General features: G+C 41.2%; 8 protein-coding genes across 14 annotated transcripts in view; 5 read left to right on the plus strand and 3 right to left on the minus strand.

Moving 5' to 3' along the window:
* Positions 1-8,261: 8,261 nt before the first annotated feature.
* On the plus strand, positions 8,262-150,536 carry sema5a (sema domain, seven thrombospondin repeats (type 1 and type 1-like), transmembrane domain (TM) and short cytoplasmic domain, (semaphorin) 5A). Its single transcript, XM_080489449.1, has 22 exons — positions 8,262-8,773; positions 45,867-46,079; positions 58,482-58,581; positions 63,498-63,543; positions 73,329-73,391; positions 76,802-76,900; positions 82,998-83,211; positions 84,581-84,866; positions 86,546-86,681; positions 91,612-91,816; positions 95,583-95,790; positions 97,753-97,870; positions 101,489-101,670; positions 103,606-103,749; positions 109,119-109,266; positions 120,850-121,075; positions 135,294-135,503; positions 139,076-139,246; positions 139,525-139,680; positions 143,163-143,207; positions 143,996-144,207; positions 149,041-150,536. The coding sequence occupies exons 2-22, from the start codon at positions 45,932-45,934 to the stop codon at positions 149,158-149,160; spliced, it is 3,237 nt and encodes a 1,078-aa protein (XP_080345575.1). The 5' UTR covers positions 8,262-8,773; positions 45,867-45,931; the 3' UTR covers positions 149,161-150,536.
* A 56,920-nt stretch (positions 150,537-207,456) lies between these two features.
* mtrr (5-methyltetrahydrofolate-homocysteine methyltransferase reductase) lies at positions 207,457-237,125 on the minus strand. 3 transcript variants are annotated; one of them, XM_080489886.1, is made up of 15 exons: positions 237,053-237,125; positions 235,914-236,058; positions 235,581-235,734; positions 235,287-235,404; positions 234,666-235,170; positions 234,474-234,587; positions 234,229-234,385; positions 234,046-234,134; positions 231,048-231,228; positions 224,168-224,210; positions 221,006-221,186; positions 220,195-220,313; positions 215,203-215,295; positions 210,291-210,485; positions 207,457-208,594 (listed from the first exon to the last, which is right to left on the minus strand). In XM_080489886.1, the coding sequence occupies exons 2-15, from the start codon at positions 236,055-236,057 to the stop codon at positions 208,450-208,452; spliced, it is 2,238 nt and encodes a 745-aa protein (XP_080346012.1). In that variant the 5' UTR covers position 236,058; positions 237,053-237,125; the 3' UTR covers positions 207,457-208,449. The 3 variants fall into 3 exon arrangements, with proteins under 3 accessions (XP_080346012.1, XP_080346013.1, XP_080346014.1); XM_080489887.1 differs by lacking the exon at positions 210,291-210,485; XM_080489888.1 differs by lacking the exons at positions 235,287-235,404; positions 235,581-235,734 and having other exon boundaries at positions 237,053-237,113.
* An 8-nt stretch (positions 237,126-237,133) lies between these two features.
* Positions 237,134-241,379, plus strand: cct5 (chaperonin containing TCP1, subunit 5 (epsilon)). The gene is made up of 11 exons (XM_080489889.1): positions 237,134-237,586; positions 238,002-238,062; positions 238,159-238,323; positions 238,846-239,044; positions 239,308-239,500; positions 239,803-239,952; positions 240,061-240,180; positions 240,278-240,463; positions 240,546-240,683; positions 240,803-240,983; positions 241,086-241,379. The coding sequence occupies exons 1-11, from the start codon at positions 237,482-237,484 to the stop codon at positions 241,211-241,213; spliced, it is 1,626 nt and encodes a 541-aa protein (XP_080346015.1). The 5' UTR covers positions 237,134-237,481; the 3' UTR covers positions 241,214-241,379.
* Positions 241,380-241,393: 14 nt separating this feature from the next.
* On the minus strand, positions 241,394-244,286 carry cmbl (carboxymethylenebutenolidase homolog (Pseudomonas)). Of its 3 annotated transcripts, none has more exons than XM_080489890.1 (6): positions 244,203-244,286; positions 242,774-242,988; positions 242,484-242,591; positions 242,204-242,346; positions 242,025-242,119; positions 241,394-241,890 (listed from the first exon to the last, which is right to left on the minus strand). In XM_080489890.1, exons 2-6 carry the CDS (start codon positions 242,986-242,988, stop codon positions 241,711-241,713), a joined length of 741 nt encoding a protein of 246 aa, XP_080346016.1. In that variant the 5' UTR covers positions 244,203-244,286; the 3' UTR covers positions 241,394-241,710. The 3 variants fall into 3 exon arrangements, with proteins under 3 accessions (XP_080346016.1, XP_080346018.1, XP_080346017.1); XM_080489892.1 differs by having other exon boundaries at positions 241,491-241,747; positions 242,001-242,119; XM_080489891.1 differs by having other exon boundaries at positions 241,491-241,890; positions 244,178-244,267.
* A 1,810-nt stretch (positions 244,287-246,096) lies between these two features.
* LOC308125502 (E3 ubiquitin-protein ligase MARCHF6-like) lies at positions 246,097-259,577 on the plus strand. Of its 2 annotated transcripts, XM_080489321.1 has the most exons (26): positions 246,097-246,143; positions 246,238-246,501; positions 247,057-247,156; positions 248,732-248,805; positions 248,997-249,140; positions 249,701-249,773; positions 249,921-250,089; positions 250,366-250,555; positions 251,990-252,051; positions 252,185-252,217; positions 252,325-252,376; positions 252,514-252,572; positions 252,657-252,737; positions 252,897-252,965; positions 253,376-253,450; positions 255,003-255,137; positions 255,257-255,477; positions 255,765-255,902; positions 256,019-256,241; positions 256,914-256,983; positions 257,087-257,268; positions 257,618-257,752; positions 257,865-257,954; positions 258,295-258,427; positions 258,677-258,812; positions 259,029-259,577. In XM_080489321.1, the coding sequence occupies exons 2-26, from the start codon at positions 246,483-246,485 to the stop codon at positions 259,114-259,116; spliced, it is 2,751 nt and encodes a 916-aa protein (XP_080345447.1). In that variant the 5' UTR covers positions 246,097-246,143; positions 246,238-246,482; the 3' UTR covers positions 259,117-259,577. The 2 variants fall into 2 exon arrangements, with proteins under 2 accessions (XP_080345447.1, XP_080345446.1); XM_080489320.1 differs by having other exon boundaries at positions 246,099-246,501.
* Positions 259,578-260,142: 565 nt separating this feature from the next.
* LOC308125503 (arylamine N-acetyltransferase 1-like) lies at positions 260,143-261,000 on the minus strand (the record flags this gene model as incomplete). Its single annotated transcript, XM_080489322.1, has 1 exon — positions 260,143-261,000. The coding sequence occupies one exon, from the start codon at positions 260,998-261,000 to the stop codon at positions 260,143-260,145; it is 858 nt and encodes a 285-aa protein (XP_080345448.1).
* Positions 261,001-261,966: 966 nt separating this feature from the next.
* zdhhc20b (zDHHC palmitoyltransferase 20b) lies at positions 261,967-270,802 on the plus strand. 2 transcript variants are annotated; one of them, XM_080489693.1, is made up of 14 exons: positions 261,976-262,104; positions 263,940-263,966; positions 264,340-264,434; positions 264,530-264,650; positions 264,904-264,973; positions 265,133-265,165; positions 265,704-265,824; positions 266,402-266,437; positions 266,570-266,699; positions 267,532-267,658; positions 269,254-269,343; positions 269,428-269,540; positions 269,629-269,676; positions 269,865-270,802. In XM_080489693.1, the coding sequence occupies exons 1-13, from the start codon at positions 261,987-261,989 to the stop codon at positions 269,670-269,672; spliced, it is 1,125 nt and encodes a 374-aa protein (XP_080345819.1). In that variant the 5' UTR covers positions 261,976-261,986; the 3' UTR covers positions 269,673-269,676; positions 269,865-270,802. The 2 variants fall into 2 exon arrangements, with proteins under 2 accessions (XP_080345820.1, XP_080345819.1); XM_080489694.1 differs by lacking the exon at positions 266,402-266,437 and having other exon boundaries at positions 261,967-262,104.
* A 10,308-nt stretch (positions 270,803-281,110) lies between these two features.
* slc51a (solute carrier family 51 member A) overlaps positions 281,111-288,358 on the plus strand; it is a 10,482-nt gene continuing 3,234 nt past the window's right edge. The window contains exons 1-4 of the mRNA XM_080489729.1: positions 281,111-281,632; positions 286,358-286,509; positions 286,619-286,692; positions 286,960-287,118. Of these exons, the coding sequence (XP_080345855.1) occupies positions 281,557-281,632; positions 286,358-286,509; positions 286,619-286,692; positions 286,960-287,118 (461 nt within the window). The 5' untranslated portion in view covers positions 281,111-281,556. The remainder of the gene's footprint in view (positions 281,633-286,357; positions 286,510-286,618; positions 286,693-286,959; positions 287,119-288,358) is intronic.

Here is a 288,358-nt window from a genome sequence, read left to right on the forward strand (position 1 = left end):
CTGCAACTCACACAAGGAAATTGCGAGCCCCTGCAAGTGTTTTGAGATATATTGGAAACTCCCTTGTGAATTTCATCCACTATATCTCACAGCCCTGAGGGAAATAGGAATTTTAAGGGCAAACTGCAATTTGCAAATGCCTAACTATATATAGTGTATGGCTCCAGTAACTGGAACTTAAATGAGTTTTGAATAATAAAAAAAAAAAAAAGGTCTCAAGATTCCGAATTCCGAATTCCAACAGGACAGTTTGCTTCCACTTCCAAGGGCTTCTTTTTAAAGAAAAAATCCACTGTAACTGTGAGTCCTCATTTACGAATAGACACAAACGAATTAATTGGACTTCTTTAATAGCCACCTTAACACAGTCACACCAATGGGGAAAAGATTGTTGTAAATTTCTTACTGCAAGCACGACAAGAAAAACACTATTGTTAGAAAGATAATCAACTTAAAGTATCTATCCCTCCAAGTACTTTTCTCGGGAAACATTGTATTAATTACTTTTTAACTATATTTGATCGTATTGTCAACATCAGACATTAAACTCTGTAAAATCGATCATGTATATGAAAATTTTGTAAAATTTAAATTTTCTATGTAAAGTAGATTCCATAGTACAAATTGTATTCAGGTATGAGTGAAATGTGATATTTGAAAAACATACTAAACTGCAGATACTCCGAATATACTACTCAAATACAGTGATGGGAGTATTAGCAATTTTTTACCTTTACACTCAGTCACACCTCTCTCTTCACGAGGGGGCTATAGAGGTTAGTACTCTTGTTTTACAATGCAAATATCTCCGGTTTGGGTCAGGGCTTGGTTGACTTTTTGCAACAAGTGTGCTGGTTCTCATCGCGCTGTGATGTGATGGGTTTTCTCCAGTTACTCTGGTTTCCTCCCACAACGGATGCGATAGAAGGTAATAGGTAATCTAAAATTGCCTGCATGTAAGTGTGTTTGTCTCTTCTTCTCTGCATCTGTCCAATAATGATCTGTCCGGGGTGTAACCTGCCTTCATCAGCAGTCAGCTGTTATCGTCTCCAGCACCCAGCGACCCTGAGTTCAATCAAGCAGTATAGAAGATGGATGGATTGAACTTCCTGCAGGTGATGAGGTTCATTCTTTAAATTTTGTGTAAAACCATGCAGCCCCTCCACCATCACAACCTCTTGCAATGCAGTTCGCCTTCAAATTCTTGCTTTTAGAGGCATTTGCTTCACATGAGCGGCCTTCATATAGTTTGTCTATCATGCCCCGACTGAAGTGCTCAGCCATTTGCTTTCATCTTGTCCAAAGGCATTGGCTCAAAGATGGGAAAAGGTGAAAGGGACTCTGGGAGAGGTAGGGCCTGTTCAAAGAGAAAGCAAAAGAGATTCTTCCTTTTTTCCAAGTGGTCTAAGTATCTTGAAAACAAGCAGGTGCTTCCATCTCATAATGACACTCTTACGTGTTCAGCTCTGCCATGTGAAGATAGTTACACTCTCTCAAGCTCACTTTCTCCATCAGTAGGCAGAACAGCTCTGAAGAGAACGTCAGAGAGACGTCTGGCTGAGCACACTCACAGCAATAGCATCAACCACAGTTATCTTCTTTGATAAATGCTAAGACATATACTAGACTCGACCTCCTCCACACAGCGCAGCTCTCGCTTCTCACCTAAAACCAGAGGCCTGCCAGTAATTGAAATTAATTAACTTGTCCAACATGGGGCAAAAACAATAACCCGAGCTCCCCTTCCCCTGTCAACAAAGCTCGTTTCTCATGAGAAGCACGAGTAGTATGTTACAGTCCTTTGCAGCTGGCCCCTGCAGGAGAAGTGTAGAGATGATGGATGTCTATATTTCCAATGGTGCCTCCTTTCTAATGAGTTCTTCTACAATATTGCGGGTTCATTACAAAGAAAACTGTAAAATGCTGGAGCTTTGCAACGGACAGTATTAGGAAACAATACTACTCCATTAATGACGTTGATTTTTATCAGTTAATGCAGGTTTGAGTTGGTGTTGTTCTTGTTTGTTTTTTCAGCTTTTTTGATGGGCAGTTTATGAAAGTCAGTGTAAACTCATATAGTAAACAAATATACATATGCAGATCATTTGCAGGCACCATAATGCATGTTTTTACACTGTGGGAGAAAAGGAGAGTAGCTAAAGAAAGCCGATGTATGCACAAGTCCAGTATCGAGCCAGAGACAGTTTTTGCTGTGAGGTGAAAGTGTCCTCACATACATATTTCAGTTCACGTTAAACATTTCTTCCAAAGTTATTGAATTTCTTCATCTGTGAGCAGGCATGCGTCCAGCAAACTGAAAACCATCTCAGTTTCTGCAAATTTCTTTACAGACCTGAAATGCACTCATAAATCAAAGTTTATCGAGCTCTGCACGTAAGAGACCAGCCTCGGCTTTACTGTCCACGTCTGGTTGAGGTGCATCACAGTTCACGCAAATAAACAAGCCTTATGCACTTGTCTATGCAAAGTTGTAGGTGTCTTTGTAAGAAATACAAAGACACGTCAGTTCCAGGGCCTCTTCTCTCATATGTATAGCTGTGCACATGTGGTGTTCATCTGTCTCACATCAGTGCGTACAATCCTTGCACCCTCGGTCAGCGAAGTAGCAGGCTCAGATGGGATGTGTGCACTGAGAGAAGAGACGGTACCATGCCGTGAGAGGCCAACGAAGTCACCCTGAAACTCAAGATGGCGTTGAAAGAAACAAATTGCCTCAGTTGAGTTAGAAATGCAAGGCTTTACTCCATTTTTCCTGAGACAGTTTGGTCAGTGTCGGTGAATAATTACTGTGGTTCCCACTGTGGCCAAGAAGAGCAGAGTATTGTTTATTTGTCTGCTTAAAAAGAGACGTGGCATGGTTGATCCAAACCCACATTAAAAATGCATCAGAAAAGGTGAGGAAGAGGCTGTGACTGTCGGATGAGTTTTCTGCAGACAGGAGTGCAGTTCAAGCTGACAGCACTGCTTCAGTAATAGAAGATCCACTTTTGAAAGATATTTTTACACTTGAATCCACACCCTGTAGGAAATATAAAATATTTGCTTTGTACAGACATATGTGGCAGCTACATGGTTCCAGGCTGCATAAATGAAATCTGAATTCATCAATTGAGTACAATTCCCCTTTTAACTCTGAGCCTGCCTTCAGAAGATTACAATGCACAGGAGATGGCGGTAGTTTCCCCCTCTGTGGCTTCTCTGGATTATATGGGCCTTGAGTACTTACATAAGTGGCTTTATTTTTCTATCCATTTAGCCATGGGTAGCTTTTGCCTACTCTATCTTCACTTAAATTGCTTTTGGGTTTTGAAAATTACTGACTGGGAATAAAATATCTTTCTAACACAGAGAGACAGAAATCATCAGACGGTACTCTTTACTATGAATGGTGAACATCGTGCCCAGCAGTCACATACATAATTGTTCTCTACAGCCTCACCCTCTCCATTGTGACATTAATTAATCTGAAGCAATCTCTAAACTGCCCATGGGGCCAAGTCCTCACGCCTCCAAACCTTCAATTCCCATGATTGAATTTCACAGAGTTCATCTCTCCAGCCCTTAACTTTGCCACTTTGCCAACGGTGATCGGTGGGAAAAAGGAAGTCACTATTAAAAGAAGAACAGAAGAAAAAAAAAAAAAAAAAACTTTCACCATCAGCCATATTCTTTTTGCTATCCATCATGGGCCGTAGAGGGGAGGACAAAGACAAATACAGCCAGCCAGATTCTAGGCAGAAAGCGAGAAAGATGACCCCCTGGACTCTGGTGCTGCATTTCATTATTTCACTCAGTCCATTCATTCACAACCTTTAGAAGGATCATGCTCCTTACACACTCTATCATACCTTTACTTTATATTGCGGCTGGGTGAAAAGTGGACAGACCAACAAGAATAAGATCAAGATAGAGTAAACTTTTATAATGATGTTATAAGTGAACAGGGAGTATAACGGTCAGTGCTTAGAGCAGACTACTATACCAGTCTTCACTTCCTTTAAAACGCTGTTCGTGGAAGTTCAGTTGTTGTCTGCATGGTAGTGCACAGTATATGACCAACACTTTTTTATCCATAAGCAAATTAAAAAGTAAATGTACAGTCTGATTATGCAAACTGGCAAAATGTTTGATTTCCTTGTTTTTTCCATCCATCCATCCATCCATCCATCCATCCATCCATCCATCCATCCATCCATCCATCCATCTTTTATTCTCGTGGCAGCATGGACAGAATAGAAGTCCAGACATCCAGTTTCTTCTGCAACTTCCCTGAGTTCCTGTTGATGCGATCGGCAGCCCGTCCGATGCCCGGTCAACCTTAACTTGCTCCTCACCGTGTGGAGGATTCATGTTTTAACTTTGAGTCACTCTGGGATGATTGAGCCCCTCACCCTCAGCATGAGGAGTCCGTCTGTCCCGCCATCCTGTGGAGAAAACTGATTTTAACCACTTGGATTCACGATCTCATTCTTTCTGACCTGAAACATAGTTCCTGACCCAAGATGCGGGTGAGAATGTATCCGGACCAATTAACAGGCGCTCCAGTACAATAACAGACAAATTGTTTATGTTGTAACACAGTCGCTGTTTCATTAGGTTTGGTTAGGGTCATACGCTAGTGTAGGGTAGCAATTAAGTGTGTTCTTCCTCTGTGAGTGAGTTTTTCCCAGATACTCTGGTTCCTCTAACAGCCCTAAAACATATGTTTGAGGTTAACTAGTCGCTCTACAGTGTGAACCACTCGAGGTTGCTCTCTGGCCTAACTGTAGGATTAATGATGTAAGTGTAGACATTAAAATTCAGTATACTGCTTTTTGCACGAGGTCGGAATGATTAACAGGGTGTAATTAGTCAAAGTGTCAGAGAAACAATTTTTCTAATCTTCAGTGACGGAATCTGCACCCGATAGAAAATCCAACCTCTCAATAATTTTGCTGAGTCTGACACCTTCACATACTTCCTCTGACACTGTGACAGTTACGGCATCATTTGCCAATCTGTCCTCTCCTGGAGCGTGTCCGGAGAAGTAGACTTTGTGGAGTCCTGGCACTACAAGGCCCTGGATGCTGCTGCTGCAGGGGCACAGTAAGGCTGAGTAAGCCTGAGAAATCACATGGCTTTGGCCCTGCTGCAGCGTGGGATGGCTCATTGAGTCGGCAGGTATGGGGCTCGGATTGAAGAATGACTGCAGTCTTTCACAGCTGGCCAGCTTTTCTTGCTTTCTCTCTCACCTTTTGCTATCTTTCCATAGTCATGTCCTCCCTTTAATTTGCTGGCTCCTCTTCTGGGAAATGACCAAAACACCTCTCCATGCTCTCACTCACCTATACTCCCACCTCCGTGAAATTCCTAACCCGAGTCACTCCGTTGCACAGTCATTCAGCGACGTGTGTGTGAGCACGTGTCACGGTCACAGTATGTGAAAATGTAGCATTAATGTGTCTGTGAGAGGGTGCGTTTTGTATGTCCCGGTGGTTGTCTGGTTGGCTGGTCATGTTTGCAAGGTGTGAGCAGGCCGGGGACTTGAAACGGTAGAGAAACCGTGTGACAGATGGCCTGTTTGACAGAGGGATTTTGGGGGCTCGGCTGCAGTCAACCGAGGTTTGGCACTGGAGGAAGTGCTTGGCCTGCTGATATAATCGCCCTCCACCGCTGTATACAAATATGCACACAATCTATTACAAATTCACATAAAATGAAGAGAGCCGGAGGACATTCTCAAATGAATACGTTGGCCCATCTGGAAAGCCATTTTTCCATACTGATGAAAGCTGGCCTTCAGCCTCTTTCATCTTGACATTACTTTGAAAATAGTAGCTGGTCACTGCACTGAATAAACTAAAAGTCCATTCCTTCTAAAAGCTGCAGGATGAATCAGTTTACAGACAGACACAAGTTCACTTCACCATCATCTTTATGTGGCGAGATGAAATATCCGAGGCTCTGTTTGAAACCACACAGGTAGTCGCACAAATCTCCACAAACACACCGGAGGAGACCTGAATTCCCCCCTGGTTTTAATTTATTCAGCACCGGGACTCCTGTCATGAACTAATGTTGTCACAACCATCCATCACTGAGGTTGATGGCCCATCCAAAGACACTGCTTTGTTTCAACTGATAAAATTGGCCCACCCTGTGCAGCTTACGCAGCTAAAGCCTCACTCTGAAGTTCAGCTGGAGCTCTGTGGGTTTGCTTTTGGCCGTGAGGGAGTAAAACATCTATTGTGCGAGAGAGCAGACCATGCAGAGTGAAACAGAGTCTGAAATTCCTGAAGCGAGGAGGAAAAAAAAAAAAAAGGAAGTTCTGGAGGTCACAGCACTTTTAATGGATGAAACTGCAGTTTATATTTTAGAACTGCTATTTGACCGAGTCTTATATCAAATATCACAACGCAGTTTATTTTGTCTCGAAATTTCTTCCTTATATTTATTGAGCACATCCATTTGCCTTATTATCTTTAGCCAATCTGTTATATTTTAAGGAAATAGATCAGCTCTCTTTACATGTCCCTGCACAGCAAGAGAAAGGAAAAGGTTACCCACGCAGTTCCTAGATTTGTACGGGGGCCACTTGAAATGTAAATCTCAGCTTTACTCCCCCCCCCCCCCCCCCCCACATCGTGGGTAGCGACATTTTTATGAAAATGACCTGATTTGAATGTAGATGTGGGCATACAGGAGCAGAGGCATTCACCGAGGCACGTTCCTGTTTAATGAAGAGGCGTATTAACAGGCTGTTGTTGACTCCAGTATGTGTCTGTCAAAAAGACAGACATACTTTCTCTCTCAGCCCTAAAGCTGGTACGGCACTTTGGGCTTTCGCAGCTTGATAGAAGCTGCGCTCATTCACCAGGGGATAAATAGGTAATTGAACTGACGATGTCACTAATAAAATACACAAAGCGGCAGAAACACAGCACTGTCATTCTCTGCTGTGCTTCCTCTCCTCTGTTTCTCCCTCATACCAGCACTTAATGCATATCAGGCATGGCATATGTTCTCTTTCTATAAGGGTGAATTTGCTCTCGCGTGAATGGAAAAAAGGGGTTTTGGCTGCATGAGTAAAGCAGCTTAATAGCACTTCAACCACAATATTGGACAGCTGGGCCCTGATGTAAATGTGTTACAGCATTCAAAACATACATTAACTCTGCATGTCATTTGTTGAAGTGTCCTTAAAAATATATTGCTGTGAGGGATGTGACTGATTGGAGATGAGAAGGACATCAGATCTACAATCTGTCAATAAAGGAATATATTAATGGTTTAAAAAGGGTGAAGGGTGGCAGGGGAACCTCCCCTGGGGTCACCTTTTATTGTCCATGGATCCCAACAAACACTAAGAATTATTTGCTATAATATGGAAACATGACAAAGTCTGTTTCATGGCATCCACAAATTTATTCGCCTGATACCCATCTTTTATATGCTTTACATCTTTATCCACCTAAGATTTATAGAGAAAAGACACACATGTGGGAAATGGATTTTATTTACATAGCACTTTTCAACTTGAGCTGTCCCCAAAGTGCTTTGCACTGTTAATCACATTCACACACCAATGGATGTGGCTGCCATGCAAGGCACTCAGCCCATCCATAGGGAGCAGTTCGTGGTTCAGTGTTTTGCTCAAGGACACTTTGACGTGTGGACTGGTGGTGATGGAGAATCAAACCGGTAACCTTCCAACTAAGAGGCAATCTGCTCTACCAACACTGCACAGGAGGAACATGCAAACTCCACACAGAAAGAGACCAAAAATGAAACCTGGGATTGTTGTTGCTGAGACAAGCACTGTGTTCTTAAAACTGCAACACTGTGATACCTTTAATATATATGATTAAAAAAAAAAAGACATTAATTGTAGCTGGAAACGAATCAAATTGAATCAAGTTGCACTTTTTTAATATCTTCCTAAATGTAATCGCTTGTTTAAATATAGTTTAAGACACCCAGGATTACCTTCTAATAGATAAAAGTTTAGGTAGCAAGTTATCTTCATCGTCTAGAATGAATTCTGATCCCTCTGTAAGCTTCTGGATATTTTTCACTCCGGGATCACTGGAGCGCCATCAAGGCAACACAGCTCAGGCTGTCCAAATTATTTTCTTTCCCACTTGTAGCTCTGGCGCTCAGTGGGCTCCTCTCCTCGCCTCTCCTCCACCTGCAGGACAGCTGTGCGCCGCTGCCACGTCTCTGCTCGCCGCTGGAGCGAACGCGCAAAGTGGGGGCGCAGTCCTGAGCCATTCAAAACCCAGCAGCTCGCACGCTGCGCAGCTGTAACTGAGAGCGAGCCGCGCTGGACTCATCACCAGCCTGCAGCTCAGCCCGGGCTCTCTCCTGTCTGTCACTGAGTTGAAGGAAAGTTCTGCTTGTGAAGTGTCTTTTTTTTCTTTCTTTCTTTCTTTCTTCGCACCACCCAAAAGGAGCGGAGGCGCATTGTCTGCTGCGCAGCGCGACAGTGCGGTGTCCGGTTACAGACCGTGCGCCGAGGTTCCACCGGCACAGAGCGCTTCTCCACGGGGCAGAAATAGCACACGGGGTGCCGGAGGGACGAAACTGATCACGGAGGAATCTCGACAAAGAGACGAAGGGAAATTTACGCAGGCGAGAGACAACAACAGACGCGAGGATATTTCATCCCCGGCTCATCTTTTATTTTGTGTATTTGCGCACCACTTCTTCTCTCCGGGACAAAACACGCAGCTCCGCTCCTTGCTAGATGAACGGGAGTTGGACACCTCACTTGGTGAGAACAAACTGTTATTATTACTTATATTAGAATAATTCAGATTTGTCACTCACTTCTGAAGCAATTTCTCTCATTCGTTTTGCGTTTGATTAGAAATATATGGCATGCGTGCTGTCAGATGCCCTATTTTACGCAAATATAAATTTGTGATCATGCCTTTAAAAAAAAAAAAAAAAAAAGAAGTTGCATAATATCTCAGCATCAAACTAGAGGCACGCACTGTTCCAGGAAAAAATGCCCAATAAAGCAAATAGTTTTAGAAGTTTTTGACTACTGATTTGCGATGTGTGGCCACTTGGTGGTGCTGGCAGAGTGCAACCGTCACCGGGTACCGTGAGACTTTAATCAAATCTTTATGAGCAATGAATTCACATTTCTTTCCTCTTTCTAATATCTCATTACAGTATTTTTTTTATTGCCTGTAGTACATCAGCTTACCAGAATTTAGTGCCGAAAGTATATTTTGAGAGAAGCTTAGAAAATATGAATGTAATTGAGTGGAGCAAGTAGTGTATAATATCGAAAAATCAGTGGCTTCAGAGTGATTGTGCAAGTTTGGAAATTAGTGTTTTGTTCTGGTTTCTGGTTAAGCATTTGTTCAAATGTCAGAATTATTGAGTAGAATCGATTTTTATTTCTTTCGAGCGTAACTGATTGGAAACTTGAACTTACTTCTATATTTATATCATATTTAGAAAATGAACAACAGCGAAAACATTCATGTTTAATGACAGTTTCTTAAATCAGAAGTATTATCAAATTGTTTCCAATTACATTATACAATACATTGACAAAAATATAAAAGCAAAATCCGACATTTCCACATGAGCAAGCCCTGGCTGAGGTGGAAAAAAACTCCCTTTTACTCGCAGAAACCAGCAAATCCAGACTCGGAAGTCACGTCATTCTGCTTGTACCAGTTGGAGTTAGAGGAGATAAAAGGATATGGCAGAGAAAGAGCAGCAAACAAGTGACATTAGATGGAAAGCTCATCCACACCCCGCAGATTTGATGAGGGGGTAGTAAGAAGGAATCATGAACTTTTAGCTCAACAGCCAGAAAGAGCGAGAGAGATGGCAATCATTGCAAACCAGAGAACCCAAACCAGGAGAAAGTCTAATGCTTTAACAAAAGCCAGATTTCTTTGTTTAACTACTGTTTTTTTAAAACCATTCAGCTGAACCTGAAACTTCAGATTTTTCCTTTATTTGTGGAGTCCTTGATGTTTTCGCCCCTACACTTTATGAAATTACCCCCAAAGTTCTTATCTTTAGTAGAATAACAGTTTTACTTACCCCACAAATTGTGAGCAGCCATAAGTCCTTCTTAAAAGCCACATTGACAGTTTGTAGTGCACTTGTTACTGAGTACAATAAAGAGAATTAGAATAAGCAGATTTAAATTACTACAATTGTAACATGATTATCTGTGCCAACCTTGCAACACATGGATTGTGAGGAGATAATAAATGAGTTTCAGGTACTTGATTAATTCACAGCCTCTCCCCATGGCTGTGTCCTTGCAGCAAGTTTGGATGAATGCTAATCTCCAACTGTGATCAACCTGATTAGTGTACGATTAAGTGGACAAGATTATTAACACAGCCACTCCTTCACTGTTGTTTTTGTCAAGCCAGAGGCGAGAAGCATCTTCGACAACATGCAAACATTCGATCAGAAGTTCTCAGAGTGGGTAGATTTTCTTTTCCCCCTTTTCCATTGGTATTCAAGGGGTTTCGCAGTTGTTTTGGTTCGAGTAGCTTTCGAGACATGAAAGCTGCTTTTTTGATAAACACAGTCAGCTTCTTCTGATCTCACGGCCTGAGCCCCACGAGGATGGTGTGGCTCATCTGCCCTGTCACACTGTGCTTACCAGTGGAAATCAGTGACCCCCAGTCCAGATGGCGGAATTACTTCGGACTCGCAGGGTCCAGGCCTTTTATTAAACGTCAGCCACTAAAATCCCCCAGAGAAAAGAGAGGAAAAGAAATACAAAGTGGAAGGGTGATGGTGAAGACGCTATAGTGCTGAATCAAGAAATCATGGGACACAATGCCTTTTGGCAAAAGGAGGTTCATAATGGAGCTGAAATGATGTGGTTATTGAGAGCAGGATACCTGTTAGTTTTCCTAGTTGAAGGTATTGTGAAATACAGAAAACTCTTTATGGACTTCGGAAGTGATCTGAAACTTCAGAAGACGTGATAAAATGATCGATAGATAGAAATGGAAACACACTCAAAACCCAGTAGATTCATTATTAAACAGTTAGTCATGAGAGAGTCATTATCAGGCGAGCAGCAGATACAAGAGAACCTGTAGTCAAAAATCTCTCCACACATCTTGTCCCGAGCAGCATATGATTAGCATGATTGATAATTGTGTCGCGTTGGGAATTTGCCCGAGCGCTGACACAGAACTCCAGCACAAACACAGCAATTAGTCCCAGCCAGGAGATCTCCGTGATGAAAATGACCCCCGGTGGCCTCAGCGGGCTGTGTGGTCGCCATGGAAACCGGCTGAATGACAGCGCCATTGTTGTCGACCTTTGTGATTCGACGTCCCCCTGGGGGTCGAGCCCCGTCAGGAGTGAAAGTGAAAGGCATTATCATGCACGTGTAAACTAAACAGCCATTACCCTCTGGCCCCTCGGTGCTCTTTAAGACCCTTTGGTTACTTATTTATCTGACACCAGCAAGATGGGGCTTTGGGAGAGTTTGCCTCTGTACACACAGCCTCACAAAAGATCTGGGTTTATTGGCTGTGGATTGTATGAGAGCCCTGATTTTACAAATTCTCCTCTGTAGATGATAAATTGCTCTTATGCAAGGAAACTTGAAGACTCAAACAATAGCTGAAGTGGTTTGTTTCTCCTCCCTGCTGTGCTTTGTCGTCACCCAACCACAGGCTATTTATACATCACAACCACTTGGCCATTATCTCGTCCTTTATTACTTTTGTGAATTCAAGACTGTAGGAGAACCAGGAGTGGAGCCATACCACATGTCATTCATTCAATATGTTTTTCCGTTTATTATTGTATAGCCTAGATGGATATGTCTGTTTTATCAAATTTCACAATTAGTAAAGAGTAAATAAAAACATAATAATATAAGAACGTACTTAAAAACTACAATAAAAACTCTAATCACACACGTAATCACATCGATACTTTAATGATCCAGGGCAGAGAATAGACCAATCAGTAAAATATGCTATATAATGTTGCCACATATTGAGGAATTGCTCATTAGATCATCAGACTTTATTTTTTTTCTATCTCTCAAAAGAATGTATTTTCTTGCCAGGCAGAAAATAGAGGAGGAATCTGTGATTGTCAGCTTAAAATCATTCTTTGCCAAGCTGTGAGTGTTGCAAATGCAGTCATAAATGTGAAACCTACAAAGAAGGAGTTTTACTGATATTTCTTTTGAGTCTAAATGGTCCAATTTGAGGCAAATGCTACATTCTGTTATTGAGCATCAAAACTTGGCAAACTATAACTTCAAAGCTTCAGAAAAGGCCGACAGATACGTTGAGAAAAAGCCTGTATATTACCACACTGGTTATATTTAAAGTGAATTTGATGTATTCTATAATGGCGGGATCTGTATGATACTTCCAGCTGAATGAATGAAGTAAAGCACAGGAAAGCTGTTAGTTCCAATCCCGGCTCTCACTTTCAGTCAGTCATTATCGCACCATGTCCTCAGTTAGAAATATACATCCTTACTGGGATGAATCCTTTTTGAAGTGTTGATAAAAAAAAACTAGAAAACATTCTCATGTTGATTTGTGAAAGGAATCAGCATTTTTACAGCAAAAGATCTGCAAGTAATGTCTAAATTCTTTACTCTTGTTGCCATTCGTGCCAGCGGCTGCATGTCCACACACATTTCTGACCTCTCCGGGCACAACAGAGAAAGTTGCCCGGGTGTAAGCAAACACTGTTTTCTTTTCATTTCACCCATTGTCGGTCATTTAGGGAGATGGTGCAATGTTGCTATGGCTACTCCAAGGTTTCCCGGAGGCGATTTGAAGACTTGTCTGTCACGAAGCAAGTAATAAATGGTGGCAAAATGAAGTTTATCATCCAGACCACTTCTGCTCTTTAAAGGCCAAAGTGTTACAGTGGTTGCCTTAGTGATCAGCCGAACGCTCCAAAGCGGGATGCACATTGCAAGTCCATAGCATTTTTTGTTACCTACTTGATGGCTACGCTGCTGCCGTACAGATGGAGCCCAGTTACATTCCGTATCATCAAGGTCAGCTGTGAAAGGATGCCGCTGTTATTGTGAAAGGCATTTGCTGTGAATATGTTTTCTGCAATAAATGTCACTTATGTCGCATCACAACTTGAAGTTTAGCTTAGTAAAAGTGAACACATGCAGTGCAATTTGTACTGTGCCCCCTGCTTTGTGATTTTTGAGAAGGAAAAAAAAAGAAAAGAATTCCCGCTTTATCCAGTTGGTGGTTGTGTGGTGGGGGAGCCGATCCCAGCCGACTGGGAGCAACGGCAGGACGCACTCTGGAAAACACACAACTACGTACACTCACATTCCCTCCTGGGAATTTTAGGCCTGTTTACGCAACATTTCCCAGTTAAAAAGTGTTGCACTTTGGGTGTCCGTTTACGCAACAGTGGCGCTCGCAACTATTCGGGAACAGCTTCCGAGGTGGATCTTTTTGGAAGTGGCGGAAAATACAACATTTCTGCAAATGCTGTGACTCCATGGTCATGTAAACAGCTGGAAATGCAACTTTCTGAAACTTTCTGGTTTTATTACAATATGGACCAACAGGATCCACTAGTGGCCCAACATGACAATGGTCATTTTGAAAAAGATAATTTTCATGGACACTGAAAACAACCATCAATAGAAATCATTAAAAAGTTACATTGCAATGATTTAACTGTAACACAAAAGTAGCTTTTCTATACAATAACATTTTCTGAGAGTTGCTTTGTTAAAGTTGAAGACTCCGACTTGCAAATTGTTATTTTTTGCCAGTGGATCCCAATAGCAATTAAGAACAACATATTTTAAAGTGAAATACATTATAAAGTCGGGCATCATCCAAAAATTACTAAACTGTGTGAGACAAAACCTGTGAGGCGTGGGAGTCTGGAGATGAGTTTCACTCTCAGTGTGTGAGAATTGGCAGCCTTGCTTTACTCAGATTCCTAAATACATTTTTTTTTTTCCCCCGGTGTATTTTGTGCAGTCAGCTGGTAAAGTCGCTTTACTCACTATGCTGGGGAGGGAGAGGATTTTATCACCCCTGTGATAAAAATAATTGAGCAGATAGGGAGGGACCGAAAGACCATAAAGGGGTGTAACACTCCCCACCCCCCATCCAGGCAGCAGTCGCATGCTGTGTATACACATACAAAATAAAGACATGATATATGGTTACAGTGCTTATGTAGAAGTGGATTATGTACTCACACACACACACACACACACGAATCTCTAATCGGACGTTTCCATGTAAAACAGGCGGTGGTCGCAGTGGTAATTTCACACGGCAAGCAAAACAGCAGAAACAGCGCAAGGGGCAGGTGTAGGAAATAATTTGAGTTCAGAGTGCGGCTGGGAAGTGCTGGCAAGCGATATGCGATCCTGGATGCTCCATTATTTCTGCTGCTTGGATCCAAGAACGAATGTCTGTGGTTTGAGTAAAACATCATGTCCACGCGTCAGAGGGAATTAGCAGCTCTAAACCAGCCTTCACTCGCCAGCGCGGATGCACTACATTAGCTCTGCCGCTCTCTCCACTGCAACCTCAAACCCCTCTCAAATAGCATAGGAATCTGTCTTTTAACCACAATGCTAGAACGGGGAGAAGACCGAGACCGTATTTGGGTCACGATTAAATAATCCCCAAAGCCTCTTTTTCACCAGGGATCACGCCGAGAGGATGTTTGAAAGGTTAAACAGAGATGGATCCAAACTTTTGTACCAACAGGAGAAGCGATTATTGTAAACTTATTTAAGTTTGCACTTGGTTGTACTTTTTCCATATTGGTACGGAGTGGCTTTAACAGAAGACAGCAAGCTGAGGGAAGCAGAAGAGGAGCGGATTGGGGAGGTGTAATGAGTCAGGGAGGGGGGGAAAGAGGTGCAAAGAGGATTTGAAAATGAGACTTTGAGGAAGAAAGAGTGAAGACTCTCTGCTCGTCTTTGTTTATTGACTGATTGAGTGCCACGGGGCCATTTGAAGGGTGAAATGAGTCATGAGTTGTCATCAAAACACACATGCTGACGCGCACACACACCAAAGTGAGCACACACTTTCCTCCTCTCCGGACTGTCACCCGGCTGTATTTCTCTGGAAGATGAATGACTTTGAAGCATGAATGAGAGGATCATTTGATAGCTGCACTCAGCTCGTATATTTTTCTTTTGTTGGAGTTTCTTCTTCCTGGCTGCAGCCTGTACATCTGAGGTGAGAGCAAAACTGGACTGCCTCCTGTGAGACTTTTGACTTTCACTGCTATGAATAGTCTCGGCTAAATTAATAGCCACCCATTACCAAAGCAGGTGCATGGTGGTGCAGTTTTTCTCTATTTATTCATGTCATGCACAGTTTTATTTTTATATTTTTTAGAACACCAGCAGGATGTAGTAATGCAGTTTAAGTCTCTCTCGAGTTTGACTTTTTTGTTTCTCCTCATGGGAATTGCATCGTTGTATCTTATCTTTATGGAGCATATCATTATACGATAAGAAGCCCTTTTGATGTGATGCGTTTAGAACTATCCGAGCCCCATCTATCTCAGCGCCGCAAAACAGCCACAGAAGCTCTAATTTGATCAGTGAGTGGATATAAATACAGAAAATCCTTTAATCTTCGGCAAATGAAAACATTTATCTTTACTTTGAAATCATTACGAAGGGCTAATCAGAGCAATATCCTCGAAAAAAGAATCTTCAAGTTGCGAGAGGATGCTTCTCTCTGCAGATGAATGAGAAAACAAAATTACAGAGCGTACTATTTTCTTTTTATGCGACCTTATGTGAAAGTTTGAGATAACATCTTAGAGATAAAGCAGCCCTCTTCTTGTAGTTCGGCCGCGCGGAAAGAAAAAAAATGGAAACGAGATATGGAGGGAGATTAGAGGAGAGATACGAGGAGAGAAAGGGAGATTGGACGACACTGATAGAGGTGAAAAGATAAGAATTTGAGGTCTGCAGACAAAGAAGGGAGGTGCCTGTTTTCTGAATGGAAATATAAAGAGCAAAAGAATGAAAACCGATGAGATAAAGATAGAAGAGATACAGGAGCTGATGAATAGGCAGGCGGCACGATCAGGTGTGAGGGGAACTGTTAAATGTACAAGGTGGGGCGTCTCTCTAAGGGCAGCAGCCGGGCTGGTCGGTCTCCGGATGCGTCAGACGACTGGATTCATCTGTCAGTGTTGGAGGCCCTGAGAGGGGGACGGATAGAGAAACAGGCAGACAGGAGGGGACAAGACTGGGAGGAGTGAAGACAGCAAAAGCAGCATGAGAGGAAAAGATGAAGGACATGAGACAGAGCGGGAACAGGGCTGACAGAAAAGAGACAAATGAGAAGAAGGAAGAAGAAAGTTAGGCTCGGAGTCCTTTTTATTCTTCTTTCTTTTTTTTTTTTACAACAGAGATGAAAGGGACATGCTTTGTTCGCGTCTAACATCTTCATTTAGCTCATTCACAAAAATCTCCTCAAACACACACCATTAACAATGACGTGTTTGTGACTACCAAAAGTTAACTCACACACCTTCAACTTTCAAATATTCTTTTTTTTTTTTTTTTCCCAATGCTACTTCATACCTCTGATCCACTCTACTCTTAACATAGCATCGTAATTCAACCATGTTTACTTAACAGTTTGCATTTAGCGACACTGCAAATTGAGATTTGACATGAATAAACATGAGTCGCTGACATCACAGAGCTCAGATTATAGAACTGATGTTTCATTGTGGCTTTTTGTTCGTGGCCATTTCATCAAAGAGACATTTACCTTTGTCGCTCCTAAAAAACTTTATATAAAAAAGTAGTAGTATAATAAACACAGTCATTGTAGATGCCTTTTTCATTATTTCATTACCGTTACCTTTATTAATCCATTGAAGTACAATGCATAGTGAATTATATTAGAGGTGGATGAGGTCCTGTGCATCTTTAGGAAACACTTATGCGTATTTTTTGTAAACGAAAAGTCATATCAAATTTTTTTCTGTTATAGTTTATATTCTCCCGAAAGCATGCATAAATCTGAGCATCAATATGAAGTTATTAGATGCAGGAAAACCACAATGCTCATCATGATGTATCTGGTGTCCGTCAGTGTTGGTGTCTGGGAATGAATAATGCAGCAAGTGAAATAACATGTTTTTGAAAGGCCTGTGATTCCATTGGCCGTGGAGAGCCCACAAGAAGCAAGAAAGCAAAAGTCACTTTGGTGAAATGCCCTTTCACATGCATCCATTATTTTCCAAACCGGCGAAAAGCTGCACATTGTGCAGACACGCAGCTCTCATGAGTCATGCCCTTTAGCAGTCTGTGTTGGGCTCTGATGTGAATGTGTAGTCTTGCCACAGCCACAGACACAATGCTGCCTCAGTTTCTGAAGGTGGAACCACACGCAGGATGTGTGGTCTGATCTAAACCGCGAGTGGCGAATAACAAATCACTTCTCATTCCCCCTGAACAACATTTCATTCTTCCTTGAGTAAACTAGCGAGAAGAATGACCCCTCGGTTAGCGTCCGTGTGGCTGTGTGCCAGCACTAAGCACCTCATTTTGTTGATTTACAGTATTCTCAAGTGAAGTAAAATTCTTTTGAGCCTTGTGCATGAGAGGAAGTGGTCATTTGGAGTTGAAGACTATTGTACAACCAGGAGTTTGGTTTTGATCGATGTTTTGTTATAGAACATTAGGTCTGGCCAGGTACCGGGCTTCGCCGATCAAGAGGTTGGTTGCTGCAGAAGTCAACGGAGTAATTCTGCCAGGAGTGTCTATTTTTCCACATAGTGTTGGTTGGTTAATACAGCGGTCTGATTATGCCGTTCATGAAACAAGTGAATGTTTCTATTCTCCTGCTCTGGCTCTATTGTGTTGCTGAGTTCCCCAGAGAAACAAGTTACGTTGAAGAGTTGTGCTGACTCTCTGCCTGCGCTTCTCCCGCCGAGCTGCCCCGGTGGGACTGAAGTGGATTGTATAAACAGTTTCTGGGTAGGGATGTGTTTTTTTCCTCTTCTTCCTTGCTCTTGCATAGAAAAGAGAGAACTCAAATACAAAGCAACACCAAAGCTCGGGAAAAATACACATCCGAGAGTACACACATTTTCAGGTGAGTGTGTGTTTGTGTGTGCGCGCGCGAGTTTGTGTTTTACGTAGGAGATGAGTTTTACACCCTGCAGCATCATACAATGTAGGCTGAGACTGAAACAGCGGCTGTCAGAGGCAAAGAAAATTAAATAAACAAATAAATCTCCAAGAATAAGAAGCTGGAGCAAGTGAAGGAAGCAACCAAAATAACCCTGTGTACAGATTTAATGCACAATAATAGCTCTGTAGTTTATTTCACAAGCTGTCCAGGTGCTTATGTCAGACCTCTGGAGGTCAGGAGGCTGCAGAGTCAATGAAAAGAAAGGATCTAGTTTCGCTTTCTCAGAGATGTGTCTTCTCCTAGTTGTTGACCTCAGTCTGCCCAGACCTGACCCCTTTAGCCCGACCCCAACTCGTCTGCTGCCCTTACAAAGGGATATTTAAGAAAGATCCAAACATGGACGGCAGCACAGTTTCATGGTTTATCATGACATAGCAGGGGGCTGGTTTTCTTTTAATGGGGATAAACTTGGATCAGCTGTGGCACGTCATTTTAAATGGGGGATAAAATGGATTCAGGCAATCCTAGCAGTTGTTTTTGACTTAAGCCTCTGCAGAACTCTTCAGACAGGCGCAGTGAGCGAGGGAACTCCTACGCAGAGGATAAATTTCCTCTGGACTTGCCCTACCACAACACTTTGTTGCCGTGCTCTTGTTGTCATTAAAAATAGACCTCTGCCCTTATGAAGCTGGGCCGCCGAGCATCCTGATCTATTTTGTGCTCCATGCTGTTCCCCAAAGGCTCTCTGGGTAGAAAAGTACTCCCTTCACTGCAACAGTTAAGGCCAAAAGGGGACTCCTTCCTGCAGGGTCGACATCTTTTTATTGACTTTAGAAAAGCACACGAAAAGAAGTTGCATTGCACAATGTGTAGCGGAAACTGCTGCTAGAGACCATCAAGCAGCTGATACTCAGGAGGTAATTGTGCATGTAAAGATTGTTTCAGGGTTGGGTTTTTTTTGGTGTTTTTTTAAGTTTTTCTAATGTCTTTGTGGGGGTTACAGAAACTATACATTTACAGCTAGAGATGTAAAGGTTGCTTTTTGAGGAAATCACATTTTTTTTCTCTATTCTTCCTGATCTTCATTGCAACTCCCAACATCCTCCTCCTCACTCTGCCCTGGAAACCATAATGGTCAGATAATGCTATATTCATCCCCAGAGGGAAATAACCCTTTTCACTTGGCTTTTATATGTATATATTATATATATGTGTGTGTGTGTGTGTGTGTGTGTGTGTGTGTGTGTGTGTGTGTGTGTGTGTGTGTGTGTGTGTGTGTGTGTGTGTGTGTGTGTGTGTGTGTGTGTGTGTGTGTGTGTGTGTGTGTGTGTGTATGTATATGTATGTATATGTATGTATATATATATATGGGAAGGTCGGGGTGCTGGGTTGGGCGGCCATAACTTTCTCAAGGACACTTAAAAAACCTTGTTTTTAATTTATGGGCAGGTTTTGGTATTACATTATTATATAAATCACCAACAGCAGCAGTAGCCGGTCTCGTCTGCACACAATAAGATTTATAAGTCAAAGAAAAAGAAAAAAAAAGGCACTATAACCTATAATTGTCTTCTCCACACCCATAATGACTACTACTCCACAACACCAGCCCTCATTGCTTTTATAGTAAAGACTTTCTCTTCCTAGTTCTATGTTTCTTCCTGACCTGCTTTTAAAAACTTTTAAAGTTATTCTTAGTACTTAGTGTGTCTGCATGCTCTGAGTGACTTTTCTCTCAATATCTGTGGTTTACCCATTTTTACCTGAAGCAATTATTGTAATTACTAGATCACAGTCATTTTGTTGCCTCTTAATTGTCTTTTTCATCTCTGAATGCGTGAATCAGTGACATTCAGAGTTTTTGTTGTTGCTTTTCGGGGAGCTGCAAAAGTCAATTAGGTGTTTGGCGAAACAACTAATAACACCTTCAGCACAAAGCGCTCAAAGGTTTCCAACACATATGCGTCCGTATTTAGCCTCAGAACATGATTATCGGGAAGGAGGTAAGGGATGTTAATTACAGTGTATAATCTCGTGATTTGCCGCTATTGTTATAAAGCCGCGGTGGCTGTATGTACCTAAAGAAACAATTACGTAAAACCATACTGTTATTTCCGCCTCAGTGACAGAGCTATAATTTAGCTGCACGTCTTTGATTCGGTTCCACACAGTCTGTCACTCAAAATTACCTGTCTCTCTTTTTTTTTTTCCTTCCACATCTACACACACAGACACACACACACACACACAGACACACACACACACACACACACACACACACACACGCACTGACTCTCCCTGTACTGAAGAACTTGTTGGGATGAATAATGCAGACAACCCAGCTGTATTAGTCTCTTGGAAAAAGAAAGAGATACATATTTCTACTCGCAACACGATAAATGCTCGCGCGGGGAAGCATAAATTTAAAGCTGGATGTGGAGCGATCGTGGGAAACTGAAAGGATTAACAAAGTTGGGGTGGACATGGCCTCGGTGACTTGTTGGGTTAGAAAGCGAAGCACACCTGCAGGCCACATGTGGATTGCTCTGCCCGCCCCCACTAGTGTCCCGGGATGGAAAACTCCATCGTCATCATTATGGCTAAGGGTGGAGGGGATCATTAAGTCATTATTTATGTGCTTTCTGCTGTTTTATCACCTCCACAACGCAGACACCCACACTCACAGCCCCAGAAGAATAGCGTAATTGTATGAGGCAGCCAGGAGGTCCCGTCTAATAGCAAAAGTGCAAGCATTAACAGTCTGGGCCAGCTGAAGAGACGACTCACCCACCTTATATTTCCCCCCTCTACGAAAGGCTCGTTTACACCTCGTGCTGTTTATGTTTATTTACCCGCTGCTTCCAGAATTAGCCCCAGATCCAGACGCTCCCCGGTTTGAAGGATGTGGTGGTAGAAGGGAAGTTTTTACAGGTAATTTGCCCTTTACAATAGTGGTTGTTTTTTTGAATGAGTCCGGTTAAAAGCATGTCGCAAACGGAGCACTTCAGGGCTCTTCTCACTCTATTTCAGCATCCTCCTTGAAAGCAGACCGAGTTGTTAAAGACGATTCTTTTTTTCTTTCTTAGTTTGTCTGAACTGGTTTATTTCACACTGTGTATCCTTTGTGTCAGGAGTGGAGATTGTATTTATTGTCTCCCATGCATTTCACACACTGGTGGACCTTTACAATCACATTGCTGCAGTTTATATTAAACACACTACCAGTCAGTCTATGGTAAAAGGAGTCAACACAATAATTTAAACTGCACTGCATAATAACACCACCACCTGTTTCTCTCCTTTAATTGGCAATAACTGCAGGCCTCCACTCGCGCCAGTTTTGTTCTTTGTTGGACTAAACACTCCACACTATTTAGTCCTTGTACATATTTTCAAGCATATTTGTCACCCAGGATAAAAAAAAAACAAATCACACATTTCACTGAGAGATATCCTTTTGAAGTTATGTGGAGCTGTTGTATCTTTAAAAAAGGACAAAAGATACAGAAAACAGAGCTATGCAGGGTGGAGGTGGTCTGAAGAAAACTAGAAAGCACAGGGAATTGAAAGTTAAACAGAGCTGCTCTGTACTGCACCTGGAGCCACGGCTCCTGTGAAAGGCCGTGTAGAGTCAGCTCTCTGGACACCGCAGTCTCAGATACTCCAAATACCACCATTTCCCCTGGTGTTTCCTTTCCTTTCAGCTTTAAAGAGGGGAGACTGTTGCTTTTCCAGCTGTGCCTGACCACTTCACCCCGGCTCTGTCCTCTTGTTGTTTTCATGTCCTGATTCAATTACCTCTGTGGGACCGCTGTCCTGACACGTGACATGCACACACTCCACTGCTGAGTTGTGGGGAAGTGCAGATTTGTGCCCGATGTCGTGCGATATTTATGGCATTTCCAGAGACTCTTCTTTGCAAAGACGCATTTCAGCTCCGGCCCTTTGGTTCTCTTTCTGAACGGCTTCTAAACTCCTTTTCTCCTGCATATACTCTCTGCTCAGTTAATCCTTGGCGTTCTCCTCCTCGCTCATCACTCCTTTTGTTCCCGCTTAACCTCTTTTACACCTCTTTCTTTTTTTTACGCCAGCCTCCTCTGTCCCTCCTCCATTCTTCAAGTTCACCTCATTCAACCTGTACCCGTCACCCCCTCCTGCATCTCCTTCATCCCCTTTGTTCCTCAATTCCTTTCATTACTACCGGCCTTACTCTCAGTAATCTAGTTCGACTGACCCAAAACGACTTTCTCGCCCCATCTCCCTCTCCACAGTCTTTTGCCCCTCACTTTTAAAGAGCAGGTCACAGTTAGACTTGAAGGCCATCACTTGATCATCAAGTTTCAGCCTGTCAGACAGCTGAGTACGCTGGTGCAGCCAATAAATTAATGGCAGACACATGCACAAAAATACCTTCCATCACACGCATGTTCTTATATATAGACGTGGGTATAACATCGGTTGTTTAGAAAAGAACATTGATGCAAGGATGCAGGGGAAAGAAGTATTTGCAACACAAATACATTGGATGAATCACTGAGTGGGTGACAAATCACTTTTAGGTGTCTTAAGAAGGTGTTGGCTATGGTTTGGTGACACAACGCTTACAATTACAAACTTTCACTTGAAAAGCGACAAATTGTTTAAAAATGTTAATTATGATAAGGCCTAATATATCCTGTCAGAGAATTAAAGACGTCTTTGTAGAGTTTAATTTATGGAGTAACAAGAGGATGGGATGGTGAATGGGGTGAAGGTTTGGTTTTTCTTGAACATCGTTTCCTCTATTGCCTCTTGATTCCGAGAGCCGTTAGTAAGAAAATATTGTAAAGTGAAATTTGACACCCCCAAAAATTTTCCCACTTACTATGAGACTATATGTGCGGTGTGAGATATTGGATTTAGTAGCGTGGCTTTCCTTCTGGGTGTCTTGGAGTCTATAGAGCTGCTTCATCACCCTCAAATGGGTTTATCTGATGTGTTAATGAAGTAGCTTTAATCACTTAAGAAGGGTGTCAAGCATGCAGACAGTGGGCCAAAATGAGCCTACAAAATGTTCAGGATGCATTGAAAAGTGTAGAAATAACCAAAGAAGACACTGAGCCTGTGATTCACTATAGGCTCTTTCGCTGTTCATGATTGGGTCTGTTTTTACAGCATTTGAATTAAGTCGTGCAAATGTTCTCTGCCTCTCAGTTGAGACGCTGATGTTATTGTGGTGAAAAGTATTTGCTCAGCTGGCTCCACGCGACTTTTGTTTGCTAACTGTGATGGAAGATGTTTTCTGTGATGCACCTTAAATGTTTGACTCTGTGACCGATTATCTTGTGGAATGTGCTTTTATTACCTCCTTTTTGTCATATTAACATTTATTTTCTGTCATGGTTGGAGCTGTTTGATGACTTCCTCCACCAACACATGCAACTTCACATTTTTGTGCACGGTGAACAGAAGCAAATGAACATTGAGTTGTCACAGTTTCCAGCACACTATCCTTGTGTAAAAAACTAAAACACCCCAAGACTTTATGTGAATGTCCTTGTTTATGCATTTTTCTTAGTAAATCACATACAAAAAACGTGAAAGTGCAATGTACTGCATATGTGTGATTATGCAATTTAGCACTTTAATAGATTTCACTGAACATAGTCGGTATGTAGTTATTTGTACTAAAAGAGTTATTGGTATTTATCGCATGTATGTGTAGTTTTATTACTAAAAACATCCAACAGCACCCACTAGTGGCCCTCCATGGTAACTAAATTGTTTTCAGAACGTTGGCGTGTAAACACAAAACTTTTCTGTAACTATAAGTTATACAAGAAGCCACACTGAACAACTACATGTGTAATAGGCTTGATGGGAGAGGACTATAAATATAAACCTCTCCTTTTATTGTCTATGGATCCCAACAGCTGCTAAGAACAAAGTCTTTTAACGTGAATTTCTTTGGAAAGCCGATATCAACCAAAACCAAAAGTACGAGCTGGATGTCATCTTGGAGTTATTAATGTGACTTTCACTTGCTATGCATGAGACTCAGCAGCTTTTCTCCTCTTGGATTTTAAAATACATTCATTTGATGTATTTTGTGCAGACTGCTGGTGAAGTAGCTTTAATCACTGTTTGAGGAAGATGGATTTTATCCTGCCCCGTGATAAAAATAATTCAGCTGGCAGATTGAAGGATGCTTGCAAATTACCTCTAAGCTGATTGGCTGGTCAAACATCCTGTCTGAGTGTGTGTTTCACCACATTACTGTCCCCAGTGATTTTTCTAAAATATCGTAAGAAAAGAAATGCCTTTCAAACAGCTTATTACCATTGTTCGTCTTGTCATTTGTCCCCTCCATTTATGCTCATCAGTCCAATTTCAAAGCCGTACAGGTTTGTTTAAGATGTCACCTATTTGCAAGCAAGTTCCCTTTCATGATTTCTTCTATGTTGTCTTTACGTTGTGGTTTGTTTAATGTGACACTGCTCCCTGAGGCAGATGATTCACTGCCAGTAATGTAAGAATACACTCAAATGTAATTATTTAGTGTGAAATCACTGGCAAGCTATACATAAATCACATATCAAAGATAAAACACTTTATTACTCACAAAGTATGAGGGTTGCAAATGCTAATTGGTTTTATTTCAATGTTGATTCTCCCACTAATTATCTCTTAATTATCTTTTGAAAAACACTCTCATTCCCAAAGCGACCAAAGATTTCTATCAAAGTACTTGTTTCATTGGACGATCATTAAGACACATTAAGATTCAATGATATCATACAGAAGAAAAATTAAAAAATTAAACAATCTATTTGTTTTTAAATTATTAATGGTGACTAATATTTAGTCCTTTACGGAAAAATTATTTCTGTGTCTGTATTTTTGAAGTCTGGGGCCATGAGGTTTTTTATCAACATTTCTCTGTTGTGTTCTGTTTCACTATCACACAGACTTTAAGATAACTGTAGACTCTATGTTGGAGGACTGTCTGGAAACTTAGGAAGAAGCTCCTGCAGCCAAATTTGGGCGAAAATCACCCACTGATAAACATTTAAATTTAGCTGTAACAAAAATGTTGGTACATGCTGGAATGTTTTTTTTTTAAAAAGTAATTAACTTGAGCACAGAAAGTATTGTAAAGCAGGAGTGTCATAACACATTTTAGTTCAGTGGGCCACACCGGTAAAATAATCCCATAATAACCTTTAAATATGAACTTTGAATGATTTTCTTTGTTTTGGCACAGAGTATATGTGATGGAATGTTTGCAAAAACCAAAGAATTACTACTGTAAAACTGCAGAAAGAGTTTTTGCACACAACAATGTTTATTAAAAAGTTTTTTTTATATAAGTCACATTTATCATTCATGATGAGAAATGAAACAGATGTGCGGAGCATTTATTTTACTATATAACCACACTGTTTTTAACTCTGTGAATTTGTTCCTCAGCTCTGGCCATCGTGCTTTTAGCCTACGATTAGTTTTCTTAGTTTTTTTTCATCACTGAAATAGATTATCTACTTTTCTCCAGTCCCTCACAAGTTTCTCACACAATCTCTGAACTCTTTCTGCTCCTCTGCTTCTGTTTTGTTCTGCATATTTTGTCATTTTTGGTTTAAATCTTGCTGTGTCGCTTCTTTTCTGTTTGGGGATGTTTTGCTATCGCTGTCAGTCAAACAAGGGTTTCTCCGTCATACTGTAACGTTATTCTGCTGTAGTGCAATGGAGTGGTCCCAGATGTTATGTATGTTTTAGTCAAACGACTGGAGAAATTGCAACTTATAGCCCCTGAGACAAGTATAGACATAGAAAGGCATAAACAGAAGAAAGACAAATAAACAAAACCAAATAATGGGCCAGGTGCACACTGACCAAGGCTTTTCAGTAGAAACACAGACAAGTGGGTCAGCTGTATACACACACACACACACACACACACACACACACACACACACACACACACACACACACACACACACACACACACACACACACACACACACACACACACACACACACACACACACACACACACACACACACACACACACCAACCAACCAACATCTGTTTTTGGCCTGCAATCAAGCCCAGATGGACCTCAGGGCTGGCGTGTCAACAACACTAAAGACCACACATTAAACATGGCCTGTCTTCTTTCGACTGACTCCTGGAGGTTTAAAGCAGCAAGGGGACGTAAACCAGGTGCACGGCCTGTAGTCGTTATCATAATAAAACAAAAAAGTATTTCCAAATTAATCCGTGCCATGATGTCTGCTGGAATTTAGGTCAGTTGACCAACATCTGAGGAGCTCAGTGTCTCCAGTGGATCTGAGGTGTTTTGTGTTTATGAATATGTATTGTGAGGACAAGTTAACTTTATTTCATCTTTGTGGCAATATGAGGCAGAGCCTAAACATAGAAAGTGAATTAATATATTATAGTTAAAAGCGGTAATATTCAGCTTTGATGTTAAGCCATCAAAGGCATCATGAAACCACGCAGTTCGGAGGGGCAGTGTTGCACTGTACTGTATATTTAGCTGTGAGCTTAAATTAGACATGTCACAACTATAGACACATGCCATTGCCTGCTTTTGTGTCCCTTGATCCACCAGGGAAGTTGGTGTAGCTGTGGCTGCTGATTAGATGGTATTGTTTTTGCTCCAGGGAGGAGCCACGGGAGCATGTATGTATTAAAAGAAAGGAAAAATGAGAGAGTCGGGTATAAAGAAAGACAGAGATTGCCTGTGTGTGTTTGTCCGGTCGCGCACCGATGTGAATTTTTGTGTCAGCTCGTCCTTGTGCCTTCCTTCATCCCAGCAAGGAGAAAGCACAAAGCACCTGGCCCAAACCTGCCAAATCAAGTTAGTGGAGGAGCCTGCAGCCATGAAGGCTTTGAGAGTTAATACTGGCCCAAATAGATAGCACGGTTTCTCATTTTTATCCCGGAAACCTTGGAGTTCCCTCCCCTACAAAACTCATAAACACTGACAAAGCCTCCCGTTGGCACACACACACACACACACACACACACACACACACACACACACACACACACACACACACACACACACACACACACACACACACACACACACACACACACACACACACCTGCTCCCCTGCTGTATACCTGCTGACACATGCATTCTTATACTGTAACAATTATAGACCAACCACCCGCCTCCGAGAAAAGACAGAGGCGCAAGTTTTTTTTGTTTTTTTTTTATAATTCTATCCCCGTCGTTTCTACTCAGACTGAAAAAATGTTAAAGATACACCGCATTTGAGGTGTACAGCAATTTGCAATTTTAGAAGTCTGTTTGATGTGTGATTTGTCCCGACAGAAAGTATTCGTGATCGTACACACATTTTATTTTTTTTCCCCCCCATCTTTTTTCGGGCTTGCAGTGAGACAGACAGGATGTGTGTCTTCACTCTTTGTAGCCTCAAATCTGCTGCTCTCTCAGATTTTTCGGAGGAAGGTGATGACACACTATCAAAGTGATTTCTGTTTATTACATGGCTCATTTGGGTTAATTAGAGCAAAACTTCTCATGTGTCGTCAGTGTTTTGACATGCAATTATCTATCTGACTGTGAGTTCCTAAAATATTTTCAAATATTTGTAATAAAGAGCCCTAAAATGGTTTGCCTCTGTTGTTCTATAGAGGTACGACATGAACCGAAAAGAGCATTGTCGTTGTTTAAGGCGTGTGTGCGTGTGTGTTGCATTTGTTCAGCGGGGTAAAACCAATGCATGGCTACTATCACACATTTGTGGAAGTAATCAGAAGCAGGCGTCATGTGGTGACATTTTGTTTGAACTCCATAAAAACTCAAATTTAACAGCACGCTGATAGTTATTAAAATTTGCAATGATAAAGCTCAGATGATTGTTGAAGTGAAGTCTATAATCTAGCCAAACAAGTAACAGAGACAAAAAGCAAAAAAACAAAACGGGAATGCAGTAAAGCCAAAAGGTCACCTATTTCAGAGTGTTTTGACGGAAACTTAAGAAATACTTCAAGTATAGATGCACCAGTCTATTTATTTTTTTTTTTTAATACCCACGCTGATGCCTGAACTCAGCAAAGCTGCCGCTCCGGGCACCGGTTTGATTTCAGCTTTATGATCCTCCCACATAAAAATCCTTCAAATCCCAAGTGATTGCATGATTGTAATGACCTTTTCATATATTTTTACTAACCTGTGGGCAAACAGTAATACACAAACAGCTCACCTCAATCTGACTGAACTTCAAGAAACGTTCTGCAAACTTAAGTCAAAAATTGTCCCTGAAATGTGTGCTCTGCATACCTGGATGAGGAAAACTCAGTTGTTTGAAGCACCTATTCTGGATATAAAACAAGTTCTCATAGATGGAAACTTCTTCAAAACCTTTCTAGTGGCTTTTAATGATGAAAAACACCGAGTGGGAAAACCACTGATTTCCCACTGAATTTGGACTGAAGCAAATGAACGACTAGTGTGAAAACACACAGCGCTGAGCTGATGATACATTCACTGTCGCAAGAAAAAAATGCATGGTTCAGCCTAATTATACATTCCTGCAGTCATTTATCTAACTCACCTGTGTGTAAAACTGACCTGCTACAGAATAATGCTGCACAGCTCCCGCGTTATGGTTTTTTCTTTCTTGACTCTCAAAGAGTGTAATTAATTGCATATGCCGAATTCTTTGTAATGATAGGTGACGGCAGCTCGCATTGTCATCAGTTTATGAATCACAGTAAAGGTGTAGCACTTCAAGGGCTGCAAGTCAAAATGCATTTACTGTAAAAAAAAAACAAAAACATTAAGAGTATAATTAATTACCCTGGGTAATGTGGGTTCGTTACATCTGGCTGATGTTCAGTTCGCTTAATTGAGGCTGACACTGATCACACACATCAGCAAATCTGTATTTTCAAAGGCAGTCGCACACACCCTCACACACACACTTACTTTTGTTTATTTGTCCTTATGTGTCCCTGTGTGTTCTCCAAACTTGTGATCCAATCTTTGCCTACTTTACATTTCTGCCACCGGTCTGTCCATCTAATGTGGCATGTTGATGATTTAGCACTACACCGGTGGAGTGGATTAACTGTGCAGTTCACGCTCCCCCCTCTGAAGTTTCATGCTTTATAAAGGAGGGCAGAATGTCACTGATCAGAGAAAAAGACAGCATGGAAACATTATAGTGAGACCTGATTAGTAAGAGTATAGCATGAAGCGTCAAGGGATCAGCATCGGTAATGACACTCGCGGAAATCTGCTTGAGCTTCAGTTTTCGTTTTCCCTCAGAAGTTTGACGTCCTTGTCTACAAAGTGTGGCGGCTCCTCAAACGCACCGCCACCCTATGAAAGTGTGTGGAGGAGATGCAAAGAAAATTTGAGTGGCGCATTCTCACTGATGTGTGTAGTTCTTGTATAGTTTGGTTAACAAGTCGTGCCATTTTCCACATCGCCCCGAGAGCTTCCTGTATGAGGGCGAAAACCCTCATTTAGTCTGTGCTTCTTCCTGGCACTTCGTCAACTTGCTCTCCAGCTTCTCGTGACCTTCCAATTGGCATTTACAGAGGAAATCTACCTGCACAAAAGGCTTTGTCACAGTGGTTAATGAGCCCACGGTGAAGGACAACCTGGTCATTAAGCCTTTGGACCTAAGCATGTAGATAATGACATCCATTGATGTGAGTGAGATAATGATGGGGTGTGGACTCACACTTTTTAACATTACAGTAACACAGCTGTGTTGACTTCAGTGAGTGTCATTTATCAGGTAAAATATGGGTTGTTAATGCCTTCACAGATCAGTTTCACTACTTTATTAATAGAAAGCGAGTGGTGAATATGCATGCTTGACAGTGGAGGATGGTATTGAGGTTAATAAGTTGTTGGGTTTTTGTTTTTTTCAAAAAGGAAATAAATATGTAGAAGTGGATGAAGTTGGTTCTATTTTTAAAAAATCATTAGCGTTAAATCGAGTCTGCAAAGATTTTATCAAAGAAAATGTGTTGTTTGATTGATGTCTTCACCATTTAGTTGGATATCATTGCAACAGTGTTTAAGCAGGCGACAGCCCTCAAGAGGAAAACCGTGTTACACAGAATTCATGATGCAGCCACATAATGATGGATCGCTCCACATCTATTAATATCAACAACCGCTGCCCTCTTCTCTTCTCAGCTTTCGCAGTTTTTCCCCTCTGAGAGTGTGTTGAGAGATGCGCATGTTGTTGTGCTTTTATAAAGAAAAAGAAAAAAAGGAAAAAAAGCAGCCCGGCCTCTCTCATGGGGAAAATACTCTGGATCACGCAGAAGGAAGTGCAATTACTGCCTCCCAGCAGAATCCTAATCACTGAGGCCTGATGTTAAAAGTTAGCCTCTTTAATGTGTTGAATTTCAAAGACACAGCACAAATCATTTGATTTACTTACTCCCATCTTCACAGGATGTAAATAAGCTTATTAACCAGCCATCTTTAATGTGTTCATCCCATGACCTCAAGTAGAGCTGCTGGCTTTATTCAAATGGCATTTTTAAAGACGCTCATTGAAACTATATTTGCCTTGAATATATCTATTTACCACTTGAATAAACTTTGGAAAACATTGTGCTGTGATGTGTTTGTGCGTATGGCTGAAGGTGGGTAATTACCCCATGATTTTTGGTCCTCTCAGACAAAACTGTGAAAACTGTTGTGAAATCTTTGATGGAAGATTAAAATGTTTGGTCGCCGAGCGTGAGGGGTTTGGGGTTTGGGGTTTGGAGTTCGGAGTTCACGGTCGTGTGTCCACGGACAGCTTGAGCTCATCTTCTGATAGTGTCAGAAAAATTCACAACCTGTACGAAAACAACATCAAAACAACAGTTTGCAGATTCCCTAAAGTGAAAAGCTGAGCCATGTCTACATCCGCCTTTCCTCTATACTTTAATGCCGAGCTCTCCCCCGTGCATAAATGCTTTTTGATTCTTGGTTTGCTTGAGTTATTTATTTCATAAACCACAGGAAACGATAAGGCTGTAATTCTCACAGCAGTTGTCACCTCTGCTTCAGTAGAGCTTGTGCGCTCAAACTTTACTGTCCTACATAAGTTTATGAAATCCACGTTGCACAGTCTATCCATCCATCAGTTTATCCAGACCAGGATGGTGGGTGGCTGTAGCCGATCTCATCTGACGATGAGTGAAAGTTGGCGGTCCAGGTCAAACACAGAGTGATACACTCACTCATTAACACCTACGGGCAAGTTAGAGTCACCAATTAATACCAAAGAGCTGAAGACCCAGAGTAAAACAAGCACAATGAGAGCATGCAAACTCCACACCGGTATTCCCCTTAATATTCTCACTGTTGTCAGCAGAAGACCACTGCACTACACTGTAGCAAGAAATAAACTTAAATCACAGAGTTTTTATGAGTTTTTAAGATCCCCCTCTATAAACAGACCACATTTTCTACAATCCTCCGTTTACGACGAGCTGCATTAGGTCTATTTTCTTAAGAAAGATATTTTAAATGTGCAGGTGCTTGCAAAATTACACCACGTGTTACCCTTCATGAATTATGTTTAATGTGAGCATTATATTTAACTGCAGAATCAATACGTAGCACGCTGCAGCTCCTAATTGTGCCACTGACTAATAAAGTCTTCCTATGGACTCCAAGTGGGAATCAAATGCCCAATTAAAGCCTCTTCCCATAGGCCCTGCTCCAGTCAAAGTGAACAGAAAAGAAGTGGTTGAAGAAGAATTACTGAAGTAGTAGTATACTTCCAAGTTAGGTAAAAGTTTTTTTTTTCTTTCTTTCATATGGCCTCAACAGAGCCACAGACACACTTCGCCTGAGGCTAAGGTGTGCAGGTCAGCCCTGACAGTGGCTGGAAGTCTCCTGCATCTCTTCTTTTTTTTTTCCTTTTTTGGAGGAGCCTTATTGTCAGTGTGAACTCGTCCTTTCAGCCATCGACGAAATCCAATCCTTAAAACTCTTCAGGAGAATGTGGCAAAAGAATAACAGAGGCGGCGAGACGGAGGGAGACGGGCCTACATCTGTTTGCTTCGTCTCGCAGAGGCACGATTGGATGCCTGCAGGCTTCATCTCCGACTCCCGCTCCTCTGTTGTTCCAGTTTACCCTTGGGAGACGAGTTCGGAGAAACGGATCCTCGTGTTGGTCAGGTAGACACATGCGCACGCACCAGCACACAAAAGAAAACGTCTGCTGCATCCTTCCCCTGCATTAAAACGTCCATTAAAGCCTGTTCCTCCTCTTCCATTAATGGTGTAAGTTTCTCCTATCGTGCCTATATCTGGTGTTAACGGGACACATTACAAAGGCCAGGCACACAACAGACACACACAGATGCACCCGCACACATACACACACCCGGGTAATTAATTGGTTCCAGTGGAGCCGAGAGCTAATTTACTATCCCTCCTGCCACATTTCTGCACATTCACAAAGACGACTCCTCTCAAGGCAGCTTCCTTATGGCTCCCTTCCCATCTGTACATCCCTTACGTGCATTGAAATATATGTCTGCGTGTGATTTTTTCTCTCTTTCTTTCTTCATTGCTGCCAAAAGTGGTGGTGGTTGGTTTTTTGGCAGGCATATAATTACTGTGCTGTAGGATTTCACAGTCTGTTCTGCTTGTTATCTGGAATGTGTTGATTGCAAGAAACATGTGGGAAGATTGATTATGGTAAACTTCCTCCTGCCCCTGTGCCTTTTTTTTGTTTGTTTGTTTGAACATTTAGTGCTTTTTGTCAGTAAAGAAACCGCTTTGAAAATGATACAATGCAACAACAAAAAAATTGGCAATACAACAGAACTTGAAAGTGCTGAAAAACAACAAAATGTCATAAGTTCACTATGTTAAATTTAGCAAAGAACTAATTACCGCCTTTAGTGAAATGGAAGTATTAAAGAAAACTGCTGAAGTGCTAAATTTAACCAAACTCATCTAAAGTTTAGTCTTGTAAAACTTCACATAGACAATATAATCGTGGGTCTGAAACACTACACACAGTGGATATAAAAAAAACTGTTTTGCAGTGCAGGTACATGTTAAGTTATTTCTGCATCAACAAACTGAGCTACTTTTGGTAACAGTTACAGACTTTTAAAAGCTTTTTATAGGATCACAACAAATTACGACATAACTTATCAATTTAAAGTTTTGAAACTGAAACTGGTCGTTTTTAACCTTTTATGGAGTGCCTATTGAGATATTTTGAAACTGTGTTTTCACCTTTCAGTCTTTTTCAAGTCTTTGTTACAAAATTTACTTTAGTGGCATTTTGTAGTCATAACAAATAAATATCAATGCATGACCTTAATCCAAAAAGCTAAATCGGTTGGAAAGTTCAAATTGAACCAAACTACTAAAATGGTAGTCAAAGATTCTTCAAAATAGGAAAAATCTTCACTCGAATTTAACAAACTCCGGCACTTCTCTTGTAACTGTAATTACCATATGAGAAAACCTCATAAAAGGTTATCAGGAACATTATATCGAAGAAATTTAATCTTAACTGTGATCATTTAGCATGGATTTATCTTATACTTTCCATATTAAACTTGTTGAATTATTTTTCTTCTGACGTGCCGAGTTTTATTTAGACATTCAGCTTTTATGGAGTAGCATTAATATGTATGTGGATTCATATTTATGGTCGCGAGATTGATGTAAATATGAAAGAAAGAAGCTCTAAAGAACCATAGAGCAGATTCTCATCATTTCATAATATGCATTACACAATTCTGTTTAGATTCATTGGTGTTTTGATGTTTATTGTAGCTAATTCATAGTAACAGGAAACAAATCCACGATGAAAAAGACAAATAAAGTTGTGTGTCTTCCCAAATGTTGCTGAGTCCATTCTGATCTTCCAGAACTGACAATTAAAGCGGATTCTTCCTAAAGCTGAGTTGTAGTTTTCGCTCCCACCTCCGCAGGATCACAAACAGTAGAAAAGTCTGTACATTCACAGCAAGTGTAACCAGGGAGACTCGACCTACCGTGCAGTGAAGGCTATCTGTGAGAGATTTCATCCATCACTCCCCCCAGTCATATTCTGTCATTGCTAAAGCTGATGATTGATTACTAAATTAGTAATTGGATGATTCAAAAGTGCAGTCCTCTGTGCAGAACAAAGAAAGAAGAGAAGAAGAAAAAAAATCTTGATCGCCTAATTCCACATTCTCACTTGAATAAGAGGAATTTACCCTTGGATGGCTGTAATTTTCTTTTCTTGTATAGTCTGGTTAACATCAAAGCAGCGTTTTGGTGACCTTTCGAGAACATAGATCACTGAGCTGGTGCTGCAGTTAGTAGTTACCCTTGATAGTGGCCGAGCTGTCGAGAGTGCCCTCGCTACGTTTTATCGACTCAGAGGTTCAGGAGTCAGGTGTGTCGACTCTACATGAATGGCAAGTGGCAAGTCAGTTTTAGACTTTGCGTCTGTGCACAGCTGTAGACAGTGATAGTGTAATTTTGCACCCAGTCAGACATTCGGCTACCCACTAGCCAAGCATGTAATTAAAGCTTTAAAAATGTCACCATTCCTCAGTTGTGGGCTTTATGCTCCTTATCACTACAGCCCCAGGTGAATGTGCAAGTGCCGGCGTGATCTTAATGTTTTTACTCCCTCCATGTGTGTTGAGTTATTTGTCTGCTAGTCCTGGAGTACTGTGGCCATCTTTACACCAGCGCCTTGATCATGCACAAGATGACACAGCTCCCCTTTGTGTGGCTTGGCCCTGCTAATACACCAACAGAGAACAAAGGCTTTGAAGTGCAAGAAATCTTTGATGCCGATGCATTACCCAAGCAGCTAAACGTTGGGAAAATGACAGAAGAATCTTCAAACACCCACGAGGGGATTTTTTTGATCATCTCCAGAGTGAAAGAGAAGCACAGTTGCAAATCAGTCTTGGGTTTTTGGGGTTGGTGTTGATCCTGAGCATGAGCTGTTACGCCTAAGTCATCACTGACCTTGGCTTTGAAAAGGGAGCTACCCCCTAAAGTTTGTCTGTCTGCTACCTCACACTGGCGTTCGTCCCAGAGAAGTGACTTTCTATTACCATGCTGAAGCTGTTATGGAAATATCAGCTCTCAGTGAGTTGTAGTTTTGGGACGGTGTTGACAAGCGCTGAGTTTTGTCTCTGAGATTTAAGCCACTCCAGAGCTGCAAGGTTGTTGTGACAACTTAGTCCCTGTGAACAGCACTTTCTTGACACTGAGAGTAGCTCAGACAGTAGCCTCGGGGTCTGGGCGACGTGTCACAGCCACTGCCTCAAACACCGATCAGTGCCTTGGTCGACTGCAGCATAGTTTTTTTGGGTTTTTTTTTACACACTGACAGTGTTATACAGACATCGTTCACCATTGGCCACAGTCTGAGAAAAGAGGTTTAGACAAGTTCGGGCATTGTGGAAGGACATTAATTGGTGCTGAAAGGCACTGTGTCTGCTGTTCATAGATCCTGATAGCTTTTAAAATGTAGTTATTTATTTATTTATTTCAGAGTTTATTTTCTAGAGTTAATTTTGGCTTGAGAGTTGGTGAGTGGTGGATTTTGTCGAATTTTGTTGGAATCTGGCAGTTTTCTAATCTTCATGCTAAGCTGGGATATGCAGAAATATTTATACAATCATTTTGAGCATTTTATATTTTAGAAATGAGTGAAAATCAAAAGATGAGTCAGTGTGTGAAATGAACCAACCTCATGAATGATGAATTGTCTTTAATTGCAAAGGGTGCTGGACAGGCTACAGGGCTTGACTCTGCCTCACCTTGACCTACATGTAGAAGTAAAAGGCTCACTGTCGTCAAAGGGCAACCCTGTCACACTTTCTGTAATAGTTTTAAGCCACAGGTCACATTGAACTACCTCCAGCTATCATAAAAGGAGCAACAGCAACACAGGCCAACGTCCTCCCGGTAATTGTTGTTCGGTGACAGACAAGAGCTTTTCACAAAGATGCTTTGCTTTTTCCCTTTTTTTTTTTTTTTTTTAAGACATGATGTCATTTTTTCTGTCACACATTGCATTTTGCTCAAGTGTTGAAGCACAGTCTCACAGACACACGCATAGACCGCATTTCAGGCACGTGGTAAAACATCAGCGCGAGAGCCGAAGAGTGAGCGAGCCGAGTAAAAATAATTTGGGAGCCTGGGGAGAGTTAGGGTGGGACCCGGATGAAATTGCTGGGTGTGTTTTGGAGCAGGACGGCGGAGGGAGTCAGTGTGAGTGTTTCTGTGGCTTGCTGAGTGTGTGATGTCGGTCCCAGATTTAACTGGACCAAAGCTAACTGTTCATGAAGGCTGGTCAGAGAAATGCTTTCCAACTCCAAAAAGTATACGAGCTTTGGTGTCTCGGAGATTCATTGTGTTTTCAGCCTATATATATATGGCTGAGCTGTGTATAGCCATTACTCAGGAGCAGAGGAGGGTGACATTATCTTAAATTGACCCCAGGACAATCTACTGTAAGAGTTTCAGCAGGGGTTTTACGGAAGAAACTTTGAGCGGTGATCCTCAGGAGAATGTTTGCAATGTTCAAGTCCAGCAAGTGAAAAGCTCAGTCGTGTTTCTCATCCCAGGTGCCTGTGTTTCATCAAGCGTCTCCGTTCTCTCCATATGCTGAGAGCAGAAAATAAACAGCACATCACGCACTTCTGTCGTGCTTATTCAGACCTCTCAAACCCAACAATAGGTTGGAATTGTCACTGGGACAAAGAATAACTGAACCACTATTTGTTCAGTTTAACGGAAGTTATACGAGAACCATCTCACACACACACACACACACACACACACACACACACACACACACACACACACACACACACACACACACACACACACACACACACACACACACACACACACACACACACACACACACACACACACACACACACACACACCCACACCAGCAAACAGACAGAAACAATTTTTATGTCAGGTGTCAAGCTAAGGACCACATGGGGCATTTGTAATTCTGTAAGTATAGAAAATATAGCATGTTTTAAATTGTGACAGTTTCCTTGAGAAACATTATAAATCGAACAGTCATTTTCTTCCTAAAGTCTTGTGAGAAAAAAGCTCTTTTCAGTAGATGTGGAAAGTCTTCATTCTGTTTAATGTCAAAATTGTATGTGATTATACACATAATTGGACCAACTGAAATTTATGTTTATCGTTTCACATGAGAAAATCCCTCATGCACACCTCATGGCAATAGATAAGAGAGAAAAATGAATTTCCCAGTGTTAGATCACTCCTAAAATGCATTGCATGGACTTGCACAGATGTGATCTAATGTTACCAAGGTTTTACATGAAGTCAGTTAGTCCTGCTTCTACAACTGTACGACGAACTACAATATGAAACAATGCACATTTCTTCTGTTATTAGCGTGGCTATTGCATAAGGGAATCATCCCGACAAGCAGGGAAATTTATGCAATGTACAGCATTACAAACCTTTTTTGTACACACACACACCCACACACACAGAATAGAAAGTTTTGGTGCAGGATTGGAAGCAGGAATGTGAAATGCATTCTGAGGCTGAGGAAAACTGGGAGAGATGTTTACGGTGTGTGTGTGTGTGTGTGTGTGTGTGTGTGTGTGTGTGTGTGTGTGTGTGTGTGTGTGTGTGTGTGTGTGTACGTGTGTGTGAGGCAGAGAGAGAGAAAGGGAGAGATAAAATAAAGAAGGCAAACTGCACATGTGCACATTTGATTTGCGCTTCAAAAGCGAACACTCTCCGTTGCAGATAAGGTTTTTGAAACAACCAAGCCACCTGATCCAAGTATGCTTTACAATCCCACTCCTGGAGCAACGCAAACATGTCTTTCCTTGGAATAAATCCGCCCTCTGATCTGGAGGTCGCCGAGCGGAAAGGACCCTGCTGCTCAGCAAAGGAGCTTTGATGGTGAACTCATCACTCCTTCACTCTCTCTGTCATCCTCCGCTGCGCCCGTGAGACTCCGTGAGGTGGACGCAAGGAGTAAACAAGCACAAGGTCGTTGAAAGGTAGATGTAGACGAGCTGGGGGATGCAAAACAGCCACGCGACGAAAGATATGATTAAAACCACTTTTTAAAAAATGCAACGGCAGTAAAAAAGACGGTGAAGTCAAAGCATCGGCCACTCTGTCAGCCACGATGTGTTTTACTCAACACTCTGAGTGTCAGGCACCTCATCAGCCTCACTGTCAGCCTGTCACCTACAGTCGTTTGTTACGTTGCCTGATCATTCGTCATTCACTCTGCCAGCCCCACAGTCACTCGGCCATCTCATGTGTTGTTTACTCAATAAAGCAGACATTTAGCAGTCCAGTTAGCAGTTAGCCAGTTGGTAAGTGGTTGAATGTTATTTGACTCAATCATCATTTCAGTCTTTAATAAATCAAACTAGTTCACTTACAGCCTCATCAGTGTGACAGTTTAAAAAGCAGATAGTCTGCTGCCCTTTTACAGCCAGACAGACAATCAGACAGCAAAGCAAGAAGCAAACATCTCTGCCATCTCTGTGTGTGCTTTGGTCTAAACACAAGATGCCAAAATCTCAAAAACCAATTGGCAGACAGAGACACGGAACAACAAACAAAAACTGGCAATAACCCGCCTGATAGACAGAGTGATAACCAGGCAAACACCCAGTCAGTCACATCCAAACACACACATATAAGCACTGTGCCTCACAAACATACAGCCATATAAAGGAGCAATGCTTCTGTGTGTTCTGGCCTAAGCAAAGTCTGAGTTGATTTTTAGTTCCGTGTCTGCATCCATGTGTGTGTGTGTGTGTGTGTGTGTGTGTGTGTGTGTGTGTGTCTTGTCTGGGCAGGGAGAGACGGAGAGTGAGCAGCGGGAGTGAGAAAAGCATCTATCAGCACTGTGGTGTGACCCTGATCTCACACTCCCCTGACTGTGTTTGGACAGATGGATCATCACTGCACCGCTCACAACTGACAAACGCGTCTATATGTGAGAGTCAGTGTATGCCTCTGTGTGTGTGTGTGTGTGTGTGTGTGTGTGTGTGTGTGTGTGTGTGTGTGTGTGTGTGTGTGTGTGTGTGTGTGTGTGTGTGTGTGTGTGTGTGTGTGTGTGTGTGTGCGTGTGTGTGTGCGCGCATCTGCATGTATGTATCAAACACAAAGCCTTTTATTCAGGAGCCTATTCATTATGTATTGTGCAATTCAACCATCATGAAGTCCCCCTCGAACTGAATCAATTGAAGTGTTAATATGATCCTCTCTGGACTGGTTACTGCAGGAAGGCTTCAATTGATTAGTTAGCTGACACCTCCACTCACACAAAACTCAAACAGGGCTCTGTATATATGTGTGTGTGTGCGTGTGTGCGTGCGTGCGTGCGTGCGTGCGTGCGTGCGTGCGTGCGTGCGTGCGTGCGTGCGTGCGCTGTCTTTATGCAACCGAATGCTCTGATTTATTGTACTTTAACATAATGGCTCCAAGCAGTCATTCCTCCGGCATTAATTATTTTCCTTCTAATTGTGATGCTGACAAATTGCTTGTCTTAATCCTGCAGTCAGTGGATTGAATTTGTTATTCAATCAGAACAAATTATGACATGAGATGATTTGTTAATTACTGAAGTAAGAAGGTGCAGGTACGTGTTTTCTTTACAGCTGATCTGCTGTTATGAGTTTATATTTAGTGTACATAAGTAAAAAAGCACTACCAGCAGTATTAAAAATGTGTACTCAAGTACAACTGCCATTATATTATCTAATTTGAAGTACTACTGCCAGGTACTCATCTTAGAGTTACTTTTTATCCTAAACTAATTTCATTAGATCGTATTGAACTGAAAATAGCTTCTTTCTTTTTTTTATAAATGTATGTTCTCAAATAAATTATTACCTATGTAACTATAATTATAATATTAACTACATTATTTGAAATGATAATGTTAAGAAATGTTTAACTTTATTCCCAACCATCGTTAACTATTACTTTAAAAATGGAGCCACCAAAGTAGTAAAGGGGGGGGGGGGGGGGGGGGGGGGGGTCCAAAGCTGTGTGTCTCTTCTGTTTATTAGAAGACACATAGTAAAGAAAACCATCCTCAGACTCTCTACAAGAGGGTTTAGAACTCATTTTATTTGAGGGGCCACATACAACCAAATTTAAAGATAGAGAGATAGAGAGAGAGCCAAAACTGTAAGAACTGAGCAAAATAACTTATAAATGACAAAAACTACAAATGTTTCTCTTTGTTTCAGTGCCAAGAAATACTCTAAAAATATCTACAGTTAATTAAACATCTTTGCACAAACTAGAACAGGTTGAAGGAAAATGAAGCGCAATTTCAACATCATATTGTTTTTGCCGACGCCTCTCGGTAAATAAAACAGTGAAGTTTGCAAAGATCATGTCTTCCATTCACGGTTCATATCTTATCTTGGAATTTAGTCACACCGAATAATACATTTTTAAAAAAAAAGGGGCTTGATCCTCAGTGATTCATTTCCCAAAGTGCAAACTTAATGTTGTCTTTTTCAAAGGTCACCCTACAGGCTGGATTGGACCTTTTGGTGGGCTGGTTTTGGCCCACAGGTTGTGTGTTTGACACCCCGGCTCTAGAATCTGGCGGACCTGCGAAACTGGCAGTTGGCTTTATTTTTCATGACGCAATTTTTGTATGTTGGGGAAAGTAGGTGTGCCAACTGGCGTTTCAGCAAATAGGAGATTACAAAGGAGGCGCACAGCTCTAGGGACAACAGGTTGGGAACCACTCATATGGGTAATGTTACAGTGTTCATATCCAATGAAGAGTTTGCTTTGAGAAGTAAAGGTCAGGTTTCAGACGAGACTCTGAACACTTGCTTCGTGACAAGCTGATGTCACCTCAACAGAGATTTCTTCACCTGCTCCGGTCGCAGCACTGATGCTCCCCCATGCTTCGTTTGGCTCTGAATCTGTTGGATTGCTTGGCTCACGGCTCACTGGATGGCCAATCAGAGGTAAATTTAAGAATCAGAACGCCAAAAAAAGTTACGATTATGCAAACGTTCTCTGTTGGAATAAAACCAAGACTCAAAAAAAAAGAAATGAGGACAATAGTTTTTCTCTAAACTGAGCTCATCAGAACGCACCACAAACGCTTCCAAAGGGAGTTTTAGTTCAAACATGTTTTGTTGCAGATTTAAGTGACTGAAGTTGGCTTTTTGTTTGGTTCATTATCATTTTGCTTAAGTGTTGATGTTGATCATGAGGATCCGGGTTTAAATATCAGGCAGGAACAAAATCGAGCCAGGTTTCCTTTGCAAGTTGTAATGACATTCTGTGGCACCAACTATAAAAGGAAACAGCCAACTAGTCTAATCAAAATGTGTGACAATTATGCAGGGAAGGGGCAGGCCCCCAGTTTTTATCTTTACCTGGTATCTTCTGCAATCCTCTCAGGGTGCATAATGTTCTCATAACCTCCAGGAATGAGGTAGGGCCATTTTGCAAATCACCAGTTATTGCTCAGAGATCACTGTAATAATGGGAGGTAAGAGAAGAGAATCAAACTTTTTTTATCTACTCCTCATTTTAGTTCTCATCTACATATGGTTGGAGGGCACCATGAGCTCAATATTTAGAAGTATTTTTAGCAAAAACATAAGTAACCTTAACTATGCAAGGAAGTGGCTTGTCCCTGTTATCTCCTGAGGGTCCGATTAAGAACATCGTAACTTAACGCCCCTCCCATGCTTTCTCACTATATACTCCTCAGTACATGTATTTCATATGACATCGCCGTTTAGCCCATGTTTAGTTTTTTATGTGACTAGCGCTCCCACTGCTCTGTGCCCTGAATGTACTGGGGTGTGATCCATCACCGGGTCCCAGGGTGATTTCAGTGTATGTGCCATAAATGCACCGGTACGTTGTGTGTGTGTGGGAGTGGGAGCAGGAGCAGGAGCAGGAGCAGGGGTAGGTGTTGGTGCAGGCTTGTACTAATGCCCTGGAGATGATTTAGAGTCGAACCACCGAACAGCGCGGAAACCTCTTCCAGTTATCTCCCTTGGGACCAGTCGGTGCCTCGTGGAGAGTTAAAGAGAAAATAGGATCCGCCAGAAATCACTTGAGGGGAATGAAACAACTGTTCAGATGGTTCGGTTTTAAATCATAGCGCTCTGTTATTTACATCGAACGGAATGATGCAAATAAATGCTTTGGCATAAATCAGGCTCTGTGGGTCTTTAAAGGGACTTAGAGATTTGTAAGATTCATGGGGCCGAAATATATAAAAGGATCTTATCATTGGAGATCCAGATTGTTTCAATATGTAAGGACAAGTTTTCATGAGTGTTTATATTTATGGAAATACAGAGATGAAACTTTGTTTTTATGCCAAATAAGGTAGTTCAGGCAGACAATTGCTTCGCTTGTCAGATGTGCCAATCTCTTTTTTATGGTTTTTATAGTAAAGATATGGTGGAGAAGTCTTCATACTGTAACTTTGAGGAACATTTCTCTTGAACACAGAGTTTGTCAGATTGGTAAAACATTGCGCATTATTTCATCTGAGAGGTGATGAAATGCATAGAATAGAATAGAATAGAATAGAATAGAATGCAATAGCAACACTTGACAGTCCTAATTCGTGTATACCTCGTAGCAGTCAGAGGCAAAAAATTACAAATATCAAGAAAAATGACCAAAAACGATAAAGTCAACAAACTACACAACAACAGCAACAACAAAACAGGGCACAGTCAATGCATGATCTAAATTAAGTGGAAAAGTTATTCGGAAGAACAAGTAGATCTACTTAAGTATTAGTGTTTGTTCCAAGTTATATCTCAATCATAATACTCAGCATTATTGCACATTCACTGATTATTGTGCCGGGCAACTATTCTTTAATTGTATTATATAGAACAAATAGATCTCCCCTACTGAAGATGTTACTACCTGTAATGTAAAGTGCAATATTTTCACAAATATGTTCCCATTTGGTTTGAATCCTAAATAAGGATACCGGCGTCGACATTACATTCCTGCCGTTGCACAGATTAGCATTTGGTGGTCGTGGTAATGTGTGAGGAAGGGTCGCGGTGCATCCTCAAAGGAAAGAAGACAACAACACTGTAGCCGACACTAATGTAAACACACCATCAAATATTTCTAATACCTGCCTTTGTATCTGCTTTATGAGTGTAGAAATGTGTTCGTAAGCGTAAACGTTCATGTCTTGTTGAATTACAGAGTGTTCTAGCAGCTCTTTTTGTTTACTAAATAACTCCTGAGGGCACATTTATTAGTGAACTTGACTATATTTGAAATTCATTAAAGCCTCTTGCAGCATGTAATAAAACAGGGAGAAAAGCACGAGTGATGTAAAACCAGATACTGGAGAAATAGATAGAATAACTAGTATTCCTTTAAAAAATGCAATCGTTTGACTGTGGTTGGTGAAATTCAAAATACATTTTTCTGTGTGTTTGCGTGTGTGTGTGCATGTGGGTGTGTGTGTGTGTGCGTGTGTGTGTGTGTGTGTGTGTGTGTGTGTGTGTGTGTGTGTGTGTGTGTGTGTGTGTGTGTGTGTGTGTACGTGAAAGGACAGTAGGTTGTTGCAGAGCAGGCGAGGTTGAAAAAAGGGCACTCAACCTACTGCCCTTGACTTTCACTCCTGTCAGCCAAGTCTCTGCGTGTGCGTGCGTGCGTGCGTGCGTGCGTGCGTGCGTGCGTGCGTGCGTGCGTGCGTGCGTGCGTGCGTGCGTGCGTGCGTGCGTGGATAGGACTGGTGAATATTAAACCACCAGAGATCAACATGAAAACCAGTTCTCTGACCACATACACACACAGACACACACTCGGCTGTAAAAACGTCTATGTTTTCACCTCCTGGTTAAGTTTCACCTCTGTACTCCCTGAGTGAAGGCAAGCTTAAAGGTTTATGAGACTGTATGAACAGCGACGAGAGAAATGTTCCAGCTAAGAGACTAGCAACAGGTATAAACGGCTTTTTGGTGGCAAAAACGTTGTTAAAGTCTGTCAGGGAAACCAGCAGACAAAGAGAAGTGGCGTGTGAAACGACAGGTTGACAAAAAAAAGGAACAGTGGAACAGAACAGAAGCTGACGTGTGAACGGTCGAGACGAAAGGGAAATGGAACAGAGCAAGGCAACTGGTGCTGGCTGTCACTTGGTTTCCCCGCTGTAGATGACAGGTGTTTTACATTACGCTGTGGGTAACAGCAAACCACATATCTCCACTGCCGCTGTCTCCATACCCCGGACCCTGTGAGCGTTGCATACGGCCCCGAGATTGCAAAGCTTATTCATGCACAGTGAAGGCAGAGTAAACTTTCCATTCAAGTAGAAAATGAAATAAAAACCTTGCTCTCAGCATTATGGTTTCCTTTTGAAAACTTGAGTCGAGAAGTGCCTTGTGTTTTACAGCCAACTCCAAAGCTTTAGAAGCTAAGAGAAGTTTGTCCGTGGAGAGGAAGTGTTCTTACTTTTTGATTCTTTGCTCACTTTGTGTAGATTTTTAAATAACGTCCTGCTTTTTTTTTTTTTTTTTCTTTTCTTCCAACAAACACAATATTAATAGATTTTGTTAATTTGCAATCCCACTGTTCACACTAAATCAGCTCCGTCACAGAGAGCGGATTGTTCTGTTCTTGCTCTGTAAAACACCATTTTTTTTTCCACTGACTGGACAACAGATGAAAGGCCCATTTCAAATGCAATAAAGATAATGAAATGTTCCACAGGTTCAGCTACAGAATACATGTTCTGTTATGAAAACTCGAACCGACGCTTTCTATTACAGTTACTTTATAGCTGAGATCGTCACTATCTTTACTCACTCCACCACACATGCTGTTCGTAATGTGGAGTACAGTCGGAGAGGCTTACTCTTCTGCTGCGCACAGCGTGAGTCATTTTTAGTAATAGCGCCAAATAAATGATTAAAAAGTAATGATGTAGATGGTCTCGACTGCTCATCTCTTTGCCCCTACAAAGAACGGAATCGTGAACAATTGAGTTGTGCAAACTCATTTTATTTTTTGCAATGCATTAGTTTGCAACGAGCATTGTATAATAATCAAATCCGGCAATTGGAGCCTTTGGTTGTAAATAAAACCATCTCGAATTTACAGCAGCTATAAGATTTAATTGACCCACGAGCAGTGTCCTGTCAGCTCCAGACATATATCATTCACACACACACACACATAGATGCTTAATAATGAATAACCCGCGAATGCACAGCGCACAGCAAACATTCAACTATTACTCACCTACATCATCACATACAACAATGCTCCTCTGCAGTGGCTGCAAAACCTCACACAAAAGGGCACACAATTTAAGACGCAGACACACACGTATGAGCGGTAATGCAGACATCGTTTGAGAGGTGTAAAGTCTCCGGGAGCCAGAGAGGATCACACATCCTGCTGTTGCTCACTGAAAACCGCAGACTTTTTGTGACTGCAAATCTGTCACACTCCCTCTTCTCTGTACCTCTGTTCCTCGTTCCCATTTAGTGGGATTTATTTTTGCTGCTTTTTATCTCCTGGGGTGAACCCCTGGTGATTTGTAGAGACATGGTGGTGTTACCCCGTATCAGGATCCTCGGTGCCCGGATTAAATCGAATGTGAAATAAATCTTTGTTTAAAACCTAAATGGGTCCTCTCCCCTTCTTTCTGCCTCTTCAGGTGTGTCTCTCCAATGCTCTTGGCCCCTGAGGCCTGAGGAGAAGTGAGCCGAGCCCAGGCCCCCAATGGGACGCCCTGTGACCCAGCATGCACTGCTGCTGTTGCAGTGCATGCTGGTCCTGCGGCCTGGAGGCGTGGCCAGTCGGAGAGGCCCCGTGTTGCTGCCTGAGTCGCCCTGTTACAAGACAGAGCACCCACTCGTCCCGCACTCAGGTAAGTGCTCGGATAAATACACGGGCCGAACTCATGGACATGGCTCATTATGTTCTTGAGCGCCCTCCATAATTACGTGAACTTCTCTGTTCATTTATTTCTACACACCTCACCCTCCCTCCAGCCCCTCGCTCCAACACAAGGTTGGACCTGGAGACCATATAAGGACATTTTCTGTTTGGTTTCATTCGAGCGTTTCATTGTTGCTAGGAGACATTAACAGTTTTGCACGCTTTAGCTTTAAATTGTTGGTAACTTAATGACCCGAAAGAATGACAGTACAGTAGGAAATTGTATTTAAAGCAGGTACTTCACAATTAGCCGGTTTACATATATTGCTGCTTATCTTTCTTGTTTTGACTGAAGCCTCCAGATAACAGTTATGTCTTCACATTACTCACAGCAATATGACGGGTATGTAGATTTGATGTAAATGTGTGCAACTTTTGCAACAGGTGTGCCAAAATATGCAAGCACTGGAAAGAAAGTAGTGTACACAGGAATTAGTGCTGTCAATCGATTAACAAAAATGTACTAATTAATTGCATCATTTCCTGTAATTAATTGTGATTAATCGCATTGTTTTTCTCCTGAAGACTGAAGCTAGTAATGTATATTTATTCAGGGAAAACCACGAAATTCATGTCGACTCAACACACAGAAACTATTTTTAAATTCAAAGACTATTTTTATGACGCCCTTTTAGCTTTTGGTGAAACTGTTTCTCTCCATGATCAGCAAAATAATTAAAAAAAAAAAATAAATTATTAAACATCTAACACACGCATGCACACACGCATGCACACAGGAGAGCCAGGGAAAGAGAGAAAGAGGAGAAGTTGATATTTTACCAGCTAGTATTTCCTCCAGCTTTAGCAGTTTGGTGGCTACTGGTCAGTCAACATGGCAACCTGCTGTTTTTCTGCAGAACTACTACTGTGGTCGTTAAATTCGGCTTTACAAAGTAAAACTAATGACTTTCACTTTCTCAATCAGCCGTCAGGGAACTTTTTAGAAGTGAAACTTGCTGCCTTAATATTATTCCACTCGGTATTATGCTGCTCTGTAGTCACGGTGCTGCGCCCAGAGACGCTGCACATGCCGCTGCTGCGGTAAGGGAGTAAAAAAAAACGGAATTAAACAAAACTACATTAAATAAATTTTTACGAATTAAACGTTTCAAATAAATTAACTAAATTAACCCGTTATTTTTGACAGCACTAAGGAATACATCACAGTAATCAGATATACGTTTTTGACTAATCCAAATAAGCACACCCCATATAAAGTGACTGTTTTTCCAAGCCTTTACTGAAGTGTGATTATACAATTATATCTTTGCAGCTGTAATTAAACACGACACGCCTGTCAAGTTTTGGATTTCGCCACGTTTTCAATTTTATCTAAATGCAGAGCGATGTTGCCTTTATTGGAACTTGTGATACCGCTGGGTGTCTTGTATCAGCTTTCTTCAAGTAAGAAAAACGAAATGTACTATTCAGCTCTCATGTAAGACAGTTTATTTTGTACAACCTTTTAAAAAATGTTACACCGGATACTAGAACTCTTTTCTTACTGCCAAAGGTTCTATTTTCTTTATGGAAATTCTCTTGATGGAAATTAATAGTTTGTAACCATGCTTTGCAGAAACGATTTTCCAAAGAAAAAGAAAAACCTATTCTCCCAAAAATCTTTTAAATCACAACGATTGATTTTAAAACAAAGAAATACTTTGGGCCTGAGCTACTAAGGTTTGCACCCGTGAAAGGGGTGCAAACCTGACAAACTGAGGTGGCGGCTCATCTATTAACGAAGGGGGGGGATCACAACTGATTTGCACTGAAAGCAACACTGTGAGCCATTAGCACATTTGCCTTCATGAATATGAGATATTAGGTGTGTACCTGACTGTGCAAAATAATGGAATGAGTTCAAATGGTTTAATAACATATGTGTTATTTATGATTGTGTCTTTCTCTAAAACGATGCTGCTGTTATAGTTATGAGAGGTACTTTTTTAATCTGGCTCCCCACAACTTTTTTTTTTCTCTCACTGTAGGAAAGCGTGTACCCCTTCTTAAGTCTAAAAATATTTTCTGCGCCTCTTCTGTTGGTCCTCTTTCATGCTGCTTTTGATCACTTTCTTAGCACTCCATCCAATCAGTCCATAGTGCATCCAAATCAAAATGGGAACTACAGTTTCCAGTAGGTCGTTGAGTTCTATCTAATGAACACAAAGCCTTCATTTGTGTGCTCTTGTTTGCTCATTCTTCATCGATCAGCAGTGTGATTAATATATAATAGATCGCTTTTTACTGGGTCTTTGTAAGTCAGGCGCGAGCAGAGAACTCTTTTTCTTTTTAACCAGTAAAAAGCTGAAAACACGTTTACACAAAAGCACAAATTGGTTACCTATAATTTCCGTGGAGTGTGAAGCCGTTAAGGACAGATGGTCTAATCACTTTTCAAATCATCAAGTTTTATGATAAAACATTTGGGATTCAGCCAATATTCTTCTTTTGTAAAGAGGAACAGGAATAAACAGTACGGCAATCTTTTTAATCCACGTTACTTGAAACACTTGGTAGTACAACCGGGATTGATAATCTCTCAATTAGTATTTTTTATCAATACACAATGAGTGTTGACATGTTTTTGTTTTTCCCTCAAGAGAGAACACAACCTTCTGTCCTTAGATGCATTATTGTCAAGGTTTTGTTCCTGGTTGTTCTTTTAAAACATAAAGCGTAATAAAGTCTGCCTCTCACAATTTTACTACATTGGCTCACCAGTTTTTAGATACAGAGTATTTCGCATTGGGTTACATTGCTCTTAGCCTTTATCTCACACTGCTATTGAACATATAAACTGTAATGAAATGCTGCAGGACCTAGTCGACTGAAGGTATCAATAGCAATCGATGCAGTTCTGTCTGCCCACAGCGAAGCAGCAAAATGCCATTGAGCTGTTTTCAGTACAGCAAAGTCTCAGTCAGATAATCACATAGCACGCTGTCTGGGTTAAATTGACTGAAAGCCCAAGGTCAGTGCTTATGTGCAAAGATCCACATGCATGCAAAAGACTCCAAAAGACCCGGCACAGACACCAGTGTTCGCTACTGCAGTTTTTTTTTTTTTCTTTCCTTTTTCTGCCTTTTTCCCCTCCCACAGTCTTTGTCACTGCATTGTTAGCTGAGGTGGCACTCTTCCCTCGGTGCCAGTCGAGGGCGATGATCATGACTAACTGACCAGCTAATGTAATCCCGTCCTGCCTTGTGCTTCCTGTGAGAGGAGGATGGCTCGCCAGCTTGGGGGTCAGCTGTGGTCAATGCATTTGTGGTCTCTAATATACCAGATTGGCCCATTAAACTCCAACGGTTAAGTGCTTTGGTAGGAATATAGAAGCATTAATAAAGAAGGATGACATTTCAGTGAGCATTCGGACACGGTTCACCAGTGCGGAGGCTACTGTGCAGAAGAAAGAGAGAAGTCTGGTGTGAATGGCCAGCTGTGATGATACAGTGGTTTCTTAATGCCAAGGGACTCGGTGGCTTCATTTTAGAGAAAAATTGAAAGGATAAATGAGGTGCTGTAAAAGTCTGATCCACTTAAATTACAAAACATATTTTATCAGCCTGTGTTTTGCTTTTGTTTTTTAATCACTGTTCCAAGTGTCCACTCCTTCACACATTTTAGCATTTATAAAATTACATCTGCCTTTACAAACATCACTCCTGGTCAACCCAAACTGGCTTACCAACCATTTAATTTGTAATAGATGGACAGTAGTTGCAGTAAAGTGTTGATTTTTATTTCTTTGTAAATTAATTAAGACAATTGTGGCAAACATTCCCCACTAAATACAACTCTGATGTAGCGATGACCCTATATTTTATTTACAGTATAACACATGAACCATATCAGATTCATTCCATGAAGAATATTTATGAAATCACATTATTCATCATTTTAAATTGAATTTAATGGTTTTCCCGGTCCATTTTCATTAAGGCTTGGTTGACTGGCAACGCTTTTTTTTCACATATGGTTTCTTTTTTACACGGTTGAGTTTCAATTTTAATGGATTCTGGAAGAGTTTCTGAGCATCTGATGTAGAATCAGACCTGTTAATGCCATCTCAGGGCTTGTAGATAACCTTTGATCGCATCGCTCCCACACACAGATGATCCATCCATCCATTATTTCCATCATGTTCCGCTGACTATGGGCGGAGGCGGGACCGGACAGGTCGCCGGTCCATAACAGGGCAAACATGGAGCATGTCGTTCATGTCGGTCAGGGGAAACAAGAGCACTTGGAGAAATGTGCACCTTTACAGCAGTTACATTGCTAACTGCTATCCCACCACGTGGTTCTCCTCCGAATCCTATTTTTTTATTTTGTTTGTTCACTGTAGATAGTGCCGTTTTTTCAGCTTTTGTTCACAGATTAGTAAACCTCATCTTAACCTCAGGGGAAGCACCCTCTATTAAATGGCCTTTTTATTTTCAGTCATGTCTCTGACCTGTTATCAATTAACATAACTGGCCGCAAAATGGCCCCCTGGCAATTTTTATTAGGAGCACTTATTTTTCAAGCTTTTTCTTGCCCTTTTCTAATTCATTACTATGTGTAATTGCAGTCAAATTCAATTGAGCTAGTATTTCTTTTCTTCTTTTTTTTTTATAGCTTTGGCTCTGAACATGTGTTGTAATGATTTTATTGGTGGAAAACATGAGTTTATGAGTAATGCTAATCATGTGACCTTGTTTTCATTTACATGCTATAAATCATTTCATTTAATGCCGAAGAAAACCCGAAAACACAATTCTTTTTAAGGCATGTTTGGAGTTATAAGGAGGGTTTTTTTTCTCTCTGTTTTTTACGTGAGTGAGTTCAGACTATAAAACCAAGCGCTATTCACCTTTTTGCCTTATGTCTTTCCTTCTGTTAGAAGAGAAAGCTTTCAAACTCCAGCTGCCCCCTGGGGAGTTTGAAAAGCTGCGTTTCCGTGCATTGTTCCCCGCTAGCTCGTTAAATGTGGGATTGGAAAGCTGTTGAGCACAATGATCAGCTTATCCTCAATTTTCTGGATTTTCTGAAGAAAAGAACAGTTTGCCAGTTTAACAGGGGAATCAAAATAAGTAGGACTGATTGCCTCCTGGTTGACGTGTCTGCACATCACAGAAAGCCGAATGTTACCCCAACTTCTTGAAGTTGTGTTGCCGAGCATCTTTTCCCAAGTCCTGAATCTTGCGTTGCAGTGGGTGGTCCCGGGTTGATAATTCTAAGTTCAAATCACAATGAATGGCGCTCCCTCTCACCTTTAGTGTGTGAGTTTGTATGTATGTTCGCTTTTTTGGGAATGTATCGCTACATGGTGCCAACCCCCTGCTGTCAAACGGCTGAACTATTTTTCATAAAACAGGATTGCAGTGAAAAGACAAAAACAAGTGCAGTATGCATTTATAGTTGAATGTGAAGGCTTCTGTTTTTATATCAGCTCTGCTGTAAAGACCCTAACTTTTTCTAACTTCTTATCGCTGTCATTTGGGGACGGGAGGTCATTGAACGCTGTTTGTTCATTTTACTTTGCAGACTTGCATTCAAATCTTATTTTCTCTCACCTTATGTAAGTAGCAGCACCTCGGCAGAGCTGCAGGTAATTCCCATAATTTCATGAAGATGTCTGTTTATCTATAATTGCACATGATATTTTCACTTTGTTCTTTAATAGCGCTCCTTTCGAGGCCTGATGATAGTCTTTGCTTCAAAATCCCCTCAGTTCAGAACTGTAAAGAATACAAATCTTATTTTAGACATTGCGAGCATTTATTTCATGGAAAAAGCCTCCAAAAACTCCCTGCTATGAGTCATCCCAGAATATGTCAACACATATATAGGCATATGCAGGCATACTTAATGCACAAAGTGTATGTGAGGGGGAAAAAAACTCTTGTTAAGCCCATTGTAGTTCTCTTTTGTGAGTCATTGTGCTCCATGTAATGTAGTATAATCCATGGTTGTTGAAAATGTGCAGTGTCAGGCTGCCATGACTCCTTTCTAGCCAAGCTGGGAGGACTACAAGCACATTAAATATACCCCTGTGGATCTCAGCAACCCAACACTGCCATCCTACTCACACCAACATTATCCTTTTGCACCTCTACCCATGGCACCTTGACATACACTCTTAAACCTAGTGCTTAAACATGCTGTTTATTGCCATCTTGGGGAATATTATTGACTTCTTGCCTACAATTACATTAGAAGATTGATGCATCTCTGCTTTATATTGAAGGTGCAGCAAGGAGGCGCTAATCCCACCTCAGCGATCACATTGTAAACAGGAAAATAAGTCACCTGACACTGTCCAGGGGTAACAAACCTGCCCTAACTGCATGTGATTAAAAACATGAAACCCACAAATCACGAGCCCTATTGTTGATTGGAGCCAAGCAGACAGATTGGCTTGTGTCGATGTGTAGTTACACTAAGTACAATGGACTTGCACCTTGTTGCCCTCTGATTCTGATCAGGATAACGCAGCTATTCAAACTCGGTGGATGTATAGATGGTTCAGTTAACCTGCTGCAGGCTGCAACCTCAGCCATCAGAATCATATTGACCCACTAAACTTGTCCAGAGGCAAATTGTGTATTTCAGGGTGAGCATACTGATCAGCCAACAACTACCTTTACAGTTCAAGATGAAAATCGATCATTATTCTATATGAATGTATATGTATTCTTGGTCTTGTTTTCTTCTTGTTTATATTCAGTATTTTAGAGTCGCCATGGGTGAAAGAAGTAATTTTAAAGAATCACCTCAGACCCTGCAGTTTTTTTTTCAGCTTTGTTCTTTTAACAATGACATGAACTAAATGAGCCAAGGACAGACTTTTTAAACCATTCTGGTATGAAGTCAAAGAAAATTCATTTTCTATTCAAGGTTATAGATAACAAAAATATCTTCAGAAATTAAAAAAAAATAAAAAAAATCATTTGAAAGAGGACTTTTTGCTGTAACTGTTCAGCTCCCCCACAGTCTCTCTGGTGACAAAAAGAGCCAAAACAATACGGAGCCCAAACAGTGATTGTGACCCATCATTAGAGGCTAAGGTCAGGGTTAGCCTGAAAGGCTCCCAATGACAGCGTTTCTTTCTTTCTGTGTGATTGTGGATGGTGAAAGGGCGTGCCTCACATGGGTTTGACCCCACTGGGGAAAGTGGTTTTGTGACTTGGCACAACACTTGGCTGAGAGAACTGCTACTGTGGTGCAAGGATGCTCTGTTGTAAAAGACCACTTTCTGCTTTCTGTGGCATTTTTTCAGAGAAGTACTGTTTCGTAAAGAAGGTACACTGTGCAGCTCTGCAGCAAGGCTCCAAATGTGTACAGAAAAGGTACACTAGCTTCACTTTTTTAAAAACAGTGCTGAATGTAGTGTCACCACAGGTCTGATGTAAATGTGTGCCAATTACAGAATTACTTTAGGGGGTATGTTGGTATACTTTGTTCTTGTTTCAGCAGAAGTGAAATGTGTTATTAAATGTTTCTGACCAAGCATTTGTAGTGTTCTTGTAGCTCAAAGCCCCAGAGATATACAGTATTAATAAAGTGTTGTACTTAACAAGTGTTCCTGGGTGGAGGCTTAAAGGCTTTTAAAGGTTATAAACTGTGGTGTAAACAATGCCTTCACAGGCCAAGCCGAGGGCCATGTCTCTGAGGAATGGACTTGTTTTACAGTCACAGACCGAGCTCCACTTTTATCCTCCCCGAACAGCTCACACGTCGTTAAAAAGAGGCCAGTAAAAGCCAGAAAATCAACAAATGGCTTCATATCATTAATAAATGCAACATTCTGTGACAAGTATTGGAGATGCGTTAATTGGTCATTCGGGACTGTTTTTCCTCAAATTTGTAGCTCTCCAAGGTCCTCGGAGCTTAAATTCTAAAAAACCATTAACTTCTCTCCATCAACCTCCAAGGTCAGCTATGTTCTTGAATGTACTTATCTTAATGGATGACAAGCTGCCAGTGGAATGAATACAGGCCTGCCCATATTTTTGGATCACTCTGTTGCTCATTTAGCCATAGTAATAAAACATTTTTTTAAATCCCACGTCATTTCAATGCATGTATGTTTTAATTATTGTTTTTTCAAGTGGCCTGAGGAGATTTGGTCATCTTGTTAAAAGCATGTCTCCTCTCTCGCATCTGTACAACTTTCTTTGTTCCTGCTAAATACACATCACATTTTAATATTTTATTGGGCACTTATTTGTGGCTTCATGGTGGTTTGTTTTGCATGATTCATTCACTGCCCCGGGGAAGCAACACAGCCACGGCAATGTGAGTTGTCGGACTTTTAGCGGTGAAATATGCTTGTTTTTCTTACTCAAAATAACACGAAGGAACCTTGGAGTGCAGAGTCAGGCGTGAACGTCTTAAGTGACCTTGTCTTTTGCTTTACATTTTTTTTCCACCAGAGCAGGTGTTTGTTTTTTGACCGCTTGGACCAATCGTTTCCTCGCATCATCTTGAACAAATACTTACCGTCCTTACTGCTACCCATTACCGCAGGGCTGCATTTAGAGTGAATTGGCTCCTCATCTATGTGCGCGCCTGCTGCCACACACTATTTACGCCACTCACAGAAAAACCATTCATGTTTCTGAATTGGTTCCACATGTTGCCATTGTCGCTGGTCTGGCAGTGACGGTGGAGTAGTAACTTTGCGCACAGGCAGTCTGGAGACTGGCGTGGCCTCTGATGCTTGGTGTAAATATTTATACATCCTGTCATTTTGTCTTTGTGTCAACTGCTTCGTGTCATGGCAGGGAATAACAAATGGTATGTGAGTGATGGGCTGTTCTATTTTTGAAGAGGCGGGAGACGGGGGTTAAGGGGATAAGTTGGGACCGAGAAAAAAAGGGGGAGGGGGTCGTATATGTGTGTGATTGTTAGCTTCGTGTTGGCTCAAAGCCCTTTCTGCGCCTTAAAATTTCATCCCAATTTGTGTGTGTGTGTGTGTGTGTGTGTGTGTGTGTGTGTGTGTGTGTGTGTGTGTGTGTGTGTGTGTGTGTGTGTGTGCGTGATGATGAAGCCTTCGTCTCAAAAGCGGCCAATCCTCTAATTCACTCAGCTGCTGCACAACCATGGATGTGATGTGATTACATTATCACATGCATTTAAAGTGCAGCTGATGCGAGTACATGTAACATTCAAAGCAGACGTGAAATACAGCAAGTGGGTATGGGATTATGTTTTTTTTTGTATATTCACTTGGGGTTGTCCGACTGCTTCTTTTCATTTTGGTTAACGATAAGGTTGATTTGTTGGCTCTGTGTAGCACTATAAAAACCTCCCCGGGTGCCATTAAAATTAGCTATTACATCCGGTCCAAGAACAAATAAATATCACATGTATGATCAGAGTTCAAAATTAGTCTCTGTGGTGACACTAACTTGGTATCCAGCGAGGTTATTGTTAGAGGTGTTTGCAAGCGTTTGGATCCCAGCAGTATACCTAAAGTACAATCTGCTCAAGCCTCATGAGCTCGACTTTGGGAAGTTACGTATATTTATCTTCACAGCCTTAGGAGGGCCCATCCACTCCGGTTATGAATGCTTATGAATGGTTCCTTGGCCTCATCACAAAAGGCCATAAATCCTTTGAGTGCTGTTGTGTTCAATTACAACCTTTCACCCCATTTGCACACCCCAACAAATATCCTCTATTTCTGGATCACACACACATGCACGGACAGACAGACACACACACACACACATTCAATCACCTCCTTTAGCTCGGCTCCCCTGGTGAGTCAGGGAGATTTATGAGGAGACGCTGGGTTCGTCGAGCGTTGTCTTCCCCCGGGGGGGTGTCACTGCTACATTTGTATGCCGGGGAGCCGGGGATCCTCTCGAACAACAAGCCCATTGCAACCAAAGGATTGGCACATTCAAAACTTTCTGTCTCCCTCTAGAATAAACACAGCAGCTTCTATTAACCAAAATGAAATTTTTCGGGGTGAATTTGGTCGCGATCCCACAGATATTTATTTCACGGAGGCTAATGAAAATGTATTAGTGCTGCTGTGAAAGCCAGCATAAGACGCAGGGGGGCTTTTTTTTCCTCACACAACTCTCTTGTAGTTATCACTGGAGACTTGAAAGAGAAGAAGGGGAAAATGCCTTTGCATACAGCGGCGTTGTCTCTCAGCAGATGATGTTGTTTTGTTCGTAGAGTCATAGTTGTGTCCCTGTACATAAGTTGGAGGTGGCAGATGTTCTTTGGAAGCTCCCAATGGTTTTTTTTTTTCCCTTTCTTTCTTTCTTTTTTTTTAATTTCATATTGAGCCACTCAGAAATCCCACGTTTGTCACAGAAGCTCGAAGTACTTGCTTTTGATGCAGTCAAGGGAGAGGGTGCTTTCATTTGAAACGCTGTCTGACAGGTGTGCCTGAAGAAGCAGATAATGTGTTTCGAGGAGGATATTCAAGCTGTCCTCCCTCTCTCTCCCTCTCTCTGTTCTGGCCCTGATGGAAAGCTCCCTGGTAAATTAAAAAAGTCCCTTTGATTTTTTTCTTTTCTTTTTCTTTTTTATGCAGTCTTCAAATAGCTCACAAATGTGGTGATGAATGACTTGGAATTACTGTCGCAACCAATGCTGAAAGGAACAAGCCTTCTGATTTTAGCACTGGCATTTTCCTCAAAGATATCTTCTGTCGTGAGTAAATGCGCCATGTATGGTGAGGCGCTCTTCAAGTGTAATCCACTCTCTGTATACAGTAACACTTGGATGAAGAATTATGACTACAGACGGAGGTAGCGATGAACAATGGAGAGCACAAGTCACTGTAATGACTGATTGACCACCCTTGACCAAACCTATCGGGTAACCAGACAGTAGACGAGCCGTCCTCATGGCTTGATGTGATTGGTCAGGGGTTAATGGGTTGGGCGCCATGAGAACAGGCATGTTGTGGATAAGATGTCAGTGTCTGTCTGGGATGTCTCTCCGTCTCTCCACCTCTCTCTTTATGCATGTAACCTCCATGGACACTCCGTCAGGCTCCGTGAAATGTTTGAATCTCAGCCTGCTTCATGATGTGTGTGTGTGTGTGTGTATGTGTGTACAGGGGAGACTATACATTTATTTCCATTAAACCACTTGATAAACAGGAGTTTTTGGAGATGCACAGAAATCAAAGGCGTCCCCACTGCATCACGTTTCAGGCTTCACTGCAAGACAAGAAGCATGTGAACCACTAATGTTCTGAGTACCTTGATCCAAGCAAAAGGATTTCATGAGTGAGCGACCCTATCAATCAAGCACAGCTAGATGCATTCTTTTTTTTTTCTCTATTCAGTTCCATTTATTAATTTTTAATGTTCAGTAATTTAAGAGTGCTCATTTTCACATCTTGATTGATATGAAGTGGTCCAGCAAACCTGGGTTTCAGCTAAAATATGAAAAACCAATTCAGGAAAGCCAAGTAAGCAAGACAATGACTTATATTTTTGAGAACATGTCTTTCTAAAGAAAGCATTTTGAATGTGTCCGATCAAGATCAAGCAAGAGTATCAAAGTGGATTTTGCAATTTATCAGGAATATTAGTGGATGCTTTTCTCAGTTTCAATGCTCTGTGCAGACAGAAAAACAAGTTGTTCTGTAATATATTGTGTCTTGCTACGTTTTAAGTACTAATGTTTCATGTTTAATGAACAGCTGTGCCTTGTGTCTTAAGAAATGGTTTAATGTTTGACAAGGAAAAGGTTTTTATGGAAAGACAGTCAACTTTAAAATCTTGGTGAACAATATTTAGCTCAAGCTTAAAATTACCAATTTAACCAATGAGTGAATATGATTGATTACACACCAACATAGGTGGGGTTTTTTTTTCAAAAGACTGTTTTACAGTTCTTTACTCAGGTGTGCTTTGTTTCATCTGGATGACTGCTGGACTTCAGCCTGTGATTACAGGATTTACTGGTCTGTGACAACAATAATTTGCACCTGCGAGTAAAACAGAATTACTGCACTGAAGCCAGAAGCAACTCATAACTATAGTCTGCAGTGTTTTGGGTTCTTTGCATGAGCCTGACTACAAACAACCATTTTTATTATTTAAATCTGGGCATCGTTGATTTGTAATCAACTAATACAAATACATCTTCAGGTATTTAAAGAAAAAAAAAATTTCTAAAATGAAGGCAGGACTATAAAGAGCTACAGATGGGGTACAAATCTGCTTCTTAGAGCCATCAATGTTTCAGTGTCATGGGAAAAGTTAAAACAGCCTTTTCAACTCAGATACTTCATCACTTCAGCTTTCATGCACGGTCATAAATGCTTTCCTCTGATTGGCTCGCTGTGTTCTTTTGGTATCGTTGGCAGAGATGGAGCCGTGGATCTCCAGGTTCAAAGCGGAGGGCACGGTGGATTACTCGCAGCTGACCTTTGACCCTGGCCAGAACGAACTAATCGTGGGCGCCAGGTAACCCATCTTCCAACTTTTTTTCTGTGTCGTCTCCTTCGATCCTCCCTCTTTGTCCTCATTTTGCAATTTGTCCGTTCATTGTGCTTTCTTTCATTCTTGTTTTATGCAGTGTTTGTTGATGCGTGGCATGAGTAATGATCAGTTTCTCTATAGATGTCTTCAAAAGCGCCAATGAAGTAGCTTTTAGGATTGTTTCCAGGTCCATTGTCTGTAAAGCCAAGTCAAGTGTGTGTGTGTGTGCTTTTATTATTTAGGTTGTGGAGACATTAATATGTTTACACAAGCAGATTATGGGGAACTTCTCTTATTCCTATATACAATACTGTCTCTTATCCTACTGTTTCCAAAGGCTGTTAATTTCCTTGAAGGATTAATAAGTAAAATGATCAAGTATTAGCACACAAACAAACCAAAAAAACTTAATTCTCATCAGCCTTAACAGTTGTCAAAGTTTTCCAGATAAGCATCAGTGCGCATATGAAGACATAATGAAGATTTGTGTTATTGCAGCAGGACTCTCAGCGCTGACAGCGTCCACAAACAAAAGCTGTCAGGCTTCTTATCCTTTTCCAGTTCAGCTCAGTTCTTCCACAATTTCTATTTATAGGCCTGAGTATTGCCGAGTGAAACAAAGGAACAGAAACAGCCAGGGAAGCCCTAAACAAACGGGCAAGCAATGTAAATGATGACATAGTGTTGAGGTATGAGCTTGAGACTGATCAGCCATAATTATATCGCCTTGCCGGAAAAGCAAATAACATTTATAATGGCATGGTGGGATATAGTTGGCAGGGAAAAGGAGCAATCGTAGGGGATTGAGTGACCTCTACAAGGTCAGACCATCTCCAAAACTACATTTCTTATGGTGTTGTTTCCATTCTGTGGTCAGTGTCTGTCCAAAGAGGACTACAGTGGGAACTAATGAATCAGAGACATTGTCATGGATGACCAATGGTCATTGATCCATCGACTGAAAAGTGGTCTGTATGGACTCATCCAACAGATTCCCTACTGTAGCTCAAACTGCTCCAGAATCTAATGCCGATTTCAGTAGAAAGGAGGACACAGAATCAAGGTTTCATGTGTACTGGGCTGCCAAAGGATGAACATATAATACTGTTTTGGGTGTCAGCAATACTTTTGTTGCATTGAATTCATTTTTAAATGCATAACATACACTTGTACATAATCTGCAGGACTTTGGATACACCATCAGGGCTGACAGGATCAGTTATGTCAATATCAGAATAAATGTGAAAGAAGTAGTTTCTTTGTGGCCTATACTAAACATTTCTATAGAACCTCAACCTTTGTTCCTTTCCACTTAGTTCCTCTCTGTAGATGTGTGTACGCATATCGATGGCATTGGAGCCTCCAGCTGATTCCTGATGAAGTGCGCTCCGCACTTCTCTTAATGGCTCCACTTGTCAATAGAAAAAAGATTTTAAAAAATCACAACAATGTGAGTGGGAGATAATAGAAGGAGGCCATCAGGAAGGAACGGAGCGAAACAAACAGAAGCAAAGTGAGCCCAGGGAATTTACTAATGCACACTGGAACTCAAATGGGAAAAAAAAAAGGCTAATCAGTATCTTGATATTATCACAGTATAGAATCAGTCGATTAACACTGAAAATGCCTTCAGTGCTCGTTATCAACACAAACTGTAAGACAGAAGTGATCGAATGCTGAACAATACTGGTTTGGGGTTAGTTTAAAGCTCACCAATTAGAGCGTTTGAAGCCGGTCTAAAACGGCCGTGGAGCACCTGAACTGAAAAGAAGAGGAAACTTCTCTTGCTCTAACAAAACGTTACAACATTAATGCCCTGGTGCTGGCAAATGACTTTAAACTGATCGAGCCACTTCGATAAGGAGTGAAACAGCTTGCAAAACGTACAACCAGGTGCAATGACCTCAGTCACTCACGTTCAAGACAAATAATGTAATAAAGTATTTATTCCGTAAGTTTCAAGTGCTACTCTGTTAAGGGAACGCTGTTGCTCAATACATCACTTCCTTATATAGCAGTACCTTTAAAATAGAATTTCAGAATAAACAATTTTGGATTTATTATTGAGTTTTGGCGTTTAACAATGCAATCAATCGCAGAGAATGCTGTCGATTCATTGCGATTATGGGACATTGGTTTTATCATTGCCCAGCACTAAATTTAATATGACTCTCACCTCACATTGAAATATACTTGGATTGAGTCAGGATGTGTGTGGCTCTTTGTTTGATAATATAATATAATATAATATAATATAATATAATATAATATAATATAATATAATATAATATAATATAATATAATATAATATAATATAATATAATATAATATAATATAATATGATATGATATAATATAATATAATATAATATAATATAATATAATTTAATATAATAAAAAGATTGAAGTTGTTTTCTATCTTGTACTTTTAGCCCCAGTTCAGCCAGTTCAATCAATACCACAAAATCAAATAAGCGATTTAGCTTGGTGCCTATTCATTGGCTATTGAGTGTCTAACTGTGTGAGGCAATGTGGCTGCAGGTTGGGTTAGAAGTACGAGTGATAATGGCAGGAAAGAGGGATCGATGCAAATATCAATACAGTAAAATGGGGGGCCGTGGCCGCACTGAGACTTGCCTGATGGCCACTCTGGAAAACTGATAGATTCTCTTCTTGAGTGTTTTTATCAGCATGTGCAGGTGTTTTGTGGGAACACGCTTCACCTTTTTAACTCTGAAATGAGATATCCATGTGATTTTAAAAAGTTTGCCGATTGAAAATAGCACAGGCAATCCTCGGTCATCAATCACACATCTGCAAAGTCTGTTTACTGAAAACTTTTAAAAAATTTTAAAAAGTTTCAGATCAGATCATTAAAAAAGTGTTCATCTCCTGAAACTTGCACAAAAGAAAAACAATAAATAATTGACAATGAATTAAATAATTTTCTTTGCAATCAAATCCAACAATAGTCGCCTTACACCAAAATAAGAGCATGACAAAATCTCGAAGAAGAAATTTCAGAAGAAATAATGCTTTCAGTTCTTGTCCGATTTTGTGCGAGCTGATTTTTGTAAATGTGCGTCATGGTTTTAGGAGATGTAACACTGTCAGCCTAAATACTGAATATTCCTATTAATAAGCTTTTCATTACGGCCTTATGTTCCTTAAAAACTTGGAAATGCCAATGAAATTTCATCGGTGCCTTGCAGATTGTGAAATGCTTCAGGCAAGGCAGGATTATCACAGATTTCACTGCCAGGCTTTCAATGTCCTTGAGTCTGTCTCGCTCTTTTACCATTTCTTTAAAAAAACAAAACATTTGAAAGGAGATGTAAGGAAATACACTAGTAGCATATGACCTTGGGGCTAAGATTGATCTAGTCTTTGTATTTTTGGTCCTAGAGTAGAGTTTGGTTAAACTTAGACATTCATCCTGTTCTGCCATGGTTAAAATCCGGCTACCCACTGAATTCAGCCCTTTTCAGCATTCTGACTCCATGCTCACGGCTGCTTACAGAGCACAAGAACACTTCCAAGTGGGAGAAACATATGAAGCTCACATGCAGTAGTTTAAAATATGACTTTCAACTATTGTACAGTATTATTTCTTGTGCATGCTTGTGCGTAAAAACTTGAGTTTTTTTCAATATATGAATGAGTGGAATTAGAAAAAAGTTAAATAATTAGACATCTGCATCTCATTTCTGCTTGCGATAAGTGAATCAAAGCTACATAAGTCACTTACACTGTCACCGACTTCAGTTTAACAAGTTACTTTGCATATTTTATTGGAGGCCATTGTTTCTTGTGGAATTCATAAAAGTCGTGCTAGTTAAAACTATGCATTAAGATACAGTGCAAAAACCATAAGTGTACCAGTTGGGTTGTCTGAAAGAAGCTTGTCACTACTGCAAATGAGCAGAAGACTGTGTGTACCGCTCAACATTAACTAGGACGTATTAGAAGTCTGGCATTCAAATGAGGACGATTACTTTGTGAGATAAAAATGTATATTGAATGTCAAACAAGCATTTACTCACTTACCCATCTGGATTAGGTCTTTACTGCCATGCCGGTGAATAACGGAAAAATCTACTTGTTCACATTGAATCTATACTAAACCAATCACTTGTTATACATACGCTAAAGTGACCTTGTTACAGTGCTTCTTTAGCGCAGGGGTCCAAATATTTGGGTGTGTTTGCATCTCTAATTTCACAAAAGCCTGAACCCTCCAAACATGGTGCCTGTTGCCAGGGGGTGCCAAACATACTAACTAAAGGCAAAACTAGCCCACAAGAATGTGAAATCAGGCCCACAAGGATGACATTTTTCTAGTATAAAAATTGAAGCATTAGAATAGAAGCATTCAATAAATTTTACAATAAATCTTACTGGTGTATCTAATATATTTACCGGAGATCGCACTGTTTGTGTGTAGCCAACTTGACACAGCGCTGAGATTTAAAGTAGTAAAGCTAACTGACATGATACAATTATGAAAACATACTGAATGGTGGGGAAACTGAGATGGATTTGGTTTTTTTGGCCCATTGTCCTGAAGAAAAACACCGTGACGTACTGGATTTATCACTTGTCTACAGATTTGCCCAAAAAGCACCATGTCAGCTTATTTGTTGCGAAATTAAAGACAAACAAAGATGTAATTCATTGCACATTTCACTTTATGTTGCACCAGAAAGAATCACAAACGTGTTTATAATTCTACTCTTTCATCTTTGAAAAGTTCAGTGTGTTGACATTTTTTTTTTTATAAAAAGACTAAACAGAAGTGATGTGCTGTTCAAAGTCTACATCATTTTTCCTGCGAATGTGCATAAAACGACTCAAGCGACTCATACTTTATCACATCTTTTTTTTTTTTTTTTTTACTTACAGAAATCACCTCTTCCGGCTCAATCTGGAAGACCTGACACTAATCCAGGTGAGTGTTAATTCTCTCTCACTCTGTCTCTCTGATTCCACCTCTGTGTGACTCACCTGGTTTTCTGGGTGAACGTGCAGTACATTTTAAACATACAACTCTTCATCGCCTACCTCCCGCCAAACACACGACTGCGCCAGCTGTAGGGAGGAACTTCCTGCGCTCACAACTGAAAGCTGTTACAGTAAAATGGTTTAGCATTTCACGTGTCAAAACAACTTTCCGACCGAAGGAGAATCATTGGGTTTGGTTGACGGCCCTGTGAGCGGATCCACAGAGGGAGGGAAAGAGTGTTGATCTGGAGCCTAGGCTGCTAATACCCTCCGTGTTTAAATCCAATTTGAAGCTGCATGTGACAAATACGGTGAAAGCAAGACTTTTTTTTTGCGCAATTTTTTAAACTGGAATTTCTTTAACATGACGCCTCAATTTTGGTTAAACTTTTCTGACGATAACAGCATCAATAAATCCCCACGAGCAGTTTTTTTCAAGCAAACTTGCTTGAAGACTTCACCTGTCCATGGTGAAAAGTTGTACAATTTGCAACTGGCATACAGAAACAGCAGTACAACTGCGGTCGCAAATATGTTTTCGCAAACTACCTCTCCTCTCCTTCTTCTGCACGTTGGAATTAAAATTGTTCCCCTCCATTTCTTTCTTTTCGCACTCTTTTTGGACCACATGGAGCACCTGTGGCGTGAGCTGTTCTGTGGCCCACTGAGTTAGAACACAAACATTGACACATTGAGCTCTTTATATCGTGGCGGTGGTAGCAGCAAGGCTTCATCGATGCTTAGACAACTCTTCGTGCTTGCGGTTTACACCCTGGTAAACCAGGGGAAAGGATGGGAAGGGTGCAAGGTGAAAAACAGAGTAGTGTGAATGGAGGGTGGAGGGAGCAGTGTTGATATAAATCCGCCCAGAAAGGGGAAAATGAGAAAAATGGTCAGGCTAAATAAGAAGCGAGGCAAAATCCATTTGGCTGGAAAGGAGTTGAGGGCAGTGCACACAAAGGAATTGTGGAGCAGCACGACAGCACGCAGACAGAGGGAAGAAAGCGGAGAAACCCCCCATGGAGGAAGACGAGGATTCATGCAGAGCCATTCTTTTGTGACCGCTCACTGGGACACGGATGCTTTTTAAAGATGCTCTGTGCCATCCGCGCACCCAATCATACCCTCTTTTTTATTTCCTCCCGCGCTCGGCTGGCGCTGCAGAATCAGCGAGGAGATTCCACCGAGCACAATCAGCGTCTCATCTCCAAGACACCTTCTGTTGAGAGGAAAGGATTCGGTAATGCCTGCCAAGGCCCCGAGGCCACTTTATTTTGACCTGTGCACTTGCCCCTGCTTTGCATCTGACTGGAAAGGGGGCCGGAGAGTCAAGGGGAAGTCTAAGTTCAAATTTGCAGAGCAGAAGTGGCGCTCTTCCTTTCACCTCCTCTGAAATCTGCTTTGGTCTTTTCTTCTTCATTCGAGCATAAACCAGGAGATTAATTGCACAGAGATTTGGTTGCCTCTGTGGCAGGGTTTACATATATTTCTCATTCCCATTGTTGTTGGATATGAAAGACTTGAATGAGTTTCCCCTACGGCAATGTTCCTCCACTCACATTACATGCATCACTGATTGATCAAATAGATTTACAAGGGAATGTTGTATTGAGGGTGCCCAGCCAACAAAGAAAGTTCGTGCACGACCAGCTGATATTAGTTCAGTGCATTTTATTTCAGTTGCACTGATACTCAAAAGGGTTGCATGATTTTGTGTTTGTTTTGTCTCCTCCAAACTAAAGGCTACACCTACATCTGTCTTTGCAATTTCACCCCTACCCCATGTATCAGCCCTGTCAGCTAATGCCCGATGACAGTGGTTTGTTCTTGCATGACTGGCAGCGTTAAGAGGAAGGCGGTGTACGACTTGACAGAGCACAAGGCTTAAAGGCTCAGTCATACAAACAACTTGCAATACACCAAAGACAGACATAATTACTGTATGATTGATGACTGATCTCACGCTGTGTATACATGCATGAAACATTTCTTTGGAGACAAACAGTGGCCAAGGTCTTTGGCTGCATGAAGGCGAGGTAAATCCAACATACCTTTTCCTGTCCTTGGTCTGAGTGTACACAGTTGTTTTTTCTCGCATTTCTGTGAGGCAGAAAATTAACTCTTAATACTCTGTAGCCTTATTGTTCTATTATGGAGGGTTTAGAGTGTACTGACACTTAGGGTGGGAGCTAAACACTGCTGGTCTATTGCACATATCGAGCTGAGACAAGAAGATTGATCGAGTCTGAGCCCCAGCAACCGTAATCTCCTCAGTAAATGCCCTCCTTGCTTGGAGGTAATAAAAAAAAAAAGAAAAAAAGAAAAAGCCAACAACATCAAAAGTTTGAGCGAAAGAGGACATTTGTGAAAAGAGCCAGTGTTAAGCCATCTGAGAACTTTTACACTTTCATTGTTTCTGTGCCTTTTAAGGCCACCCCACAGATGTGCTCTCCAATAAGTCCTGAGAGTAGAAAAGGTTCAGTCCCCTAGGGGAGATATAAAGGCATGTCAAAGAAACTGCTTACAAGACAGAGAAACACTTACAGAATCATAAACAGAAGGTATTTCACACCACATGAACTTTGGAGCTTCTGCTCAAACTGAGTGATTGTTGAAGTGACGGGGTTGAAGGGGTAAACGTGAGGCTCACTATGCCCTTGATTGAAGTTAATAACTGGCACTTCATTATCATTTTTTTTTCCCCTTCTTTTAATTAATAAATTTTTTTTCAGTGAACAGCCTGAAGAGGCCTTTCTTCCCCCTGTCAACCTCTACCCTCATCCTCACTGATCTGGAAAACACTGTCAGGAACAAAAGGTTGATTCTTTCTCCTCGCTTCATTTTAGACTTTCACTCTGCAGCATACACAACTAATGAGACGTGCAGAGTCACCGCAGCCAAAGAGGTAGCTATAAAACAGCCCAGTAAAGCGCAGTTTCACCTCCTGTGTCCACAGGTGAACTCTGTATCATATCTCACATCTGTTCAGCACTGCCCTTCTACCCTCACTGTCGCTCATTCAGCTCCCTGAACGGAGCTACTGCCAACCTCGGGCAGGCGAATCAATGCTGGCAGTGCCTTTTCCTATTGTGCTGCTAGTGCTGACGAAGGTCCAAGCGAGCTCAGTGTACCACTCTGCTTCGTGTTTTTGTCAGCACGTGCGCTCCTCAAATAATGTCCTCTGACTTAGTTAAATACCCTAATGCAGTGGTTATTCCTGCCCATTTGCACACCTGCTCTAATTGAAGGCAGTCTTAAAAAGCCCTAACTCAAAAGAACCGAAGTTTCTAATTTGCAGACAAAGAAACAGCCTCTTGAATTTGTATTTTCCCAAGCCAAAGGTGCTAATATAAGTAGAAATTAAAGGGGAAAACGCAGCCTTTAAGAATCAATATGCGGATGCTTTTTCAATGCTGAATCGAAACAGGATGCAGACAATGAGGCTGAGTTTCAACAGAAACACTGTGGTACTGCATTAGTCAATAAGCACAGGGACGAGGAGGATCCGTGGCATTGTTCACCATTCAATACAACAGAGGAGGAGAAAATTGCGAAAATACACTCCAGACTCTCTCCCTCTCCGCCTCTCCTCCAGCACTGGCACATGAGAAGACTATCCATAACAGCTCCCTTTGGCAACAGACACTGTACGCTGTTGAGATGTACATTGTGCCTCCATTTTTCTTTGCCTCTCCTCGTTCCGCCGTGTCATTAAGAAGGAGGAGGACTACGAAGAAAACAAAAGGCTCTTCCCACCCTTGCATGTTGTATTTCACAGGCTTGTCTTTTGTAATTAGACTTCGTTATCCTGACAATTAGCCCTGCTAATCAGTGGCTAACAGAAATTGTCCTCGGAAGCTCTGGCAGCATCACTAACTCAATTACTAAATCACTAAGCTGGCCATTTAAATGCATAGGTTGAAAAAAAGTATTATTGGAAGGGGAGATAAGGATCCTGGTGCATTCATGGAGATGATGGCAAGGTTAGGCAAGAGCATTCTCAGCCTACATAGTAAAATGCACGGTGAGGGGTCGCTTCTCGTTTGACTCGTCTCTTCAGTCTGTTGTGATGATATGTGTAGTGACTCAGACTTACACACTTGCTGAGACATGACATCAAGACCAATTTCATGTGTAAATCTTTCAGTAGCTTACATCAGCAGACATCAGTCTGAATAGTAAATATTGTGCCAGCACATCAAAAGGTAATATCAGCTATTCATAAGACGGATTATATTTCCCCCGCAGGATCTGCCCAGCTCGTACTCTCAACCCGCCGTCGTCCTCTTGTAATGAGACACACAGCCAGTCATTTCACTAAGCTAGACAGCTGTCAGCAGCGAGTGTGTTCTCTGGACCCTCTTTATGCAAAATATATTCAATATCATGTCTGGAAACTGGTGTTTTGGAATTCAGCTCCTCACTCCTCACTCCCTCCTCCATCTCACTGACTACTTCACTCTGCCCACACAGTCTCCCTTGTTCTGGCTGACTCCTAAGTTCAGAATCAGTTTTCTCTTTTTTGTTTTCGTGGGGTTTGTTTGTCCCATATTTTCCTTTTTCGGTCCTTCTCTCTGTCTCTGCCTCCCACCCTCACTGCCCACCCTCACTCTTCGAAGCTGCACCCACCAAGTGGGGACAAAAGCTCTTTAGTGTGAGGAGTCAGTAGGCACAATGGTTAAACTCTGAGGATAGCGCCCATTACAGGGGGCACCAATGAGAACAGTAAATACAACATAACGTCACATCATTTCTTCTTCCTTCCTGAAGCGAGACATTCTCCCTGCTTTAGTCAGTCCACCCGAACCCTTCACATCAGGTAACTGTGCACGGCCGGCCTAAGCTTCCAAGGGGCCCTTAACAAAACATGATTTTTGGGGCCCTCCATTAATGTCGATAATATTGACAAATGAGCTACACTTACTATAAACTTCTATGTTATATGATAAAGCTTTGATAAAATACATGAATCATCACTCAAACAGCCAAAGTGTGTTATCTAATATTAATAAAACTATAAAAATATTTTTTTAACTGCTCTTGGGGGCCCCCTACTGGTGACTGGTTCTCTAAGCTCGCTTATGCCTCGGGCCGGCTCCGTAACTGTGCATGTTCCAAGAAAACTGGTACTGCCACATTTACTCAGATGACAATTTTTCAGACGTGATAGAGTATTTCAGGCTCTCACAGATTTCCGTCATTTGGCTCCTCAGAGAAGAAACTTCATTCTCTTTCCAGCCAAGCTGTTTGGCAGCATCCACATTAAGGATTTTCTTTAAAGGGGCTTGCCAACTCCTAAACTTATGAAGGTGATGAAGCAGTTAAATTTCTGGACATAAATTATATTTCCTTGATCTTATTTTTTATTTGAAACTGTGTTTGTATGATAACAACCGACTGAAAAGGGTATTGTTTTTGCATTTTCAGTTTGCTGTATTCAGACAGCGGTGTTTTGAAAATGATCGTCATACAGACAAAAACACCTGAAATGGTGCAAACGTGGAAGTTTGCCAGTCCAGCCACTAGTTGGTGTTGTGTTTTTGGAATACTCCTTTAAACTTTCTTCACCGTGTAGACAGATTCACTATCTGCTGTATAAGCAAAATGTCCCTGTATGTGATCTAGATGATGTTATTGTAAATGTACTTTTTGTTGGAGAAGCACTGTTAAATTTAACAGTGAGCAGCAATGATCCAGAACTCTATTCACTGATTTGCTCCTGCTCTCTAATTTCTGATCATTAATTTTATGAGATAGCGCATTTTTTCTGAAGGAACGCTCGAAATAGATGAATATGCCAGAAAAACTTTAACTGTTACCAAGAATATTTTTGGAGTTACTGTCAGAGCATCTCCTCACACCTGGAACATGAAACATGTAACCATTCAGTAAACTTCCGGCGCTCAAGATGTTTTTCTGCATCTTAAATATAGATAATAGCTTCTTTGATTGGCACTTCTTTCCTCTTAACCCTGTTATAACTACAACATATGGATTTATTAGAATTTTATGACTGCCGGATTGTCAATATGTTTTTCTGGTTATTTTTGGAGAATTGTGCATATTTGGGAAAAAAACATTAAATTCGAGTTTTCAGAATAATCCACTTGGCACAAAGGGGCATGGTTGTTTAGAATAAAGAATTATATAGTTTATTGTTAAATTAAACCGTTTTCAGACACTCATCGAAATCTTTGTTTATTAAACAGATCACTACAAAGTGTAATAAAATGATGTTATAAATAATAATGAGCATTAAGCATTGGGAATATGTCTTAGAACTGCTATATTGTTATCTGAAACAGAGTTATGTGAACTGTTCTATTGTTTTTTTGTTCATATGTTCAAGTTTATTCTCTCAGTTGAATGTAACGACAGTGAGGAAGAGATGCCTTGCCAAAGCAAGGGTGCAAAACATAACAGCAGCACACACCTTATTGTTTTAGCATATTCATTAAATCATGCATTCGATGACCGTCATCACTTTACAATCATTAATTTTGAAAATATTAAAGAAATGCAGTCCGTTTGGTGATTTACCTTGGGAAGGTAAGAATCAAAGCAGCGTACACTTACCTCTGACAGTGATGAGCTAAGAAAATAAATGAGTTGCGAGACCCAAAGCAACCCGTGACCCTGTGTTGATTAACGATGATGTGTTAAAAAATATCCCATTATGGTGTTTATTACAAATGCTGTGGCAAGGAGTGTGAGACTCCAGAAAGATCTGGATGAAGAAGAACCGCTGCGGGGATGGATGAATGGACTGTGACCTTTTTCCAAAATAACTTAAACTTTGAATACTTGGCAGTTCTTCAAGGTTACTGTGTTTTTGACAGTGCTGAGTAGCTCATCTTGCCAATGTGTGACACACTGCTGAATCTTATCTGTGATTGGACAGTAATAATCCTGAGGGCACCATGGTGATCGCCAGGCTGTGAGAGCAAAACTATATTTCTCTGTTTTCTGGTAGTTTTCTATATCGCAAATGGTGCAGCAGTTATAGTTATGAAAATTACACATTATGTATCTTGTCAGCAGAGAAAGGTCAGTAGTATAAGGGTCAAAAGTATAAAGCGTTTACCCAATAGACATCCATGCACTGTTCTTAAATGATTTTGCTTTGAATTGAGTTTTATTTACTTGGCCTCGCCCACTTTCCGTTTTACCTCCATTTTACCCGGAGTGTGATATTGTCATTTCTGCTATGAATGCAGTAAAAACACTGAAATTATAAACTCACCATAAAACATAATTATCCTCTTATAACTCCCACAAAATCCAAAATGTTTCTCCAAATATCATTACAATGCCGTGATGGATGTCTTTTTTTTTTTTTTCTTCTTCTTTTGGCCTAATTCACCACCATTATCAGCTCACTAAATATGATTCTGGCTCTTTCTTATTCTCTTTGTTTTCCCCTCTAAGCTTTTATTCCAGTCGTTCCCTTCATGACAAAAGCAAAGAAAAAGGCCTCTGTGAAGCAGCGTCCTCTGATAAAGCCAAGAATTATTATTACTTAACGACTGCTCGCGCCCAACATATTTCAGTTTGAGACAGATTCATCGTGGAAGCATGGGGGCTGAACAATACCATGTTAATGAGCTTTTAATGTTTCCTAATGACACTGACATCAGCTTTTGCGTGACGCTGATTCTGTTCCTTACCCTGGACCATTTGATCCGGGGCACTCGGACTGGGTGGCTTTAGTGGTCAATGATGCCTGCATATTCCCCATTTACTGCCGTATGGATGGCACCTACTTAGATAAAGTTGATGTCTTAAAGATGTAACGGGAATATATAGTATTCCACAATTATGCTTTAAAGTTAAATGATGATGAATCGCATAATTGCTCCGTAATGATAAAAGCAACCACTTTGTTTCCATTAATGTGATCTCAAGTTGTAATTTTGCATTGTGTTATGATTGATTTTTACACTGAACATGAGTGAGTAAGGTTTCAGACCATTAACAGGTTCCCTCCCCCCCCCCCCCCTCCACCTCCCTGGCGATAAGTGAAAGCTGCTTTCAGCGCCCACACTGGATTCAGTTGTGGCCAGCTGCGATACTGCGTGTGCAGGCTGTGCCGCTTTGTGCTGATGTGTGTGGTTTGTGTCTGCGATGGAGGCTTTGCCCCGGAATAGCCAGCTCTGGCCTGGAATGCAAACAGACACATGCAGAAGAGGAGAGAAGCCAGCTCCCATTAATGCTCCATATCTTATCCTCCCTGAATAGTGCCACACATCCTGAGCCCCTTTCTCTCTCTCTCTCTCTCTCTCTCTCTCTCTCTCTCTCTCTCTCTCTCTCTCTCTCTCTCTCTCTCTAAGCTCCCTCCTGTTGCTGCCAGTGTGTGTGTGTGTGTGTGTGTGTGTGTGTGTGTGTGTGTGTGTGTGTGTGTGTGTGTGTGTGTGTGTCTGTGTGTGTGTGTGTGTGTGTGTGTGTGTGTGTGTGTGTGTGTGTGTGTGTGTGTGTGTGTGTGTGTGTGTGTGTGTGTACAGTTGGGTGCAGCTACGCCCCAAAAAGGCCACTGAGGTGGAAAGCAAAGACGCCGTCATAAAACACTGAGTAAACTTCCACAGCCTTCTCAAAGAGGAAATGAAAGAAGTTTCTCCAAGTGCTCAGGGGGGTTTGGCTTTCTTCTCCCCCTCTTCTCCTGGCATAAAGCAGTTGTGATACCGAGGTGAAATCTAATATACCCTCCAGTTAGTGATATTTACTATATTCCCACAGAGAGTGAAATCCTGGGCCCCGGGCCACTCGCCAGGTTATCAGCTCAGAAAAAGCCATATCTTTGTGGCTTGAATAGAAATCATGTAGTTTTACTTTTCAGGACTTTTTTGTGACTTGTTGCTCAGCGCGTTTTTTCTGTTTCCCTCTCTCTGCCAGTCGCGTAGCGGTGGTGGCAGGAGTAGTCTTACATTGTGTCCTTGCACTCTCCCAAAGCCAGCTCTCATTTCATGAATAGAGATTTTTTTTTTTTTTTTTTTTTTTAAAGACAGAGCCACCCCTTTCTCCAGAGGTCATGATGGAATTAAACTGTAGAAACTGGAATGCGTTGGTGTCTTCTCCCTCAAAGGGGACAAGTCTCTGTGTTATCTTCTCATTCTTCTCCCTGCTGTAGTAAAATATAAATCTTTCTGTTTCATTCCTGCATGTAAATCACACTGACATCTTACTCCAGGGACTTGCCTGTTACATCTTAAGATCCCCCCTCTTCCCTCGCACATAAATCAAATTGACATTTGGCTCTGCGTGTTCCTGCCTCTTGTTTCTTGAGGTCCCTGCTTGGTACGCACCTTAATTGGATTCTGTGTCTGTATTTAGGAGGGCTTATGAACTTGTGTGTACAGTAAGTGTGTTTGTGTGATTGAAAGTACAGCGGAGATCCAATGTCACATTCATTTAACATTTCTCTCTGTTTTAATCCATTCCTCCCACCCATGTCAAACATAGACAGCACCCAAACATTAGTCCTACAGCCAGCATGTCAGACCTGTCACTGTATGGTTTTCCACATTATTCATATCCATAGAGTTTGCTCGTCTTTGTTTTGTTGCCAGGCTCGTCGTCAGACATTAAATCGACTTCAACAGGATGAGAGCCAAGCACTGTTGTGCTTTGGCTTCCCTGAGTGGTTTTCACAGGGCTTCATGGTGACATGACCCAGTGTTTGCTTCTTCTTGATGCTTTATTGGGAGTGTCACACAGCTTTTCTCTCCGTCTCCGCAGGAGGCTGAGTGGCACTGCGACGAGTTCACCAAGGGAGCCTGCTTCAGCCGAGGAAAATCGGAGGTGAGTTTGAGCGAGGCCTGAAGGCAGTTATCGTATTGATTCAGACATATGGAGAAAAAACACATTGTATTTTCATCTGTGTCAACATTTATCTCTGTTGAGTTGTAAGCACTGTCACCTCAGAGCAAGACAGTCTTTGTGGCGTTTGCATGTTTTACCTGTGGATGGATGGATGGATGGATTGAAGGATCAGAGTATTCAGTCTTAACCCAGCCTCATTATACCATCAAAATGAAAATAACAAAAAAAAAGACAACAAACAAAAGACCAAGATTAATCATAGTCAAGCTTTTTTTTTTAATTATTATTATTATTATTATTATTATTATTATCATTATTTAAAGCAAGAATTCTTAAATCAATTCAAGCACATACATCGGCCACATACAGCTCAGCATCATCTTGAATGGGCTGCAATAGTAAAGTAGTGCCACATCAGCAAATAAGTGATGAAAATGGCTATATTTTCACAAAAGCTAAACAATATTACTGAAATTATTGTGTTATATTACTTGTGTTTGACACCCTTGCAATTTATTTGAACAAAGTGGAGTACTCCCTGAATGGCCCCCAAGCCTGACTTCTAACCGGGAATATCCTGACTATGACATGAGAGTGCAGGCCATTATCACACCATGACGCCATGTGAAAGCAATCCAGCAGAAAATGATGAGAAAGGACATCGGGCAGTGAGACAGAGGGGACACAGAATTTCTCATCTGCAGGCACCAAACACAAATCTGATGATATATATATACACATGATAATGGTTGCTACGTCACATTTCACATTGCACCCAGCAGAGCCTCAGAAACTGACAAATCAGCTTATACTAATTTGGAAAATTGAACTCATTCTCTTTGGGATAAGTTGGGGATAAGTTGCTGGAATACAAACAATTACAAACCACAATGCAAACCGCAACTGTCACTGACCAGATTTCTGGTCTGCAAAGTCCCTGCCTCCCTGATTATTCACTGTCCTCCTCCGGGCCTGGTTGACTACAGAAACACCGCATGAATGGATGTTGGCCCCCAGATGTTTGGCTGTCCGATGAGCACACTGCGCTGCATAATGTCTTCAGCGTAAAAATAAAAAATCTATATGGACAGAAATGACAGATCTCCTTTTATTTTTACAGACATTCGTTTCAAAGAGCCCATCACAACCAAATAGCAATGACTTAAAAAAAAAAAAAGGTAGTTATGATGAAACATGATGAGTCCTCAAAGCAATATGCGGCTCTTTATTCTGCCGTTACATATACACAAGCTGGGAATCCCTGCTTTTTGCGTGGGTTTGAAGTCAAAGAGGATTTAAATCCAAAATACGATGAGGTAAAAACCTTCCCAACCACACCTTAACTCTCATTCATGGGGGCTCCTATTGTTTTTGTAGATTCTTCTGGTGCACATGTGAATGTTTTTGTATGTGGTTGGCTGGCATGCAGCCCCACAAAATACATGGTTTAGAGTCAAACTTGACTTGTAGGTGAACTGCCCAGCCCCGATCTGTTTTCGTGTGTGTGTGTACATGTGTGTGTGAGCACACCGCCATGTATTTATCCTCCTGTGAAAGGTGGTTAGGGACCCATAATAGGCATGCATGGGCTGGCCAGCAAAAGATAACTGTTGTGAATTACAGACCAAAGCTACCTCAGTCCTTGAGAGTCGCCGCTCCCTGACAGAGCTGAATTGTTTTGCTCACTGTTCCTTTCTGAGGATCAGCTCCTGTGATGTACACTAAGAATAGCATTAAAAGACTTCATTCCCCGGCAGCTGACAGGGCTTTCAATGGTTTATTACCCAGCTCAATGCGCTGCAATATACCATCGCTTAAGCTATTACACAGATACCGTCCCAGCGCTTTGAGTGAATTTACAAGTGATTGTATTTTTTTTTTTTCTAATCTACGCATCCACTTCTTTCCTTTGTATTTGATTTATTTCAACTAAGAGAAGAAAGGAGAGTTAAATTGACTTGACAGGATTTGATTGCTCTCTGTTGTGTTTTATAATGCGAGAGCCGGGCAGAACAGCCTCTGCATTACAGTACGAACGTGGAACATTTGTCAGGAAGTTTTCATAAACAAGTCAAGACTGAGGCTGGATAAATATTAGACATGTTTATTTACTGTAGAAACAAACTGCAGGGGAGAATTGAGTTATGCAGGCCCCTCCACTCCGCACCACCATCCCTGCACCCACACACGCAAATACAGAGGGCATAAAGAGATGCACAAACAGGGCAGATATATAGACGCATTACAAGTCCGACTACTCGTGCACACAACTTGTGTTTTGGAGGTACACGTGCGGTATAAACACACAGGCGCTCTCGCTCGCTCACACACCCACGCACACACACATGCTTAAGCTGTGCTTAGCACCAGGAAACGAGTTGTTTTATGAGTCAACCTTCATATTGATAGAGGGAAATAAAAAGCCCTCTCCCCCCTTCCTACCACCTCTGCTACTATGCCCTCCACTCCTAAATCAGAGGGTTGAGAGGGTGAGGAGGGGCAGAAGGGGGTTGCCCTGGGCACTTCAAGTGGCCCGCACAATAGCAGATTTACAAGGTTTTAAATTTCTACGAGGGGCCTCGCCAACCCAACCCATGGCCCCTTTCAGATGGAGGAGACTCCATGAGTTTATTGCCTTGTCCTTATAGGACGAAAACAAATGCCGCTCTCTTGCATGAATACTGACTACTGTCGTCACACCGACAACAGAATAGCTGCCGTTAATGGAAATCCTCAGCAAACCCCGACGAAAACCTGACCGTGAAGTTGGGCGTTCACGATCTTCAGTGACAATCAATCACGCAATCAATCATTTACTCCATCGGTCTCACTTTATTGGTTGAGCACTCTTTAACTGAGTGCTTCTGCTAGTAACCCAGGCGAAACACCAGAGGATGCGTGAGCCAAGAAAAGGGTGTGAGCTTGTACTTCACAATAATTTAGAGACAAGCGGTTCAAATCTATTAATGCAGAGAGAGGGCTAAAAAGAAACATGATTGAATGAAGTATGTGAGAGGCAACATTTTCAATTCACTTTTTGACCCGTCAACAAAGGAAAGGCAATTTTCCAAGCTAATCCTGAGTGGTCCTCTCCCACGCGCAATGCATTTATCTGCTCCTCACCTTATTCAGATCCCTCACCAAACCTGGTCCCTGTTGAATTAAGATGTGACATGGCTAAGCCGTGTGTGCATTAGCCTTGATTTGACTCTGTCGAGCTTGGCCACGTTTCAGAGCAGGCCTCCCGTTGTTCCAGGTGTTTTTCTCATTTATTGGCATAAAATGCAATTTTGTCCCTGTGCCTAATGCTGCTGCTTGTCAGAGGATAGATAATGGCATCACTGCAACTGCTAACTCTGATATGTGTGTTTGCTGGTGTGCTTTCACAGGAGGAGTGCCAGAACTACATCAGGGTCCTGCTGGTCAATGGAAACAGGTTGTTTACCTGTGGCACCAACGCCTTCACCCCCATCTGCACCAACCGAACAGTAAGAACCACTGCAAAAGTTATTATATTTTATGTTCGCATAAAGACTAGAGATGCCTAATCCAATAAAATTCACTATTATGAGGGAGCTTTTCTGCCGCTTCCTTCAGTAAGGACATCCAGCATGGCTGATTTGGTACATTTTATATCAGCTGCAACCTCAGCAGTTTGTGGTTAAGTTCCGCATCGGCAGCAAGAATCGAACCAGCGAACTTCCAGCTACAAGCTTTTCTTCCCTGACCTCTAAACCACCATTACACCCAATCAATGCCACTTTTAATACAACTGTAAAAGTTAACAAATGTCAGTCTTAATCCAAGTAAATGTAGAAAGAAATGTTGGGCAAAAAGCAAAACCCTGCAAGATGATCCACGTATATGTGAAGTAGATAAAAGAAAATGCCTCCAACTATTTTAAACGGCAACATTAAGATGAATAACAACAACCAGAAGCACAGAGCCGGTTTCATTTTCTTAGTCATAGAGCTCATAATAGTTTCTTGTGTATATGAAATATCGCTGGACAAAAGAAACTGTAAAAGCTTGGTGGGGCTCTTAAAAGAAAAATTACAATAAAATTAATCCACGACTTTGTAAATAATTTATCACATTTTTATCGCACCGCAGTCCCAGAAGCAGCAGCTTTAGTTGAGTGAATCAATAAATAGGCTGCTTGTGTTCAATACAGCAGAATGATGTTTATGTATTTCACATGTATATTTACATGCTTTGTTTTAAGCTTCTATTGTTGACAAAGGCTCTGGCATCTGTACTTGTGGCGACATGCCTGGTATATATTGGATACATATTTTTAACAGGTTGTTTTTTAACGGAATTTATTAATCTGAAGGTTTTTCAAAAGGATTTGTAGTGGGAGCTTTAACCAACAGATTTGTTGCAGTGTTTGAACTTGTTTTAGGCCTGATCTAATAAATGCTCGTCTGTATAAAACCAGACGCAAAGTTGATATTGTGCTCATAATCACGTGGAAGCTGATCTCCTATGTGGACGCACCGTGGCGCATAAATTTAGAATATTGGGATAACTTGATCTCCCAACCAGTTAATGCTCACAGAAAAATGTTCGACACACAGCATGAGTTACAGTGTCTGAAAACATTTGCGTCTTTTATTGTGTCCGCCTTTAAAAGGATCAGCTCAGCCTGTAGCTGAAGTGCTGCTGAGGTGCCACATCTCCTCCGCTGGCCTAGACATCCACAAGAGATATTTCCATGCTGTTCACCTTTTATTGTCTTATAATCTTTCCCTAATCCCTTTTATTGCTTTTTTTTTTTTTTTTTTTTTTTTCTTCACACAGTTTTGATTTTGTAACCAGTCATCTCCGAGATGTATCTCCTATATTGTGTTTTAACTCTTCGGCATTACATTTTGCCGCTTGTGGGACTGCACCGCTCCGTCCAACCGCTTCCACCATGGTTAATCTGGGCAAATTAACATGGAAACAATACAGTTTGCAGCAAATGTTTTTGATGCAAACATGGCCTATTGCACACAAAATCCTGAATTAAACATGCCTGTTTTAGACGATGATGGTGTTATTCTTAGTTGATCTCCTGCAGAACGTACACAGGCCGAAAGTTCAATCTACTCGCGTAAGCAAGGCAATGTTGCTCGCTTAGTCAATTTGTGATAGACAATCAAATACTTTTTTTTTTTGAATATTATAATTTTATTCATTGTAAGAATCTGTACACTTTGTGTCTCTGTACTGTGGCAACACTGTGCTCTTTCCTTTGATTTGCGGATGCACAATTCAACAAGAATATAAGAAGACGTCTCTCTTTAACAATTCAGAATCCAAGCTCTTCCTAAAAGTTTCGGTAACATTACAAAGCTGCTGACAGCAAAAACCCTGCAGCCTGTCTCTGTTGATTATGTAAACCCAGCATTATAGTCTCGTGGCGGTCCCTCAATAGTGCCATATCCACATTGCAGTGCATTATAGGAGTTGACAGCAGTTTTAGTTGTCCTTTTATCCATGAATGCATCTGAATACAGTATTAATCTTGAATAGCAATGATATGTCAGGCTTGTAGAGCAAACAAATATGAGGGCTAAATTGTTATTGAACGAGCTGACAATGTCAGACGGAAAAGTCAAGGTTGATCAGCACATTTAATTAAGGCGCGATCTTGATATCACAGGATTCACTCTTCACGCTCTCGTAGCTGTTTTTTGCTTCCTGGCGTGCAGTCGGCTGTGTAGGCTAATTATAAAATGAATCTTATTAAGCCCTCTTATTTAAAAAGTTGTGTTACCTCCACCTTGTTAATTGTCGTAATCCAAAATATTTCCTTAAAGACATTAGTCCAGATAACCGTCGAGATGGCCTCGTAGGAAACGAGCTGTGTCTCGTCTGTGCTGCTTTCGCCCGTCTCCGTGAGTCACTGCAATCATTTAGCTCCTTTTCTTTGTGTCGCGTCACGTCAAACTTTCTTTTCCTGTATTTCTTTCTGGTGCAAGGCAAGGTTTTCTCTCCTCTGTCTCTTTAGCCTCCTTTTAGCTCTTAATCCTGCGTTTTAAAGGGACGATTAGTCAGACTTTCAGTTTGAATTGCTTTTGTGTTTCAGCAGGCTTTCGACACAGAGAGGGCAACCCGATATTTTCCTGCTGTATTAACTATTGGATTCTGACTTGCTGCCGCCCTTTTATTTTTATTGTTAAAGCAAACTGTGTAAATAACTGTGTTTCCTGGTAACTGAAGTGTCAGCAATTCTTTCCCACTTGTTGGTAGCATATACCCACTGAAGCTCAGAGTACGGAGCAGCATTTAAAATGTCACAGTCTTGCTCTTACCTTGGAGCAGCGATAGCAGGGCATCAAATATCTGCGTCTCCCTCTGTTGGTTTTTAAGAGGAGGACGTAGGAGTTTACTATTATGATGACATTTGTTTTTGTCCAAAAGCACTGCATCCAAAGGTCACTGGCTTATAATGACTGTTTACTGCTGTGAAAATACATATAGTTGAAATGTCATGACATTATTATGGCTATATTTCATCTGGCATTGTCACATTTACCCTCTGAACATCCGTTAATGTGAAACACGAGCCGCTAACAGCAACAACATTGGAATCAGATTTAGTATGGCCCGTAGTGATAAAGAGAGAACAAGAGACATGATTATGTTTAAATAGGAAAGAAACATGAAACAATGGCAAATAATGTGCGATTCGAGTGGTTTTGTGTGATTACATTATGAATATATGCCCTCAACTGTAATTTATTTCATTCAACTTCAAGACGAGTTTCTTTACATACTCAGGGATTGCAAACTGCAAAGTTTCACCGTATGTAATAAAACTTTTCAATGGCAGACATTCAAAAAACAAACAAAAAAAGGAAGAAGTGCTTTATGTGTTTGTTTCACAACTAATTGAGTGGGAGCCATAATTACCTGTACTGTCATTTTTAAAACTGCGCATGCAAATAGACTGAAAAGGACTAAAGCTAAATCATTCATTAAAAAAAATGGGCATACTTGCATGCTAAATAAATTTGATACATCTTCTTTCCCAAGGACTAACTATAATCTAATCCAACAAAGAGTTACGAATTCTTATCTCACATTTGCTGTAAGGAAACACCAGAGCCAAATGAATGTGAAATAATTCCACATGATGGTAAAATACTGACATAAACACATTCAAAAATACAAATATACAAGGAATAAGAAACATCAATACTAACATATGACAAGTGTGAAATAAGACAGAATAAATTGAATAAATACATTAATAAATAAGATACATGAATATAGATTAGCTAAAAGTGGGTCTTAAATTGGCTTCTAAATAAGGCAACATTATGTGCTGCTTTCAGTTCATGTACATTCATCGATCTGCCTGAAATCCTGCCCTCAACACATTGACATTTAACCATGAATCGTTATTTCAAATCAGCTCATAATATCAATCTACAGGCTTGACTCTCTGCATTAATGATTATTCATGAGGAGTGAGGACAAGCCATCCGATCAAAATGGGATGGTGGGTAAAATCATTGAAACTGTGATGTCTGAAGTGAAAACATGTCGTCTTTCTACTTTGTCTGTCAGATTTTATTCTTCCAATTCATACGATCAGCATGGGTTTAAGTTGTTGCACATTATTGCCTCAAAATGTGTGATTTATTTTTTGGTTTGTATTTTAAATGGCATGCTGTCTTTCAGTTTCACTAATTCTTTATTTCCATACACTCCACATCAAATGTTAAAACAGTTTGATGATCAAATGTTATTCATGAGCGTTTCCTTAAAATGGAAACCTGACTCTTGTCACGTGTCAAGCTTTTTCCATTGTGCGAGTAGCTATGGATGAGAAGACATATTAGCAAGACGAAGAAATTGTGTGTGACTTTGCACTCAAAGTCACCTGACAGTCACTCTGATGTGTCGTTTGCTTGTCACACATCGTGGGATATCATTGACATTCCTCCCCATTAACACGTCTCACACTCCACACAAAAGCTTGTGGCTAAGTTTTCCTTGTCATGGTGCGAAGTTACAAAATTCCCTCAATAGCCACAATGGCTTCTCAGTGGTGGGGATACATAGCACCCAACTGGCTCTCAAAGCAGTCTGTGGGCTGTCTCTTTTTAAAGACTCTCTGTCAGAGGCTTTCAAAGCGGCTTCAGTGTCCCACTCGGGCAGCTGTGTCCACGACAGAGACGACTTTCACTCCGCTCCTTCAAAATGCAAAGGATGCGCTGCAGCCTGCCGTGTTTTCCTAAATGACCCAATTGACCTAAAAATGAGTGTTCTGGGTGTCAGAATGAGCGCCGTCAATACCGGGCTTTCAGTTCAGGCTGGTGGAGCTCGGACAGGGCTGCTCTGTTGTGTTGTGGTTTGGGTAGAACGGAGGTGGCAGGAGTTAGCAGAACCCTCCATCCAAATCGACCGGCTCCAGGAAATTGGCTGAAGAAGTCACCCGGATCCCCCAAAGCGCTGCTCTGAATGGAGTCCGGAGTTCTTTGTGGAAAAAGGGAAGAAACCCACAGATTATTCAGTGAGAGGGAACGTCGAGAGGAGACATTGAGCTTGAAATCATTCGGAGAGTCGAGGTCCTTCAGCTGCGAGTCAAGCATGTGGAACCCGACTGATTGATAGAAACCTAATTGCAACTAGAATAATTTTAATAATGGTGCATTTCTGAACTTCAGATTAGTGCAGTCGTATTGCATTTGGCTTCAGAACTCGGATGGGTGCAAAGCCGATGAGCTAATCCCCGCACACTGTGTTTACTTTTGCACCATAAAATATAATTACATCTTGGATTTTTGAAATTGCATTACTCCTTTTATGGTATTTAAGGCTGAGTCACTGAGCTGTGGCCTGTACTTTTTTTTTTTTTTTTTAAATATGGACCAGTGCAGTGTGTCAAGGCTAAGCCAGGGTCACGCTGTAAAGTATTTTTAAATAGCGGACAGCTGCATTTGGCTTCATATACAAACGCGGTTCGCAACAACTTTGTCTCAAATCAAGCCTCTTTGAGCTTCTCAAAGATGTACTTTAAGAATATCCAACCAAACGGGAACAAACCAGCATAGAAGTGCATGAGTAACTTCATTTAAGAGGCCCGTTTAGGCACCGCTTTCTTAGCAGGTGGTTTCTTAACATGCAACATAAAGCAGCTGGTGTGTTTCGGTGTTTTTATGTCGCTAATGATTCTAAATATGTTCTCTGATTATGCTTCCCGCTCCTGACGGCTATGCTCATATATATATATCGGTGTGTGTATTTCGCAGTAGATGTAAACTAAACAAAACATAATGAGACCATTTTTTTTTTGTCTGTACCATTTGCATATTGGCAGCAACAAACAAAACATTTCCAGCCTCTTCTGGTTTGCATTTTAATGGTGCCCTCTGTTACTCCATCCCATATTTTTATGCAGGTTTTGTGCAATAAAAAAAAGATTTTCCCCCGCCTTGCATATTGTATTTTACCTTTTGAGATTCTTAACACATTAGGCTGTAACCATCAACATCATTCCTACTTGAACAACTCACGTGTTGTTTCCTTTATTTTCTTCACCCTCGTCACTCTTTTTTTTTTTTTTTATGTTATTCTACTTTGCAGCTGACTAATCTGACAGAGATCCACGATCAGATTAGTGGGATGGCTCGGTGTCCCTACAACCCCCTCCACAACTCCACCGCCCTCATCACCTCCAGCGGGGAGCTCTACGCCGCCACCGCCATGGACTTCTCCGGGCGAGACCCCGCCATCTACCGCAGCCTGGGCGGCATGCCACCGCTGCGCACTGCCCAGTACAACTCCAAGTGGCTAAATGGTAAGGCGCTGCCAAAGTTTGGCAACCAGAGAAATGTTAAAGTTTATATAAATGTTTGCAAAAAGTTCCTACAGGAGGACACATTTCAAAAAAAAAAAAAGAGAGAGAGAAAGAGAGACACACAGAGGAGTTTGTTTGTTTTTTTTTTCTTCTGTGCCTTATTTGCTTTCTCCCTTCGTAACTTTTGAACATCAGCCCTGCAGCTGGTAGGGAATCAATGTTTTGCTCAAGGAGGCTTGAGCATGGCAGATGCTTATCTAGCATGGGAGTTGGAATCGGTTCCTCTTGAAGGATTGCATTCCGTCTCAAAATCGCCGCTGTGCTACGCAGCACAGTGCAGTGAATGCTGAAAAAGGGGACATTCTGTTTAGAATGCTTTGGTTGCCTTTCATCAGTAAAAACAATTATTTTCAAAGTTACTAAGCAACTAGAAAATCTTTTCACTCTAACCTTTCTTTCAGGTAAAGCATGAAATTGTGAATTGTTTAAAAAAAAAAAAAAATCGATGTCTTTCCCCCTGAAACCTCAGACGCCACTTCAAGCACAAACCTCCTTTGTGCTGATTGAGGAACTTCAGACAGCTTAAGGTGTCCAGCCTACAGAGGAGCAGGTCAATCAGTATCTTGTCAAGCAAGTGACTTTTATCTGATTCACATTTAAGCTAAATTGAAAAAATAAATTAAAAACTACCAGATACGTTGCTTGGCAGCAACCTTCTGGGAGAAGGTTTAATAACTAATTTTATGGCGAATTGATTTTTTTTTCCCCCCTCCCTGTCTCCCCTCTGCACTGCCCAGGTGGAGAGGAGAAAAAGAAAAAAAAAAAAGTGTTGAAATGAAGAGAGGGGGAAACACTTTCATTTAAAACCGAATTAAATCACTGTCAGTGAGAATAAAGTGTGCGGTTCAGATCCAATAATGTCATACATAAAGATGAACGTGTTACTTGTGACTGTGTCGCGGAGGTCGCGTGTTTCAGATAGGGTGAGCGCTATTACGCGACACCTGTGTCGGTCATTTCTCATCCTAACCTTTAGGTTTGGCGAGTGAAAAATGAGTTTTCTTATTACAACACAGTGTCATTAATAACGTGGCCTGTAGTTATTAATTCTGATCACCTGCTGTTGTGTGAGCCGTGCGCTCTCACACACACGCACACACACACACACACACTGAGTCAATCAGTCATAACACGCCCCCATCTACTCTCCCACTCCCTCTTACTCCCACAGCCTTAACTGTATTTTCTCTGTAGTTTTTCTTCTTCCCTCTACTTTATCTTCCTTTGGACTGTCTTCATTTTTTTCATGTCTTCTTTCTCCGTCTGACATTTTTTTTCTCACGTTCCCTCGCCACTTGTCCCCCAACAGAACCGAATTTCGTTTCCTCTTACGACATCGGCAACTTCACCTACTTCTTCTTCCGGGAAAATGCTGTGGAGCACGACTGTGGCCGGACAGTCTTTTCCCGTGCCGGGCGTGTGTGTAAAAATGACATCGGTGGCCGCTTCCTTCTGGAGGACACATGGACCACCTTCATGAAGGCCAGGCTGAACTGCTCCAGACCGGGAGAGATCCCCTTCAACTACAACGAGTTGCAGGGCACCTTCTACTTGCCTGAGCTGGAGCTGCTCTATGGCATTTTCACTACCAATGTGTAAGTGACATGAGATTATCTGGTTGTGAAATTAATTTACATTCACAGGAAGGAACATCCGAGTTCCATGCTGCTTTTTACAAAACGGGACCTGATTTGTTAAGTTTCTGCTCCTTTGTGTTTGGTTTGCATGTGTGTCAAATAAGGGGTTTTGTGTACATTTCAAACTGTTTACATGAGACGAGCCTGCTGTAAGTAGAAGATTCTTTGCTTGAGTTCATCATCATGTGATGGGATTGAACGCTGAACCCCCAGCAGTAGAAAGACAGTTGTGACGCCAAGACAGTTGATGTGTTGGACGCGGAGGCTACCAGACGTATAGGTGCATTACAGCAAATACATGTCAAAGCCGTGGGAATCAGAAAAGCAACTAAGAAGATTCAGGAAAAGACTGCAAGACCTGAGAAGTGTCTATACCACAGAAACTGTTTTAGTATAAAGTCTGGAAATAAAAGTCGTGGGGGGGCCAGCTGAGGAAATGCTTCTCACTACAATAACTGCAGTAATGAATCACATTGAGTGTTGCATATTGTTTATTAGCACAATCTCTGGCCAGTATTTTGCACAATCTGGAACACACGGCCAATATTCCATATTCATCAATCACAGATCAATAGTGTCGGCTATTTTACGTGAGCATTTGTTCCCATACTTGCATGCGTAAACCTTTAGCAAACAAGGTCTTTTGGGTTGTTACGATCGATTACCCTCAGACAGCTGCTTTTGGATTGTGAGAGAAAAACCTACGTACTCAAAGGTAAAACAGACAAACAGAGATTCTTTTAAGGCCAGTCTAAAACAGGATTTTTTTTGTTGCAACATATGCAGACCTCATGAAGGTTTGCGCGATAGAAATCAGTTCCCATATACTGCAAACAATTTACCAATTGTTTGGTTTCTCCAGCAGCTACTTCAGATTTAAATCCCTCAAAAGAAACTTTACATCACTTTTTATTGGAAGAGTGCACTGTGTCGAGTAAACTGTAGGCGTAATGAAAACTATTATTTTCACAATCGTTTCCCCTTTCTGTTCCTCCATATATATATATTTTTTTTTTTTCTCTCTGTCACAAAGCACACCCCAGCACATGCACACACGCGCCAACCATTATTAAAAGCTGAGTAATCAATTCTTTATGGTCAATGCTTTCACATCTCTGAAAAAGAAGTCTTTTGAAGGGTATTGGAAACATTTCTCCCTGCAGGCACGGAGTTTAATGAACAGCTGCACTGGATTATAATTCACATCACCCAAGTCTCACAGTTTGAGTTGAGCGTTAATACTCCCATTCTTTACTTTCTTGTCCGAGGGAGGAGACCGGTACTTGTTGAAACTTGACAGCTTGAAAAGTCAAGGCTGTATTTCAGGCGTGAGATCTGTACAGTTAATCACACAAGCTGAACAGCTTAATTGTGGCCCATTGCTGGATTTATACTCCAATAATGATGATCACTTACGCCAGCGTCGGCGTCTGTCCGTCCAGCCGTTTGATTTGTACTGTTGGTCCAGTGTGGTTCAAACATACAGTGGTCAATTTTACAAATGCCAACAAGGTCTGACCAACTTCTTGCTCGTACTACTGTGTCCTTCTACCTTTCATTCCTCTAATACTTGCCTTTGTCTCTCTCTTTCTCTCTCTCTTCTGCCCTTTTTTTTTTTTTCCATTCTTGACATTTAGAAACAGCATTGCAGCATCTGCTGTGTGTGCCTTCAATCTCAGTGCCATAGCCCAAGTTTTTCATGGACCCTTCAAGTACCAGGAGAACTCAAGGTCCGCCTGGCTGCCATATCCCAACCCCAACCCAGACTTTCAGGTAAGGATGCAAAACTGAATCTCATTCTTATTTAACACATGCTATTTCATGTCAAATTGTATTCTTTGTTGGCTTTACATTTTCCACATTATTAAACATTATTGTTAATTGCTGTAGGTATCTTTAGATTTTTATTTCAAGTTACAGGCTTTGAAATACATTTAATAGACTGTGAATGTTACAATTATTACACTTATTTTAATGCGAAAGAATCAGGTGAATTGAACTTGCTGGGTATATGCCTTGAAAGACGTTTTGCTCATGCTGAGATAGACAAATGACATTGTTATGCTTACGGTTTTCCCTGAAACTCATCTTGTGATTTTAATGTGTCACAATGAATATATTTCAAATGTGTGTTTTAATTAAATAATTCATTTTAGGGACTGAAAACTACTGTTTACATTAATGCTGTGTTTCTAGTTGTGTACCATTTAAAAAACCTAATATGATAATTATTGTAACAGATGTGGTTGTTCAAGGCTATATGGAAAGACTCACAATACTTTTTCAAGAATAAAGTACAGCAAATGTTATTTCTGGTCTATAAAAAGCCATATGACTGTTTACACTTATAGTTAATTGCCTGAATTCCACAAGTATTGCCATCCCTGTTTTTATTGATATATCAAATCACAATCACTTTCTGTGTTGTATTGTCTGTTGGAGAAATAGTATTAATAAGCATGTAGATTTTGTTTTCCTATGTGGGGAGCAGGGATGGAACATGAACTATCTCCTAAGCAAATTGCACTCTCAGTACTGACATTAGTGGAAACATGTTTGTTATTCATCAGGACTCATAACCTGTGTAAAGTTCAGAGCTCTCCGTTAAATATCATTTGTTCATATTAGAGGTAATTCAGGCTCAGTACGCGGTCCAATATTTCAAATAACGTGTGCAATTGGATGCACGCCCTCAAAGAAATGTATGTACAGTGTTTACAGCATGTTGAAACTGATGAATGTTTGCCCTCGATTGGCCTCACAGTCCCGGGCAGCTTTTCGCTCAAATTAATTTCCTCTCACTTTCAATCACCCCCCCCCCCCCGCTCAGGAAACACCCACATTACGAGCGGCCGTTATAAAAAACTGTGATTTTTTACAATGGCGCAATCGTTCCATGAAGATGTTTCATAGCCTTGTTCTGTGAACTTTAGTTCCTCCTAATAAAGTGTCCTTGTTTTGCACAAGTGGCACTTTATGTTTACACTCCATTCTAAAACCCAGAGGGGCAAACCAAGCACCTTATTCTGATTTGAAGCGCTCCTCCATACTGATGACACAGAGCGAACGTTTTATTAGCAGAAGTGGCTGCAGTTGTTGTAAGCTTCGCTGATAGAGAGAGGGAGCTAATCCATAAGGCTCTGCATAAGGGATTGAATTCCCTCTGAGGTCTGGCTACCAATGGTTGATGCGCACCTCACTGCTACACGTGTTTCCCCGCCGCAGCCCCTTCGATCATGTTTCCGTCAAGCCAGCAGATCCATGGGCCTGCTATCGGGAACTTGCACATTATCTGTAATGGCATGCTCAGTCAGAAAAGTGGATGATTTGCTTATGGTGAAAAGTGCTAACTGTGTTTTCTAAAAATAAGAAAATATAAAAAAAGCAAACTCCTATAAATGTGTAACATAGCCTCTCACGGCCGTCATGCATTCACATATCTACATGTCAGCAGCTGGCAGACTGAAATTCACTTATCGTCCTGAAAACCAATTTCCTCTATCAGGACAGGGCTGACCACAGGCTCATGCTGTTCAGCATACCGTAGGTACTCCGCAGAGGGGTTTCTATGTGCCATAAGCCCTAATACGGCTGTGTTCCTCAAGGATAAGCCAGGATCCGTTCTTCCTCTCCATCGCCATCTCTTCACTTAAGCTTGGGTACAATGGCTGCTCCTCACCGCTGGACCGATGCGCACTTTATCTAGGTTTCAGTGACATCTTCATCAAGCATTTGTCAATGTTGGAGGATTAGATTTACGAGCGCAGGATTTATAGCCTGCCTGGCTTTTTTTTCTTGCTTTTTTCTTTTTTTTTTGCCCTTTCAGCCCCCACACCTACACAGATGTGCATGTACAAACACCTCCAGGTGTCATAAAAGCCACCAGCCATGTACAGTACCTATTTACTGTACACAAAAACACCCACATAAAAAAAAGGGCTATAGACTGCTGCAGAGTTGGGATAATTATGACTGTGAAGTCATTACTCACACACACACACACACACACACACACACACACACACACACACACACACACACACACACACACACACACACACACACACACACACACACACACACACACACACGCACTGGTCATTGATTGAGAGCTTAATTCTCTGTCTGTCTGCAGAGAAAATCCCCCTATTTATTTGAGCCACGCGGATTGATCCTGCATGGTTTATTCAGGCTATGAGTCATGTTCTCTGTACATTAGGAGCTAATACCATCTCTGTGTTGTATAGGTTTTCTGTCACTCTGTAATTGCTTACTGTAAAAATGCACTCATTGTTCAGCTGCCATATGTTGTAAAATATGCTCTGTCAGATGTTGGTGCAAAGAACGTTTTTCTTATCGTGAACATTTGAACTGACATATCTGTGTCACTTTCATCTTCCCTGTGATCAAAATATTGAAAATGTAAAAAAAAAACATTTATTTTTCTACTTTAAATGTAGATAACCTGGAAACTAAGGGGAAAAGGGAAATGACATCTTATCAGGATGCAACACCTTGGAGGCGTTTCAAACAGGAACTCATTTAGTAAAAACATGCTGTACAACAACCTTATTTCTGAGTGGCACTTATCATGCTGGCAGAGCACAGTGTGGTGGTGATGAGCAGGACAGCCGAGTGTGAGATGGGCCCTCAGCCAAATGATGGTAGTGTCCCTCACCTTGACTGTGCTGAGGAAATCACGCCATTCATCTCACTGCACATTGGCAGATGTCATGGACACCCGCTGGCCGGCTCCCGACTTTGTAACTGTGGCAGAAATGTAGTCATGCAGACACTCGGGGATTCACACATGCATGCCGTGCAAGGACATACCACAAAAGAATAACTTCAACATGTGTCACTTCACACAGACACACATGCTTTACATTTTTTTTGTGTTATAAGAAAAGGTCTTATTGGAGGCACCGAGACACATACATGTTCATGTACAGTCGCTGCAGCATTTCCCTATTCTTCAGGGCTTTTTTTTCTTATTATAGCAAGCCACTGATCCGGTCACCATCCTGGGAAAGCCCTCTATGATTCTCATCTGCCAGCCCATGCAGGGCTGGGGATTGATCTGTATAAAGTCTCCATGCTGTTGTCACTGTAGCTAGCCAGCAGGAACTAATCGCCACACAAGGTCTGGCCTCTGCTTTGCGGGAAGAGGCTACCTATGGTTAGCCTGGAGCAAACCTGATGCTGCTCTCAAAACCAAATAGACTCATTCATCCGGGTTGTAATTACAATGCCTATCATACGTTTCTTTTCTTTGTCTAAATGTAGTGCCTATTTGTGGCTAATCCTGACCCCGGCAGTGGACCTCTTTTGCTAAAAAGGACATGCATGTTTAGCTTTACTCAACAATCCCTCCCTAAGCTCAACTGGCTTCGTGCCTCGCCAATGTCCCTTTAAGCTTGGTCGACTTAAACGTTTCCATATAAAAGAGCACAAATATATTTCTGACAACTCACTTCTCTGAATGCTTAGAGAGGTACGTTGAGATGGGATACATAAAACACTAATTCCACACTTGCCAAAATTAGAAATACAAAAGACTGCCAGCTTTTAACTTCGGCTTGGAGTGAACATTTGAGAACAGCACCCTCAGTCACATGTCTTTCTTGGAATGAGTGGTACAGTTAGCCAAAGGACTGATGCTAGTGAGTCGCACATTCAGTGTATGAGTGTTGGGATCCAGATTAAGGTGTTAAATACACCATTAATGTTACAATATGCCCTGATGATGTAACATATCTGCATTTAATGTCGTTTCAGGAACTTGACTATTGGAAGAATGTCAAAACTCACCTTCTATTTAAAGTACAATGAACATTACGGTGTGTCATTTCACACATTTGGTTGTCTCGTATAGACTTCACACGCTTTAGTGGCTCATATATAGAAATTATATTTTGGACGTGACTCTTTGTTTTTGCTTTCTTGATGCTCCCATTTGCAGAGTTCACATTATTGAATTCTTTTTTCAATAAATGAATCCTGGGAAATATCTTACATATCAGACATTTCAAATTATAATTTGGTGCCGTGGTGCTTCAGTCCCAGAGCTCTGCTGAAAAACACGGTCAACAGTGTAGAATAAATCCAAATGAGTCTGTGATGATGAAATCTGCCTATGTATGTGAGATGGTTCTGCTGTTGTGATTCTGCACAAATCTGGTCATTTTGAAGCTTTATTGTTCAGAGACTTCTTTGTTTGGGTGATATTGCTGCTTTTAGGGAGAGAACTGTGTGCAGAAATATCATGAGGAGCAATAATGAAGACCTGAAAAACCTTTTTTTAAGATATTTTCTTTGAGGTAAAGAATGGCACAATCAGCCCACATTATTGTCGGGTTACGGCTAAAACTCACAAGCAATATATATGCATATGAAGAAAAGAAAATCTAATAAAGGAGATAACCACTTGCTCAGTCAAACATTCATTCACCCTCCCTCCGTCAGCCCTGGTGTATCGACTACAAAACCTTGAGGTTGGGGAGGATAGCAAACCTCTGCAAGGAGACAGCAATTGACTTTAAAGCCGTGTTCATTTAATCATTCGGTTCCTCTCTTTTCCATCTTTGGTGGTACTTCTGCACAGACATAATCTTAAGCCTATTAACTTGCCATCCCAAGGAGCTTGACTCTCATTAATGCAGTCTGTCCAACCTTTCTCTGTCTGACTACCTCGCCTCCACAGTGCGGCACCATAGAAGCTGGCTCCTACATTAACCTGACTCAAAGAAACCTCCAGGATGCTCAAAAGTTCCTGCTGATGCATGAGGTGGTCCAACCCGTGGTTCCCGTGCCCTACTTCATGGAGGACAACGTGCGCTTCACACATGTGGCGGTGGATGTGGTGCAGGGGAAAGACATGCTGTTCCACATCATTTATTTGGCCACTGGTGGGTTCCTCATTATACAATGCTATCTTGCAAAATGTTTATTTGTATATGTATTGTGCACCTACACCACTTCATGATTATGTCACTTTGTCATATTCTGAAATCTGCTCTCAGTAAAGTAAAGTTCGCAATTTTTCTAACACCTACTACACGACTGCACTACTTGTAAATACTCCTTAGTTGTACATATTTTTTTACTTATATCTTACCTTCTGTATTAGATTTTCTACCATTATGTGTGTTTTTTAGTGCTGTCACTATTCTATTCTATTCTATTCTATTCTATTCTATTCTATATTATCTACACCAGGTTCTTCTACATAACCGCAGAAAGTTATCTTAGTCACATTTGTTTTATTTTATTTCCTGTGTTCACAGCTTTGACGAGGGCAGGTTTTGGCATATAAAAAGACTGAACTCAAAAGCTCCATGCAACAATAAGAATCTGATCGGAACACACCCACACAGTGCAGCTGAGGTTTTGAGGTTTTTTTATACCTAAGGATGGTGTTTTGAAATGTTAGCACTGACTGTTGCTCACACAACCATGCATATTGATTAATACGTAGAAATACTTGAGTCCTTGAAGTACTCTCTGAATAAGGAAATAAAAGGCTAGCGGGAAGAATAATGAAACCAATCGATCTGTATCTGGATCAAAGCTTTGCCTTTGAAAAAAGCTTGATCACTCTATACCTCCATATGTCCTCCAGATGCACCATGTGAACACACACACACAAACACACACACACGCAGAGAGAGAGAGAGAGAGACACACACACAACACATACACTACAATACATATGTGTTGGCAGGCACACAGAAACAGTACAGCACATGTCGCTCTCATGCAATCCCTCACAAGGGGATCATAAATACCACTAAATAGCCACTAGTCATGTGTCAGAAAGAAGACGGGTAATAAATAATACACATCTACAACCCTGACTGGTCCTCTGACTGACATGCCTGGCACCATCTGCTTATCAGTCCTCTGTTTGAGCATACGGATGTGATAACATCCACCATTTGACTTGGCAAGGTATGAAAAGCCGTATCAGCAATGCGCCAGATAGATACCAATGTTTGAGTGTCTGTGTTATGATTTAACGTACATGTATGGATTATGAACAGGTGCGCCGAGCAGAATCTGAATGTGTTGATCCACTTCACTGGGCTAATGTACCATAAGCCCGCTGGGAAATGTCAACATGATCTTCCTGTTGTAGCTTCAGTGTTATTTTAGGATATCTCACATACAAGCGGGCAGTCGCTCTCTCTCTCGATTCTACTTTCACATACACACACACACACGAACACACACAGTCTGTTCCAGTTCACTGCTTCTGTGCTTGGCGTCTCCCTCAAAAACGCCCCTCTCATTGTTTGCATGGCGCTGTGATCGATGTAACATCGGACCAGGGCTGCCCACATAGCAAGTTCCCCAGACAATAACCACCCGCTAATGAAAACATCGGAAACACCGCCAAGGCCATTGGCTCGTACACATACTGTACCTAATCTCATGCTATTATTAATGCCTTAATGCACGCTGCTGATTGGGGCCATTGTGGAAAACCTGATTGCTCCAACTGGGCTTCCAAAAATCGTGGAGTATTTTTATTCAGGAATGTGGCCTGTAGAACGTTTCACCTTAATTTGCTATTCAGCCCTGGTTAGTCATCTTTGCCCTCCAGCAGGATTTATTTTTTGCTTGCGGTTAATGTGAACAGGAATCCGTTAAATGCGAAAGGTTATAAAGTACTGAACCTTTTACCAGTTACATGTCTTGAAAAAGAAATACGATCATAATTCATGGCATCAGAGGTGGAATTTATAGGGATGGAGGTGGGATACCTAAATTAGACATTATATAACATTACAAAAGAAAGCATACACAGAGAGCATTTGTTATATTTTTATAGCCACACCATGTTTTTTTTAAAAGATTGCCCCCTCATGTCTCGCAATAATTTAGTATGTTGTTTAAAAGCCCAGAAGAAGAGCACGTGCATTTATGACTATGTGAACTTAAGTTAGATTTACAATTGTTTTCTGGCATTTATTAGATTTCAAGTAGTTTGATTTATATCAAATTCAGGAGCTTTTTATGATTGTTACAGCAATAATAAAATGGGCAGATTTTGAACTTTGGGAACTAGATTATGGCACTTAGAAATGAATGTAACCATTCATGTTTTTTATCACCTCATCTAACTTTGGTTCAGGGGATCTTACGGGCGCGATACACCTCGAAGAAGTCGCCAAGTCCGTCACGGGGCAAATACATACAGACAGAAAACAACACACACTTGCTTTTCACAATTATGTGTAATTTTAGAGTCATCAATTATCCTTAAATGCTTGTTTTTTGACTGTGGAAGGAACCCAGACGAGTTGGCGAAAACCCACCCACGCACAGGGAGAACATACAAACTCTGCACAGACTTGAATCAGGAATATAATCACTGCTATGTGAAAGTGCTAATCATTACACTGTAATGCTTCCTCCTTGAGAAATTCCTTTGTAATGACTATATCGTATTTAGTTCAGTTCCATCTCACAGCTACATGAAATTTCTGCCCTTGCAGGACATGTTACTGAAATAAGTATGGTAATTGTTACTTGTGCTAATGAAACTCAATTTCATCTGCTGTTTAAACACTGTGTGCTATAAGGAAAGTCAACGTTAGAGAATAAGACAAGTGGCAAATGATCCCAAAGGAAGACGTTACAACAGCCAACTATAGCGATGTACTGTATAATTCATTGCATCAATAATTTATATCAAGGACAATAGGAAGAAGAGCAATCGAATAATAATTATTTGTGCAAATCAAACTAAACTTAAAGTACAATAGTGCAATTTGAATGAAAATTACCGTGCAAGGAGAGCACATTCTCCAATCAGGGTTGCATTAATCCTGCACCACTGGATTTCATCCAGCCTATCCACTGCACTGAGAGAATTATTGAAAGGAAGAATGTTATCATAAAATATGAATTGCATTCAATTGTAAATAATAATTATGCAAGATAAGTAGGCAATTATTAGACATTGTGACACGATCCATAGAGTGACTATTAATCATTCACTGTAGTAATGTCCGAATAAAGGAGCCTTACTGGAACTGTTATGTAACTCCCGGATATGAAATTATACACGGTTATGTTACTTGTTACTTCAAATAGTTATGGAATGATTGCTCATACTGCTTGGGGCAAAACTTAACTTTTATAGTCCCTGCCTTAAAGTTACCTATTAGCATTTCACCTTTCTTCCAATGGCATCACTGTGCACCTAATTACTTTTTTCCTTGCCCAGGGGAAAAGCATGTATAATAGATGATGTTTGTTTTAGCACTCCCTCAAAGAAAATTCACACTAACTTCATCTCACAGGGCCCGTCTTACACAAAATAAAGGTCAGGGTGTATTCACAATGACAAGGAATCCCACTCCTCCTGGTGTCATATCAATCCCATGGTGGAATCTACAGTGCTCTATGTTGATGGCATGACCAAGCTTGGCAGAGCAGCCGCCACCACTCTTTTTGACAGTCTCATTTCAGAGACTCCCCCGTTAGGAACTCCACCTGCACTGAGTTCACGTTGGCTCTTCGTTTCTGCCTTTCTGTAAAATCTCTTCTTTTGTTACTCTGTCTTCCGGATGCTCTCTCCTACATTACTTCACGCTCTTATTGTGCAGATAATCACCCTTCACCCTTTAGTGACCAAATCCCCTCTTCCTCCACTTTCTCTTCCAGATTACGGTACTATCAGGAAAGTGCTTTCCCCGCTCAACCAGTCCACGGGGAACTGCCTGTTGGAGGAGATCGAACTGTTCCCGCCCAGGAAGAGGCAGCCCATCCGAAGCTTGCTGATCCTGCACAGCCGCAGCGAGCTTTATGTGGGTGTAAGAGACCAGGTCATCAAGATCCCACTCAAGAGATGCAGCTACCACAAGAGCAGAGAGTGAGTAAATGCACAATCAAACAAACATTGGTGTGTGTGTGTGTGTGTGTGTGTGTGCGTGCGTGCGTGCGTGCGTGCGTGCGTGCGTGCGTGCGTGCGTGCGTGCGTGCGTGCGTGCGTGCGTGCGTGCGTGCGTGTGTGTGAGACTAACGATGTAAAGTGCTTTGGGACTGCTCAAGCAGTTGAAAAGTGCTACATAAGTGAAATCCATTCACCAAACAAACACTCCATTGACTTCAGTGGAAACACAGTTTAAAAGCCCTTTCTTTCATGAGATATTATTTTTTATCTTTTAGAGTCAGACCTTTGTGTTTGTTAGAGGCCTTTGCTAAGATTTAAACCCCTCAAATCAGCTTTGCATGAGCCTCCAGAGGTTTCCACATCTGCCCTCTTTCTGTCTCTCTCACTGTTTTCCTGTCTCTGGTTGTCACTGACCTGCACACACACGCGCACACACGCAAAAAGAAAACACTGTGTGCCTCGTCCCTCCTGCACAGTCCTGCAGCGACTGTGCACATGTTTATGAGATATATTGAGTTTCTGTCTGTCCGGGAGAAGCTCCATAAAGGCATAAATATTGAAAAAGAGAAGAAAAAATTTAAATCTGAGACAGAGGCCAAGGTGTGAAGACTCACCACAAGATTGGGATACCATCCATCACTGCACGCAGAGAAGGAATCACACCTGCATTCCTTGTCTCTCACACAGTGAGACGTTATTGGTATACACAACAGAGTTAAGGCTTTGTATTGCAGCTGCATCTCTGTGATTCATGCTGCAGCTATTATGACACTTAATCGTATCTTTCAGGCATTTTCATACTTTAAACAGGCAAGAAAAAAAACTGTGAAATCAGACTGGCAGCTACTTGGAGAGTCTCTGTGTTCATCAGTGACATTTCTTTGAGGTTTACCTGCTTGAAATATTAGGAGGCTGTCTCTGTTGGCTCACTGATGGGTGTGTTACAATCCACGAGGCCCTTAAGGCCCCTCTGGAAGACAGGTACTGACTTGTTCTTCTTCTTTTCATTTCACGCTGCCCTCCGTCACCCCTGATATCTCAGTCAGAGCAGATACAATCCAATCCCCCCCCTTTTCTTTTTTCTTTTTTTCACAGACATTATGTCAGCTGTCTCATGTGTGCAGGAGAGTCTTACATTTCTGCAATTTCACATGGAAATGTAGTTTGTGTCGGCATGCAGTTCATTGTTATGAAGCCCAAAGACAACTTTGTTACATTTTACTAGGGACACGTCAGGCAGCGTTGACGCCTGCAGCTCGGAGATATGTCATTGTGCTGTCACTACTGACTTATATTTATATGAAAAGAATAACATCAGGCTTTTTATTGCACTCAATAAACCATCTGAAGCAGATATGACAAAGACAGATCCAGGGAATATCTGTTGGGCTGATAAGCTATTTCGGAGAAGGAATATTCAAGTGTGTTTGTGGAGGAAAATGTGTAATCCCAGTGCTTGGTGCGAGATTACCTGAAAATCAGTTCAGCAAATTGTGTGAAGGCATAATTTGCTGATGCTGATGCAGACTGATGCATGTCGTTGTTCTCTATTCACAACAAAATGTCCATTTTTGTTACCTGCTCTTCTTATCTGCTTTCTTTATTCTTTGAGCTGTTTCTCCTTTATCTCTCTGATTTTGTCTTCACCTTTTATGTCGTCCGCCAATTTCTGTCCTGCATTAACCGACCTTTACTTCCCTTATACCGACCGCCTTCCCTCTTCTGATACTTTCTCCTATACCTTCTGCCACAATCTTATCTATCAGTTCTAATTTTTTCATTTATCATGTCCCCAACCATCTTATCTTTTCCTTTCTTTACGATCTCCCTCTCAAATCTGATGTTTCATTTCATATTGTAAAAGGGTGCAGAGCCGTCAGTGTGCATACATGACAGGTTAGCGAAAGCCCATTAAAAGTGAACTTTATCCGCTTCTTTCAGAGCCTGTTTAGGAGCCCGCGACCCGTACTGTGGCTGGGATCTGCTGCTGAAGAAATGCACCACCCTGGAGGAAAGTGTCAGGATGAGCCAATGGGAGCAGAGCGTCACAAAATGCCCTGTGAGTATCAGGGAGCCGCTATCTGATTTGCGCATGCTTCAATGTTACTGCTCAATTTCTTTCCTGTCTCCAATGTGAAACCTGAAAGTTGGTGGAAAAACACAATTATCCTCACTTGGCCTTCACACGCACGCACACACGCACACACGCACACACACACACACACACACACACACACACACACACACACACACACACACACACACACACACACACACACACACACACACACACACACACACACGACTCTCAACTCACAAGCGACGGCCCCTCAAACCCAGGAATCATATCATTTTGAGCACATCTCGCAAGGCGTGTACCCCCGTAGCTCGCAAGGCGTGTACTGCTGTAGCGATCAAGACTGCTCCCTCAATCATTCACCCCCGACTGCTGTTTCATTAGCAAAGCAGCTCTTCCATTTGTTTTAACGTACTCTAAAATTGGAAGCAGTATTAAGGGGCGGCAATCCCATCCATTTCAGCATAGTGCTTCTTCCCTCACTGTTTGCAAGACATCATTTTCAAACCAGTCACAGCTAAGAGTGCTGCATCCCTCCGTGCCCTTTATGTGGCTTTGCATTCAGAGGAATAGTTGATACTCAGGCCACCGAGCATTCAGTGGCATCTGTCAGCCGTGCTCTGGCAGAAGGCTTGCCAACACTGCATCCACATATAATTTCAGACACACACTGACTATTGAAAATGTATATATTTGTAGTCTGTACATATGCACCTATTATTATATGGCTTCTTGTATGTATATGTGTGTGTGTAGGCAAGGTGCAATTAGCTGGGGGGGGGGGGGGGGGGGGGGGGGCTACTACCTGACCACCCACACACATACTACCACCTTTTGTGATTCACCTTAACTTTCTTCACATTTACCCTGTGTGTGGCTGTGTGCATGTGTCTATACCATATGTGTACACACATTTATACGCGAGAGTTGTATGCATGTCTGCATGTGTACGTATATCTTTTGTGAATCCCTTTAAATACGTTGCTAAGCAAAAGGAGCTGGATTGATTGTTTGACTGATAAATACTGTCACTGCTGCAAATGTAGTTGTTTCATAGGATGGATGCAGAACTCACTCTTTTAACATGTTGTATATTTAATATTTAATTTGATAATTTATATCAAGAGAGGTTTTAACTTATCAAAAACCACAGTTTCTTTTTTATGCTTCAGTTTTCAGAATATTGGATAAACAAGCTTTTACGTATGACAGACTTTTTCTGATTTACCTTTAATCCTGATAAGCTAATGATATTCTAGCACTTTTTTAATTGGATAGAAAATACCCCAATATTCACATACTCTGTTAAGAAAATGACTTAAAATAGTTTAAATATAGGATCTAACCAAATATTATATATCGTCACTCATATGGCCACTAATGCTGATATATTTTCAGGTCGTCAAATACCACTGTTCAAACCACTAATGGGATATGTATTTAGTTAACCTCAGTCTAACCAGGTTCATTCTATTTGAATGAACACAAATGAACTTGAGCAGTAATAACTTTGCGTGTTGACCGTGAGTAACGACCATAGAACAGGGCACCTGAAGCCAGACCGGAGCAGGGAAATTGTGTGTTTGCAACAATCCAATGCCAAGATGTAAATATTGAAAGATAAGAGTGGTCTTTCATAACAGTTAGAGTTTCACTCTTCATGAGTCCATTAACGGTACGCGAAAGGCTAAACTGGCTGAGCGTCGGCTCGGCTGTGTACTCCTGCAAAGTGGAAGTCTGGAGTTGGAGGCCAGTTCAGGGTTTGCACACTGAGTCGTGTTGTGTAGGCAGACGCAGGAGATACGCTTTACCAACCTATTCATAAATGCCATCTGGCATGAGAGCCTTATGTCTGCACGGAAAGAAGCTCAAATTTGTTTTACTGTGATTTTTCGAGGAGGTGAAAGCATTAGTCACAGCTTTGTATATTTTATATTTAAAGTTTTGGTTTATAATCACAGGAAAACATGCATCCATCCATCTTCTATGACACTTTATACGCTGTACAGATCATCAGTACATCATGCGGCAACATTCAACCGATAATAACATAATTGCACTCATACCTACCAGCAATTATCCTGTCAGTAACTCCTGAACCCTAACCCTAACCATCAGGACATTCAGGTGTGTCCTCCAGGATCTGAGTTTGACATTGATCTCGATCTTCTGCATTTTCTGGATGTCCAGTAGTCTTATTGGTTAGCACCCTGATCTGAAGAAAGTGTGATTCTGTGCTCAGGGACTCTGTGTGGCGTTTGCAAGTTTTACCTGTGGATACGTGTGTTTTCTCCCAGTACCCTGGTTTCCTCCTCATTTCAAATAAATATTATGTATATTGGCTGGATGTGTGCATGTGTGGTTTGTCTCTTTATTTTGGCCTTGTGGATTTTGGACTGGTGACCTGGACAATGTTGTCCAATGTCAGCTGGGATCAGCTCCAACCTCACACAATCCTACATTGGTTAAAGCGGGTATAAAACATGTGTGGATGGATGGATGATGGATGGATGGATGGATGGATGGATGGATGATGGATGGATGGATGGATGGATGGATGGATGGATGGATGGATGGATGGATGGATGGATGGATGGATGGATGGATGGATGGATGGATGGATGGACGGACGGACGGTCACCGTAAACAAATAATATATACTTATATAGTCACTCACCCTGCTTTTTCGCCCTTCAGCATATCGATTAAATTAAAAACATGATTCTAACCGGTTTTAAAGAAACGAAAGCATTCAAATGTTTATTTTCTAATTCAAAATATACAGCATTAAATATTCATTGAGTAGATATTATACGCCTACCAAATTATTTATGGCCTCTGAGCTGCAAATGATACTGCGATATTGCTGTATTGGCTGTCCCTGTGTAGCTGTTTGCTTTCGAGGCAGCCCATTGATGCAGATGTTGTCTCCCTCTGCCAAGCGCCTCTCATTTAGGCACACGGCGGAGTTCAATTACAAAGAGCAGAGGGCAGACGTTATTCTAAAGCGGCTGATGATCTCGCTCTCTGTTTCTCCTGGTGTGAAAGTGTTCTTCGCGTTTTTAAATCACCCTGAAATGTAGCAGCGACACGGCTCATATCATCTGCTGCTCCGAGTCTCACACCTCTGCCTTTTTCTGTGTTTCCCTCATATGCCCGAGACATCACTCGTAATTCATAGCTCCTGCAATATCGAAGCCTTCCTGGTTGATTCTGTTTTCCTTCAGATTTTCATTTATGAGGCCACTTCTATTTCCTCGTATTTCGGTCCTCTGAATGTGTCCATTCTCTGCCTCCATCTGCCTATTCCGCATCTCTCTTTTTCTATTTTGGAATCTCATCATATCCCGAAACAATTTTTGTACATCTTCCTCGTGTTTACAGCACATAATATCATAGTTTTGGACCTGCTGTAGATGATATAATGCACTTACTTTGGCATCTATTTGAGGGAAATTGATTTCTGTTTGCATCCCATACCCATGGGCTGCGTTTCCCAGAGCAACACAATCCTGGGAGCGTCGCTCTAACGTAATAACCTGATTCAGAGAAAAGCCATTACTTTCAAATGCTTTATTTTTGGCTCTTTGTTGCTAACAGGTCCGTAATGTGACAGTCGATGGAGGCTTCGGTGCCTGGTCAGGCTGGTCCACTTGTAGCCATAATGACGGAGGCAGCCCGGGGTCCTGCCTGTGTCGGACCCGAGCCTGCGACAACCCCGCCCCTCAGTGTGGCGGTCAGCAATGTCACGGGATCAGCGTCGAGGTGGCCAACTGCTCCAGGTAAATTGCTTTGACACGAAAGCGCTGATGTACAATTTTAGTTCATCTTTACAAGGAGTGTCAAACATAAGGCCCGTGGGCCAATACTGGCCTGCAAAGACTTCAAGCAAGCAAGCAAATTCTACAAATTGCTTTCTTTTTCAACAAATGTCATGCATTTTGGGGGAAATTTCACTTTATTTTGCTCCAGAAGGTGTCATTAAAATTAACTTTATGTTGCGATTGTAGAAATTTTGGGGCGTAATTGTTTGGTTTTGCAAACATATAGACATTGTCATCATGTAAACTCTGCACCACAACAAAGAAAAATGTTAAAGTTTAAAAGTAAAGGTTATTATGGCACTATTTTACCGGTCCAGTGCACTCAAGATGAAATTGGGCTATAAATGGCAGCTGAAATAAAATGTGTTTGGTACCTCTGTACTATAGTAACAACCACAACGTTTAAACTTTCTAGGGTAGATATTAGATAGGTTGATATTAACCAAATCCTACATCCACTCACCTGCTCATTATGAATGTGCACATGGTTAATGGTTCTGTTTTTCACATTTGCTGTCAAGTTATCTGAGGGTAAGTGTTGAATAAATAAATGTCACTTTGTTTTTGCGCCGCTCGGCTGACAATTTCAAGTTTTAACACTCAGTTTACTAGTGCTGCATCTGTCTTTTTTATCCAAAGCAAAGCCCGTGAACGTGTTCTTCGGTGAAAGATTGGATATGCTGATAAGGGCAAGCATTTCACTGTCAACTTAATTTTTGTGAATAATGTGAGATTAGTTCATGCTCCAAATATAAATTCTTGCTTTTCCTTATCAGAACAGGAGACATGCAGGAGCTTGTCAACACAATATGAAATATACACACACTCCCGGATTTAGCTTGAGAGTAATGTCAAATCTGCAGAAATCCTTCTTATACATTAATGTCTCCACATAGACATTCTTCGGTCTCAATTATTTTGTTTCCCTCCGCTCATCATTTGGCAAACAAGACTCCCCAAGTTATAGTGAAATGTAAACATAAGGTTCTTGCCCTTCTGCTGTGTAACCAATAATGAGGAATGAGTGACCACCCCGAGACAACTACTTTCCCAGAACAATAACAAAAGCAGAAGGACAGATCATTTGCTCTGACTTTTGGAGATCTACAGTCATCCTTGTGCGCACTTGCATGACATTTATTTATTGGGTTTCCATTTTTAACTTCTAAAAATATTCTGATGTGCCTCAGCCTGATAACATAAGCTTGAATCTTTTTGTTTAAATACATGTAAAGAGTCAAATAGGTCTCGATGTGACCATGACTTCTTAGTTGTTTCTTTGCATATTAAACATTCACAGGTAAGCTGGCATAATTGGCAGCAATATATTATTTATCAATATTGAATTAAACTCTGTTGACCTGCAAGATGTATCTTTTTGGGGATTTTTTTAACATCTCGCTTACGAAAGGTCAGAAACAATTTTCTACGTAAGATTGTTTTAAGGGCTAAAATAAGCAACTTACAATTGGTTTATAGCTTGAAACTGTAAATGGGATACTACTGTTCTTGCTGAATTTTGGTGCAGGTATATGTTATTGAGTATAACTCATAATTCCATAATCGTAAGTTTGGAAATGCTTCGTCAACACATGAATCAAGGGGTGAATTACAACGCTGTTACAGATGGTTATGAAATCTACCCAAGCTATCCTACTCTACAGTGCACTATTTTCTGAATAACATTAGATTGATAGAATTGTGAAGACATTCAAAAGTCAGCGAATATGGGCAAATACCTGACAGAGAGTCACATTTTCATCTTTCACATCTTCACACTCCCTTTGAGAGAGCGTTGGCTGTGCAGCACAATAAATATAGCTCTTTATTTGAGTCGTAAGAGAATGGCTGAAAGGCTGCGGACCCTTGATGTGCTATTGTGCTTCTCATTAGGAACGGAGCGTGGACTCCGTGGACTTCCTGGTCTCCCTGCAGCACCAGCTGCGGCATCGGCTTCCAGGTGCGTCAGCGATCCTGCAGCAACCCGACCCCCCGCCACGGCGGACGTGTGTGCGTGGGCCAGAACCGCGAGGAGAGGTAAGTGATGCTCGTCCTAACTCTGCACGCCCACGTATATCCGCATTTGTTGACAGATACCAATTAAGGACAATACATGCTGTACATGCTGTTTGGGTTTTAGTCATGTGCATGTGAAAGAAAAAAGAATGTGGAACCTGCAGTTAAGAAGTTTGACTTTGGCTGCGACTTTCTGTTTTTTTCTTCTTTTTTTTTCCTCTTCTGTTTTCTGTCCAACTATGTGACAGCCAATTAAGGAATGAGTGGGATAGGCCTGTGCTGGGGTAATTATCTGGCTTTCACACACAGACCTTCTACATTTTGAAGCTTTGGAGGCTTTGGCGTACAATAATCGCCCTTTTAAAGATGTTTGTAAGGTTTCCAAGCAACCTTCAGGCCTTGAAAAAAAAATGTTTTTTTCAACTTGAAAATTTGTAAGGGAGCACAAAGAGACGTACGAAGCAGATATAGAAGGTCACGAGATGAGTTTTCCTCTGAAGTTTTGTTATTTTCTAAAAGTTTAGCCAAACCAGAAAACATGACAAGGTGTTCCACTGCAGTCAAACGCACAGGACTCATGATGTGAAAATTAAGTTTAAATTAAGTTTAGTCCGACTGGCAAAGTTTAGAACTCAGAAGAGATAAGAGGCCTGATTTTTTTGATGCCCTGTGTGAAGCCTGCTAGATTGAATGCTCACGCAAGTAGATTACCCCTTCGGTTTGCATGCGTTTGGTGGATGAGAGTGCCACCATTACGCCACCATTGCACCATTATGACATTACTCGCCAACAGGAATTTTCAAATGAGAGCTCTGCGTGCATTAGGCCATGTATTTCCATGAGAACGTTCTCCTGGAAATGTTAACATTACCGTGTTGATTTTCTTGAGTTTGCCATGGGATGATTGGACAGAGTCCCAAACCCCTGCAAAAACAGAAAGACAGAAAACAGGACCTAATAGAACAAACTCTATTACCTGCTGCACTGTGAGGCGTGGTTTTTGCAAACTTGTAATTTTGACTGCAAATCACATTTTTCTCTGACTCCGAGGTGTCAACGGATACAACGTACAACAATACGCACGAATACCAACTCATCTTGGTATGCTGCCAGTGCCTCCAGACATGCAAAACTCACTCTGCTCTTCTGGTAGCATTTATTTTCAGGGAAAAAAGCTTATTATGGAAATAGACAGAGGACGTGGACGAGCTCCAGCTTCTGCAATCTGCAAACATTTTTGGTGCCACTTTGATTGTGACAACATTTCTGCTGTATTTCTAGTTGCAAGGTGTTTTAGGTCATGGTGTAGAATTCTCGACTGTCATGGATAGTTTTCTATAGATCTACAAGTTAAGGACTCAATATAAGACTGTACAAAACAGCACTAAGCTGCAAAATATTTGCAAAATTCTGACAACAGAAGACACTGAGGACTCCTCTTGTAAACACTGAGGATGGATGGAGTCAACAACTGGACACAGTCAAGACACACAACAGTCACAACACAGAACCAGGACAGATTTATAGCAGGCCTGAGTAAACAAGATCAAGACATTCATATAAACCCCTTGGGTATCTTCCCCCCCAGCACAGTCTGGTTTTATTCTTTGTAATTATGTATTATATTACATGAGATTATATTAAGAATCCTATCTTGGCCAGACCCAAAAATCAAGACTTGTTTAAACACAAAATAGAAACTATAAACAAGACATAGACTTGTTTTACTAATATTAGAAGAAGAAAAATTATTTCAAAAAATGCATGGTTTTAACTCAGGCTTGGTGTTTTTCATTGAATGGAAGAAGTGCTTCTTTGTCTCCATAGTGTCTTTGTTACACAGTCAGACATCATGCTGAGCATTCATCCCCGGTTGGTAACGAAAGGTGAAGGCAGAAAAGGTGCAAATAAATACAGTTCATAGGGTACATGCAAGGAAAAAAAACAAAAAAACAGAGCCATGGCAACAGAAACAGTATCATGAAGGATGCGTAATTGTAAATGGCTTTCCCACATGAACCATATCACTCTCCTCCTTTTCTCCATTTTCTCTGCACTTCTTTACTGTCTGCTGTCCTTTTCTGAATGCCTTTCCCTCCACTCACTTCTGCTCCTGATGGAGTCCCCCTGTAGTAAAAGAAAGTATACAGAGTGACCAGAACGACAGCTGTGACTCGGGGACCACACCAAAACCCCACTTGCCCGGCTCTAATGACCGCAGGAGGCCAGAAGCAGATTTTGCCACCCCCTCTGTTTCCCTCTCCGAGCTTTAATCTCATTTGTTTCATCTCGCGCTCCTGCTCTCACTACTTGCTCTGTTCAGCTATTTAAAACACCTAAGGCCAGCGAGGGGCCAGCTGCGAGGGCTGGAAAAAGGATTGTTGTGAGAGTAGAGGAGCCTTTGTGTGTGTGTGCACGTCTGTGTGTGCGTGAAAGAAGAGCTGTGGAGATTAACAGTAAAGCAGAAAGACAGAGAAAGAAAATGTGTTAAAAGATGAATTATGCTGTGTCAGTCTGTCAGAGGGAGGGGGGAAAAAAGGATGCAAGAAGTGCGTCCGTGCGTGCACAAGTATTCTTCTAATCTGGTGGGGACCTCAGAATACCTTTATCCATGAGTACTCATGTCACCGGCGACAGGGCAAATATTAACATCCCCTTGAAGAAAGTCATTCAAGTGAAATCATGTTTGGAGGTGAGACTACCATGAGGGTTGGGTGAAGATTCAGGTTAGGCAAATGTGCATGCGTCTACGTAAGTTATCACATCATAAGAACTTTTCTTTTTGTGACAGAAATCAAGTTCTCAAAAGTAAAATTTCATCTTTTATCCAGCTGTATCAGCGGTTGTGCCACTAACTCAAAAACTTTGTAAAAATATTCACTGTCTGTCTAACCAGTGTAACTCCCCATCCCTAGTTTCGATCCATCAACGTGTGAAATAGGTGAAGTTTTCTGAACAAGCTTTCATCTGCTCGGCACGAGAAGGGCAGAAAAAAGAAAATTGTTGGCTTCTGCGTCCTCAACGAATCTTTTAATGCTGTGAAAGGCTTTTATTTTATGGGGCACAGGGCTCCATTCTGAGGTGTTAGGCATCTGCAGTGAGCCTCACTGCGCTCTTTGTTCTCCCACTTTGCCTCAAGTACCCCATTCAGATTAAAGCACAGGCTTTATGTTCAAACATGGATCCATATGACAAAAGCTCATATATACACAGACACTCATTTAAAAAAAAGAAAATCAAAAGGGTCTAAAGGCAAACTAAACCTCTCCTTCACCCCCTTTTTACACAGTTTTAGCCAGAAGGCCTCCAAATAACTTTGGCCCTGATTGTTAGCAGCAGACAGAGCTTTTAACAGACACAAATGCTCTGAAACCAGCCGAATACAGCAGCGCTATGGGCTTAAATCTGGCTGCATTCATGAACCTTCTGTTGGTATTTCCCTTAGCACACTGACAGCGTCCACGCTGCTTACTCAGCCTATAGCTGGTAATTAGCCTCTTTTTCATCTGATCAGCTCTGTCTGTTTAAGAAGGAGTGAAAAAGATAAGATAACAAAGCACTGCACTTGTCTGAAATGATTAAAGTGTAAGCGTTGATGATTTGGAAGCTCATAATATTCTCCATTCTTGATTGTAGACTTTTTTTTTTCTTTCTTTTTTTTTCCTTGGCAGCGGCAAAGATATTTTGTCTGCATTTAATCCCGCAAGTGTGTGTTTGCACTTCTTTCTTCTTTCTCCCAGGCAAGTGCAAGATTGTAATCCACATTTGTCCTCACTCCTCCTTCCCCAGCGTATCGTTCCACTACGAGCGCTCAGATTAGTGAACGTGGAGAGGAACACGCGGCTCCGAGGATCTTTACAACCACGCCGTGCATAATGTTGCTTTTGATTCACCATGAACAGAGCAGAGCTTTTGCAAATAGCACAATAGAAATCTCCAGCCTGAGCCTCTGGAGGAAAGGTATAAATTTTAAGCTATTTCAAGAAGTTGCAGTTTCCTTCAAAATGCAGTCATGTGCGAAAAAAAAAAAAAAAAAAAGAAACAAAATAGCCATAAAAGCAATTTAATGGCATGCATAAAAGTTATAAAATAAATTATATGTCTCTAATAAGCCTGGCAATCGTCTGTCGTTAATGCATAATGAGGATTGAGTAATTAAAGTATTTTAGACATCGCAGTAATCCTGTCTTGTAAAACGATGTAATTAGAGATGATGCATGCATCTTTGTGGGTTTTTTAATAGGCTGTGTCAATGAATTATGCAAACTGCATATGCACATTCATTAAGAGTTGAAATTCAGTTTTCTTAGCTGTACTTTCGGGAAACACTGCCGACGACACCATGTAGTGAGAGGCGCACGGCGCAGACCTGTCTCCGGCGGCATGATTGAGTGATCTGGAGAGGCGCTGTATGCAGCGTTGTCAGTGGCTGGGGGCCACATCAAACGGATGAGCTCGGTTTGTTTCAAGTGACGTTCACACGCCTTTTCAGACATCCTTGTTTCTGTGGTCTGAAGTCTTTGTAGCTATTCCTGTTAAGTGGGAAGGTTTCAAAAGTGCGGTGACGTCTTCAGTGCCCTTCACATATAATTTTAGTGGCGTGCCAGATAAAGGAGCTCTTACGTTTTCCACAGACAACCCAGACGAGTGATACATAAATCACTAAGTTCAACTGTATTTTCACAGCTTGCAGACTTAATTCATACGGCTTCTAGCATTTCATTCATATTTATCTCTGTTTGTAATGATGATTTTAATGAGTTTGAGTAATCTGAATGTAGCAAATCTGCAGGTAATTGTCTTCTGCATCTTCGGGTAATTTTATCCGTACGAAGGGGTTTTGAGTATTTTCCACCTCGGTGATTACGTTCAGTTCAGGTGCTGCCTGCCACATGTTAACATGATAAACACCTTAGATACTACCGCTTCAGTATCATGCTGCCACCTTTAATGAACATTCAGCAGTTCCAGAGACAGCAAAGTGAAATGATTTACAATAGGGTTTGACCTAAATTCATCAACGACATGAAACAAAAAAAACTTAAGGAATATAAGCTCTTGTATTGTTTGAATAAACTGCAATTGGTTCTCAGTTGTAGCTTCTTTGATTTAGCTTGGAGACTTTTCATCTTTATATCTGATGCTTTCGATGATACCTGTGATTTTAACCTGTTGTGATAGTTCTTTTTCAACTGTCTTTTTTATTTGTAGTTCTTTTGTATTTAATTCTATTAAGAAAGATTGATGGAGGTTTGGTGATTGTGACTGGACGGGCATTACACACACACACACACACACACACACACACACACACACACACACACACACACACACGCACGCACACAATGTTCCACATTCATTCTTTTCTGTCTGTTGTACTTATGTCGCAGGTACTGTAATGAACACTTGCCCTGCCCACCCCACGTGTACTGGTCGGCCTGGTCGGCCTGGGAACGCTGCACCGTGCCCTGCGGCGGAGGCATCCAGTCTCGACGTAGGACCTGTGAGAACGGCAACGATTGTCCCGGGTGTGGCCAGGTATGTCACCCTTAACAATGGCTCCCACATGCACCCTCCTTTCTGTCAGTCTTCTCATTGTGTAGGACCCCAGTCTAAGCCATACGATGCGTTGAGTAGTCAGCGGTGATGAAATTGGAACGTCTAACACGACCAAATCCCCTGGCTATATTCAAACAGTGGCAGTGCTCATCAGATTTATTACCAAGACCTATTTAACACCACTAACACACACACACACACACACACACACACACACACACACACATATGGAAATCGCTCCAAATATGAATAGGCTTATTTTGTGCCACAAAGCTTTCTCCAAAACACAGATGATGCAAGGCACTGTTGAAATACGAGCGTTTTCCGTGTTGACAGAATGATATGATGCCTGTGTTATTTCTGCTGCTATTTTCATACACAGACACACTCCCTCATCCACGGTCATGGTGAAAAAATAAGAGAGAGCGAACATGATAGCTGTAGCTTCGCATGTCCCTCATGGAGATGGATTAAAGAATATGGGTCAGGGCCTTGTGGATGCATGCGATCCTTGAAGTGTATCTCTGTTTTTATGTGCCGGGTTCTCGCATTTCTTTAACAGTTTTTGTGGAAAATGTTTACGTTTGAGCAGTTCAGGCTCAAAGTTTATCATCTTAACTTAAATGGATTAGAGGCATAGAAACATGAATATGTACATTTCCCCAGCATGTGTATGTACTTTGGAAGACTGATTGGATGCAGGCGTAGAGTGATGTTGAATTGAACGTGAAAGTTTAGAGAATTTCACTCAAATGCTGCAAAAGTATCCATCGATCCAAATCACATTTAGCTGAAAAAGCGGATCCCACAGGTTGTGTAATGGCCCATTGCAAAGCTAAATAATACACTGTCTGCAGCATGAAACAACCCACTCAAGGCCTCGCAAACTCAAGAGCATATATAGTATCTAATAATTGGCCGTGACACATTAGTCGCTGCAGAACACCCAAATGAAAATGCTGACCTCCCAATGAGTAGCAGTTTAGCAGCCGCGTCGTATCATGTCATGCCACGTGTAACCAGCCAGCTTCTCTCTCACATATAAATGCACACGTACACATTCAGATGACAGCAGCTGTCTTATTTCTGTCAGTGCACAGCTAGCATTATCCTTACTGAGTCATTCTCGGTAGGTATGGCACCCCTTCAAGGGCTCCGCTGTGAGAAGTAGAGCGATGCGAGGCACCAGGAGAATCTGAGTCCCTCAATCACTGTTTTTAAATGTGGCTGGTTGTTGTTGTTTCTGATGTGTCATTAGTTTGTGGAAGTGGTAAGGCTCAGGGAGATGTCAGAGATAGTTTTTCTCGGTGTCGTGGGAGAGGACCGTCGAGGAAGCGACATACCATAGAGAGTTGGGGGAGGTCACACAGGCTATCCCGGCGCTCCTTCTTTCTCCTTCTTCCTCCTGGACTTTCACTTGATGTTCATCTTCCCTTTGGGCTGTTTTCTTATCGACTTCTTGTCTTCCAGCATCGGGATACGAACTTAATTGGGGCCGTGTGAGCCACCGAAGTTGTAATTACACGCAGACTTCACAGGCACCTCTTCGCCAGGGAGGACTTTATTTGGACAGCTTGGCTAACTTGTTATATGGCTGCATATTTACTCAGATCAAAAAAAACATTTGCTTCCTTTCAGCAACAACCCTGATCAGCTTCTCAGTGGCACACCTGTTAATTCTATAACAATTGCCTAAATACCTCACCTACTAAATGTTTAATAAGATTCAAAACTTGAAGACAGTGATGGGAATATGTTCTTTTAATTTTATCAAGGACCCAATAAGTGCGGTGGAGTTCATTTTTATGTGCCATCTGTCTGCGTTTCCTCCCCCGGACCCATCCATGTTTAATTAAACAGAAGGAGGCCACACACATGTTGCAGCTTCTGTCGTCACAGCTACTTTATTTAGACCAGTCCTCCTGCTGAGAGCAGGAAGGATAAACACGGTGTATTTCTGAGACTTCGGAGGCTGTATGTTCATTCGTGTGCCCGTGCTTACCTGCAAGGATCGATGTCGCCTGAGCCACCTGTGGTCAGCTCCAGATGTGTTTCAGACATTAATCAACAGCGATGAGCAAACATCTGCTTTGAGTCTGGAAGATAATCCATAAGAAATTAAGTTTTGAAGCTCATTTTGAAAAGTGTGAAGAAAGATGTTAATTTATAAATGTGTATCTCAGTAGTTTCACATGTGTGCAGCATGCACATAAAACACACACACACACACACACACACACACACACACACACACACACACACACACACACAGTGGGAAAAAAATGTATTTTACTTATCTGCTTTGGTCGTAGGTATGTATGCAAGTTTTTTTATGAAATACATAATAGATGATTGGATAGATTGTCATGAATATGCTTTGAGGGCAGGATAGAGCTCCTATGTACATATTCTTTAAAAACATATTGTTTGGAAAATGAGAGTTTTTTTAAGTAAATAGAATAAACGATGCAAGAACTATGAACATGTTAGTTATACTCTAACAGTTGCAGGCCACACATTCTGAAAGACATATTTTAAGCTATCACCAACGGTGCTTTAATATGCTCAATATCAAGCAAATCCTCTATTGTGCAACGCAAGACGTTACACATTGAGCTAAAAAAGTGCAGCTCCGCATGAAAAACACATGTTTGGTGACAGAGCGTGAATTTAGAGTCAATTGAGTCTCAAGCTCAATATTTGTTTTCTGTCTTTACTTATTTCCACTCCACAGAGAGCTCATGACACAATCAGGCACAGGCTAGTAAAGCCAGCACAGATTGAGGCCAAGGGCACTTTGAATTAAACAAAAGTGTCTTCACTCACATTTCCGCTCTGAAAACAATAATCCATAGCATGCCTGATTGAAGGAACCAAATTTAAGCTGCCTCATTTCCATTAAACCTGCCCCAGTGTTGCCCTGTGTGTCATTGCCATAAGCTTTGGCAGCAGACGTACTAAACTAAAGGTATTTATTCCCAAGCCACTTCCTTTTGCTGATGCAAAAGTCCACATGACTGCAACTTCATCAGTCTGAGCCCTGGCCCGTGCAGCACTGCTCCATCTCTACTTGCACTGTATCTGCTCTATAGGTTTGATTCCCCAGAGGAACAGGCGAAATCTAGGCTGGAAATAAACAAGTGAGACTCTGAAGGCCCAGCAGTGATGCACTGCACCGGGAGGACAGCACTTAACCCAATCTTCTGCTGTGTGATGACTCAAAGTCCCAGCTACAATAGAAGAACTGTGCTCAGTCAGCCCGGGATAAATTGGGAGCAAAACTATGTTTTTCCCCCCATATACTGAACCAGTGAGGTTATGTATTCTGTAAAAACAAAACAAAAAAGAGACTGCTATAGAAAAGAAAAAGCTCTGTAGTTAAAGGAAATAATGATTAATGATTAAAGCTTTTAAATGTGAAGATTATTAAATATGACTCAGGAAATTACATTCACAGTCCATCTGAAATGTCATTATAGTATATTGACATAAGAAATAAGATTGTAATAAGAAAAGTTTTCACTTACCATCAATCACCTGAGACATAAGGAACCAATGAACCAACAGCTGCTTTCATAAGACACAACCCCGGTTCTTCTATTCTGTAAAACTTTTTTAATGAAACTTTGTTCCAGGATGTCTGTTCTGTGTTATCAAAAACTTTAGAGCAGAAATGGAAAGTAATATCCTGCTAAAACACTTTTAAAAAATCCAAATTTTCATGTTTCAATCAGATTCTCAGCAGCACACCGACAGTAGACCATCCCAAATACTGCATGATCTGTATGCCTGTGGACAGCAATGAGCCGACACCCACTGATCTATCGCTAGTTTGATTCTTCCCTTGCTGGCCGAAATTGCTCTTTTAGAGTTTTGCATGCATGCATTATTAAACAAGAGAATAATTTTCTTTCAGTTTTTTTCCGTGTACTTTTTTGTCAAATTCCATGTTTCTGTCATTTTTTTGTGCAAAACATTCCTTCACCAAGAATATTCATACAAATATTTAGCTTTACAAAAATGCATCGACAATTTAGTAACTTTGAGTGACTTCATTCACATTACGGATGTCATCAAATGTAGATTCTAACCAGATTGACCAGATCAATTTGAAATTATAATTTATTTTTATGATCCAATTTGAGTTCATGTTAACAGCACATTGGATTGCTTCCTACAGTCTGTCACGGTCATCATGTGAAGCTTAACACAAGATGTTCTGAGAAATACTCCATTTATATCTTCCCAGTTACCTTCTAAACAAACGTGACTTTTTTTTTTTTATGTTGCAGTTTAAAACCAAACATAATAATGTGATGACTAGTCTAGCAACAAATCCATCTTCAGTACTGGTGGGCTTCCAGCTAAAGCTGGCTACTGGATCATGAGCACATGTCAACAGTGCAAAGCATTATGGTACTGAGCCAATGACAAAATCATGACGCAGCTAAAGTTACTATTAGTTGAACAGAAGAACTGCCTCAGAGCTGCGTGGTTTTCGAGAGTATAGCAGTCACTGTGGTATTTCCTAGTTTGTATAATAAAGTACATGAAATACCCTCCCAGCCAAGGATTTAAAGCAGCCATTCTTCTCCACCAAATCTGCCTCCTGGAGTTAAATAAGTCAAATGTGGGCCATGCAGAACCGATGATGCACAGAGCTGCCTAATGAAACCGAGAGCTGTTCTATTTACCTGTGTGGGGTTCAGCGGTGCACCCGGGCTGTGAAATGAAAGTTAAGTATGGTGGATTTTTGTGTCGGCAGACTGATGTGCGAGCACACTTGTGCATTTTAGTATTGTTTGGTGTGTGTGTGTGTGTGTGTGTGTGTGTGTGTGTGTGTGTGTGTGTGTGTGTGTGTGTGTGTGTGTGTGTGTGTGTGTGTGTGTGCGCGCGCGCGCACTGGTGTGTAGCCTGCTCCTGGCCGACAGCAGGCTTCATTATAGAGGCAGACGGGCGAGGAGACAGAAAGAGAGAGGGAGAGTGGAGTCACTGTTTGACAAAGTGTGTTTTGGTCGGTGCTGCTAATTGAACTGATGTGTCACTGAGACTTGAAGAACATTAGGCCTGTTTCTTTCTCCGTAGACTCCACCACAATAGATTAAGATGTAAGCACAGGGGAGAATTAGTCACTCTTACATCTGGACCATACACTCAGGCATTGCATTAGTAGTGTGTAAGTCATTGCATTCTTATATTCACAAATATGCGCACATGCCTTCCACTCAGTCTCACACAGCCTGTGCTCTCCCAGCCCAATAAGAAGTATAATGAGTGTAATGATGGTAGGAGGCTGGAGAGGCACGACTCCTTATTATTCAACTCCCACAGCTGGGCAGACACCAGAGAGGCCCTTTTGTACCCACACACACACACGCGCGTGCGCACACACACACACACCCGCGCACACACACAGAAGTAATACACATACAGTGTATATCACCCTCCATTTCACATTCATACATTCTTCAATAAAAAAGTATACTTCCACAGCACTCAGACAGTAGGCTTACACACACACTCACACAAACACAGACTTGCTTTATCCCCCCCTCCCTTTTAAACTTGCATCCCTTCAGTCTATAACACCTAACAAAATGAGCAGAAAGGTCTGCGGACGAAAACAGAATGAGATAGGAGCTGCCTGAATCCATAACTCAGCCGTGCATAAACTGATAAACATGCACACGCTCCGCACTCCTATATACACAAATCAGTGTCAGGATGCCAGCCCAGAGTAAAAACTTTCATTCAATAGTCAAGTGTTGCATGTGCGCACACAAACAGCCCGGCCGCGGTTTCTATACTGACCAACCAGGCAGCTTGTTTGTGTGCGGCAGTAAAGACGCTATCGGGCGTTCTCTCGTGTAGCCCTCCTGAGCTCCAGCCAGAAACCCATTACAGAGCTGCCCGTCTCTGAGCAGCTGCCTGTTAAAGGTGTTTCACAGCATAAAATCGCTGCTCTCCATTTGCCCATAATACACATCACCGCTCTCGCTGGGGGGGGGCGTGGGTATGAGTCAAAATCAGTGCACTAATTGATTCCAATTTTGTGTTCCACATGCCACTTGTCACATTCGGCTGCTTTCCCCCATGTTTTCACTTTCAGTTAATTTCTCCCAAATTGAGATGTGAGCATGGCTGAGTGTCCAGGAACGGTCCCAGAGTTTTACTCTTTTTTTTTTTGTTTCGTCATCTGTGTAGTTTTATCACTTTCTTTGTGACTTCACCATATCAGCTGGAAAGATTGATTAGAACGTAGCTCAGTTAATTGTTTCATTATAGAAAATTTAATTCAAAAGGTTTTTACCCAGAGTGGCACTTTCATAATAAAATGTATGTATGGAATGATCTATTCACTAACCCTTTAGCAGGGAGAATGTTTCTGTTTGTTTCTGCGTGCGTGCGTGCGTGCGTGCGTGTGTACTCTGTCAGGCCCATGTTTCCATTATTCAAAGCATGTTATAAACATTTCTAAATGCATAAGTGTTTTGCTTTTCATTGGTATTCCACTAAGAGTGTACATGCATAGCCGACAGAACATGGCTCCTTTCTATTGCCATAAAAGATGATAAAAACATCTTTCAACATTTAGAAATAGAGGTAATATTGTCGACAGCAGGAGTCTTTCTTTCATATTGTAAACCTTAAGGTCGAATGAGCCTCATATATTGAACATTCAGTCTGTTCTCCCGGACTTTACCTGACTCACATAACTTTATTTTGTGGAACAAAAACATAACTTGACCTATGAAAAAGTACAATACTTATAATCAAACTATTTGTGGGGATATTCAGAATAAAACTCCAAGTCGGAACAGACTGTTCCGACTTGGAGGGTGGACTCACTCCTCTGTTATTCCTGCTGAAGTTACTCCCTCCTTTTCCCTATTAAGCAAGTTTTTTTTTCATACCCAAAGGATCCAGGAATAGATGGCGGCATGTGCTGAACAGATTGTAAACCCCTTCAGGCAAATGTGTGATTTGTGATTATGGGTTGTACAAATAAAACTGACTTAGCTTGACTACTTTCTTCAAATATACAGTTCCCAACACATGCCTGCACTGTCGTACTTGCATAAATATAATAGCATATCTGCGAGCTTAATAACATCTCCTGAGCCTATAAAGTAAAACAAGAGAGAGACAGAGCATATTATGGATATCTGCTAAATCTGCTCCTCAGGGTTGTCCTTAGATCTTTGTTATTTTCCCTCGGTGATTAATGTTTTTATGTGTTGTGAAGAAAATAAGCTCTCCTCTCTAAATGTATCATAAAGTGATCAAAGTAATGGATTAAAAGCACCCATGTTGGCAAACTTTGCCGTAAAGTCATATACAGTTTTCACACTATATCACAAGTAATGGCCCCGGTGCGAATATGATTTTTAAGCAGCTCAATCACAGAAAACAACAAAAAAATATGCGCACAGCCAAACAGAAAAGTGGCTGAGTCATCAAACACTCCCATAGCACAAGCAAAAGTGCACCGCACCCTCACATTTTGGACTTCTTTGCGCCAGTAGCGAGGAGTTAGGACCCCAAAGGAGTTCATGAGGCCCCTTCAAACCAAATTGTCACAGCAAATTTTTTATTATTTTTCATTTTTTTGTCTTTCTCTGTATTTGCACAGCAGTGGCTCCTCTGAAATGACATAAAGGTGTTTGGCAATATCCTCACGAAGACTTTTATGTGTTTTCTTGTCCAACTGAATATATTGTATCACATAAAGGCCTAAAGAAGCTTTGGTTATTCAGCTCATGCCACATTCATGTGCTTCTCAGATTGTCCCAGCATGTGAAGCCATTCTTCACTTGGTTAAAATCATGTGGTTCACACTTTTGTTTTCTCAATACTACCACTGTGCGATGCTTTACCTCGGGCTGAGGTGAACTTTATAGACTGGCAGCACTATAGTCACCCCACTTATATTTGTGTGTTGATTGTACATTGAGAATAGCATTTTCTATGTGGCATATTTTTTACATTAATTTGTGCTGGTATTTATGTTGATATAGTTTTTTACGGTCCTTCCTCATTGTGTGCTTCTTCGCACATTTCGCCGACAGTTTAAAGGACAAATCACTCCACTGTAATGTGCTCTATAGACTTTATTGTCATTCAGTTCCTTCTCCTTTTGTGCTCTTCTGTTGATCTGTTTCAGTCTATTTATCTAGTTGTCTCTGCAAATACATTTTTGTTTTGTTTTGATTGGTGTAGAAGCTACACCCTGACAGAAGGTTTTCATGGAAATATCTCCAACTGAAAAAAGTTGGCCCAACTGTTAACATGGGGTTTCAAACACATGCATCATTTATGTCACCAACTGTGGAGGATGAGGGCAAAGTTGCACAGTCTGAAGGAGAGAGTATAATGGTCATCAGCAGAGGGTTTGTACATACCGAAAACGTGCTGTGCAAAATGTATTTTAAGAGTATCACCTGAAAAAGTTGGTGGAATACAAATATCCCAGTTGTCCGAAAAGCAAATGCACATCCACCGCTGCTACTAGAGCTTATGACTCGGCCACTCTGTGAGGTCCAGCTTTTAGCTTTCTAGTCCAGCATGGACACCACTCTGTTCTTCACTCCTCCAACCTCTTTCACACTGTTCACAATGCTTCCTCACAGCTGAGTGCAGGTGAAACAGAGGTCTCGGTTCCTGGTCAGAGCTGGTGGACAAGCTGTTATAACCTCCTCCTGGATGCTCCTTTGAGTACGAGTGGGCAGTCGTCCAATATACACAGAAACTCCAGGCACGTACATATCCAGTGTGTTTGTGAGCACTAACAGGCTGTAGTGTCAAAGTTACAGGGGTATTTACAAGTAAACACACTGGATAAGACTGCTTGAAAGAAAAAGAAAAGTTTTTTCTTCATAAAATGTTCAAACTGAGAAGTCTGGCTGTAACAGGTTCATTATATCTCTGTTCACTGTGTGACCTGTCGTTTGATCCTGCAACCCTATAGGAAGTTCTGGCTTTTAGATTGGGAGCTTCTGTTGTCATGGGGTTCTATTTGAAGATTGTTGCACACTTTGAAACCTTAAGCCTCTTGTGAATAGGACATGGTATTTATGTGGATTTTATGGCTGTACAATGTACTACTTGTAAACATTTTTTACTATATTATCTTCCAAATCTTGCAGTTATTGTATTTTTCATGCTCCTAAGGAGCTAATTTTACAAAATCCTGTCTGCGGTTGGATGGTAATACTGCAGGAATATACGCGTTAACGTGGTTATGACCTATTATGTTCTTTATCACCTTTTCACAGCGCAACACATACATTCTCATTGTGATGAATTAACTTGTAGCCATTCCTTGGAAAAGCTCTGCACCAGAAGGGTGAGTAGCAATAAACTGATCACGTATAGAGTCACAGTGTTTGGAATGAAGTTTTAGAGTTACATCAAAGGCATTGGGGATTTTTTTGTTTGTTTCTTGGAATAAACCCCTTGGTGATTTTGGTGACCAGAAATGTAATTTCTGGGTTTGATATTCGCCAAACGAGAGATGAGTCTGAGACCACAGCGAGAATATTCTATATAGACACGGACGTGAATGCAAGGACATCTTTTGATGTCGGTCCAGTCAGCGCGATATATCTTTATTTCATAGAGTATATACTGACCGCCATACTGTACGTTGCACTTCAGCTGCAGTTGATATGGATTCCGTGTGAGACCTTGGATGAGGTTTAGCTTTGAACCCAGTAATTATCTCCTTAGCCCTCTGCATCAACACTAATCCACAGAGAGTACAGCGAGAAACGCTTACCAGACAAGCCTCATTAAATATTTACTGTGTTTGGCCACCATCAACAACTCACACAACAAACACCCTCAGATCGTTTGTCTTTCGCCACCCATTCATGCCACCGGCTGCCGTTTCTGTCGCTGAGGGCATCACTGAGACGCTGAGGTGGACTCTTTATTTTTTATTTTTTTCCCCGTTTTTGTTATTGGCTGATAATCACAGATTGTGGGCTGGTCTGTGATGCGTGACGATGTTAAATATTAATGTCTGGAGATGATTACTGCGCTAGATGGAGAGAGGCAGGAAGTGCAGGGTGGAGGTGACACCCTCATTCATCATGGGGCCCTAACAGAATCTAAATCCTCCCTGTGTTTTTAACCTTGGTACCCCGGGGAAGAGAGGCAGAGAGGAGGAGACCGAACAGAGTGTGGATGGGGAGAAGCGCAAAGAGATGAAACAAAATAGAGATACAAAAAGGAAAGGGAGAAAGAGATCTGACATAAAGCAGGCCATGAAAGCTCTGTGTGAAAAACGGGATGAAAGAAACATAAAGATAGATAGATGGATGCAAAGTGAGACCGCGAGACAGGATGAAAATGGAAGGGAGATGGTGAAAAATAGCCCCGCATACTGTATAATGTATATAGCGCGCCTTCTCAGCTGACCTGTCAGCCTATCCCGTGTGACAGGCTGACGGATGTGCAGAAAGGAACTCTTATCTTATTTTGTCAAGGTCTGGCAGTCACTCAAGTCCTATTCAGCATAAATAAACAAGTGGTGAGGAAAATGGCAGCCGTCTCACCTCCACTTCCACGGTGTCATTTATTCTAGATGTATCACTCCTTCCACATCTTTATACATATATATCAATTTTAGCTGCGCACCAAAGAGGGCTGGACTGCCCATTACCCTCCTATTATAGTTCTAAATCATATCGTGAAATATAAAGGGGAAGGAGAAGAATATTTTTCAGGGAATAGTCCAAATTAGTTGCGGGAAGTGGGAAAAGAAATATATAAGTATATATATATATATATATATATATATATATATATATATATATATATATATATATATACTTATGGCACTCTAAAAAAAAGTCTCACATAATGTTGTTGGAACTTCAGAGCTGTGTTTCTCTTTTTTACTGCCCGATTCCCTAAGCCTGGTGCAGATGGGAAGAATATCTCCCATTAATACCTCTTTCCACTCCCTCCTCCTCATTTTTGCCTCTTCCTCTGTCTTTTATTCAGGTCCCCAGTGTGGCTCCTTCTTCTTCTCTCTCCCTCCTTCCCTCTCTCCTTTCACCTTGGTGATAAATTAAACCTGATCAATGACCTTTTCTGCTTGGCTTGTTTACCTCTTGCCATGTTCAGCAAGCGGCCTAATGGGACTGTATTCTCGGTGCATGCAGGCAGACTGGCAGGCTGCTGGGCCTGGGCAAACAGGGCTGGTTGGCTGGTTGTTTAGGAGATATTTTGGATGATGTGTGGAACTGGATCCGGTGGTGTACAGTACAGAGAGCCAGCCAGGACTGGAAGCTTTCAAGGATGAGCGGCGTTGAAAGCTTTGAAAGGGATGTTTATTTCCTCATAATGTAAGCTCTTTAATTTGAGTCAGTGCTGAGAATTTCAAAAGCCATTGTTCTGTGTTTCATTATGCTTGGGAAATACACCACGTATTTCTCAGTCTGAGCTTGTCATACTAATTAGTGCTTTAATGATTTATGATCTTCTTTTCCTACTCTGTCAGATTCTTTCTTCACCTGTTTGAAAAGGAAATTTTCCCTTTCTTCGTGCCCACAGGAGTACCAGTCGTGCAACACTTTGCCATGTCCTGACCTCAAGAAGACCACACCCTGGACTCCCTGGACACCCGTCAACATCTCTGACAACGGCGGCCACTACGAGCAGCGTTTCCGCTACACTTGCAAAGCCCGAATCCCCGACCCCAGCCTGCTGGAGGTGGGCAGACAGAGGATCGAGATGCGCTACTGCTCCAGTGATGGATCCACTGGCTGCTCCACTGACGGTGAGTGCTGAGTGCAGGAGACAGATGGTCTCTTTCCAGCTATATCAGCTCTGGATGTTCCTGTTATCGCACTCCAACTGGCTTTCTGCATCTCTGCTGGCTAGTTATTGTCCTCGTCCCCTCAAGCCATTCTCTCTGACTCTCTCTCTCTCTCTCTCTCTCTCTCTCTCTCTCTCACTCTCTGGCTGTTGTTCATTAGTCTGTCTTCCTAGTTGTCTGAAAGTTTCCGATCTCTGTCCTGCAAAAGTTAAAGGGAGCTCTATCTCACGCTACTCTTGTGTCTTTCCTATCAACTTATTTCACTTTATCAGTGGATCAAAGCGTCAGATGTGGTAATGAACTTCCAATCCGCAAAGCCGATCAGCAGTTTACTGCTGATTTTAATGTCCCCATGCTATCTCTCACCCTCACGCACACACACACACACACACACACACACACAAGTAAACATAGACAGTTTCATGCACAAAGTTCAATTACAGCTCTTTATCTATCTTTTCAGCTATTCCCTTTTGCCACAGTCAGTGTACCACACCCCGGGTGAATTAAACGCTGTAAATGTTGGTACAAACAGGCTGCTAATTGACAAGTTGTTTATGTTGTCAAGTGCAAGTATCCATATTAGAGAGGAGACAGGCAGGATGGCACCACACCACAGCAAAGAGGGTTGAGATACAGATGCAGCAGTTAAAAGTTTGTTTATAGTTTTGCTCTCAGCCTCAGAGGCAAAAGCTGTTTTTCTTTTCCTTTTTTTTCATTTTTTTTTTCTTTTAAAAGGCTTTAGAGTTAGCGCCTGGATAAGCTGCGGTGGCCTCACATTACTTTGAGTTCAGCTGTGTCTCTGGGTGGTCCGTCACTGCACCACTCATATGCCACATGCTGCAGAAATCACAGCGATGTCTTCTAATGTGCACTATCAGCGGGGTTCTCGTTTTCATTTCTAAATATTAAAATGTGTATTTTCTTCAGTGCTGCCACTGGTACAAGTTGTTCTCTTCACACTTTGAAGCCCATGCTTAAATGTTCCTGACGGGTTTTATATGAGCAGTGACAAGCACAGAGAAAAAAACCCAAAAAAAACCCCTGACTGTCGACTTCTCAGTTTTAAAGGAGTGACAAAGGCTTGAACTTTAATAGGTCTGTCTTGTTACTGATTAGTGGGAGGAAGTAACAGAAACAACGTGTTACATTGGAGGTTGTCACCAGAAGCCTGACATCAGATTAGCCTCAGTGTTAATTACACCAATTGAAAAGCAAACAGAAGTCACTTTGAGCTACAGGAATATAGGCTCTGGCAGGAAGATGGTGATATACTGCATGAGCAGCAGAGGTTTTAAATCCCCCAAACAAATATCTGATTATGATTTTTTTTTTTTATTATTATCAATAACATATCTGCTCATAGGAAAAGACAGAAACACTGTCATCTGCTTGTTAAATTGACTTTAGTGCTGCAGGTCACATTTATACCCCTACTATAAAGAAAAGCTTTAAAATTCTGTGTTAATAGCAAGTGACTTTATTATATATACAGTGGAAAAGTAACTCTCAATTGACGATTTTTTATTTCAGCTTTTCTTCTGAAAGCACAAATTTCTGCTCTGCATTGCCTCTCCAACCTTGGAAAATAAAGATTATTTTTTCTGCAGATATTCAGTGAAACAAACTTGGTGTAAAAAATTAACCTACTTTTGCCCAAAGACGAGCTTTGCTCATTTTATTAATGCCTCAGCTTTTAAGTTAGGTTGTTTATTTTTTGATAAATAAACAAATTCTGTAAAAAAAACAAATACAAACAAAAATCAGATAACAGTGATTTGAACAAACTGATAGAGCTTAAAGATAAAGCTTTACACTTTTCCTAGTTAAGGAAAAAATCGAATGTGATTACATCATAAATACAAAATAAAATGAAGAACAACAATTATAACTTATTGCCTTTGCCATTAAAAATGTTCCTTGAGTGTGAGTTTCATGAGTTTTACTCAGGTTGATTTGACTTAGACTTTAAAGACATTTGTTTGACAATATTGGATCTGGTGAAATAGGTGAAATAGCTTTAAACATTACATAAAGTATATAAAGTGAATTGCGAATTCACAATGTGATGTACAACATCTGAAATTGTCAAAGCTTGGCTGCTTCTGTTTTTAACGTGTTTGAAAAGGAGGTGCATAGCAACTCAGACTTTAGCAAAGATGTTGCCGTTTTTGTGATAAGAGGCATTCCCTCAGCTGGCTCGCCATGACTTTTATTTGCAGAGTAAATAATAAGACTTTTCTGCGTTGTGCCCTTTCTTAACGACTGCAATCTTTTCTTATTGATTGATGCTCTTCCTTTTCTCACAGTTCTGACTTTGTGAAAGATCATCTCCTATATTGCTTTTTTATTTCATTGCTTCCTCCGCCAACATGTCCAACTCCTTGGTATCACATTTCATTTCGTGCTTGTGGGGTCTCGGCACGCCATCCAATCAAGAAGCAAATAAACACAGAAATACTAAAAACTCTAGGCAATCATTCTCATACAAACAGGGTCTAAGGCATGCAAAACCAGGCTTAAGTATTTGTTCCTTAGATAATTCTGACATGGTTTTATTCTTAGTTGATCACCGGCAAAATGCAGACAATCTGAAAGCTCAATTTATTCACTTGAACATGCAATTTGGCATGCTTCATGCAGGATCTTAGCAAACCAGGCCCCCAGAGAGTTGTGGATGGCTTCTCTGCCTTATGCTGATTGTTCATCCCCAGACTCCAGGATGATTCACTTCTCAGAGGAGTTTTAAGTCATAACTGTCAAAAAGTAGAGCCGACTCCAGCAATCCCCTTCTTCATTTCAGCCGTTATCAAACTTTCCTCCCATCTGCATAGCGCTGGAGTGTGTATATTTGTGTGTGTGGGGGGGCAGGTGGCTATCTGTGGATACACACACACCTGTTTGTGTCTGCGTCAAAGACATCCGTCCGTCTCACAGATGCGTGGAGTCCCTGATCCACGGGGACAGCGGTCAACTTTTCACCGCAGAAGAGGCTATCAGAAGATAATTACCGTCACTGTGGTGTAGTGTATTTATGTTCACTGCCAGGGCAAAGCACATTATGATCCCTCTGAGATGATGAGCACCCAATAGGAATGACGTGTCATTCAAGAAAGATTTACGATTTGCATCAGGCACCTCGCAATAGATTGGAGCTCCGTGCACACAATGGTCTTTACATAGAAGAGTGGCTATGAGACAGATGGCAGTGTCGAGAGTTAGGGGCAAGTCATAACTTTTACGTCAGAAAGGTTGAGACAAAAACAAGACTCAATGATTTTTTTAGTCTTGTGAATCTATATGTTATTAACTGATGTATATCATAGAATAGTTTAGCTTGCTCAGAGGGATTCTGGTTGTTTTCTTTGAAAGTCCAGCGTTGAATTGCTTTCTTTAGTATTTCATATTTTTATGATAACTGGGATTTGAGCCTGCATTTCATATTTTAATCTCTGACAGTACTCATTACTGGATGTGAGTACTATAATGCATGACGTTGCTGCAAAAAAGCTGAATAAAAATGTGCTTTTGTGCATTTTTATACATCTCTACAATATCCAACAAGTCACAGAGGTAGGATATTTGTGTCGACAGTGTATCAAAAGGGGAAAAAAAGAACAAAAACAGGCTCCCTTCAAACAGATTAAATTCCACTGGTATACTGCTTTCAAGTGAATTTACACTCTTCCTACACGACAGTCAACTTGTGTCCTTCTATTTGTTTGTTCATTTGAAGTTGATGCATGAAGTTTGAAAGACTGTTTTTCTCTTGCTCGCCGTCTCCCTGTCTCACTGATGTCACCTCCCCGCTACTCAATAAAAAAGCCCACTCCCTGAGATCTCCCCTGTCTCCTCCTGCTCGGGCAGAATGTCACCGTGTTTGTAGATGTGGGCTTTGTAGCCATCGGATACATCTGACATTAGATGATATGGATTATACTCCAAGATGTGGCAAGGTGTTATTGACACACACCTGGAAGTCTCATCTGTGACGCGTAGATAAGGAGAATTAATCCTCTGTCAATACCGATAACAAATTGATGTATGATGCTCGTTGGAGAAATTCATAAACCCAACCATCACCAGCCCCTCTCATTATTTTTCTCATATTGTCTGTTGAATTAAGATTGCTATCTTTCTTTATTACAGCTTTATTATGAGAGATAAATTATAAATATATGATTTAACCAAGCATTTAGAATGAGCTTCTATGTAACATACCGACTTGTTTCATATCAGTGATCATGGCCTAATGATAGTGATGAGTTAATTACTTAAGATTTAAAGACTTCTCTTGTCAGGCACACCCAGCGATTAGCCTGCTAACTGTAGCCATTTTCTTTCTCTCTTATCACACACAACATGCCTCAGTGAAATGCCAAACATGCAATCATTTGCATGGTTTCCTGTGTAGATATGTCATTTTAAACACCCTCGAGGCGATTTATAAAACATGGACTTTCCTTGTTCTGTCCACTGGGTGGGTATTCTCCTAACGACATGGGATGTCTTCATGTAACATTCAGATGTTGATGTGCTTCGAATATTACAATGAATACGACTTGTACATTGGTGCAATTGGTGCTGGCGTATCCATCATCCATTACCTCCTTCACATCTGTTTCTCTCGAGGTTGCAGCACAGTGCAGCAGTGTATTTCTCGTAATCTGATGCTTTTATCTTATTGGATCCAATACAGAGTCTGATTCATTGAGATTCTGCATGAAGCGCGCTCCATTGCATGCTCTTGCATATAGATTACACTTCAGTTTGTGCACATTTTGCACACGGTCAACTAAGAATAACGCCACGAATGGCATTGCAGTCAAGCAGGAGTATTCCAAAAATTGTTCTGCTAGCCTAGAGTTGTTCCCGTGTTGATTTGCTCGTGTTTGGAGTGTTACAATAGCTACATATATACGTCTATATAGCATCTATGTGGGAAGCCTCTATCTGGGATAAAACCCTTTCAGCCATCTGGCTTCCTGTTCTTACAAACATCACTTTCAACTGGTTGGGTTTATTTTTTTGTTTTTTTTCCTGTGTGGTTGAGTCTCCCCTCTCTGGTCTGTTTTGGCAGATTGCCGAGTCTTTTTAATCTGTCTCGCAAAAAATTCTGTAATGGATACACAAAGGGATTTTCTTCTCTTTGAGTAAGTGACCCATCCATCATGTTAATAGATGATATTTGGTCGGCATGAAATGATGCAAACTTAATTAAAACGTTTGTTAGGAACCTGAAGGTGTAATGAATATAAAAATAAATATACATTTGTACTAAGATGTTGAGGGTGAAACAAAAAAAGCTGAATATAATTATTTAAATATACATTTCTTAACTCTTCTTCAGACATTTATTTGACACTTACCTGATGAAGGTTTTTGCTGGGTGTCATTCGAAATGTTTAACTGTGATTAATCATATATTCTTATTGTATGAAATTGTAAAAGGTATTCTAAAGTGGTGCACTTTTATTCTGAAATGATTGAAATATAAACAAAAATGCAACGGCAATTACGTATGTTAGTATTTCTTCGAAACCTGAATTTGAAAATTGAAACAATCATTCAGTCCCAAGTGTTTATGTTGGAAACTGTCCACAATATGAATCAGGCTAAAATTTTTCTCAGCATTTCTGTCGCATTTGTCGGCTTTTCCTGCACCTCTCTGCACTGTTTGTGTTGGTAGATTCACTGGCATCAAAAAGGCGGCTCTGAATGATGAAGCCCTCTCTTTATTGCTCCCCTCACCTGCATGAGTGTCCCTCCGGGAATCTGACTGCTATCATTAAAGCAGCAAGGTTTGCGGTAGATGACATGCTTTCTCACCTCACTGACTCCGGTGTACGTGCTTCATGGTCTTAGAACACGCCCGGCACCTGTGAATAATTGCATCACATTTTTTTATTCTTTTAAATTAGGCCCTATGCACAGCATGTGATTTGCGTATAGGGACGATCACGCGTGTGAATTATAAACAAGTATATTTCCAAGGCAAGAATCCATCTCCTGAGTCCCACATGGAGGAGAAAAGAGAGTGTTAACTTGTGATATAGAAATTATCTCAGTGTTTATGTCAGACAGTATGATAGGTGCTGCTGTTATGTGTTGGCCCTTTGCTTGTTTGAAAGCTGTATGTGTGTAGGTTTCCTCTGCGTACTCCGTTTTCCTCCCACAGGCCAAAAACATGCATGTGAGGTTATCTGGTGACCCTAAATTGCCCCTAGATGGGAATGTGTGTGTGGTTGTCTGTCTCTGTGTATTCGCCCTGTGATGGACTGGCGACCTGACCGGGGTGTGTCCTGCTCTTGCCCATAGTAAACTGAGATTAGCTCCAGCGCTTCTCAATCCTGCACAGGATTAACCAATATAGAAGATAGATGGATGCTTGTGCTGTTTGTTAAATCTCACTATTTTGAAATACCAAATAATACACTCATGTGCATGCTTAAAAATACAGCTTGCCTCATGCATGGTAACAGTTTTATTGCTTTGACTGGAGACTTGTTTGACGGGGCGGGATTGCCTGCGTAATCAAATAACCAGTCAGCAGTAATCGGCGTACAGTGTCCATCTTTTTGCCAGAGCTGGATCCGTCTACCTGTATCATTAGTCAGCCTCCAACTGAAAGACGCCTCAGTTATTAGTCACTCTCCCCGCTGCCATCGGCCAGCCCACTGCACCAACAGACGATTTAAATTATGACTTCTGCAAAGCCGTATGTCCATGAAACAGATATTCCTGCCAAGTTTAATCAATAGCTGTGTGTATTATGAATGACCTAAAAGTTCAGTTGCAGTAGTTTTGTTTTTTTTTTTTTGTTTTTTTCAATTCAGCACTCGTAGCATCAAGCTAAAAAAAAAAAAAAGCTTTACAATCACGTATTCATTGCAGTGTTTTATCATTTGCATCGCGCCAAGGCAAAAGCAGACACACACGGTGGATCAGAAAGCCACTGCGAAGATGAAAGGCAATTCTGAAGAAGGTTGCTGGTTTGTAATTTTGCCGGCTTCTATCGATGAGTGATGGCTTCATTTTTTTTTTTTCCCTGGGAGAAGCAGCGGCGTGTCAGAAGCCTGATGTGTTTCACTTCAGCTGATCTGGTATCAAGGCCAGGGCCCCCTCATGGACGACAGATTAGTTTCTCCTGCACGGACGTCATGAGCAGACACTGAGCAGACACAGGACATTGCTGAGGGACGAGTCTGACAAATGGCAACCATCCCGGTATCCTTATTGTCTTTCTGTTATTCTGCCTCTCTCTGTGTCCCGATAGTCAACATTCTTCTTCTTTTCTGACTTTGCATCACTCTTTACAGAGTTGGTAAAAAAATATAGTTGAACTATTTGAACCATCAAGTGAACACACAATTTATTAACGTTATAAAATAGGTGCATCTGGTCCTTGAGGTGCTGATTTTTTAGAGTGAACCGACACCACATCCTGACTTCATGTATAAAGTTGGATAAATTCTGATGTTTTCACATACTTTCATGAACAGATCACCATGTAATTCTCATTGCAGTATATCAAGGTTAAGACATGAAGTGATGAGGAGGTGGTGCCAGGTTGCGTAATCCTACAAGCTTAGAAAAATGGATCTCAGAGGAGTCAGGAGGAAAAAAAAGTCTTCCTTGTAGTTATTCCAACAAATCTTCATTACCAGAGGGTATGTGTGAGGGCGCTTTTTTTCTTCTTCTTTATTTTTGAAGAAGCCTACACAGTTGTACCCTAACATATACTGTATATTTGTCAACGTTGTGCTATTCCCCATATGGGGTCTGTCCATCATGGCCAATAAGTTCCAGTTTTATGGCACTGAACTAAGCGGCCAATGAGAGGATCCTTCCCGGTTCATGTATCTGTGACGCCTCAGCGAAGCACAGAGCTCCAGATTGCTGTCAGGCAGAGTTCACAACCTAATTTTAATTAACTTGACGCCACATTTTCCGGCTGAAATTGTAATGCCAGTGACACCTCGCCTTCGTCACCCCCCCCCCCCCCCCCCCCCAAATTTTGGCGACAACAAATTAACATGGCAGCATATTCAACGTTAAAAAACACAAAGACTGTGGAATATGAAATCTACTTTGCTGACACACAGCTCTTGTTAACTGAAAATGTCGCGTGAAATTACAGCTCTGAACTCTTAAAAACATCATATCAGAAAGTTCTGACAGTGTCTTCTAATCAGGATTCAACAATAAAGATTAACACTCAAGAAGAGTTTCTGAGCGCACACTTTCTGACTCGGTGATGAGACTGTCTTCTCTGACATTGCCTCGCTTTCTGCTTTGCTGCTTTTTTTTTTTTTTTTTTACCAGTCTGGATGTTACTCCAGAGCAGATAGCTGTGCTCGGATACTACAAATTACCAGACAGAAGGATGTTTCTTTCATTTTTGGATGTGTAGAGAAAAATCTGTCCTTTTGTGGTTGATTTTTGCCAATTTCAGCTCCTTGGAGTTGTCTCGTTTTTCAAAGCACACACTTACAACAAATATTATATACCGACACAGCCAACAAAACCAGCTAGTATGAGGTATACAGTATGATGAAGTAGCATGCTCGTAACTGTTCTAATTTCTGTGAAATAATTCCTCATTGCTTTTATGGTACATGATCTTGCGTGTAAAAGCGAGTTAATGTAAATTCAAACGATATGAGGAAGTGATCCGACAACATTGTCAACATTTACATTAACGTTAAAGTCACCCCACTCTAATGACTTTGTCTTCTGTATTCTCCAGTTGGAGTACATGGGGTTCAGATTGAGACTTTCAAAGGATTTCTGGTTAGTTCTAGTTTTCGGACTGATAAGAAGGGAGCAGCAGAGAAGCGTGTTTTGGATTTGGACATCCAAAGTGTGGTGGATGTCGTCCCTCCTGCATGTCTTAAGTCTCTCCCAGTTGCAACACACCTGAGGGAGTCGTCATTGGGCTTTAATGACAAGCTTGATGATGACATCATTATTAGATTCAGGGAGACATTTAAAACATGCAGGACGGCGGCCCCCTCCAGGACCGGAGTTGGACACCCCTGACTTACAGATGTCAATCAGTCGCTAGACTAGACTGGTCCATAAAGCATCGACAACTCAACTTATTTGTCAAAGTAACTCTGCACCCATACGATAAAGAAAAGCTTTTTAAGCTGAAGAAAGTTGCTTTTCATTTATTTACAACAGTAACATTACCTGTTTTGGGGGTTTTTTGGATCTTGTACAACCTGTGATTGCACTGCGGAAGCACACAAATAAAAACACTGCAGTTTTTCAACTTCCCAACCTTGTGGTAAAAGCTGGTGATGGGAGCGAGGCAACAAATTGGGGAACGACCTTTTTTCATATATGAAAATTTGATGTGATAAAAGACTTCATGCAATATTACTTTAGACAATCGAGCCCATTGTAAAAAAAGATTTAATTGTTTCTCTAACTGTTTATAAAACATTTCCACTTTAAAGTTCCAGACTGACTTTGTTCCCTTTCAACCAGGTGCTGGCTTCACTTCATTTCCGCAGAGTGAAAAGCACCTTCAAAGCCTGCTTGTGGGAAAATAAACACTTAGTTGCCTTATTTTTCGTGTCAAAGTTGTGGTATTGTTGCACTCTGAGGCTCCACCAACCATTTCTGACACTCTCCTTGAAGGTGCATTCAAGGACAATCTCTCTCTCTCTCTCTCTCTCTCTCTCTCTCTCTCTCTCTCTCTCTCTCTCTCTCTGGCTCTGTCTCTGTCTCTGTCTCGCTCGCTCTCTCTCCCGCTCTCTCTCTAATACTAAGCTGTAAATCAGCCTGACAGACAACGACACATAAACATGGACAATGGGAAATGAACACTGTCACTTTAGTCGTTTGCTGCATTGAAAAATGTTTTATAAAACTTCAGATGTTTGATGTCAGCACTGATTAAAACTATACAGATTTAAGTTATGAGTATGACAATCCGACCATAAACTAGGAATCGACCCTCTGGAAATCCCCTTTTAACATCAAATAGATGTGGGTCATGCTAGCTGGAGGTCCATTAATGTGATTTAAAAGCCTCCAAACAACTCAGTAACTCTCCTTGCCATCAAAGATATAAGTGAGAATGGGAATGTTCCAGCTGGGGACGCCACACTCTGAAGGTGGACGTTTGGCATTTAATTCTTCTTGTAAAATTGTGACAAATTCGTCTGAATCAGCTCAGGTTGACATACCATTACAGTCGACTCACTAATCCCTGCACTCATTACAGGTTAGCATGCAATATCTTTGTTCTTGGCTACTGATGTGTTTCTGTTCTTGTGCAGTGATTCCCCCATTCTCTTCAGGGTTGCGTTTTTAATTGCACTTTTTCAAACCCTTTAATTGGCTCTTCAATGAGAATATCCCTGTGGAGGATTTCTGGGTCGACGCTTGCTTGGTGGAGCTCAGGACAGCGGAGGGAATGCTGTCGTAATTTGCCACTGTAAACAAGCAAAGCCCTCCCATGTGATGGTTTTTCACAGGCCTAGCTAATCTAGAAGCAGCCATACATTTCCTAATATATAAATATATACAGGCACACACACATTGAAAGGAGCCGGTCTTTCCACAGGGACACATTGCTGATCTGATGGGGAAAGCAAAGGAGGAGTCGGGAGGAAGAGTAATGGGGAGAAAATGTGCAGTTGAGAATCTGGGACAGACTGGAAGAAGTACTTTTTGCTCTTGTTTTTTTTCTCCTCGCCGTGTGGTCCAATGGTGCTCCGGTGTTGATGAAACATGACATGGCATCTCTCCTCTCCTCCTCGTCAGGATTTTTCCACCTCCATCTGTCTTACAGCAAAGATGTCTTTCCTTTGCAGATGCCATCTCATCTCCATTTCTATCTCCGTCTCCATCATCCTTGTACACTTGCCCGTACAGAACATCGGATTGCACAGCGTTGCGTATTTTTGTGACCTTAAAGAATACCTCATTCCTTATTTTCCTCCACACAGACACATGTCTGTATTCTCGCTCAAACAAGTTCTTAAGGTTGTTTATGGTGTTTTTTTGCCTTTGAGTTGGCTCTGAAGCTGAGCAAAGTGAGGGAGGAGGTAACTCTCTTTATGTCCTAGTTTCTCTGCAGTGGGGACTATTGGATGTTGCACTGTGTCCTTTTTAGTTTTGGCTCCGTCTGGCCCGTCAGGCGAGCGGGGATTAATTCTCTCCGGCTGTGTGAGGTTCTTGTGTGGATCAATAGATCCAGTCGCTGCTTATTTGAAAGGGAGGGCACCACACTGTTTGTTTTGGCGACAGGAGGGCGGCCATAGTGAGGTAGTGTTAACAATATGCACCGTACATCAGAGCAGTCTCTGACTGTAGCCTGAGCATACAAGGCGAACGGTGAGGTACAGTGTGTGTGTGTGAGTGTGTGTGAGTGTGTGTGTGTGTGAGTGTGTGTGAGTGTGTGTGTGTGTGTAGATGACAACAACGCTGTTGTGACGTGACTGCAGATGCTTGCAGGAGCGCTTCATTGCCTTCAGAGCTGTAGTCCAGTCTCTCAGGCTTTATGAGGGCTTGATAAAGAGTTCAGGTCACAGTGGCAAGCGGGACTGTCCGTGCCACTGCCTGTTCAGAATCGATAAAGAGCGGGGGCCCTGGGGCCCTGGATGGGCCTGTCAGCGCTCACGCCAGCCTGATGCTGAGGTGAGTTGGTCTGTGCACCGCCAAGGTCGGCCGTAGTTATGAAGAGGTCGAGGATTTGTGCTAGGTAAACACACTGTCTTCTCCCTGAGAATACAAAGCAGCCGCGCCGTGATAACTGTCAGAGAAAAGAGCACGCTGACAAAACAGCGAGGCCAGGCTGGAGGACAGTGAAGACAAGAGAGACAAAAAAAGCAAAAGAAAGTTGATAGCAAAAATGGAGAGAAAGCGATAAAGAGAAGCTGTGGGCCAAACGAATGAGTTAGTTATGATTAAAATAAAAATAAAAAATGTATTAAATGTACATGTTAAAAGAAAAATCTAAGAATCAAGGTTGTACTGGTTGAATAGCGCAGAGCCGGTATCAGATGTGCTTTCAGGGGCTTGAACTGCATGAAAATGTTCTCCTATTTCTCATTTAAAGAAAAAGTGTGACAGGGCAAGAACAAGGCGAAATGAGCGCTGAATAATTGCAGATCCGAAGCAGCACAAATGGAGATTTGCATTGTTATGTGGGAAAAGTAATACAAATTTTTTTCTTGCATAGTTTATGGTTTGTTACACGAGTGGCTGCTACATTATTCAGTCAAACAGATGAGTTCACTCTTTTCATTCAGAAAAGCCAGAAGCTTTGCTCTCTCAGCTCATTCTGCTCTCTGTCTCTCCACGCAGCCCACATTTCTCCTGATTAATGCACACAGTAATTACAGCTTAATAGAAATGATGGTTTCATATTTCATTAGGATTCGTCTGTTTGTCTCATTCCAGATGAGAGTACACAGATTAGTCGACTGATGTTGTTTGATGAGCGCGCATGTTTCTGTGAAAACGGGGCACGCCGAGCACTGACTCAATCCGTCTTTACAAAGTGATGAAGGAATTAAACGGTGCATTGCTCTGGTGCTGATATTTTCTAATCCAAGGTGAATTTTTGAAATCGCTCAAAAACTAAAGTTTTGTAGCCGTGCTGGCAAGTCTTCAAGGTTAAGAAAAATGGGCGTTCAGGCAAACTCGCCCGTGTTTAATCAATTATTTCTTTATTTATACTTCGAGAGCAGGTTGTGAGTTTGATTCCCCAACCTCACTCTGTCCAAGTGTCCTTGAGCAAGACATCAAACTCCAGACTGCTTTGAATGGATGCCTTCCCCACTGCGTTGTAGCTGTCATGATTGGTGTGTGTGTGTGTGTGCGTGCGTGCGTGCGTGCGTGCGTGCGTGCGTGCGTGCGTGCGTGCGTGCGTGCGTGCGTGCGTGTGTGTGTGTGTGTGTGACTGTTGGTCACATTCAAGGCAAAAAGGCAACTCACATCAGTGTTCATGAGACGATTAAAGGAGAAGAATCATACTTTATTAATAATCATAGAAATTACACGGTGTCACACATCAGTTATATTGCTTCTTCTGTCAGTCAGTTTGGGAGAAATACGCACAAATTAGGATGAAATATATAGTCAACTGCCCCATAAAGGGTGTCATAGCGACTTGTGTAATGAACGTCCATTCGTGGGATGAGCAGCAGAGCTGAGGATGCCGGTTTGTGCCCATGAAAAGTCTGTCAAATCTTTTCTGCCAATGCCAAACAGCTTTTCTTTGCTGTTTGCACTTGTTCGGTGGATTTGATGCTTGAATTCTGAGGAAACAAGACATACTGCCAATTTAACAATTCATTCATTTCACAAACAGGAGATGGGAGCTTTGTCGGGTATATCCATTCCATTTACCATAATTCCTATACACCCCGGTAGTAGAAGTGCTCAGTTATAATTTGGACCTTTGGTACTGTGGATAAAATGTGTGTAGTCTTTACAATAATCAATGTTACCCATGATGATGGAAATTGCATTATTTTGACATGGACTTAATGGTAAAATAAAGTTGTCTGTTGGAAGCTTGAAGCTGACAGTCTTCTATTCAATAGTGGTGGAAACATGTTTTCAAATGATCCAACATTGACCACAAATGTCCGCATCATTGTGAAATTAGGGGCAAAAAAAAAATGATGAAAGTAGAATAGAAAGTAGAGTAAAATGACAAATTCACTTTGCCAAGACGAGAACAAATAGCATGGCTTATAAACACAATCTAAAATGAATGAATCCCTGTGTGTTTGTTCACTGTAATTCAAATCTATTTCAGCAAACAAGACTAAATCCCAAGATTGACAGCCTCAACTTGTTGATGGAAACTGCTGTATTGCACAAACTAAATTAAAAACCAAGAGCTGGGCGCCGCTCTTTCCGCACAAATCGAGCTAAAGCTTTTAGAGTATCTCCGAGCGGCAAGAGTAAAGACACATTCACTGTTATCAAGAGCTGTTATTGACTCCTTGCCCTCGTATTGCTCTTCAAAACAAATGCACGCAGTCATGCCAGGAAAGGAGTTCTGTCATCGGTTTTCTTTTAGAGAAAACAGCATGCAGGGTTTGTAGGAAGTGGATCCGTAATGATGAGAAACATCAACAGCACAGATTTCTCTATGTGAATGTTTTATACAAGAGTTTGACTTTGAGTCTTGTCTCCTGCATTTCAGGGGAAGTGCTTCGTCTGGGGAGGATGTCCGGCCACACGGTGAATGGCGGCTGGTCGTCCTGGGGCTCCTGGTCTCAGTGCAGCAGAGACTGCAGCCGGGGAATCCGTAGCCGAAAGAGGACCTGCAGTAATCCCGAGCCCAAGTATGGAGGTCAGACCTGTCTGGGCTCAGCACAGGAGTACCAGGAGTGTAACATCACGCCCTGTCCAGGTAGGAAACACATTCCACTTATCCCGACTGACATGCATGGATGGTTCACAACCATTCAGAATTAAGGTGTCACTAAATGAAGCTTGCAACGGTCCTCTCAAATTCACATGACTTTAATTGCGGCTTCGGATTTAGTCTTTTATGCTCTCTTCAATATCTACTGTCAGCTGTGTTTTTTTTAGTGTGCAGCAGAAATGTCCTGTGTATTCGTTGAATTTCTGTCACCACCTCGGGACCGACGATAAACTTTATCTGTCTACATGCCGGCTTTGTGACACAGCATTTTATTACAGAGGCAATGGCAAACTGAATGCTGACTTTGAATTGGGGCTGCGGTGGAGAGGTGCGTCTCTCCCAGCAATGTGCGCGTTTCTCACAATGTGCAAAAGAGATTAGACTATTTCAAAAGTGAAATGAAGATTAACGGGAAATTAATTAATAATTAGTCACTAGAAACTGGAGAGAGATACTCGCTCTTAAAAGGTTCAACAAACAGATTAAAAAAACAGTTTCAACCCTCAGGCAGCCACATCCAGCCCACTCCCACCCCATTTACACAAGACTGAGATGTAATAATCCTCAATCCCTTGTATTTAGTTTATTCTGTTCATTAGCGGTGCCAGCAGCGAGGTGCCAAACAGTATCAACGTTGTTCAAACGATGATAATAAATCCACTTCTTCTTACTTCTTTGAAAAGTTAAAAGTCAAACAAACATTCAGACAGCAGCCGACATGTCGTGTTTAATTAAGGCTGTTAATGCTGGCAAATACTTTGGAGTCTTGCTGATGTTATTGTTTCTTATAGTCAGACAGATTTCGTGTTCATGTCAGAAAGACTGAAGGCTCCTGCAGACTTTGTGGGATTTGAACAGTGTCATCAGTTCATTAGCCGCGACACTCTCCCAAGTTGATCTCATCAGTTTGGGTATGACAGTAAGTTTGACGGTACGATGTCGCTCTACACTGAAGGAGATTCACCAGCTGCTATCATGTACTGGTGCCTTGGGAAAGAAAAGAAACTAAGTAAACCGAGAATCAAGCCGTTATATAAGTAGAGTATAGTCCATTAAATTTGTATTCATCGTTATCGTTATCTTTATTACTAACATTAGTTTGTACTTATGCCACTAGGTTTTGATTTGAAGTACTGTACACCAAATAGTAAATGGAAGATAGAAATTGCACCACACTGTCCCTTTGACACACAGACCAATAACAACGGCCACGCAGGGTGCTCCGCCTCCATTTGGAGTTCACTGTACCGCCCAAGGTCAGTTCATTGAGGATCGAACCCCTAATCTTCAGTGTGGACCGACTAGTTGAGCTGCAGTTGTCCTGTTTAATTCAAGTGTGCAATTATTAGTGGAGCGAAAGGTTTGAGAGTTTTTGTAAAAGAAATAGGTTTCTTAGTAGAGAGGGATTATGTCATTTTGCTCCAGAAAGGTGTATAAAACAAACCTTTCTGGGGGTGAGATTTTCACAGCACCTTCTGTACTTTCAGCCCTCTTGTCAACTTTAAAATACCTGAATTCACATCATTGCACGTCATTCTCTGTGTTTGTTTTTCTCTTCTTTTTTTTTTTTTTTACTGATTAATGGATTAAAAAAAAAAAAATCCCAGCAGAAAAGTGGCTTACTAAATCATCGGAAAGCACGAAAGAAATCAGTTGCAGATAAGAGGCGTGACGAAGACCCCAATTTGCGCCAAGAATCAAAGAGACAATCCCTGTGGCGCTCCAGTATGTAATTACATTGCTGGGTAATTATGCTGCCAGCGATGGGAGGCCTTCTTCTGTTGTGAAAAGCCCTGAGACAATGCATTTTCAACACTCCTCTGGTGTAAGACGGCAAGAGGAAGCTTTCTAATTAAAAGAATACACCGTCTGACAAGAGAAGTAAGCTGTCTAAATGGAAATCCAGCGCTTAGTTTGGCATAAGGCACACCTGGTATCCAATGCGGATGCCAAGCAGGACGTTATCTCAGATGATTAATAACCCCACCCCCGCATCCCCTCCCCCCCACCCACACCCACCTTTGCAAAACGGGTTCGCTGTCTGTGTAAAAGTCTACATCTGTGTGGCGTTTCCAGCACACACGATCTGTCTTCATAACCACCGCCAGCCCGTGAGCAAGCGGACCAGACACGAGAATGAACAGTCATCAATACTATTTTTACAGCCTGTTAATTCATTCAGCGAGAGCGCACACCATACAGCTCCCCAGCAGCTTGAGCGCTGTCGCTAAAAGGGTAAGCTGCTATCGGCTCAGAGCTCAGAGGACGACTTCGGATGGAGAGCATCCGATTTGCTTCATCCAGGACGACTGCCACAAGTGTTCCGCTCGAGTGAAATGTCGAGTGAATGCGCTTTGATTTTCCTGCGCTGCATCGCTGTGTTAATACATGTAGCACACCTTATTGTGGGACGTTGACTGTAATAATACCAGAGCTGCAGTGTGTTGATGAACAACTCAACACTCTTTTTTTTTTTTCACCCAAAGGAACCGACTTTTCCCCAGCCTGAGGAGCAATGAATACTAATGCCTACTCAATTAGCACCCCTCTGAAAGTGAGATATTATTTTGATACAGGCTGTGCTGGTAGACCAGTTGTGTTCCCTCTCTGGTTAATCCAGTGCTTATTAATGTGTTGGTTCACTGCAAAGGAGGAATGAAGAGGTGTTATAACTACAATTCATCTGGGTTTTTTTTTTTGGGGGGGGGGTAGCACATGTTTCTGTTGCGCCTGCGCTTAAGATGAGATGATTCATCATGGCAGGGCAGGAATCGACTTACGTGTCACTTTTTGAAAGAGAAATTACACCGAGATGACAAAAAGCATTGGCAACTTCAATTACCTGCGTCGCGCTGCCAGACATCTTCAGGTCTTTAAAAGCAATCGAAAAAGGAATTTCTCACAATGAAGTGAGGTTTTATCCAGATGATTGGCAAAGGATATTTACCTCTGTTGTGTTCCATGTGCAAAGATCGCCCCCGGTTCGTCATTCTCTTTTACTCGCGTCTTTTTACTCTTCCCTCATCTCCACCTTCAATCTATTCATCTATTTTTACGGTGCGTCTTCTTTGTGTCTTTTGTGTGTGTGCCAATGCTGTCATAAATATTCATGTCTTTTAAACGTCTGTTGTTTGTCACTCGGCACCATGTGAAGAGTGGAACGACAACACGGATCACGAGGCTTCATTTATCTTAATTAATCACAGAGGAGACCAGGTTCAAGGGTTGTGGGGGTCGGGCATTTGTCATGACACCCGGATGAAACACTGTCTCTCAATTCAAAGCACTCTCGCTCTTCTGCACGTATTTAAAGGGACTCGTATTTTGCTGCTCATTTCAAATGGAATGACTTCTGATCACTTCAGAGGAAATCGTCGATGGAAATCACTTGGAAACTCAAGTCATAAAAATATGATAGCGCACGTTTCGGGAGCTATTTTCTTTGAAAATTGTAAACTCTGACTTTTCCCTGCTGTTCTATGCCAGTTCCACTTTCTAATCTCATCACACACAGATCTTGCAGGACTAACAGTTTCACTGTTATATTCACTGTTTAGTGGACGGCAGCTGGTCATGCTGGTCTTCATGGTCCAAGTGCTCGGTGACGTGTGGAGGGGGTCACTATATGAGGACGCGAACCTGCAGTAACCCCCCTCCAGCCTACGGAGGAGACATCTGCCTGGGTCTGCACACTGAGGAGGCACTGTGCAATACACAAGTCTGTCCAGGTATGCACACACATACACACACACACACACACACACACACACACACACATCCACACAAGGCTGTGCACAGACCTGGATGATAAGCAGCTTAGTGCCTCACCTCGGCCACCAATCCATCACAGGTTCATTGCTTATTTTCTTTGGTTTCTCTCAGTCGCTCAGAGGGCACTCATGCATTACTAATATTCACAAACCCATGCACCGGCACTGTGCACTCTTGCACTCACACACACACATATTGGACAGACTGTGAGGTACGCTGTCATTGCTGTCTGCAGAGAGTTGGTCCAGCTGGTCTGAGTGGTCCCACTGCGACTCCAGCGGCGCCCAGCTGCGCGTGCGTCACTGTGATGTCCTTTTTCCCACCGGAAACCAGTGCTCAGGAAACAGCAGCGAGACCAGGCCATGTTCTGCTGACGCCAATTTTATACCAGGTATATACACACCCACACACACACACACACACACACACACACCTGTTTCCATCCCTTATGGAGACAAGACACTGACTTATATTCACATCTTGAAGATTTACTCTAAATTCAACCATACCAGTTGCCTTACATTGATTTTTACTCTGAATTTACTTCAACTTTAACCACTGCTTGATCTTAAGACCCATGAAGGTATTGATTTCCCTAACTGGAATGTTTTGGTTTGTTTTTGTCTCTATGGGTTACTGTGCGATTATGTGTACGTCCCCACCTGTATAGAAGAACAGGGCCACACACACACACACACACACACACACACACACACACACACACACGCACGCGCACGTACACACAGCAGGTAAGCCCACTCAAGCCTGTTTTTTAGTCATGCTCAGGCACTCATGCATGATTTAACACACAGTTTTAAGCTGGCACACACACACACACATACGCACACATCCTGCACCACCCACCACCATATGCCCACAGCGGTAATTCAGTTAATTTCTAAGAATCTTGCGATAATGAAATACCTTATTGATCCCTCTAAGGGACCCTTCTCATGTCAGAGGTCAGGTTCAGCGACAGGGCAGCTGTTTTGGAGATGGTTGGGATTTGCACCTTCTCCTGAGGACTCCTGAGTTGCGGCAGGTGATTACATGGGGGCGTGAACTCGGGTGCTTCACTTAAGGGCAGTCTCCCCGCTCATTCCCACAACCCTGCTGCTGTATTAGTTTCATTATGAGTCTTGTCAGGCCATCCAAAAAGCACTTAGACCAGCGGTTTCACTTTTCTAAGATGGAGAAAACAGCTCCTGTATGCTGTTTTGCAAACTCAATCCATGAGGCAGTTTTGCATTTTTCCTCACTCATTCCTGGCATCCCTGTTTCCATAATTATCCTCACCTTAAATGTTAACATCTCCCTACTGATCAAATGCATTGCAGTGCTCAGGAGATAGTGTGTGGGAGTGTTTATGCTATTTAACAATGAAACTGCACCAATGTTTTTTTTATTTTAAATTCAATATAATTAAGCAGATGTAAGGTGCTAAAACTGGCAAAACACGATAACACCAACTGTTCATCAAGGTTGCTGACTAACAGAGACGCCCACACACTCGCTCTGTCTCACACTCCCAAGCTGCCTGACAAAATCTCACCCCAAGCAACAGACAACCTCAGAGTCACGGCATCAAAATAACTTTACGCAAGATTAAAATGTTAAGTAGTGTTTCTCTGCACACAAGACAACATCTGGTGTCTCCTTTCCGGCAGTAATATGTTTCCATAAACACGCCTCACGTGGCAGAGATCAGCCAAATATCACAAAACTCTTTTCACTTGGCATTAACTATATCATGGACAGACGCTTTGGCCGCTGAATGTGATCCAACTTTAGACAATATGTGAAGAGGAGCAGACAGATTGTTTTGGTCTCCGGGGTTTTTGGAACACTTGCAGCATCATATAACAACAGAATCAATGTGTGATTCCGCAGCAGGTCTTGAACTGGTGATTGTCTCGTGGTGAGGCAGGAGTGCGAACCACTGCCGCACAAATGTTAACGATATTCTACAAAAAGATCCCTAATTTCTTTGCGCAATCTCACCTCTTAAGAGTTTCAAAGGTCAGTTCATCAAATTTACAAACAATTTTTTATTAATAATTTTTTTCTTTTGGCGTGTACTCGCCACAAAAGTTTTTTTGTGCAAGTTTTGTAAGATCTGCCAATGAATAGAATTCAATTTCAGCCTTTTTAAAAAAAAAGAGAAAAAAGCGCATTAAAAATTCTAACTTTTCTTTTCAGAATCATTTCCAAATAGAAAAGAGCAGAAGGGATCATCAACAGAATGAACTTTCTGCATCTTAAGTGGGAATGTTTATTTTTTTTTGCTTCAACACTTTTTATAAAGGTTTCTTCACTGAGGTCTGCTGAATCTGGCAGCTTTGTTGTATTTGAAGAAATCACTCAGATCACCTCTTGCCTTCACCACTACCTCCAAAATGGAAGGATTAAAGAAATTCAAAGCAACGTGACTCAGTCTACTTGTTGAAATTAATTCTGCTGTCCAGAAACTTTTATTAGAATTTTTCACAAGCCTGTAGAGTTTTGAATATCAACAGTGACAATAGCTCCCATTTTACCATTCAAAGTTTTATCAATAAATGTAACCAGCCTCCTATTGATCAATATTACTTCACCAGAGCAGCCAAAAGACTTAAAAACCTAAGGTCAGCACGGCTGCAATACTGAAAAACGCTTTCATGCCGCATTCACTTTGTCCCTAAAAAATAGCAAATTCGTAGACTTATTAAGGTTTTTCCACGTATGAAATATTGATACAGTTACTGGGATTGTCTCTGACACACATTTATACCTACAGATAATTTAATAACACCAAATAGCCTCACGTGACACTGTGGGTTTAAACTAGAGTCCCTGGAGAAAAGCCACCCACACCCAGGGAGAACATGCAAACTCCACACAGAAAGGCCCAGATGTGAACCCCATCGTAGCTTACTTTATCATTTTAGTCTGTATTTACTGCATTTCTTCCTGGAATATTGGGCGAATGTTGTTTTTACTTTCATTTATTTCGAAAAGCTGTAACTATTGTCCTTCAGCCAAAACTTTCAGATTCGGCCTCCAAACAGCAGGATATCAATGAAAGCCCCCAAACTTAATCCTTTTAGGGGATTACCACTCTTACTACATCCAAAAACTAAACTTTTTATTATGTGTTTTGCTTTAGTGTCGCCTAAAGCCGAACTGAAGACATACCTGCACACTCATATCTCCTGCAAGCTTCACATATTGACATTTCCTCAGACAGGCATTTTCCTATTGACTTTCCGTAATGCGAGATACTGAAAAACATTGATCTGTTCCAGGGGAGATCATTAAAACTCCTCCACTGAACAAAAGACGCTTATCCTTATGTTTTTCACGGTGTATTACATTGAGAAAACTCCAAGGATTATTAAAAGATTTTTTTTTTTTTTATATGTATATTTGCAAACATTATCTCATAAAGGAATTCCTAGAGTTCAAACCTAAGGGTCCATTAATTATTAGACTGAATAAACATTTGAATGAAAAATACATTTGTAACCTTTCTTTATTAATTAAAGTGGATGAAATAGTCATGAAAACCTTCACAGGTCTTACAGAATTACCCATTTGCCTTTATACCTTCTCATCCATCCCTCTTTATGGGAAAGGTAGTCCATTAAGGTTCATTAGCAACGTCTTGTACTTCATTTCCTTTAATGGAAGCTGATAGTTTTCATAAACCACTCCAGGTGCCACAGCCGTGATTAGCTGCTGGAGTCTTTTTACGATAATCTGCTCCACATAAGGTGCAGCTTTCATCTTCACTCTCACCTTCAAGGGTACAATTTTTCATGGTAACAGGGGGGCAGCAAGTGTAGGTTTTGGCCCTAATACTGCTGTCTTTTGCTGTTTCTTCTCTTTTGTCAGAGGTCTCGATTGCCCGCTCCAGTCAAGAGGAGAGGCGCTGTGGAGGTAATTTGTGTGTGTGTGTGTGTGTGTGTGTGTGTGTGTGTGTGTGTGTGTGTGTGTGTGTGTGTGTGTGTGTGTGTGTGTGTGTGTGTGTGTGTGTGTGTGTGTGCTTGCGTGATAAAGATCACACCTGATATATCATACTGTACATGCACTAAATTCAGATGTGAGCACACCCAAGAAACTGTGAAAAAGACACTTTATATATAGAGCTAGTTCAAATTGATTATATGTTTGTTATTTAGAGTTCTTTGTTTTGTAGTGAAGCCTAAAAAAAAACCTCTCGACTTTAAATTATTGTTTTCCGCAATCAGCACCGTACCTATGTATTAATTACTGGATTAGACTCCTGTTGGAAAATATTAAATGAGCAATTAAATCCGGACTCAGTTGCTGTTATCAGTTGCTAATTGCTTGATTAAAAAAAAAAAAAAAACACACAGCATAAAGTATTCGGCTGGAACAGAATGTAATACATTCAGCATTTTGTGTTTAATGCAATGAAAGATGGATATAAGTGTGGGGGGGGAAGCTTGTCTAGCACACTGTGTGAACAAAACAAAAAGACAATTAGGCAAGAAGATGCAACAAATATTCTTTATTTACTTCACCAGTCCAGGAGGATCTCGTTTTATTGGAGGACGCGCCATCGTTACCATGTGAATTGCTGCTTCAATTACCACTTCCACCCTGTGAATAGCCGGAGAATCACCCCCCAGCTGTGCCCCCACACACCCCCACCCCCACCCTCTCTATCTTTCTCACCCTTCCTCTGTCTTTCCTCTTTGCAGATTTCAACCTCTTCCACATGATTGCTGTCGGCCTCAGCAGCTCCATCCTGGGCTGTCTGGTGACCCTGCTGGTCTACTCGTACTGCCAGCGCTACCAGCAGCAGTCACACGACGCCACCGTCATCCACCCGATTTCGGCCGCGCCGCTCAACACCAGCATCACTAACCACATCAACAAACTGGACAAATACGACTCGGTGGAGGCCATCAAGGTTTGTGAGGCAGACGGTGCTCCGGGTTCACTGCGGGTCACACGCGACAGACGTAGCGGGAAAGCATTTCCACACCGTTCGACTTGTGTCGCGCCCCCGTTTCTGAAACGGCGAGCGGCGGTTCGCCTCTTCGTCAGTTGTGATTAAACAAACGTCTTGCTGCATGACACCGCCCGGCGCTCCGTCGTCGCGCATCGGATAGGCGTCCGTCTCCTCTGCGTGTGCTCCTTCTGCTGTGTGTCTCGCTGTGTGACTTTGTTCTGTGTCAGTGGTCATACACTGCTTTCTCATGGCACACTAATGCAATTACTGATCACACGCGTGGGTCGGTAATCGGCGAGAAGGCTCACACTTCCCACTCGGAAGACGGTTTCTTTGTGTCATCATTGCGTCCCGAAGAAGTGCAGACAGTCGAACGTGTCAGAGCCAGTGAAGCACATCCAGCTACTCTCGTGGCTCAAGCAGCCTCTTATCCACTGATACATCAGGCCTTTAGTGCCAGACTGGGCCGGCGATTAGTGCTTGTCCACGGACACTCAGTGCTCCAGCTGGTTTTCTTTCTTTTTTTTTTCTCTCTCTCTTTTTCTTTTTTTTATCAAGGATTCCCTATGCTCTGTGCTGAAAGGGATTTCAACCACTTTAACATCTGCTGCCTTTTTTAACTGTTTCACCTGGGCAACGAATGCCGTACTGTAATTTGTAATTAATGCACTAAACTACCTTAGCTTCAACATTTTCTTAAGCTACAACTTTACAACTGATGATGAGCACATTTGCAATATGTAAGGACTCGTAAGAGCAGTTGCATAAATCATATTATCACCTTGGAGGAGCTAAACTTGCTGAATCCTGATTTTTGATTTTAATTATGTTTTATCTATCTTGCAGTTCTGTTTTATTATGTATTTGATTGCTAAGGACCCGCAAAGTTGAGGTTCAGGCAATACTTTAAACAGATCATTTATTCGGCAGTGATCTACACACAGAGTTTTATAGAAAACGCAGGAGAAACAGCTTGAGACTCACAAAGTTTCAGCGATGCCATCAACTTGTGCTTTTTGTGGAAAATCTCCATGACTGCACCTGTCGAGGTTTGTTCTCGCACAGCCGATACGCAGCTCAAAATATTATGGTGGCAGAATTTGCAGTAATCTTTGGAACCGTGGGACCTTGAGCGCAGAAATTGGTGCCTTTTGGTTTTTGTTCTTTTCAATTCATTCTACAAGTGACAAAGTTTATCCAATGAGAGCAAAACCTTCGCCAAGTACCTGTAACAGTATTTAGAAGAAGACAAACACATCACACACATTACTGTGCTTTTTTTTTTTATTCCCTGAACAAAACCTACTACTCTGAGTCATAATTAATGATGTGTTCAGCGTTTTCTCTTGAAAGCTATACTTACTTCTCCCTGTGTGTCCAAAACCGTTTAAGGTTGATTAGCGACTCAAGGTGTGTGCATGCGATGGTTCGTCCAGTGATGAACCAGCGATCGTCTAGGGTCAGCTGTGATCAGCACGAACCACCCCCCCCCCTCCCCACGACGGGTTTATAGAAACATGAACACAAAGCTGACCTACTGACGGGGACACGCTGAGGATTGTGTCTGAGAGATGTGCAAACTAATACGAACATTCAATATCAGATGTGTACATGCCAATAGATTAATATGGAACACGGTGTGATTCACCACCTCTGAAAACCTTTGCGTTGTGAAAAGGAACTGCAAACCAGATGCTGCTGTTATTGTATTGAGAGGCATTTCCTCACGTTTTCAGTCTTTGTTAAAAGAAATTTCCTGTGTTGCAGATCATACTGTGATAGTTTTTGACGGATCATTTGCTGTAACACTCCGATATGTTTGATAAGTTCTTCTCCCAGCAGTCTTAAATATTAGACCCCTTAAGTTGGATAAAGCAGTGCTGAGATGAATAGATGGCTTGATTTGTAATGTACATAAATATAACACCGCGAAATTACTCCATTCATCTCACTTGCGTATCTTTCCAGATTTCAGAAAGATTATCTATATTTATTTGCCACATATATGTGGTTATAGTGTTGTTTCTTGACATTGTTTGCTGGGTGACGGACTGGAGACCTGTCCAGGTGTATTGAGCACCTCGCCTACTGCGACCCTGCACAGGATTAAATGGTATAGAAGATGGATTGTTGGAATAATGAGAAAAAAAACTATTGTGACTTTATTGGATATATTTTAAAAATGAATCTCTTTTGTAATAATTGAACAATTGCTTTTTCGAAGACAGTTTGGGCTAATTTAACAATTTCATTTTAATTTCAGTCAGACCTTGTTTTTTAAATATCACTATCATAAACAAATGCATATTACTTTAATCTAGACGATAATGACTTTCTCTTCAGATTTTTCCTACCAACCTATTCAATAGTGAATTATTCATCGAGTCGTGGCTATTTTTTTTTTATTTTCCTCACATTTCACTGAATGATTATATACTTGAGACCCAGAATGATTTATAAAGTAGCAAATCTGTGATATTTGAATTCACTATGAGAGACTCTCGATGTCATAAGCTGAATAAATGCCATCTTTGTTTGCGAAACAAATTCACAGATATAAAAAAATAAAGGTATGGTAACACTGTCACGGTGAAAACAGATCCTGTGCCTCCGAGGAAACTTCTGCCAATGTAATGTCATTAAACAATGCAGGTGTGAGCAGCACTCATCTGTCATGCAATTAGAGTCAGGAACATAATTCACTTAGTGCAGCTACAAATAGCAGTGGATATGAGTATAGACAATCCATGGGAAACTACAAAAGGAGCTGCGTGACAAATGAGCCAAGTGCCAATTCACCAAAAGCAGGTTGTGCCTCCAGTCCCTCGTTTGCTGAGCGGCGACGGGTTCAGATGCTGCCGTGAATTTTCAACCATTAACTGTGCAAAATCACGAGATGCCTCTTTTAAGTGTTTATAGGGAGAACAGATGAACATGCAATGCCATATTTTACAGTGTTTGGCCAGAATTCTAATGTTGATGACGCCTTAGTCAATATTTTAATGCGCAGTGCATCACAGGCGCCGTTCAGACTGGGGGTTTTCTTTTCAGCCAGCTGGAGGATTTCCAGGTGTCGAGTGGATGCTCACAAATCTAATTCAGCATTTAGCTGTAGTTTTATGTACGGTTCATCATGTTTCCAGGTTAAACAGAATGAGACCTCAGGGTTTCTTTGCGGATGACTCTTGCCCATTCCTCTCCTCCTTGCAGCCAGACGTGTCGGTACTCTTGCCCTTGGACGACCCCGCCATGCACCAGCCTCTCTCTGCTAACATGGGGGTGTCTATGCGTGGACTGGAGATTTTCTACTAACCACTGACCTCTGATCTCTACAACATGCCGCCTCTTGACCTCCCCCAACAACTCTTTGACCCCAACCACTACTTCTTCCTCTTCCCCAACGTGCCCCGCCCTTCCACTTCCTGTGGCACTTCGTGTGTGTGGCAGGTTGGCGTACAGTACTCTAGTTTCTCTTTCTCTGCTCAGATCGCTTCATCCTTCCATCATGACTCCCTCCCTTCTCCCTCCCGGCTTGTGAGAAGGCAGTGTATCCCCCCCCCCCCCCCCTTATTTTACTCTTAAAATCAAGTGCCTTCATTTGCATGTTTTTTTTCATGTTTGTCTTTCTTGTTTTTTGGTGATTTTTTTTGCCTTGATGGATTGATTTGATGGTTGGAGAACTAAAAATTCACTGTGATGTTGTTTTGTTAAACTCCTCCGTTGCCTCTCTATCGCTAATGCCACTTTGTAATTGAAGAAAATTTCATCTACCGCACCGAAAAAAGAAAAAAAAAATCAAATATAATCACTCTTTGGCCAATTACTTAGATTTAAGGCAAGGCAGAGTTAGATGGCGCTAACAAGCATCTCAGCACAGCTGTTTAAAAGCAGCCATGGGGCCACCTGCAGAGACACATAACCATCTCCGGGGCGGCAGGAGTGTTGATTACATTCCCTTTGCGTGTAAATCACATAATGGGAATAAAGCAAAATATATGAGGTTTCCGTCCAGCACACTTGTTTGCCATCAGTGTCAGTTGGAAACATCCATCAGCTCCAAATGCAGCATCATCAAGTGTTCAATTACACTGCCCCAAGGGACCCCCAGCGCAGACACACACACACACACACACACACACACACACACACACACACACACACACACACACACACACACACACACACACACACACACACACACACACACACACACACACACACACACACGTACACACCCTGCAACAACTGACTGCACATGCGTATATTTTGCAAATTGCTGATGCTGTAGAGAGCTCTGCATCAGAAGCTCATTCTATGTTTACCACATCACACAGGCACAGAGAGTAGAGCGCCACCCCCACGGCTCTTCCTTATTGTTTAACGGAAAAGTGAGACTCCTTTGATTGATTTTTATGGTTTTGATTGTCCTGGAGGACCAACAATCTGAGGGTCATAAAAACTGCTGATGCTGGGTATTAGAGATGACAGAGGTGGTCGTACGGATGTGCATCCAAATAATTTAGCCCTGTGGTGGCTTCTCATTTTTCCAGCTCGTTTGCAAATGCTTTGACCTTGCTCTGTGAAATGTATGTTTCATTCACTGAGCGACCTCCCATTGATTTGTGTTGCTCTTGATTTTTTTGCTTTTTTTTTTTTTTTTTTTTTTTGCTTGGGAGGATGCTAGATGGATTTGCTTTTACCTTGCCATCTGGACTGAATAATCATTGATACATGCGTTGCATCAAAGTGCCGTCTGACTCCTCTCTCTTTCTCTCTCTTCTTCATTCCCAGGCCTTCAACAAAAACAATCTGATTCTGGAGGAAAGAAATAAATACTTCAATCCACAGCTTTCCGGGAAGACCTATACCAATGCATACTTCACTGATCTCAACACCTATGATGACTATTGAGCTCTCGCCTCCATGCCATAGCCGGGACGCCCAATTTTCCATCCATTTTGACTGTTTTTTTTTTTTGTTTTTTTTCTTTGTGCTTTGTATTGAGATTCGTGACACCATGCGTGGGATGTCCCACTCTGAGACTCTATGGCAGCTGGTATGTAATGAAAACACAGACACGCAGTGTTGCCAACAGAGGGAAATACCCACTTCCTCTCAGGTGCCTTGGGGTACACTTGGAAAGCTCAAATATCTTGGAGGCATATTTTGCCTTGACTCTCGCCGAGAAATGGACGACTGGATTTCCTAATGTGGATTAAAAAAAAAAAAAAAGGGAGGGATAAAAGTTAACTCAGCTCAAAGACACAATGGGATTCCTTTTAACTTTCCTGTGACGCCTCTGAAACTGACCTGTATTTGTAACAATGGAAAATAACCACAAATCGCTTTGCATGACTTCATCTGACGTGTTTCTCTCGCTGCCGTTCTGTTTTATTTTGCATGATTGATCGCATTCCAGGTTTTTGGGGACTTGCAAGCAGCGTCTTTTTTTTTTTTTTTTTTTTTTTTTTCGCCCCCCCTGTGAGTCTTAGATTCAGGATTGGTTGCTGTGATGTTGTGATACCACATGTTATCGCAGCAGCAATCTCCAGATGGATGAATACCACCTCCAGTCCTGGAATCGGGATGTAGATATTTGAAGTCTGTGGTCAAGTTTTTCCATGTTTTATGTTGGGTTTTTTTTAAATTTTATACATTCTTTTGTTTTTGATTTCTATATTGCCTCTTGCAGTTACAGGTTATCAAACTTTCAATGTTTCCTCTCTTTCTCTCTTTTTTTGTTTTTTGCTTTTAAAAAATATGATTTTTGTACAGAAGTTTAAGTTTGAAGCCTATGTCTGTAGATTTTCTAAATGCATTTATTCAATGTCCCAAGTGTTTAAGGAAGATTTTTCTTTTGAAAAAAAAAAAAAAAAAACCGCTTATGTGCATTTTGGCAGTTAATTGGGAGCATCAGTCTACATCGAGTTTAGTCTTTGTCATTGTACTTTTTATATATTTTTTGTAAAAAAAAAAAATGTTTTTGAATTTTGATAGTGCTCTTCCTTCATTTGGCTTAAAGGTTAACTGTGTATTTGTGCAAGCAGGATGTTAACAGCATTTACTGTACAGATGGAGCGGAGCAAATACAGTTCTCCTGAACCCCAACTGGAGCATTACCTGTGTACTGTAAGATGAAATTCATTCATCAATTTGAGATATTTTCTGTTGAGACTGTATAACCAAATATTAGGTTATTCAGTGATTCAGTTGCAACTAACTCTTTTTTTTTTTTTTTTTCATGTTTGCTTGTGTTACTGTGCATAAATTAAAATTGCTTCGTACACAAACGTCTTGTCACAGTGTGAGTTGTGCAGCTCTAGAACCACAGTGGAGTTCTTTTCTCTGACCTAACGATGACTCCGGCTCGAGTGAAACCAGGCCGCGATATCAGACGATCGTGACGCACCTCGGTGCTGTGTGGTTCACTCCGACGACTCAACAGACTTTGATATTCCTCGAGCAACACTCTGCAAAACTACTGCACACACCGGCACTTCATAAATCATCCAAAACCAGAGTAAAAGACTCCCCCCACCTGTTTTTTTAAAGGAGTCTTCAGCAGAGCCCTGCAGTGACAAATGGCATCGGCAGCAGAGGAAGGATTCCTGAAGGATACAAATCGTGCACGGCAGCGGGGTAAAGGTGGTGCTGGTGGAGTCTAAAGTCCAAACTCTAATCTGTATGATGGGGTGTAATACCACACACCGTGCTGTTCTCCATCAACCTTCAACCTGACGTCCTATCTGTGTGCAGAGGGTAATGGAAGGGGTGTTATTAATCACCCCACTGTTTGGTTGGTTGAGGGTCTGACTTGGGAGAATTAATCTCTCTTTACCTTGACTTCATTCTCACCACCCGAGTAAGAAGCGGTGCATCAATAGACACTGGATGGTTGTGTACGAGGTGTACAAGAGGACACTGCATTGAAGGTCCGTGTTTGAGGTTAGAAGAATGCTGCATTGCAGCTGCAAATATTTATGTTTCACATTCAATATCTGTTATCGCCAAATGACATTTTCTGACTACGTGCATTTTGTATTAATCAGCCTTTTGTTTCACAACGACCTCACCAAGCCTTGATTGATGAATCATTACTGGATGCACGATAATGCTCACTTCCTCCACACACACACATACACACATGCACACATACACACACACACACACACACACACACACACACACAAGCGAGTGGGGTATTGCAGAAGTGTCCCTCAGCACCTTCATTCCTTGAATTTGCCAGCAACGCAAGCTGTGCGGCTTGTAGTCAGTCAGACACATGTGACATTCCACTTTGACAGCAGGGCCGAGGACGATAAATGACTTTCCCAAAGTGGCATTTTGGGACTGCTAAAGGTCACAGCTAAAGGTCACAGAAACTGGCCTTGTGCATGAAAGAGAAGCTGACGGTTTGAGTGCTCACATGTGTATAAAAAAGTCAAAGTATCATGAGATGGACCACAGGCTGCATTTTATCCATGGAGAAGGTTTTTTTTTTAAGACTGAGACAAACAATGCGGACGTCAGTAGTTGGCCATGATAAAGGTACTCCAACACCCAGTCCAAATTACTTTGGTGATTCCCTGACTTCTCTGCCACCTTAAGGTTGATCATTTCTGTCTTTACGTCTGTGCTGGTGACAGCTGTTGGCCAGCGGCATTGTGCTTTCTGGGTGTACATCTGCTCCTCAGTCCATCCATCCTATACTTGTACACACAAAATCTGAAGAACACCCAGAGAGAATTTCTCACAGAAGTTGACTCTCAAACATATACGTATTGGACTTAAAAGAAAAAAATATATGTGTTTGCACAGCATTTGTTAATTCGGTGTCTCAGGAAATCCTCAATGCTGGAATGTAGAGCAAGGTCATTGGAAATCAGGTTTTGATTTGGAACAGGGATTTATTTTGTGATTTAAATTAGTTTACAATACATTGACCCCCCTTTCTGAATCTATTCTGAAATAGTACCTTCCCTATACATGTTAGAGTTTGCGCCTGTGTTAACTGTAAATTCTTTCTTTAATATGAAGTAGAAAGTGAAAATTAATAACGGTCATTAAAAACTCCCCTACATTTTAGCTTTCCTGCCTGGGATTTAAAACCGGTTTGACTAAAGAAATTGCTGTTTGCTGACGAGCCTGCCTCCCATTCCACTTTTATGATACTTTCCTATGAACCAGAACAGTTATAACTTACAACACTGCATTGTCCTGGGTTAAAAGCAGTTGTGGGACTATAGTTGTGGTGGTGTCTTTACCGACCACATTATCGCTTAGAAAAAATATAAAGAAGTCAAAGCAGCAGCAGAAATATTCCCACTGTGCATTGCAATAAAAACACACGGCAAGAAAACAGTGACTCGGAAACCTGCGATTTGTCTGTTTACTCACTTTTGGTCTGAGCTGCATATTTCAAGTTGCACCAGAAATCCTTTGGCTCCTTCCAGCATTACTTCTGCATATTTGGTGCAGAGGATTAATCAACTTAACAGCACTAAGCGACTTTAATCCTAACAAAATGTGATAATATGTAATGATCGTTTAATTATTATTAAACGCCTGAAAATATGTGTTCTATCTTGAAATATTAGCATGGAGCTGAATGTAGTAAAGGCGTTTTTCCTACACAACAAGATTGTGAGCAATGATCAGTAAATCAAAGTGGTTTAATTCAAGTGTCTCTCCACTTCAGGCCAATATGGACCCACATGAATTTACCTCTTTTTGCTGTGACCTCAAGGCTGCAAATAAAGCCGCAAGACATAGGAGGTTTTACAGCCACTCTTTTCAGTCTTTCAATCGTAAAAAATACCTGCACACCATGTGTCATTTTCCCTCCACGCTACAATTATGTGGCACATTGTGTTGGTCTGTCGCATAAAATTCCATTAAAACACATTTACATTGGTGGATGTAATGTCAAATGACGACGGCAAAATGTGGAAAAGTTCAGGGGGTATGAATACTTTTGCATGCCACCGTATAAATATGCGCACGTGTGTGTATTTCGCTCATGAAGTGTTCAGGTGCACTGCTAATTAGCGGCTTGTATACAGAGGCCTCTGAGTGGCAAACAAGGTGAGTGAGTGAAATTGTTCCTGTCAGATAGGCAACAGAGCATGAACATCCCATTAAACACCTTTTTTTTTTTTTTTCTTCTTCCCAGCTCAATACCAGATTCTGTCTCATTCACATGGATCACTGTGCGTTAGACTGGTCTTACAGCTCCTCCCTGAACAGAACTGAGCATGCAACAAAATAATGGCTTGAATAATTCACCATAAACTTCATGCATTTGAAATTCAGTTATCAGTTATAAAAAGTACAGCTAAGTGTGGGCCGGGACCCCGTGCAGTCGGCGCCGTACGCTCTGAGAAATGTGTTTTAGGGAGAAAAGCCAGTGATGAATGTATGCTGATGTGTTGTGTTTGTATGAGCTGGGAGAACTGATGGAAGTCGATGTTGACTAAACAACCCCAGGGAAGACTGGGGAGTACTGAACAATTTATGAGCTGTCATGAAATGTTGTGTTTTTTTATGCAGTATGAAAATAACAATGATTACCGACGCCTGCCATGCAGCCGAGTCCTTAAGCGGTGGGGTGGGGTGGGGTAACAGTTAGCGCACTTTAAATTAGATACTTCTCAAAGCAAAGCGCTGCTGAACTCTGCATCGCTTCACTGTGTCTTTCTGCACCAGGGGCCAAGGCGGAGCCCTGCGAATTTACCTCTTTATTTGTTGTGACTTTAAGGCTGCAAATAAACCCGCTCAGACAGGAGATGCTTTAACTACCCCGCAGTGTATTAAATCATCCCCTTAAGTGTATTTCTTTCTGTACTTGTGTATTTTGAAGCAAACATTCCCTTATGCAGCTCCCGTCCAGATTAGCATTACCACATATTCAAAGCAAACAGATGAGAGAGATTTTTTTCAAAGCGGCTCTAATCTCCATAACACCCTCGCCGCTACGCTTGAAGGAAAATATTTTCTACTTCGGCGGCATCTTCGAGGAAATGTGTTTGTCACTCATATTCCAAATCCCATGCTCTTTAGTGTAGTGTCTGCTGTCGGTGTGTCTGTCCAAGTTCCTAGATAGCACAGCGGTGCATCTTTCGGTATCCACCCTGCACTCTGCTTTTCCTTTTTCCAGACAGAAGGAAACTCCACTTCCTGCAGCGCACACTCAGACAGATATGTGTGGGTAGATGGGAAGCTGGCGCGACGCTGCCAGCACCGTCATGCCAGACTGAAGGATGAATGTCACCGTAGTCAGTAATGCCAGTTGAGAGATGCCACCATAGATTCCACCCCAAGACATCTGGAATCCCAGGTGCCCCGTCCCGTCGATCCAGGTCTCAGCTGCAGGAAGCCAGGAGTCCTCACGGATGCCAAAAGCCTCGCAACACCGGCCAAGCTTCGCTGAAGCTTATCAGCTCCACCACAACCCTTTATGGGCCTATTCACCTCAATCAAAGCTGTTATTTAGGTAACGAGCCAAGATGGCGGATATTGCTTCGCTCCAATTGCCCACCATGTCTCCTCCATCTTTCCCTGCCAGCTTCCCCACAAGCGCTGATTCTCCTCGGTGTGCCCAGCTGCTCTGGCGCTGGTCCGCCTCCTCAGTATCTGTGCGGAGGGGAGACCTTTCAGAACAGAGCCGCTCTGTCAGCGCTAGATTTGCTCACAGGGGGCATTGATGACTGCAACGGTTTTCATGCGTCTTATCAAAAGTGCAAAGGATTCACACAATGTGCAGCGTCATGGGCACGCTCTGATGTGAAATAGACTGCGACGGTGCAGCAGCCAATTTCTTTTTAAATCTTTTTTTTTTTAATAACAGTCATTATAATAATTAGTTTGGAAACAGCTTTAATGATAATATATTCTAACTTCAACTGTTGCCACCTGCTCAGTGGATGAGTCGTAACAAGAGAAATCCCAATAGTGTTTGTAGTCCAATGACAGATTTACACACAGAAACATATATCTTATTTATTCTTTTGTATCTCACTTGGTTCTACATTTTATTTACAATCAGCAGTGATATAGACTCGTATGCATGTTCGTTTTGAATCTCGACATCTCAAGCACAAAACATGTTATCTTCAGTTTATTTCTGTTGCTCCATGAGTATGTTGGCATAAACCAAATTTACAAGACTTTGTTATGTGCCCTCACGCTCACTATGGATCTCACTTGGCTCACTTACTTCGTCTTTGATCTGGTGTTTTTCATCTCGAGATGACTCCATGAAACCAATTAGAGTGAACCCATCCAAACGAGGCAATCTATTTCGTTGTTTATTTACAGCTGACAGACACAAGTTGGACCTGCAGGTCATATGAGACAGATTAAAGCTTAATCACAGCTCAGACATGGGTAATTTCAGGTTCTTTCATCCAAGTGAACCATTAGAACCGTTTTCTTTTTTTTAATAGTATTTAACTGTGAATAAAAAGAAAAGCTGATCAATTTCTGATCAAGTATATTTTTGTTTTGTGGGTTACTATGAAAAAAACAACAACACATAGCCTGTTACGGATGTGATTTCACTGAGGGTTAGGGTTTCCCACCTATCTGACCCATACACCCACTTTCTGGCCAATTATTTTTATATTCAGAAGAGACAGAAAACTTCCCCAATTAAAAAGATAAATGCTACGTTACCCATTCAACACACAAAATTAACATATTCAAAAATTGAATCCGACAACAGTATATAGTTTGTTCTGTGACATAAAATATGTATTTTCACTCCATAAACTGGAGCACATGTGAAGAGGCCACAACTATTGTCCCATCCCTTTTGATTCATGCAGTTTATGCAAATGTCACAGAACAAAAATAGTTCATTCCAGCATAAAACTGTTGTCCTTCTGACCTGTCACCACAGAAGATTTGGCATTGTCTATTTCTCATAACCATAACCTATATGCTCTTAGTAATATCTAGATATCTAAAATAGATAAATAAGCCTTGTGTCCACAAACATTGTCACCAGTTACGGAAAAGATTCAGCAGCACGACCCATATTTGTTTCTTCTCAGTTCAGTCAGTATACAACACAACACAGTAATAATAACGAGCTATAAGATATCTTAAGTTTAGCTTGTCTTGGAAAATGGAAGAGAAACAGTCACTCAGAGTGCATTTTAACAATTCTACAGCAATAAAATCAACATACATCCAGTAAACCTGGTTGTAAAATGTGCTTAAACAATCAAATGTGGAGTTTTTGTGTCTGTGTGTCTTTGCCTGTGCTGGTCCTTAATGATGTGTTATAAACACGTGCTACTAAGATTGTGGTGGGATTACTGCAAACCCACATACTGACATACAATACTTACACTCCAACATACATTTTAAGAAATGAAGTGGTTGGCCCATTGTTTTTGTTTTTGCTATGGTTAATATTAGTTTGGCATTTGGTAAACAGTTTGCATTGTCTGTCCTTCTGTGTTTAGCCTTGAGCCATGTCACTTATCTGAAGAGTCCATAAAACTGCTGAAAGAGTCCACTAATCACCATTGAGGTTTTTCTGATAAATCTGACCACTTCTAGCACCAATAAAGCACAAACATTCGAGTGTAGTCTTTCTCACTCTTGGTCCTGGACGTTCACATGTTTACACACTCCGATAAACCCAATTTGTTTTCCATGCTTTGCAAAAAGCCAGGTGGATGTTGTGCATGGTGGCATACCCTAGTCTAACAAAGTCTTGGCATATGACAGCTTCAAGAGCAACTGGATGGAGAACAATCGTGCACAAAATGAGGTCCCCAGAACAAGGAGAGGCCTTGTGTACAGTGCGTGCTCTGTGTATAGGAGGGGTCAGTCCTGGCTCCATGATTGCATGGACACAAGCGTGTTGCTTTTGTCTCACAGGAGACATGACAAGCATGCCACCCTGAGTACACCATCCCTACAGTGAAGCACGGTGGGGGGGATATGTGTTGCTTTGAGGGTCTGGTTTTGGCCAGTGGGCCACTCGGTCCTTTATGTAAATGGGGTCATGAATAAAAAAAAAAAAAGGACTGTCATTCTGCAGACACACTCTGCTTCAAACCACGTCAGACATTAACAATGATCCAAACATGCAGCCAACTTCGTCGAGAAACAGTATATAGAAAACAATGGCAGTGACTGAAGAACAGAGGAGACTATGGCAATATTTGACTGCACGTAGAGGTCATTAATTATTAAGTAAAAGATCATTTAAATAAACATTTTCACAAATATAAGCACAAAATGTAACTTTAGGATGACGACTGGGATCGGCTCCAGAGACCCTGCACAGGATGAAGTGGTATAGAAGATCAGTGACGGACAGACGGATGGATTGAGGAAAATAACTTTTTGTCTTTGTCTATTGTTGACAGACATTTCTGTGAGCATTGGAGGGGAAAAAAACCCTTTGAAAGATTAAAGGAGCCAAAATTACAGCGATTATGATTCTGTGATGTTTTGCAAGAACATTTTGTGGAAAGTTTTTTTGACATAAACTGTGAAAAACAACAAGATCAAAACAGTTTCCTTGGAATGGATACAAATAATATGGGACAGACTGTAAAACATTATTCATTAACTTTACCTCGTATCTTTATTTTCATTCGGATCAGCTTTAATTTTGAAGGTTAAGGTTTGCACGTATTTTGGAATAACGATGCAGTTTTTCCTCAATATGTGAAGGACTTCTAACTGTTTTTGCTTGAATGAGCTTTGATTTAATGAAAAGACATTTTTTGAAAAATGTAATCACTCTCTTAAAATGGCGCAATATATTATGGAAACGATGTTGGTTTCACCAATTACAAGTTCTAATGGCATTTATTTCAATAATATTGAGCTTTCTTCTAGTTACTGAAGTATTATTAATATATTTTTTTACGTATGGAACTTGCAAGTGTATTCACTGTGCTTACAGTCACAGAATCCGAAATAGTGCAACAGGTAGATATGATTGTAAGGTTTAAATATTTTCACTAAATAGTTGTAAATAGCTATTTGGCTGGTCGTTTTTTTTTTTTTTACAAGGGTCACAATAACAAGTCACTGCGACTTGCACCTTAGACTAACTGGATGTCATGACTTAGTCAGATGCACCACCAGGGACACAAAAGGCAGGAGAAGATATTAAGTTTAAAAAGAAACATTAAATATCAAATGTGTGCTTAAGAAGTGGATGGAGTGGAATGGAAAAGCTTAAATAAAGTCTGGAGGAAAAAAAGTAAGAAAATATGTGTGTGTGGTGAATTATTTATTTGCTGTGATAATGCTTCTTAAATGTTATACGATTGTAAAGTCCTCTTTGAAATGGTAAGACGTTTTAAAGGAAAAGTGTTTGTGAGATGAGCATTATGTGGATTGCAGCTATGAACATTTTGACAAATACAAAACAGCTCTTACTGGACTCAAGCCCCATTTACAAAACAACATATTCAAGGGAAAACAGAAAACTTCCTTTTGTGGTTTGTGTGTCTGTTTACACAACAACGGTGCTTAAAATTGACAGGAAATGAACGGCCTTTCCAACAGTGAAACATGTATTACCCAGAAGTCTTGTGACAAGAGAGAATTGATCTGTAAAAACACAGTTTCTGTGTGATTTAGTAGAGATGTGGCGTTTCCTTTATCCACATCTCAATATATGAGAATTTTTGTGTCATAATAGAAGTTGTTTTTCATTCCATATTCTGTGCAATTATTCTCAGGAGTTGCACTTGAGTCTCAGAGGTACTTAGTACTCCACTCAGAGTGGTCACTTCTCTGCTCCGAATGTCCAGGTCTGTCTCATTGGCTGTCAGTCTCTGTTCAGCTGCTGACAGCTGCTGTTAGCACCAGAATAGTAAAAAAGGAGGGAGAAAAAAAACCCAAGTCGCTATTATGTATTCGACAGACCTTCTTAACGTTCCCCACAAAATCCAATCTATTGTAAATGCTATCAAAACAAATGAAAGGAAACTATTCAAAGTATGGCCCTGAGCAAAATGCACTTGTTGCATCCGTGAAATAACATTTGAATCACTTTTCTTTAAAAAAAAAAACACACACATAGATGGTAGCCATACAAATGTGAACTTTTAAATTAAACTTGAACCAACTAAGAGATTGACTTCATAGAGGCAGTTGAGTCTCATGCATCCAAATGACATATTAGTGGAAATCGCTCTTTGTAGTTTGTCTGTATACAGAGTATTATAATCATAATCAGAAGACATGAAAAGTACATTTTCTTCAACTGATTTGTGGTGTAATAATAATAATAAGTATAAGAATAAGAATAATGGCAAAAAACACTATAATAATAAAAAGTCTATAAAAGATAAAAACATAAACGCGTTGATGACAAACAGAAATCATAAATCTAATAATGAATATTTTTCCCAAAAAATGTATCTACTTGTGCTTTTACATAAATTCTGGTGAACCTGAAAAACTCGAGGAATTGTGGACTTCTGTGTGTTTTTGTTTTTTGGGGTTTTTTTTTAAGTGTGATGGTGTAAAAAAAAAAGTATGATTATTTAAATGCGTTCTGTCTGCTTTTAAACACAATGTGCTGAAAACAGGACTTTTAACCAAAATTGGATTGGAAAATAAAAGATGACATAAATAAATTTAGGGGGGAGGCTGGGGGGGGGGGGGGCTTTTGGGCTAGAAATAGTACATTATTTTTCTGCTCCTTCCTTTTGATGGCTCCCACCCACACATACAACGTCTCCTGTGACACACGTCTCTGCTTCTCCTCCTAAAGCTCACTGCCTCCAACACTCCACTTCAAGCTCACCATCACCGTGGTGCCCAGTTCACGCACCTCGTCACTGTCATTTTTAGCTCACTCCAAATAGTTGCAGTGGACACGTCAGACATCTGTAACCTGAAAAAACAACAACAACAAAAAAAAAACAAGCATATAATTGATACCGAACTCTTCTTTTAGATTACTATAAATGAGAATTAAATGTTATCAGAGTAGCTCAGGCAGCTCTGCCGCTCAATCCACTAAAATTGCTATATTGGGAATGTAAAAGGTGTTTAGAGGAAAATCAAACAGGATCACTAATAGAAGTAGAAGCTTCTCACAATTGTGGGACAAGCCGATTTCTAATGTATATGTTTAGTCTCTTAATGGAAAAGAAGATTTGAGGTAAAGTTTGTTTCAAGGTTTCTTTTGGGTCTATGCTAGATGACATGCTCAGTTAATTGGAAACATATTTTCAGCCTTAATAGTCATTTCAGAACTGAATATCTCTTCACATTTAACTCCTTGCGGATGTGGGGTACAGGAGCAGATCGTAACAGACTATAGGCTGGAGCCAATCCCAATTTACTATGGTTGACGGCACTTTACAGGCACCAACTCGCCTCAAATATAAGCTTTGTACAGAGGAAGAAAATCAGAGTAAACCAACACAAGCACAGGGAGAACATACAAACTCTGGAGTTGTGTAGCCCAGCTTAATCTGAACTCAAACAGATGATATTATCGCTATTACACAAGAATGCTAACCACTACACCACAGCAGAGCCTCAGTACGGAATCAGTATTTGATATTGTAGTCCCAGCATGCCTTCGGTAGCATGCAAGGACTAGTTAGTGCAATTTAATTGTGTGTTTAAGACGTTGTTCATTGTTGTTTTATGGACTGTGCAATGTTCTGCACACACTCCAACACCATGAATGTGACTTCTAATGTACTTAGTGACCTTCTCTCAGTGTGTGTCTTTGCTGGCTGTCTGTTTATTAATAAAAGGGCAGGATACCTGTGGTTGTGCTGTGAATGGGGCACCGGATCAGCTACTAAACCAAGCTCGACTGAGTCATTGCTATATCACGCCATCAGACTACTACGATATTTTTGTTTTCCTAAGACTCATTAACGCAGATCGCTAATCAGCCAATCGCACACGGACACGTCACACAGCAGCTCATGGTCATGATGGCTGCTGAAATTCAAACTGAGCATAAGAATGGGGAAGAAATGCAATTTAAATGACTTTGACTGTGGTGTGGTTATTGGTGCCAGATGGGCTGGTCTGAGTGTTGCAAAAACTGCTGATCTACCGTGATTTTCACACTCAGACATCTCCAGGGTTTACAGAAAAATGCTCTGAAGAAGGAAACAAAAAAATCCAGGGAGCAGCAGTTCCCTGTCCTTGTTGATGCCAGAGGTCAAAGGAGGACGAATTGACAGGCGACAGTAACTCAAATAACTGCTGATTACAAACATGGTATGTTGTCTCTGACTGCACAACATGACAAGCCTTGACGGGCGATAGTAGCAGAAGATGGCACTCGGGTGTCTCACCAAAGAGTGAGTGGAAGATTACAGAAATGTCGGCTGGTCTGAAGAGTCTCAATTTCTGCTTCTACATTCAGATGGTAGAGTCAGAATCTGTCGTGAATATGAAATAACTGATTAATTCTGCCCCATATTAACAGTTTAATCTGCTGCTGGTGGTTTTTAGAGTGTAGTGGAAATTTTCTTTGCACAGTCTCAGTTTTTTAGAACCATTTATCATTTAGAAACTACTGCCTACCATTGCGTTGTTGCTGACCAAGTCCATCCTTTTATTACCACTGTGCACCATCCTCTGTTGGCTTCTTCCACACGTTCATGAAGTTATCTGGACTCAAAATGCCTTCATACTCACCAGAGTTCCCAACTGGGATGTAGAGCAGAAAACGTGAGACTAAAATCTCTGAGGATCATTTCCAACACCTTGCTGAATCTATGACACCAAGAAAATGTGATAGTAAAAGTTAGTAAAAAAAAACAACAAACCAAGGTATATCTAATGTTTTGGCCCATGTGTGTGTGCTACTTTCATATCCTTGTGTGGAAGGTTAAAATAAAGCGATATAAGTTGTTTGCCTTTTTTTTTTTTTGTAGTGTTTGTACTTCACTACCTCAACTGGCTTGTTATTTACTGAATCATGAACGTTGTATTGATCTTCTCTTAGAGTCGCAACAAAGCAATGTATGCGTCTCAACAAGGCCTAACACGATATCACAGTCCTTTTTTTTTTTTTTTTTTTTCATATTTGGAGGTGGCTGCAGGTGGATCCTGAACAGTGTCAGGCTACATTACCAGCACAGCCTGCAGATTCAAGACCCGTGTCAAGGTCTGGGTAGATGTACATCGGCCCTGCCTGCACTTGTCTAAACATAAATTACAGTATACTTAGCAGCGCTTCACTGTAACTATATCCAGCTTTTTGCCGGTGCTGAAAAAAGCTAATTATATACTTCACATCCTTTGTTTATGTGGGCTTGTAAATGTGGTGTCATTTCACATTTCCAGGAGTCACTTAAACTGAACCAAATCGTCCCTCTGTATCATGGATTTTACAACAAGTTCTCCGAAGCATAACATATACTGAGCTTTCTTGGTAGCTCCATCTATTTCAGAAGAGACTGTCTGCATTTGTATGCGAGATGGATTTCAGTAGGCCACAAGGTCATAAACTGTGGATAATTTGTGATTTTAACAGAGTGGGATGATCCAATCTGAACGTTAATCAATACAATGTGATTTATCAACAGGCTGCACAGTTGAGCTTTTGATATTTTTAAAGCCCGGGCCATGGATTTCCAGTGGAACAAACCTCGGTCAGACAAAGCATCAATAAGTCAAAGAGCAGATTAGTACATTCAATTAAACATCCACTCTGGTGCTTCAAGCTCACTGCCGATAGGCAATAAATGGCAGCTGAACAGGGCAGCTGCACTTTGGTTATATTGTGATATAAGGGAAAGTTAGTTTTTATTTCTGAAATAGAATAACAGTTTTAAAAATGTATGTGGAAAAGCCAATATGTACACATCCTAAAAACCTTTAGCTTTGAAAGTTTGTCCAGCATCTGCAGCGTACAGTAGACAACAATGAAACTATCAGGTGAAATAGAGTAATGGAACAATAATCCATATGCTCGAAATTATTTATGACATTTACCATGGTCTGAATCTGATCCTCCCAAAGTTAAAACTAAAGTAACAACTGCTAATTTGTGTCCAAATTATAGTTCATCAATTAAAAAAAGATTTACAACTTCAACTTTTAGATTGAAAAATAAAATATGTAATAAATTGATATCATGGAGACATAAAAGTGTAAGACCAAAAAACATTCTGCTATTGTCTCTGCTATTGCTTCATTTTGTCTTATCTAGTGCCTTTAAAGTTTTGCTCAAGTGTTCATTTTATAGTGTCTTAAGTTTTTTTTTTCTTTCTGGTTGAATTGTGTGTTCTATAAAGAAATCTTTATTAGTTGTAATCCTCCATTCATTGCTTATTCCATGTTGGAAATGATGGATGAATGTTGACCTGAAGTTGTTGCCAGCTATAGTCATCAAGTTTATTTGTTGTTTGGATTTATTGCTATTGTTGTCATTTACTTTTAAATCGATCTATGAATTCCTCAAATGTCTATATCGTCTTAATTCCATTGTTTAGTAGGAACCAGAGGCACAGTAAAAGAGAACGTGAGAGGACACCATTCAATAGATAATATCAATAATATTAACAAGAACAAGGATAATAATGATAATGGACTTTTCTAGTGTAGTGGATTTTAACATGCTTTACATGCGAGCACATATTAACAGACAAAAAAAAAAACAGCACTCAGTGTCTATATACCTATACCTATATATACCTAGACCTATATACCTCATTTTAAATGTATCGTCTCATTTTCTTTGTATAAAACTCTTAGAAAAGGAAAGCAGCAGCTTCAACAAATAAAAGTGCAGTGAAGATGAATGTTTCTATTCTTAATGTAGAGAAGATTTATAGTTGGAGATGAAAAACAAGCATGTATTTAGTAACTTTCCATCACTGCAGACATTACAGACCAATATATTTTCATGACATCATTTCTGGCGCAAACAGACGATTGCTGCTCCAGAGAAGATTTGATTTCAACCCTGCAGGTGTAAATGATGACACGGTAATACGCTCCACTGTACAGGTAACTTGTGCTCAGCTCGGAGATTAGATTTCACCTGACGTTTTCCCCCCAGAATCCCTTAGCGCTGACCTACTTCTGTTCAGATAACCCCCTTTTTGTTGAAAACACTTTTTTTGGTTCAAGTTTGTACCTGCAGCTCTCATCAGAAATGTTTCAAAGTTAAAGTTCCACTAATAAATATAATGTTCCTACACACACACACACAAAAAAAAACCCCAGTTAAATTATGTCAGAGGAGCTGCTGTGATTTTTCATTCTTTTACAACTCCTGCTGTCCTGCTGCTTTGCTCTCTGCCGTCACAGAGTGAGCGGCTGAAACCAGGAAGACTGGTAAAGACCAGTGAGCCAAGGATTTTGACAAAAGCCGTGACGGGTGTGACGGCGTTAGGCTAAGGTGTCTGGCTGTGGAGGGTTTCTGGAGGCGCAGTATTTAGCTTTTCGGACATGCAGACACATCGTTCCAGACATGATGGCAACAAGACAAAGACAGAGGTGAACTGTAGGTGTTTGGCCGATGACGCAACTTCAATGATTGAGCTGCTTTTTTATGGAAAACCTTCAACATCAGTGTGACTGTATTAAACCTTCGCAAGGCTGATACTAAGCACTTTGAGGCAGAACCTTTAGATACAGGTATCCTTCATAGTTTGGTTTTTTTTTTCCTCCCACTTGTTTCGCTCACCAGATGCAGAATTTTATTGAATTAAGATCATTCAGTATCGGTTCATCCGTCCATCACGGACATGTCTTACTTTTCAAATAGTAATCATGTTCTGTATGCTTCATTCTCTGAGGGACCGTCTTCAATCTTTTCTGCTCATTATATTGTGGAGAATGTATATCATCTGGTACCTATAGGGATTAAACCATAGGGTTTCTAAGAGGGGGAAGGGCCTCACCTGGTGGGGCGCCAGAGAGGAAACAGCAACTTGTGTCATATTTTACCCTTTTGAACGATATCATGATTAAAATAAAACCTATTCATAGTGAAAGCATCTTTCACTGCCCATGGCTTCGAACACACAGTGATATCTTATAGCTTGAAAAACATCATCCTCCCCTCACTTTGAAAACTCCTGGCTTAAACCAACTGCTCGCAGTGTTTTCAAAGATTATTTGACCCAGGTTACAGTCGTGGTTACAGGAGCATGAAGCAGCATAGCTGATATCTCATTAGGGACGGAGGAGAGGTCAGGGTGGAAAACACTGCACGCATCACCTGCAGGATGACAAATGAAGCCCTGCACAAGCCAGGAGAGGAGAGGAGAGGAGAGGAGAGGAGAGGAGAGGAGAGGAGAGGAGAGGAGAGGAGAGGAGAGGAGAAGAGAGGAGAGGAGAGGAGAGGAGAGGAGAGGAGAGGAGAGGAGAGGAGAGGAGAGGAGAGGAGAGGAGAGGGCAAGAAAGAAGTCAACAAATCAACAAACAGCAGTGACGGATACAACTAAGAGGAACTGAAGACGGGGGGAATTTTTCTTACAATTGCCTCTCGCTGAAAACTTCTTTCATTTTTATACATGAAGTATGAAGTTTTCGGTGTTGCTGCCAAAAAATGTACAACGGCGAACCCAAGCATCCCTCCAAGGTATGGTTTGTCTGTTTGATTAATGAAAGCACTCAACATCGGCAGTGAAACACGCAAGGGATTCATGCTCATACAAAAATTGATTACCTTTAACTAGAAAACAATGGAGAATGAGAAAGTATAATGACTGGGCACCTGTTTTACTTCACGATCATTACAGGGTCCGGGAAAGCAATCACCATGTTTTGTGAAACTCTGCTATTAATGGCTGCTGTTTGTGCGAGTAAAACATCACTGGAGGGAAAAAAAAAAAAAAAGCGCTTATTTGCTTCCTCAGAAGACTGATTGCCAACGTTGTAGCTACAACGAAATGGAGCATTAATACCACAGAGATGGGGGACTTGTGCTGTTTTCTTTTTGCTTCGTTCTTTCAGACTTTCAACATTTGCAGTCACACTGAAAGCAAAGCCTTCGGGTCTTCAGTTAGTCAATCACGGAAGCTGTTCAGTGGATTAATCCGTGTTAATTTGTAGACTTTTTAAAGAACATCCGGTAACCCATCCTTCTCCATATCTTTGAGCCAGGCTTTAGTCATCTGGATTAAACCAACTCGTCTTTTCACCACCTCATTAGAGTCATCCGCTCTGCTAATGGGCCTTGTGATGAGCTATTGATCTAGAGCAAGGTGTCCCCGGAAGTAAGAGAAAGGACATACCAACACAACACCGAAAAAGGGAAATAATCTGCAAAGTGATAGAGCATGCCTTTCAATAAGCCTATCTATTGCAAGTTTCTTGCATTCAATTCTCATAATGCAATATTTGCTAAGCCCCTTTGTTACCGTGGCTGCGCCTGTCAGGCTTTTCTTTCATGCAGAGCATGCACATTTGTTCAACCAAAAAAACTCACAATTCCTGAAATAAAGGCTCTTTGAATTCACACAGAAGTAAACAAAAGCAGATTTTTCCCTTTCTTTCTGGATTCTGTCAGTAGTTTTGCCAGCTGAGCTCGAGGTGCTGCAAACAGAGCATAAAGGAGAGGCTCTCGTCATAAAGTTACTCCAAGTAAAGATGGCACAATTTGCTTTGTTGTATTGCGAAACATAAGGTTGTTGAAACTGCTATAGTAAGCCAGATAGATTTACTTTTTGCAGGCTTAAAGTCAACATAAAATGCCTCCAGATGTTGTTTGTGTCCCCTCGGCGAACTAATTACTCAACACTAAACTGACCACGTGAAAGAAAAGGTCAAAATGAGAAGAGCTTACCTTTCTAAATGAATGTTAATCGATCATTAATCCCCTTAGCATGAGAGCTTGCTTCTCAACATGCCCTTTCCTTTCGGCAAACAAAATAATGATTTATATAACCTCTGACAACCTGAAGAAAAATAAATACCATCAGATACCACCAAGAAACCCAATGTTTTTCAGCTGCATAGTGAAGGACAGTAGCTGGTGCTGTTGTAATGCGCAAATTCACTGACTTATTGGATTATTTTGTGGTGTAGTCGAGCTCCGACTTTGTTCAACATACATGCTTGACAGTTGTTGTGATGCATATTCAGTGACCATACTGTGAACTGCACTATGATATATGTTGGGATATTGCAAAGGGTATTTAAAGAACTAACAGCCTATGAATTGTGTAAATTAGGCAAAAATAACCACCCATTCATCCAGTTTCTGTACCGCTGAGACAGACGATAAGACACACTCACAGAAAAGCTGCAGGAAAGTTCTGCACATTATTGTAATAAACTGCGAGTATATGTGGCTTCTAAAGTTTGTCATGTTCTGTGTTTGGTCATCGGACAGCTTTATGGTAATCAAAAGCTTAATCGAACCACACAAGAATAGATCTGCAGGACTATCAAGAGCTACTTTTCAAGCGGATTCAGTCTGCTTGCTTGGTAGAGAGCAATGACACTTCCACATCCGGACCCAGCAATTGTAAAAAGCAATTGTACCAGTTTGTGTCAACCAGACTTAACGTGACAAACTTGGACATACCCTTAAATATCAATAAAACTAGTGTTTATCACCAACTTTGGACATATGAAGAACTATAAAATGTGATTTTCTTGTCTGTAAAAGTGAAATAAACCGATCAGTCATGTTTGAGTTCATTGAGTAAGCTCATGTTTCGATTAACAGATCCTTGCAGCAAATAATTTTAATGACAAGAATCCTGTAAGTCACTTTTTGAAGAAGAACTGCTTTGCACATCACCATTAGTGATGAGGTTTTTCATTTCTATCAGATAAATTGAGGTGCAGAGTGACTGATGACGGTAATTAAGACAACGTTGTCCTTTCTCAACCTCTGCTCTTCAACCTTCTCTGAACCTCTGAAGGACTTTCTTTTCCACTTCAGAAAAAGAAGGATTAATAACTTCCATCGCAATGCGGTGATAATTGCAAAAGGGCTGCACATTTGTAGGAACTGTCGTCCTCGCAAGAGAAAAACAAAAAAATTTAATATTCGGCCCTGCAGTCATGTTTACAGTCGATGTACCTTTCTTCGACAAACAGATCGTAATATGATCAGCATTTCTGTCTGATCTGCAGTCTGTAATTATCCTGAATCCTATCGATTTACATTCCATCCAGCTCGGCCAGACTCGCCACAGTAAGTTTATTGATACAAATATCCAGACTTCACTTTTATTCCAGCGGTTCAAACGTGGCTCTATTATATTTCCTGCAGTTCCCCGTTTATTCGATGTGTGCCTCGCTCGCTGCTGGGTAAGATTTGCAAGGCAGTAGAATTTGATCCCTCCCAGAACAAATTGAGATGTACTATACTTGCAGTGCTCAGCAGTTGGGCTATCCAGCAGCTTGGAGGAGCCATGTTGTGCTGACTAAACTTGAGAGCTCACCTCACTGCACACACCTACACAATGGACCTTTATTCCCAAGCGCTGCAGAGGAAACTAAAGACGAGTGTGCTTCTGTGAGCGTGCTTAGTACTTGCACCCGTGTGTTTTATGGCATGAGACCACATAAAAATGTACTGGTTGGAAGGGCGGCTGTGTAAACGCACCTTTATCCGTGCATCGGCCCCACATGCAAAAACTGTGAAAGTCTGAAGAAGAGAAGTCAAAGAGTAAGGTGAAAAAAAAATCTGGTACTAGAACTGCAGTTTTTCTCCTGGACGGTGAAGCAATGGACAGGATGAATCTGGGTTTTAGACACATAAACACTTCTAAGAGCCAGCCAGGGGCTGCAGAGTTCATAGGATTGATGTTGTAAAGCTCTGGCGCTAACTCACTCTGTCTCATGCACAGACATGCACGTACACTCAGAAGGTATCTCTCTCAGCCTCTCTTCCCTTTCTTTCTCCCCACTCACCTTTCGTCGTGATTGGATTGACTGGCTTCGTTTTGGGCCCGGCAGCTCAGTGCTAGATGGGGAATTGCCTTCAACTGAGAAGATGTTTGTCTCCCACACTTTGAAGCCACGTGGTAGTCAACCTGCATTTGGAGCACATCACTGGATAATTGTTTGCATTGTCCCTGGCCCTTAGCAAGGAGAGGCAGATCTCTGCTCCCAAGTTGACTCAATTTGTTTTTACTTGTATAGCTTGCCCCTTTTAAAAGCCTGCTAGAGTTTGCATGTGGGTCTGAGCAGAAGAAAAAAGCTGCAATTGTTGCTATTGATGGCAAATTCGGAATCTAATCTACACTGTCCGATACTGGTGTGACATTGGGTTGTCCTAGAAGTTCTTCCTGTGTGACCATTATAGACATTATAGTGAGGAATGGACGCACTTACAGAGCGGACACCATACCCATATATCAGTGGATTTATGCTTACAGTTGCCCTGCCAGCAGGCGCCATATCCTTTTCTGTTGGTTTTTTTGTTTTTTTTTCCTGCCCCCAGGCTTTTTTTTTTTTCTTTCTTGGGAGTCATATCAATTTGTCCTCATTTTGCACCATCCTGTGGTAGTTGTGTGAAAGCTGAGATGCAGACAAGGGACAAAAATGTCTGTTTCTCTACATGTCAGTTTATTTTTGTCAGGCAGAGTGACAGAAAGCAAGAAAAAGAACTGAGAGTAGGAGAAATTGAGGCAACGATGGCAGGTGGAGGAGGGTAGTCTGGCTTTGCAGGAAGAGTGTCTGGCCTGTAACGAAATGCCAACCAAATGAGGACGGATCAGGGGGCCGAGCGAAAGCCACTCTGAAGCCCCATTACTGAGCGGGGAAGACGGATGGGGCTGCTCTTCCTGAGAGAGAAAAGAAACACACGCATGAATACACAGCCTCACATGTGCATAAGCCTCAAGGACACTGTTCTACACACAAACACATGCGTGGCATACACAAAGATGAGATGAGAAAGATGGAGCCAGTGAGTAAATTACCACTATGTCTGGAGAAGATACATGCGTTCATACTCTGTATTCGGAATGACAACCTTTATTGAGGATGTAAATCCAAAGTTATCTGGCATCGTAAAAAAGCTCTGACACTGAGTCACTGCCTAAGACATACTTAACACAACAAATGTCTCACTACTCACAGAGGATGCCTATGCTAATCTGCAGATGGCAAAGCATCAGCCTTGCAGGCAGCAACCAGTACTGTACGTAATCATGATGAATGATGAAAGGCAGCATGATGAATTTGTGTCTTAAGACAAAAATTTCAAACATTCATTTGGCATCCCGGCACACTCTGGAGCTCAGACTGTTTACTTATCCCGGCTTCCGTCAGACCCCGTGTTGTCTTTGAAACAATTCACATCAAACACACGACAAATGATTTCCTACCCCTGTTCTCTAACGACTGCAAAGTGCAACTTTATGGGCCGTGACTAAAACTCTTCTTATTATTAATGTTTCTGGTCAATGGTTTCCATCAAAAGGAGAAGAGAGGCGATGAGGAGAAGCAGCTGAAGGAGTGAGATTTATGGAGCGGCCCTGGCGGTAGTAGGCCCATATCGAAAAAGGCATGACAGCAATCAAGCCGTTTACAATGGCTGAACATCCAGCAGCTCAGGCAGTGTAACACCACTGCAGAGCTGAACCCAAGTCAAACAAGATTCAACTTATTCACTGACTATTCAAAAACACTCGTGTAAACTTTTCAGTAAATACTTTTCTATACTATATTTGTTACTACATGCAAGTGTGTAGTATACAATTATGTCGTGATTTGGCTAAAGAAATCCAAATTGATGCAATAGTGCATGTAATTCATGCCTCCTTCATCATGAAAATGAAAGCCTTGAAGTGGTTGATTCAACTGGTTCCAACAGAGAAAACATGAAGTCTTATTTTCCGCTGCTTTTTGTGTTATCATGTCATTCCATTCCTGGAGTTCATGAAGTGTGCCAACTGCTACATGTGCTTCTGTGCAAAACTGGAGGGTGTTGATGATCAATTTTTTCTCATGCACTTTGGAAAACTTTTCATCTATGCCAGGGGTCTCCAACCCATGGCTTGAGAGCATCATGTGGCTTTTCAGCCCCACTGCTTTGGATCCCTGCAGCTTTCACAGAGTTATGTTTGAATAAATATTTCTATGTTAGTTCAGTTTTGTTATACGATGAGCAATATTTGAAAGGGACTCTTAACTCAGTGTGAGGTGACAAATTGCCGGTCTGTCAACAAAAAAATGTGTCGCCTTGATGTTCCCTTCACTACAGTTGATAATAAATGGTTTTCCATTGTACTGGAATGCCGACCCTGGATTTAAAATAAGCAAACTGTCTAAAACTGTCAACTGGCCAAAATAGCTGAAAATTGTAAAATTAAACTGCTTTTATTTTATTTTATACTGAAAGTGCACATCCTTGTGTGAGATTTAAAACATTCTGCTCTAAGGAGAGCATTCCCCAAATTTAAACAGCATAACAGAAAGTGAAACTACCAGTGTTAACAGAGACAAAGCCGACACTTTTACCTTTTACCTTTTTTCCAATCCCAAAAAAAAACTCGATATCTGTTGCCACCCTGTCCCCTCCCTGGAAGACCTACACAACGACCGCTTTGTACGCTGGACAGCAAAGGAGATCCTCTGTGACTATGGAGGACTGTTAATAATGACACTGACAGGGACAGTGTCATTATGAATTGAGGGTAAGACACCAGGGATGATGAGACGAGAGCTCTCTTAATTTTAAGAACAGGGAAAAGGGGAGGTGGATTAAACCCCATACAGAGGTGTAGTCGTGGATGCCAGGGTGAAAAATTCAAGCTCAAAATATGGACCCTACAACAAACACGCACAAGAACACAGACGGACTGGCAGCATGGCACTGAGCTGAAGCTCAACATATACCACAGCCACCAGGTGAAGATGATCACACTCTCAGGCACAGGTGAAAACACATCAGGGCAGGGAGCAGCAATCAGACACGAGGAGAGGAAGCCAGCACGACACTGATCAGACATAAAATGTTTACTATGACATATGACACGATACATGGTCCGGGATAGAAGATAAAATAGTATGATTAGGTGTTGTCAGTTCATTCTGTATATTGATATACAGTGACAATAAATACTATGGCTCACAAAAAAAAGAAAAGAAAAGTATATGCCTTCAGCACTTGGGCTAAGAAAGTGATTGTCACAAAAACTCATGAAAACAAGTGCATCAAGCTACAGGAAAATAAGTGCTCCAAACATCGCTGACAAATATAACCAGCAGAGGGACTGAGGCAAACTGTTCAGCTGCCCTAATTAAATTCAGATGGAGTCAGCTGATAATCGGGAATTCATGGGGTTGGATGGCTAACGTCATGCTTCTCCAACCGGCTATCAAACAGGTGCATTTGGGGAGCTGTTGGACAGGTGCAGTTGAGGTGGAACAGTTAAGACCAGCCAGGCTACCAGCCAATTATAGTACATTAAATCTGTATAAATCTGACTGGGTCATTAATTTGTACCATCAGGATTATGAGCTGCCAGAGAAGCCTGATCTCTCTCCACAGGGTGAAATAGACTAATGTGTGAGCATTTGTGCTGCCTATTTTGGTGTTTTTGCTGTTACCACTATTGGCTTTCTGATGGCAGCTCAGAAAGCATTTTTCAGTTTTTTTCTGTTTGTGATTTTTGAATGATTTTGCTTTCATGAATGTTTGTTTTTTGGTTTTTTTGTGAGTGCTGACGTGTGAAGATACGTATGTTATTGAACTACTGAAGTGATGAAAACTGTTATTACTATAATGACTTTCCATCAACATAGAGGGCAAGCAGATGGCCAAACCCACCTCGAAAATGCCTCACATTTGTTTTGTATTATTTGTGAGTGTACTAAATCATAGATTTTTACACAAAGCTTTTCACACAATCTTTACATACAGAGCTAATTATTTGGCTGTAAATTAGAATTATCAAATCAAAACATACATTTGATCATTTTCAGTTTCAAACGCATTTATTTTCACAATATTTAAGAAATTATTGCAATTTATATTGCGTTCAAATGTGATTCATTTACCTTTTTCCTTGCATTATAATTTTTTGGAAAGCATCTTGCAGAACTCTGAGCTGCCAGTTGTCCATGTTTATCTTCAGGTTTGTATGTTTGATTATAAGGAGAAATATCTCAATTTAATTATGTCGTTGTTTGCTATCAATACAATTAAAGTTAATGAATTAGTGTTTGAGAAATATTTTTATTCACAAGTTAGGCCTTGTGTGAGGTGCTGTATGCATAACTCGTGACGAACATCTAGAATGTCCAACATGCAAAATGGTAGATTGGATATTGAACAAAAGAGTGGCTGGAGTTGCCCTTACCCTAACCCGCTGCACTGAAGACCACAGTGACTCGGTACCGTGGCCTCATGCCTAAATGCAGTGTCATCTATGTTTTACAAACATTTCCTTTAAACGGCTTTAACTTTCAACCACTCATCAACCACAAAGCTTACATTATAAGCAGCTAATCTGTCCCACTTATAACTTTGATATGAGCTCATCATGCATAAGCCGAACGCCTCCTTTGGTTGGTCAATTAATTGAATTATTCAATTCATTTTCTTTTTCATCTGTGTTGGAGTGAAGCTGTCCTACAACTTTCAAAACAAATCAGCTTTGTTTACAATTCAAAAACCCTCCCAGTTGAGGGAAGATGTTCTCTGTGAAACACAGAAATAAACAAACAGGCTTTGAAAATCGGGCATCTTTTGAGGAAGTCGGCAGCATCCTTTATTAGTCCGAGCAATTAGTATGAAGGACTGCACACGCGAGTTGTTTTGTTTTTCCACCTTTGATGAGCAGCGTATTAGGTTAGGTAGATGAACTAAAGATAGCAATAAAGTCAGTGTGTGTGTGTGTGTGTGTGTGTGTGTGTGTGTGTGTGTGTGTGTGTGTGTGTGTGTGTGTGTGTGTGTGTGTGTGTGTGTGTGTGTGTGTGTGTGTGTGTGTGTGTGTGTGTGTGTGTGTCTAACCCTTGTTATTTCCACCCCACTCCCAGGAGGCTCAGTTCCTATTTCAATTAATCCCTAATCAAACTGGGAGCGGCAAACATGATCTGATTTGGCTCCTTCACGTCGGGACGCTCTAATCAGTTTTCCCGTTCAAATAGGATTTGGAGAGAGGCCAGAGGACGCACGCCCCCTCTTTTGTTTGGATTGTCATTCGTGATATTATCGCACACTGTAACATGTCCGACTCAGCATGACTTGCAGAGGGCGGTGTCACCGTGCACAGTTAGGCAACCATGAACTGTGAATGCAAGGTGATCGAGAATATTCTGGAAATGTTCTGGCGGCTTTATTTGTCCTCGGGCAACTTGGTGACTCTTGAGTTTGCACAGCACCAGATAGCAGAGGACTGGTTCCGACTGCATAATGTCGGAGGAGAGAGGAACCTGTAAACAAAATCTGATATATTATTCACACCTTGGCAAAAAGTTATCCACCGGAGCCTGATGCTGTGATGTCTGGTGACACCTCACATCTGCTGGCTAATGAGTCTGACTGCAACAGGGGCTATCTCATCAAGGGCATCAGTTGTTGCCCCACTGCGAGACAAGAGAAGACACTGCACCGCCTTAAGGCAACGATTCTGCTTCAATAAAGAACAACAAGCAGCTGCAAAGCACCGGGAGAGCACTTAGATCAATCCATTAAGAGGCTGAGACGCAGCACGAGTGAGGAAATAAACACAGTGTACAGAAAGAAAGAAAAAAAGACGCATACAAGAAGGAATTAAAAGTAAACTGAAAGAGACACGAGGAGGGGAGGAGGAGGAGGCCGTGAAGAACACCAGTGTATTGAATGAAGCAGAAAGCAAACAGAGCCAAAACAACATCTGACTAAAGCGTGTTAATTGACCCACTCCTTGTTATATTCCCCAGATGCAAAGTTTTGAAAGCAGCAGTATTTTTGAAATAAGAGTTCCTCAGGATGCAAGGACACAGAGTGAGGACCGAGGACGCATTTCTACTTGTAGCCGGGCTTATTCCAGAAAATATGAAGTAATGCAACCTTGGTGAGCAGAGCACTGAAATGACAAGAGAGTGTCTGCTGGAGTCTGTGCACACTGCCTCATAAATTATGTTGACCTGGGGTTAATTTGGTGGTTCACTGCCCCCTAGAGGTTAGTCCTGCATTTCAGCAGTTTAATAACTCAAACTTTGCAGGCACCTTTTGACAGTATCAATTACTTTGCTAATTCATTTTGAAATACATTTTGACATTACTGGCAAAGCAAAGTCAGATAATTACTGTTTGGCCATTTTAAACTGTAAGAAATGACAATATTCCTGACGGATTGAGCTATAATCAGCATTGTGCTATGAGAAAAAATACATTTCACAGGTTATTTGATGCTTAAAGAGGCCATATATGTTGCCTTGACATCACTTTGAGAAAAATAACATATTTCCTGCAGGAATTGAAAGTTTATAGGACGAGGAAATAGGATTGTGAAAACCTTTTTTTATGTGAAAATTATATCCTATTTAGATATTTTTCAAACTTGAGCTTGTGACATTTCTAATTGAATTTTTAAATATATTACTAACACTTAGTTGAGTTTTTTGAGACAAAAAAAAAAAAAATCTGAAATACACAAAAGTTAGTCCTGGAATATTCTTCAACAACACCTGAAAGTTCACATTTTCTTTAAATGAAAGGTTGAAATATCAAGTAATGAAGTGTGGAGCTGGTGACAGCCTTGAAAGGGAGCTTGATGTGTAGATTTACTGAGCCAAGAAAAAGAGTCTTTGTGGCCGTGTCACATTTTTTGTAAATAAAGGTTTTTCTTGCACTTGTGTGTGTGTGTGTGTGTGTGTGTGTGTGTGTGTGTGTGTGTGTGTGTGTGTGTGTGTGTGTGTGTGTGTGTGTCCTTGTTGGATTGCTGATAGTTGGACATTTGAAAACACTATTGAAGCTTTACAATATAGGAAATATTATTCACAGGAGCATACAGGAAAAATAGAACCTCTCCATGACTGTCTTACTCAGCTCCTGTATATCCGTGTAAGAATATTACAGCACCAAATGACAAAGTAGAATCGGAAATGCATAGAAAATGTTAGGAGGCTTCACTGTGGATCATCTCCGCGCTGGATTTTATTTTTTAAAGTGCACGGGACACATAAACACACACACACACAAAGCAAACAAGCACGGTTCAATCTCGTGGTCCTTATGAGAGGCCGTGCGCATCAATGCGTACTTTGCCCCTCAGAGAATGCTGCGGAAAACAAACGCCCACTTCACTCAACTCTCAAAACATGAAGCATGGAGGGAGTGCAAGTAACGTGAGCACCTCATTTATCAAACCCCAGTTGGCCCCCAGTGGGTGGGCATCACTGTCAAAAGGCCAATTAACAAGAAGCCCATTGTGAGCACCACGGAGCAGGACAGGGGAGACTAACCATTAGCAGAGATTCATCATCAGGAAATAATTGGACTGGAACAGGAAACATATCCTCATCTTCAAATACAGTCAGATGTGAGGACTATTTTCAGCTGTGATGGTGTGAGGATGGTGTCTGTCCTAAAACCAGCTACACTACCATCAGCAACCCCCCACCCAAAAAAAACAAAAAAAAAACTGTTATTGACGATTTGCTTCACAGACATAAATGCATCAACTCAGTTTTGTCACTGCCTTCAAAAAAACATCTCAATTACCCCAGCACAGTTCAGACATTGGTCAAACAGCAGCTTGATCTCATCATGGAGATACATACATCTCAGGCGTGTCCAACCATTTCTACTTTCCTTGAAGCAAAACTGTCGATCGCGAAGAAAGATCTCCAGGCTCAGACATGAATACAAGCAAGATGAGAAGCAGGACCTTTCCCTGCAGAGAGAGATCGATACAGAACGGCAAACATCTGAGGAGAGCCGAAACGGTCTCTGGTGTTCAGGACCAGACAGGGATTATGTTTCTGTGTGTGTTTTGAGAGTCTGTTCATTTCATCCAACGATTTTTTATTTTTTTTTCCCCCCTTTGTGAGCTTCTTTTGTTGAATATAGATAATAAATAATGTGTGTGCATAGCTTAGACATGCTTTACAGTAAGTATTCAGCCAACATTTTGAAAAAGCTGTCTGTGAAAAATTGTTTTCAGACTTGTTTTGATAACTTTTTACGATAACTGTTGGTGATAAAGAAAAAAGTAGACACCCAAACAATGTGTTGTTTTTTTTCAAGTTCCCTTCTATTGAATTTTATATTGTCATTGACAGGAGAAAATGACAATACACATGATTTCTTTTTCTCTTAATCATTCACAATTTTTTGTCATGGTTGAATGAAATATGTAACAGGCTTCTACAAGCAGAACGAGCAACCTGTTCAGGGACAGGAATCAGGAATCTGACTTGAATGAAAAAAACAAAAAGATGGATCCATGGATATCAGCTCATCTTTAACAGCTATAAACACAGGCAAAGCAGAAACAAACCAAAAAAAAACAGACAAGACCTTGAGGGTTACAGCATCAAGCCTTGATGTGAAATCGAGAAACAATGAGAAGAAACATTGACGAGGACAAGAGAACCAATTAGTGTGAAAAGGTAGCTGAATCAATCCATCCATTTATCTTTTAACCCAGTCGATGAAACGCAGGGTCCGAAGTGTGGTCGCTGGCTGCTTGAAGCCAATTCCAGCTGATGTTGTTGTCGGTTCACCTGAGGCAGCTCACCAGTGCATCACAGCCTGTTTACAGTCACCAACTAACCTAACAAGCACGCTTTAGGATCATGAGAGGAAAGGAAAGACCTTAAAACAGAATTACAAACATTTAAAAGCAGCCAGGCCATTGAAGGGGGAAAGAGGGCAAAAAGGAAAAAATTAAATGCATGACAAGTGACTTATGAAGATAAAAAGACGACAAGCTTGAGCTTAAAATATATGAAAGAAGGTGCAAGCATGAAAAGAGGAAGTAGAAAGTCATAAAAGGAAACGGCCACATAAAGCAAGCAAGACATTAATCACAGTCATTATAGCACAGGGAACATTAAGTGGACTCCTCTTATACATTAACGTAACACACCAATGGCAGCACCTGCCATGCAAGGTGCAACTTGTCGTTGAGTGTTTTGCTCAAGAACACTTCAACGCGGGGATGAGGAGGAGGGGCTCGGACCCCCAACCTTCCTTTAGATTGGAAGGTGACGCGCTAAACCGGCTCAGCCAAAGTCACTTGAAGCACAGAAATGGACATTTTAACATAAAAGTAACACGTTTTTATACTGTGCATACATTTTTCCATTTTATAAAGCAGAAAATCTTGATATTGAAGAAGAAGAAAAAGACAAGTAGAGTGTGATTAAAAATCAGCAGGAACGCCTCTGTTGCACATTTAGAGATACAAAGGGGATCTCCGGGTGTGCATACATTTTAAAAACACAGTTCCCTTTAATTCCACTTGTTCTGTATTTACATAAACAAATCATCTCTGTTTGACATCACTACATGGTAACACTTTGGTCCACTTTGGAAAAAAAGTACATTATCTTTTGTACTATCAAAGTGGTGTGAATGAAAATACCTTTGATCAATCTCTCAAGTGCATTCACAAACAATGACTCACCCAGCAGGGTACTCACTTCTAATACAGCACATTTACATTATCCACTAGACATATGAGCATTACCATTTAACATTTTAGTGTGTCTGATATTTCACTGTACGCTCATACACTTATATAATATTCATATACCACTGCTTAATTAGGTTTTTAAGCTGGTTTAATGACAGAAGCTCAGCATTGCTAAATGTTCCAGTATAATTTGGTTTCTCTGAATAGCATGCGCAACCCTGACCCCAGGTATCTTGGCTGTGCCTGTGAGCTTCACCTGCTCACTTTGTGAATAAATGATCGCCCCATGTAACCCCGACCTGTTATTCAATTTCAAAAACTATAGGTTTTGGCCCGGACCTGTGTCGCTATTCGTCCAGTTTGAAGTTGGAGGTCAGTGAGGGTTCACACTGTTTCATGGTGTCATTCCTCAATAGCTAAAATTCCCTTTACAGAGCATTACCGTTTTACTGCATGCTTGGTCCTAGGGGAAGCTCGCATATTCTCAGCCTGTTTATAAGGATATATTTGGTTCCTTGTCCTCACAAAGTTATTTCATTTCCCCAGAAAAGTGATCAGGTCAGATCAAATGGTAAGTAGCTTTCTTTACAGCATTGCTCCACACAGGGGAGTAATTATTAAGAGTATTTAAGATAAAATATTTGTAAAATGCTAGTATCATTATATACATGGCAGTAGAAGTAGATGCAATATTTGCACAGAAAAAGTCTTGACAGTAAAAATAAATAAATAAAAGAAGAATAAAACAAATGACAATGTTGATGTCATGGCCATTAAAGCCGGAAGAAATATTTCAAAATAAGCACAGTAGGGTTTTCTTTGCAGACCAACAGCAGCAGCAACTAAATTCAAACTGCAGTTTTGTTGAGATCTTTCTTCATGAGCCATAAAAGTGGCCAATGTAGTGTTATTTGTTTTCACAGTTTCCATTGGCAGTGTGAATACAGACAATACAAGACCAGAGAACCTACCATGTCCTGGTGCAATGCTCTGGAGAGACAGTTTCCCCATCGGAAAATTCTAAAGTCTATAATGTGTTTTGTCACTGCCGCAGGGACTCAAACCCGTCTGGTCATTGAACAGCTTTTCAATAGCCATTACACGCTGGGCTCTGACTCCTTCGTGATGAAGCAGCTCACCATATTTATTCAAAAAAAACTCTTAATAATTCAAGTGAAATCTTGTAAATGTCAACCACCTGCCTCCAACTGCCCTGAACAGGAGGACAGAAAGCAGTGTTGCTTTCAACACTCTGCCCTCGCGTCTCTCACCTTGATCCAACTTTCTACCTTTCCTTTAGGTTCACTCTTAAGAACGAGCCTTTTAGTTGTGTGTGTGAACACGTGGGCATGCATGTGTGAGTGCTGTGACGGGACGTTGATGGCGCTCCAGGTCGAGGTTGCATGTTTTGTCCCCTGGAGGCACGCTGACGAAGAAGCTTTGTGGTGTTTAATGACTCTGTGGGCAAACATTTTCACAACGACTTTCCACCCGGCGACCTCAGACGCACTCGTGGAGCTGCAGCTCCTGTAGCCACACTTTGCATCATCTCACACAAACCAATGCCGTCTTTACAATGCACACGTAGTCTCTGATTTTATCTGTCTTTTTTTATTTTCATCCTCTTTCTTATGGGGCCTGCATTTCTTTCTGTCTCCCTATTTCTGCATGCTGCCTGTCGCTCTTGTCTGCACTCTCTGTTTTTTCTTCCTCAGTAGCTGTCTCTATTATATACGGACCCACCGCTTTCTCCACCTCTCTGTCTCTGTCAGACTTTGTCAGATGTGTAACCTGCCAAGGTCAGTCGCAGTGATCTGCTGTCAGTCATGCTGGCGTGGGCGTGCACGCAGCGATTAGAGAGGGTGATGAGTTGTGTGCACAGATGTGTTGTGTGGCCAGTGTAGGAAGGGGGCTACGGTGGTGAGAGGGTGGGGTCTGGCGATAAGAGGCCGAAAAAGAGGTAAATAAAGGTGAAAGTGCTGGTCGGGTGACCTTGCTTTGCAGACCTGGATGTATCATGCAGGTCCTGCATCAGAGAGCCAACAACATTAAACAAACTGCAAAAAGTCAGAGCTAAAGTTTGAGAGAATAATAAATGTTCCTATAGCTGAGAGGTTGGGAAAAAGTCGCTTGTAACTTTTACAGGTAAATCCATCTATCTGGTCTTCTTTGTCTAACTTTGGGTTGTGTGGCACTGGAGCCAATTTCAGCTGAGGAGGCAGTCGCACGCATTCAAATTCACAACTACGGGATATTTAAATTCAATTTAAGTTGTGAAACTGGTGACAAAGTTTTGGGGCTGGAGTGGGGGGGGTTGGGGCAGTTACTGGAGTACTCAGAGAAATGCACACACTCACAGGAAGAACACGCAAACTCCACACAAAGACCTAAAAAGCCAATACTCAAATATATACAGATACTCACTCTGAGATGAGAACGATAACCACTTCGCTATTACACAGTGTGAAGGTTTTCAATATGGAATTATTGTTTTTTTGTTTGTTTGATGCAAGTCAATATAAACAAAACTAATCAGCCAAGAGAGACAAAACACTCCGGAAGGCTACAAAGTCCAACTCACACAGCCCATTTAAATATTTTGTGTTCCTCAAAGAAAATAAATAGTGAACTGACCGAAAAGGTCTTTTTGACTTCATAAATAGAAAATGTGTACCCCGAAGGGAGCAGATCCAGAGTTGAAGGTGACCAGACAGTTCTCAGCTGCCTGAGGGTCTGGTCATCCAGGAGGGGCTGGCCACAGCATGAATAGAAACAGTGGCATGAGAAGGTACAGCAGCCTCAGCGGATACAGAAGCCTTACAGCCTGAACTGAACACCAGCGTGAGAAGCAAACAGCAGCCCGAGGAGCCACAGACGGATTCTTCTCCTAACCTCAACCTCTGTCTGTGGTTCCCAGTTGAAGGTGCAGGTGATCGACCAACCAAACAAACACTGTAAAGTTTTACAGGCTGCTGTTGGACTGCTGCCAGAAGGAGTTTGAGAGCGAGAAAGTGAACGATTAGAAGTTCGAAAGGAAGCAGAAGAGAGCTGGACTCCGCTGCATCAGTATGCGTTGATTACAATTTTTGCGACGATATGTCTGAAAAACTGACCAATGCTAATATCAATATATGCACACTTTTGTTTGTCTTGTTTTGTTAAGTCGACAGAGCACCAGCGGCTTCAAGAGGAGCTGGAAGAAGCCAAAAACAAGGCCCAAAGGCGCTCCATTGGAAGCATAAAGATCATCTGTGAACTCGTCAAGCTGAAGTTGTTGACAAAGCCCATCGTGAACGAATGTGTGGCGAAGCTGCTGAAAAACAACCACGAGGAGTCGCTGGAATGTTTATGCAAGTTGCTCACCACCATCATCTATTCACATCAATAATAAAATACATTTGTTTGTCCTTAGAACAACTGGGTCCCTCGGAGAGCCGACCAGGGCCCAGAGATCATCAAACAGATTCACATGGATACTGAGCTTGAAGAGCTTGAAGAGCAGAAAAAAAGTGTTTCGGCTGCTCTCCGACAACAACAAGAGACAGACAGGTGAGGCCAGACATCCAAATCCTATTTAAGGGTTAGAATCACATCAGCACAACCACAGTGACTCAGGAAGCCTGCGTACAGGCAGGTACCATCGCAACAGCACTTGGTAGTAACTGTAACAAGACATATGACCAAACTAAGTAACTTATTCAGACACACAATTTTTTAAACAAGAGAAGGAACAAGACTGGATTTGGGGAATTTGTGTTGAAAAACTATATAAAAATTGACCTTTAAAAAGCAAATTTCTCACTGAGTGGTGGCGTGTTCCATAGTTCCTCGAAGGCAGAGAGAGAGAGAGACAATGAGAATATCATCGACATCAGCAAGATCCCAAAGTTCTTCAGGGTGAGCCCTCAAAACACTTTACATCATTTGTCCCATTCACCCATGCACACAAGTTTCTGCCACATTTAAAATAGTACATTTCTTTCTTGAGGTCTGCAGAATACATAAATATTTATCTATTTTCCTTCTGCAGGCTCAAATTATTTAGGAGATCCATTTGTGCACGTGGGCTCACATGGCCAGAGTGAATTGCTGTAGCAGAAGGGCAAGAGCAGAGCATGAGGACCGATCGATGGTTCTCGGAGGGTGAAAAGTAAAATCATGACAAAAGACTAAACCATAGAAATCATCTGAACGGTCTTCATAAGTGGATTAGTGTCATGAAGGTTTGGCTGTTCTACGTAGCTCCTGTCTTGAAATATTGACCTTTGAACTTTTAATTTGTTGTCTATTGTAAGTCCTATAACTCTGCAACTAAGTGAGTTACAAGCATGAAATGAAGTGTTATACAAAGCTCCTGGTCCATTATATCACATGGGCTGTGGTTTGGCATGCTCACCCATTGGGGGCGGCACAAAACATGATAAAAATTAGATTTCCCTAAATTTTCAATGCCCATTTTAAATTCTTACAGAACAGCTTACCCAGCCAATCCCCTCAGGGCACCACAACTTTTATATACCACATCCCCATTTATGAGAAACAGACATTTTTTAAAAAGAACTACAATTCCCTGAAGCCGCTCTTCATTCTGCGATGGCAAAAGCTGTGAAATATGTTGTTCTTCCGGTTTATAAAGCTCCAGATAATATCTTACCAAGCATTATAGTGTCAAATAAAAATATGACAAACATTAATGTAGAGCAAAATAACATCCTGTGTTATGATTTCCGATTGCACAAAATATTTTTTAGGACATTTGGGCACGTTGCCTGGGTAACGACGACGACGCCTCAAGCACTTTTCACAGAAAACACGGAAATCAAACAAAAGTTGAGATTGTCCGCTGTCAATAGCTAATTTACAACAACTCCTGGACTCAACTCGGTTACAATAATCAGATTATCCATTGCTGCGATATCAGTCCATCTTCCTGCATGTGTTCTTGTTTTCAGAGCTTTCTTCATTTACAGAACAATGAATGTAACAACGAGCATGTGGCCCAATGTAACAGGGTAAAAGAACACATATTTTGTCACAAATAAACACTGGATATGAACGATGTTTTTGGGATCGTTTTCAGAGCGAACTCAGTTGCTAAGGGGGTCAGAGCATGGTCAAAGGTCTATTCAAACTAGAAATCTGAAATCTGGATCTGGATTCGAGCTGTCAAACACCACTGCCGAACAAGATACTGAACAGACAGCTTTAGCTTAAAACTATATATAATCCCACACGTTGAACCATCAAAATACGTACATTATGTGTAACATGAAAAAAAGGGGCAAACCGGGTCACAGAACACTAATTAAGAGATTAAATTTCGTGACCATTTGACGAACTGTTCTGGGTTGTAATAGCCATGTGACAAACAGACGGATGTTAAAGTGACTCAATTCTGCCACCTAATGGACAAGACAGGCATGACTTCAATTTCACATTGTGCCCCTTTAAAGGGTGTAAAGTTTAAATAAACAAATGAACATTTTCATATCATTGTCTGGAAATCCTCCTGGTGGATGAACTCTAGAAGTCATCGGACCAAAAACAAACTAGAACCTCAACATCATGATGACTGGCAACATTGTTTTTCCCCATCCTCTCTTTTTAATTGAAAGGACGCTCATATCTTTTCATGCTGTATAGTTCAGATGCAGTGAAGTTTAAAATGAATTTAAAGAGTGCTCAAGAGGTGCAAATTAAATTGTCACTCTTTTATTACACATGCACGCACACACACACACACACACACACACACACACACACACACACACACACACACACACACACACACACACACACACACACACACACACACACACACACACACACACACACACACACACACACACACACACACTCATATACGCACACACCTTGTGTGTCACCTCGTTACAGTTTGTCTTTGCTGCATTCAAGCCTCCATGGAATATATACACCATGTCAGACAAGGCTAGAGAGCTTTTTATCTCTTTCTCACTCCCATTCTCTCTCACGCACACACGCACACACACACACACACACACACAAACACACGGAAGGGGGGGGGGGGGCGTCAGTTGTCAAGGGGCGTTACAGTGGGTATCAGTGTTAACACAAGTAATTGCCTTCCTGCTCAGGAGCTTGTGAGTGTTAATCCAGCTTGACAAACTTTGTTCTCCAGTGCGTGACTCACGGCCTCGTGTTTTATCAGCTCTCTTGGTTTTTGCCTCGGCCAGTAGGACTACTGTGGCGCGTGCTGCAGTTTTGTTGTACAGCTGATTGGAATATGGAGGGCGACCACACTCTAAAAAGGAAGTGAATTTATCATCTCAAGAAAGAAAAAAAGAGCAGGTCCCAAAACTGCTGATGTTTACACAAATTCCTCTTCCCGTGTGTGAGATACAGAGTGTTGTGAACCTTTTTAAAAACCCAAATCTCATCAACTAAATATGTTATCACATTTCCCTATTGGAGGCAGACCATAGTGGAATTGCTATGCCTACAGCAGCTGCAAGACCTCTTATCTTTTATCCCCGTTGATAAGATAAAACATTTTCTCATTTCCTTTGTTTTACATTTCATACATTCGGAGACAAGGTGATCTCTCCTGGAAGTGTGAGCTCCCATGTTAAGTAGTCTGTTACTGACAGGAAATATGTCATTCATTATGAAAAATGCCTAATGAGATCTTTCTATGTGATTTGAAACTAGACTACCCCGCCCCTGAAATTTTAATGGCAATATTAAATATTTAAGATATGAATAAAGACTGAGTTGACAAAGCAATTAGCTATTGACTGACCTTTTCAGTGTGTTTGGTATTCAACCACTCACTCAAAGAGTCATTTTCAAGCCACGGTGAGAGGCGTGAGGGGAAACGGCTGTAAAAGTACTGCAAATCTACCCCAATCAATCAGCACTCTGAGAAGTCAGTGGGACAGTCTCAAAGTTTCCAGGTGTCAGGCAAAGCTTATGCAACAGAGTACAGTGATATTAGCTGAAGCTGTGCAGCCAACGAAAGGTAACAGGAGGCCTGCTTTTGCATTGCTGAAGTGGAACGGAAGGCACTGGGTAATTTTGATGTAAACTACTCTCAACATGAATTTCAAAGCAACTCAAGCTGAGGGACTGGAGAGAAATGCCACACTCATTATCTCACATATCTCCATCGTGCTAAAACATCTCCAAGACAATGCCATGGATATCATCAAGTCATGTATCTTACTGAGAAAGACAGCAACACCTGGAGAGGGAGAATGGTACATCTATGCAAGAAAGACAGATTACGTCTGAAATGAGGGTGAAAATATCCCAATCATCTTGTTATATATTGTCTCATGTGAAGTGGAAATCCAGTTCATTTCATGTAGTTTTCTCTAAATCATAGCAGTGATAGCATCCATCCAATTATCTTCAATCATGCTTTATCCAGCACAGTGTTGTGAGGTGGTGGAGCCAATCCCAGCTTATTATTAGCTTGTACAGGTCACCTGTCTACACAAGGAAAACAAAGAAAGGAAGACAATTACATTCACATTCACCCCCACGGGCAATTTTGAGTCATCAAGCGAATGTATTTGAACTGGGGGGGGGGGGGGGGGGGGCACAGTACCTGGAGAAAAACCTTCACACACAGGGAGGACATGCAAACTCCACAGAGACAGGCCTCCAAGCCCAGACTTCACCAGAGTGCTAACCACTACAGCATCTTGATATAAATTACTTCCACACAATCTTTTTTTCTGTGGAGCTCCCCAAGATTGTCTCTGAGGACACCCTTTCCAACTTTTGATTTCCGAAGCATTACAGTGAAGTTACTGGTGGGAATGCTCTGGATTCTTGAAACTGCCTTATTATAGTTTTATTTTACCATGTATAAATATAATTGGACAACCTCAGAACAGACAAAACCTTAAGCCCTAAAGAAGTCCAGGGCTCCAAGTTGGAAACGGTGATCTAAGTAACCATTCACCATCTAAGCTACACACACAAAACAAACTTTATTATTAAAAGCTATGTTACAAGAAATTCCACACTGAAAGGCCCTCGAACCAGGGATGTTCTCATTAACCACAACCCTCCTGTGTGACCTCCAGTAACTAGCACTAAGAACACTTTCATTGTTATTTTCTTTACTCTTCCAAGCCTGTGATCTTGAATGATCAATTTTAATTATAAGTGTCACTGGAAAAACCTTGTACTCAAACAAAGGTGAACCACCACGATCACAGCCAGTGCTGCTGAGCGCCTTTCCAACCACTGACTGATGGGCACGCAGGAATGGCAAGCAATTAGATTGGCAGTGCTCCAATTTTCTATTCTATAGCAATTACAGTGGAGTCTCATTGCTTCCTCTGCCCTCGACAAGCAGCTGAGGGGGAGGAAGTTAAAGCCCCATGGTGCCGAAAGGTCTTTATATATTAGTCTGTTCCCTCCCCGTCAGCCAAGGTCCACCAATGTAACATTTAACCTTGGCTCAAGATGGGATCTGTGAGACAGGAGACCAAGGGGGAGAACTTTTATCTCTACCAAAAATAGACACAGCCAGAAGTCTGTCACTGATCTCTTAAAATCAAGACTTTTGTTTTTCACATTGTGCGTGACTCTGCCTGTTGGTTAAGCATTAATGTTGACACACCAATTTATAGTCAGTCCACTCCTTTGGCCGGGCAGAGAAAAGGCGGGTGCATACATTTGTCTCCAATGAAAAGGAGAATGAAGACAATGACAGCGCTCAATCCTGGACCTGAAACGACTTCAAGCCCCTTTTTGATCGGGATTCAGCAGAGCACCGCCTCAGTCTCATCCAGGCATTTAATGTTAAATGACGCACCGCAAGGGAAACGTTTCTCATCATAGCAGCTGACATTAAAGCTGTTCTACATAGAGACGGTCTGTACTGTTCACCTGAAGGGAGACGGGTCTGAGATGATCCCTGGAGAGAGAGAGAACTACCACTGAGCGCTCGTCATCGATCTTCACCGCTTTAACCCTGACAGGAAAAGTTTTGGGAGGAAACGAATGAAAGTTACATGCTGACTGAACTCTCGAAGAGACAGTTTAGATGTTTAGACATTATTTTTTATTTTATTTTCTTCTTTTCACTATGGCTTTACATTCATTTAATTTACTGCACTCTGTGGAGGACTGTGGGGGAAATGGCGGTAAAACTGCATAAATGTAAATGATATGCTATAATTAGAATCTACCTCATTCTTTTGGATGATTACTATCCAGGCCGAGACACTGGGATCGTGGTTATTAATACACACACAGTAAGGCTTCACTCTTTATCCACACAGACATTATCCCTCTGCATTTTGTCCAGATACTACATGTTGATTCCACAATCCAGAGGCTTTCTGGTTGGTTGGTGGCTCTAAAATAGTGCTGTAATTGTCTGCTTAATTTATTAGCGATGTGATGGATAAGTACTCTGTCCGAGTTGTACCCAATTTGACCTTTTTGAAGGAAATCATGATTAAAAAGAAAACCTATTCATTATTTCATTAAAACACAGTTTTTGGTTGGTTGGTTGGATGGATGGATGGATGGATGAATTGGTAGCATACTCTGTGGATGAAATACCAAAAACTTCAATTGCCAACCATCAGCCTAAACGATTCATGTTTTGACGATCGAATTGTGGAATTCAGACTTGAATACATAGAAAATGTAAATTTACAGAATAACTATATTTTAACAAAACCAGAAATCTATGCGAATTGTTGGGAAACTGTTAATGTATCTTCTACAGTGTGTATAGTGTGCCTTAATAAGGCATTAAAATGGATTTATTCTTTATTGAATGAGTGCTATATGCAAGTTCGTACCTCCTGAAGTGACATTAGTGGGACTCTTTTCCTCTTCTTTATCTCTATAACACACACATACACATGCACACTCTCACACATGGTATTGTGTATAAAAGTAGAAAGGCCATTGACACTGGTGGCTAATTAGTGACTTACCTCATTAGACGCCTGGTCTCCATCGCTGCCCTGGCTATTAACCCTCACAGGACCACACCAAGATTAAGCCTCCTTGTCGACATTTATCTCACAAACCTGTATTTCTCACCCACTTTATCTCTCCCCTCGAAAACGGCAATATCTGTTTTAGCATCTCAGATAAAACACAACCTAATTTGTAAATTGTTGAAATAAATGCAACCCATTTTGATTTGATAGATAAATTAAAGTAACAAGAAGGCTCTCTGGAATCACCGTTCATTGGAGGAACCTGATTGCCTTTACCATTCTTGTTGTAACATAAACAAGAAAGCAAAACACAACTACATATTGATTCTCCTTAGAAGACTGAAATATCTTCTCCTCCTTCATCTCCCTGCATATATGTATAAACTTGAGATACTGTATGAAAGAAGAAATGTTCTTTTTCATATATGCATATTTATATTCATATACATGTTTATATACTGTTTTTATGGTTTTTGGTGTATATGATGTTATGATGTACCCTGTCTGTCTATATGTCACATTATGCTGCTTGATGAGCCTCCAATTGTCCCTCAGAATCAAATAAAGGGATAAAAATGGAAACGTGAGCAATTCATTTAGTAGAATGTCAAACATTCATAATGCATCACATCATGCACCAACATTCATAGATCTATTTATCAATAAATATTCTGGATACTGAAGAATTACTCACCCACATTGTTTAATGATAAGTGGATCAGATTTGGTGGCGTTACACGTCACATCAAAAAAAGCAATGTGCACTCATTGTTTTAATCCTCATCAACACTAAAAAAAAAATTCAGTGGACCTGTTACATTCTCTTTTATAACCATTCCTTAAGTGGATTCAGCCTTGTGCTAAATCCGGCATATTTGCAGTAACCTTGTGAAGAAATGGCCATTTAATTAATATGCACTGTCCCGTCCAAATAAACAAATAATTTAAATAAATAAATAAAAATAAGTATATTTCATCCTTACATATTGATTTGTGTATCATTTCTAAATGTGAATGGTTTTAACTTAGTGGGTCTCAAATGTAAAACAGATAAGTTACAATGACAAAAGTACATTTTTGTGTGAAATGAATTTCCTGGAAACGGTTGAACTCATTGGAAGAGTATGTTGTCTTAATGTACTTATTGTATAAAGATGTGTTGTTAGTTTTCTTTAATTCCTTTACTAGTGGAATAATAAATGTTCATTTGTAACGAGTGTTTTTTTTAAACGATTATTTTCCCAGGATGACATCATTAATAAAAATCTAATGAACGTCACTGTTTGTTCGTTCATTCGTTCTCTCCCACTGTTTGCCTTTTCCTGTCTCCCCTCCGCTTTTTTTTGTCATTTCTGGTTCAGCTCCTCACGCTTGCCCTGCATTTGCCCCACCTATTCCTGCTCCTCATGGTCACCTGCTTCCTCGCACCCATCTGCTCACCTGTTCCCCGTCCCCTCATTATCTCTGCAGTGTATATTTATCGGTCAGCCCTGGTTTGCCCTTCACCGCCACATTGTGGTGCGCGTCGTCCCAGCTCCGCTTCTCTTGGATCCTGCTTGTGTTTGATCTCCTGTAAGTTTGGGCTTTGGTCACTTGTTTCTTTTAGCTTGTACACTGACTTCGTCCTGCATAATGGCTTCAGCTCCTTACCAGCTTGTTTTGCCCTACAAAAAAGGTGAATGTTTCAAACATTTAATTGGTGTCTCTGAGTGAAGCGACCAAGTCCTGTATTTTCCTCAGCATATGGATCCAAAGCTCTATAGAGTAGCAGCTATTCTCAAAGAACAGGGAGCTGTTTGACATTTTCTTTTTCTTTTCATTTTTCTTTTTCCGAATCTGTGGAACGCCCTGTAAGTCCAGGTTATCGCACATCAGCTGAGGCAACTTAATATAATCACATGCTTTTTATTAATGTCCCCCAGAGAGGCTGCAAAGCTTTGAGACTGTGTGGAATAACAGAACAAAGTTTCATTAACAAACTCTTAATATGTTATAGAAGCGGAGGACTGGGTCCAGTGGGGTAACGTCATCAGGCTCAATTAACCTAAGAGTGACCTGTACTAATTGCTAGTATTAGCCAAACTGGCATTGTGCTCCAGTTCACTCCTGCAGTTGAGCCTTTTAGCATGTGGCTAATACTCCCATCACACTTTTTCACCAAGTCAGTTTGCAAGTATTTGGAATAATGATTGAGCCAGTAATTGCATAAAGTTAAAGTAACCCTGCGAAAAGGGCACAGTACTTATTTCTATAAATAAGACTTGTATTCAGAAGAATGTTGATCCTTTGACAAAAAGCCATCAAATGACAGGGAATAATAATCGTGTAATTTAGTGCAGGACTGCACTCATTTTTTTTTTTAAATTTGATTTAGCAGAATGTGAGACAGTCCAGGGCGATTAATAATAGGCTGCTGGAAGTGTTTTCTTTAATGTGCCCCTTGGAAAAGATCAAGGACGGAACATGATGTATATAGGAAAGAAATGGCAAAATAGTCCACATTCTCATACAGTATAGAGTATGATAATCACAGTGTATAGACGATCATTAGAACTAATTGCAAACATGAACTACGATGTATTAACCACCACCCCCCCACCCCCACCCCCCAGTGGGTCTTGAAACTAAGTCTTCATTAAAACTTACAGTCCAATTTTCACCCATTTTTGTCAGTTTGGAGGCATGACAGGGGTATTTATAGTTTCAGCTGCATTGCCCTCTTTTCCCCTGCATGACCAAAAGTGCAGCTGAAATTTTAACTAGACGACTTAACAGGCCGCTGGGGTGGTCCAAGGTCCAGGTATTTGAGAGGGTGGCATTTCATTTGGATATAACTATGTGTATCTGCCCTCCCATCTCATCTTGCTTGCCACTCGGGGGAATATATAATTAGTTGTCTCCGCTCTGCATGCTTCATGGTGCAAGAGCAACTCGCGCAGGGTAAGATTAGGACTATCTGTCCACTGCAGGTCCGAGCCCAAGGTTACTAATACCACAGAGCTGCCCCTTGGATTTATACTCTGAGTTGTAAAGTCAGTGTGGTGTTCAGCTCAGCTTCTCCCCTTCTGATGCATGACTTGTTCACTTATCTTGTTAAGTTAAACCTGTCTGGTAAAGTTAAAGTGACACCTTTGTGGAGTTAAACTCAATAAGGGGGTAATTTCGTCATTTTGCTTGTTGTCAAGTTCAATTAATTTCACTGTATTTTTGGGGGGTCTTCGACAGTTAAAAGTGCTGGCGATGCATTCTTCCTGCCAGTGGAAACCAAACTTGACAAACATGGATGAGAGAGAGTTGTGTTTGTCAGCCATGGGAAAAAAAGCAGCAGATACATCAAACCTCCAGGTGCATGTAAGTCAAATCAAGAAATGAGACACACTGCTGGCTCGTGGCATGCAGAGTCAGGTGGAGTAATTTTCCCTGCTGCCTCATCGCTCCATACTTCCAACATGTATTTTCAAGAGTTGTGTGCTTTGACAAAACTGTACTCTTTGAAGCAAACTTAAAAGATTACAAATTTGGCAGTACAACTGGCTCTTATCTAAAAACTGACTTGTGAAGTGATTGATGACCGACTGGACCTTTTCAACAGCTGCTGCTCCTTTTAGAAACATATGGCGAGTAAACTGGGGAGGCGTGGCGCCAAGATCTGGCATGCATATAATTCAAGGATCACAGACTTTGTAGCTTATGTCGCCCCACTGTGAGGTAGTTGGGATGTCTTGAGTACATCTGTGACAACTTTTTCTCCCACTCTCCCAGGAAAATGAAACTCTGACTGAATGCAACAAAGGAGAGCACTCTGCTCTGCCCTTGAGGATCGCACCATTCAATGCGAAAACAGTTACACTACACGCCCCTGAAGGACGCTCCTCGTAAGCATCAGGGAGCACAAGACACGAGAGCTACTCTCCAATTAAAAATGGAGCGATGAGAAAGAGTCAGGACCTTGATAAGGACTGTTCTTTGTCTTGTGCTGTTTTAAAGTGCAGCACTTTGCATTTTTATGTGTTGACTGCTGGAAAGTGCTATGTTTCAGAAGTTGCCGAAGTGGCTATGCAAATATTTGCGTACTACTGCAGTGATGCTTCCAGTAATGTGCTATCTGTTTATAATAATGAATGACTACAAAACAGCTGGTGGCTTGAAAGTTTAAAGATGGACTCTATATTTGAGTTACCTAACCTCAGACTTGTTTTCTAACCTCAGGCCCTTTTGCAGCTGTGTTCACAGCAATGTCTCTGTTTTATTCAACTTTTCTCGCCCCAATTTCTCTTGTCGAAGGCTCTTTAAGATCTACAGAAAGTATTCATGGGGCTTAAAACATCTCGTTCAGTCGCCTCTTTCTCACAGCGAGGTTCATGAGCTTGCATGAAACGCAGAGATATCTGTCAGAGACTGTGATTTATCACTGAACTAACACCACTCTGCAGACAAACAGCAAAAATTTAGGCTTCAGCAGTTGTCCACAGGCGTGTGCATGTGCATATGGGAGGCAAACATGCATACATAAGCATGTGGTTTAGTGCTCAAGGGAAATATATCGCATATTCCAACAGCAGATGACTTTTCATTATAGTGATTCAGGTTTTTTTTGTTTTTTTTATAAGGACTGTTAGAAGAGCAGCAGTTTTGATGATATATTGTACACTGAAGGAAACTGGTGCATGCTCAGAGCCGTGACCTTGTAACCGGATCCTAAATAATCAGAGACTGAGTTACACCTGGAGACCGTGGCGATCACAATTAATTGTAATTAACGATATTGGAGGGATCAGTAGTGCAGTGAGCACATGACAAGGATTTAAAACCACCGGACTGGACAGCACTAGTAGGAACTGCAATAAAATGAGCCAGCAGCATGTCATGATGGTATATTACCGAAGTTAAAACACAGTACGCTTGCAAGTGAAGTGCGACTAAGCCACAACCACAAGTGATATATTTGTGTGGAGTCAATGCTGCTGCTGCTAAAAATTGGTAGCTCGTGGGCATGTTGACTACAGAAATCAATCATCCTGATAGGCTGGATATTGCAGCTTGCATGTGGTTGCATTCAAGTCTGACCCAAATATATCATCACTCACCACATTGCTCGCTCCTCTATTGCAGAACAACTTATACCTTCATCATTCTTAATCGTACTAAAACTGTTGACTTTTCCGACAACAGACATTCACGTTTCATAGCAGGAAATATTTTGGCATTTTAATCCAACCAAATGAAACAACAAACAGTTCTTGGAGTGCACCTAACTGCAGATTTATTATGTTTACGTTAACTTAATAAGGGATACTGCAGGGGGGATTGGCATTTTGCCAGTACAATTACCTGTGGTAAATATAAAAAAAATATTCACAGACGAACATCGATAGTAAATAAACAAAGACAGGACAGCAGCTATGAGCAGTAGTTTTCTCAGTATTTGGCATCAGATCAAGCTGTCAAGATTAAAGAGTTTACTACACGTGTTCATCTGCAATTTCTCTATGGAACGCGAATTCGAGCAAACAATAAGCATAAAATTCTGCATCAAACTCAGGAAGCAGGTGTTGGAGAGTCTACTAATTCTTCCGCAGGTCTACAGCAAAGACACAACAGCTTGAACGAGGTGCTGAGGGATACTCGCTATACAAGAAGGACAAAACATCACCAGAGGACAACGAGAGGCCAGGATGACCTTCCACAAGCACAACCTGTGAAAATATGCAAGGAATTGATTGACTTGTGCATCAGGATTGTTCGACCACCATTGTGGAAGCTGCTGACATGTTTCATTTGTAAAAGCTCAGGATATCCAGAGCTCTGTTTTGAATATGCCAAGTTTGTGCTGACTCCTCTAACAATTAAAACCTATAAATCTGTGAGGATCTCCATCAACAGATAATCTTCATATCGAGGATCCTCACAGGTAATGATAGATGGGTCTATAAAACAGCACTGATCTAAAGATAGTACAGTAATCTCCACACTCAAAGAGCCAGCAGGATCCAAGATGAAAGAAAGCAAAGCAGTTGAATGATGTGATAAAGTGCATGATCTTTTTTGGTTATTTTTGTTTCCCCTCAGATTAACGGGAGACAAGATTCCTATTGTGATGTTCTGGAAACATTTGATGCAAACAATCTGAGTTGTGGTGCAATGACCCTTATGTGCTCCATTATGAGATGTTGAGGCCTATACCGATGCTATTGAATCCTATTGAAAAGAAGTACAGTGATTCTTCTTAAAAGAATTAGTGACAAAACCGAAATTAGGGATATCTGCATATTCTCATTTTCACAAGTACAAGGCATCTCAAAGCAATTGAATGAGGTCAGCTGGACTTGATCAGATGTCTTGGAAGTCGTTTTGCTTTCGCTGGCTAGCCTACACTGCAAAAAAATATCATTCTGTCATTTCCACACACCAAAAAATTTATTTGTTGAGTTAATGTAATTTAATCATATTACACATTTCAATCTATTCAGATTAGGCAGCTTGAATCCCTTTTACTCATATTATCTGAACAACATGTATTAGAATGAACCATTAAAGTATGAGAAAAGCAACATGCTCATGTTAATCAATCATATTTCTGATATGGAAACTGAACAACTGCTTAGTTGATTTTTTGGGGGGAGGAGTGTAGCACTGGATGACTAGCCAGCCTCAGCATCAACTGATGAAGCCACTCGGATAAAGGGTGAAGGTTTTTCCTTTAAACTAACCCGGTTTCTCCCTGAGGCGTCGAAACAGCTTGGATGGCATTTATTTTGTGAGTTAATCTCACTGATGGTTTCGTCCAGCAGTAAATGTTTCTTCCATTTGGCATTTATCAGTACTTGTAGTGACCACTCTAGTATTTAGTAATTGTGTTTTCTCTGTCATTGCTTTTGTTTGAGGATACATAATGGTATACAAGGGGAAAAGGTGTTCTCCGTGGTGAGAGACAAAACATGTCTATTTACATTTGACCCGAACCACAATCTCTTTTTAATCTCAACCACAGTGCTGCCACAAACCGCCCAGTCCCTGGTGTGAGATTCAAAAGCTTTGCCCAAAACCCACATCAACCCACTCCCTTTGACTCCAGTGCAATTCATTAATGTGACACTTCTTTGATATTTAAATGTAACAAACAAAACGTTGAATCAATACCAGAAAGGACTGCTCTGTCCCTCTTTGTGGCCCGACATGTCATGATGTGTGTGGTAAAAGCACTCCTGCAGCTACAACCCGGTCAGACGGTTAATCAGAGAAAATCACAGTGTGCATGCAGGCCTTTCAAAAACAAACCTCTTTTTAGGCTTTTGACTTGATATGACAGGTGTAATATTCATCTCAGTTCCACCAAATCTCCCGATGAGAATGTGACGCTGCAGGCACTTTGCAGAAACATGAAATTTGCGCATGAAAAATTACACCTTTTCTGGCGGAGAACTGTGAAAATAGCTGCTGTGAAAACAGACCACTCATCTGATTATCTAGATAACAATTATCATGTATGAAATAAAGTGGAAAATCTTGCAGTTCCACAGTCTGGCATACAGTGTGCAGCAGTGATTTTCAGTCTTGATGATAGAGTGCATCTGCATGATTTAGTCATCTCGATTCTTCTTGATCTGAATCAGGTGTTTGGAAGCCTGCAGAGCAGAAATACCTCAAGACTAGGGCTCAAAAAAATACTGCCTTAAATGTTTCTAGTAATTACAAAAATAATATTTCTTCCTACTGAGATCAAAATCATTATGATGTTCTGAAAGGGGAGTTTTAAAGTCTTGTGTTCCTTTGAGAAAACTATCTGAGCCGTATCATTATTGATTACTTGAGTTAAACACAAAAGGATTATTCAGACTGCGTTTACTGCAGAAAGAGAGAGTGACGACGTGTGGCTGCAGATCAAATACTTCAATCTGTCGCTGGTCTACTGTTACTGATAACCTAATTTCCGATGAAGAAAATAAAAACTCAATATAACTGAACATGAGCTGTTTTGCAAGTCACAGGCATACCACTGATAGAAGTTCTTTATTACACTGAATAGCATTTCAACTGCAAATGGATTAAAAGTGTTCCTCTGTCAAAGCACTGTCAAGAGTTTTCTTTTCACCTGACATGCCTGTTCCTTCAAAGACATTTTAAATTTCACACTAGGAAGGCCACAGAAATAGTCAAAAAAGAAAGAAAAAAAAAACAATTTATGGGTTTAATTTAGCTGCTTCTATTTCAGGTTCCGGGTACTGTGCAGTGTCATTTCAGGCTTACCAGAACACGAACAATGAATGTCTGCAGAGAAGAAGACCCTTTGGAAACTGTCAGGTTTGAAGCCGGTGTCAGTCAACTGTTTGTTTCTGTCCATGTTATTTGTACCTGTCTTATCGACGCGCGTACTTCCTCCCTCCTTCCTCCTTTCCTCGTGTGTCCATTGCCAGATCATCTCGTTTTCTTTGCACTCAGACATTCCGCACCTCCCCGTGTCATTTCCTCGTGTTTTCATACCTTCTTGTGTTTTGGACTGCTGCGTGCTTTTGGACCCTTATTGAAAAAAAACCCTCCAGTTTTCTGAAAATAAACTTCTGTACTCCATCTCCTGTGTTAGTTAGCTTATGGGTTCTCCAAGTTCCTGACAAAAATGACATTTCAGTCCTTTCTCTTTTGTAGAAAAATCTGAAACTTTTTGTTTGACGCATCAAACAGTGTCTGTTCTTGTTAATGTATTAGTTCAACAATAGAAACTCAGAACAAAAGACATTAATTGAACAGAACACAGGAATAACAAAAGCAATGTGAGATTTGATGGTGACAAACAGAAAGCCAGACATTCAGTACTGAGAATGACGCCATTAGATCCAATAACAGCCCAAATTCAGCTCATGAGCAGACAGCAAAGTCTGATCTGTATCTGGGGTATGGCTGCCAATTCCTCCCGAGCGCTGCAATCCAGGCTGCACTGAATCAATGAATGGCCCATGTTTGTCCTTCTGAACGCCGCTCTGACGCTCTGGACAGACTGGAGCGAGCCAGTGGCCATATGACGCTGCACTGATGCCATTTGTGGTATTTTACAGGACAATAACTACAGCCTGGTTGTGTGATCTTTTTATACTCGTGGACCTGACTGCATGATGGCGGAGCGGTTAAAAAGTTTCCTAACACCGTCCAAAAAAGTAATTGATGTTGCTAAATTGCCCATAGGTGTGAATGCGTGTGTGCCAAGTGGCAATCTGGCGATTTATGTGTTTTTTTTTTTGTTTTTTTTGTTTTTTAACAAAAGCTTGGCCCACGTATAATAACATAATTAATTTGTTTTGCACAAGTTCTTCATTCAAATTATAATTTCTAAATATATCAGGTCGGTTACAACAAACACAATGACACTTTACAGTGCACTAATAACATCCCCACTATTTAAAAGAGAGACAATTTATTAGTCAGTTTCAAATGCTTAATGGTTTAGCCTGAACATGCTCTGAGATATGATCGGACAAATCCATTAAGGTACCGCTGTCTTCAGTCTCCTCCTCAGGTGGAACATGTTTTGAGGCAGCAGCAAAGAAAAGAGCGTGGCGTTAAAGCTTTTAAGTGGCACCTCATATTTGAAGCTTTTTTTTTGTATTTAACAAGCAGGAGCTTAATCATCCACTGCCGTGTTTTAAATTCTATTTCTTTAACAATGGAGTGTTAATACATTTAATAATCATGGCATCACGTTTGCTGAAGCCCATTAACCTTTTCTTAAGTTATTCTCATAATTGTGCAATTAAAAACTACATAACGTGCAGTGAAATTGAGAATAAATCAGATCATCTTTCATGCATTGCAGTATATGTTATGTGCTTGTTATTTACCTTTTTTGTAAGGTTTTGCTTGTTCAGCCATTTGATAGGTCAAATCAGCAGATGGCTACAGCCACTGGAGGAAAGAATAAAGGGGGGGGGGGGGGGGTTCTTTTCTTTTTGGGCTAACAAGCAGTTCAATCTCAGCTCCACCGGTACAAATGTTGAAGTGACCTTAACAAAACTTAGTATGTGAACATTGGCTTCCACTAGTATGTCAGAGAGAGTGAGATAATGAAGTTGTTTGGGTCCGCTAAAACAAGTCCTTTTGCAATCATTTATTTATACGCTGTTGTAAAAAAAAATAAAAAATAAAAAAAAAAAAAAAATACTCTAAAACTGTGAGCTGTAACTTTATGTGGATTACCTGTGAATAAGGACCTTCCGGCTTTCTTTCATTACTGCCATCAAATGAGACAAAAATGTGTTGACTGCAAACAATAAAGTCTTCTGTAATATTAGTGCAGTGATGAAAAGATTAGTCGCCGTACCAGTTACTTAGCAACCGCCGTGGAACTGTACTGTACCAATATGACAGCTCCCAAAGGAAAAGTGCCATGTTTAAGCCTTTTTGTAATCACTGGCTGAGGATCCAACTCCAATCAAAAGGTTTTTTTTGAAAATGAAACATTTAACTGAGTAAATGCTGTAGTTTTCAATTTAATGTGTCCAAACTACGGTACTCATGTGGTTTTCTATAATGTCGCTCCCAAGAAGAGGCTCAGTTGGTTCAGTTTGATTTTACTTCAGAAGAGTTCTACATATGTTCTGCATGTTTACGTTCTCGTCATCAGATATAAGAGATCTGATTAAGAATGAACTGAATAGATTGTGACTCTTGATAAAAAAAGGATGATGATTCTCAAGCTCCGCTTCGTCTTGTCTATTGCTTGTTAAAGCTAAACAGTTGATTTATCCCTGCACTAAGTGCAGTGTTGGTAAGCCACACCACAGGCATGAAATCTATTCATTTAATATGACCTTCATGTGTACGTCTCAGGTTAGATTTAGGACCACCGTGATGGCGAATTCACCTGTTTTCTCTTGAAGGCAAGCCTTTGCAATGTTGTCAAAATCTGAGCGCCCTACCGCTAAATTGTGGAACACAAGGCACTTATCCATACATCTATCTGTACCCTTTTTTTTTTTTTATCTGACAGACAGTCGCAAGGGCCTGGAGTCAATTCAAGCTGGCTTTGGGTGAAGTCACTGCACTAGAGAGGTCGCCAGTCCATCACAAGGCAAACAGAGGGTCAGACAGTCACATACACACACATTTACAGCTCTGGGCAATTTTCCCTTGGATTATTTGGACAGAGAGAGAAAATCAGGAGAACCGGCTTTAAAGCCCATACTGGGTGCCGAGGACGCGCACAGAGGACTCGAATACACTTCAAATCCAAAACTAAGATCTGACAACAGGTGGAGTTAAACAAGTAATCAACCTGGGAAAGATAAACGGAATGGACTAAAGGTGTTTTCACACTAATTAATGCGGAATGTGCATGTTTGGTGTTCACCAAATTGTCAATGAGCTGCAGTAATTTGGGGCTTCTTTACATTGCAACGTATTTATCAGGGCTGCACAGTGGTGCAGTGATTAGCACTCTCGCCACACAGTGAGAATATCGTGGCTTCATATTCCCTGCCAGACCCTTTCGTGTGGAGTTTCCTTCTTCTCCCTGTGTGTTCATGGCTTTCCTCCAGGTAATCCCGGTACTCCATGTGAGGTTATTAGGTGACCCTAAATTGTGAACATGAGCGTGTGTGGTTGCGTGTCACTGTGTGTTTGCTCTGTGATGGTCTGGCGACGTGTCCAGGTGTATCCTGCCCTCACCCTTGTGGTCAGAGAAACCCACCTAAAATAAGCATAGATCTGACGGACATGTTGTTGGTCGAGGTGAAGCAGTGATTGAGTATCCCAGAGCTAAAAAAGTTTAACTTTAAATCAGATTATACAGACGTTTTCAAAAAATGACATGGTTAATAGATTTGTGACAGCTGTAGGCAGTATGAAGTTTTTGTTTTGAGAGTTGGCTGGAAGTCAGATGGATGAACGCAAGGATGGATGAATGAATGCAATCAGTTTTGATTTTACCATCTGATGTATCACCAAACCCCCATGGTATATCATTCTGTTGGTAATGATAATATATAACCATATTACTGATTCTAAGTGATACTGGGAATTAATATACGAGTGAAATTCTTCCAGCTTTTGTTTTAGCCTCTGTACATTTCTCAATTTGTTACACTCTCAGACCTCTTATCAACTATTCCAGCAAGAACAGGATGCCCCCCCCCCCCCCCCCCCCCCAAGGAAAAAAAAAAAGCATAAACAAATTCACTTTATACAAGCTGTCTTGCTCCAAATGGCAAACAGACAAATTTAGCTGCTGACAGATGAATGTAGAGAAACATTTAGTGTCCAATAGGATTAATACTTCCCTCCGCATATTTTGGAAAGCTGAACTGAGTTTAAAGTGCCTTTTGTCTCTAACAATTTAGTATTTACAGCTTATCCCGAAGGGCTGCAGGTGGCCAAGTTAAATAAGACTCTTACTTGAGGATTTGAGTTTGATGGTCCCCTACCTGTGCAAGTGAATTGATTGTGGAATATAAAATACAAATATAGGGAAACGCTAAGAAAATTCATCTACTGTATCTTTCTAAAGCATAATAGTTACAGGCTATACTCTATGTTGTGTGCATCAATCTGTTAAACTAAAACAAAAAGGCCCAGTTGTAGTTTTACAGTTGCTCTTTGTGCCAGCTCTGCTTTTTCCCGGGAGCAGTGAAGTGTTGACATCCGTGTGTTTGCCAAACAGCCAGCTGAGGAAACATTTAACTACACTCTCAAAATCAAACAGCTGTTCCTATATTGTTTACAACTTTTAACTTTTGCGTGAGCCGAAGTTTGTTTGAGAATGGGATTTCTTTTCTTCCCCCCCACAAGCGCTTTGTTTTGCCAGTTTTTTAATCTCCATTCTAAATTTCTGTTTATATCTGTGCACATCAAACTCAGTTAATGCCTAATATCTCAAATGAGCAGAAAACATAATTCCTGCCCTGATGCATGATTTACCTTGAACAGTGATACACTGCTGCGCAAACACTTTACGCTGTAACCTTTGTAATTGCTCAACGTACATATGGATTTTTCAATATAACAGTAATTATGGCGCAAAATCCCAGCCGTCCCATTACATGCACATTTGCTGTCACTTTGTGGGATGATGATTAATCACACAAACAGTTGCTCATCTTTAAATACAACCTTAATGCATTGTTTTTCCTCTCTGAGGCGGTATATCACTTCTTTTCATGAGTTTGAAGGTGTAAACTTTTCACGTGGCTTTTGGACCTTTGATACAAGGACAGTCAGCGTGTTTTTTTTTTTATCTTTTAAATCAATGTACAAAAAGTGTATGTGGAGTGACTCTGAGCCCATCTCCACAGGACGCAAATCTGAAAAAAAGAGTTTAGGTGATGCTGTAACTCACCCTGCTTCACCCCCCACTGCACTCAAAGCACAGTAATAAATTCAGTGTCAGGGACCTCTCGCACTTTCCCCATCGCAGATCTACCTGTTGTCTTTCACATTTTTATCCTCACCAGCCCTTATCCTTTCATCCCTCTCTCCTCAGAGGAAAATTGTTTTTGTATGCCTCTCTCAATCTTCACGCTTTCTCTACATTTTACCCAATTTCCCGGCTTTACCAGTCAATCTCCCCCCCCTTTACAATGTCATTCCCCTGTCTGCCTTGCTTTGTTCATCCCTTTCACAGCATGGTGCAGGAGGCAGTGCAGCTGGACATTAATCTGCCACTGATGAGCCCACTCACCACACAGCCCACGGCTGCTTATCAGGCCTTGGGTAAGATTAGGACAGCCACTGGTGCCACTGTGGAGGTTTTAGCAAGAGGACGAAGGAAAGACTTCGCATAAAACCATTGTCATTACCTTGAAGATGCATCAATGAAAGACAACACGATCAATCATAAGGATTCATTGTGAGTCCGTTTGTCTCCCCAAAGGTATAATCAGTGCCAATATAAGTAAACCAAAGTAGTATGCAAAAAAATATGAAGGCACAATAACAATAAATCTGTTTTTTTGAGGTGAAATATGCTTCACGGTCATATTCCGTTCATTTTATCAAAGGTTCAACCATCCAGACAATGTGTCAAAATCTCTTCAGGTAAAACATTGCAAACTCCAAGCTGCTTACCATGGTGAATGAAAATGAAATTCTAAAATGCTTTGAGACTACTGGGGTGAAAATGCGCTTCGTCAGTTTCATTTATTCACCAACTTTTTGTACATATTAAAAACTGATTATACAATTACGCACAGAAAAAAAAAACTGTGTGGTACATTGGAATACCCCAATGCAGAGGAAAAGGCTACCTTTATCAAAGACAAATTAAAAATAAATCTAATAGAAGGTCCTTGAAAGTTTAACCAAAAGCAAAGTATAAACAGAATAAAAATAAGATCCAAACACCAGGATGGTAAAACAACCTGGGCACATTACAGGCGGTATTACAGGTAATGTAGCAGACAGCTCGACAGAGACACCAGGGCAGCCTTCAATACACACACAAGGAGAGGGAAAATGAGACACAGCTGGCAAGATCAGGGACGGGGCAAATCAACATAACAGTGGTACAGACGACCACATAACACACTTCAAAGAGGAGGAGCAGAACAAGACACAGGTGTGACGGAAAGGGATCAGACAGAGACTGACAGAAAAGTGCTGAGACCAAGGGAAGTGAAGTTCAGAGAAAACAAGACACCAGCCGCACAACAGAAAACTGGAAACATGAAGGAATTGATAAGACATGAGACAATAACGCCAGAACACAAGGAACAAAGTGGGAATCACACACTGGAGAAACAGACACGAAAACCAGAAAAACAAAACAAGCAAACACACTAGAGCATTAAATAAAGTCTCAGAAAGGAAATCTAAAATGTAGTAGGATACAAAACAATGTTTGTGTGTGTGTGTGTGTGTGTGTGTGTGTGTGTGTGTAACAGGAGTGTTTGTTGCAGTTTATATATATATATATATATATATATATATATGAGCCTTTTTCATCCATTCATACTTCTTAATCCAATCTGAGGTCATTGGTTTTTGGAGCAAAAACTCATCTGTCCATCAAAGGTCAAATAGAGGGACACAGACCATTTACAGTCATCCAGTAACCTCAAATGCATGTTTTTGGACTGCGGAACATCACATTCTGTGCAAACATGCCAACTCCCCACAGTGTGTAACCACTTCATCCCCATGCAGCAGTAATGTCTAATATGACAATTATTATGAACATAAGGCTCATGGTCCACAATCAGCCTGCAAGAGGCTCCAATTCAGCCGCCAAAGCAAAAGGTTTCTGAAGAGTAGCGAACACAACACAACACCGAGACTTGAGCTGAGATATCGATGATGCTGCCATGAATGATAACTACCTTATTGCTAGAAAACTAGTCTCAAAGCCAGGCTGTCAGGGTGAGTTTCTAAAAACATGCATAATACAACTGTTATATAAGTTTCTTTTGACATTTCACTGTCATTTGCAGCAGTTTTCATTCAAATTGGCATACTGTAGTATTTGTTTGATCTTGCAAAATTATAGAAGTTGTCGTCACATATACTCTGCACCACAAAAGAAATTAAATAAAAATGTCAATCATTTTGGCACTATTTTAGCGGTCCAGCCCACTCCAGATGAAATTGGACTGTTTGTGCCCCTGATGTAGAAGCTCTCGCTATCTGACTTCAAGGGTTAGAGCAGTGTTGTCCAAACTGGGGGCCACACATAAGAAAGAAAAACAAACCACAAGTCTATTTTCTTCCAATTCCCATAATTATCTTTTTTGTTTTGTTGACTACAGTATCACCACTGAGCTCAAACTAAACTTAGAGTGACAGTTCACACCCACACTCTTTTTATATTTATCTCCCCAAATAACCGCAGAGATTCACACAGGCGAACTGTGAACGCAGCCTGTTTAATTTTCAACCTAATCTCGTGGCGTGCATTTTTAAGTGTCTTCGTAAATTGGGACGTATTGATCGTGCCACCAGGTTTATTCAAGTTCAGTATCGCACTCAACAAAGACAAAGACAAATGTCAAGTGCACACAGTTAATCCTTCCATCTGCCTCTTCCTCCACCTTTTAGCCCTCCTTGCTTGTTCGTGCATCCTTGTTTTTGCTGAACAGCCTCATCCCGGCACTTAACCTCAGATTTACATAAGTCATTATGGCTGTCGGGACTGAGGAGGCCATAAATTCTGTTAAGTGTTCATCCATCGTCGTAAGTTTAAAAATGTGCAACCAGTTTTTACATTGCTTTGACTAATGGAGACAGAAAGAGCATCCATCGCTGGAACATCATTAATACATTTGATGAGCCACGCGGTTTCTACTTAATTCATGTGGAAAACACAGCATCTGACTTGTGTGAAGCTCAGGTCACGTACAGTTGTCCACGATTGGGTTTTCAAAAAAAATTATTCAGGCAATCATTCTTTTCTGCGCTTTCCTTAGTCAGGTGAGTCAAATATAGAGATATTTCCCTTAATCCACAGGGAGTGGAGTTCTTTCTTATTGTACACTTTTCTCCTCCTGCCAGCATCAATTACAGCAAATGTTTGTTCTGCTGAATCGGAAGCAATGGTATCTCTCCTGCTCCATCAATAAACAGACACCAGAACAACACCGGTGTCTCGCAGTGGAAACAGGAAACTCAATAGCAGCGCTGCAGCCTTTTTAGAGAACCATAGATTTTCTTCCAGCAGTCCTGACAGATGCTGAAGTTAAAGTGTTTGTGCACAGCTGGGACACTGGAGAGGAGGCTGGATGTGGCTCGCAGTGTGTATCTTTGTGTGTGTGTGTGTGTGATTGGGTGCGTTTGCAGAGCTGTCATCAATGGCACATCAAAGATCTGACTTGACATCCTTGGGTCATTGACGGCAGACTGAAAGCGGCTGAGACAGAGTGGACGTGTCCCTTTCAATGATAAAACACCGCTGAGAAGAAGCTGGAAGAAGTTGAGAGTTGCCTCAGCACTAATGCAGGAAGCCAGGAAGAGGAACTCTCCGAAGCTTTGAAACTAAATCAAAACTTCTGCTTTCCAAAAGAAACTACAGTGCTGGGAATCCACCACAGAAACTGTGCAAAATATGGATGTATTAAGTTGTCATCTTTTGCAGGAAATCTGGTTTGAAAAATAACAAAAAAAAAACACAGAAATTTCCAGCCACTCCAGGCAACTTTCATTTGTAGTTGAACTGAGAGGAGAAAATAAGAAAACAACACTATCCCCAATTCCCATACTTTAGCAGCAGCATATGCACACACAAACACGCACGCACTTCTGCAAAATTGAATCCTCCAAAGTTTTGTCATGAGGGACAAAACTTGGGTTCCACTTGCTGTTTACTCTTGAAACTACCACTGTTGTTTGAACTGCAGTCATATTATCTACAGGCCTTAGCCAAATGAGTTGGACATACTGTCACTTGCCTAATTAAGGCGCCACGCGAGCAGATCAGGAGGGAAAGTGTGGGAGGTTCCAGTTACTCTTCTCATCAACACCGCGTGTACTTTCTGCACCGAGGAGCCGAATGTTAAGCGGGTCTTTTTCGAAAATCTCTCAGCTCATTGACATAAGGTGCATCTCCCCACTTGGCTCACTCAACACTTCCATAATAACACTCATTATCTTCAGCACACATCTTTCTGCTTCATTTAAGCCCTTCTTAACAAGGGGCATCTATCACCGAGGTGCTGCTGCTCCGCGGTCGCTCTGACCTCCACGGGTCTGATTTATTCTGGACCGTCTTCTCCGCTCAGTCTTTCATTCTGGCTGCAGGACAAAACTGCCACTCCGAGCTTTTTTAATTATGAAGACATAATTTAAAACTCCATCAGTCCGAGGTGGTCGCCGGACAGGGTGACACAAGCAGCCGGTGGCTTTGCAGTCTACACCTCGGTCATTTTTTTAAAAGGAGACGGGGGCATGTTAATGGGGCTGGTAAATAAGGGCACCATCACTCTGAGTGTACTTCACGATTCGCAACCTAATCACAAAGAAATTATCCCAGTCGGGTGACGTTGACTGAACTCCTTTTCGCATTACAATACTTGTGCAAGTTTTAGTCATTTCAACAACAAAATGGTAGCTTACCGTGAAATAAAGGCCATGTATCATGTGTGCAGGCGAGTGCGAGATGAGACTGGTGACGGCGCTGGGGCAACACACAGTGTCATTATTTTGATTTCGGTCCTCCTGCGTGCCTGTGACTCTGCGGAGCAGCGGGACACTGAGAGATGAGGGTGAAAAGGTTGAGCCAGCTGTGGCTGGACAAACACAAGGACAGCTCTACCTTGGACGACTCTGTAGAACACCAATTATTCACAATCAGGAATTGTTTTCAGTGAATGTTTTGTTTACTCGTCTCAAAAAAGGTAGCAAATGCGGTGTCATCTTCTGCTCCGACAGCGGGGATGTAAACATGTTTTTCTCTCCTCTTCCTACAAGAGGATAAATAAAACGACTGCTGTTAGAAGATTTAATTCCGTGAAGCCTCTCTCTGGGGCTCGGAGATGCGCTAAGAAGCCCATTGCGTCGGGGCTTCAATTAGCAGAGAACGCCTTCATCTTCTGACCAAAGTCACCTTGAACAATCAAATTATCTCTAAATCTAAATAAAACAATCACCCTCAATCAATCACAGTTCATTAGCTCTTGAATAATTCCCATTGCCTCTCAAACATGCAGAGGCGGCTTTCAGCCAGCCCCCCCTTCCCCCTGTCGCTTCAAATACATGCATGTAAGGTCATGTACAAACAACCCAGTGTGGCCCCAATGATATAAAAAGACAAGACAATAGCTCGCAGTGAATTGTTCTTTAATTCACAGGCACACAGAGCACAGTTGGCTTGCTTTTCCCACCGTTTGGGGAGATTTCAGTCGGTTTTGGAGGACTTAGAAAAGTTGGAATTGGTCCTCTCCAAACTGGCAGTGTGCTGGGAGTGTGAGGGCAGACGGGCACAAACAAAGTCGGTCAGATACATTTCCTCAGTCCGGGCGGTGAGAGAATTATCGGTAAGATTTCCATCGTCTGTGCTTGATTTTGAGTAAACTGCAAGTAAAACCCAGAAAATTGGTCTCGTTTTCGGAGCTCAATCATCTTTAGGATCTCTTACTTGACAACTTGCGATCATGATAATCAAAGTGCAAACTATAAACAGTTTATTGACAGAAAAAACTGCTGATGTGAGTCAAACCAAGTCAATTCAATAATTGTTCCTCAGAATTATATCTGATCACAGCAGCAGAGGTGGTGCATTTAGCAGGCGGTGGCAGTTTAATATATTCCAGAACAAAAATAACTCATAAAAAAATTATGCCTTTTCCTCCCTGAATGACAATAAACAATTTCCTGTGCGAGTCGTTTAAGAACTACAGATTGCAGAGTTGTTTCCATCGAGGTTGGAGCAATATCCCGCTCTCAGTCTGATCAAAATCACTCCATCACAGCCGACGGAAGTAAATGCCTTTTCCCCAGAAAGGACAAACGGAGGAGGCTCGTCTACACTAAAAGCATTTTCACACTGCAGGACCAATCTCCAGCACTCCTGCCCCGACCAAGGTCATTTCTGTTCAAACAGTAAAGCCTAAGATGATGTAGTGAACCGATATCCCCGGGTCAGCATGCTCCATTCCATCTTGGTAGCGTTGGGTGGTGTAAACTGCCTCCAGGCTCCAGACTCCACAATTTTATGGTCCTAGAGGTTACAGCTGAGCATGCTGATTTGATTTCTTTCTGAGGTCGGGAAAAAGCCCAGCACATGCTACAAAATGCCCTTATCTCGACACCCAGTGTCAACCCCAGATGTCCTGCAAGTAGCGCTTCTCTTCTCTGAGCCCCGCCAGTGTCTTCATGGCGTCCAGCTGGTCCACCTGGAGCTCTGCTTTAATGATCTCCATCAGCGTCTCGTTCACATCTTTAGCCATGTTCTTTGCATCCCTGGAGACGAAAAACGCATTTGCTTGAGAGGGGACAATGTAATCAATGGACAGTGATTTTATTTAAGAATACACATTCTGTCAAACCACGAATTTCCCACTAAATGCAGCCTGAACTGGATCCTTGAATGACATGGCTGTAATATCTATCTTGCTCTTGCAGCATACTGAGAGAGATTCATCATCCAGCAGAGATACTTTTCTTGACTCTGAAAAATACGCCCAGTTCTCATGCTTCAAAAGTAATGGACTCACTGGTGAGTAAAGCAGCCTGACAATGGAAAACATTACCACAAAAGTGATGTGTAGCTCTACTACATTGACATGACATTGATGTTTTTTGCTAAAACACATTTTATGGCACCATAAATGATATAAAATGTTGCAGCAGTCACAGATGAATCAGATAAATGATGCTGTGATGAGAAAGGTCCTTGTCATTAGTTTGATATGAAAACAGGAAAAGGTAATATTTTGCTTGTCAGCAAGTTCTATCAGTACATATGGCTTGTTATTTATGAGAAAAGTACAGGAATAAAAAAAATCCATTTCTACATCATATGATTTTAACATTTTTATATCGTTTCGGTTTACTTTTTGTGTCCCACAGTTACAAAGGACTAACTTGACAAACATGAGGAACAAGGTGTCCTGCAGCAGATAGTGTGGCGCCTACAGAGCCCTCGTCTCGACGTGGAGTCAGTCAGGGACCAGACACGTGCAACCGAGGCAGCATAAATCCACAGGACTGACGCAAGTTCTCAGACAAGCTCCATGCAGCCCACCTGCCAAGAGCCTTAAAATACTGGGCCCAAGTGAACTCTGATTTAAACTCAAAGGGTGCCGAGAGCTACATAAATGAGGGTTTTCTTGTTTACTACACTTTGTGTGACATTAACTGGAGAAAAAAATCCCCAGCATTGTTTTTAAAGCTCCAGCACATGAGTTTTAGAGTGCTGGAAATGCTGCAGCACAGACTGATATGTGCTTTGTCATCTTTATAGTCAACACTGACTTAATATAAGGTATTTTAACATCACTTACAGAATATTTTAGAACTTGAAAAGCATCAGGAAGTCCAGCGGGGCAAAGCAGTGGTGTAGTGGTTAATGCTCTGGCCTCATAACAAGAAAATTCTGAGTTCGATTTGGGGCTCGTGGCTTTTCCGTGCAGAGTTTGCAGGTTATTTCGTCATAATGCAAGCTTAAAGTATGACGATTGTTTCGAGATAGTTATTTTTTCTTTTATATTGTTGATTTTAGTTTTTTGGATGAAAATTATTATTATTTATTTATTTATTTATTTATTTTTTTTTTTAAATCGATCATCAAAAAATGCTCTGCGCTGCTTTTTCGGGCTGCCTTGTGAAAACAATAATGCATTTCAATGGACCTTCTAGTTAATGTATAATCAAATATGTACCTTTTTGCCAAATTGGAACAAAGTAACAGAATCTGCATTCATTCACAAGCCAATTCCAAACTTTGAACACACAAATCAATCTCACAAAGGTGAATGGTACCCCCTGTAGTATTTCAACATTCACAGCAGGTTCTGACACAGGATAAAGAGCAGCCACGACATGACAGAGCCACGCCAGGTGGACACCAGGACAGATGTCAAACTGAGTAGAAAAGAGCGAATACAGCATCACTCAGGATGAATATAAGTTCAGATGAAATCAGCGTCAGTCTTACCCGCAGACGTAGAGATAACCGTTCTGTCTAAGCAGGATGTCAGTGACATGTCGGCCGTTGAGAAGCAGATTGTGTTGGACATATCTGGGCTGTGCTGCGGAGCTGATGGACTCCTCATCCCCCCGGGGGTCCCTGGAGAAACACACCTTGAGGTGGCTCAGGGTACCACTGGACATAAAGCCTTCCAGTTCCTCTCTGAAACAAGGAGACATTCATGCTGAAGATATAAACCTTTTTTTTTTCCTTTTGATTTCAAACTGGTCGCTCCGAGCGGATTTGCTTTGACTCCACCTATACAGGACTGTTACATTTACAGAGCAATTGAAACAGAGAAGGAAACACTCTCCATTCAACAGCTCAGTGATTAAATCTGTCTGTTCTCCGCGAGCAGAAGTATCCTCGAGAAACCTTTGACTTCAGCAAAAGACTTGAGATTTAAATCGAAACTGGATCGCAGTATAAATGCAGAACGCCTCCCAGGCCTGCCGCTTCTGTGACAACAATACAAATGTGTGTCAAGTTTGTTTTTAGGGCTGCACAGTAGTGCAGTGAATAGTACTTTTGCCTCACTGCGAGAATGTAAAAGTTCAATTCCAGGTTCCGGTCTGTATGGTCTCCCTGTGCATGCATGGGCTTTATCCAGGATTCCTGCTCCTCTCAAAGGCCAAAGACAAGCAAATCAAAGCTCGCGGCTGTGAATTGCCCATGTTATTGTTGTCTGTCTGTGACAGACAGGCTCATTTCTGAGTGTCTCTGAGTATGGAGGTATAGGACAATCTGGCTTCAAACAGAGTCACCGGTTATTGTATGAAGCAGAATGCAGATGGATGGTCTCGGTCTAATGTTTGCGGATGAATGTCTGATTAGGTGAATCATATGGATGTACATGCCCGATGATTAGGCATGAGACCTGGTGCAGGTACTGTCACATAATGTGATACCGAGAAACCATTTTTGAGCGATATCCATGGCTTTGTTTAAAAAAAATAAAAATAAATGCATATTTGTTCTTGTAAGTGTTGAACTAAAAGTAGACTCTGCAGACCTAAAAATGCCAAGAATTCCACAAGAATCTTAAGTTTACATTGAGGTTGTCTCACATCCAACCCTCCCTCAAGATATTTAGCAGTAGTTTGAACCACCTCACCAGACACACAACTCCCCAAACATTTCCGACGAACAAAAAAAAAATAATGAAAAAAAGACCTGTCAAGCTCGATAAAACAGAACACTGATGGGCAAAAGGTCTAAGCAAAACTGTGCCAGACAACCAATTTATCTTGTTTAACAAGAGAAGCGCAAAAAAAAAAAAATGGATTTCATAAGCAAGGTCAAGTCACTGTTATAAGCACCTTTTTTTTACAATCAATCCTCCCAGCCATGCATTTGGGTGTAACCTCGCTCCCTATCTCCTGTTTGGCTTGCCAGCTACTCCTTCTTCTGCCTTAGTGTTTTTACAGGGCCTGGGGTGCTATTGGGAGGGAAGGAAGGAGAAAAGAGGCGAGGGACCACGGTTTACTGTGGCTCAGAGCATCTTCTTTAAAGTTAAGCAGACGGATTGAGTGGAGGCTCACACAGACATGCACTAATAACAAGCCCGGGCTCCAGCATCATGGGTGTAGGTCTCCGACTCAGGGGTCTGTGTTTTGCAGTAACCCCAACAGTAAAATAGAGTATTACTTTGATAACACGCAGACAATGAGGTGTGAATACCAAAGACAGCGATAAGGAAATATTGTCTCCGTTCTTTTTAAAATACCCAGAATTGTAATCCCATGCATTGTTTACCATCTAACCTTTGATCGGAGACATTCAAGATAAGAACTCTTTTCTCCAAGACGGGTAATTACAAATTCTGTTTCAACACAAGAGCAACATCATGAATTAAATAGGAGAATGTGTGCTTGTCGGACGCTTGAATATAAATCATTTCAGACTGATAACCGCGTGAGTGGAAACTGGCGGGCAATAAAGGACACTTGACTTCTCAGAGAGACAAAGCAGACAGAAGTTTACGAGAGTCATAACCCGACAGATTCCTTGGTGTGTTTATACAGATACGTGCCCGTGGCAGCACCCTGGACCCCGATGTAAACCCAGCAGCCCTTCCGTCATGTGAAATCCCATGCCATAAAGAGGTAAAGGAATCAGAGTAACAGAAAATGTAAGGAGAGGCTGGATGTGACATGCAGGCAAGGGATCTCTCATGGAGATGTTAAAAACGGTGGCTGATTGAGGCACATTAAAAGCCTCGTTTGTTTTTGCATTCATAACACGACGGACTAGCTGGTTAAGTCCAGTCTTGACATTTTGTAATGTTAATAAGGACTGTAGCATTTATGCTGCATTTACACAAGATCAATTTCAGTGCCTACTTTTGAAATGAAAACCTTTCTCAAGAATTATGGAACATTAAAAAAATAAATAAATACAGCTTAGTGTTATGAGCAGGTTTTGCCTGACATGAGATTCCAGTTAATTTAAGAGAAATCCAACAGAGGGGAGCCCGAGCAGCCAATTGAGCTGAAGGTATGTTGTTCTCATCCTGCTAACCTATTTAAATTGAGTACAGCTCTTCATGGGTGGCTCATAAAACACAGAATAATCACTTTGGTCAACACGGTGGGGGTATTCATCAGAGAAGCCCACACTGTGAACAAACACCGCCTACTACCTGCCTGGAAGTTGGTATTTAAATAAGGGATGGAGGAAACAAAGGGGAACAAACAACATCCTCTGTGATCTATTCTCATGTGATTAAGGATGCTAATCCATTCGCACTATTTGATCCTGGAAACGAGCTCGATCAGGGCGTCAGCGCTGAGCACACGTCCACTGCTGATACTCGGAGGAGCTGATCAATTAGTATGTAGACAGGAGAGAATGAAGCCAAAGCAAACTAATCAGAGTGCGGATCAACTCACGAGGTGGATGTCGGTTACCAATAACTCCCAATCTGAAAAGTGTAGATACACTTTTAAAATACTTTATTCAGAATTAACTTAACAGTCATCAAGCAAACATTTGAAAGGGGGAGAAAATGGATTTAGAATATGCATAATGTAGAATAATGTGCAATTTATATTGTGACAATAGTGTCACCATATTATTATTGTTTTATTAGATTATGTTATCATAATATCACAGAGCTTCACATGGGATAGAAGGCTAGAATACAGTCTCCAAACACCCACTGATAATCAGCAGGCCCCCAATTTTGGTGAAACTTTGATTCCATTACCATTTCTTAGATTCTATTTAGGCCCAACATTTGTACAACCCCAGCTGTGAACATTGCAGACATTCAAAATTATAATAGATATACATTATTAAAAAAAAACTAAATCTATAAAATATTTAGCCACAATGACATTTATTTGGAGTGGCGCCTGTGTCCAGCTGACAAAATGAAGCATTATACTCTCTCTACTTTCAGCTCTGTTTGGTTTCTGCATGCATCTTGAGCAAAATATTAGGTTGTTAGCTGCTACATGCTCCACTGCCCGCCGTTTTCCCACTATATCTGTGCTGTACAGCTTGTGTACAGGGGATTTCACAGAAGCTTCTTGGCTATTGTTTGGTTTCACACTCACCCTGCACAGGAGTAGCGATTAGCGCGCTCACCTCTGAATGAAATGGTTCCCGGTTCGAGTCCAGGCTGGCATTCAGGGGCCTTGTGTATGGATTTCGACAGTTCCTCCACTTTGTATGTATGTATGTATTTATAGAACTTCCTACTGGTCAATGGTAACTCACCCCAGTTGTGAACATGTATTACAATGTCACTCTGTGTTTGCCCTGTGATGGACTGGTGATTTGTCAGGGGCAGTAATTCCCACCCGGCGGAGGAACTTAAATGGAATATGGCTTCATAGAAACAATGGACAGAATTAGAGTTGAGTGCATCTCTTGGGGTGAAAAAGTTTGAAGCAACGCGAGCTGAAGCGGTATCAAATCCCAAAGAGTTTATCCTCACAAGAAAGGAACTCATCGTCACAAAGTATAATAAAGAAACTGAACTTTGCATATAGTACATTTATGAGGTTCCTTCAATTATTTTGTAATTGTACAGGGTGTGGTGGAGGTGGGGGGTTGCCTATGTTTACAAAGGCAAACATTTGTGTCCCTCAAGAAAAACATTCGGAATCACTGGCCTATTGTATATCCACTCTTTACTCATCGTAAACTGGGATTGACTTCAGCGTCTGTGGCCCTGAGTTAGACAAAGAGGTATCGAAGATAGATGGCTTGATGTTCTGCAACCATCAACATTAGAATTTGTGGCCCAAAAGCCAAAACAACGCAGTAATATAGGACAAAAAAAACCTTGAAGAACTGAGTGGAAATGTAGAAAATCTCTTCAGAGTTTATCCATATTTGTGACATTACACATTATATTCAGTACTGTAGTAGTAATGTAAAATGTTTTCAATGTTACCCTTTGCAAATCAGAAAAAGGAGGAGTGATCATAAGACCCAAACATCATGACAGTCGCAGTAATTCCATGCCTTCCATATGTTGCCTTGAGACACAAGAGCATGCGAACACAACAAGGTGATGGTTATTACAAACACGAGTAGAATATGAGGCCTTGGCTGCACATGTCCATTTCTTTTTCATACATCTTTAAAAAATATCCTTGAGCGAGTGGTTAATATGCAATGTTCACAAGGCTCATATATGGGATTGAAGTAAGGACACCCACATCGTACTCACAGACTGAGATGTTCATTATGCAGGTCACATTTTTCAATACATACAAAGTGCCATGGCAAGGTGAAGAGGGATGTGGGTACTGAGACATCTGATTCACAAGAGGTGAGGAAAAGAGTGTTTTGTAATAGTGTGTACTGTGTGAGTGCATGGAGTCTGAATAACGGCAGAACTGAAAAGGCAAAACACGACGCTTACCTGAAAAGATAGTCTCCGTCTTTGTGGCGACAACCAAAGAACAACCAAGTCTCACCAAATGCGGCCTTGGAGTTCTTCTGCCTCTCGCTCTCCCTGAAAGTCAAACAGTGGATGTGAGCGGTCAATCAATACAAACAGACAACAGAACAGATGGAAGAGAGGAAGTCCTTCCTCACAGCGGAGGTTAAAGGAGAGAAGTGACACGATTAAGCACTGTCTGCAGTGACAGTACACAGAGTGCCGCAATTGCCTAATGCTGGGAAGCGACTGCATGTGTAGAAGTAATGACATTACATGTATTATTAGATTTCACTCATACAAAAGGATAGATTGCGTCACTATAAAAAGGAGCCGAGAATGAAAATGGCAGTTGGTGTGTGTATGTTCTACTAATGCCCCGTCTGTCTTTCAGCGCACACACACACACACACACACACAAAAAAAACTGCTCCTCATGTAGCTTTGGAGTTTGGCAATCCTCCCAGAATCCTTTGCAAGCACTGGTAACGCAGCGGCACAAAGCAGGTCTGAGGGTGCCGTCGCTATCTGTGCCATGCACCTGCTGGAAAGGTGACGGCTCTCTTCCTGATAACAACAGCTGACCTCCAACCTTTCACGGTGCCATCAGTCAGCTGACTGTCTAAAGAGCCCAGCAGGATCTGCTACCCCCGGCGTTGGGGGTGTGGCGATTGCGCGGCTGTGGGAGTTTGAAGTGACCAGCCACATCGACGGGTTAAGAAATACCACAGAGAGGAAGAGAAAAACTGGGCCTTTTGTGCCGCTCTGCTGCGCTCTAGAAATAAGGTGCTGCTTCTCCAAAAATTCCCCAACTTTGATATTCATTACCAGACTGAATCCTGCCGTGTTTTCCAGCTATCTCAAAATTAAAACAGCACCTAACTATTGACCATAATGGCTTGGATAGTCTTTAGAAATTACTTCCTAATATACTGATTCTGTCTGAAAGCCATTTGTTGATTAACTTAATAGTCAGAGTCACAGAAATGAATTACCAAAGAGAAACCAACAAGATAAGATTACCTCCAAAAATGGTATAATTAGTTTCTTTCCTCCACAACTACAAGATTGAGGACATTTCCTACTTGAATAGAGTCCTTCGTCTAGATACATGCAAGAGGGCTGCAACTTTCCACTTGTTGAAACACAGCAGGTTTCCCTGTCACCGCAGGTTCACATGAAACACAGAGAAAACTTGATGAATAAGAAGTCTGGCTGCCCAATGAATTCCGGGCATCAAAAGAAACAATGGCAAAATCATATTTTAGTAAAGAAAAAGACTTTGTCAGCAGTTCTAAATTTGAGCATAAGGCATCTTTGGAGGCCACAATAAGTAAAAAAGACTGTTTGTTGAATGGGTACAGCTCCTAAGATGCAGGTGACTGAGACAGTGTTTAGCCAATTTGATGAAAGACACACGGAAAAATCTTTGACAAGAAAAACAACATGAAACAGGTGACATCCATCAAACACAAGTAAACATGTCAGATAATCCCAAAGTCAGGATTAAAAGAAATGAGTCTTCAACAGACCATGTCTTCTTTAAATCACAACAATGTTGCTCATGTTGATGGTAATTTGCCCAATATTCCTCCGCGCTGGGAACAATTTTAATTAACTCACCAGAGAATCAAGGACAGGACTGTGTTTTCTCCCTTCAAAGGGAATCATAACCAGAAAAAAAAGAATGTGTAAATCACTGGTTTAAGCACATTTTTCAAGGGATAACTTTGAAGATTATTTGGTTTCCCTTCACCAATCTGCTTTTTGTCAATTTTTAATGAATACTTTCAGTTTCTGAATGGTTGGATGGGCAAAATAAGCAATGCAAAAATATCCCCTTGGAGATTTCATACAAATGACGACAAAGTGATTTACCCGACTCATCATGTGTTTCTTCTTAAAATAAGAACCAGTTTTAACCATTGTTTGTTGTGCGTTAATGCCGATTAGCTCTGCGGTCAAACAAATCAGGAAGCGGGAAGAGTCATGTCTTTTGTACGGAAAATTTTGCTCATGTTATTCAAATGCCAAGCCGACTATTCAACAAGCATGATTCAGTTTTCTGTGAATGAGGCCCCGTAACAGAGATTTGGAGATGACTTGATCTGACCGCTTGGATCCCGTCCATTAGCATCCTGGATGAGAAGCTTGTGATCTGCAAACAGCCTCAAGTAAACTCATTTTAGTGGGCTCGCCTCTCTCCTCTCACCGCCTGCCCTAAAGGGATCAATACCAATATGAAAAACCTGGATTCCATTCTGAGTAGACCACACCGGCGCCTTTCCCTGAATACAAATTACATCACATCACATCCCCACACTATAACTGCCTGCAATACAATCCCAGGGGGAAGGCAGCATCCACAGAGCACTCCATTTGGGGTCGAAATCAGAAGCGGTTCCCTTTCAGGTGCATTCACATGATCAGCATGGGGGGAAAACTGCGAGAGACGCTCAGGTTAAGACTTGGTAAACATCACAATTATCTTGTATCTCTCATTTTCATCTTTGCAACTCCATGACAGCAGCGCTGAGTAGCTTTTTACATTTTCAAACACAACCACAACAAATAAAATCCTAAATCCAAAAACAGCTCCAGGCTTAATCACTGAAATTACATTGCAGAATTACATCAATATACATTCAAGACGCTGAATTCAAAATGGTTTCATAACACAGGAGCAAGCCGAAGTAGCCTAATTGTAGTCAGCTGTCTGGTTAGACTGATAAACGGAAGCAATGTATTTGTTCACACAAGCACACAAACTTTAATACGAGAAGTCATACCGACTGTGCCAAGTCTGCCTACTGGCATACCTAAGCATTAAACTGAGCAAACTGATTTTTTTTTTTCCCCCCCAAAAGGAAAGCTTGTTAGAGCAGCTAAGGAGATTAAGGCTAACCACTCAGTTAGGATGCAATATTTGCTTAACTGTCACTCCTCACAGCTAAACAAAAAGACACAGGGAATCCTGTTCTCCAGAAAATCTATCCACACAGACCCCAGCAATCAATACGAGGCAACTAGAGGGCCTTATTAAAATCTCCTGCTACCACCAAGTGAGCCTCTGACCTTTAGAGAGTCTTCCGCCACTTGTTACCAGCACTACAATCTTGTACAAAGCATTTTTGAAAACAGCCATCGATTAACAGTAGGGGTGGAAGAGGGGAGAGGTGGCGAGATCAAAGCGTCCCCGTGTTTTGTTGCTAACGGGACCCTTTTTGGGCCTCGCGGCAGATACGGCGTCCCATTGACAAACGGGTGATTGCCATCTCCCATCACGGCGCAGCATCAGCCCGAGAAGCTTTGTTTGGAATCTCAAGTCAGATCCTTCACAATGCCACGCACCATGACAGGTTTTTACAATCTTCCAGCACAATACGCAGCTGGCAGGGGACGGAAAGGCAAACACAAGAGAGGGGAAAGGAAAGACAGAAAACAGTTGAGCTGATGAATTGATTCACGCAAGTTTAAATTGGAACAATGACGAACCCCCTGAAGTAAAGAGAAATGAATAATAGGGGAAATTGTGAAACATAAAAAAATTAAAAGCAAAGTTTCAAGGAGATATCTGATGAGGGGCTGTGGTTATTGTAAAATAAAAAATAATGCATTTTCGAACCGAACAAGGTCGGTGTGGTTGTTTTAATAAAACACTTCCATGTGTATAATTTAATCTCCACTTCTACAGAGCAATATTTGCGCTCGGCTGTACCGATGGAAATATAACTGATTTGTTCCCATACAAGCCTCAAAACAGAGTCCTGCTTCTGGATGGCCCTAATCTGTTCAGGAGTCTGAGGGCGAATGATGTGACCAGCTCAGTCCAAAAACATTTACTACCGTCAGTGTCCCTCAATCCCAAAAGGTAGAAAATACCACCACGCCCCACATGACCACTCATCCTTCCCCGAAACTGCTCCAGACAATCCACCACGGCCACTACTTCAGCCATTGTCATGTCACCTCTCAGAGCAATCACCCACGGATGCCACCCGCCACAACAGAGCAGACATCCGGGGGATTCAGAGACAATTGGACTTGACTGGGGCACAACCTCATTTACACAAAGCCACCCAAGAGTTAGACATGTCAGTCTGACTAAAAAGGCTTACTCCGCTTTCTGACAAGTCATTGTGGCTCTGAGCCTGGTCAAACACACGACCACGAGCCCGGAAAAAGAAAGCCTCGCTCACTTTAAATCCTTTTGGCAGGTCATCTCCTCGCCATCGAGATTTAGTCGTCACTTCAGAACGTCAGGAAATTAAACACGATTGCTTCTGCATGATAGCGCTCTTCACATCGCAGACTTACAGCAAGTCCTTAACTACAAACTACTTAGTTAGCAGTCAATATCTTCACACCACCTCCTCAGCAATTACAAGCAAAGATTTACACCAACAACATGACCACCACCTACTGGACTCTTTACTTACAAATCAATAACGCCCCATGTGCTGCCACGACTCCTGGCTCTTTATTACAGAACTCATAAAAATGTGAGTGTCGAAGACTGTCTAATTTATTCCTGCTGAGATGAGGAGAGCATCTCAAATAATCCCTGATGTGATCATAGCCCTCGCTGCCAGATTTATTACCTTTTATGTGATCTACAAGACATCGACTTTCATCAGCTTTGAGGAAGGTCTCGTTAATTGTCTCCACAGATTACTTGAAGAAATTTAAAGCTGGTGCTCCAAATATCACTTCAGAATTGTGAATATTTACTACAGGGGGCAGAATTTCAGCGAGAATAATCTGTGGGCGCAATCAGCGCACCACATGACACTAGACGCAGTCAGTCCACTGCCCTACTGGAGCCACACATCTTGAAGCAGGCAACATTGGCAGAGGATTGAGTACATTACTTCACACACGTGATCTTATCAACTTTGACTTTGCAAAAAAAGAAGAAGAAAAGAAAAAAACAAGTATGTGTCTCTCACTTGGTAAAAACTTGTGTTGCCTTACCGTTGTTGGAGAAAGCCAATGAATGGAGCCACTCCAGTGCCTGGGCCGACCATTATAAAAGGCACAGACGGGTCAGAGGGAGGCCGGAACGAGCAGCTGGGTCTCAAACTTACATGGATCTAGGGTTAAAAGGCCAATAAAAAGGATTTCAAACAAAAAAATGAGAGTAATCACAAGGCTTACAATCCACCATGGACCCGCAAATCTATTATCGATTGACTTGGACGAAGACATACTAATGAGAAAATCCATGAGCTTCAACAGGAATCTATAGTCTGTGGTAGAGGGGATTTGCTTGCAGTAGCCTAAGCTAATTCTTTAATTAACCACACAGCTTGGTTCAAAGCTGGTTTGTTCTTTTTTTTTTTTTGTTCTGAAACATTAAAGCTGAGCATCCAGAGCAGCATAAAACATGTACTGGAAGCAGGTTGAATCGTGGCTGCCAGACACGGCATGATTTTATAGCACTGTGCTTTACTCTTCAACTTAAGAACCTCTTGAACTGTATTTTTCAAGGAGAATGAGCACTCCCACTCTCGTCCACTTGTTGGAAAAAAAAAAAATAATAATAATAAAAAAAAAATCGAAACAAAGACAATGTAGGAAAAGCGGAGGAATGTGCAGCATGAGTTCAGCCAGAAGGGATGCATCAATTTTCCTCCCCTCAGTCAAGCGTATTGGGTTACATCCACTACAGAACTAGAACACTTGTACTCTCAAATACCATCCTTTAAAAATGCATCAAACAGGACGAAGGCCACAAATGTTCGCAATCCACTCTCAGTTTTCTTTTTCTCGCACTACTCATTACCTTTGGCAGAGCAGGGCTGCCAGAGGAGTCGGCCTTCCCAGGAAAAACCAGGCCGGGATTGATGAGGTCAAACAGCCAACCAGTACACAAGCCTCTCCTCCCCGCAGGCCGGCCCAAGCATGCTGGGAAGTTCACCACACTGAAGACGAAACGCAGCTTTCCCGGGTGTCTGAGGCAGGAGCTACAAAGTTGAGACCACAAAGAGTTTCAGATGGGAAAAAAAAAAAAAAAACATAGACAGGGGGGACATCAGTGCATCACAGTGTGAGTGAAAGAAAGGCATACATATAGAAATAAGCAGGGATGAAATGGAAAATGAGTGAAATACAGACACATGAAGGCAAAAAGAAAGTAGGAAAAAGGGGTTATGAGCATTGTGATGGAGAATAAATCCTCAACAACACGGCTACAACAAAGATTAACTTGACAGACGTTATAGATTTGCCTCAAATGACTCAAATAACATGGACATGTGCATTTCATTAAAAGGAAAGTCTATATTTGAAGTTAACCTTATTTTGTCCCCCATGCCCTATTACAATTGCTCAAGTACTCTGACATAAAACCACCTGCTATACCCTTTTAATTTAGATACCCATCACACTAAAACTACAAACCCACACTTCAGTCTCAGTAGCTCTCAATGGCAACAGCGGCTGCCAGTTCCTGACATCTAAACATACCGATTCGCAATCTCAATTGGAAGAGTCAAAATCCTCCATCGCACATAAACTGCTTGCTTTACCCTGAGCACGATTAAGGATCCCAGGTGAAACTGGGCAAAAGTCTTAATTTATTCTTCAATGATTTCATCATAAGATTAAAAGTGCTATGTAATGATTAGTTTTTCTACCACATCTTAGTGAAAAAAATATAGACTTTCTTTTTTTTAAATGGCATGACAGCTGAAGCAGAGTTTTACATACATTGCACATTCTAGCATTTCACATGATCAATCACATTCACACCCTCACACACATCAAGAACGCGTTGTGAGCAGTTTAAGGTTCAGTGTCTTGCCCGAGGACACGTCGTCGTCAGTGCGAGTTCGGGGAAATCAAACCAGAAACACTGGGATCGGAAGACACCTGAGCCTCACATGCCCCTACTAACGACTCATCAGGTGTTTAGGTTCTTGTCATTTTAGTACAACATAAACTGTCTTTGTTTTGAAGACAAAAAAAATCTTAATTGCTTTTAAGTAATTAAATGTGACTAAAACACCAACACTTGAGTGTCAGTTAAGAAAAAAAAAATTAAAATCGCAGATTTCTACACCATGCACTTACTTTTTCAATTCATGCCTACACGTTTGACATTCATGCACTCCATTTTCGGAATCCGTGGGCATGAAAATGCAAAAGACTTAATGTACTTGTATAATGTATTTCGTACTGGAGGGTACAAATCACATGAGCCCACGTGAAGCGAGTCGCTTGTTCAGCCTCGTGTTTTCATCCCGCTGCTTTACTAATTATTTCTAATGGCGGCTAAAATGCTTCCCTGCCAAAATAAGCAACTTCTGAGCATTATAGGTTTCCTGTGACACATTAACTGTTTTAACAGTATGACAAAAATTGGTGAATTACTTTTTTTTTTTTTTTTTTTCCCCAGTCAGCATTATCATCTGGTATAGTTATTGGAGCCATTTCATAATCCTACAATCCTTCAACATGCATGTTGGTAACCTTACAAGCAACTCCTACACCCCCCCCCATGAATAAAAGTTTGTGTCGTCGTTGCTCCAATAGAAATCGCCCCCCTCCGCGCCGCTCCCTCCCTCCCTGCCAGCAGAAGTACTCACACACTCGCTCATCCTTCACTCTCCGGTTCCTGTGGGCCACTAGAGACCTCTATTGACCACAGCATCAATAATGCAGGTCTCTAATGTCTCTGCACCATCTGATAAACTACAGGCTCCGTCTCTGCTGTCCGCCCCTCGTCTCTCTGCGCACGCACACACACACACACACGCCGCTAAGTGAGAGACTAATGAGAGGAACAGAGAAGTTTTGACACTGCGTTAGATGTTGCTGCTCCACATGCGCTTTAAAGCCAACCTAATGGGCACTAGCTTTAAAGGAAGAGCAAATCAATGACTAGCTAAGTGAGGCAAAAAGAAGGAACACAAGGCCTATTTAAAACTCAGCACAACCAGCTAAAGGCTATACAATATTTACAGTCCATTCATTAGCGCAGTTTCCTGCTGCGCTGAGCTTATGAGGAAATGACATCTACAAGTGCCCACTTAAACAAAAGTCAAAACAAAATAAACACGGTTCTCAAAGGGAGTGAGGAGAGAATTCACACTCACTCGCACAAACTAAAACTGTGAGGTCTATATAACAGAGTTGATCTTATTAGCAGTGGTGCTAAATACCTCCAACAGCCTGAACAGATATGGAAATGTCAGACTTTATAAACTTAACAGAGCCTCTATTTGATCCCATTTAATTCCTGAAATCCCACTTTGACTCTGTTAAATGTCAGATAATTTTAAAAACCCATCTCTGAGGAGGAGATGGCAAAATAACACATCACGACTTGGGATTATCCCGCCGCCAATAGTATGAGATCAATATATTTTATCATGCAAATTGAGATGCTCTTGTCTAGATCTACCTAATAAATAAATTTTAACATAAATCTTTCGGGCTTAACAATATGTCCACATGCAGACAGAAATGAAAATCCAACACATTTCCCCTCAGGTTGGAATTAAGAGCAAAGAAGGTGAAGAAATGTCATATTTCCATTGCAGTAGAAGAATGATAATCACAGTCTTGTTCCCTTTACTCTATCATAATAGGTCACAATTTAGAAAAATAAAGACTCCACTCATTCCCACATCCAAGAACTGATTACAGTCATATTGTTTATCAGTTACAAATTTCCCCCCCATTTGCATAGTTGACACATTTCAAGTTTCAGATCTTCTCCATAAATGAACTCCATCTTTGTGCTATCTCTTGATTTTCACCTATTGTGCAGCTCAGAAAACAAAGGAAAAAATTAGAAAGAGTTAAGCCTCCAGACATGCAAACAGAAATACAAAGACATCCATATTCATGAGAACTTGTTATTCCAGTTAAATGACGGCGCACACGTGCACAGAGTTTAGAGCGGCGCAAACTCTTCACTCGTGTTTTCCTGCCACCTTACCTGGCTGCTGAATACGGCCTGGGCTGCAGCCTCGGCAGGAGCTCTGAAAGGCAAGCACAACTGTCAATCATCATGTTACTGAGATTTGGTAGCACAGACACCCATGCCAAAGAGGAGACACAATATCTGAAAGTCATCTTGGTCCTATGAGACGTCCTTACCGACCAATCTATCCTTAGTAACTCCCACCCAGGTTACAGTCTTGTTTCTAGGACACACTTCTATATTTATGAAATTACAAACTCAGGGTTATGGATTCCCAAGTGTCCAGATGTGGAGCCAGTAGGAAACAGATTGCCTATGCAGACCTTATTTCAATGCCAGCCCTGAAGGTGCCCTCTTTGGGGGAATACGGTGAGCACATTGTGTGTATGAGGAGGTGTCGGAGAAATCAGGAAAAGTCGGAGATCCGTCCACACCCTGCGGAGCACGTACTACATGTTCATGGTGCGGGTATCAACTCTTAATTTCAATTATCTGACTGTACTTTGAAAATGATCAGATAGGTATCCGATGTAGGAACTGGATGTGATATAGAGAGAAAAGTGTATTTGTGTGGTTTAGAACGTAATAAAAAAAATCTGATATTGGTCACACATGGGTAAGAAAAGTTGGATTTCCCTGCAGTGTGATCGTAGCCTTACTGATAGATGAGGCTGGAAAAGAAAAGCTGCACCATATGTAGCAGCTGAGGCCTCACAATAACACATTTTTCTGCTATATGACTCAAACAGATGGAGTAAATCTGTGCTCTGCTTTCTTTCTATATTTCTCTGATAACTAAACAGCTCAGGGTGTTGGAGATAAAATGATCGTCAAAGTGCAAACCTGTTGCTCAATGAAATGATTTTTTTGTCATTTTACTCAATAATGCCAATGCTGGAGGTGACTTGGAAAAAAAAAAAAAAAAGATAGTAAACAAACATCGCTGACACAGCGGTTTCCTACTACAAACTTATTGCTCATTTTTTTATAGCAACAGACGGCAACATTAGATCACACTCGATACAAACAATAGACAGGATACACATACGTAGACGACGGAAGGTTAGAAGAGTCATTTCTACAACATTTGGAAGCAATCGTGTTATTTTAACATTTCTGAAGAAGTAAAGCAAAGATTTGGGATTTTACCATGTTTCAATAAAACCAGTGTGATGGTGAGCACAGCGAGAAGAATCTCAGTGAGATAGAACAATTACTTTCTTAGATGTAAGTAACCAGATACCAAAAGAAAACAAAAAACACTGCTCCACTGAGGGAAACGAGAACGGTGTTACTGTTAGGTGGTCAATTAAAGTTCATGTCTGGCTAGATTTTTTTTACCGGTAACATAGCAAACATAGACATTCTTAAGATATCGCTTTTACTTAAAACACGGTCACAGTGAGCTTGTTCATCGGAAAATAAACTTCTTCTTCTTCAGGTATTTTCTCCATTAAAGATTTAACTTGTTCCGCTCCACTTTGTGTCCCTGTATCCTGGCTCACACTAATCACCTGCATGTCCATTACTGCATCCATGAACCTCCCCATTGACCTTCCACCACACAGCTCCATCCTCAGCATCCTTCTAACTACATAGCCATCAAACAACCTCATCTCTCTAACTTTCCAACATGAGCGGTCTGTTTAGGGTACTCATACTTGATCCTGTCCACTCTGAGTGAAAACCGCAACATCTTCAGCTCAGCCACCTCCAGCCCAGCAACAACACTTTACAAAACTGTTAAGGTTGTAGGTGAAATCCTGGCTGGGCCTTTCTGAGTGACTTGGCATAAAATTGGCCCGTAGGTGTGATTGTGAAAGTGTGTGCTTGTTTGCGGTACCAGATCTGTCAGGAATATACGTCATGGGTATGAACTGCAGAACTGAAAATGCTAAATTAGCTTTTAAATAACCATGGCTTTCAAATCAAACTGAAAAAAAAAATAAAAAATCTATTTTTTTTTTCTTCTACCGATATTGAACTTTTGTCTATTTCTATATATTTTCTCTAATGTTTTTTTATTATTTTTTTTTTTTTTTTACAAGTGTGCATTTGAAAACATCTATATTGGAATTTTGTTTAGTTGTTTGTTAACTGTGTGCCTTCCATGCCTTTATCTCATCTGTTAAGCACGCTGTCACTAAAACCATGCGTCAGAATCTCCAGATTATCTACAGTAATGCGGTGGCCTTTTCTAACAAGCATGAAGATTTAGCTTCAACAGTGATATGCCGTTAATACAACCTAATACAAACTAAATCTACAGGGATCATAATTGGCTCAGACTAAGCACATCACCATATCACCTCACAACTTTGCTCACACTTCCAGCTTCTTTCTCTTCATCAGAAATCTCGCCATAATCGTTGATATTTACCCCAATCATTCATTACTGCAACTCCTTATACTCTGGCGATTAAAATAATCCAAACAAGCCTAACAGCACACAGCTGAACTATCGCTCACAACTTTTAACAAAAGGAGGAAATATCAATCACTGTAACTTTACAACAGTGGGTGCCTGTACATATTAGAATCCTTTAAGACTTTAATTACCACTTCTAAGTTGAGGACGAGACTATTGCCCCCTGAGTGCATCAATGAAAGTTTGATTCCTTCTGACCCCAAATGTAGCCTTTGCTCCTCTGGCAGGTCCACAGTAATGATTCCAAGATCTAAATTAAAAACCAATAGTAACTCGGCCTTTGCAATCAAGGCCAAGATGACCTGGAATGACCTGCTGGAGGAGGTCCAGAGCCACATTTGTCTTTTCTTTTTCTTTTAAATCGCTCTTTAAAAATTAACTCACCACCAACACCAATAATAAGACTAATCATAATCTCAGAAGTTTTCCAGAAATAATGATTGTGACAAGACTTATTTTTCAGGGGCCACTATAGCGAATCGTTACAGCTTGCACTGTGGACTGGGATCACGAATGATACAGTACATGGTCTACCTGCATTACCATGGAGTCAAACCTAGACTGTTCACACTGAAGGTCAAGCTTTACCCCGACGTGCCATCAAGAAATATTGCATTGAAAAAAAAAAACACATGTAACACTGCAAGATTGCGAGTGCAACATATATAAAATCACAAGAAATTAGCTATCGACAGAACATATTACTAAAAAAGTGGACTGTTTATGTTTTAAGTTTAAGTCCAACTCTTTTGTAGTACTTTCTATGTTGATGCGCTGCTCTATTAATTACTTACATATTAGAGATGAAATACATATATTTTCCATAAAATGTGTTCATATTTTTTATTTTAGGATGTCGATTCAGCACCCAGCTGAATTATGCTCATTTTTAAATAAATATACATACGTACAGGTATTGAAAATGCTTCTGGTGAAGTCTGATGAAAAGCAGTGTCTTCTAATCCTCTGTCGGATGGTTATAATCCTCAGAATTCCATAGAAATGACAACTAATTATGATGGCGAAGCATGAAAGTACAAATACTCAGGCTTGCAGGCTCAAAATGTACCGAGAATGTACAATGTGAGCAAAGATTACAAGCTGGCCTTGCTTTGCTATGATCAATAAGCTTTTACTGAGGGTGCAACTCACAGTGAATCATTTGTAAATAAGTCTTCAGAAGTAATTAGGGGTATGCCGCAAACGACTGGATCAAAAAACAATAATATTTCATGTTTTCAAAGTGTGCCAAAAGGAAAAGCAGTGAACCGCTGCAGAAACCGGTGCAGAATCTCCTCGGACAGATAATCACATACAACATGTCTGGTGAGATTTCCCATCAGTGGGAGCACACACACGCCTCTCCATCTGCAGGTGTATCATGTATGGCAACGCTATCCTCTGTGGCTGCACGGCACTCGGGTTGCTTCCTTTCTATCAGGGAGTGACGGCACATGTCTGAAGCAGAGGACAATCTATCCATCTTCTCACATCACTGCACCATGATGATACCGCTGGTAGAAGAGATACAAAGGATATATCACTTTTAAGGCTTTTTTCTTTTTTCCTACTGCAGTGGGTTTGAGGACACATCTTAAAATACGTATTTCCCCAAAATCTTTCTGTTGCAAAAAGGAAACAGTTTTAAGATTTCTACTATGTTTTCAGAAACGATCATATTCAGGGGACTCATCGATCATACTGCAAAACAATATAATCTATTCCATCTCAAAAGTCTCTCTCCACTGCAATTTATATGCAGAGGTACAATTTTTAGAGGGGAAAAAATAAGATAGCAATAGAGTTGAATATAAAACTACATACTTCGTGTGATTTATGGATAGTTTTTTGCCTTCGCGTGAAATTAGGGTGGCAGTTAGCATGAACGCATTAAGAGATAATTCTCTGCGGGAAAGTTTTAAAAATTCTTAATAACCTCTTTCTAATCTGAGAAAAGGACCTGCATGCTTATTGTATTTGCCGAAACAATTCAACATTTTCCATGTCATTTTTGTTAAGCTTTATTAAACTTACAGTGGAAATGAGCAGTGAATAGCAATTTCACAGTTTAATTAAATATTTCTATAAATCATTAAATCTTTTTGTGTACAATAATCCCTCCTTCTGAAAGGATGACATTGTTTTGAAAACACCGGTGGAATATAAATGGAATCCTCCACAAAGAAACTACATGAGACGGAGTCCAGTTGGGAGCCTTTCTGTGAGGACTTGGCGTGTTCTTTCTGTGTGTCCCCGTTCACTCCGGGTACTCCATTTCCTGTCACACTTAAAGACATACGTACCTTTGCGGCAAACATGTGACCATGTATGTGGTTGTTTTTCTGTGTGTTTACCCCATAATGCACCGGCAGCCCATCCATGGTGTACCCTGCATTTTCCCCATAGTCCCCCTGCAACCCTGAATTGGATAAAGCGGTATAGAAGATAGATGATGGACAAATGTTCCATTTGTCCTCCCTTCAGTGTCAGCCACAGCATGTACTCCTTCACAACATCAATGAATCTTCTTCCTCTTCCTCTTCTCCTCCTCCCTCCCAGCTTCATCTCCACCATATCCACTATCTCTCCTCAGCACATGTACAAAGCGATCTCAACCTGGCCGTTCCGGCTTTATCTTTAAGGTAAATGTCAAAATGTGTTATACGCAGTGTTTTCTCTCGGACCAGGACAAATTCATTTTTAATTTCATGCTTTTCCTTCAGACAGAATGAGCTCTGGCCACACGGGTAACAGGGAAATCCACTTTACTTTAGTTTGATTTACTTATTTCCACAAGTCACAATCAAGCTAAAAAATATAATAATAAAACTGCAACATGGCACAAGGTTTATTAAGCCCACTAGGACAGTAAATTGAAAAAGATGTTCATGGACAACATTTAGTTCCCTGGAGCTATGACTCCAAAGTTTTCGTCTGACACTCTATATGAAAAAATGCATCATGTAACAAGAGCGCTGACTCCAACAATCAACCATCATTCTCAATACACACCAAGCATTTACTTTATTACCCAGCCTGCACTTGGCCAAAGGCATGTGGGTCCATACGCATCTCGCCTCATTATTTACAGTTTGTGTTTAACAACCTAAACTGCTATCAGCAAACACCTCCCCTTCAGCCGGGGTAATGAACCAAGAACTGTGCAAAAATGCAGCATTGTACTTTCAACAGTGTCTCACTGAGTCAGAGATCGCCATTAACCTACGATCCACACTGACCCTGCACATTTCCGTCCTCGCAGAGCTTGGTGGCTCACCAGTAAACCAAAAAACAGCTGCTACCCTAGAGGGCCTCCAACTCCGCATTTTTCACGAGGGCGCGATTGTCCGGGTTGCCAATTTCTGCATCAGTTCACCATTGGAGAAAAAAAAAAAAAAAGATGCTGTGGTTGGCAAGTAGGCCTAAAATAACTGACATTGGGTTAGGCCAGGAGCTGTGACACAGCTGTTTTAGAGGACAAGTCCACTTGCATGTAAAGCTGAAGCCAACTAATTTCACTGTCTGGTAAGTTTCAGTCAAAGCTTATTAGATCTATAGTGAATGGCCAGCCAACAAGCTTAATGGGGTGAGAGAAAATGTTAGTTTTCAAGTTGGTTCCAAGGGTCAGAAAAAAGACAACAGCAAAAACTGATCGATATTATCATTCATAGGGAGCAAAGGCTCGAATGAACCCCAAAGTAGATTTTGACCTAGAACTACAATGGTGACATCATATTTACAATCTTTATCAGAGCTGCATGGACTCAAAAATACGATGAGGAAATGAATGTTGACTCTTTGGGAGGACTTTTGATGCACATTGCCTGACCATTCTGGATAATTAAAAGCTTTGATAAACTCTGCAAAGAAACCAGGAGCTCCAGCACATTGGAAAGGCTGCAGTGACCCCTACTGGACAAAACCTACTAGAGTCTCTCTCTCTCACACACGCACGCGCGCACACACACACACACACACACACACACACACACACACACACACACACACACACAATAACCTGAGCTGTTTTTGTTTTGTGAAAAGTAAAATAGAGAGTTATGAAGTTAATTAATTTACTCAGATTTCAGCACAGGTGCAATGATGTCCTACTTTTTGTGCCTGTCATTGTGATTCCCCAGCTGCTTCAGGCAACATAAAAATCAGCTTTTAATTAAGTGTGCATTCATTATCATATTAAAAGCAAAATGAGAAAAAACAAAAAAACAACATCTTTACAAATATGCCAGAATACGAGTCTTTATCTGCGCTCCAAGATCAAAATGTGGCAATGTGACTCAAACAAAACATGAATTTAGACGATGATGACGTAACCTGATTTCCAGATAGGTTTTCAGAGTTCTTGTTTTGTAATACACCTCACAAGTATTGATTTCACAGCAATCATCTGTATGCGAGTATAATTCTCATAACTGGGTGAGTGAGCAGGCAAACAGCAGAGACTCTGACCTATGAGGAGGCTGAGCGGAGGCGAGCAGGACGGGAAGGCTTTGAGGAGCTCCAGAACGCTGAGGCTCGTGTCTCTCACGTACAGGTTGTAGTCCGCAGCGCCTTGTTTACTGCAGAGCTCCTGCAGTCTCCTCCTCTGTGCACTGTCCCCTGTATGCTCCACCAGCGCACGCACGAGAGCCTGACCGAGAGACAGATATCAAAGGCAATGTCACTTGGAGCTGTGGTCGGGAGTGGTTCAAACTTTCCCTTCATAACTATTGGAACAAAAGAGCCAGTGACATTTTAAGCCTCTGCCGTGAGACACAGTTCAGTCCCACACTGTTCAGAGGTAAAATAGCATGTCTCACTTCATGAAAACAGGGCAGATATACCTTGTTGTTGTAACCCCGTTATGTAATGCAGCTATTTTAACATGCAGAATGCAGTTTCTGCCTCTATTAAAGTCATTTGGTTTTTGAACGCTTTAAACGCTGCTGGGAAATTAGCAAAGGCAATCATTTCATTCTAAAGCAAATTCATCAACATCTAATAGCACATTCAATTAATGTTTGCATTTGAAGAGGACATACTGCAGCTGAATTGGTATTCCATTAACGACTTACTGTTTGTTTTTTTAATGGCAGACAGTGGTTTGAATGAGAAGATTAAAAGGATTGTGCTAGAATATTAAAATGCTTAACTTTTTAGAGTGATTCGACTTTATTCTGTTAACATGGCTCAATCCAATATGCTAATCATAACTTCTGAATATTTGTCATGGCTAAATGTTCTGTTTAATCTCAGCAATTCATTAGTCTGTGTTCATGTTTTCAGAGATTGGTGCCACGCCGTTTACACTCAATCAATTATCTCTATCTTTTAGCGTTTCCTGTGTTGCCAGCTCTACATCCGTCTTTGAATATTGTCACAAACTGTTCCCAAGTCTGTTACAATCTCTGGAACATTGATCTCAGTGGAGATTGTGAGTCAGGGTGTTCCTTTATTTGAAGCCGTCACATATATTACTGTGCATTATACTCACTATGAGGTAAAGTGGTGATTCAATTTCACTAGCCTAAAAACTGTAGTGTTAAAAAAATTATAGGCATTGTTACTACTTGACGAAAACAATTTAACTGCTTGGATTACACAGGCAGGTGTTGTAAAATAAAACTGTTATCACCTTGTAAGTCTGCAGACAACAGTTGGGCTCGAAACAGCCTATTTCTGTGCAGGGATTTAATAAAGATGTCTGCTGTTTATGGAGAGTTTTCAGGAAACCAAGCTGATGGAGCCTTTAAAATTTTGATGTTCTATCGCTTTCAGATGCATTAACAATTGGATTCAGGCACCTGAAAAGTTTCTCTTATAAAAATTTGTGGCAATCAAGCACAATATTCCCCTAATGCCTTTTAATTCATCATTCTTCACTGAGCAATACCTAACTGCACACCAGATTGTTTTGCGGATAGACGTTTTTATGTATTTTAAAAGTGTGATACAATTCAGAAATGGCCCCATCCGGTGCACAATTATCCTCAAAAGAACTTGTGTCATAAATATTGCATAATTTAGGATTGTAAACAATAGTGCGCTCCGTTGTGAGCTTTTCAAATAGTGTTTTAATTAGAGCTGTTGGATCCTTGCCATTTATCGTCTTCATTTTGCCATTCAGCGTGCAGTTTACAATTAAGCGCAAGTTGCTGATGCAGCTTACGCCAGATGGTTTCCAACTCAGACTGTAATGTTTTTAGGAGAGAAAGTTTTTGTGGTATGAATCAAAATTGAGTGACAAAATTACTTCAGAGAGCAATTAGAAGGGGGACAAGCACTGCAGAGAGGTTCAGACGGATTTTTCCCACTGCTTTATTGTTGGGCTGGTGCACCTTTGCTCTGCTGCACTGTCTGTTTGAATGGCACAGTAAGAATCGGGGGTCAGTGTCGTCCGACCATTGTGATGCCAACGTGCTCTTAACAAAGGAAGTAATAAAAGGAGAGCGTTGAAACAGTTGCTATAAAATATTCATAGAGGGCAAAAACCCTCACATGTCAGACTTTCCCTGTGGGAGCGTTCCTCGGTCTGTCGTCATATAGCGAGTTGGTTTATAGGCTGCATTATGGTGTAGTAGTTCTCGCAATGAGGCTTTCTGTGTATCTTTTGCATGTGCTGATGGTGTGTGTCTGGCTTTTCTCAGTACTATGGCTTCCTTGCAGCTCAAATACATACATTTGATGTTAACGTCTCCATCTGAGTTGTTTGTAAATATAAATGTGGGGGAGTTTCCTTGTATCCCTGTGTGGTTGTCCTGTGATGGACTGGTCCGCGGTGTACCCAGCCTTCACCTGTAGTCGGCTAAGAACAACTCCAGCCCCATGTGGCCCAGATTTTGATTAAAGAGTATGAAGCATGGATACATGGGTTGGGTTTTTCTGCTTTTGTTTGTTTCTTTGAGAGAATTCGGCATAAAAAGGGCAGCTTTGTTATGTAAAACTGTTCTCGTGCAGTACTGGTAATGAAGCAAATTTCAAAGAATCAGGTGAATCTCAAGGAGGTGTATCTGTGTAAAAAGCTGATTGACTGCTAAAGCATCAGTATGCAAACGTTTGACATTTTCACACCTTAAACTTGACGTTCATTCTTCATTGCCTCAGAGGATCTGGTAAGTCCAATGATTATGCAACCTCAGATTCAAGACTTTGAAAATTCAGTCTATCCTGAACTCAATAAACCTAAAAATAACTCATGGTGAATCTTCTGGGTTTAGACCCAGTGATGACAAACACTATTTCAGTGCCAGCACATTTGCTTAGTAAAAAAAAAAAATATGTGGGATAAGAAAACAATACTGTTCCTCCAAGCTTTGATAAAACAAACAAAAACAGCTGAAGGGGAAAAAATGACATCCTTCCTAGTAAATTGAAGCATTTACAAAACAAGTAGTGTCAAAATTAAAAAGTGGTTTGGTTTATACAATTTCCAAATTTGTAAATGGCATAAAGTTCACAAAAATAGTACCTTCTTCGGAACACTTCTGATCTCGAGACACCAGCTGAACAGGAAGAGCAGAGAAACTTTCTCTGGGATGTGGGGTGGTACCACGGCACCTTAAACAGAGAAAAAAAAACTTTAGAAGATTTTCTCAACAATGCACATTTTCATAAACACAAAATGGAGATATTTCCATCACTGCAGTATTGCCTTTTTTCTTTGTGTCCTTTCTTAGAGAAACAATGACTTGATGATTTCTTTGGTTCTGAAGGCCCAATCTGCAGAGTAATTCATCCACCTCTGCAGGCCTGTTTGGGCAGAAGACATCAAAGGAATCCCCTGGCTTGTAGGCCATTGTTGGGAAAGCCTTGGGATTAAAAAGAAACACATAAAGTTTAAGTTTCTGCTTCAAATCAATATTTGTTTTAAAGTAAAAGTTATTATGGCATGCTTACAGAAATGTCAAGCTCGAGAAGCAGTGCCGTCTTGACTGAATCTCCTCTGGTTAACTGAACTGCCGTGGAAATGGGCACCTGATGAAGAGCGTCTTTGTTCAGAGGTCCAGCCATCTGAAACAAAAACATTATTGAGATGAATAGCGAAGTGTACTACTACTAGTGCTTTTATCAGCAGCAAACATTCATCACCTGTTCCAAAGTATCGCCCTCCTGAAGAGAGACATCCAAGTACGGGGGAGGCAGCACGGGAACATTAAGCGACGACTCTGACAGTGGCGGCATGGAGCGTGTCAGCGAGGCTGCCAATGCCACATGGGGAACTCCAGCATCCTGGCTCTGTGTGTTTGGTGCTGATGTAGCAACGTTGGCACCGACACAGGATTGAGAAGCCAAATCAGGGCTCTCTGTAGAAATAGCTGGCCTGAGATCACTTACAGCAGAAGCTGAAGATGAAGTAGCAGATGCAAATTTGGAGTCCCTGTCCACAGATGTGCTGACTGCCACACAGTTCTGATGGTCAGTGATGCTTAAGAGGTTAAGCTGGACATCTGGTATGGCTGAATCAGAAGTTTCTGTGGGTAATTCTGGTCCATTCCCTTGTAAGTTAGCAGTCCTATCAGACGCCATGTTTGATAAGGTTCCTTTGATGGCAGGCCACAATCCTTCAAGCCAGGGATCCACAACCACCTCGAGACTGCACAAAAAAACAAAACTGTTCACCAAATGACAGAAATCATAGTAAACACAATAACAAAAAAGCACAATTTAAATATCAACTGGTTTGAATTGAACGTCTGTGACTTAACCTACCCTATGCCGTCATCTGCATATCCTGTCGCATAAAATTGTTTGGCCCCAAGTTGCTTTAGACGCTTCTCAATTGTCTTGCCGCAGTTGCAGAAATTGGCATAATTAGTGTCTCCTAAAGCTGGAGCAGACAGAGGACAACAGATGAAGATTCTTAAGCAACTGCTCAGAAACAATGTGCACTGCGCTGCATTGTAATGACAAACAACTACATTGTGAAAAAGGAAAAGAAAATCACCCATGTCAACAGAAAATCCATGAAAAAAATCCAATACAGACCCTCAAAGAAGAATTTACCTAAAAGTGCATAGCATAGGTGTTTATAGTGATCACTGGAGAGGGTCTTCTTCTTGATGGACCTTACAAATTGTAAGGCATTGTCGGGCGGCTCTCCTTCTCCAGTGGTCGCGACAATAAATACCACAGGGGCATTCTCCTTCTCCAAATTGTACTGGAACCAGTTATATGAATAATTAGTGTCTGTTTTGACCAACCAGCCAAAAACGGACTGCATGCATATCTACACAATCATAAGAAAAAAATCTTATTTCCTTAGCCTGATGTTTCATTGGGTATGTATTTCTTTATTGACAACTCTATGTGAGTATAGTTATTGATACCTATAGTTACCTTCTCATTCTGATTCAAGCAGCTGAGATCAGCAACAAGGCCATGCTCCTCTGCCTCCTCAGCAATACCTTCTGCTATGGATTGGGCTTGTCCCTTCTGAGATCCATACAGGACAAGAAACCGAGGCTTTACATCACAGGGCATGCTAGAAATGACAGAAAAAAATATGGAATTTGTAAACTTAGTACTTTATGACATATTGTAATTTTCTCAGACGTAAAACAGGAGAGTAGAACAGCTGATTATTAGAACAAATTTAGCTTCTTGCATCTGTGCAGCTGCTCCTGTCAGATATAAATGCAAGCAAGCAGGACCCGGAAAATGGACCCATTCATGGACCCATTCATATAAAAATCTAAGTATTTCTATAACCTGCTGATTCAGTGTAAGACTGTGGCATTCTAAAGTCGATCTCAGCAGACCATCAGTGAATCTCAAGTTACGTCTTCTACAGATTAGGGAATTTCTAAGTCACAAGTTAACCAAACAAACTTGTTGCTGAGCTGCAGATAATGTTGGAGAACTTTAGACACACACACACAATGTTCATTTGTTTCCAAAAAGGAAAGACACTATGCAATATATGCCATTTACCCTCAAACGAATGTATTCAAGAAAGAATCGCTCTGCTGCCATAACTTTCAACAATGCACTGGATGTAAAGAGGAGAGATCCCAACGTACTGCAACATCGAATCGATAAATCGTTGGATTTACACAACGTGAAAAATGGACTGAAGTAACATATTAATAGTCAACAGCACAAAATATTCTCACCTACATACTTCAAGGAGTGACAAATACCACACGGATGGCCTCAGAGCAGCATCCCTAAAAGCCACCGTCTCAACACCCGGACGTTGCGTAATTTTTAGACGTAGACAACAATAACCATATAACAAAACGTGGACGCGATCTCTTTATAAATCAGAATTGAACGCAAACACATCATAAGAATAGTCCGTTGCAGGATTTAGCACATCCATTCTGGCTAAAAGTTACCGACCACATTTATCTGATTTACCCCGCGAAGTGAAGTTTTCACGCTTCTAATACATAACACATCCAGATAAACGTTTTATATTCAAAACCACAAACAACAAGAAGTTATTTACAGAGGGTAGCGTTAGCGAACATTACCTGAAATGTCTGTTGTGAGAATTCACAGTCCAACACCACCAGACTGAGTCAATTCACTACTGCTTGAAATCTCGCGATATCACGGCAGATGCCGAGATTCAACGTGAACGGAGCGATCCACATTACAGAGAAAAATGTTTTTACTTCAATCTTGAAAGGACACTGCATAAAAGTGTTAAAACAGTCTTAAGATTTAGTTTCATAATATGTTTATGACTCATTGTCTGTCGAAGTGGATAAAAAAAAGGTGCAACAGTGTAATAGGATACAGTTAACGGTACTTGGTTCCGCCCTCCCCGCCCGTGGAGCCTTCCAGAAGTCGCCGGCGGATCCGTGCGGCTCGCAGCTCCGCAACACTCCAGATTTCCATCAATAAAATCACAATCTACTCGCCGGACACCTACTACTCATCCCTACTCCTCGGTCAACATGTCCTCTTTGGGGACACTCGCGTTTGATGAGTATGGGAGGCCTTTCATCATCATTAAAGACCAGGATAAGAAGACACGGCTCACAGGCATTGACGCACTGAAGGTACAATGGGCTAGCTCACCAACTGCAGCTCGGGCACGTTGCTTAGCATGTCGCTAACATGCTCGCTCTTTGCATGGGTTGGATACGTAAAGTCGACGCGATGGGTGTTCTAGACGGGGTTGTGATTTATGAGCGTCTTCTCAACCAAACTACTAAATTGTCTCTACAATAGCATGTTAGTTTACGGGCCAGGATTAGCTCGTCGTGCTAGCAGAGGCCCATGTGCTTCCTGTAATGCGCTCAGTCAGTGGGTGCTTCTGTCGGGGCTGCTCCCCAAATGGTCATCCGAGATGAACATCTCTTCTGTCCTGTTGTATAATTTTCTTCATAGCAGTTTTTTGCTATTTGAGAGGAAGTCTAAGTTCCTAAATCTACGCAAGATGACATGGAAATGTGTTTTTGGTTTTTTTTGCAGTCTCACATTATGGCAGCAAAGGCTGTTGCATCAACACTGAAAACATCCCTGGGACCAAATGGTGAGTATAAATGAATATAGCGTGCATCTTTTTCACTTGCATTCCGAGACATACCGTTTTTGTCACTTATGATTATTATACTGTCCTTGCATCCAGGTCTTGACAAGATGATGGTGGACAGGGATGGAGAAGTTACTGTCACCAATGATGGGGCCACTATTCTTAGCATGATGGATGTTGACCATCAGATTGCCAAGCTGATGGTGGAGCTGTCCAAGTCCCAGGATGATGAGATTGGTGATGGGACCACTGGAGTTGTTGGTACGAGAAACATACATTACAAAATGAGGGTGTCTACAGGGCAATTTAGCTGCATGTGAGAGTTTGTCTCAAAGGCAGAATCTCTTGACTATTTTGTACTCTCCTGCTAAATTCATCCTCTTGATGCCAGGGGTTTCCTTGCATTCTAAATCTCTGTGGTTCACTAAGCATCACTTTAAGTAGGTCTGTTTAAATTTTACATTTGTACTATCAAATAGTCATTTTGTTCAGTATAAAACATTTTATATACACTGCACTTCATCTTAAGTCTACATATACTGAATAGTAAACTGTGCCTTGAGAGACTTATAGTGGGTTTTGTCAATTCACATCAACACAAATGAAGAGATTCCCTTTGCCAGGAGTAAAGAAAAACCCTGCCTATTGCAGACATTATAAAAGAAGTGTGTTACTGAAAATGTTAGCTTGTTTAACATCACCAGGACAGTTGCATCTTTGACAAAGTCGTAATAATATTCCACGAGAAATTGATTGTCTCCACTTATCCTCTTGACTCCTCAGTGCTGGCCGGAGCTCTGCTCGAGCAGGCTGAGAGCCTCCTGGACCGCGGGATCCACCCCATCAGGATCGCTGACGGTTATGACCAGGCTGCACACATTGCCATCGATCAGCTGGACAAAATGGCAGAAACTTTCCCCTACGACCCCAACAACACAGAACCACTCATTCAGACAGCCATGACCACATTGGGATCTAAAGTGTAAGTTTTTAAGGCAAAATACTGCTAGGGTTTTTTTTTGTGTGTGTGTGTCTGTTTCTTGTGCAATCAAGAAGAATGATGCTACTATTCCTGACTATTTCAATATGTTTTAGGTTTGTTGAAATGTGTTCGACATTCATTTTACATCATAAGCTATAATTCTCCAGTATCTGTTTGGTATTGAACCGTTTTATTAATTTCCTCCTGGGAGACAAAGCCAGATGTGCTAAACTCCATTTTGAAAAGATTCTGTTGTCTTGCAGCATCAACCGGTGCCACAGGCAGATGGCAGAGATTGCAGTGAATGCCATCCTTACCGTGGCTGACATGGAGAGGAAGGATGTTGACTTTGAGCTCATCAAGATGGAGGGCAAGGTGGGAGGAAAGCTGGAGGACACACAGCTCATCAAGGGAGTCATCGTCGACAAGGAGTTCAGCCACCCTCAGATGCCCAAGGTGCGATCCAAGAGGAAATGTCACTCCTTAAATCTTTCAATGAATGGCATAAAAGATCACAGTTCAGAAAGGCAAATTAGAAGTGTCTCCGTATATCTTGGCATTTAATACCACAACACGTAAGTTGTGTGTATTATTTTTTTGTGTGTAAATACTGCACTGACTGGAGAAAATTAGTGTTGGATAATTGTGTGGGTTTTAACTCAAAATGTTTGTTTGGAATGTCTTTGTGTAATAACTGATTCAGAATTAAACATTTTATTTTATTTTTTATTTTTTATTTTTTTTTCATTTCAACTCAGGTTCTGAGAGATGTTAAAATTGCGATCCTCACCTGCCCATTCGAGCCGCCTAAGCCCAAGACCAAGCATAAGTTGGATGTGACCTCTGTGGAGGACTACAAGGCCCTTCAGAAGTACGAAAAAGAAAAGTTTGAGGAGATGATCCAGCAGGTTAGTTTGCGCCTGGAGCTTTTCCGTCAAGTGGTACTTGTGCAGTATGAAAAAAGCAGCTCGAAAATTGAATGCAGGTATGCACTCACTGTTTAAAACATGTCTTAGGTCAAGAGCAACGGTGCTAATCTGGCCATCTGTCAGTGGGGCTTTGATGATGAAGCTAACCACCTTCTGCTACAAAATGAGCTGCCTGCTGTGCGTTGGGTTGGAGGGCCTGAGATTGAGGTGAGAGATGGTCAGCTCAGCTGGTGACTTGTCTAAATGTACAATTTCTGTAAAAAAAACTATTTTATTCAATAGCCGCTATATCTTCTTCCATCAGTTGATAGCCATTGCCACCGGAGGCCGCATTGTTCCTCGGTTCTGCGAGCTGACACCGGAGAAGCTCGGCATGGCTGGTTTGGTGAAGGAGATCTCCTTCGGCACCACCAAGGATCGCATGCTGGTTATCCAGGAGTGCAAAAACACCAGGGCTGTAACCATCTTCATCCGTGGAGGCAACAAAATGGTGCGCAGACAAAGAGACGAGTTCTTTTTGATATGTTTCAACTGTTGCCTGTTGGGTTCAACTATATTTCATCTTTCAATAGATCATTGAGGAGGCCAAGCGTGCTCTGCATGATGCTCTGTGCGTGATTCGTAATCTGGTCAGAGACAACCGTGTTGTGTACGGAGGTGGCGCTTCAGAGATAGCCTGTGCTCTGGCTGTCAACCAAGCTGCAGATAAGGTGAGAGAAATTAAAGTATATGAATAAAGGAAACCACAAAATGCTTCTTTTTTTTCTTCACTTTGCATTAGGATTAATCTGTTTTGTTTTTAATTCACTACTTGAATGTTCCCTTTTAGTGCCCATCACTGGAGCAGTATGCCATGAGGTCATTTGCAGACGCTCTCGAGGTCATCCCGATGGCACTTGCTGAGAATAGTGGTCTGAATCCCATCCAGACCATGACGGAGGTCAGAGCAAGACAAGTCAGAGAGGCCAATGCCTTCCTTGGCATTGACTGTTTGCACAAAAACACCAATGGTAAGAAACTTGGTAGATTATCAGTTTCTTGGGCAGCAGTGCCACTGCCTTGTACCAAAAGCCAGATCATTTATTGATTGCGGTTTGTTTGCTCCCGTACAGATATGAAGCAGCAGCATGTGATCGAGACCCTGATTGGCAAAAAGCAGCAAATCCTGCTGGCCACTCAAGTAGTCAAGATGATCCTGAAGATAGACGACATCAGAAGCCCTGGAGAGACCGAAGACTGAAGCCTGATTTGACCACATAAAGGCTCAGATGGTAGAGGTTTAACAGCACTTCCCTGAGCTCAGTGTTCAAAGCGCACTCTGTACTGCTATTTATCATTTAATACATGATGTTCAAAGCTGTTGTTCCATCAGTCCCCATTAAAATGTTGGTCTGTTGCAATCTCCACACTCTTGACTTTTGTTTTCATGAAGGCTGAATTTGTATAACTATTAGATCGTAAATTTACAAACATGCATAAGAAAAAAAGTTAACCAAAATCTTTTTTTTTTTTTTTTTAATGCTTTTGGTCATTGAATTGCAAAACAAAAAACATTTGGCATATGTGAATCATGGTTCCTTAATATACAGATTTACAGTGAGATGTAAAACGTTCATCAGTGTTTGGAATGTCAATCAAATGAGTAACAACCACCTGTGAAAAAGTTTTGATGAGTGAATAAAGCCAGTTATTATTCAGCTGTCACCCATGTGGACATGCTGCCTCTGGCCTTTTGGGTTACATGTACTTGTTGAGCCAGTTGATCATGTCTGTCCTGGCCTCCTGGATGCTGGGTTTGTCTTGAGGATTGATGTCTTCTCTCTTGCGGTGAACAAACCCATGAGTCTGGCCAGGAAATACTTTCACCTGATAACCCACTTTACATTTGTCCTTCAACTCGGCATCAAGGACGTTCACCTGGAAAGCCGATGAGACGTTTCTGGTCATTTACTACACCATCTGGCGTTTTGAAGTGAATTTAGTTTAATATCTTTGATTATTTTTCCCCCTGTGGGACAGAATACTACAGCTTTAATAGAATGAATAATAACCTGGTCCAGGGGGATGACATTGTCATTCTCTGCGAAGATAAACAGTGTAGGGCTCTTTAGCACGGCAAAGTTGTCCTCTGTGTTCCGGAGTATCCCTGCAGTCACATTAAAAAGCCATCATAACATTAGAATGTGCTACCACAAAATGTACTGCATCTTTTACTGTAGTAGTGACATACCATAAAATGACACTCCAGCTTTGATCTCTGGATAATGTAATGCCAGGTAATGTGTGGCGGCGCCTCCCCAGCAGAACCCGATGACTCCAATGTGTTTGGCTCCACACTGCTCCTTCAGGTACCCAAGCGTGGCATCGACCTCTCTGAAAAGGAAGAGATAGATTATTCTCAAGGAGATTAACCATTACGCTGAGCTTAATCCACAGTTGATCAACAATATAAATTAAAACAGGCAGTTACAGATAGTCCCACGTTAACATCTATTGAACTTTTTAGTTACTTATTAATGTTTGTTGGCTTCTTGTCTGCCAACCACTCCTCAAATTTATTCCAGTCGTCCGATGACTTCCAGGACTCCTTTCCAGGATAGAAATCTGGGCAAACTGCACTGTTCAGGGCGAAAACAAAGACACTGGTCAAAGCATGTTTACTACTCCCTGAGCATGTGGCCAGTAAATAACTGCCATCGATTGGCAAAACCAGAAAATGTGTACAGATGCTTCACTTTATTTCACACTCAAGTATAATGCACTCAATCCACTTTTACAATGAGTATTACATTGAACCCACATGTATCCATTGGCTGCCAGCATATCGGCCATGTATCTGGTGTTGGGAAGCTGCCACCCAAAGATGTCGTGAATGACAATAACAGCTTTATCAGATGCAGCAGATGGCCTCACAACATATCCTTTGGTGTGATCTATCTGGACCTCCTGGCCGAGTCCTCCATACTCCATGCGATCACCAATATCACAAGGGCATGGGTTCGCTTGATTTGCCATCTGCTGACACACAGGAAAGAAACAGACACAAGGTCAGACGTGGCTATGGAGCTGTTATAGTAGCAGAGTTTGTGTCTGTGTTGGTATCTCACCTTGTGTATGCGTGTTGATATTTATGCGTGTAATGCTATTTGAGTCTGTAATCGGGTTTGTTTGTGCATACACAGATTTGCATGTGTGTAACTAAATTTGGGCTTGTGTAAATAGATTTGTACGTGCGTAATACAATTGATTTGTGTTAGGGATAAGATGTGTGCAACTGTGCATGCTTGCAAGGTAACCTGTAAATCTTTCATTCCACCTTGTTGTCCTCTCAGTCACAAGTCTTCACTACTCTCTTGCCATGATAGAGATTTTTCTGTAACTCAGACTTGCTTGCCTTAGACTGGTAAGCTCATGTTGTTTAGTCTGAACTCTGTCCCATTTGCTTTATAGCCTTCATAATATTAAGTGGCAGAGTCGCAGAGCTCAACGGAACACAATAATAAAAAAAACTGGTTGTGGTGCTGCGTTTGGCATTCTTGCCTCAAAGTGGGAACATCCCTGGTTCAAGCTTTTCTTGGCGTGTTTTCAAGTTCTACCTGTGCGGGTTTCCTCTCACAGTCCAAAATAAAGGGACTGTGGTTAATGGCTTACCTAAATATTGCCTGCAGATGTGAAAGTCAGTGTGTTATTGTGTGTAATGGGAATACCCTGGTGAATGCATGTATACCAGCTGGATTGGCAAAAAGGAGCCTGTGATTTCTTACTGAGGGAAAAAGTACAAGTGTAATCTGTCGGGGCAGAATCCTCATGTGACATTTACATGCCATTGTATTCACAGACACTGAACATGTTGCACATTCAAGTACAAATTGTAATGCGCAGTTAGAAATCAAATTACACACGAACACCCTATGATACGCAATCAAATCTGCATGCGCACAAACCATATGAAAGACACACAAAGTGTGAAAAAGGTAAAAACACAAATCTAAAAGGAAAAGTCATTTCTCAACAACAATAGATCGAAATATTTTTAATACTAAGTGTACATAGCTCTGCTTTTGGTGGACATAAAACCTATTCACGGTCATTTGCGCAACCCCGTGACGAAGCATTTTTCTTTAATACGTTTAACTTTTTTATTCCTTAAACTAGCGCATGTACCTCCGTTTGACATATCAGAGACGCCGCGTGCAGGTTTTACCTGAAGTTTGAGAAATCAGACATACCGTGCAGAGTTTAAATGCACTGTTGCTCCTCGAAGTCTGGCAAAGTTTGCAGAGCACGTCGGTGTGCGTAAAAATGACGTAAACGACGTCAATCAGACTACGTACAAAGTGAAAGTAAGCGTTTAAGGGGCCGGAATAAGACATTTTGCATGGAATTGAAGTGATTGATGGGTGCAACTTAATTGGTCTTTTGTTTTAAGTTATTTATTTCATTAAACACTACCGAATCCTAATATGTGGAGAACTTCTCTAAGCCGTTAGTTTTACATTGATATATATATTGCATTTGTGGTTTACTAGATCTGTGGTTATTAGCTATAAGTGGTTTGCTTAAAACGCCTTTCAAGTCCTCTCAAAAGGCACCGCTGGGATTCGAACCCAGGATCTCCTGTTTACTAGACAGGCGCTTTAACCAACTAAGCCACGGAGCCGGTGAATTGGGCGGTTCAATATTAAGCATCGAATCACGAGTCAAGATGGTGTAATTGCGGCTCTATCGCTCATATCATGGCGACTGCATCCAATTCGTCTGAGCGGCTAATATAATTTATAACACAAGAAATAAAAGAAATAAACAGTCCCACAAACAAGACAAACGCAGGATTTTATAGAAATCACCTCAAATCGGGTCGATCAGTGTTATGCGATATTATTTCTATATTTTTCCTGAGGCAAGGTTAAAAGTCACAAAATAAAGTGCTGGGTCTGAAATAATCTGTGGATATCTGCTATAGATCCAAGTATTGAGATCTCTCACCAGAACTCACATTTCATTTTGAACAAAGGTCATGAAGAAAAAACTATTTATCTAGAGGGGCTTTCTCCAGTGTAGATAGATACATAAGAAATGTATTCAGAGATCAGAGGCCTTTTTTTGTCTTATCATAAAAATTGCTTTTTGTAGATTATGTTGCTGTGGTGCTCTGCCGTAAATCTCGAACCGCTGCTGCAAAAAATGTTGTCGATGAAACTTTAACTTCCAACTTCGTCGACAACACGAAACCTACATTGGATATTTGATACAGGTAACACCATATCACTTTTCTTTCCTTATTTTCTTTTACCTGCATAAACTTTATTATGTTCAGTCAACAGTATTAATCTGAAATGTGTTGTAAATGTATAAAGGTTGATTTGCTGATAACCTGCTTCTTGATAGTATCCTCTAAGCACTTTTTTTATATGAGTTTTTTTTCAGGGTTTATTTTTTTTTCTCCTCACACAGGATTCTTTATGTATGAATGAATAGACACACTGGAATAAATAGGGAAGCCTATCAGCAGGATTTCAAGACCATCAATAACCAAAGCAAATACATTAGAAAATAGAAGTAGTAATAATAATAATAATAATAATAATAATAATAATAATAATAATAATAATAATAACAATAATAAAAAAGTGAGTTGACTTTAATTCATCATTGCGTTTCAATCTAAAAAAGTTTTTCTAGTATTTCCAAAGAGAGCAAATATTTTGGGGGAAAGCACTATGTTTGAACTCGACTTTCTTTCTTTCTTTCTGCAGGGAAGTAATTGAAAATCGTCTTAATTGGGATTTGATTTGAAATTGAAGCTAGTTAGTTCTTGTGCCTGCCTCAGTGGCAAGGTGCAAAGATAACTATTAGAGGACATTCTCTCCAACAATTAACTATGTGTTGCCAAATTTGATAAGGATGGCAGTTCATGTATATTATAGATTATACTCAATGTAAAATGTAAAATTTAATGTTATATGATATCTAACGTATCAAATAAACAACGTCCATAATATTACTTCCATATATAACATACTCCATATGCGTTGGCTATTCGTCGGTAAACGCACTGCACTGTGCGTACTGACGACGCAGTAGTATAACGTAGCCCTTGTTGTTGACGCCGTCCGTGCTGCCGTAAAACGGTTGCGCGAGAGCGAGCTGTGACGTTGACGCATGCGAGGGTTAGCTACTAGCCTAGCCGTCTGTCTCCCACAGTTAAAGTGTCGTCTCAGCAACACAGAGGATGTAAAATTTCCACCGTCTGTTGTTTCACAGTGACCATTTGAGTCTGAATAAGGAGGTTCCGTCTATCGGCGAGCACAAGCCGGGAGCGAGAGGACGCGGCGGAACAAGTGTTAATCTGCGGGGTGACCATTTTATGACAGCCGATGCATCAGAGACAGAAGATCCAGCCGTGTCGCTAGCTTAACTTGGCTGGCTAAACGTTGCTGTCTGTCGTGGATGGGTTCGCTGCGCAAGAGACTCCTGGAAGAAACGGTGACCCGTGCTTAGGAAACGAGATGGACACCGCGGAGGAAGGTAGACGTCTGAATGCGTCTCTTTAAGGGTTTTTTTTTATTATTATTTATTTTGTCTGTGCAGCGTTAGCTTCATCACCGCTAGCCGAGCCTGCTGCTGCCGAGCTGGCCTGCTAACGGTTAACTTAGCTTAATAGCATTGCTTAATATAGCCTGTCATTGTAGTGAGAGGTTAATTCAAGAGGACGGGAGAGGGCTTGTTGAATGTTGATGTTGCCGAGTTAGAGCTCAACGTGAGGGTCAGAAACCAGCGTAGAATTGACCAGAAGTTGCCCGCTGGTGTCATTATTGCCTCCTGTTGTATGCTCTTTTAAATGCCCGAATTATCTCGTGTACCTCTCTTCAATCTGCGGACTTTGCTGGTGGTATGAGTATTTAACGTGACTGATATGCCTCTCGATTACATGCCTGAGTGCTAAATATATCCCTCCTTAGATCACCACACCCCCGGTCTTTTTCTCCACATCTTCACTTAACTTTTGGCCCTGAACGTGACACAGAAACGTAATTGTTGCGTGTGTTTCTTTCTCTCTTTCTTTTTTCTTCCTGTTTGCAGCGGATATTTGTCGCGTGTGCCGCTCCGAGGGCACCCCCGACAAGCCCCTGTACCACCCGTGTGTCTGCACAGGCAGTATCAAGTTCATCCACCAGGAATGGTAAGTGTGTTTTGGTTGGCACTGCACCTTTGGCTGTCATGATTGTGACCTTGTGCAGTTGCATTTTCTCCTGAGACCCCCCCCCCCACACACACACACACACACACACTCCTTCACCCCACTTTCTAGGCATTTACTTTTGGGGGAAAAAAACACTCCGGTTACCACAGCAATACACTATTAACTTGACACATTAATTCATGCTTTCTCTGAACCAATTTGCTGATCTGTTTTTAGGAACATAAATCACATTTTGTCTGTTTTATAACCGTCTTGTTTGTGTACACATGAACGAAGCATAAGAACACTTATATACTTCATTATTAAAGGTGTTATTGACTTAGAATAAATAAATGATTGCTACCTTGTTACTGTTTTGGAAGCTGCGATTTTGTCAAGAGGTTTTCATGTAACCACTATTCCAGCTGACTCCTCTGTGACGCTTAAATCCATAGTCTTAAAATAGAGACCCACATTTGTGAATACTGGTCAAAGATTGTTGTAATCACAATTTTACAGTACAGTATAAATACATCAACCTACTGAGAAAATCCCATGTAACAACGTGACAGGATTTCCCTTCCTGTCTGGGACTGTAAGTTTTCCTATTTCAAGACGTTTGCTGAGAATCCAAGAGCTAGAAATACGTTTGTTCTCCCAAACCATGACTTTAGTTGTGTTGTGATCATTACACCAAGCAGTCACATTCAGATCATGTAGAATCCCACTTACTCTCTCCCCATGTTGTTTTCTTTGTCACAACAACTTGGCTCTCCAGGTATTTTGGATAAAGGAGTATTAAATTTCCACCGCGCCTGTAATTGTGTCAGATGGATTGAAATTAGCAATAGGGAAGGGCTTTTTATCTTCTCTGATATATCTTTGCATAAAGCAGCCAGGCTTTGATTTCAAAGGAAAATTTCAACCTTCAACCTTCATGAAAATGATATGTATTTAATGCCAGCTTGAATAAGAGAACAATTTCAGTGCAATTCGATGTGTTTTCATATTGTAGCAATCAGCATGTGTAATGAGTCCTTAAGTAACCAGTTGTTATTTCCAGAGACTTTTCTGTAGTAGTGTGGCAAGATGGTGTTTTTATGAGCTGTCAACATCTAAAACTGCTGAAACACTCTTATATTAATCAGATTAGGAAGGTTTTGTTATGGCCCAAGCACAAGTGCGCACAGTTGAGTTGTGACGAAGCATCACAGGTGACATTGTTTAGAGTGCTCTTTCAACTCTTAAGACCTTTCTGGGACAAAGTCTACGTCTCAGATTCTCTTTTAAATATTAAACACATGGGGTTGCATTGGTTGATAATATTGAATAAAAACTAATCTCTTTGTTTGTCAAAATTTTATAAACTGTCAAAACTCCTCTCAGACTGATTACCAAACCTGAATATATGAAAATATATATACACTCTTTGGATACTTTTTGTTATATAACTGTCTCTTTCATTTGAGTTTTAACTCATGAGATTAAAAAGATCAAACGGGAACCCTGTTTTAGCAAGCGTATTCATTTTTAGACACTTTTTTTAATGTTTATCCTTCAAATCTGACTTTTCAGTTTGGTCCAGTGGCTGAAACACAGCAGGAAGGAGTACTGTGAATTATGCAAGCACAGATTTGCTTTCACACCAAGTAAGTCCTTGTAATAGCGATGGATAACCACTTTAATATATATATTGTACAGCTTCAGGTCTCTCAATTTAGCTCTGCAGATTTGAGTCATTATTTGATCTCATCTAATTGTTGTGTGGTTATTAGTGAAATTAAGGATTTCTTTTGTTGATAGGCAACTTTTATAATATATCAATATCCGTCCACTTCAGTCTACTCTCCAGATATGCCCTCACGTCTGCCCATTCAGGACATCTGTGCTGGCCTGCTAACCAGTGTGGGCACAGCCATTCGCTACTGGTTTCATTACACACTGGTGGCCTTTGCATGGCTCGGAGTGGTTCCTCTCACTGCATGTAAGTATTAACCAAAGAGAATACAATGAAACAACATATTCAAAGCCACAAGTACACATGTACATGTGGTATATGTTATTGATGAAGTGAACATTCAGTCCAAGCAATAGGAACTATTGTTATTTTGGTGTAGTTCACATTATTACTCGATAGAGCAGATGGGTAATGTTTATCTGCTGACCCAAATTAGAAATACAATTTTGATCACACGTATAGAAAAAGAAAAATCTAAATTTACTCTTTTTGATGTTTATATTACAGTTATTGATAAAATATCAATGAGTTAACCCTCCTACATTTGCTCATGTTTGTTGTTTAACATGATCAAGAGAATTACTGGTACAGCTTTACTACTATTGCATAACAAGTAATGCCTCATGTGTCCCAAGATATGTAAATCCCTCTTAGTTGTCAAGGTAAAAAGAAAAGAAAAATGTCGAGCAGATCTATTCAGTTGTGTGTATTATGTAAGTTGTCACATATGAGATGTTAGGTAACCTTTAAGTGGACAATCCATTCAAGATGTACGCAATGAAACCTTATCTTGTTTCTCTTCTCAGGTCGCATCTACAAGTGTCTTTTTACTGGCTCTGTGAGCTCTCTTCTGACACTGCCCCTAGACATGCTGTCTACGTAAGTCGCATCCATTGGACTACACACTTAATCACATAAATATTATGTTGCCTTGATTAAATAATACTCGTAAACACCTTTTATTCCTCCATAGTTTCCTGTACCTGCCAGTTACAGAGGACACTTCCTTTCTATTTTTGTTTGCAGAGAGAACCTGCTTGCAGATTGTCTACAGGGTTGCTTTGTGGTTACCTGCACGCTGTGTGCATTCATCAGCCTGGTGTGGCTCAGAGAGCAGATAGTCCATGGTGGCGCCCCTCAGTGGTTAGAGCAGCACCAACCACCACCGCCCAATGCTGCTGGGCAAGCCAATGAGGTACAACATGACTTTGTGATTTATTAATGTTTTTAAAAGATGTGGTATACATTTTAAAGAAACAAAAGTGTTGCAAATTAATTGATTTAATTTCATATTGCATGCATTAATCAACGTATTCTTTCAGAGAGAAAACATTTTTGAAAATGCAGTATGCAATGTTGTTTTTTTGTCACCTTGTGTATTGTTTTAATATTGAATACCACCTTAGTGCATAAAACTGCTATCCATTGTTCTGCTTTACCTTTATTAAAGCCGTATATCTTCTTCCCTCAGGCACAGGCTGCAGGTCAGGCAGCAGCTGATGAGCCGCCTGCTGCCCAGCCTGCCCCCGCTGATCCGCCTGCTCAGAATGAGGCAGAACCTGAGCCCCCTGATGTGCCCCCAGACCAGGGCGATGACCCAGAGCTCGAGGAAGAAGAGGGAGCAGCTGCTGAAGATGCAGACCCCAACAATGGAGCACAAGGTTGGAGCTTGCATTGTATTAATACCACTTTTATGGTGAACCAGAATAAACCAGAATATTTATTTTACTTCGACTATAATGCCGACCATGTGTTGAACAGTCTGAAGGTAGAGCATAAGAATCTTTGATTTCATAGAACGGTTGTTTTCAAGCCGTTAGACACTAGAGAGTCAGTACATTTATTGCACAGAATACAAAGTTCTTTCTCAACAAGAAAAAAACCTTGCAGGTTTAACAGAACTAAACAGAACGTGTCCTTAATTGTTCTGTGCTCTGCCAAAACGTCCCAATTGGTTTTTGAATCATAGAACACTGTATCCGAAGCCTCCTCTAGCACTCAAATGAACAATGATGTTTATTTTCTTGCAAGACACAAAAAGCTTGAAAATAAATGATGTTTTTGGTATACAGTGTTCTTGTTTAAGGGTGTTGGTATTGCGAATTGAATGCAACCAAGAAAAATAAAACCCACACAATAGCATATTCACTTCGGAGCTGACAGTTCTGTACGAGTACAACATCAATATTGTAGCATTAGCTGCCCACTGCAACAAGCTAAAAATCATTACTCAAATCCCATTGCCTGGTCATAGATATGACAATATGCCTTGTCTCGTTGTTCACTGCAGTGCTGTGGCCATATCCGATGAGCACAAAGATACACATTTAGCTCTGTGGACAGTAATGTGCTTTTAATTCAATGAAATACAGGCAAGTCTTAACTATCATAATCAGTCCAGACTCGGAGCAATGCAGCTGATTGCAATTTGGCACAATCGCATATCGCATGGCTTAGCAGAAATCTGAGCTGCACCCTTGATACTAATCTGAATTTGAATTAACACATCAAAGTTGTTGCCCAGTGTTGTTTTCATCACTTACATAGACGCTCTGGGATCTACTCCTTTCACTTGCCGAAGACCCTGGAAATCATCATTCATGTATTGCAATCCATTGAATCAAAACTGCAGCTTCTCGACTACTAACAAAGGGCACAGAAATAACAGACTCAGTTTTATTATGATGAATAATGTCAAAGCAATTGAATCATGTCTCTGGACTTGGTCACTTGTCCTTATAAAGGTTCTGCTACTTATCCAATTGGCTTCATCCGTTCATGCTGTTTCCTTGACTAGGCTGGTTAGTCAGAACAAGACCTGTTGCCCTGATTCAATTTCTTACCTGGACATATGCGGATATGCATAGACATGTTTAATACAGTTTTTTGTTTTTTTTCTTTTTTATGTTTGTGCTTTTTAAATGACAAACTAGGGGTTAGCACACTGGCCTGGTTGGAGAATCGCCTTGGTTTATGTCTGGACAGCAGGTTTTGTCTTTTTCGATCACAGGGCAAATGTAGAGAATATCCAACACAAACATTGACATTTTACAAATGGGCTTATATGAATGTCATGTTTATGTCTGTCTCTGTAGATGACATGAATTGGAATGCTCTGGAGTGGGATAGAGCAGCAGAGGAGCTCACCTGGGAAAGGGTAACTCATCATATTACTTATCGCCACAGATCCTCCTTCATATTGCACACTTTACATTTTAACATGTATGTGATGCCATTGCTGTTCATCTTCACACACTTTAAAAAAAAAAGTCTTTCCATCTCTTATTCAGATGCTTGGGCTGGATGGATCACTGGTGTTTTTGGTAAGTATTTGTCGTGTGTAACTCTCTGATCATGTCTCGTAATATTTTTCTATTAAAATCTTACCAGTAAATGATTTGTACAAAAGACTCTTGTCTTTGTCTTGCAGGAACATGTGTTTTGGGTTGTGTCTCTTAACACACTCTTCATCCTAGTGTTTGGTGAGTTGATTTGGACAATGAAGCATTAAAAAATGCCGCACACTATTTTTATGTCATGTCAAACACAATTAAAAGTCCTGTTTTGAATGTTCCTGGAGTAATGTTCTGAAATAATCTTCTGTTGTCTTTGTCTACAGCATTCTGTCCTTATCACATCGGGCACTTCTCTGTTGTTGGTCTCGGCTTTGAGGAATATGTAAGAATTGCATCGTTTTAGTTTTATGATTCAATGATGTGTGCATACCATAAAATATTGTTACTTCAATTTTGTTTCCTGTAGGTGCAAGCTTCTCACTTTGAGGGCTTAATTACAACAATCGTGGGCTACATACTGCTGGCCATGACGCTCATCCTGTGCCATGTATCCTTGTACCTCACAGCATCAATAGCTCATTCACCTCTGAGAAATGTTGTACAGTTTGGTACATGCTGACTGTAGTCTTGTAGCATTATAATGTCCCCTTAATTGTGTTTGGTAGTTGCATGTGGACACAGTATTGGTCCTTAATGACTTCCTTAGGGTCTGGCTGCGCTGGTCAGGTTCCAGCGCTCTCGACGTCTCCTGGGAGTCTGCTACATTGTTGTCAAGGTAACTTCTCTAAATCCATTCCTGCTCTGTTACTCATACACTGGCCTTGGTGGAAATACACACTGATGTTATCACTCCGTTATTACCCGAGGATAAAAATATGTAAAAATATTAACTTTTATTAGAGGGTAGTAGAATAAAACAATTTAACGCAGAGTGATGTGTAGATTATGTCATCGTCTACACAAGTTATTTTCTATTTCATAGTTTCCTAGAAGGACATTTATTTTAAGCAAGCTTAAACAAAGATTTAAGGTGCAACTCTGTTGTACAGCAATAGAAACACACCAACAACAAATGTACATGTTACATTTGTATGTAATCTTTTTCAACATTTGGGATTTCAACATGCAGAACCATTGACATAGAGAATAAAGTCTTTCTGATTGAAGTCTTCTTTCTCTTTTCAGGTTTCTCTCCTGGTTGTGGTAGAGATTGGAGTATTTCCTCTGATCTGTGGCTGGTGGCTTGACATCTGCTCTTTAGTAAGGCTCGCTTGCTTCTCTTCATAATCCCATTTTGAATATCTCTGTATTATATCATCAAAGTCCTCTCACTTTGAACTAGCTCCTCTCAGTTGCTTGCTTAGAAACCCCACACTAATTGAAATTGTGCAAAAAAAAGCTCTGTGGGGAGGAAAATGCTTCTTCCGAACAGTATGTTTGCTTTCTGGTAATCACAGTTTCTCCACCAGCAGATTCTGAATTTGCCTATGTGATACATTTTTTTACAGATTTTACATCTTTTTCTTTTTAACATCCACAATCACATGTAGTCCTAAAGCGGATACACATGATCTCATTCTTTTCAAAGCAATCCTAGTCTGAAAGGACATTTCCTCTGACTTTTATGTCATTGAAGTGATATGGGCTTTGCTGTTCTGAGCTGGAGGTGGCAGGGGGATGCTTTAAGATCCCATTTAAACAGTGAATGAAACTCAGACCTTCTGTACAGCGTTGACAGTCAGTCACTGCTCCACAAAAGACTATCTATAAAATGTGTGTTCTGCTTTTTCTTCATCAGAGTTTTTCCATTTATCATTTCTTAACGATTTAGTTGGCTCTGATTCCAAAGCTTCTTCTTTTTTTTTTTCAATTTGTCGCACTCCGCATGTGTAGCGTCCATATTTACCGGCGCTTTCGTGCACACGGCCTGCTGGGTCTGACGCCATGTCTTCTGCATGTGTGAGGAATTTCAAGACCGTAACCTGTTCACACTGTTGCTTTTATATTGCTTGTGATGTGATCCAAGTCTTAAAAATAATATGTAAGACCGGCAGTGTGAATGTTAAGCTCTTTTGTGGTACAGTGTGTTGACTTGAGCAAGGTAATGCCGACCCATGAGAGCCTTTCACAACACATTTTATATGGCTTTCAGCAGCACTATCAACAACATGGACAAAAGCAGATGTTCTTGGTTACACAGTTCATACATTCATTAACACCCAGAAAAACAGAGAAGCATCTGGGTTGAAGGATCGGCGAGTGAGAGAGCGCCATATGGCTCTGTGTTGTGATGCCAGCTCTTTGTTTGTGATGCTCTCCTGTGTGTCGGGGTGTTTGTATGCGTCAAAGCCGACAAGCACCGTTGCAGTGATTTGAGTCCCTTTATGCCAACATGTAAATTGTCAGTTATCCAGCTTGTCATTATCCATGAGCCTGTTCATATTGAGCCACTCTCTCTCAGACCATATGGAGCAGCTTACACAGCCGTAAGCATGTCTCCTGCTCTGTGAACACAGCCTGATTGATGTGTAAAGGGGACTATGTGGATTAAGTTGTCTTCATCATTTAGTACGTTGTGCTTAAGTGCCACTTAAGCTGGTGTCCTCCTGAATACTTCAATGTTTTCACTATTGTATATGTACAGATTCTAAAATGTCTCTTAGTGGGGTATTTTAAGCAGTAAATCACGGAGTTCAGTTTTATTTTCTAGTGTTAATCATTTTGTGTCATAAAGCTGATCACATATGTATGTAAGGAGTAGTTACCATTTAAACCCTGAACTATAATCACTTTTTTGTCTCCCCCCCCGCAGGAGATGTTTGATGCCTCGTTGAAAGACAGAGAATTAAGTTTTAAATCGGCACCTGGTACAACAATGTTTCTTCACTGGCTAGTGGGAATGGTCTACGTCTTCTACTTTGCCTCTTTCATCCTCCTGTTGAGAGAGGTAAGACAACTAGAAAAACATACTATTTCAGGCAATGATTTAGGTAACACACGCTAAGCTGCAGCGCTTGTAAATTATTGTAATGTTGAGCAATTTTTCTTGGGCTCTTTCTCTCTCAGGTGCTGAGACCTGGAGTGCTGTGGTTTCTGAGAAACCTCAATGACCCAGATTTTAACCCGGTGCAGGAGATGATTCACCTGCCCATATACAGACACCTGCGGCGGTTCATTCTGTCTGTGGTTGTCTTTGGCTCCATCGTCTTGCTCATGCTGTGGCTGCCTATTAGGCTGATCAAACTATTGCTGCCTACTTTCCTCCCATACAACGTGATGCTCTACAGGTAACCAGCAGACGGAACACAGTTAGGGGGCACTTAATAACCATGTGCAACCTGTGGCTCCGTCTCTCGGCAACGATGTTAAGAAAACACTATTTTTCAATAATGAAAGGAAATGAGTAGAGTGACAACATGGACTCAACATAGCCACGTGTTGCCGTGAGAAAATTGAAGCTTAATTTTGTGTTGAATAAGCTGAGACCAGAAACATTGATCACACCTGTTCTGTCGAGTCTTGTGATTAAAACACAGCTGACATGTCTTTTTCCCGACCTTCTCCACTCTTTCAGCGATGCCCCCGTCAGTGAGCTGTCTCTGGAGCTGTTGTTACTTCAGGTTGTTCTTCCAGCTCTGCTGGAGCAGGGACACACTCGCCAATGGCTCAAAGGCTTAGTTCGAGCCTGGACTGTCAGTGCTGGATATTTACTGTAAGTGAGCACTTTTTCTACAATCTGTGTGCACACATCGCAGTTTTCATATTGGCCCAGTGTTTTCTTTTCCTCGTATTTACTCTGTTAAACAAATGAAACACTTCTGTCTCCAGGGATCTTCACTCCTACCTCCTTGGCGAGCAGGAAGACAATGATGCCAACCAGCCCGTGAACAACAACAATAACAACAACCCCCCTCACGGCCATCATAACAACAATAACAACCCCGCCCCAGCTGTTGGCGAAGGGCTACACGCAGCCCATCAGGCTATCCTGCAGCAAGGAGGACCAGTGGGTTTCCAGCCCTACCACAGACCCCTCCGCTTCCCATTTAGGGTGAGATGGTCACACTGTGTTCAGGAGTCGGTTTTGTGGAATTCAAAATATACCTTACAGTAACGAGGAGAACTGAACCCTGTGTGAACCCTTAGAGTCATCCTGTCCTTGTATTCCTTTTACTTTTTGCACCAGTGTGCACCTGTGTGTCCTGTACAAGAAAATTATTTTCATTTTTACTGTTTTCCAAAATGACAATCACTGCACTGACCGTAGCTCTCAAAGGCCCCAAAGTTACAAAACAAGGCCTGGTTAGTTCAAGTAAGACACTTTTTAACACTGTACCGGACACACCCAACTCACCATGCGACTCGTAGTTGAGTCATTAAATTTCAAAAAGTTGTCAGAGATGTGGAATTGCTGAGACAAAGGGAAAATGTCACAGTCTCAGAAGGTTACTTCTCATCTCAGCATCACTTGAATAGGCCACATTATCAAACAGAACTATTTTTATACCTAACAGAAGTCTTTAAAAAGAAAATAACAACTCATGGTCCTCTGTTATTTATGGTTTAAAGACAAATATAGAACTGTGCCCAATTAAACTCGAGGTACCACTTACTGTACCTTTGAGCCTCTGTAACTCAACTCTGTTGCAGATAATGAAAGTATGTTCTGCAGTTCATCCCATCAGGGAGCTTTTATCCCTAAATATGTTCTTCTCTTCCCTAGATTGTGTTACTGATTGCTTTCATGTGCATTACTCTACTGGTGGCCAGTCTGGTGTGCTTAACTCTACCAGGTGAGATGTCGTACAGCAAAACCAACACATCATTCAAACCTTGATCTAAAAGTGTTTCAAAGCATCAAAGCTGTGTTCATGTGTTCTATCCTGTATGTTTCAGTCTTCACTGGCCGTTGGCTGATGTCCTTCTGGACGGGCAATTCCAAAATCCATGAGCTGTACACTGCAGCATGCGGTCTGTATGTCTGCTGGCTGTCTATACGCGGAGTCACTGTTCTGCTGGCCTGGATGCCACAGGGACGCACAGTTATCGCACATAAAGTCCAGGAGTGGACACTCATGGTAAGTACTGCATTATTGTGTTTCAGTTACTCCCAAACACAATGGCGGAGCTACAAATGGTGGTGGTGATTAATCCCTTTCTTTTCAAAAATTAGGCTCTCTAGAGCTGGACCTTAGTACAGTGTATTTGAAGAGTTACTCTGTTTTCTTTTTTTTTTGTGGTCATTTTTGAAATACAATGTACCAGAATCTGCCTATAAATAACACATCATTAAGAACATTAAGTGTCACATGCCCCATGAAGAAGCAAATCTGCCACAATCAAAGAGGGATACAACCTTTTCCCTTAACTGAAAGTACAACCACTCATTATGTCCATTGTGTGTGTTTCTTCTACTTGTGTGTTTAGATCCTGAAGACTCTGGTCGTGGCCCTGCTGGTGGCCGGAGTCATCCCGCTGCTCCTGGGGTTGCTGTTTGAACTGGTCATTGTGGCTCCACTGAGGGTCCCACTGGACCAAACACCCCTCTTCTATCCGTGGCAGGTACGATTGTGTGTGTTCATCTCACGATGTCTCTGTGAGTCATTTTCTTGCACGATCTTGGAAAGTGTCATGAGTTATTGAGGAATACTTTAGTCTTGATTTCTACCTGCAGGATTGGGCTCTCGGAGTGCTCCATGCCAAAATTATTGCTGCCATCACTCTCATGGGCCCTCAGTGGTGGCTGAAGACTGTTATTGAGCAGGTAGGTATTATATTGATGTTGGACACATTATTTTGTGTGTAATCCCCTTCATGTCCAAGCATCCATTAAAAACACACCGTCAATAATTCAGACTTGAGACTCTTGGTAGATGAGAATCTCCTACATTATTAAGCATAGAAGGGTTATATAGCGTGCATATATCAATACACTTCTGTTAGATTTACTTTTGAGCTTAGATGGCTTTAGGTTTGATAGTAAATCTCTGCCTTGCCTGCTTGTGCAGAATTGGTTTGTGTGGTGACAGCTTGTCCTAGAAGACTCACTGTTTTTGGATGGATATAATAACTTTCCAATGTAATGTCTGTAAACTTCTCTATAGGTGTATGCAAATGGCATTCGCAACATAGATCTCCAGTTCATCATCCGCAAACTGGCTTCTCCTGTCATTTCTGTCCTGCTGCTGTCTTTGTGCGTGCCGTATGTGATTGCCGCAGGGGTGGTGCCTGCTGTGGGTGAGTATCTGAGAACGTGCTGGTCACGTCTAAAGTTTTTACTTTTTGTTTTAAAGACTTTTCAGATCCAAACAGAATCATCACACCTTTCTTTACATTACAAGCTCATTTGCTAAAGATGTTTAACATTTCCCCCAGAGAACCACCATTCCACTGTCAAGTGTGTTTGTTTACCGCTGTTGCCACAAAGTCCAAAATGTTGAAACTATAAAAAGTAAAATGTGTGCATTTTTTTTTTTTTTTTTGTAGGCGTTACCCCTGAGATGGAGATTCTGATGCAGAGGAGGATCTATCCTTTCCTCCTGATGGTTGTCTCGCTTATTGGAATCCTTTCCTTCCAGATCAGACAATTCAAACGCCTTTATGAACACATCAAGAATGACAAGTAAGGACATTTAACACAAACTTGCCTGAGTTAACATTTTAGTTTATTTAAAATTTCTAATGGAGTTTTACTTTAATTGTGTCCTATAGAAGCTAAAATTTCCCAAAATTAACAATTGAATGTACATATCTTCAAAGTAGATATATTGTCGTTGTATATCTGGGAAATGAGGGAACATTACATAATCCCATAACGTCTCATGATTTCCCTTTGTAGGTACCTGGTTGGTCAGAGGCTTGTCAACTACGAACGGAAAGCTGGCCGACCGAGCTCAGTTCCCCCCTCCAACCCAGTCGCAGAGTGAATTTTTGTGTGACAAGTTGCCACATTTTTGCACCTGTTGCCCTGCGTACATCATGTCCACTCCTCATCCCATTTTTTTTCCAACTTCCAACTCGATGGTGTGACCAAAGTCCTCCTGAATCTTCTGTGGATCTTGGTGGATTGGATGTTTATCAGTTTCCTGTCATGCCCACCGAGGATGGAATGGCAAAATGTATTATATTCATGGGACAGCTGAGTAATCTCCTCAAATGCATGGAGGAGGCTGGAGGATTAAAGGTTTGATTTGGAGCTCAACATCTGTATTGTCATTCATGCCTTGCTTTGTAAAGTGCTGCCTGATAATTGTACATGTGTAAATACTTTGAACGCAGACTTTGTCTTAAAAAAAAAAAAAAAAAAAAAGGACATGTGGATTAATGCAATGACCATTGTACATCTTAAAAGTGTATGTATAATTTATTAAATCAAAATGACAATTTACCTCCTTTGTTGTGTGTTGTGTTGTTAGGACAACCAGGTTACATGCACATTTGTATGCGTTTAAGCAGATTTCACACTTGTTTTCACTCAGATCCATTTTGAACTGTTTTTTAGTGGAGTATTTACCAGCTCAGAACTCACTGAAATCTACAGAGATGGCGAAATAGTGACATTGAGATCCAGCTCTTCCTGTGTTTGCTTTCTTTAGACCTCTGTCTATCCTGCTTTCAGACTTGAGTTGATCTTTGATTGAACCACACCAGTTAAAGTCCTTGAATAAACACGATCAGCCTGTTTGGTGCATTAACAATATGATAATTACACATGGGTAATTTTCACCTCAATCCATGGTTTGTCACATTTGGTGCTGAAGAAAGATTTCTGTGGATCAGGGAGATTTTTTAAAAAACATGTTACAGTAAATATGTGAAACAGTTGCAGACTTTTAAGTGGTTATTATTGCTCAAGTGTCTAAGGAACAGCTAAAAAAAAACAATCATTCAACCATACTGGATCAAGCTTTATGAGTGGCCTCAGATCCTGGTATGCATTCTCCTAAACATGGTCAATATTTAACCTGGGGTGGTGTGATTTCCTCATCTTTTGGTGTAAGAGGCGAAGGAAGTATAACTCCAAAAACCTCTGCGAGAACCAGTGGAATCTCCTCATCCTTGAGATCTCTGGTGTGTTTCATCACGCCTTCTGTAGTGAAGGTCTTGGTGATTAGCCTGCGACCGATGTAGGTGACCCTCCCCTCTGGTTTTAACAAAGTGCAGACGGACTTGCAGAAGTAGATGGAAGAAGGGGAGCTCTGGTGGTACATGCACATCTTGGTGAAGTCCTCCAAACTCCGGGGTTCAAAGGTGAACTTGTACAGCACATCCCAGTCCTTACATTCGTTGCTGCTTTCATCACTCTGCCACTCCAGATAAAACATCCCCGTGTCCTCCCTGATACGGTGCATGCAGTGGCCCCGCTCCTGCGGGTCAGCCGTGTCCAAGGAGAGGGGGGAACTGAACCCTGCACTCCCGAACCCCACGTCGCACAGCCAGCTCCGCCCCTCAACAACCACCATGAGGATCAGATGGTCCAGAGGCGGCCCGTAGCAGCCCGTGAAGCCACTCTTCACCTGGCCGGAGAGCAGGGTCACCTGGAAGCCGAGTGCCGTCAGCAGCCAGGAAAAGAGGCCGTTGTTCTCATAGCAGAAGCCGCCGCGGCGCTGCTTCACTATCTTGTCGTAGAACAGATGCAGATCAAGGCGGATCAGTTCGCCACTGTGCATCGTGAGGTTCTCCAACGGCACCGAAAGCAGGTGACGGGTGTGGATGGACCGCAGCGTCTCCAGGGTGGGCCTGGGCCCCGACCCGGGTTCAAATCCGATTCGAGACAAATATTCCCCCACGTCCATCTGCGGAGAAGTCATTTCCACTGCCTTCACAAACTTTATAGTGCAGTGTTGGAGAGGGCCAAAGTACACAGTGCTTATATAAGTTCCAGGTATCAGATGGACTCTGTACAACATCAAAATTCCTAGACCAGGCACTCAGTCGAGCGCATTTTTTCACCTATGCCACATTTGTCACCATGGAAACCAATGGAGTACAGGGTTATTTGATCCACCACACCACTCCTTCCATCATTTGTCAAGGTTGTTTGAATTGCTTCATGTCATGACTGTTTGACACAGATGTACACACATTTTACAATTTCCATGCGAGCTGACACTACAGCACGCTGATGGAAACATACAGACCGACAGACAGACAGACCAATAAATACACGTGGACAAAAACATAACCTTCACCTCAACCCTCATTGGCATTTGGTTAAAAAGAACAAAAGAACAACCCCAAAAGCATTGATCCTGGAGATCATACTCTACTATGCATACTTTATTATTACAATATTGGTTGCACTTATATGACATTTTTAGTCAATTGTTTATTTTTATATAGCTAATTCTTAATGTGATAAGAACTGGCAAGCTATTATATTATTGGCTTTATTACATTTGAAAATGTATTACCCTATTGGTAGATATTACTTTAGTGGTCATTCTTACATTACTGGTTGCTATACTATCTAATTAGCCCCCCCCCTGAAAAAATTCCTTGCATTTCCAAGATATGCATCCTTTTTAGTGTATTACTCCAATATTTAATGCACTTATTACATTTTGACAAGATAACGTCTTGATAAAATAACGTCTTAGCAACTAATTACATCATTGCTTTATTACATTTGAAATGGTGAATATGCTGCAGTATCGGCACTTATTTCCCATTATAACATTATTGTTTGTAGTGTTTTTTTTTTTTTTTAATCAAAATACTCAGACCCCCTCGTGCCACTTCTTGCCGGGGTGACGTCACCGGTGGACACTCCCTTTTCCCCAGCAGAGGGAGAAAGATGGCGCCCACACACGTCCTGAGATGCTGTCAACGGGGCTTAGCATGGATTCCCGTGATTTTTATCGCCCTGGTCGTCTGCTGGTCATATTATGCCTACGTGGTGGAGCTTTGTATATGTGAGTAGACGCGCTGCCGCCGGCTGTGGGCTCTTTAGAGCCCGGTAAAGGCTGTTGTTGTCATTGTGCCTGTCCACAGGAAGTAAATGGACCGCAGCTCAACAAAGGTGTTGGCAAGCTTGTCCAGTGTCCACAGCTGGATTCTGAAAATGATCTGCACCGCTGTCATCGCCTCGGTGCCCTGAATTAGGAGGCGATGTGTTTGGGTTGAATAGAAACTTTCGCCTCCGCTGTTAATGCATCTTCTCCTCTCTGTGGTTAATGTCGAAATGAATGGGGTCTGAACCGAGAAGTAAAACGCTGTTTCTCTATCGCAACCGGATAAATTCTAATACATCTGGACCATCGAGACCTGTAATGTCCTTGCTATATGTATTTGCCCATCTGGGTTTATATTCTCCCTTTCTAGTTAGTCAGCGCTCTTTGAACGGAGCAACAGCGCGATCTGCGGTAGTTTGTATATTTAAAGCGTTTCAAAACTTTCTTTTCACGTAGATAACCACATATGCCAGGTTAAAAACGTGCACTACAAATTATATGTAATAAATACCTTCAGATAGAGAATGCCTTTATAAAGGCTGTAAGTCACAACTTGTGTTTTGCACCAAGCTTGTGCTATTGTCCCAATTTGTCTGAATTCCACTTCCAATACATTCAGATCTTTAAAATATAGTTTGAATACAATATTTAATAATCTTACCCTCCACATATTTAATTCATTATAAAAAAAAAAAAAGGCATTCCCAGACCCCCATAAGAAACCTGCAGAACCAGGCTCAGAAGTGTTGGGAGAAACCAGAGATCCGGTAAACCAACAGATATAAGAACTCTGGTTTTCATGTGTCCTCTTTCCAAGCATTTTGTCGTCATCGGAAACTATTTTTACACATTCAGAATTAATTTGCAGTGATAAATTCAATCCAGGAATTTCCCTCTGGGATTAATAAAGTATTTCTATTCTATTCTATTCTATTCTATTCAGATTTATTTTTCTGACTATCGCTTTTGAATATTTAGCAACAATTGAGTGTGAAATGTTCTTATTTAGCTTGAAAAAGCAGACACCAATATATAGTATGGATGCAAATAAAAAAAGATTAGAATACAATGGAAAAGTACATTTTCCATGATTTAAGTCAAGCAGTGAAACTTCAAATATGTGCAATTTTTTTTTACACAAGAATAAGCCCTTTAAGAGGTGTTTGTGCTTTTTTTTTATTTTAGCTGAAAAGTTGTGAAACTCTAAAATGCAAGATTTGAAAATTGCACAATATTTGATAAAACCATGTGGGGCTTTCTTTTAAACAAAAACAAAAGGCCATAATACATACAATCAAAATAAAAAATAAACATTCATCTTGGAGCTTTTTCAGTGTTTTTAGAGTCACTCTTACACTCACAACATATAATTTTTCAGTGAATTATTATTATTATTATTATTATTATTTTTTGATGCACCTGTAATCATGTGCTCTATTGATAGTGGAAATTTGTGTACGGGAAGATTTAAGTGGATTCTATTTTTCAAAATTAAAGCACTATACCCATAACACCATTTAGAAATAACTTTATTTTACACATTTTGAGATCTCCGAGCAAATGTTTTTGGTCCAATGAGCTCCAGTTGGGAAACCATATGGCAAGATACATTTTTACCACGCTGCAAGTCTTTAACACACGAGCACTCCCAAATACAGACAAATTATATGACGCTCTCTTTTCATTTTCATTGTTGGATCCATAAATATAGGCACATTCAGTTTTAATGTCCCTGTAATTGGCAAAGTATATTTCACTGTCTGACATTTGTATTTTCTCCCTTTTATCTCTTGCAGTCACCATCCGCAGTATAGGAGAACAGAGTAAGTGTCCCGGGGGTTCAAAACAACATTTACTGAATTTATAACACATAGATGTTTCCTAAATTGAGCCACTTTTTCTTTTATTGGGTTAATCGCTCTGAGTCCTGTTGAAATGTGGTCTTTGGACTTGGCTATAAAAAAAAAAAATGGGGCTGGCACAGAAAACACGTCTTTTCTCAAAGTGCTGAGGCTTGAATGCTTAAGACCCAGCAGCACCTCCTCATTCAGCATTAGTTATTACCTCTCCTCTCTCATTGATTAAAAGTTTCTTGAAGCTCTTATTTCAAGTAACAGCCCCCCCCCCCCTTGTCAGTTCTTTCTTTTTGCCCATGTTGAACTGTTGATCCTCACACTTTCTTTTTACACCCTCCAGTTGTGTACTTGATCTTCTTCCACCTCTCCTTCATCATGTTCGTATGGTCTTACTGGAAGACCATCTTCACCAGGCCTGCCAACCCCTCCAAAGAGGTACAGTACCCTGATTCTGCACAACGAGCCCACGCTGTCCGCATGGCGGCTTCGTCAGTATCCTGCTTAAATAAAATGTCCCCTTTTGGTTCCAGTTTTGCCTGCCCAAGGCTGAGAAGGAGCGTTATGAGAAGGAGGAGAGACCAGAGTCTCAACAGGAGATCTTGTGGAGAGCTGCCGCCAGCCTGCCTCTGTATACCCGCACAGGTGCTGGAGGTACGTCGGTGCCCCCGGATGAATGCTTGTGTTTATGCTTGTTAGTTTTATCTGGGTTGATGCTGCTACCCGCACCCAACAAGAGGACTGTTGGGGAAGTTGTTAAACGATGCGACTGAACCTGGATGCAAAGTTTTCTCCCCACGCGTTTATGTTTATGAGCACTGCTATTCATGTGAACGGATTGAACTGTGCGCACCTGTGCTCTGTACCGGTGTAAAACTGACACGACGACTTTGTTTACATGATGCAGCGATCCGCTACTGCGACCGCTGTCAAGTCATCAAGCCAGACCGGTGCCATCACTGCTCCGCGTGCGACATGTAAGAAGATTTACTTGAGTGTCAACTGTGAGAATTGTCTGGTGATGCAGCTGAGATGTTTTTCTCCCTTGGAAAAAAAAAAAGAATGGGCTTATCTTTGCCCCTTGTGTATGTTTATATTAATGTGCTACTAACTAATGTGTTTGCTGCGTCTGGCAGGTGTGTGCTGAAGATGGACCACCACTGTCCCTGGTGTGTAAGACCTCAGTTCTTGTTTGATGTGTTGGGATGAATCACACCTCATGCCAAGCAAACCGCAAACCAACTGTTGTTGACTTAATAAGATTTACAAAACGCATCACATTTCCAATAAAAACAAATTGATTACGGGATACCAGCAGCTGATCAGGATGAGGCAACCGGATTGCGAAAACCTTCGGAAGAATTTTAGTCTATTTAGTGATATATGTTGTGTAAACACCGCATCCTTTTATTCGGTTTTACACTTTCCAACTGATTTTCATTACAAATAAATAACATTTTATGTGGGTTTTTTTAAGGCGGACTCAATAATGCCACCAACTTCAAACTTCTTGGAATATTTGTTAACACGAGTGTTGCAATTCTCTATCTCCAAATAGAGTACTTCAATTTCAAGTTTCATACTTTCCTGTTGCCACCTATTAAGTATTAACTTATAAAAGAAAGCATTCTGGCAGTAATGCCAAGCCGCCGCCTTTTGTAAAGTCAGGCGCGATAAGATTCCTTCCTCGTCTCTGTGTGTCTGCAGGGTGAACAACTGTGTCGGATTCTCCAACTACAAGTTCTTCATCCTCTTCCTGGCCTACTCGCTGGTGTACTGTTTGTTCATTGCAGCCACGGTTCTGCAGTATTTCATCAAGTTCTGGACAGTGAGTAATGAAGGGTGGACGTCCTCTCGCTCGCTCTGTGCATGCGCCGACTGTGTGTCTGTCGCTGCGCCGCAGATGCAGATTCCCGGTTGCTCGTCAAAAGCCAGGATGAGCATCCTTTGAGCTGTGTGTGCATGGTGCTGACCTCCCCTGCTCTGTGCTGTTCCTCTTGTCTTTTTTTATTTTGTCCTCTCTCACCCTTCACCCTCTGACCTCCTCTCTGTTACCCCCCCCCTGTCTTCCCCAGTTCTCACACACTGGCTCATTGTTTGACGAACCCTTTCTTTTCTCTCTCTCTCTCTCTCTCTCTCTCTCACCACTCAAACACCTCCTCCTTTTCCCCAGATTTTTTCCTCTTGTTGCAGCTCCGCTTTGATTCCCCCTTTTCTCACATTCTTTTATTCTTTGTTCTCTCCATTCTCGCCACAGTTTGCCCATTCACTTACTCTCTTTCTTTTCACCCGGCACGGCCTTGACTTGTGTTTGCCTGCCTGACTTCTGAGCGCTCTGCCAGTTTCCCGTCCTCCTCTTTCCCTGCTGGTGTTGCTAACCAGTCTTATTTCTGTTTGTACTAAAGCTTTGCCGGAGGAAATCGGCAGAGAACTGCCCGAAGGTAACGCAGCCATCCTCCAAAGCTCTCATCACCGTTGCTCCTCTCCTGTCCGTCCTCCGTGAAAATTCTCCCTCCGTGCGGCGTTGTCATTGATTCCTGTCTCGCTCTCCTCTTCTCTCGTCTCTTCCCCAGAACGACCTGCCTGACACTGCCAAATTCCATGTCTTGTTCCTTTTCTTCGTGGCGGCCATGTTCTGCATCAGTATCTTGTCCCTCTTCAGCTACCACCTGTGGCTCGTAGGGAAGAACAGGTCTACGATAGGTACCAAGCACACGCACACATTCACCACATGCGTCTGCCATTTGCCCCGTTGAAAACATGGCTTGTTATTCAATGTTATAAAGTATGTGGTTCAACTTGACTCTTTCTATTCTGCTGTGAGTATATACAGTATTTGCTAAGATGCAGCTTCTCTTCAGCAGATGCTCCTTGCGCATCTGCAAAGTTTAAAGTATTTATGAAAAGCCAAGGATTCAAATGAAAAATACCTTTCAGAATATGAATAAATCCATAAAATGTTAAAATGACAAAGAAATTTTGAAAAGGCAAAATATTCAATGAAATATAAATCCCCCTAAAACCTTATATAAGAGGAATTAACCAAATAAAATTGTTTTAAAAAAGGTTGAAATAAAGATTTTTTTAAAAAAAATTAGATGGACATTCTTCTTCCTCTTGGCTTTCAGTTTAAAAAAAATAAATAATTTCCAACCTTTTTATTTTGAATATGCAAGAAACTAAAGAATAAATGTATATGGGAGAACTACAAAAATTATAACAAAACACAATGCAAAACAATTTAGCAGATACTTGAAACAGAAACAAAGTTATGCATATCGATAAAGAAGTAAGAAGAAGAACAACTTAATAGCCATCACCCTTTCTCCATTAATTCAAATGGCAATAATAAGTTTCTTGACACATTTCTTGCAATGCACTCGGCTCAGTTTTGTCCAGAGTATTAGTCTCAGTCTGAGGACAGAATCTTTACTGAACAATAATCTTGTATCCTTTTGAATTCAAGTTGCATTTTGTTTCAGTGTTTTGTTTAATGACTGTTCGGTTTGTGGTCTCACTCGCCCCTTCCCCGCAGAGGCATTCAGAGCGCCGGTCTTCAGAACAGGCTCTGATAAGAACGGCTTCTCTCTGGGTTTCCGAAAGAATATCACTCAGGTCTTTGGTGACCAGAAGAAGTACTGGCTGCTCCCTGTATTCACCAGGTAAACCACACGAACATGAACGTCCCCCGATCGAATCACAGAATCACTTTTATTGACGCAGATGTTTTCGTGGGGAGATAAATTCCTTCTCACGCCACAGTAGAGGCCGATACGTAACTCATACTTATGTAAACTACTCAAAGAAGCGGAACACAAATTCACATGCATGCTCAACATATTGTCCAAATAGATTGACACCAGCTAGATAATTCACCTTTCTACTCGACCAGCTTGGATAACAGCACTCTGCACAGGGCTGAAATCTGAGCAGCTAATTCCTACAAACACATCTGAACAACCACTGTTCTTTTCAAATCAAAAAGAAAAACATACATGTTTAATGTACAAAAACAAATAAAGTGAACGTGAAGAATTGACTGGTGTTCTGCTGAAGTTCTAATTTTCCTACAGAAATGGTGTCGCTGACTATCTGATGTAAACATTTTGAGACGCCTGTTGGACAGTTTGATGTTTTCCAGGGACGCGAGCGCGAACACCTTTTAATATTTTATTTTATTTTTTAATGGAGCTTCTGAATCCCCCAGTTCGGCTTGTGCTTTTACTTTACTGCTTTGCAACAACTCAAACAAAACACACATATGTGAGGAGAGGAATAGATGAGTCCAAAATCCTCTGGGCCTTGCTCATAACTTTAGTGAAGTCCAAAACTCAGTACTCACTGCCGCACGTTCAACCTGAAATCCATTCATCCTCTGTATCTCTACTGACTATGACTGAAAGAAGGTCACCATCTCAGGGCAAACGGGACACATTACTGATATAGACAATTACACACTGTCATAGTTGCATCGTCGGGCAATTTTAGACTCATCAATTCACCTTTTCTTGTACTTGTAACCGTAACTGGATACACACGGGGGAGAACGAAAGAAATCTGGGAGTGATTACCAATATTGTGGAGCTCTGAGATTGTGCAGTCTGAAATATTTTTCGTCCTGCACAATCTCTGGCACATTTTCTGTTTTCCTTTCTCCAGCGGCAACATCTCCCATTGTTGTCTTTGACAGCAGGAACAGAGTTCAACGCAAGTCGAAGAGTAGATTTGAGCAATTGTTAATTGTGCTAATTGTAAAAAGTTAGTTGAAGTTTGCATGCAGATGCTCAGTGCCAGCAACCTGCTGAATCTCTCTTTGGTTGGTCTAAAGTCCTGTACGCAGCCTTCTTGCCTCTTCGTTGTGTGTTCCTCCTGTTCCCTGCTTCGAGTCAAAGAAAAGTTGGTGTCATTTTCCACGAGTCTGTCACTTTTTTGTTTCTCGAAGTGTAATCTTCTGCGGCAGTCTGTAATCGTCCGTGGAGAAGTGTGGCATCCCGCTGCAGATTACAGTTCTCCCTCCGCTGCTGCCAGAGAAAAAGTAATCAAATATGGCTGGAGTCTTCTGTGTCGATTGTAAATTAAACTCCCAACGATCTGCGAGTGCCTAGAATCTTTTTTCTGTCTCGTCTATAGTTGTGCCACAATAGTAACAAAACATACACCCAGCAATTAAACACCTCGGTGTGTAAAGCTCCGTAGAGCTGAAAATGTTTTTGTCGGATCTACTATGATGTTTCCTTTTTCTCCTTGTTCGCTGCAGTCAGGGCGACGGGCTCACGTTCCCCACTCGGCTGGTCAACGCGGACCCAGAGCAGGCCACAGTCAACCTGCATCCAGAGCCCAGTAAAAGGTGACCCACCTTTGCTTGGTATAGTAAATGTGATGTTGAAAGGGTTTAGGAAGGGTGCTGAAGGATGTTGGTTTTTTTTCCCAGTGCTGCGGAAGTCCCGGTGAGCCCGCTCAGTGACTCCCAGAATCGCCTCTTGAGCAACGAGCAGCACGCCAACAACATCGGAGACCATCTGGCTAATAACACCCTGAAACCAGGTGAGCCACGGCGGGGCTGTAAATAGTCCACCTGCAAAATTCACGTTCGCAGCTCACCTTCTCACATAATTCTGTTTGACTCCCACAGCTGAAAGTGAAACCATCACAATCTCGATGGAGAGCGAGTCCTAACCAGGTAATCAGACTCACTTAACCTCACAGGCTGCTGTCGCCCCTCAACTAATGGGCCACACATACACAGTTACACAGTAACACACAGTTTTGTGTGCAGATTTCTCACCTTGAAGTGCTTTACTGTGCATCTTATGTGGGGTTTAAATACACTCAAGTGACATATTTGTTTTGTGTTTTTCTCTCTCACAGAAAAAAAAATGCCTCAGTCATCTCTTGCGATGCCTTAAGCAACTCAACAGCCCCCCCCCTCCCCCCCAGGCTCATTCAAAGTAACTATGGAAGTGCGGTTCACAGCACAGGATTGCATCTATGGCGCTGGCGTTCTTTGATTCGATTTTTTTATTTCTTTGCATGCAGTTTCACCGGCACATCCCACACCTGCCATCATAATATCTGTGATACAACTAATGCACATCCACACACATGCTGGCCGTCACACATTTAGCTGTATTCATATTTCCTCTTGCTGTTTTCTTTTTTCCTCTCATAAAAGTTATTGATGGATCTTAAGAATCCCGGAGGGAAGAGAGAGCTACTTCTGGTTTCAGGCAGCATTTTTGTTTTGTGCCAAAAGCTCCTCTGAGCTGCACTGAGACTGTATCTTATAGGCGTCACGCGGCTGTGAATAGTGGGGGGACAAGCTGGACTATAGCAGTACGTTTTTGTTTCAACATTTCACTCTTGTGTTTTTGTCTAAAAGGCAGCACATGCTGTGGAGTTGGATCTATTTACCCATGTGAGTGTTTTTTTTGTGTTCATGTGTTTGATTTTTTTTTGGGGGATATAGTATTTATGGTCCGTACTCTTTTGAGATGGATGTTTTCACACCAGAACCTGACCTGGAAACTTACAGAAGACTCCTGGTTTCAGTGGACTGCACACTACCAGTGCTTCGCAGGGTAGACTGTTGCAGGGTTTTTGGTGAGAAATTGGACATTTAGAGCACAACAATATGGAATTTGCACTTTGTAGAATATCAATGTCCATCAGAAAAAAAGTGCTGCTTTTTAAAAGAAAACAACTCATCCCAAGTATGATGGGGGAGGATGACTGGATGATCCTGTGATTCATAGAGTTTTGTGTGTCAAAAGGAATGTATGTAGCAGTTAAAGTGGCAGTCATAGTTTAAAAAAAAAAAAAAAAATCTACATATAAAAACAATTAACACACTTAAAAAAAAAAAAAATCAACTATGTGATTTTTTAAAAATTTATTTTCATTTTTTTCCAATCGTGCTCCTGATAGCTTCACCTGGGAGATGTCTTTCACAAAATGCAACATGCAGCATTCATTCTCACCTGTTCTCAGCACGCGGCGTGTTTTTTCTACAGCTCAACTTTTACTAAGACGACCAACACTCATTGCCAAATAAGGGCTGGCCTGTCAAGAGCTCTGACCTCTGAAGTGTTTACAGCATCCTAGCTTTATCTAACCTCACTGGCCAATGTCCTGATAACCAAATCGTATTTATCGGTGGTTTGCGGCGCAATACCTTCTTTGTTGATCTGCCTCTTCTACCTGGGTCATGATGTCTTGAATTACTAGTGCTGGCCAGCAGGTGGATGCATGTCTCTTGCTATTTGCCCTCATTCAGCTGGAGTTTCCTCTACTACTACATCATCCGACTCAGGGCTCAATTCACTTTCAGTCTAATTTGCAGGTGCAGCTTTCTCCAAAAACAAGGATGTTTTTCTCAACAGCCGATTTATTATGCATTACCTTTTTCCTCTGAGATTTGATTTGAACATGAAAGTGAATTGAACCCCTCTGACTAAATGTAAAATAATGGTTTCACCTGCAGCTTCCGCTCGCCTTGTCACTGTATACACATGTGTGACTGGAATCGGCTCAGTGTTGTGACCAACGGTTAAAAAGAAAGTTAGGTTGTGAAACTTCACAGTGAGTTGTCTCGTGATCGCTGTCAAACAAAATCTGCAAAAACTAACCATATTTTATTTGCTGAAAAGTGAAAATGACTTATGCATATCCCAGATTCGTCAGTAAAACCAAAAGAAAAGGAGGGGAATGTCCCAGGAAATGTCTCAACAGTGCTGAAAGTAGCTTTCCACTGAAGCATGACTCAGCAGATATCCTGATGTCTCTCATTACTCACATCTCTGATCACATCCTGAGTGCTGCTGGATGATCCCCCCCCTGCTGATTAGGTAACATGAGACTGTGATGACTGGCAGGCTTACAGCTGTTTCTGTCTGGTGGAGCGAGTACTGTACTGGTGCTGTGAGGTGTGGCTGTTTCTCAGTAATCACAGTTGTTGCTGGATGTATCCCGAACTGGAAAGCATATGTAATTGACTGAATAATGGAGTGTTAAAAAAAAACAACCCAGAACTTTGTTTTAGTCTTTCCAATCATGTCACCTCAAAGGTACTTGTCCCCCCCCCCCCCCCCCCCCCCCCCCCCACACGGGTGATTGGATCATAGTTGTCATTGTAGCACATTAAATCGCTGTTGCAGATTGTAATACAAACTGAAGTTTTCTTCAGATTATGTAGATTTTTCTCAAGCTCCCACATCAACATTTATTTAAAACAATTGTTAAATAGAATTATGTCTGAGGTCCCGGTTTGTCCTGGTTCTGAAACGATGGACCTGTCGTCTTGTTTTACACATTGCCTATATTTTCTCTCGCCAGGACTTTGAGACTAAAGTGCGCGTGTATTTTGTAAAGCTTAAGTGAGTGTGTGTGGTTTTTTTTAGGGGTTGGGTTTTGTGATCTTGTTGTCTTGGGAGAAATGTTTCTGTGCAACCATGAGATTTTTTTTTACATGTCTGTGAACATACACCACTGTCTGAGTAATGCTCTGTAAGATGCCGCCTCACTCCTGTGGGGGCGATGAAAAAAAAGTGTTTTACCATAATAATGAGGATTATGGTGTTATAACAAAGCTTTTTTTTTTTTTTTTTTCAACCATCGCTTGGGGTGTCATGTTTTGAATTAGCTTTACTCTCATCCGTCTCAACTTTATAAATGAAGCCATAAAAACTCTTGTGAAGATGGAAGAAGGATCTGAAAAATTCTGTCAGTTTTTTTTGTTTTTTTTTACACCGACAACTTGCCACATCTGTATTCACATTGCAGGTGTAATGGATCATAACTTGCTTACAACATTTTGGTTTTCTTTTGTTAAAATGTCCTATTTTACAATGAGTGTATATATATATTGATAATGTAAGAAAAAGACGACATATATATTTTTCTTGTCTGATTAATTTTACTGTTCCTATTTTGTGAATGAAGTACATGCCTCTACACAATTAATGTGAAAATAACAATAAATGTTTTTTTTAAAACCTTCGTTCGGATTTTGTGTCTGAATCAATTGAAAGGTGTGTTTTACTTTTTTTTTTCCCATTGTGTCTTCATTGTGATTGTGTTTAAACTCAATAAAATGGGAGTCGGACTGAACTGCACACACTGGAACTTGATTCCAAATACTTGAACTACAACCTTATGAAGTGCATAATACAACCATCCCTCACCCCTTTAGTGTATTCTATACTGGCAAAGGAATATTATAAAACCTCCCCTAACTTAAGCACAATTAGACCCCCACAACACAACCATTTTTGATGTTGAGTTTGTGCTTCTTCACTTCATAAGCTGAAAGTTCTGCATCCTTCAGCTGTGATGACCCTCCTTTGAGTACCAGCTCTTGTACTCTTGAGAGCGCAGGATCCTTGTCAACCCTAAGCTTTGACTTGTTCCACAGTCATTGAGATGATTGTACTTCCTTTCTTTATAGACAATGCTGTATTCATATGCTTGTCATATTCCGGCCCACCTTTGGATAATAGGTGACGACATCTGTGGTTCGGCTTGTCTTACATAAAATACTGGGACTTTTTTAAAAGCTGCTAGTTGTTCCTCAACCTACTGCCACTTGATATCCTTCTGGAACATGTTTGTGGACTGAAGCCAAAACAGTGAACAAGCTCTTTAAAGACCTGTTTTCATTATTTAACAGTTCAAGATCAGTTTTCAGCTCTGTCATATTTGAAGGGGTTGGTGCACCTTTGACTGCCTGCACTTCATTATGGACTGGATGCAGTCCTGGAGCATTCACTTTACCACACAGGAACATCACTTTTTCTTTGAGGAATACACATTTGGTCCCTTTTAGCCTCAGTCCCTTTAGCTCCTTGAGTACCCTGACAAATGATTGAATATGCTTGTGGTCATTTTTACCAGTCATCAAGATGTCATTTAAGTATACAGCCAGTTAAGGTGTCGTGTAAAAAGACCTCTGGCCTCTGATTCTGGGTGTAATTGCAAGTCTAGACTCTTCACCCTGGACCTTTCGCAGTAACCTGAATAGTCATGTTTATATTCATTCCAATTAAAAAATGACAATACTTCTAGCTGCCACAACATTATTCCGTTCTCTAATGGTCCAATTTTCAGTATATTTGGTCGAATTATAAATAATAATATCAACCTGAGAGAAAATGTTTTATCTCCTCCAAAATATTACATTTCGTCTCATCTTCAGTAGAAGTCCTTACAGTTACTACTGCTGCCTGCTTCTCACATATCTTCAGGAGTTGCAGCACGACTTTACATGAGTCTACAAACATACACAGAGTTAGTCCTTTCCACAGCCGTTTATGATCACGTAGAATTGTTTGGCTTGAAACGACTGTTGTATTTGACTCTATATAAATACATTTGAATGGATGACTCAGAGTGGTGCCGAGAAATTAGTATTTTTTTAACTTGTCGATTTTAATGTGTTTCCCTATTATCAGGGTGTCCAAATAACTGTTGAAAAAGTCTTCATTTGAGTCAAATTGCTGCAGTGAAAGTTCACATCACTCCCTTATCAGCTTCTCTTCACTGGATTCATGTGAAACCTAACATAGAATTGTTTATTCTACTTTTAACTTACAAAGCTTTTATCAAGATATGATGAAGACTGGTTGTGAAAGTGGTTAAAGAGCTGTTAGTCCCACACCACTGCAGCAGAATCCAGTGTAAAATACTATAAATATGTATATGTTGTTTTCGTTTTGAAACATTTCCAGTGTGTTGTTAGTTTCTTTCTTTTGCTTGTTTACTGATTTTGCGCGTCGTGAAATACAGACTAATATTTACTCTGTCTTAATATTCATATTTTCCCAAAGATTTCATATCTCCCAAAGATGTCACCTTTATTTATTAGTACAAAGTCCCCCGTACAGATCTCCAACCTTTGCTTGCATGCAAGCATGTATGTAGAATTATGTAAAGTCATGCTGCAAGTCTTTAACCGATGTGAGGCGCAGATAGCACGGACGTAACAAATTCGCTTTTCTTTCCCTGGTTTGCAAATTGTAAACATTTCATCCCTGTCAGGAACTTCTTTTGGTGGTATTACTTCTGAGGAGTTGTCCTACGCTCTGCAACTCCTTTTGAAGGCACCAGAAGCCTGATACAATTGTAGAAATCCTCCAAAAACTGTCACTAGGCTGGGATGCGTATGATTTGTGGTATTCCATAATTGTACAAATACTATTATCTTGAATAAACACCCTCGTAACTCTGTTGATCCGTTCACTTGATTTCTGCATCTGAGCCTCAATCTGCGCTCCGTAACACTTTTTAAACTACAGAATCTTACTTTTTGGAATTTCAATGGACGGTGACATCATTTGCAGAGCATCATCAACATAGTTAGATTCCTGACAACTGCGACGGGGCCTGGATGTGAATGTGAGTCTGTTTGTAGCCTTGTGGTGTCAGAAACAGAGAGTGATAAGGAAGAGTAAACATGGCTTTGGTTTCTACTCAGTCAACATACCGTGGATTCATGACCTCAGTTCAAACAAGAGCTATCAGTTTGACAGCCCGGCCCTTGACTTCAGCCTCTCAAAAAGTTGACTTATTCTGGATCCAAAAGGTTTGCAAACAAGCTGGGTACCACCTGTAATGCATCTGATTTCCAGATATCCTCAGTAGACTGGCCGAGTGTAACGACTGTTTGATTGCACCATCATGTACCGCAGATATGAAACCAAAAAAAAAAGAAAAAACACCTTTGTATGAAGTGGATAGTATTTGGATACCATATGAGAATCTGTCCTGAAAATAATAAACTGAACATTTTCTTATATTTGTGCATGTGTGTGTGTGCGTGTGTGCGTGTGTGCGTGTGTGCGTGTGTGCGTGTGTGTGTTTGTGTGTGTGTGCGTGTGTGTGTGTGTGCGTGTGCGTGTGCGTGTGTGTGTGCGTGTGTGTGTGTGTGTACTGAACTAAAACGTTTTCCCCCAGGGTCTTGACCTCAAGATCTATTTTTCGAGGAAGAATTTGTTGACTATAAAAACAAAGTGTGTGATCAAAGAGAAAGTAGACACCTGGTTTAATGATCGCACTGGATACATGAAGCTACAGGGGGCCAGTGTGGCTTGGAAAAGTGCCACCAGGTAATCAACTGATGGTTTTCGTTGTATCGCATTGATTTAAAATTAAATCCAGAAGTGTGGCATCCAGATGGGAGTCAGCAACTTCTCGCCTCCAGGTGATAGAAATATTTTTGTGCTGAGCCTATCTCCTTTGAGGACTGTTTCTAAACTGTGTTTATAGCTGAAGTCTATCACGTGAGGCTTGTACAAACCTGAAAATAAAGACCAAATGAAAAATAAGGGCGGTCTGTAGATTTGCAGGGCATTTCAAAACCTTTTATCAAACTCAGACTAGTCATGACAAATCATTTGTTGGTAGTCCATGTGTGAAATACAAACGTCATGTAAGGTGTGTCTTGACGCACCTCGAATCGACTAAAACAAATGACTCAGCAAGTTATCGCACATTGAAGATTTTGTCACAGAAATGCCACGTTTGACAAATATGTGAATACAGAGTGAACCAATGTGTGTTTTTATTGTTTTTGTATGTAATATCCTGCAGAGGAATTCCAAAAAGTTTACAGAGTTTTTTGCCTGCTTTTATGCCCCTCGGCCATCTCTATTATTCATTCCTTGGATGTGTCTGTACAGCTCAAGGATAAAGATTTAATCTACCCACGAAGGTAAATTAAAGCCTTTCGATATATTTATTCTGTCTGAAGCCAAGGTTTGCCTGAACAAACAGGCAGATCTGATAAACATTAAGAAACAAATGAGCAATGTTCCGGCACAAGTCCTTAAAAATAAGAGACATAAAGAGCATGCTCTCATGAGACAAGACTAAACCAGATGCGGAAAACATGTTTTGTCAGTTTAAAAAGAAAAAAAAAAAAGAGTACATTGAATTGTACACTGGCACCACTAGTGGCATATATTGTGTGATGTCCTGGAATATCACACATGGCTTTGATTGTTGAGGGAAAGTATTCAGAAGAAGCCAAGGGCATGAAAAGTTTTGAAGCGAATGCCCCACATGACAATATCCCTGTGTATGTTGCTATGGGAACCGGGGGGCATGTGAGTGCCTGTGTTGTCCACAGCCTTGAAGAAATTCCCCATTCCACAAAAGCATGTTGTTAAATCGTCCACCCTCAACTCTCACTAGGGACTCAACAGTTTATCCGGCAACTTGCAGGGTTATTTGCAGGATGTCAACAGTCTGTAACATTTGGCTGAGGCCTGCGATGGAAATGTACCGAGCCTGTTTTCTGCCGCCCCACTGAAATGGGTGATACCTCTCTGCAGTGTGACATGTGGTGCCAAGGAATGTTCTTCGGATAGAGTATTTACAACGGCGTGATCTTATGAGCAGATGCACCACTTTGCCCACAGATCTCTCAGAGCTCAGTACGGTGGCGGTTTTGAAGAAGAGAGCTCATTGCACACACCCCGGTGTCTGTATATAACAGTGTTTCGCTCTCTGTTTAGGAGCATTCGTCCAGATGTGTTTGCAGCTCTCTCATGGCCAACTCTGTGTCTTGAAGCAGTTTATTTCTCATCTCTAACCCATCATACAAAGGAGATTTTTTTCTTCCTTTATTCAATATGTCACAGAATCACAAGAAATGAAATCCAACTGTGCAGGAAAGGGAAGAAGCCCAAGGGGCTTATATGAAACTGTCCCCATCAGTAAACACAATGAAAATAAAAAATAAATAAGGATCAGGGAACAACAGGCAGAGAAAACTAACAAAGGAGTTGAATTTCTGTCACAATTACCCGGTGCCCTTTTCTGGACTGTGACTCAAGGACTTGCATGAACTAATGATAATCTCCAGATCATAACATCTGGGGCACATGTTCCTGGTAGGGCCACCCCGGGAAGTCAGGTCTGGAGTGAAAGCTGAGACAAACACATCCATTCTCTTTTGCAGTGGTCCGATATGGCAGATTTCAGGTTTTCATGTGTGACTTTGTCTTTTATTGCTCTTGTTTGTCATAGTTGTCTCCTTCTCACACTTCATTTCATATTCATAGTTTCATGTGTTGTGTTGTCTTCCTGTCTCTTTGTTGCAACAAAGCGTACAAAGGAATCGTCTGCACTGAGGAGGACCGCCACAAGTATTGGATTATGGAGGCAGTCGAAATATGAAAGAGAGACAGTGAACAGGGACAATGGGGGCACACATGCCGTTTCACACCTGGAGCAGCATCCTGACAGAGCAGCAGGGGGTCTGACCAATCTGTCAAAAGTGAAAGGTCGATTACGTCTCAGTAACACCAGCTAAAAGAGACACATCATACCACACTACCAGATGAAGACAGAAGCACAATATCGAGGCATGTCAAAGCTACATTGTAGAAATCTACTTCCCTGAAATGACGCAAAACACACATGAACAAACTGAAGGCTTAATTAACTTTACTGAACTACTGTATCTCTGTTTACCGGTCTGCATGCTCACCCTCAACAGCATCCTGACAGAGCAGCAGGAGGCGAGACAATGGTCATGAACTTTGAGTCATGACCGAAAGAATGTCAAGGGAGAGAAGGAAAACAAAACAAAATTAAAGCTGCAAGCAGGATTGAACGGGTCCTTGCGACTTGCGGGATTTCGACCGAGGATGTTGGTCGACGTATGTGTACTGATGCAGTGGTAACATAGATTAAACAGTCAGCCAAGCTTGGTTGGGTTTTTATTAACACCTGCTCGAGGACGCTGGACACCAGTTAACACGGAAACCAGTCAATCCAAAACACTGCAGCTTGGAGACCTGATACCCGTAGTGGAGCTCCTGAATCCTCTGGTCTCCAACAGATAACAACAACAAAAAGAAGCCAGCACATCATTGCTGCTCCACTGGGTTTATTTCTGTGCATCTATCTCTGTTTGTGAGCATTTTTGTTGTAATCGGTTTATAAAATGGCAGGTGAATGAGCTGCCCTCAGACTCCGCTCACTTGGAATCTCGGCTACACAGGTACCACGTAAGTACCTGGTAGCGCCACAAGAAGGGTTGCCAACCATCCCTTGAAAAGCCTAATTGTCCCATGTGCACTTTGTCCTGTAGTACCATGAGAACCAAGCAAAGACTGTAAAATGTCAATTGACATAATAACTAACAGGATAACCTACAGTAGCTTGCAATGTGCAGTCGACCAACAAGTACACACAGCAAAATATGGTTAAATAGTCTTGGTACTGCACCTTTGACCAACAGAGACTTGTAATAATTATTCATACTCTAGCAGGAACACCATGGCAGCAATAAATGAAACACACAACCCCAGCTTACAATTATTAAACTAAACTAAAGCAGACCAACTAACTAACGAGACTAGCAAACAACAAAAACATACCACAATCACTAAGACTACCAGCCCAATATAACCCCAAATAATGACCCCACCAATCCAAACTCCCATGGTGCATTACAGCACAGCATTTCAGTTCATGCAATCCCCTCAATGATCGCTACAATTTTATTGATGGCGAGAAACAAATACAGTTGATTGATAATATAAACAAATAAATACATACTCATAAACTTACTTTACAGTATACGCACAAATATGGAATCTTTTAAAGAACATTTTACAAATTCAAACAGTTCCTATACTTAATATATGGATGATAAATAAATAACAAAGTAAACTATATAGGTAGCTAAAATTCTATACAAACGTAGAAATATATAATATATAATATAATACTAAATAAATAATAATACATTTTTTTCCATTTTATTTACCACTGTAAATGACCTATGTGCCACTTATGACACAGGTCAAGTTCTCATCTCTATTGGCAGACTGAACATCTCTGTGGATGAGCTTTATGAAGAGTGCGTGACTGCAAACAGCCTTCTGGAGAACCTCACTACACGACAGAACCTTTCTACAGAACTTCACTACAAAACCTCAGGAGAAGGAAACATGGCAGTCCAAAAGAACAGCAAGGAGTTGTATGCAAGTTCTTCAGGCTGCTGAAGAACTATGCATCAACTTAAATTCAGGTTTAAGTCAAATAGTTAAAAAAAATCAAATTACAGGATCAGACACTATCAAAAAAAAATATGCATGTTGCTTTAATTTTACAGCACATGAACCATTATATTGGATGGATGGATGATAAAAGCAGATTTTTTTGCATTAAGCTCCTACAAGTTTCCACAGATTAAAAGGATCCAACACTTTAAATATTTTAGAAAGCAGGGCATGACAATACAGACTTCCTGTGCATCAACCTTCCGTGTAATAACTTAACAAAAACATATTCAGCAACCTATCCAGCAGTGTTTGCCTGCCTGCACTAAAAAAGAACAACACTGTCCACCAATAAGGTGAAACAAGTTGAGAGACAGAGGAGGGAAGTAGAATTGTATTAATGGTGCAAAAGGTGCTGACCAGACACAAATTTTAAGACCCATGAAGCAGAATTGACAGAGCAGAGAGGACACAAAACACCTTAGCACTAAACTCCAACCGACATTACATTTCTTTTTTAAAATAATATTAACCAAAAAAAAAAAAAGGCAATGGGTCTCTATGTTTATTGGCACAGCGAGACAGTCAGACTTAAAATGATTGATCTACCAGAATAAAGGGTTATATTGTTTTGCCAGTCACTTTGAGTAATAAGTATGATAGCATCTGGGAAAAAAACACAGAGAGAGTACTTCAATTACAATATACTGCATTAGAGTATTTGAATGTAACGGTTTTGTGAGTCCACAGGTTCTAGAGAGCGATGTCCACAAAAAGACACTGGGATGCTGAAGAACAGCAGGACAGAAACACAGAAGGACCGACAAGCAGAACACCCAAGGAAATCCCATGATATCCTAAAGCCACCAGGTGAGGACAGTCACACACTCAGAAACAGGTGGAAGACATCAGTAATCAAATACAAGGAGGGGAACCAAGGAGCCACATGAACCATGCCAGTTTGAATACACTCACAGCACTACATTAATGAGAGAAACTGTGTGTGTGTTTTTTGTTTTTTTTCCCCTGTGGATTCAGATTACACAAGAGATGTACAGGATTTAACCTGTTTTGGCTTCAGCCTCCAAACCTGAACAGGATCACGCTGATTAGAAGAATTCCGTTAGTTGCACCAGTCACACATCACAACCAGAAACCACAGACAAAAAATAAAAATATCCTTTCTCCTTTCTCACTTTCAGCCAGACACCACATCTTGTAAAAAAAAAAAAAAGTCCATTCCCTCACTGCTGCGTGGATTACGGGAACACCAATATAAATCAAGTCCATGAAGGGATTCCTTTTTTTTTTTTTGTTCCAATCTCAGTGAAGAAACCAAACAAACAACGGGACGACTCATCCGTTCATGGCATTGATGAGGAGGCGGGTCCACGGGTTGCAGCAAGTACATTCAGGATTCAGCTTCTTGTCCAAAGTTCGTGGTTGTCTCTCGCCATCAGCAGGAGGACGCAGCTCCCGCACGCTTTTTACGCACGGAGGAGGTTAACGGAGCTGAAACTTTACCTGGAGACAATCTGCCGACAGCCGCCACCATGAATAACGGATCCAACCGAAGTATTGACCCGAGCTGCATGGACAAGCCCCCTCCGGCCATGGACATTATCCTCAGTAAGTGGCGCTTACCTACGCATTCATCCAGTTTTGTCTGCATTTTGCGTAAAATGAAGAGGCGATTCCTCGTGCTGGGATGAAAATCTCAACAAAGTTACAAATATCTCCTCAATAAACCCTTGATTTTATGTTTTGGATCGTTTGGAAGTTTTCGTTTTGGTGTTTTAAAGTTAGTCCTAGTACATTTTATACACGTTACAGTCAAGATGAAGAAATGTGGAGCTGCGTAAAACAAACTGATGGACTGACTTAAAGTGCCTCGTTTTTATAAAAGATGACCGATAATTAAATAATTGTAAATTGATAGATTCAAAATGATGAGTCAAATACAGTTTGTGCTCAACAGTTTGATTCAAGAGTGTGTCTCGCTGTCAGATTTGTTAAATAGCAGGTGGGATGATGGATAGATCCAAAGTCAAAGCCAATCCGAAAATACAAAAATAACTGAGTGACACTGCCCTTGAGCAAAACACTCTCGTTTTCCAGTTAGGGTGGACTGTGTATAATAAAGGGGCTACAATGTTTTGTTAATCCTCAAGAATTGTAATGCATACTGCTGTGTCAACACCTCAAATAATACTGCAAACTCCAGCTGGTCTTTTTCCCTGCTACCTGGAGCCTCCTAAACATGAGCAGCTGGGAAACAATTGACGAATAAATCATGATATCTGGGTTACATAAACACAGGAAATCTACAACTTATGGCAATGATAATAATAAGTAACTGTATTTTGCATTAAACATGTCATTACTTGAATATAAATGTATGCCTAATAAAACACAAAATTACATAGTAAAAACAGTTGTGTGTGTGTGTGTGTGCTTGCAGAAAATTATTTGTAAAGTAGGCTTTTCAGTCTGTTGATGAACAACCTGTGAAATACTACCAAAATGGGTTAGTTGGTGTCAAAGTGTGTGCTGTCAGCTGTGACTTGACAAGAAGTCCCCTTCAGTCTAATTGTCTGAAAGGTGACACTTCTGCTTTACTTTGAAAGTGTTGGTGGTGCTGGAGAGGAAGCTTTAATTACAATACTGGCCAGATGCAGACCATAGAAGTGTGCTTGTATCCTCTGTTGTTTAATTAACTACAGACTAGTCAAACGATGGTACACCCACTTCTCAGTCTATTTGAGTCAATCGGTCATCTACCGCATGGAGGAGATTAGAGTGTTATTGCTGGACTTGGTTCAACCCCAGCGAAGTTAAGCATATGCAGCCAAGGATTGGCTACTGAAAATGTCAATCAAATGTGGAACCCCCGGTAATAAACAAATGAGTTGCACTTGAATCCTGTAGCTGCTCTGGATGAGCTTCTTTACAGAGTGACTGCACTTTATGCATCAGCAGAGCTCATCCTGAGGAATTTTAATTAGTTTGGTGGCATGCTTATGCACCAGTTACTGGACCATAGAGCCATGGTAACAACGGGGGAAGGACAAACCAAATCGGTGGTCATGGTTAATTCAAACTTGATGGATCCATATAAGCTGCGAGGATTTGGTCACCTTTTTAGTGTGTTGTTGCTGTGATCAGTAATGAGTGCATCTGTATATAAACACATATAATGACATCTATAGATGTATAACCTGGGAACTAGTAGACTAATTAGTTACTCTCCACTGTTTTGATGAATTTCCTTCTGGGATTATTAAATTATTTTCTCTTCTCCAATGTTATAACTTACCTTTACTCATATTTCAGTACAAGATACACCATGTAATCTATTTCATTCATCCACATTTTCAGTTAATATTTACATGTTTTGATCTGCACAAGTTAAATCTCAAAACGGAGCGCATCCTCTGCTTCATATGTCCAGTTGATTCTTTAACGAGCTAATTTATTGTCCTTCAGACATGTGCTGTGAATCCAGGCATTTCCTAAAGGTACACTTCAAAGTGATTTACATGAGCTCAGAGGAAGGGAGGAACAATGTACTCGAGAATATTTTACCTGCTGTGTTTTCCTTTTTGTTTAAATTGTCAGAGTTTCATGTTACAGTTGTTTTTACTGGTCTGGATCATTGGGTTTTAAGACTTAAACATATCCTGCTGTTGCAGTTAAAGATTTTGGTCATGTCTCGCCACATTCTGGTACTTAATTGTGTTTTATAATATTGATATTTTTACACTGTTTTATTGAGCCGACTGCAGGTACGAGCAGGTATAGGACAGATCAACAGTCCACCACAGAATGAAAAGAAAGAGACAAACGGGGACGATGGGGATGTTGGTTGTGTCAACTTTCTTTCTCAGGTTTAAATCTCCACCAATTTAAATATTCAAACTCCATACAGGAAGACCTCCAACCCCTACAAATTTGGTAAAATAGATCAATAAATTAGACGACGAACCAATGTGTTGTTGACGTAATCTCTCCATGTCAGCTTGGCATTGCCCTCAAATATTCAGCAGCGGTTGCGGTATGCATGAGAAGGTGAATGTCGTGCCATCTGGACCAGTTCTGTCTCCACTTTGCTGCCCAAACCTGAATGTGTTCTCCATGTGTGTAGCTGCATTGGCTGTCAAGCGTTAACTGAACGCTGGAAATAATTGCAGTATGAATGACGGTACGAAAGACAAAAGGAGGAAACGGTAAGCATCAGGGTCAGACCTCTTGTGTATCATTACGTTGTGATTACCACAAATGGCTTTGGATGCCGGGGAGTAAGTGGCGCGCCTCGTATACAACTTCACTGGAAACATGTTGAAACACTTGAGTCAATCCTTCCTCTTATTCTTTGTTTCAGTGCCATGGGGCAGTCATCATGTCTCATTGCTTTAGAACATTAAGTACCGTATTCGCGTTGTTTTTCTCCGGGTTGACTTCTGGACGTTTCTCCATATCGGCTACTCTCTTGGCTTTTTGGACAATCCTATTTTGTATTTCTCACAATATAGCTCTCCTTTTTGCTTGTTTATAAACCTGGAACTCGGATGTTGATGATCGAAAGTTGCTGAATAACAAGTGACAGGACTGAACTGCTACTGTTTTCAGTTTCACTTCACTTTGCGGTCTTTATATTGAGTGTGAGTGTTGGATTACAATGACTTGGTGTGGAAACTATTATAAAATGGAGTAACGAGACAGTTCATAACCTCCCAAAGAAATTACAATGTGAGTCATTGGAAAACATTTTATTTGGAAAGGCCTATACGCTTCTATGGGGAAAAACTCCACAAATGCAGTATTTAGTGCAATACAAGGGCTGAACATTAACATTAACAATGTGACATTAACTTCACTACCATTTAAGTTTCTCTGCATTTGTCAGTTCTTAGTCGTCTCAAGCAAATTTTTTTATTTTTTTTTTAAAGGGTATTCACCCCTGTTCAGCAAATATAGTCTGTTGGTCTGTCTGGGAGTCTGTGTCTCCTTTCTTTTTTATCTGGTAGGGATCTGAACTGAATGGTCCATTAACCCCATGTGGGACCTGTGTCCCGTGGATGTCCTCATCAGGGAAATTATGATTTAGTGTCGAGTTAGAATTAAGCACTAATATTTATAAGTACTTCTAATGTAACTCTGCAAAAAAAGTTGACGTAAGCCTCGCAGGGTTCTCACACTTTTTTGTAAGTTCGCAAAACGGCATTCTCATAACTTTTTATAATGTGTGAATACACGGCTAAAAAAACCCAAACAGAATAATGTCACAAGTAGTGATGAATAAGTAATTGATGATATCCATCATCCAATTTTGTTTAACTAACCAATACATGAACTCACAATTCACATAATAAATCTAGTGAGTGTAAGTAAAGGAGCTGTGGCGAGCAAAAGACAACTGGATTGTACCATCATTTTCCTCTTTGTTTCATCTTTTAGACCTTTACGTGAGCTTTTATTTTGTCAGGAGTCACACGCTGACTCATTACAGGTGTCTTCTTATTTCGACCACTCCTACACCGCCTACACCGGAATTCATGTTGAGGGTCATGAAAAATTGCTTTATTTCCCTGTCAGACCTTCATATATTCATATACACTTTTTTTAAGATCTTTATATTGGATTTTATGTGTTCGGTGTTCTGTAATGACTTGTTGGTTCACGAGGAGGTCGAGATACGTGTCACTGGCAACTCGTATTGAATTCCTTGTTCTTCTGCTTTTTCTTCTCAATAAAATGAATGAATTAGTTGATCTCAATATTATGATGTTTGGAGATTATTGGAAAAAGATTTGGGTTTACATCTGAACAGATGCATTCACATATTTGACTCTAATGCCACACTGAGCTCAATTATGAGCTCCCCGAGTTTCATCAAAAAGATGATTTTATTGCTATAACAGCATTTATTGTCTACAACTACTACACCAATCACATTAATGATTTTACAGTGGCGTCTGCTGTATTTCATAAGTTTGATTATGTGCTTGGTTCCGGTACTAAATGACTTCGCCCAAGTTAAAAAAGAGTTTGAAGTTAAATATTAGTTAAACTCTGCGTCTAAAAAAAAAAGAAATAGTTAACTGTGATTCCCTCTCAAAAATGACGTGTGGCACTTAAATTCACATTGAAGCCTTTTATCTGCGAGAAATATTAAATTTTTTTATATGGACTTCTTTGACTTTTTGATTTTAAGGCTCACAGTTATTTTATAGGAGTGACTTATTCTGCCCGTCTTAAGAATCAGCATGAGCATACGTTGTTTTCAGAATCTCGTCTCAATATTGAAGTGCGCTAATGTGTCGGTATTTCCTTTCTGTCCTTCTTCCCTCTCAGAGTTGGATCTCTTTGGCATCATTTTGTACTCCATGCTCACTTTCATGACGGCGGTGGCCATGGTCGTCTTCCTCGAGGAATGTATCTACATATATAGGAAAGTGCCTGTCCACAAGAAGAGTATACTCATCTGGGTTAACGGAGCAGCACCAGTAAGATTATGTGTATATATATATATGTATATATGCACACACAATTTGAATTGAATCGTCTTTGTATGTCAAAATTTGCAACAACATTGAGAGTTACTCTATTTTCCAGATAATTTGCACCGTGTCTTGTTTGGCGATGTGGATCCCCAGAGCCACCATGTTTACTGACATGTTCTCCGCATGGTAGGTTTTTCCTTTCCTTCCTTCCCTCTTACTCATCTTCTCACTTTCTGTTTCTTTTTCACCCTCAAATCCTCCACAGTGAAAGATCACAGTGAAACTCGACCTAATTTTCTCACTGAGATTTATCGGAAACAGCAACACTGTTATGTAATGGATTTGGTCTTATTCAGTGTACGTCTCTGAACTCCCAACCCTCCGCCACATAATTCTCTTATTCTACTCGCGTCACTCACTTTCTTAACGTGGACCTTTTGATATTCTCCGCAGCTACTTTGCCATTGTGGTGTTTAAGTTCCTGATCATGATGCTGGAGGAGGTGGGCGGCGATGAGGCCTTCCTCAGGCGGTCCGGGAAACACAAACTGAGGATCAGCACAGGGCCGTGTTGCTGCTGCTGCTGCTGCCTCCCACATGTGGACATCACACGGTAAATGCTCAGCTGATATGCAGCCTGTGGGCATCACAATCAACCCAATTCCCCCTCATTACCCCTAGCTGGCTCCAGAGCTGAAATGAGCATTTCCTATTTGTGTGAATGTGAGCAACTTCTGAGGAAGCCTCTCTTTAACTTAACAGATGCAGCCAAATGTCCCACGAGGGAGATTTTCATCTCTGGTTTCGATAAACGTTGCCGTTTTTAACCAGATGACAAAGTCTAAACAGTCTTGTAGAAGAATTTGAGCCAATAAAAACCAGACCGATGTTGTTTGAATTGAAATGTAATGAATAACAGGCTCTAAACAGTGAACACGAAGTAGGCATTATTTATTAGCCGCCATTAAAATCCACAAGGAGATGAGATTTTTTAGATTTTTTTTTTTTCCCCCAGGATGAAAGCAAAACCGGGGACTTCATATTTTATACACTGATCTTTTAATTGTGGGTTGCTGGCGTGTCATCTGAAAGTCCCTGCAGGGCTAATGGTGCACAGATCCCGTGCTGCTTGTTGACCACAATGACCACGTCAGGTGGCGCTGACGTAGATCCGAGCTCCTTTCCATAGTCCAAAAACGTGCAGCTGCCGTCCATATTTGTTCCTCGTGTGCGCCGGTTCTTTCAACACAGGTTGGATAAACTCCGGGTCATTCAACTTTGCCCGGGGAGGGCAGCAGTTATATCATGCCACAGCGTGGCGCCACGAAAACCGCTTGATTGTACTTCCAGCGTATGTCACATGACTGATGACATTAGTTTTTAAACACAGTTATCTTTCTTTTCTTTTTTTTTCTTTTTTCCACTGCACACCGCCTGCTTGTGTGAAACTTTCCCAGAAAGTTTGGGTCTGTTGTGTAAAACGTATCTAGATAGAGAAAGTAATGATGTTCAATATTCAACTTAAAAAAAATACAAGGTCACCACGTCAAATGATTGAATGTAGATCGAACTAAATGAATAAAGAATTATATACTATCAGAGGCCACACTGTCCTGTAGGTGTCATCTCCCTGATGGTGTATTTGGGACATGGCAGCGATGGCTTGTCTGTATCTGACTTTACCCCAAATCCGATAAAGACAAGGAAGACGGCATACTTTAATCGTCCCCTTGGGGGATGAATTCCGTCTGTTCATAGCTCGTAGCCGACTCGTAGATAAAAGAAAACAAGAGCGTGTTTACTGCTCTGTCTAATCAATAATGCTTTTTTTAAAAGTTTTAAAAGTAAATAAT

The sequence above is a fragment of the Lipophrys pholis genome (genome assembly GCF_963383615.2).
Source record: "Lipophrys pholis genome assembly, chromosome: 20".
In the NCBI taxonomy this organism is placed as follows: Eukaryota; Metazoa; Chordata; class Actinopteri; order Blenniiformes; family Blenniidae; genus Lipophrys; species Lipophrys pholis.

Coding starts and splice junctions, on each gene's coding strand:
- cct5 (XM_080489889.1), top strand. CDS start 237,482: ATGTCCTCTTTGGGGACACTCGCGTTTGATGAGTATGGGAGGCCTTTC. Junction 240,464..240,545: donor TCCGTGGAGGCAACAAAATG/GTGCGCAGACAA, acceptor ATCTTTCAATAG/ATCATTGAGGAGGCCAAGCG. Junction 240,684..240,802: donor TCAACCAAGCTGCAGATAAG/GTGAGAGAAATT, acceptor GTTCCCTTTTAG/TGCCCATCACTGGAGCAGTA.
- zdhhc20b (XM_080489693.1), top strand. CDS start 261,987: ATGGCGCCCACACACGTCCTGAGATGCTGTCAACGGGGCTTAGCATGG. Junction 264,651..264,903: donor TACCCGCACAGGTGCTGGAG/GTACGTCGGTGC, acceptor TACATGATGCAG/CGATCCGCTACTGCGACCGC. Junction 266,700..267,531: donor GAAGAACAGGTCTACGATAG/GTACCAAGCACA, acceptor CCTTCCCCGCAG/AGGCATTCAGAGCGCCGGTC.
- sema5a (XM_080489449.1), top strand. CDS start 45,932: ATGGGACGCCCTGTGACCCAGCATGCACTGCTGCTGTTGCAGTGCATG. Junction 91,817..95,582: donor CATCATTTATTTGGCCACTG/GTGGGTTCCTCA, acceptor TTTCTCTTCCAG/ATTACGGTACTATCAGGAAA. Junction 121,076..135,293: donor CACTGGCTGCTCCACTGACG/GTGAGTGCTGAG, acceptor CCTGCATTTCAG/GGGAAGTGCTTCGTCTGGGG.
- mtrr (XM_080489886.1), bottom strand. CDS start 236,057: ATGCCCTGTGATGTAAAGCCTCGGTTTCTTGTCCTGTATGGATCTCAG. Junction 234,588..234,665: donor AGGGCGATACTTTGGAACAG/GTGATGAATGTT, acceptor TTTTTGTTTCAG/ATGGCTGGACCTCTGAACAA. Junction 234,386..234,473: donor TTCTCGAGCTTGACATTTCT/GTAAGCATGCCA, acceptor TTTAATCCCAAG/GCTTTCCCAACAATGGCCTA.
- LOC308125502 (XM_080489321.1), top strand. Junction 257,753..257,864: donor CCCTCTTCTATCCGTGGCAG/GTACGATTGTGT, acceptor TTCTACCTGCAG/GATTGGGCTCTCGGAGTGCT. Junction 257,955..258,294: donor TGAAGACTGTTATTGAGCAG/GTAGGTATTATA, acceptor ACTTCTCTATAG/GTGTATGCAAATGGCATTCG.
- cmbl (XM_080489890.1), bottom strand. CDS start 242,988: ATGGCAAATCAAGCGAACCCATGCCCTTGTGATATTGGTGATCGCATG. Junction 242,592..242,773: donor CTGGCAGCCAATGGATACAT/GTGGGTTCAATG, acceptor CGCCCTGAACAG/TGCAGTTTGCCCAGATTTCT. Junction 242,347..242,483: donor AAGCCAACAAACATTAATAA/GTAACTAAAAAG, acceptor CTTCCTTTTCAG/AGAGGTCGATGCCACGCTTG.